Below are 244,530 nucleotides of genomic sequence, written 5' to 3' on the forward strand. Positions count from 1 at the left end.
CTAGCACACCAGGCCATACAGCCCCTCAGAAGCTCCACAGCCACCCAGCCATTGCACAAGGTCAGAGCCCTAGGACCTCCTGTGCTCAGGGGTTTCCAGAAGTGTTGGGTTCCCCAATGACCCAGACACCCCTTCATGCCTGAGGCTGCTATGCCACTGCACGCCCAGCACCCTGCATGCAGCATCCTTCTGCAGAGCTGAGACCAAGGGATCCAGCCTGGGGACAGGCAATGGCAGCCTGGCCCCAGCACCAGCCCCATCTCCAGCAGCTGAGGGAGGCAGCAGGGACCTTTCAGTGGGAGGGATTAGGGCAAGGAGGCTGGAGAAGATCCTGCCCTGATAACCAGAGACCTTTATCCCTACGCGGCACTTTCCGTCCTGACACTTCCAAATGTAAGGTTGCTCCTAGAGCAGAGCCAAGGGAGGGGGCCTGGAATAAATCAGCACCCCAGCAACTTGAGCTGACGCAGACATTCCTGAGCAGATTTCAGTCTTGTTTTGCAGCAGGGATGCCTCTGCAGCCACACACTGCACATACCAGTCACTTGAGAAGCTCCAAGCAGCCAGTCCCCAGCTCTGGTACCCAGACACATCACAGGCTGCTGATCAAGGGGAAAACTCTCCAGCTCCAGCACATCATAAGCTTATTAAAGATAGATCCGTGCTTTGGTCTGCAGAGATAAACACATCAAAGGCATTTTGGTCTGTGTGCCAGTGCCACCAGTATCCCCGTTTGGAAGAGACGGAGGCTGGGATGTGCTTTCCATTCCCAGCATAGGGCACTGGGGGAGCAGCAGGAGTCCCCAGCACCAGTGAGCAGGGGAGCAGCAGGATTTCTCTCCTTCCAGCTTGAGGAGCCCAGGGCCACATCCAGGCAGTAATAATTCAGTCCCTGGCTATTTGCTCTGAGGACTCAGAAGTGGCTGGTGGGGACTGAAGCACCTCTCTCACAGCTCATCACTGCCAGCGCTGTTGTCCCCAGGCCATGCAGAGCCAGAGGGGTGGCCAAGCTTCTCTGGAGTTCTGCTGGCACCCTGGGACCTGCTCAGCTCGAGGCAGAGAGCTAAAAGAGAAAGCAGGTCCTCACACAGCTGGCCCAGCAGCTGATATTCACACAGTGCTTTGAAACCAACAGATGAAAGATTTGAGAGACATGAAAGGCTGTCACTGCCTGTTTGTCATTTGGTTTCTTCCCTCCCTGCCACCACACACATTCAGGGGACAGTTTTCAGCAAAGGCAAATGCAGCCTTGTGGGAAAGATGCCCAGCCCGGAGCATCCCTGCCACTGATCCACCACGAGCTTCTCCCCACTGTGGCACAGAACCCCCAGCACGTTGGCATGAGCTCCTTTCGCCACCTTGAGTTGCACAAGAAGCAAATTTACACCCCAGCATTGACTGGTCTCCAGTTTTGTCCTGCTTTGCAGTTACACCCCCTTTTTCTTTATCTCTCCCCAGTGCAACTCAGGAGCCTCAATCTCCACTGTGGCCTCTCAGCCATCTCCAAAGGTTTGGCTTTCTTGCTGTCAGGGTGCTCACACCAAAAGCAAGGTCAGGTTTGCATTAGGAGCAAGTGATGGCATCAGGCCTCCTGGCAGCAGAGAAGTTTGTGCCTGCAGCATAGAGCCACTAGGGAGGGAGGCTTTGCACATGGCAAAAGGACCCTGAGACCCCAATGTTAGCGAGGAAGGTGACGAGCATCACCCAGGGAAGAGCAGCGGGAGGCAGCAGGCATCCCACCCTGCTCTGTGCCTGGCACAGCACAGTGGAGCCCGACACACTGCATGCCCCGAGCACGACTCACTTTCAGCATTTCAAATTTGCCGGATGATAACCTCAGTGTCTGAGTTCACAGCTCTGATCCCACCCACTTGTGGTCTGACTCACGTTGCAGTCACCGCGCTGCTTGGATATTGGTGCGAGGAGGGAGGGAGGAGGGAGGAGAGGAGAGGAAAGGAGGCAGCATCCTGCAGCACACGCTTCTGCCTTCACAAACTGAGCCACACACACCGGGGGAAAGTTGGAGGCAGCGCAGCCACCGAGAGCTTCCACCGGCTCAGGGTGGTGGGAAAGCAGCGTCTCTCTCAGGTAAAGCTTTTGCCTTACTTTTCACTTGGTTGTTACTCTGGTAAATCACTTTCTAGGTGAGATCTCAGAGGGGTTGGTGGGTCCTCACTGAGGCTGCGGTGTGCAATGGGATAGCCGGGTCAGAGCACGAGGGTGTTGCTCATTGGACCCTTGTGCTATCATCATCCTGCTATGCCTGGAGCAGAGACCAGTTTGGGGACTTTCACTGGCTGCTGCTGATGGGACCTCTGGAGCAGAGAACACCAGGGTCAGAGGGAGGACACGGGTGGAGTGTGCCCAGGCCCTGTTCTAAGTATCCGTCAGTGTGCAGCATCCCTGCCCAAGCAGCCTCCCCACAAGGTTTACTGCTAGGATAACTTCTTGCACCAAGCTGCCCAAGCCCTTTCTCTGGGCACCCCAGGCCCTCCATCCAGCCCTGCTTACCCTGGCAGTTGGTGGGAATCTGCTGGAGCAGGGGTTGCTCTGTCAATGGACAAAGCTGGCTCTGTGGGACAGGGTATCCCCGAGGCAGGATACCCCCAAGCTGGGCTTTAACACGGGCACAGCAGGGTGGATAGTCCCCAGGGGTGTGCAGTGCTCACCATCCCCTGGCCAGAATAAGCTTCAGCAGAGGCTGAACCCTGGGACTTCTGCTGGGAACTTGTGCAGCTCCAAGCACGCCCATGAGCCCAGCACCTCTGTTTTCAGCTTTTATCTCTTCCAGGCACTCTCTGAGTGTCTCTGAGTGCCTGGAAAAGATAAAGTGCTCTCTGCAGATCAAACTTCCAAAATGCTGACTGCTCTGATGGTTTCTACGTACTCCTTCAGGTTTTCTGCTTTCAGGGGCCCCAAACTCCCTCTTACCCACTGTCCTGGGGAGCCCTTTTCATCCTGGGGAAAAAGATGGAGCGCTGGCGGCTGTGTTGGGAATTGTGTCCTGCCTCCCCAAGCCCCTCTGCTCATGCCAGAGACAGTAATGGTGCTATGTATCAGTCAGGGTTCAGGCTGGGATGGGGCAGGCAGAGCACCAGGCTCCAGTGGAGACCAAGGAACAGCGAGAAAAGTGGAGATGCAGCCAGGCAGGACCCCGCTGTCTCCCCCCATCCCAAGGGGCAGAAAGGTTGCAAAAGGAGTCTGCAAATATGAGACTGCAACTGTCTGTGTGTACCTGTACAATCACGGGGTAAACTCTGTCTATAGCCATGAATGAGGGCACAGGGCACCTTGAATGTGTGAGCACCCAGGAGCAGCACATCCAACAGCCCTGCCCAGGGAGTGGAGGGGAGATGAGCAATTGCAAGGAAGATATGGAAACAAGGGAGCAAAAGCCTTCAGCAAGCACAGGGACAGAGGCATGCTGAGGGATGCTATGGGGTGCAGCACCACATGGGAGGCATGGGGAGGAGCACAGCCCCTCCAGAAAGGCTGCTCATAAGTAGAAACAACCCCACAACCTCACCAAAGCCCTCCACAGACAGCAGAGCAAGCTAGTTACCACATCACTCTCATGTTTGTCCCCGCTCATATTGCCTTCAAGCCCCAACTGTGGCAAATTCAGTCTTGTCCCATTGTGAGGCAGAGGATCAAAACTGCCCTTTGCCAGGGTACTTGCAGCTCCCAGCCCTGCCCACTCCTCACCATCGAACCCCAAACATCCCCTTTCAGACCACGAGAAATCCCCACCCTCCTGCCCATCTCAGCCCTGGCTGAAGTACATCTCGCAGCGTGCCTGGATGTTTAATCTCAGGAAGCACTTGGATATAATTTTAGAAAGGGCCATGATGCTCTGCTGCGAGCTCTGCAGGGCCAGGCAACGTGCTTCGCTCCTGAGTGACTTCTGCAAGCTCTTTGCTCAGAAAGAAGCTAAAGCAGAAGGCAAAGAAACATTTCAGGTCTGCCTGAGAGCAGAACCATTGTACACAGGGCTTCTTGCAGAGCCTCTCCTGAACCCACAGCCATTGCTCTTGGTGCCCTTTTGGGAAGCAGGAAATGCTTTCCAAAGACAGGCTGCCACGTTCAGGCACTCGTGGAGCGCTCCTTTCTGCCTGTGTACCATGCTGATGTACCTAGGCTTTTAACAGATTTTAAACAAACCTATTTATTACAGAACCAGAACTAGAAGCACATGAATGGAGAGCAGCACATGTATTACCTGTGCTGTTGGAGCGGGTGCTGCATCCCATTAATCTTACAAAAATGCGCAAAGGGCTGAAATAAACAATACCGAAGGAAAGGATGCTGAAAGATGGGGAGGAGGAATAAAAGGCTTAAATGCAACAGAAACATCCCATGGATAAATCACAGCCCCCTCCTCAGAGGAGATAATTGCCATTTTAAAAGGGAACACAGTGGATCAAATGTAACATAGAAACATGGGCTGCAACAGAGCAGAAAATGTCTATTCAGGCAGGAGAAGGCAGGAATTACTATGAGAGTCATAAGGAAGCTAATGGAGAGACAATAGTACATTAAAATGGGAAGATCATTAATGCTCTGAAGAAGGCTATTAACAGAGTTCTTTAAAAATCAGCCTAGAGATAAATTTTATTTAATGGTTTTCATTGGTGATCTTGGCTCAGAAAATGGGAGTTTCTCTAAGAAAATGCATTGGTGAGAAACTTGGGAGAAGTTTCGAACTGAACAAAGGACTAAGTACTATAGGAGAAGAACCAGAGGATCCAAAGAGCGGCAGAAACACAAGGGACTGGCACAAGTTCACATGCTTAGGGACTAACAGCAAAAATTGTTACTCTAAGCAGCTGAAAACACCATAGGAAAAAATATCTGGCTTTTAGGGGACCCCAGGATAACTGCAACAAAACAAATGCAACCTGACAAGTCCTCACAGCAGAGATAGCATCCATCAGAGCACCAGTGCCATGGGAAAAAGCACTGGAAGATGACCCAGAAGCGACGCCATATTCTGGTCCCCCAGTGTCAGGAGGGTGATTCTGAACCAGGAACAGGTCCAAGCAGTGATAATGAGGATAATCACGTAAATGTAAAGGCTGCCTGGTGAGACATGGCTGGAAGGATATCGCTTATTCAGGCTATTGCTAGAAATCCTGCCATGGGAAACAGCTGCTCCGCTCATACATCAAGGAGGAAATGAACTTGCTCTGCCAAAATGCAAAAGGAGCAGAGGACACAGGACCTGGTATTAAAGGTGGTGACCTCAGCAGAAAACCAGGGGCAGATGTGGAGTCCAAGACAGCTGATGCTCCAGGAGAGAGCCCCAAGCTAAGTGCATTGCTGCAGGGACTGTGCACTGTTGCCAGTGGGCTGAGACACAGCCCCTGTCTACACCAGCCCTCCAGCCTACAAAGCCATGTCCAGAGACTGTGATCACTCAGGGGAATGTTTCCATGAGATAGTTTGCCTGAGGGATACAGGAAAGTGTCTCATACCCCCACCACAGTTTGGGTTGCAACATCCCGCATCCAAGCTGGCAGGTCCTGCCCTGTCCCACAGAGGAGCAAAGTCCTAAGGGTTTGCAGGCAGCCGAGCCCTGAAGCCCACATGTGTGCCTTGACAGCCAGTCCTCTGCAGGGATGGGGACACCTCTGTCCCCTTCAGTTAAGAATCACTGCTCCTTCCTTCCACAGCTCAGCCCAATGGCTCCGTATCTCACTTGGGAATGCTTTCTGCTCCCTGCTCTGAACGGAGGAAGATGTGCCCATTCCTTGCCCTGAGCTAATTAAAAAAAGCAGTAAGGAAGCTATTTCTGGCCAGGTGTGTGGCATAGGGCTGCCTCATAGCACTGCCTGCACCATGGCAGTGCCAAGTGCGCTGATGCAGTCAGAGCTGGGACTCACCAGCGGAGCCCAGGCTGAGCCCTGGCACGTGAGCTGCTAGAGCCCATGTGAGCTGCGAGAGCTGGTGGCAGGAGCAGGTTGTTGATGTGTGGTGAAGCAGCCACGTAGGAGGCTGTGATCCACCCACAGCATTTTCTAAGTGTGCTACTCCCCCTATAATTTATCCTGCCATTTCCACATGTTGGGAGCAATGAAAAAACATCCCTTTCACTTGGAAATACCGTTCTCCGAGAACAACCTGTTCTCAGCGTTGCCGTCAGTGGGCAGGCAGCGCTCAGCTTGTTCCACACTGCTTTTGTGCAGTGAACAAAGAGCTTTCCATGGCAAGAGCCTGCGCTGCAGCAGGAGGTGAGAAACTGCTCCGCATGCTGCCGCTGCAGCTGAAAGTATCACAGCCCTCTCCCAACAGCCTTTATCCCAGCACCCAAATTCAGGGGACCCCCTGTCTGGCAGTGAATTTGCTCTGCTCAGAAGAACGCTTCCCATGGGACAGTTCATCAATTGTCATTCACTTTCAGTTCCTTCAGAATCAGCAGGGCTTCAGGTATCATCTTTAACTTCACAGGTCCTCATCTCCACCACATGGCTCCCGCCAGTTGGTGGTTATTTGCACATGCAGTCTCCCTGGTATACTCCCTCCCTTGGCCCCCATGCCTTTAACCTTGAATCAAAGACATAAATCACCTGAAGAGTATTTCAGCCTGTTCCACATCCTTATCTTGTTCTTGCCAGGTGAGTTTAACTTTAAAATCTCACCCTGTCCTCTGCCAAGACTGGACCTATTTCTTCTTGTTTGCTCCACTGTTGTAGCTTGTTGCACTCTGTAGGGAATCAGTTCCACTTCCATGCACAAGCCTGTACACCACCAGGGCGGGCTTCACCACCACTCCATGGGCTATGGGAGCCTAGGGAGTGGGATCCTGCATCACCCATGGGGACCCGCACATCTCTCCCCCACCAGCACAGCAGGGAGGATGAGGAAGACACATCCCCTTGACTAGGAGATCACAGCTGCAGCACAGGCAGCTCCATGAGGGTCCCAGCACAAGCAGTTGGATTCCTCAGCCTGCTCACATCCCCTATCCCTCTTGTCCCTTCAGCTGCAGGGAACAGGACCTATGAAGCTGTTAGAACCCTTTCCAGCCACCTCCTTCCCAGGACATTGCACCACTGACAAGTGGGTTCCTTTTACCTCCAGGGACCTGAGAAGAGTGAGGATTTCCTCTCTGTGCTGTTGGAGCCAGCACAGTTGCTGATGGTAGGGACCAGCACAAGGCATGGATTGCTGCAAAGTGCAGATGCAAAAGCAAAGTTTAGCAAGGCTTACAGCCACACTTCAGAAATTACACAGTTGTGACTAATTTTGCTAGATTGCATAATAAAAGCACACTGCTTTCCCAGGAAAACTCTTTCCTCATCCTCCCAGTCCTCATTTTTATCATAAGCTCATAGAATCTTTGTGCCTTTAGAATCCCTGCCCTTCCCTCAGCATCCCTACTTCATGTGAGCACCCCTAGGGCTGGGGGAGTGCAGCTGCAGACACATGAGATCCTGCCTGCCAAAGGACTTTCCAATACAGGTTTAAGTAGGCTGAAGCATCCAAGGGAGGTGCAAACATCCCATTTCTAGAGGGGTTTGAGGGAGAGCTCAAATAACCTTCACCCACTGCAGCTCTATGTTGGTGCTTTCTTTGCAGGTTGTCCTCAGGAGGTGGCAAAGCTCTGTCCTTGCTGGAGCACTGCAGACCACTGTCACCAACCAAACATGAAGAGCACATGAGACCCCTTGGTTACTCAGAGGAAAGGAGAAGGCAGCAGAGGAAAAGGGAGCAGCTGAGACCCACCAGCAGCTGCCACGGGGGATTGGCTCCAGCACTGACCCCACAAATGGGGCCAACAAGCACAAGCAAGTCACAGGGCCACATCTTTCCCTGGGTCATGCCACTCCTAGCATACAAGGAGCAACACTGAACATGTGAAGTGGCTCTGCAATGTTCTACAAGGTCACTGTAGGCCCAAGGTCACTTTGGAAAGGGCTCTAGAGCTGCCTCATAGAGGCTCACGCCGAGAAGCTTTGGAGCGAGTGAGAGCAGGGCTGCTCCATCCATGCAACTGCACTATGGATCCTTGTTACAACCATACAAGCTCTCAAAAAAGGATGGACTTCCCCGTTCAGCTGCTGGTTGGGTCCTGCCTCACCATCCTCATCATGATCACTCTCTGCGGTAACATCATCGTCTGCCTGGCTGTCACCCTGGACCGTCGGCTCCGAAGCCTGACGAACTGTATCATTGTCTCCTTGGCCATCACCGACCTGCTGCTGGGCCTCCTGGTGCTGCCATTCTCTGCCTTTTATGAACTCGGCAAAGACTGGCCCTTCGGCAGCACCTTGTGCAACATCTACATCAGCCTGGACGTCATGCTGTGCACGGCTTCCATCCTCAACCTCTTCATGATCAGCCTGGACCGCTACTTTGCCGTCACCACCCCACTCCGCTACAGCCAGCTCGTCACCCCCTCCCGGGTGGCTGTGGGCTTGGCTGTTATTTGGACTGTTTCACTGATGGTTTCCTTCCTACCCATTCACCTGGGCTGGAACACCAATGGCACAGCAGTCCAAAACACAGTCCCCAACTGCAACAGGGAGTGCACACTGGAGGTGAACCCTGTGTATGGGCTAGTGGACTCATTGCTTACCTTCTACATCCCCCTGGTCATTATGTGCATTACCTACTACCGGATATTCAAGATAGCAAGGGAGCAAGCCAAGAGGATAAACCACACTTGGTGCTGCAGCAGCAACACCCACATGCCGCCCATGGTGAGGGAGCACAAAGCCACCGTGACGCTAGCAGTGGTGATGGGAGCGTTCATCGTGTGTTGGTTCCCGTATTTCACAGTGTTCACATACCGGGGGATGTGGGGGGACAGCAGGGTGAAAGGCGCACCCATGTCCATTGTCCTCTGGCTGGGCTACGCCAACTCAGCCCTGAACCCCATCCTCTATGGGACACTCAACAGGGATTTCCGGGTGGCTTACCAGCACTTGCTGCACTGCTGGAGGACTGGGGGCCCTAGGAGCTCCGGCCTGCCTCCCCCCGAGAAGGCCCATTCCAGGGGCAGGAACTGCAGGCAGAGACAGGGCAGGCAGGAGGGTAAACCCCTGAAACTGGAGATGAGGAACGGGAAGGGGATCTTGCTGACCGATGGACCCCTCAAGAGGTAAGAGCCTTCTCACATGCAGGGCTTTGATGGTAGGTCCATTCCCAGAGAGGAAGGCAGAAGTGGGGACCCCACATTGTCCATGAACTTTTAAGCAACAAGCTGATGCCCCAGCAGGAAAACCCTTGCTCAGGCAACTCTTGCTCTTTGCAGTCACTCAGAAATTCATCTGAGCATCATCATTCAGCACATCCCTCCATGCTGGCAGCACAGCTCCAGCTACTCCAGCTTCACATGTGGCTTGCTACTCCTGCAATCGTCACCCATTCACAAGGAACACAAAACGTCCCTGGCTTTGTTGGGTAATGGGGACAGTTTTGCCATCAGAATTAGCTGTACAGAATGGGCACAGCTATTAGCTGCATCTGCTCCCAAAACTGGACATGTCCCACTCTCTGCTGGTAGGCAGCCAGCAAAGCCTGGGCACACAGCAGAGCTTGGGAAAGTGACCGCCTGTCACAGAGAACCAACGGGGTGTTAGCCATAGGGCATAGTCAGGCTGCAAGTCCCTGCAGGAGCCAAGATCTGGGTCTTCAGCTCCCTGCGGAGCAGCTCAGCAGTTCCCTTCCCAGCCGAGCCACACACCCTTAGCATTTCGGCTGTCAGTTTGCATCAGCAGCAAATTCGGCCAACAGCAAGTTCCATTCCCATCTCTGGAAAGGGGCAGAAACAGCCAAAATTAGGTTGGCAAATGTTCTAAGAAATACAAATACCCATGTAAAGTTAGAGCCAAAAATTCCCTCAGCATCATCCCAAGCATGTCACAGGGGTCAGGATCCTCAAGGCGGGCAAGCTCTCTGCCAGCCAGTGGCACCAGTCCCCTCCATGGGCACCTATGTCCCCATGGGGCTGAGCCACCTGCACACCACCTTGCTCAAGAGCATTCACCCATATGAGCATAAGGAGCACAGAGGAGCCTGCCATCTGCCACAGTGCAAACTACTGCCCCTGAGACTTTAATCGAACTCCAAGGCAGTGCCTGATAAGCAGCCCTGAAACTTTCCATCCATTGATAAGGAGCCCTTTGATTCCCTGTTCCCCATATACCAACAAAGGAGCCGTGCTCGTGCTCTCCTGCAGCACGTGCTCTTGATCTTGTCCCAGAAACACAGTCTCAAGCCACCGAAAGGAGAACATAAGGAGGTGAACCAAAGGGCAGAGCCATCCAAAAGGCTCAGCAGGCATCATGCCTCCCCTGGGGCTCAGATGTGACTTTACCCAGGGCAGACGGGCAGCTTGAGACAGGTGGGTCTGCCCCAGGAGACATAGAGGGATGGATGAGTGGGAACAAATACAATAACACAGCTTCTGCAGCTGTCCTTTCAGTTTCTGAAAAACTAATAAAGAGTGCAAAGGTTTAGCATTTGGTAAATGTGGTAGCAGGTTGTATATAAAACATGTGGAGAGCACATGCCTGGCATGATAGAGGTACTTCTGCAGACAGAGACAAAGGAGGAGCTGTGCTGTCTACTCGCACAGAAGTGCAGCTCCTGGGCAAACCAGGAGCTCAAGCACCGCTCCTCTGCAGCCAGCCAGGGAGAGCTGCAGCAGGGAATGGGGCAGTGGAACTTCCCTACACAGCCGAGAGGTTCAAGAGAAGGGAAACATCAGTGACTTCTCAAAGAGCTGCTTTACCACAAAGGGAGAATATGAGACAGAGGGAAAGAAAAGGGGAAGAAAAATGGGTTTCTTCTTCCCCAGGCAGAGGTCAGGGTCATTTCCTCCAGGCTTTCCCAGTTAGACAAGGTCCCTGGTTCCCTGGAACCCTGGTTCCCCACAGGGCCTGATCCTGCTACAAGACTTGTATTCAAAGCCCACCCTGAGTCAGCAGCAGCCAGGGGACCTCTGTCCCCAAGCTCTGAGCATGCGAGTGCCTGATGCCAGCAGAGCAAAACCCCCAGGGCAGATACCCAGCGTGTGGCTTCAGGCTGTCCTCACCCTGCGGGTGAAGCTCCCCCACTGCTCAACTCAGCCCCGGTGAGCCTCCCAGCTGGATTTGCTCCCAGAGGTGCAGGAGGCTGGAGAGATGATGGTGAGCGGCAGCCGGAACCACAATGGTGCAGATACCTGAGAGATAGAGACCACGGGGAAGCGAGAGAGGAAGACTCAAGCACAGGGATGTTTTTTGACTGTTCTAAATCCAGACATCTCCTTCCTGTCCCCAGCATTGCTGCTGTGGTTTCTGCTCGCAATCAGATAAAAGTTGCTTGAGCACTGAATGATCGGTTATTGCTTTAAATTTCTCTACTTCTCTCCTTAACTTGCTCACTTGTACAGAAGTGATGCACCAAGGATCACATGGGGCCCCTTCCAACCCTTTTTTCCATAGTCATATATACAAACATCTGCTGTTGGCAGATGATCTGGATCAACTAATACCACAGAAGACAGGTAGGCACAGGATTTACCTGTACACCAAAAGCCTGGCAGCCAGTTTCATCCCAAGCACAAAACAAGCTGGTTCCTCTCCCCCCTTTCCTTCTGCACAGTCTTTCCAGTCATCTGCTCTGGACGTGTTAACAGAAAAAGATGAAAACGAATCACTCCACAGACTCATAACCCCCCAAATAAGAAGGGCCAGAGTTAAGAAGAGCTCTGCTCAGAGTAGCTCCACAGGGTCATTCAGGGGAAAGCACAACCAGCAGTATTTGAACCATTGCCCATAATGACAATGTTCTTTCCTGTTAATGAGGCATAGAAAAAAGACCAGCAATCAGGAGTGGGAATACTGAAGAACCGCAGCCAGTCTCAGGGGTATCAGGAGCAGGAACAGAGTGAAAGTCATCACTGCTTTGGAAATCAAAAGGCCACAGGAGCACCACAGCCTTTAAGGGGCTGGAGGCATTTCCATGGGTGACAACCAAGCAGGGATGCAAGAGAAGACAGCTGCTCCTATCTCCCCACCAGGCACTAAAAAAGCAAGGCAATTCACTTTACACAAGACCAGTAAAGGAAAGCACTTCTTGCACACACAACACCTGATGGACCTCAGGAACCTGCTTCACTGCTGTGGGACCGGACTCTGGGGAGGATGCTGAGCACTGGGCAGGACTGCACGTTGTGAGACCAGTCCCCAAGGTCCAGAGAGATTAAAAGCCTGAAGGAAGGAGCATGCAGCACAAACGGGGAGGTATCAGGCAGAAAACACCAGAGCTGAGCAAGTGGCTCTGGATCACCCTCTTGCACATATCAACTATGCTCAGGGGCAGGATAGTGCCCACAGTGTATGGGCAGAAAGATGCAGTTCCCACAGGGAAGGACCAGTGTCCCAGCTACAGCGTGCCTGCCCTGGCATGCCTGCTGGCCTCAGGGGGGTCAGACACCAGGCAGGCAGTACCTGGTGCTCCACAGAGCAAAGCCAGGCTCAACCAGGCTGGCACTGATCTCTTCTTTTTCTCTCTTTTCTTTCTGTCCCCATGTGCAATTTAACCCTTTCCAGTGCCAGAGCTTTCCCATGAGCCTTAGCCAGCCCCTGCCCTGAGATCCACATTTCCCAGCCTTCAACTCCTGGCTGCCCTCTTCCAAAGTCCCATGAAGTTGAAAGGACAACGCTCAGTTTTCCTCAGGGAGCAGCTCGACAGCAGAGGCGAGGGCTGCAGGGTGAGTATGGGGCCGGGGTCACTGCGTGCAAAGAAGGTGAAGGGGCAGCTCTCCCTGCTGTGGCACCCACTGCATTTTCCCTGATCCAGCCATCCCACTGCAATGGTACTTGACACAGAGGGTGATACCATCAGAGGTGCATCCTCACTCCTCATTCCAGCACCATTTGCTCTCCAAACCCAGCCGCAAGCCCGGGGTAGGTGCACAGGGCTGTGGAGGTGTGGACTTACACAGCCGCTCTACGATACCCCAGTAGATGCCTGTATTTTGCCTGTCCCTCCACACGCTGCAGAGGCAGCTGTGTCCAGACCATGGATTTCCAGCACACTTCATTTTCATGCAAGCCTACATCAGATCCACATAAATTGCAGCAGCTTTCACAGGGATGCTGGCAGAGCTCCCATGGTGAGGGGCTGATGCTGCTGCTCTCTCCCAGCGGTGCTGGACTGGAGGACATGGCTGCTATGCATGGAGATGCCTCTCAGCTCCAGAGCCACTTAGTGCAGCTCTTCTCAGGAAGAGCCAGACAAGGTCACCCTGACTTCCACATCCTCTCTTTCCAGTGCTGCATGCTGATAACCTGGGCTCTCCTATATTGACTGTGCCTTGGAGAGGGATAATACAGCCACTCACGTGCTGGAAGCTAGGTACACTTGTCCTTGCTGCACACTGAGCACTTCCGACCTTATCCAAGGTCATGGTGATGGTGAGAGCTGGTGCTGCCTGCCTGCATATGCAGATGGGGCTGCAGCAGGAGAGCACAGGGTCCCCTGCCCTGGGGCACAGCATCAGCCTGCACCTCTCAGAGGGTCTCCCCCTGAATTACCCTGGAAGTGTCATCGCCCGTCAATAGGAGAACCAGGGGCTTAGAAAACAAAGAGCAGGGCAGTGAGGTCCCCAGGGCCCCATTAGGCCTGCTGGGCTGCAAGTCCCACAGTGCCACATACCAAGGCACAAGCATCACTCAGCAGTGCAGTGGCTACTCCCCAGGGTGGCATCAAGGAGCAGTGTGAAACCACGAGCCTGGAGGGCACAACAGCTCATAGAGAACCTGCCAGGCAGCAGACACGGTGCTCACCCCCCCAGCAGCGTATACACAAGGCAGAGTCATCTCTATTTGCTGTCATTTCCCAACAGCAGGGGCGGAGGGGATGCCAATTCCAGCTCTTCTGCTTCATGCTTTCCCTCTCTGTGCCGCACATATGTTCCGAAACACATTTAGTGTCTGTGAGGCAAAGGCAAAATACCAGCCATCCCCTGAGAGGCTGCTAATCTAATCAGCAGAGTAAAGCAAAGGCGGTCTGGGGGAGAGGTTTGCAGGAGATCTGAGGTCCTGGTGTGATCACAGATTTCCTCTCTGCACCACAGGGGTAGGGACAGGAAATGTCACCTTGCACAGGGCACCAGCCTGAAAAAGTTCCGAACTCATCTACAGGGGCAGGGAGAGGGGCCATGAGGAAAGGAGCACCCAGGAGCACAGCACCACCAACCCCAGGACATCTACTTTTGTCAAGCTATTTGCAGAAGAAAAAACCCCACTACTGCTGGGTGGCCCAAGCAGATGACAAAGAAAGCCACAAAGCAAAGTGATGTTACTCAGAGGGATGCCATTCAGTGGGTCCCGGAGTGACATGAGCCTGCTGAGCACTGCCCAAATGTCAGCACTCAGCATATAACTGTGTTCTGAGAACATCCTCACAGCATCGCACCACAGTCCCTCCCAGGCACAGAGAGTTCTTAATGCAGCGTCCCTTATGGTGGGGAGTAGGAAAGAGGAAAGCAAGGAGAAGGACCCACCTGCACCCTGCAAGCTATTGAACCTGCTCTCTGTTCCCTTGCAGGATCCCCGCTCTGGCAAACAACATTTGCCCCATCCCCAAACACTGCTGAAGAGCCTTCACCTGCCCAAGGGGTTGTGTTTGAAGAGCCCTTGGAGGAGCTGCAGGAGAGCTTCTCTCCTGCCCCACTGGTGCCGTGACACCTCCAGTGTCAAGCTCCATGCCAGCAGGCAGTGGTGCCAAAGGAGCTGGGTCAGCAGCCAACACATATCCCCAGCCGGGCTGGGCTGAGGGTGCCCTCCACAGACCCCCAGGGCAGTGGGTCAGGCTGAGAGGGCACAGGAGTAGGAAAGGGGCTGTGGTCTGTGATCAAGGTCTTGGTGTCAGAGACACCAACCTAGGATGGAGAAGGGAAGCACAGGCACTACCTTCCCTAGTACCTTGTTCAAGGGACGTACCTATCCCTCAGAGGAGACAGAGGTCCTGGCAGAAGTGGGGGTGATGTAGCAGCAGGGCTAGGAATGGTGAATGTCAGCAGCCGTGAGTGATGGGTGTCCTGCAGTATCCATACTGGGGCAAGACTGCCTCCCACACTGGGGAGGTTTTGACATGATTGGTGCTATTCCCTGCTCTCTGTGACTGCTTTACACCCCCTGTTCCAGCCCCACTGCAAGAAAAGTGGCCCTGGAGCCTGCTGGGAGATGTTAAGCAGCCAGGGTTTGTCCCTGGGCCCTAGCTTCCCCAGCAGGATCAAAGCCAGGATGTTTCTGCACTGAGCCTGTGCAGAAGTAAGCAATATTATAAAAATCTATTTAACAGAGAGAGAAAATGAGATAATTGATTTCTTTAGGCATGTTTTGTCCTGGGAAGATCTTGTCCACCTATACCCTGCTGTGCCACCTCCATCCCTCTGCTGAGATAAAGCCTAGACATGCACAGCACTAACTCCCAGGTCACAGGTTGCAGCTGCCCCGGGAAGGGTTGGCACACACACACAGCATCTTGCCCTGTGGGACCAGTGAGAGCATCCCACACACACACACAAACCCCAGTCCCTGAGCTTGTAGGAAGAAGGAGGCAGTCGGCAGCGAGGACTGGGTAGGACCTGAACGAACAACGACCCATTGCTGTGCTGTAAGAGCTTTCCTCCTGGACCTAACCCCTATCACCCCCAGGCACAGCGCGCTCGCTCCGCACGGCATCCTCAGAGCGCAGCGGGGGACAGGCAGAGCCCTGCTTGCAGGATGCCCCTGGAACGGAGGATGCTGAGCCGGGATGGTGCAGGAAGGGGCTCTCTGCACGGCGCCAGGCAGGAACGGTCCCCGCTCCGTGAGTGTCCGGACTCGGAGACCCCCGCACCTCCCGGAGGGGCGCTGCCAGGGCCCGGCCAGAACCCCCAAGGAGCGGGGCTCGGCGCGGCGGCAGCGCAGGCTCGGAGCTCCCCCTGCTTGCTGGCGGGGACAAGCCTGCCCGCCCGGCCCGGACACGGCGGAGCGGGGCACCGAAGCACCCCCGGCTGGGGCAGGGTTGCTCCCGACCGCCGCTGTGGTCCCGCTCCGCTCCCCGAGCCCCCGCAGCAACCACAGCGTTTGGTTTCAGCGCCGAGCAGGGATGCCCAGCAGCAAGAGAATGCCCGGCAGCAAGGCGATGCCGTGGCAGGACACGTCCCCTCCCCAGTACCTCCCATATGACCTCAGGACAGGTTGCTACGAGACCCCTGGGGAGAGGACCCCACCGCAGAAAGAGAAATCACCTCATCAGCACTTTCCATTGCAAAGAGGCAGGAAACAGTCACTGCAGCAGAGCACGCTGAGGACTCCTCTTGCCCAATGCAACCAGACAGGAGCAGGCCTTGCATTGCCTGTAGCATCCACGTTTCACTCCAGCTCGTGGAGGAAGAACTGCAAACACACACCCAAACCCCTGCCACCTATGATAACAATTAGAGACTTCTCTAATTGCAAAAATAATTGCAATTGAAGTGTTTAATTACCATACTAAGCAGGAAGAGCCGCTTCTGACTGTTCCAGTAGCACTCCTGATCCATCAAACAACGTTTGGGGCTTGTTTGGGTGTTGGGGTTTTTTTTGATTATTAGATTGCAGCCGTGGGGGATGAAGAGATTTGCTAATTAGGGTCTTGGAGAACAGCTACCAATTCACAAACACTTGCTTTTAATTTCAATACTAATGAGGCTGGAAAGGGGAGAAATCCAAAATGCAGAACATCTGTGGCAGTTGCTGTCTCCTGTCAGTGCCCCCGAGCCCCTCATGGGGCTGGCAGAGGCCTGCCACTGCTCAGTGCATGCACCAGTCTGGAGGCCACGGGGATGGATTGGCTCAGTGTTAGCACAGGCAAGGTGAAGCTGTTGCTCCAGGTCGATGCTGTCACTGCAGCCACTGTACAGGCTAATCCCAGCATTGATCATCTGTCTGATCCCCGCAGGGACCATCAACCACGGTGGCTTTCTCAGTGATGTGCTAATCCCCATCCTGGGGCAGCAGTTCCAGCCCCTGGGGGTGCAGCAGCAGGAACTTCTCCAGGTGACATTTGGTTTTGCTCTCCCTTAAACCAACAACAAAAGAGAATTTATTTTTCTCTCCAAGCAGCAGTTCTGGGAGGGAAGAAAAACTGCTTAGGAAGCTCCTACCCAACATCTGCTTTCTCAGATAGGAAATATCCCCCTGCTAGCAGTGGGAGCACATACAGGGACAGCTGCCAAGAGCACAGGAGCATCCCATCCCCCTGTCCCTGCAGGGCACAACAGGAGCTCACACTGTCCTGATATACAGGATCCCATCCTCACCCTGCTCCATCAGCTGCCCCAGGGACCCACAATGTCTGGCTGGCCTTCTCTCACCAAATCACCTTTCCTGTCCTTGCCACAGCTCTGGGTAGGGTCCAAAAACATGCAGAGAGGAGACACAAGGAAGGAGAGAGGCACATTTGAGACAGGAGCAGCCACAGGGCATCCAGGCATCCCTTCCCAGGGGAGAGCAGCTGAGGAGCAGTGGCTGCTGTGGGCTGGAGGCGAAGGAGGGTTTTATTTCTTTTAGATAAAAGGGAAACATTGGTAGAATGAGAAAAGTGTGTTGGGTTTTTTTTCAGGCTGTCGTGTGTTTAAACACAGAGCAGAGAGAAAGGCAGGGGACAGCCCTGAGCAGTCAAAAAATGAGAAACTTTGTGTTAGAAAACTCAAGGTTTCATTTTCCCAGATAAAATTAATTTTGGGGCCACTCACCCAACAGTTTTAGAGGAGGATCCAAGCCTCTGGAAAAGGTTTTAGGATCCATTGTTTCTTCCCAGATATAAATCTTTCCATGCCAAACCACCTTGAAATCAAGGAGAAGCACTCCCTTCCAGCCTGAAGAAGATGACCATGCAGACAGCATCACATGGTGCCATGGTGCCCTCCTGGCCTGGTCCAAGTCCTTCTCACCCATCATTGTCACCACCCATGAATGTCAAGGCTGACCCTGGCCACTGTGGGATGGTGGCCATGGGACCAAGAACATGGTCATGGCACTGGGATGGTGGTCATGGGATGGGAGACGGGACAAAGCCACTAGAGGGCACAAGTATGATAGAAACATCTTCCCACATCAAGGGACCTCCAGCTCCCCCGGGGCAGCAGTTCCAGAGGTCACCAGAATCCCCCATCACCCCCCATCTCCAAAAAGCCCACCCTTAGCTGAGGTCCTGCTGGCCCCAGGGCTCAGTGTCCCCCAGTGTCCAAACTGGGGCTGCACCTGGACACGGAGATGTGTCCAGAGAGCATCATCGCAGACAGCTGAAGCCCCACAGCCCTGAGTGGTGGCAGCCCATGCTACATGCAGGCCGTGCCTCCAGCACGGGGTACCCACCCAGCACCAGCCTGACCCTGCACACCAGCCAGCACCTTCTCACACCCAGAAAACAGACCCTCTCCCCACCAGCAACTCACCTTCTCCTGGTGGCCCAAGGCCCATTGCACAGGGCTGGCTACAGAGAGTCAGGTGCCCCTGGCCAGGCAGCGAGATGCAGATCCTGCAAAGTAGCACCTGGCCACCATCAAGAGCCATGTCCAGCATCCTTCTGTCCTTCTCCCTTCTCCCTCAGAGCATCCTTCAGACAGGCACTCCCATCCCTGTGCCTGCAGCCGGCACCACTTACATTAATGCTCCACCACCAAACCAAACACCATTTGTCAGACACATGCCAGAGCCAGCTCTGCTGTACCAGATGCCCCTGTGTGTCCCACATCAAACAAACACTGCAACATCCACCTTCCCAGTGTGCCACACGTACATGTGTGCACACATTCATGTTGCCCGTGAGGGATTGCTGTCCACAGTGCAGGATGGGGCCCTTGGTCACAGGCCACCATCTCCCAGGCTATAGTCCTGCTCCCAGCCAAATGGGCACCCTGGGACTCCCTTGTGGGTGTCTGAGCTGCTCTCAGCACTGAGGCTGCCCTGTCATATCTCAGCCACCATCCCCAGGCAGGGCTAGCAAGGTGCTGCTGCCCCAGTAGTGTTTGCACAGCTTGGCTTCCTGCCTGATCTGCTCTCCCTGCTTCCAGCTCCCATTCCAATAACAGCAACAGATCTCCCTGTTGGCAGGAGCCCAGAGCCGCTGGTGGCAGAGGCAGCAATGCCCTCCGACCCCAGGCACAGAGGGGCTGATGCTGATTATATGCAATACCGGCATTGATAATTAGTTTCTCGGAGGATGAATTGCTCAGGAAAGCTCCAGAGCAAATGCTGGTTTTCCTACCACACACTCATCTCATCTACTTAGGCTTTAAGAAACTCCCAGCAAACGAAGAGGAAAGAGCATCCCCCAGTGAACACCCTACCTGGGCTTAGGGTATCTGCTGGGGTCAGGATCTCTGCTGGGGCTGTTCCCTGGGGCAGTGCAGACACAGGCAGAGCAAGAGGATGCACAGGCACTGCCTGTGTTCCAGCAGTCAGGAGACACCCAGCACCAGCTATAGGCATTGACCAAACCCCTTCCAGCAGCTCCTTATGCCTGTGACTCAGCCCACATCATGGGGATCCCAATCTCCCTGTGGGACGTGCCCATTGGGATCTGCCCACCCGCTCTCTACCCAGGCACTGCCCATCACCTATGTGGTGGGTGAGGAATGCGGCTGTGGGGACAGAAGCTCATCCCCTCCAGCCCCATCTCCTACAGCAGCACGCGGCACATCTCCTCTGGGTGCTGGCACAAGGCTGTGCTGGATGCAAATTCAAAGCAAGAAACCCCTGCAGACAGCACTATTATGCAGGGCTCTCCATCCCTTTTGCTTAATGGGAGGTATTTTTCTGTTTCATTTCCCTTACCCTCGGAGCTGAAACAGCCTTTCTGCAGCAAAATGCACCAAGCCAAAGAAATCCTTCTCTCTTTCCAGCTCAGAAACTCTCCTCCCTTCCTCCTCCACCAGCAGAAATGCCCAGCCCACAGGCCACCCTCTCCTTGGTGTATGTCACATTACCAGAGGGACAAATGGTCCTCATCCTATGTCCTTCTGTTGGCACCACATCCCCGGGCTGCATTTGAGTCATTCATTCTCATTCCCCAGGCTGAGATGTGCATCCATCCTGTTCTGCAGGAGAACCAGAGCCCTGGAACCCCACAAGCACAGCAACGGGGCCAGAGTCGCTTTCCCCAGGCAGGACCCATGAGCAGGATGATGGGACTGATGTCCAGTGAGGATGCAGGGGGACACCTTGGGGACAACAGGACAGAGGTACTGAGGGGACTGCAGGGTTTTGTTCTCTCCATGTATAAATCTTGCAGGTATTTGCATACACCACAGAATGCAAAGCATGCCCTCAGCTCACCTTCCCAATCCCTCCGCAGGCACGCTTCATTTGCTTGGCCTGCTTCAAGGCTGAGCTAAGTCCACCATTCTTTACTGGGTAATTAAGCTCTTAATTAACAGGCCGGTTTCCCCTCAGAGCCCTGCCAGCATCCCTTGGTCCCTCTGGCAGTTGCTCCCTGACAGTGCAGATGCTGTGGGGCTGGGGATGGCTCCCAGGTGTTTTTCCCACCTCCTCTGCACTCTTTCCCTGACAGCCCGGCCCTGGGACACCATGACCGAGCCTGGAGCCAGGAGCCTGCTCTGAAAGTCGCCCGGGGCACAGGCGAGGCTGACACGTCTGGGCTCAATGTGATACCCTGGAAGACAGCAGCAAACAAGGGTGAGACATTACGAGCCTTTCCAACCTTAACCATTCTGTGATTCCCACCATGAGCGATGCTAAACCCTGAAAACTCCAAGACCAGAAAGCATCCCAGTTTATAAAGATTTAAAAAAAAATCAATATTCAAGATGTTTCTGCCTAAAGGAAAATATCTCTCAGTAACCTTTGCTACCAGCAGGTCCCCTCAGCCCTATGTCCCCTGCTCTGGGACTGAGCAGGGACGGGAGGCAGCACTGCTGTGCCCCAAACCCAAGCTGGCTGAACCCTGCCCCAGGCTCCCCAGCAGGCTCCCCAGCACAGAGAACCACAGCAAACCAGCAGTGATGGGCCCCTGTCCTCGGTGATATGGCAGGGGCTGCCCTGCAGCACCCGAGCTTCTACGTGCTCATTACATGTCCCCTTAACCATGAAGAGAGGGTGATCTTCCTGCCGGGGCAGAGACACTGTCCCATCCGTTCCAGTGGGGTTGGGGATGCAGGATGTTGGCACCAAGCAGTCCCCATCCTGCCGCCAGGCCAGGGTGGATGGGTGGATGGGGAGAGGCAAGTTTGGTTTAAACCAAGTAGAAGCTAATTGTGTTTCATTGAGGTTTTATCTCTGCAACTGGCAATGCGCTCTTCCAGGAGATTTAGTGGGAAGTTGTCTGGCCCATGCCAAGAAGGCTGGTTTTTATTTTTTTTCCCCAGAAAGCACATTATGCATCAAAGTTGAAATTCAAATCCCTTTTCCTCCATTCCCAGAGTATATTTATGAGGCTCCAGATATTCCTCGGTGCGTTGTGGTTTGCGGGAAGCCCCCAGCCACTGCAGAGCCCGGAATCAGCTCAAAGAGCTGCTCAACTTTTGTTGCTTTATGATTTTCCCATTTTTGCTTAAAATTGTTGCTGGGTGAGTTGCTGGGGACCAGGGGCTGGCAGGGAAGAAGCTGCTGCCTCTGCATGGCTCCCAAGCTGGTGAACACCCCCAACAGCCCTCCCAGGGTTTTCCACCTGGAGCTGCTCCTCTCCATCCCAGCACTGCTTGCACTTTACACACACCCCAGACCCCTAAGCCCCCCATCCCCTAAACCAGCTGCAGCCTGGTGTCTGCTGTCACATCCTGGATGGGGTTGGCAGCAAATCCAGTGTTTTTCCCTAAAGATGCTCTGGTTCTGCTCCCTTTTGGGGGGGTTCAGCAGGTTTCAAGTGCAGCCACGTCAGGAGATGAATCAGCCCAGCCTGGAGCCTGCACCCCTGGGCAGGGATGGGCAAGGGGGGGGCACCTGCAGGAGTGGAGCCTTCTCTCAGCCAAACCCCTTAGGATTTGCACCCATCCGGTTTACTGCAGGCAGGTCAAGAGGGGGGGGATATGGGGGGCTCCTTCTTCCCCCCTCTGAGAGCCCATTTCAGCTCATCAGGACAGGCCCAGCATCTGCAGTGGCTGGAAAATCACACTCGGTTTCCAAAAGGGAATGTAAAGTGTAAATCTCTGTCTCTCAGACACCCATTTGTTCCTCTGCAGTGAGAAAAGTGGTGAAAGCTTTAATTTCCGAGCTGGGAGGGAGAGAGACAATGATCCATCAGCAGTAGAGGAGGAAAACAGCAATTCTGGGATTACAGCAGCGGCCACCGAGATCTCTCCCTCCCTGGCAGAAACACCGCAGGTTTCCCTGCCGGCCCCGCAGCTCTTACCTCCGTGCTGTGCCTGTGGGCAATTCGGAAGCCTTCATGGTGATGAGGATGTTTGTCGCAGGAGTGTTTGCCCGGAAGCGCTGGGCTGCGGGGGGGGGAGGCAGTGATTCCCCCCCTCTGGCTGGATTTCGCATGCAGAGCGGGCCGGCCGCGGCGCTCGGCTCTCCCCAGAGGTTCCCTTCATAAGAGGGAGTAAATTCCACTTATCTATAGAGGGGAGATTTGCATTTTAAATATCCCAACTCCAAATGTCACCCAGTTTGATCCCCTAAGCTGAACAAATGCACTGGAGCAGGGAGGGGGCCGGAGGCGGCTCACTGCCATGGGCTGCCGGGAAGAAAGGAAAAACCCAAGGTTAAAAGCGTGCACAGATGTTTAATTTGGGCTGAGGTTGAGGATGGGAGCAAACATAGCAGTGACCCTCCCTCTCTCTTCCAGCCTGTTTTGGGCAGGACACACGGGAACAGGTATCAGAGGTTTCAACCATTGAGGATTAGGGATTTTGTGTTTGAGATTTTATTTACACAATAAGACTTCAGACTGCATGGAGTGTAGGTGGATTCTCCCTGATGCCTGCAGAGGGATTAGTGCCTATAAGGCAGCCAGAATGAGCTAAAAATTGGAGAGATCAAAGTGCGGAAAGAGGAATCCCACATTCTCAGTGATGGGAGTGGAGAAAGGGGCCAGTGGTCAAGCCTGAGACAATGTGAAGCTGGCCCCAGGTAGCATAGGAAAAGGCATGGAGCATCCCTCACCCTGCAGCCGCAGGAATGCCAGGAGGCACCTCAGGGAGCAGATGGAGCCCGGATGTTTTCTGTCCTCTCCTTGGGGCTGCAAAACCCCCCTCTCCAGCTCTAGCCCACAGGAGAGGTTTGACCCCAGCCCTTCCCAAGGGCCCCGCTGCCATGGGAACATCTCAGCACAGCAGAAGAGGGGTGTCCAGCCTGGACCCACCACTGCAGCGCTGGGGCACAGAGTGAAGCTCAGCACCATGCCCTGCAGGGAGGGGGCCACCTACCAGGTTCCCCATAGCCCCCATGACACACAAGTAGGGAACATGCTTGCCTGGACTCGGGAGGCTCTGCCAAAGCCCTGGACCCACAGTGCTCAGTCAGCTCTCCTGCCTGCCTCCACTGCCCAGCCTACTAAATGAGCCTTCTCTTCTTATTAAAGCCATGAGCTGATCCAATTAAAACAGAGCACCAACCCTCATCCCTAGAAGGCAAATGGGATGAATGTTTAAGGCATGAAGCTTTCTTGTCCCCAGTGCCTCATTAGCCATTCCAGCACCCTGCACACAGGGCACTGCCCCCTGCCAGCTCCCTGCCATGAGCAGTAGCTGCCTGCACTTCGGGACAGGTAAATTCACCCAGGGTGCAAGGAGGATGTATCAGCCAGCCCTGCACAACTGCATCTTCACTCCAGGGACCAGGAGCTTTGGGGGTCTCTGGCCGAGGCAGCCCACAGCAGCAGAGCTCACATATCTGCAGGCAGCCCCTTTTCCTCCTTGACATCTGCAGTGACTGAGTTTGCTCCATCACTGTTTTCTGAGAGGCAGAAGGTGAGTGCACCCACCCCACATCCCTGAGCTTCTCCTGCACTCAGGCATGGGACACAAGTTTTATGCTCACCCCCGTCTCAAAACCCACAGGCAGGCAGGCACTCCTTTGCTGCAAATGAGTCTGAAACAGTTCAGAGAAGGACTAATTCTCTCCCTCCTTAATGCACGGAAGCTTCTTACGCTAAATCTATACAGACACAATTAGCATTATTCATATTCCATATGCTCCGGTCCCTTGTGATGAATATTAATCTGTTCCCGCTCCCAGGCATTAGAGATAACAGCGTTGCACCATGCTGCTCTGTGGTGCAGAGGTGGTCTGAAAGAGGGATGCTGCAGGTGAAGACTGTTTCATTCCCACATTGAGAAGGGGAGGCTTTGCCTCTTTTATGGGTAGCTGGTTTATGGGGCTGAAGCAGGGCATCCATTCTGCTCCCACTTTGAGCTGAACTGGTCCCTATTGGGGCTGCCCCAGCTCTCCCTGGGCACATGGTGGGGCCAGACAACATGAAGCCCCAACCCTCATTGCACCTTCCAGCTCTCAACAGGTTTTGGAGGTGGGATAGGACTCAGCCAGACTGTCCTGCTTTTCCCAGATCACATTCTGCAGACTTTCTGTGGCCAAGAAGCGGTCACGGGTGTTGCAGGATCTAAACCGCTCCTCTTGGTGTTCCCCAGAGCACGAGCAGCTCTGCCAGCAGCCAAGAGCACCCCTGCTGCAGCACCCGGGTCCCTGCCCCAGCCCTGATCCCACCTCTCTGCACAACATCCCCCTTAGAAAAGGGTCACAGGGCAGCAACACTCACCAATGCTGCAAAAGGAGCACAAGAAGAGGGGCAGAGAAATGCAGCTCGCCCATGCAACCACTGCTATCTTGCAGGGACACATGGAGGGGGTAGAATTCGAGGAGCTTTTGCAAACAAGGGGCCAACCTGCATGCAGGCAGGGCTGCATGGACCATCCCCAGCCCCGTGTCCATCTGTCCGTCCTTGCTCTTCACATGTGGCTCCAGGCCAGGCCGGGGGACGCTGTGAATTGAAATGCCATACGTGTGGTGGGGGTGGAAAGGATACAGGCCAAGAGGCACTGCGTCGCTATACATCTATTTGCATGCTTAATCCACTGCTGGGGAGTATAGCGTCAGGTCCCCCATCTGCTCCGCAGCTCGCATCATTAGCTGGCTGGTTTCCGAGGCAGCTCTGAGCAGAGGTGGGAGTGGAGCAGAGAGGGGAGAAGAGAGGCTGGTCCCAGTCCCACGCACCATCACATGTAGGCAGCCTTGGGAGCCTGGGGGGAACCCCCCCCTTGTTGAAGCTGGTGGGCAGCACTTGGGGAGCAAGGAGGGGTATAAGTGGATGGGGGTTGATTCCTATGGCTTCTGGGGTGTGGCTGAGCTCCGAGCTCCCCTGTGGGCAGTGTGAAGGGGACAAAGCTTCTCTTCGCCTCTCGTGGGTGCTGCCCACACTCCAGCTTTGCCCAGAGGGGTGCCCAGGGCAGCAACAGTCCCCATAGCTGGTCCCTATCCAAAAGCAAGCCAGGCAGCATACACAGCCACCAGCCCACACACACAGGAGAGCTGAGCTCCACCACACGGATCCATCCATACCAACCATCCCCACCAACCTGGGACAATGACACCGGGACACAGCCCCTTTAAATCCCTGCGCTCACAGACCAGGCAGGACACCGTAAAGGGAAAAATAAGGGAAAAATGATTTTCCTCTCCCCGGCAAGCCTGGATTGCTGCCCATTCCCGGCAGCGCGCTGCCAGCACTCCCACACACCGCGTGGCACAGGACTGCAGAGGCCAGCGTGGGATGGGGGATGCCAGGGGGGCCGGGGCACAATGAGGGCTCCCCATGCCGGACATCCTTGCCGGGATACCACAGTTGCGGTAGGGCCCACGGGGCCCCTCTCACCCTGGGGTGCACACCACAGCCCTCTGCTCCGTTACGTACCCCATCTGCCCCATTCTCCAGGGCAATTCCCGTCTCTGAGCTTTAAAAGGGCTCAAACTCAATCAAAATCCCTGCTCAACTCCCCAGGCTGGGGCTGCAGGGAGCCAGCTGTGCTGAGCACATTGGGGTTTCTCAGCAAGCAGCAACAAAGAGGGGATCAGAGGGATGGAGGGGCTGGGGTGGAAAGCTTTGCACCCCCCCAAAGTCAATCTCTGCCTCCGCTTTCACGCCTGGCTAGGTTCCTTCATTACTTACCCAAGCTGTAAATTGTCTCATTTGGAGCACACCATTTATCCCTGATGTGCACTTGAGCAGCCAGATTTTGTTTCCAGGTGTGTAATTAATTTTTTTAACGTGATTTCTCTCCTAGGAAACTGCAAACAAACAGTTCCGGCTTCCAGGGCTGGGCAGCTGGGGTGAGAGGCAGGGCAGGGAGCGGGCAGGCAAGGAGCCGAAGCCAGATCCTGCAGGATGTGAGGAGCTGGGGTTTTGCGGAAGCTCCCCATGCTCTCGCTTTCCAGCTGGAGCCTCATCCTTCTGTACAGCCCTCTGCCTCCTTCATCACCACCATGCTCCCCGCAGGCACCGGTGAGGCCTTGCAAGAGGAAGCAACAACCTCTTTCCCTGTTCCCAACTCAATCTGCTGGGAATTACCATTTTTATTAAGACCTAACATGCCCTTGGCTGCTGGGAATGTGATTTGCTCCTGGAATGAGATTACAATGGCTCCTAAGGAGCCGATAGCAGCAGCTGCCCCACAATGATGCTCCCATTGCTGGCCAGAGGCACTTCCTTTGCTGGATGCTCCCAAGCGTCTCCGCTGCTGGGAGAGGCTGTGCCTGGGCATGGTATAGGGAGGATCCCTGTGGATGCACCACCCCAACCTCCTTCTCCTCAGCTGGGATGTTTGCTGTTCAGGGATGATGCTGGGCTACTTTTGCATTGCCCATCACCTCTCACAGGGCAGGCACAAGGGAGGAGGGAGGAGAAGCAGCAGTCGAGGGTGAGTAACCTCTACCCTTGCTGCGCATCCCTGTGCCCAGCTGGGTGTGGAACGGGGGTGCCTGAGCACTGCTCTGTATCCCAAGCCAGAGCAATCCTCCACTGACAGGCAGCACAAAAAATCACCTGCTATGAATGGCAAGCACATCTCTTCACCTCTCCTGCTGCCAGGGAAGTTGCGATATAATTTTTGTCAGTGGTTTTCCAGATGAAAGGAGGTGAAAATCACCTCCATTAGCTGGAAAGGTGGGAGAGTCTATGGAGAGTGCACTTTCAGGGCTGACTCTGTGCAGGTCCCAACCCTCTGCTCTGCAATACCCCTTGGGAAGGGGTGGCAGTTTGGGGGCATGTGAGATGTTGCTGTGCCATCCCCACGTGGGGACTCAGGGCCGATGCTGCAGGAGTTTGGTGGTGACTTGTGCAGAGCAGGTTTATGGCTCTGCACCAGCCACCCCCAGACTCCTGCAACATCAGTCTCAAAGACGCTTTGCTGTGTGCAGGCTCAAACACAAACGAGGCAGAGGGGGCTGCAGCTGGGGACACCGCTGGGATGGGTCCACCACACTTCTCTGCTTGCTGTCCACCAGCCGCAGCAGGTCCCAACAACAGCAACTGCTGCCTGCAAAATAAAGCCATGCTGAACCCCCCCAGAATAATGCTCCAATAGATCCTCCCCGAGCAGCAGATGCCACCATGGCCACCATGAAACAGTGACCTCCTGAGGGGAGATGCCACTGCCCAGAACCCCCGGACTGAGAATCCTTGGAGATATTTTTCCTGCATGTTTAGTTCTCTATTGTGACTTTCAGGAAAGGATGGCGCTGTCCTGGGGGCCATAGGAGGGGGCTGAGAACTCTGCTGCCACGTCCTGCTGCCCTTTGTGCTTTCAGACTGCCTTCCGAGGAGCTGCTTAGCATTCAGAGCAGGCGCCCGTGCTGTGTCAGGGCAAAAAACTCTCATTTGCCTTCAAAAACACATCGATCTTCCGCAGTCGGCCATGAAGGGCATTATCTGCCCTCCAAAACAGGACAGAGGGCATATGGGGGCCTGGCTTGTCTTTCCCAAACACAAACAGGATGAAAGGACCCCAGTCCATACTCCATCCTGCAGCAGCACCCCACCATCACACCAGAGTCCCTCACCCATCACCGCCCGGCTCTGCCAGACCCTAGGTTCAAAGGGAAAGGCATCAAAGCCCTGATTTCTTTGATTTCCTTTTGCTCCTTTTTCCCCTGCTCCTCCTCTGGAGCAGTTCAGCTCCAGGTACTGCACACACAGAAGCAGAAATGAAAACACCCAGGAATTCCTGCTGTCCCTTGAAAATTCCTGGCAGGGGTCCCGGCTGCTGGGCTGATGCTGCTCACTCGCTGCCCCAGGTTTGGTGACTGGCAGGACCAAGGGCAGGCTCTGTCCTGGCTGTCCCCAGCATCCCCTCCATCACCTCCTCACCAGCAACCAGCATCTTTTTGCACAATGTCTGGTGCCATGTGAGGGTTATAATCTTATCTGCCTAACAGGAATGGTTGATTATCTGCCTTCTCTCTTCTGATAAGGGTCTGGCTGCAGGCTCACCATGCGGAGGAGGTAATACTTAAATAGATTCTTTTCTTATACTTCATGTGGGGATTATTATGCCTTTCTTGAGTCCCCCTCCTCTGCTGCCAGCATGGGAAAGATCCCCACAGTGGCACCATCTGCAGCACTGCCATCAGGCAGGATGGGACCATGTCCTCTGGCACCACGGGATTCCTTCCCATACCCGTGCACAGTGGATATGTCCTTCTGGTCACCTGCAGTGGCACAGGTAGAGCCGTGGTGTTGAGCATCTCCTCCTTCATTGCATACACCAACACAGCCACTGCTGACTGCCATGAAGGGTGAAATGTGTCGCCACAGGGACAAGTTCCTGCACACCACGAGCCCGGGGACCTTTGCTCTGAAGTGTCTGCTTGCATCTAATCACAGCTACCCCAGCACCAGCATCCCCAGCCAGGGACTGCTGTCTGCTGCCCCTGCAGCCTCGGCAGAGCTGCTGCCTCCCTGGTGCCTGGTTGGAAAGCTCCAGGCTTCTATATGAAAAGTTCCAGGCTCCAGATGCAAAGGAGAAATGGGTCCTGTTCCAACCTGCCCATGGCCAGCTCCTCCTGGCCACTTCAGGGAAATTACAAAGCCGGTGGCTCCCATTAGCCCAGTGAAGGCTGGGGAGAAATACAACTATTGATCAGCCCTCTGAGTTCAGCAGCAAGGCTCACACAGCCCACGGCTGCGATCAATGGTGCCAGGGAGGCATTTGCTTTTGCTCTCACTGTTGTTTATGTGCCCATTCAGGGCTCTGGGAGGAAGCCTGCACCGTGCCACCATCCAACACAGCTCCTACATGGTCCTCTGTGGTCCGTCCTCTGCCAGGCTCTACAAGCCTGTATTTCCACCTACAGGAGGCAGGAGAGCAGGGATGATCCCTCGTGCATGGCAGGGGTGAGAAGGCAAAATAGCCCTCCCATGGCTGGAGCCTCTCCATACCCCTGGCTCCCACGCTGGTGGTATGGAAACAGCCCCAGGGACCCTCCGCCAAAGGACAGGGTGACAGGCACAGCTTCCTTGGTGTCAGAGCCCTGTGGGCTCCATTCTCAGCCAGGGATGCCCCGTGCACACAGGCTGCTATCAGAGCCATGCTCCTGACCCACTCCCCATGCCCAGAGCTGGCTGCTCTGGAACCTCATGGGACACCCAGATTTGGCGCAGGGGGAGGAATGGGGTGAAAATCCAAGATTTCCATCCCTCCAGAGGAGGATGTCAGCAGGGCAGGCAGAACTACACTTCCCAGCGTGCCCTGCCCACCGCCGGGGGGAAGGCTGAGAGACCCAGCCACCAGCTCCTCCCTACTCCTAAATTATTCTCCTTATTATTTATTTGTGGTTTTTCTGCACTTAACCGTCTGCCTCGTCCACTTAATTGGGGGATTATTGCCACTACCTGCCCGGCCGCCAGAGCCCAACTCATTACTGGGGCTTATTTATTAGCAGTGAGGCAGAAGAAACGCACCCTGCAGCTCCCTCTCCTCCTGCGCAGGCAGCTGGAGGCGATGGAGGAAAGCGAGCAGGGGCCAGGACACAGCCAGTGACAGTGGGCATGGGCACCGTTTGGCCAGGATCAGTCAAAACCAGGCTCTGCCAGGCATGGAGGCATCACGGCAGCCTCCTCCAGCATCTGGCATCTGGGACACCACAGCTCTTGGCAAAGCATGGAAGGAGCAGCGAGAGCCTGGCTGCTCCTTAAAAGTGCTCCCTGAGCTCAGGAAAGGTCATTCGCACAGCACTGTCCTTCTGCTCGCAGCGAGGGACTTTGTCTCCTCAGCACAGTGATGACTGAGTGACAGCCACATGGCAGAGCGATACCAATGGCTTATGGAAACCCACCATGGGGAGGCAAAGGGAATGGTGCCCCCCAGGCCAGCAGCACCTCACGGCTCCTCTCCAAACCGCTGCTCCCTTTTCCAGGCAGGAGAATCCAGGAAGAATGTGGGACAGCAGGAGGGAGCCTGCATATTGAGTGCTTTGATAAATAAAACATGGCGAGAAGGCAATCAGAGCTGCCCACTTGGCTGCAGGCAGCTCTGTCTGCGGCTGCTGCATGGGGGGAATTCACAAGCGGTGCCACCCTGGCCTTCAGGATGCCAGCCCCGGCGCTGCTCCTCTGCTCACATCCAAGTTTTGCTGCCTCAGCACTGAGGGGGATTGATTTATTCATCAGCCTCTCCATCCCGCAGCAGCCCTGCAAGAAGGAGTGGTGCAGTGAGCTGCTGTGCGATGTGACGAGTGGCACGGCAGGGAGCAGGGAGGGCTGACCCCAGAGGTGGCTCCCTGCTGATCCACATCCTACCTGCCATGATGCTTGGATGAGGAGGGATTCCCTAGGGTGAGAAATGAGAGCAGCAGCTCCCTGGGGCCACACTACTGAGCCCTTTCCAGGCACTAAGGCACAGCCGTTCTGCACCCCCGTTTCAGGGCAGAGAGGCAGGACTCCATTTTTCAGAGGACAATTGAGATCCCAGTGGCCAAACCAACAGCAAAGACAAGTTGCAACGCAAGAAGCCAGTCCCAGAAACCAACCCCAGAGCAACCCCAGGGCTTGGCAGGCGCTGTTCTGTGCACCCACAAACTCAAAGGAAACCCAGGGAACTGAGAGCTTTGCCTGGCTGCTAGGGAAGGGAGGGCAGCAGCTTGTGGAGAGGGGCTGTGCAGGGAGAGAATGAGTCCCAGCAGGGTCTCAAGAGCCCTCTTGCCCATGCTCTGCACCAAGGACCAGGCCCTGTGCCAGAGTTTTGATCTGTCTGTGAGCCCTGTGGACCCCAGCAGGCTCCCAGCTCATCGTCACCCTCATCCTCAGGATGTCCAGCAAAAGAGCATGGGTAAAAGCTTCTTTAGGTGCAATGGGAGTCTCTGATTTGAGGAACACCACTGGCACACCAAGACCCACAGAGCTGCCCGGTTTAGAGACTCCTCCTCTGGAGGGCTGGCAGTGCCACGGGGGGGGAATCACTGACTCTGGGGGAGAGAAATGCTGGCTCCCAATGGGGAGGATGAGTATGGGAAGGCGCTGTTGAATGGCAGTGGGCAGTGGCCACATGGGCTGGTACTGAGGGGTGGCTGCTACGGGTACTGAAGGTGCAACTGCTGGGGCCCAGGGGCATAGCCAGGTACCAAGAGGATGGCTGTGTACGGGGATTAATTGCTGGGTGCTGGGGGCAGAGCCGGGTAGTGGGAGGGGGATGGTCGGATAGCAGGGGGGCAAAAGCGGGTCTCCGAGTGGGGCGGCGAGGTACCGGGGGAGCGATTACGGGGAACTGAGGGGACCTGCCGGGCAGCGGGGGCAATCGCCGGGTACCGGATGGGAATTGTCGGCTGCAGGGCCGGGGGCTGCCGGCGGGGCGGGCCGGAGGCGGGCATGGAGCCGGCCCCGCCCGGGAGGCCGTGCGGCGGAGGGGGAGCCAGCACCGGGCCCCCCCCCGTACCGCTACCGCTCCCGCCTCCCTTCCGGCGGCGGCTCCTTCTCTGCGCCGGGGGCGGACGGGGCGCACCGGAGCCGCGCCGAGCGCAGCCAGGTGGGTGCGGGGCCGGGCCCGCGGTGCCGCAGAGCCGGGGGGGGGGCCGGGCACCGGGATCGGCCCCGACGAGCCTCCCGGGGCGGCCGGCTTATGTAACGGGGCGGCGGCCGCGGGGATGCGGGATGCGGCATGCGGAGCGGGATGCGGGGAAGGATGCAGGTGCGGGATGCGGGGCTCAGCGGCGCGCCAGGACTGCCCCTCCGCAGGGATCGGGAAGTGGGGGACGCCGATGTGGAGGGGATGGCATTAGAAGGGCTGTCACCCCCGGACTATGCTTTGCACCCCCTCGTTCCAGCCCCTCCGTGCCTGGCCATCTCCTGCAGAGCAGGGAGAGGAGGGGACCTGCTCCCCCCAAACCCCCTGCCTGAACCCAGGGAGGCTCCACACAGCCTTCTGCTGTGGGGAGCTCCTCGTACCCACTGGGCTCTTCCCACGCCTCCCCATCACCGGCTTCCTCTTCCATCCTGCTCCCAGCGGCTAAGTCCAGCCACTCGTGGAGCATTCCAGCTGCACAGTCCCCAGTCCCTGGAGCTCCAACCCCTCTCTCTGCTGGACCGTCCCTACGAGGTCCCTCCCGTACCCCACTCTCCAGCCCTTTTCCCAGCCGCATCCCCAGCACGGTGGCTGCAGCACATGGGGCAGGTGGCTGCTCTGACCCAGGCCTGGCAGCACGCAGTGGCACTGCCACCCACATGGCACGAGCATGACCGGGCAGCCGCTGCCGGAGGCAGGCAGAGCACTGAGTCAGAGCAGTAAAGCAAGGCTGGTACCTTTGCTCAGGACAGGGCTGATGGCTCAGGGCTTCTCCGTGCAACCAGACTGGCTCTGCGCACAGTGGCAGCTGCTGCATGAGGTTGGTGAAGGAGCTGGAGTGATTCAAGCCAAGCTGAGGTGCTGGGTTTGGCAAATAAAGGATGAGGAAGGATGGGCCAGGCTCAGGGTGCAGAGAGGTGTCCTCCCTGCCAAACCTGCCCTCATCCCCCCCACAAGGCTGCAGGACCTTGAGGGATGCCAGGACAAGCTCCAGCATGGCTGAGGAAAGCAGAATGCTCAGCCTGCGGCTGGCAGCACCACTCTGGGTGTCCAACCCTGGGGAAACTGGAGACAGCTCAGCTGAGACAAACCGGCACAGAAAAATGTCTAAAGTTTTCCTTGGCCGTGGGATGAGTGTTTGTTTCTTTGGTATCCTGATGCAATAACGTCAGCATTGAAATGACCGCACCAGACAGAGCTGTGAGCACCAGCAGCACTGGAGAGTGGCTGCGGTTTGCACCTTGGCTCTTCCCTGCAGCTTGACAGGCCCGGTACTGCTTGTTGGGAGCCGAGGGGATCCCTATTGGTTTGCCCAGCACGGTTTAAGCACTGGAACTGAGAGATCCCAGCAGAGGTCAGGTACTACAGGGAAACCCTGTGGGGAACAGATGGTGACCACTGGCACAGCTCCATCCCCACCACTGGGCCCCACCACATGCCCCCATGGCCCAGAGCTCAAGAAGTCTGGTCTGACAGTGGTCATGGTCACTGCATCCCAGGCTGCTGCCTTTCGCACCAGCACAGAGCCAAAGCCCTCGGGCATCATGTGTTGCCCAGACATGCAGGGCCGGACCCCCCTGCCTGGAGCAGGACCTTCCCAGTGGCCAGAGGATCCCTGTTCTTGCCTGCAGCCTCTGCATGTTCCTGCCCAGACCTCCCCATTTGTTCTTATGCCAGCATCATCCTCGAGTTTAAATGATCCTTCTCCCTCTCCGATGTTTACTCGCCGGGTGTATTTATAGAGAGCAATCAGGCCTGCGCAGCCAGGGTAAACAAGCTGCGCTCCTGCGGGCTGCTCTCGCGTGAGCACTCTCTGCTCACTCGTCCCAGGAGCTTTCCCTTCCACCTCTTCTGGCTCCACACAGCTTTCCTGGCCATGGAGGCCTGGACCATCTGCCCCATCCAGCCATGGGCTTTCTGGGCCATGCCTCCAGGCTCCAGTGTCTCACAAGGTCACCCAGTGCCTCACCAGGAGCCACGGCGATACCAAGATTTATACCTTAAAAGTTATAAATACATGTTGCCTTTTCTGTGCTGTGCAGCCAGGCAGCAGGTCCACCCTCCCTAGCTGGTGCCACCTGCTCCTGCTGTATCACTCACCAGAGGTTCAGCAGCATTTCATATCTCAGCCAAATCCCAGAGCCCAGTGATGCTGTGACCCAGACCTGCCCCGGCCCGTGGCAAGATGAATTCTGCATTAAGATTTTTAAGGCTGAGGGTCTGCTTTTTGAAGGCAAGGCAGTTTGGGTCAGGTACAGGAACCCAACTGGGAAATGCCTCGGGGGGCTGCCCAGCGCAGCATGTCACCCTGACCCCTTTGCATCCCTGTGTGAGAGCCAGGACAGTGCACTGCCAGTGCTGCATCCAGTTTGCAGATACTTCCCCCAAGCATCATGGCTCTGAGCCTTTCTTCTCATCCCAGTGCTCAGACACGGACGTAATGGCAGCCCCAAGACGTCTAAGGGAGAGCATCTCCTTTATGCAGAAGCGCTTTGAGACGTGGCCCAGAGTCTCCCAGCCCCTGCACCCCACTGCTCTCCTTCCCCAGCCCACCCTCCTCCACAGGCATTTGCACCAGCTCAGCTAGCAAAGCAGGGTGCCAAGAGCTAGAGGTGCCAAAGCAGAGCTGTGGACTAGCTGATGCTCTCATCTCAAACATCAAGTTTTCACTGAATGCTGTGTCTTTTGTCCAGACCTCAGCTGGATAAAAGCATCCCTGCCAGCGCCTGGGGACACCACAGTCCCTGGAGCTGGGGGGGTCCTGGCACTGTCACCCTGCTCTATTCTTCCCTGTCCTCTGCTTTGGCTGCAGTTGTTTGGTTGCCTGGACAGACAGACTGAGCTGTCCAGGTGGGATGCACATTCATGGTATTGGCAGGCTCTGCCCATTGCAAAGGCAGCAAAAAAACCACTTTGGTCCTGATAAGATAAAAAATACCCTGCAGGGTTCAGAGCAGGACCCCCCGGACCCTCTGCATCCTCTTGGGTCCCTGTGCAGGGGGTCCGTGTTCCACCCTCTGCAAAGGGTGGGAAGGGCAAAGAACGGCTGATGCACACCCCAGGCCTTGCTGGCAAGGCGAGGGACTGGTCCTGTCCCAGCCCAGCTGTCTGCTTGGCACGGAGCTGTCTGGAATCCAGCCACCCCCCGGCACACATCCCTGCAGCACTCCGCAGACCGTCTTACCCCGCTCTGCAGCCTTCCCACAGACTGAAGGAGGCAGCGGTTGTCCCCAGCAAAGGTCACCTTCACGCTGCTGCTGAGCCCTTCCCAGGCTGAGCTGGTGGCTGCATTTCCCAGGCAACAGTCACTGTTTTGGGGTCTCCTCAGGGGTCCTTCTGCCCCTTCTCCGCAGCCCCCAGAGCTCAGGGTCCCTGGGGTGAGCCTGCACCCTGCCAAACCCAGCGCTGTGCCCGGAGACTGGGAGCAGGCATCCCTGCTCTGTAATGCCTTTAAAAGGCAGGCTTCATCCATCCACCCGTCCATCCATCCATCCATCCATCCATCCCAGTCCCAGCTCCTCCAGTGTCACTCTTTGTTTGTGTTTCCCCCACCTCGCCTGGGTCATATATTTATCTCCAGTTTGCCAAAGCCTCCATCCTTCCCTAGGGTGGAGGAAAAGCCTTTGCTCAAAGTCAGGATGAATTTGTAACTTCCCCAGGAACCTGCTCCTAGAGTCACACAACACAAATTGCACTCATGGGACCACCCATCACAGTGGCACCAGCAGCACTGCGGGGATGAATCACCTCAGAAACTCCAGCGTGGCACCCAGCACCTTGGTACCTGGGTGTCTGCACAGCCCCTGCCCAGGCCAGCGTCCCCCTGGAACACCCCTGCATCCCCCTAAGCATCACAGAGGGATTCCAGAAAGGGACAAGATCCCAGGGCAGAAGCTTCCTGAGGTCCAGCCACAGTGGGGAGCCCAGAGCAGGCCCAGCTTTTCTCATACTGCAAAGTCTGAGCAAAGGCTTTTGTTTGGCGGCTTGTTTTAACTTCCCATTATGTTCTCTGAAGAAGGAATTCATCATCTGCAAGCTGAGGAAGGCAGAGTTAATGTGAAATTTTAAAACCCTCAAATAGTTGAGAGCCCTCTCAATATTTAATGAAAGCACCAATCTCCCTGGTGCCTGCAGAGATGGACAGGAGCCCTCTGCCAGCAGGGGAGGTGGTGTCCATGATCCAGGAGAGGACCAAAGACCCTAATGGGCTGCCACCTCCTGCAGCCTGCTCCTCTAGGCTCCCACTTGGGTGACAGTGCCTCTTGGCAGCAAGTTGCTCCCATTCTTGGAGGTGGGATGTGGGAAGTACACAGACACACTGTGGGAGGGTGAGCGCTGCAGGCAGTGGTACACTGTGTTGATCACACGTCAAGTGATCCTGCTTTGTCCACCCCATCCAGTCCTTGGCCCCACCATGGAGCTGATCCTGTCACTGTTGGTGTCTCCTGCAGGCCCTGTCTCCTTGCGATGCTCAGCCGCCCCTGCGAGGTTCTCATCCCCCTGCGTTAGGTGCGGAGCTTGCAGACGCCTGGCACTGCACACACCAAGGTAAGCAGCGCTGCTGGGTGGAGTGCACCTGCTCCGTGTGGTGTGGTGCAGCCATGGGGGGGGTGCAGAGCCAGTCAGGTCCCCCAAGGATGGGGAGGTCAATCATGGGCATCCTGGTGAGACCCCATTGCAGGGCGAGAGGCACCTGGACCATGAGCTAAGCCCGTGGGAGTGTGGAACAGCTCAGGCTCTGGGGCGGATGCTGGGCACATGGGGACCGTGGCAGGTGACAGTGACTGTGGGGCTGACACAGGGCCAGGGTTTTTTTCTTTCTCCTTTCTTTGCTTTTGAAAGCCCCCAGATGGGAAAGGTACGAGCCAAACCCCACTGCGAGCAGCCAAGAATGAATTTCCTGGCCAGAGCCCCAGCTGCTCTTGGAGCGGCGCCGGGCCCGTCCAGCATCACGCCGCAGCGGAACCCCCGAGTGCAGGCAGGCTGGGGCAGGTCTCAGCTGGGGTGGGCAGTGAGACCCCAACCCCTCCCTGCTGCCCCCCCGCTGTGGGGGTCTCACCTTCCCAGCGCCCCAAGTTAGGGCAGTGTGGGTTTATCCTGCTCCCACCAAGCTGCAGCTTGGATGGAGCCCAGTCACCCAGATGTCCCCCCCAAGCTGCCACAGAGTGCCCCACCATGCAGCCATCTGCTGCCATTGAAGGGCAGGGTGTCCCTGGAGCTGTGGCCTTCAGACAGTTCTGTTGCCCATGGCATGGGGCATCTCAGCTCCCAAATCTCCCCTCTCATGGGATGCAATGGATCCTTCTTACCTGGGAAGGCAGGTGCTCTCCCAGGGCTGGATTGGGAGTTCGGGTAGAGCAGGACCATCCATCACAGTGTCCTCACTCCTCTCTTCCTCCCATTCCCCAGCCTCAGCACCTCAGGCTCTCTGCCCTCATCTTAGGAGTCCCAGAGAGCTCGCAGGATCTTTGTAAAACCAACACCTCTATCAGCACAACAGGGAGCAGCACCCAGGGGCTCTTTTTTGAGGGTGTCTTGGCTGGAGGGGGGAACAGGCAGGGATTGAGGCTGCTCTACTATGATCTGGATGCCCCATCTTGAGCTGATCGTGCTCTTGTCATTCATGCCTTTACCCTGCCAGTGAAATGAGGGTGGGTATAACCCCTCCAAGGCTTTCTGCAGGGAACAGGTGCCCAAATCCCATCCTGACACAGAGCCAGGAGGGGACCTTTGGGCATCTGCTCCCTGCACAGTCCCAACCACCTCCATCGTCATCACCTGCACAGGCCCTGCAGAGGATCCCGGGACAGCAGGGATGGAAATCACTGTGTGCACAGCCTGACTCCTTCCCCACAGGCGATGGCTGGGGCAATGGGGAGGGACAGGGAGGCAGTGGAGGGGTTGGGGAGGGGCTTTTGTGTGCTCCCCAAGCAGTGCCTAGTGTGCTGCACCCAGCTCCGCACCGGTCCCTGCAGAGCTGTGCGGGTGTGCGTGCCTGCCATAAATATTGATGGGGTGGACTCAGCGCAAGGGTGTCTTTATATACAGCGATTGGGATGTAAATGCTGGAGGTACCTGCTGTGTGGGCAGGAGAAAGCAGTGTAGGTAATAGCACTGAGGCTGAATGCTCAGTGGCTTTTTTACAGGGAGGTGGGATACATCCTGTATAGACTGGGGAGGTGGGAAGAGCACGGGTGAGTAACCACCTGGGTCGTAAACCTGTTTGGGAAGTCAGCCAGGCCCGCAGCAATCCTAAATCTTCCATCTGAGACTGCGGCGAGCCACCGTGGCTTACACAGCCCGCTCCCCGCACAGCCACACCAGGATAAACAGCGAGGGGCTGCAGTGCCTCTGTTTAATAATGCATGGCACAGAGGCACCGGACGCTTGCTGAGAGTCCGGAGCTGCGGGGACAAGGAGTCACCACTGCAGCACTCAGATGGTGGGGTCCATCCTGGCATCCCCTGGATGTGGACACCTCGGGGCTCTGGGTGGCCCTGAGACTGGGGCTGGGGGAGCAGAGCTCCCCATCGCAGGGAACAGAGCAGCAGCAGCAAAGCCGAGGCACTTGGTCATGCAGTGGCTGATATCCCACCACACTGGATGCTTCTTAAGTGGAGCCTGGAGCTAAGTCCCTATCCCCTTGGGCACTCTTGCTGGGAGATTCAGCCCCTCTGTCACTCTCTCGCACAGATGTAGGTGTAGATGGTCTTTTTGGGGAGCTCTGGGAGCATCTCTCCCTCTCAGGCACCATGCTGAGAACAGCTGGAAGCCAAGGGCTCAATGTCCTCCTCGCCCCATCCCTCCTCAGCCACAGCCACTGCGGCTCACACACATTGGCTGTGGTGCCCAGGACAAGAATGCTGGGCACCGCAGGCACCAGTTCACAACCAGCTCCTGCAAATGGCCCCTCCGAGGGATGAACACATCCCTCACTGCGCATAGTGCCATGATCCAGCCCCACCAACCATCTGCTGCAGCAGCTCCCCAACACCCACTGCCTGGCCCACACTGCACCCCACGGCATGGAGCTGGGCAGGGACGAGCTGGGGGATCTCCACAGGCAGGAGCAGACAGACGGGTCTATGGTAGCAATGCTGATGGGTCTGCAATAGTGGTGGTGATGGGGCTGTGGTATTAATGCAGATGGACCCGTGATAGTGATGCAGAAGAGCACAAAAAGCCACAGCATCAGCCCTAATCCAGACAGCAAAGCCTAGAGCCAGGGAGATCCTCAGGGCATGTGGGCAGCAGAAGTTATCCTGTGAGAGTGGCTCCAGAGGTGGATTTGGCCCACTTTTTCCATCCCTCTCTGGTGAGCTCAGGGCCCCTGGCGGCGATGCTGCTCCCACTGCTGGGCAGAGCATTGCGGCAGAGCCAGGGTCAAGCCATGGCGCCAGCCCACCATCCCCCAGGCTCATGGCACACTCCTGTGCCAACCCCAGAGTGAGACCTGCATTCACACCCATGCCTGTCATGGGGGGATAACAGCGAAATGGGTGCTGTGGGGCACCCACGTGTGCTGGAGGGTGTGACTTGCTGCAGGCAGAGCAGTGGCTCTGGCACCCCAGGGGCTGGACATAGGCAGGTCTGAGCACCTCATGCTCACCCTGACCACAGCATAACAGAGTGACCGCGGGTCCCCCTCGCAGCAGCAAGAGGGACAGAGTGCTGTCCCTGCAGCCTGTGCTCAGCTGCTCCAGCAGTCCAGCTTCGGACTGATGCTGTAGCACGATGGTGCCTGCCCCCATCCCTGTCCCCACTGGCTGCCAGCCCCAAGGGGCCAGAGCTGCTCTTCAGAGGTGCAGCTGCTGCATGTTCTGTGCTACCTCTTCCCCTTCTCCCCGCTGCTGTTTTTGTTTTGTTTAAGAGGCTGGGTTACGAATTTTAAACAGCCTCCTGAAAAACCCAATTACCTCCAGAAGACAACCTGATAAAAGCTGCCTAAGTGGCACTGTGGAAATCGCCTTGTGCAGCAGTGGAGGGAAAACCAACATAATAAAGCCTTTGGAAATGGAGTTAACCACTTTTAATCCCTTGGTGCAATGAGAAGGACCAATAATTATTTTCTGCAGAGATGGGGAGGGGGGATAACTGAAATAACTGCCCTGTGCTAATGGGTGGCAGCAGGCTGGGCTGCCAGTGCTGCAGGGATGGGTGCAGGTATTCAGGAACCCACTTCCCTCGGCCATGGAGCTTTGCAAGGGCCCGCAGAGGCTGTGACCTTGCAGGGTGCCCATGTGGCTGCAGGGGCTGGGGGTGATGCTTGGGGCAGGCAGGTGGTGGATGCAGTGGGTAATGTGGCAGCCAGCTGTGTCCTACCACCAAGCACTGGTGGGGAGCAGAGCAAGGTGCTTCTGGGGCCCTGGCACCCCTGATGGGTCAGTCCCTGCCGTGGTGCCCCCGTGACTTGGCAGCACTTGGAGCTTCCTCCTCCATCTGCCCACAGCTGTCCCACATCCCTCCCATCCCACCTGTCCCATCCCTTCCTCCCTTTCCAGGCAGCCACCCTGCAGGTGACACTGCCCAGGATGATGACAGGGATCAGCTGTGCCCAGTATGTGCCCATGCTGGGAACAAGCGATCTCTCATCATCAGGAACATCCTTCAAACACCAGCCAGAGCCAGCTCAGCTCTGGGGCTGTGGTGGTCCCTATGGCCCATCCAGGGAGCAGGGGTGTCCGCAGGGGTTGCAGGGCAGGAGGATGGAGGCAATGCTCAGGGCTGGTGATGAGCCTTTGGCTGCCCTTCCCATGGGATTGCAGCCAAGCAGGGCAGACTTGGACACCCGCCAGCCCGGCGGCTGCAGTTGTGTGCCGGCACCAGGGCAGTTTGGCTACAGCTCATGTGAACTTCATGCTTCCCACAGGAGCAGGGATGAGGCTGCTTCACCCACCTTGCACCCTACCTGGGGTCCCATGCTTGGGAACAGCACTCCAGGCCACCAAGTCCCATGGAGGGCAAGCCCAGTTCAGTGCTGCACACCAGCACAAGCGGTGGCCCTGCCAGCTTATCCACAGCTCATACTGGGAGCAGTCCCTGGGCACGCTGGGAGCTACTGGGGGAGGATGTGCTTAATGAGCCGAGGCATCTCCAAAGATTGAAAGACTCAAGGACCCATCCCAGGAACAAAAGGAGGCGTTTGTCAGGCGCTGAGAGACGGACGCGTTAATTCCTGCTGGCTGTCACACTTATCTGTAATGAATTTGTGCTCCGCTGTATTATTTTTAATACAATAGGAGCGGTGCCGCCCGCCCACCGCCCGGCTGCTGGGAGCGCTGACGTCAGCGCCCGGAGCAGGGCTGCCGCAGGACGGACGGACGGACAGACGGACGGACAAAGCCTGTCTTGACACCCACCATCCCACCCCGCTGCCCACACGTGGGGCACGAGGCCTCTCTTCCGCGGAGGTGCAGAAAGGAGTTTGTGGTTAATGAAGGAAAGGGAGGAAGGACGCTGAGGGCTCGGGACTGGTGGAGATGGAGTGTGCCAGGGGATGTTTTTGGGAGCAGTGAAGGGGTGAGGAAGAGGGCCGTGTCCTTGATGTGCTGTCCCCATGCTGAGACCTGTCCACAGCAGTGGACAGCCGTCAGGGCTGGAGCTGTCAGTGCATGCACATACAGCCGGTGCCGTGTCCCTGTGGAGGTGTTGGGCTGGCTCCTGGATACTGATTTTGCCCTCCTTTTCCGCAGCAGCAGGATGGCTCCCCACTGCTGCCCCACATGCTGCATCACTCCCATCCCCCCTGCAGCAGCACTGCCAGGTTTTGGGGGGCATGTGCAGCCTGTCCCAGCCGCTGCAGGCTCCCACACACAGAGGTTGGGGGTTCCTGAAATGACCCCACACCCAGACTGTCTCCAGCACTCTCCTGGGCTGTAGTTACATGATTCCCCACAGGGCTGCTCCTCCAGAGCCTCACCATTAAACACCAGCGATCCCCAAAGCCCGGCTGTGAGCACCGCTAATCTGATTTGCAAAAGGCTTGTCTCGTTTCTAATAACTCAGGGCTGGATTAATTAGGAGGTGCCGGCTGCCCCTGTGCGTGGTGGCAGGGCTGGTGACGGGGCATGCGCCTGTCCCCGGGGTCTCTCCATGCATTAGGATGAGGGTGGGAGGCCCAGGAGAGCCTTGTCCCAGTGACGGGGAGTGGCTGAAAGAGCCCCTCTCTCTTTGGGCAGGCACAGAGGTCAAGGTGATGCCCCCCGTTTCCTGCCTGGGAACCCCCCTGCTGAAGGGGGTCCTGAGCTCTGTGGGCATCATGGCTTTGATGGCACTGTGCTCCCCAACGGCATTCCCTAACTGAGCACCCCCCACCAGCCATGGGACACCCCGGGGGCGGGCAGCACTAAAAATCCGAAGCTGGGGCCTCTGAGCAGTGGCTGTTGGTGGGGGTGAGATGGTTTATCAGGGACTTTCAACTCCCGCAGCCGCCCTGCATCGCTGCAGAGGGGACGAGGTGCCGGGTGAAGGAGCAGAGGGGTGCGGAACTGGGAGGGGGACAGCTGGCTCCGGCTGATGAATGGATTAATGCCTCGTTTCGCCCATTAGTTGCCGCGGAGGTGAATCATTAGCCCCGCGCAGGACGAGCTCCCCCATCCCTTCGCTGCGGAGCGCGGGGGGGGGGGGGGGGGCCCTTTCTCATCGAGGGGAGCGGTGCGGGACTCACCGGGACGGTTCCCCGGGGCTCGTGCGGCGTTAACCGGGGGGGGGTCCCGCAACCCCTCCCGCGCGGGGCCGGGTTGCGCGGTGGCGGGGGGTGTCGCTCCGGGCGGGCCCACGCGTGCCGCCGGGGGCGGGCGGGGGCCGGGCCGCGGCGGGGCGGGGCCGGGAGGGCGGAGCGGCGGCAGCGGAGAGCGGCGGCGGAGCCGGTGAGTCCCGGTGCTGAAGGGACAGCGCCGCCGCTGCGGCACCGGGCGGCCCCGGGCGGCGGGCGCGGCCCCGCGCCGCATCCAGCGGGGCGGGGGGGGTAAGCGGTGGGGTCCCCGCGGCACCGCGTCCCCTGCGCGACCCCCTCCCCTCCGCGGCTTCCGCCCTCCCCCCCCGCGTCCCCGGTGTCCCCTGCGCCCCCGGTGCGTGCCCCCTTTCCAGGGTCCCTCCCGCGTCCTCTGTGTGCTTCCGCCCCCCCGCGCGGTGTACCCCTGGGCTCCGCAACCCTTGCGGTGCCGGTGTCCCCCGCATGCTGGGTGTCCCCTACGTCCCGTGTCCCCGCTGTCCCCCCGCCCTCCCGGCGCCCCCCCGGGTTCCCTGCGTCGCTGCAGCCTGTGCGGCCCCGATATCCCGGCGGCTGCCGGTGTCCCCCGCTTCTGCTGTGTGTCCTCCCGCGTTGCCCGTCTCCCTGCATCCCCCGGTGTCCCCCACCGTATCCCGGTGTCGCTGTGCCCCCCTCATGCAGCCCCGGTGTTCCGGTGCTCTCGGTGTCCCGATGGCCCCCAGGTTTCCCCTGCACCTTCCCTGCAGCCCCGATGCCCCGGCGCTTCCCGGTGTTCTCGCGGCTCCAGTGTCCCCCGAGCCCCCCCTGCAGCTCCAGGGCTAAGCACGGTACTGCCTGGAGGAGCCCCCGTCCCCGGTGCTGGGAACAACAAACTTCCCCGGTTCCCGGTCTGTGGAGCCCTCACAGCCCACCGCGGGGTCCCAGGGTGGGGGGGACCCTCAAGGCTGCGGCACCCATTGGGACGTGCACACACACACACACACGCTGCAAACTGCACCCCCAGACTGCAAGCACAGCCCTGCAGCCCCCTCAAGCACAGAGGGCATGCGGGGGACATGGGCACATACCCTCCTAACACCCCCCCCGCTGCCTGCAGCCCCCTACACACACACACACACACACAGAGCATGCAAACAGCCTGCAACACCCCCACACGTACAAACAGTCTGAAAACTGGTGTGCACCCCCCCTTACAGCCTGCAAACCCACGGCCCGGCACACGCAGCCCCCCCCACACCCACACCAACAGAGCCCGCAACCCCCCCACGCAATGTGCAAACACACGCAGGCAGCACAAACACATACACAGAGCGCAGCCCGCAACCCAAGTGCTCACGCTCACCCGTGCGAACCCTCACACGCACATCCGCAGAGCTCGCGAACCCCGAAACTCATGGGTGCACACGCTCAGAGCTTGCAAACAGGCTGCCAGCCTGCTCACCATGCAGGCACACGCAGCTTGCAGCCCCCCAAGCTTGCACACACACACATATGCATGCACACCCCCCGTGCAAACACAGCCTGCAAACACACCTCTTGATCAAACACATGCAAAGCTCCATCCTGCACACACAGTGCCCTGCACGCTGTCACCCATCCCCAGCACCCGCAGGGATCACACACACAGTCACAGGCTGCTGCCTGCAACCCCTACAGCCCCCAAACACCCTCACAACCTGCCAACAGCCTCTTCCCCATCCCTCTGCAGAGCACATGCACTGCGATAGACACGCGCGCACATGCAGCACCCCGTGTCCTGCTGTGCCGTGCTGGCAGCCCCAGGCAGGGTCTGACACCCCATACACCAAAGCTGGGGCTTGCAGTGGGTGATGGTTCCCCATCTCTCCAGCCCCCAGCAGCACCCCGGAGCTCCTGCTGCCCCACTGAGGGCAGTGCTGAGGTGGAAGGTCCCTCCAGGATCCCTGCCTTGGTCCCTCCACAGGTCCCCAAAGCTAGTGGGGATGCAGGGAGAGGGCTGAAGGGAGCAGGCATAGCCAGCAGGCAGATCTGCCCGGCCTGGGGATGGAGAAGCAGAGGGTTATGTCATGCCTGGGCAGGGTCCCCAACCATGTCCCTCTCTGCCCACGCAGGTGGCCCAGGTCAGCAAGCCCGGACAGCAGTGGATGAGCGCTGGGTACTGGCCTAGCCGCACACACACACCGGCACCATGGACTTTGTCATGAAGCAAGCACTGGGCGGTAAGTGGCTGATGTCCCCTCTCAGGGTCCCCCATCAAGGAGAGATGCTGGCTCAGCACCTCAGGGAGCATGGTGGGGAGAACATGGTGGGGGAACAGAGCCATGGGGAGAGCCAGCAGCAGTGAGGAGCTGCCGGTGGAACCCTCAGGACTCCCATTCCCAGTGCTGGCAGTGCCAGGCTGGGAAATCCCAGCTCTCCTGCTGCTAAGTGGGATTCCCCGGCAGGTCCCCTGGGTGCCAGCACCAAAGGAGCTGCTGGCATCTCCCCCAGCTGACGATGAACTAGGACAGCACAGGCAGCGCACAGCAGTCCCTATCCCCAGAGCCTCCAGAGCCCGCCTGCAGCTGGCTCCAGAGCCAGTGGCCCTGGGGATGTCCTGGGTTGTCCTTGACCAGAGGGGTGCTCCATGTCCTTCCTGCCTATACAGGGGCTTCTGCAGCCAGCACCAGGCTGCAGCACCCTTGGGGACCAGCCGATGGTCTTGTGCTGTGCAGGGGCCACCAAGGACATGGGGAAGATGCTGGGGGGTGAAGAGGAGAAGGATCCCGATGCACAGAAGAAGGAAGAGGAGAGGCAGGAGGCCCTGCGCCAGCAGGAGGAGGAGCGGAAAGCCAAACACGCCCGCATGGAAGCTGAGCGGGAGAAAGTCCGGCAGCAGATCCGCGACAAGGTGGGCACTCACCTCCCCTGCACCCACCCCGGGATGGGGCTGGGGAGGGCGGCCTGAGGCAGTGGTGATGGGCACAGGGCAGAGTATGGGCAGCACCCACTGCCTGCCCTGCTGAGGGCCTGTGTCCTCACAGTATGGGCTGAAGAAGAAGGAGGAGAAAGAGGCAGAGGAGAAAGCTGCGCTGGAGCAGCCGTGCGAGGGCAGCCTGACGCGCCCCAAGAAGGCGATCCCGGCGGGCTGTGGGGACGAGGAGGAGGAGGAGGAGGAGAGCATCCTGGACACCGTCCTCAAGTACCTGCCTGGCCCGCTGCAGGATATGTTCAAGAAGTAACAGCACCACCAACCCTGCCATGGGGTGCTGGGGCACAGGCGCACGATCCCCTCCCACCCCTTCATCAGCTCCGTTGACCCTGGAGGGGGTCCCACACTCCCTCCTCATCCCCTCCTGCCCTTTTCCCTGGACCAGACCAAACACCCGCCCCGTCCCGTCCAGGGAGGGCCTCCCCACCAAGCCAAAGGGGATCGGCCCTGGCTGGACAAGGCGAACCTGGACCAAATGCACTGATGTAACCTCGTGGCAGGCTGGGGGCACTCCAGGCCCTACCTGCCTCCGGGGTGGCTCCCCATGCCGCTAGCCCTGCCCTTCCTGCCCTTCCAGGGGACCCCGGCAGGCCTCTGCTCGCCTGCCCCTGTCCCCAGCACTGCCATCCCCCTGCCCCATCCCGCCTTGGGCCATGCCCAAAGCACAAAGCCAGGCGCCCTGCCCGCAGCTCCCCCCATCCCTGGTCCCCAGGCACGGGGGTCCCCTGGGGCTGCCCGGTGTGTCCCAGCATCGGGGGGTTGGAGGGGACCCCCCCACCCCTCCCCGCATCTCTGGCCCCATAGTTAAAGCCATATCAGTTAGACTGCAATACTTCAGCACCGGCAGGAGCGGGCATCACGCTCCGCCAACCGTGTACAAAGGCACGTGTGGGGCAGGGACCCCCCTGCCTCATCCTCCCCAGCCCTGTCCCTGCTGTCCCCACCGCTGGCTCGTCTGTGTCTCGTCCCCGCTGACCCCTGTTCTTGCGTTGGTGTCTCTGTGCCAGGGTGCACCCCGTCACTCCATGCGCCCTTGTGTCCGCTGCTCACACTCCCACCCCCCCGAGTTCCCTCGTCCCTGGGGCCACCTGCAGCGCTGAGCCGAGAGCCCCCCACTGCGCTGCCAGGGCCCTCGCTCTGCCCCCTGCAATAAAGCCAGCACAGGGCTGAGGGCTGCCAGACCAGGAGAGTCCGGCTGCGCCCAACCCAATGCTGGACACACAGGTCCCCTGGGCCTGGGAAGGGATCCCTGGGCAAGCATCCTGGGTACATCCCAGGATCCGCTGCTTGCACCCCAACAGGGGGATGTGGGGGAACAGCCTCAGCCTAGCCCCGCCCAGCCCTTGCCACACCGTGCTCTGCTCTCCCCATGCTTTCTCTGCCACAGCCCCCAGTTGCTCACCAGGGCCCTCCCCGGGAGGAGGCGGGCAGCTCGGCGCTCCACAGACATGCTGTGACCATCCTGCTCGAACTAGTCTTTGACAAAATAATATAATAAAAGGATTTGTACATTGCTTCTTTTCAGTCATTGCTCCCCTGAGGTCCTGCAGCAGCTCCCTCAGCCCTTCATTCCCCTGCGGGCTGAGACCTGTCAGCTCATCACGCTAGGAGAGGCCACAGGGCCCCAGCAAGGCCATAGATGAAGAGAAAAGCCACATACAGCCCACAGAGCCCTGTGCAGCCCAGCTGCCTCTACACACCCCATCCACCTTGCAGGCACCGCTCCGGGCTTGGGGACAAGGCAAAAGGGATGGGTGCTGTTCAGCCACCACCCCACAGACATGGCAGGGGGCTTGTGCCCCTTCTCCCTTGATTCTGGGAATCTCCTCACAGAATGACTGGGGATACCCCTGAGGTACATGGGCTGGTTTTGGTGGGTCACACAGCCTTCTGCCCCATGAGCAGGGCATGAGGCTACAGGCAGACCCCAGGCAATGGGGCACGCACTGACCCCCCAGGACTCCTGGCAGTACCAGGAGACCTCCATCCGGAGCCAGCCTCAGCTTTGACTGATTTGCCATCATTTACCAGCAAAGAGCTCAGCTGTTACGCAGGCGGCATCACCAGAGTAGTCACCTGGAAAAGCTTCTGTCAGAAAAAAATATGAGGGTAGGAAATGATAGAGATCTTGCAGGCAAGGTCTCCATTGCAGGCAGGCTGCACCCACTCCTTTGCAGTGACTGCCCTGTGACCAGCGCGCCAGCACAGGGGGAAGAAAAGCCCCACAGGATAGCCGCTCCCTGTCCTGGGGAGCAGGGACAAGGGACACACCACTTATCACCCCCAGCAGGGGTGCAGGGAAGGGCTCTGCCCACAGCTGGTGGCCATGGTGTGGGAGAGGCAGTGCCTTCTGCAAGGGCCACAGCCCTGCTCCATCCCATGCTGCCAGACAGGAGCAGGGATAACGAACAGTACAAGTCCCTGCGGCTGTCCCCATCCTGTCCCTGCCGCTGGTGTCACTTGTCCACAGCGTGGGAGCGCAGCGCCCTCTGGTGGGGTGACAGCGCAGGACGGGAGACAGCAAGAAGGGACAAGGACAAAGGGGACAGCCTCTCCACGCAGATCCCTCAGGAGCGCCCTGCCATGGCCAAGGGGAAGGAGGCAAGGAAAGGGAGAGCAGCTCAGCACCTGCTTCTGCCCCCAGAGCAGCCACAGGCACCTTCGTTATGGAAGAGGATTTATCAAAATTAGAAAAAAACACCACATACATTTAAAAAAAACCCACAAAAGAAACAAACAAAAAAGCCCCAGATGGGGAAACATTCCCCAGTTCATATCCCCCCACCCTCCCCTTGCTGCCCCAGTGCAGGGAAGCAACATGGGATATCTGGGAGGGGAAGGGGCAGGCTGTGCTCCCCAGACTGCCCTTGCCATCTGGCCTTTGGGGCCAAGGGGACATAACGTAGCTGAGCACTGCTAGGAAGCCTGCCCTGTGCAGGTCTCCTCTCATGGGAGGCTCCTCAGCAGTCACCTTCAGTGACACAATTTCTTTGGTCACCTGCCTTTGAAGCAAACCCCCCCCCCATGTCCCAGAGAGGAGGCAGCAGCCCTCACAGTGCAAGGGGGGGCCTTGCCCATACCCCCCATCCTCCCCAGCACATGAGCTGCTTTTTCACCGATGCTTCCGAGAACAGAATGTGCAGAGGTGAGCCTGAAGTCGCAGCACTGCCAAGCAGGCAGAAGATGGGAGCCATTTCCTTACCCTGACCTACACTAACTAAGCACTCTCCCATCAAAAGAGCAGGCAAGCGCTGCCTCCCCCAGTGTGGATTCATTAGGAATCATTGGGGAGCCCAAAGAGCTTGACAGTTCCTGCCTCCCTGCTGCTGTCATATTTGCCATCTTTGTCGTCACAGGCAAAGGCCAACAGCGGCCTCTTCGGGTGCCAGGCCACTGTGAAGGTGGGGGACTCGCACTGCACCTCCCAGAGCTTCTCTCCTGCAGGGAAAAAGGCCCGCGTCAGCCTGCAGAGCCCGAGCCCTCCGCTGCCCCACAGCACACACCAGAGCCAGGCACCCGCTGCTTCCCTGCTGTGCAGGGCAGAGGAGGAACGAACGCTGCTTCAGCGCCTTTTAATCACCTGGTGACAAGGCACAGACATGACACGCATGTCTGCCACCGACTAACGAGGTAGAGGCTCCCCCTCACGGAGCTCTGCTCTGCATAGCAACGCTCTCACACTGATTCTTCCGGTGCCCTCCCAGCTCCACTTCTCCCTTCTTGCTGCTTCCCCAAAAGAAACCATTACCTGTCTCCACCTCTGCAATGTCAATGAAGTGATCTTCTGATGCTGACGCCAGCATCTTCCCATCATGGCTAAAGCTCAGCGTTCGCACGGGCCAATCAAGCCTGCAGCCACAGAGCAAAGCACACAGCAAGCCTGTGGCATCATCTGCACGGGCACCAGGGAGGGGAGGCAATCAGCTCTGGGACAGCACTACCTACCGTGAGAAGCACCTCACACACACCAGTTCATCCACGTCCCAGAGGCTGACCAACGCATCAGCACTGCCCGTGGCAAAGTACTTCCCCATGGGATCAAACTTGATACAGATGCAGTTTGAAGGATGGGCATTGATAGACTGAATGGGTTTCAGCTCTGGGTAGCTGTGGAGATAAAGAGGGCAGGAAGCAGTGAGAGAAGTGTAGGGCTCAAATACAAGCAGGGCAGGCATGAGGGACACTGGGACTGATTGTGAGCAAACCACCAGTGCAGGGCCATGCTTTTGGAAACATTGAGTGAATGAGGCAAAGCATCAGGATTATTCTCAGAGAGCCCAGCTGAGAATTGCAGCAACCTCAGCTCCAGGCAAGTTCATTCCCGTCCCAGAAGGCTGGGAATCACTGGAGTGTGGGGCTCAGGTTCCCCAAAAAACAGCAATGGGGCTTGCAGACTGGTATCTGCCACAGCCATCCTAGCTAGCCGCACCACCTACCTGAGAATGTTGATGCAACCGTTCCCATTAGTGAGGAAGAACATGTTGTTATCATTGTTCCAAGAGATCTCATTGACCTCAAACTTGAACTGTTCCTCAGCTTTAGAGCGATGTGTCTTGGCATCAATGAAGGTGACCACGTCATCCTTGTTCCCTACTGCAATGGTCTGTCCATCAGGGCTCCAACAGATGTTGATGTTCTCCCCTGGAGGGACAGAAAGGCAACAGGTCCCGTTGCCATCCAATAATTCACAGCAGCCACGCATTAAGCAGACAGGCAGCTTTTAGTCCTGATCCAAGGCCATAATCTGCTCCACTAACACCAAACCACTCCCAGACGGGAAGGAGTGCCAGACCTGCAGTGTAACACACAAACCCCATACAGCAGCTGTCCAGCAAATAGTTATTGAACACTAAACTTAACAGGACTGCAACTTCAAGCTGACATTACTACATCACAACCTTTCCCACTTTATACAAAACAGTACCACAGCAACCTCCAAACAAGGTCAACTCAAAGATTCTCTGAATCCAGTGATCTTTGGGATCCAGAAAACACATAAGCCAACAATAAATACCTAGGTATTTCTTGTTAACAAGGATAAGAACAAGGCAGGCTGCAGTTATGCCATCTTACAATGCTATTTCCAGCCCCAACAACTCAAAACTGAAGCTTTCCAAGGGCAAAGATGGTATCTGGGTTAACCAGCACATGAATTCAAATAACGGGGGTTTTCTGAATCCACAAAAACTTTTACTTCCACCATGGCTCTCTGCAACTTCGCCTGTCCCTAGTCTCCAGCCTGGCAGCCCACAGACTCCAGAGACAAGTGCACAGGACATTTTAATAGCCAGCAATGAAATTCAGCAGTTTCTCCAGTCCAGACATCAGAGTACATCAGCCCTCACGTTCACTGCTGCTCCTTCCACATGAGCGCAACACAGAGATAACAGCACTCAGTAAAGACACCCCAACCACCAATACCCACAAGAAGGGTCCAAAGCACTGTGCCACTGCCAAGGGGTCCGCCACAGATGAGGTCCTGCTCGGAAGGCAGAGCCTCACCTTTGGTATTGACAGTGGCGATGCACTTGGTGGTGCGGACGTCCCAGATGCGGATGGTTTTGTCCCCGGATGCTGTGACAAAGAGGTCAGGGTTGCTGGGGTGCCAGCAGAGCTGGTCCACGCTGTCCCCATGGCCCCGGTAGTTGTTCTCCTTCACCTGGAGAGAGAGGACAACCAAAGACAGGATGAGCCTGGTTCTGCCCCTCTCCTATCCCAGGATGCTGCACCCTGCTACCGGATGGGGCGGGAGCCCAGGCCAGAGCCCCACCACCGTGTCAGTCACACTCTGCGTCCACGGCCGGCCGGCCGGCATGGCGCAGCCCTCCCGAGCCCGACATCAGCTCCAGCGCTGGCACCAGCTTGCGGTGTCCTTGGCGACGCTCCCCTCCTGGTACAGACCCGAGCACCTGCTTCGACGCCTGGTACCGACCACCGGGGCCAACTCACCACGCCAAAGCGGCGGGTGTCCGAGCGGCCGGGACGGGGCGGAGGGTCCCTGCTACCGGCCCGAATCACCATTCCCAGCCCAATGGCTCCCGGGATGCCTCGGCACCGATCCAAGTGTCTGCTCCACGTGCCCCCCGGTGCCGAACCGCCGCCCGCCCGGTGCCGGGAGCTCACCAGCCGGTCCTTCTCGAGCAGGAAGACGCTGGCGGTCTTGTCGAAGGAGCCGGAGGCGAGGCGACGGCCACAGCAGCTCCAGGCCACCGAATGCACCTTGGCACCATGCGCCGGGAACTCGCGGCTCCGCGTGTTGGCGCGGAACAGCTCCTGCATGGCCTGTACGTAAGGCGACAGCGCCATGGCGCGACCGCCGCCGCTCCGCCCAGTGGCCGCCGCGACTGACGCAGCTTCCGCCGCCCCCCAATGCCCGGCCGCAGCGGTGCTGCCGCCGCGAAGATGACCGACAGCGTCGTCCTCATAAGCGACCAGGACTCGGAGGGCAGCCGCTCGCCGCCGCTCCGGCGCCGCGCCCGCCGCCCATCGCGGCCCGCGCTGCCGTCCCCCGCGGTGAGTCCGCAGCTGCCGGGGCGGTGCCTCCCGCTGCTTACCCTCACAAAGATGGCGGCGCTTCCGCCACGGCCGGAGGCTCGGGCCGGGTACGGGAGCCGCGGGGGGACACGAAACCCCATGGGCAGCCAGCCCGGCCGTGTCCTCTCAGGCCCGTCCCTCACAAGGCAGCCAGGCCGCATCCCTCAGGCATCCTCAACCTCCCCAGGAGAGATCGGGTCCCCTCGGCCGCCTCTCGCCAGCCCACACGTGGTCCCCAAGTGTGTCTCCGCGGGGTCTCAGCCCCCTTGGCCATGTGGTCCCAGGAGGACCCCGGTCCCCAGCCTTGGTCCCCTCAGCTGCACCTCAAGGAGGTGGCAGCCACCACCCCCCTCACCTGGGGCACCTAACGCACAGACTGCCCCATCCCCTCAGCCAGGCAGTGGGGTCTTTGCCTTTGGTTTCTCTTCCTGGGCTGCTGCCACTGAGACCCTGTCACCCTTTGGGCTAGGGTGACAGTGCCACAGTGCAGAGGTCCTTGGCAGGGAAGGACCAAGGCACAGTGATAGTGCTGTCTTCTCTATCCCCACAGGAGATCATCGATCTGACCTGCGAGGACATGAGCACAGACCCGGTGCCGTGGAGGAGCCTCACCATCATCGACCTGACAGAGGATACGTGCAGCCCTCCCCACAGCACCAGCCAGGCTGACCAGGACCCTGGGCAGGCGCCTTGTTCCCCAGCAGCACACACGTTCCACCCCTGGCTCTTCTCCACCCTGAAGCAAGAAACAGAGGCAGGGGTGAGCCCTGCAGCGCCCTGTCACAGCACTCCCATGGAGCCCAGTGCCACCACAGACACAGCAGAGAGCACAAACTGTAGCTGCATCTCTCCCACCCCCAGCTGCTGCAGCTCCTCCAGCAGCCCGGAGCAGAACTGCAGCACTACCACTTTTAACAGTGACTTGGGCTCCCTGGCCAGCATGCAGCTGGACTCAGACCTGCTGTCTTTGTCCCCCTCCAGCCTGGACAGCAGCAGTAGCTGGAGAGCCAGTGGCCCAGAGAAAGAGACTCCCCATCTCTGCCAGCAAAGGGAGCTCCCCCCAAGGCTGAGCCCTGTCCCAGCCATCCCCACAACCCCAGGGAAGGCCCAAGGGCCTTTGCTGGAAGCAAGTGATTTACAGCCACACAAAGCAATCCCGCAAATTACCCCAGCCCCAGCCAGGACCAAGGCTGAAAACAAGGTCTGGCTGAACAAACTGCATTATTTCAGGAGGAGCGGAGTCCAGCACCTCTTCCTCCAAGGTGTAACACCCAACAGGGAAACACAGCAGGTAAATGATGTTCAGAGTAGCTGCTACCGAGCCCAGTTGGAGCCTGCTTAGAGCAGCCTTGGGGATAGAGGATGGAGCAGGGGCAGCCCCAGCTCTGCTTCTCCTTTTGGGAGAAGCTTTGTCAGGCACCTGGGATCTCTGGTTGTTGCAGTTCCTTTCATGGTTGGCCCCCGGTCATAGCTGGGTTCCCCTGTGTCAGGGGGAGCTGGCTTTCACCCATTGCCTTGCCTTGTACACAGCGGAAATCTGAGCTCATGCCCAGCGGGAAGCTGAGCATGGTCCACAACACCATGGAGGAGAACTTTGTGGAGGCCACCTTGCATTTCCTGAACGAGTTCATCTCCTACCAGCACTGTCCTCCAAAAGAAATCATCTCCTACTTGATCAGACAGATCTTGTTGAACAACCACAGAGGAGAGATCCTGAAGGACACCTACATGCTGTTGATGAAGATCCAAATGTACGTGTTCCCTTTACCACAGTGCCCTTGGGCTGGCTAGGTTATTCTCTGTGGTCCTCACACACAGAACAGGGAGTGATTTTTCTATAACCCAGGATGATCCTGTTACAAGCACAGGCACATCCCAGGCTGTCTGAGGGTGGGTCAGGGACAGCCTATGGCACCACAGGACAGGAGTGTGTTTGCCTTGTTCCTGAAGTGCAGATCTCATTCTTCACTGCTGTGACATGGCGGAAATGCTTTCCCTGAGCTGCAGCAGGGGCCGTGGCTGGAGTGGTTCCCTCCACTGCCCTCAGGGATCCCACACAGAAGCACAATGTTTTGTGAGGCCACAGAGCCACGAGTCCTGGGACTCCCCATGGAGTACAGCCTCAATCAGGTGCTTCCAGAAAGTGAATGTGGGCCAGGGAAGAGGAAGGGAGAGGGCAAAGCTGAAGAGGAGAAGGCAGGGCAGGCCCTTGAGGAAGCAGGGCTGGGAAGGGCCAGGGGCTGCTGTACCTCCTGGCAGGAGGTTGGGCAGTTCAGCCCAAACGGACACTGCTGTTCTTGCAGGCTCCATCCAGCCAATGCCACCACAGTGGGATGGGACTGGACGCTGCTGAAGTGCATCATGGAGGACAAGGTACTTGGCACCACATGTCACATTGAGCAGGGATCATCCAGCATAGAGTGCCTGAGGGTAAGTATTGCCCAAGGCTTCACATGGCAATGCTCTGCTCCAGAATGGTTTGCAGCTGCTAAGGGCAGCAGCTGCCAGTTGGGTATCCGACATTTATCTCATTTAGCTGCTGCACAGCTCTCATCTGCAGAAGGCACAGCAACAGATAAAGCCTCTGGGTCACAGCCCTAGTGGAATTGTAGAACAGGTCCAGCAAGGCCCCTAGGGCATTTCCTGAGGCAAGCAGCCCCTCCTGGAGCTACTGCTCATCAGCATGCATCAGCCCATCCCCAAGACAGACAAATTCCCTGGTGCTTCTCACCCCACAGCTCCACCAGGCTCATACTTTCTCCATCTGCCCTCAGGAGAAGCCCCATGGCCAGCTCCTCTTCCTGCAGTACGTGGTGCAGACCCTGGAGGACGACTTCCAGCAGAACCTGAGGTTGCGCCTGCTGCAGAAGTCGATTGCCAAGAAAGTGCTTTCATGTGACATGTGCTTCAACAACGTCAAGTAAGGGACACCTCCTCCTCCCTATGCTCTAACCAGATGCTAAGAGGCAGAGCTCAGGGAAAACTTGTTGAGACTCCAGATCAGACTTCCCAGGAAGCAAAGAAGACAGGGAGTGTAGGGCCCAAACATAAAGAACAGGAGCAGGTTTACAAAAGCAAACCAACAGAGATGCTGCGAGGCATTTCCAGCTGCAATCTCACAGGCTTTTCCCAGGAATGAGCTCAGATTTGCATTGCTCAGGACAGAACTGAGATGGAGGCAGTCCTGTTGACAAGCACATAAATCCACTGCTCAATAGAGCTACTCCCTAACCTGTCCAAGCATATTATTCATCCTTGGGGTCTTTCCTCAAGCTCCAAATAGATCTAGAGGTCAGAACACAACCAAACTGGGCCCATCCCCACTAAAGTTCCTGTTTCTGTTCCAGGGAGGTGGTTGAATGGTTGGTCGCAACAGTCACAGGAGTCTACTTGTCACAGCCCCAGGAACAACCACAAGAAACTACATCTTCAGCAGAAGCAAGGGCCGAACACAGCTCATCTACACCATGGCTGGCCAGCACTGACCAGGCAGAGGTGGCTCCAACAGCTTTCTTCACGCAGAAGTAAGCCCCAAAGTCCTGACTCCCTGCTGGCATTATCATGGGGCCCAAGCCAGGGAGAAACCACAGTCTCTCTCTGTCAGGGCAGGGAAGCCAAGCTGTACCTGGGACCAGTTTTGGTGGTTCTCCTTTGGGTAGACATAGACTGGGCAAGCAATAACTTCCCCATGTGGTCAGTAACTGGCTCAATAAGCACCCTCCTCCTGCATGTAGCATAAGGCTGGAGCTGGATGCCATCCCCACTGCTTTACTTTGCAAGCCAAGGGGTAGCATCTCCTAGTATTGACTGTTTCTTTGACCCAGGGTGACACTCCTGCTCCAGCGGATGTTGTCCATCGCAGTGGAAGTGGACAAATCTCCCAACTGCAGCTCCTGTAAGATCGCAGATGTGATATTCCCATTTATACTGAATATTCCCCTGAGGACCCAAAGGTGAGACAAATGTTCACACAGGCAGATGCTGCCTTGCACTACAGGCTTATTCCTAATTTACATCCAAGTCTGGATGCATAAAGTACCACAGTGTAAAGACAGACAGGCTCATTTATGACCAAGCCACCTAAAGCATGTATCTCCCATGGAGATACACCACCACCAGCTGTATACATCTACCCAGCTGGTGTGTTGCTGAGGACAGTTGATTCTCGCTTGCTAAAGTTGCAGGACCTTAAAACTGTAAAGAGGGTCTGAAAAGCAGCACTTTGCATCAGCACAGCAAAGTACTGGCAGACACACTGCTGATTCCCCGAGGCAGCTGGGTAGCTCATCAGAAATAAGAGTTCCTACAGCTGTGCCTTGGCATCCTTTTGATTGCTTCTCTAAGAAATGCAGTATCTGAAGCCAAAGCATAAGGGCTTCACAGGCTCTGTGTAGACATGAGACCACTAACCCCCAGACATTTCAAACCCATGCCTGCAACCCCCAGCAAGCAGAACTCTCTCAGAGTGCACAACAGGTCTAATCAAGCCAAACTGCCTAACCAAGCTATCATTCCATCCAGGTCAGATGTCCTAGATCTGGCTGGCCACATCTCATTTGCTTGGCTGTGCTCCCTGCAAGTCAGCAGGAACGGGCAACTGCTGCATAGGCCGCTGGGCAGGGTGAAGTAAAGCAGCTAAGCTGCTTGACAGACTATGCAACCTGCAGCGGCCACAGGTCAGACCTAAGGACATAAACATAAAGCATAGCAAAGGTCTCTATCACATCTGGTGGTTTTCCTTCCACTGCAGTGCTGCGCAGCCCCTGCAGTCATCTCACACCTGCACTGGATCAGCACCAGCGTGACACCATGCTGGAGCAGTTGTCCCTGGTCAGGCTGCGCTGTCTCCCTAAAGTGAATCCCTTTTGTTTTCCAGGGAAGCTTTCCTAAATACCATGGGGAGCCAACTCCTGCGCTGCAAACTGCTAGAGCTGTTGTTCCAACATAGCTGTGATGTGCCTACAACCTTGCCTTTGTCTCTGGCCAAGATCCTTTATTTCCTTAGCCATTCCTCTGTGCTGCTGCAATACCAGGTATTTAGTCCAACCTTTCCTTTGCATTTTGTCCTAAGAAAACCTCTTCTAATAACCAAATACTGTCATCTGTCATAGGATGAAACAGCAACATGGCAAAAATGGGATGAGATGCTGGAGTACTTGAGTTTGCTGCTGCTGAGTTACCAAAATGTAATACTGGGTAAGCAGCCTGTTTTGGCATCAACAAACATGATCTTATCAAGAGGCTGCAGTAGAACAGCCAAAGTACCCGTTTTCTCCTCATTTCTTACCATTCTTGAACTCATGGTTACTGAGTATTAGAAAGATAACATGCTTCCATTCCCCAGGACGCTAAACAGGTCAGGCAACCCATTGTGTTACCTCTCCCCACCAGCGTTTCCTCTTGCAGAGCACTTGCGGAGCTCACTCACTGAGCGGATGGATTTGATCATTCAGAAGGCCAAGCCCAAGTTCCAGGACAGCGATGACATCGGCCACCTGGACATCCATCTGAAGATAGAGGACTTCATCAGCCGCATGCAGCAGGTCCTGGAGGAGCCTTTTCCTCTGCAGATCATGGAGAAACTGAACATGCTTCGGGAGTTGTTCCTCATTATCACTGCTACCTGATGGAGACATTCACTGCAGCAGGGGGGCACAAAGAACTTCATGTTTCCTCTATAAAACCCCATCAAAACCCCCATCTCATGCTGCAGTGTTAAGTGTTGTATATCATGAGTTTGGTTATACGTTTCTTTGGGGAAAAACAAATGTCTGGTTTACATGGTCTCAGTTTCCTTGCAAATTTGCCTCATTCCACGGTTTTACCAAGTACTCTGTACACTTCAAAAAATAAATTATTTTTGTTATATGCTGAGACTTTTCTCTTGGTGCCAGCCCTGCTCAAAGGCAGCACAGACTTCTGTCAACTGTAGCTTGGAATAGCATTAGACTAATGCAGGCACAACTGACAACAGCTTGCACAGCAAGCAAAATGCCAAAATACCATTCAATATTTAGGAAAATACGGTATATTAGAAAATACCAAGCATGGGGTGCAGTGAGGGCATTCCCAGGGCAGGGATCCCCAAGCCACGCTGGTCAGACATTAGTAGAGGAACATTTCTGCTCCAAATCAATCTACATGACTTGGCCCAAGGGGATCAGCATGTCAACAGGGAGGACTGGATAGCAGCATCAACTGAAAAAGACTTGGACTCTTCCAGAACACCAAAGTGTCTGCAGTGCAGGCAAGCATGCGTGTGATGAAGATGAATATTGAATTCAAATCCATTGCCATCAACTCAAAATACAGCTGAAGTCAGAGAGCAATTAGGCATTTCTACAGGCATTCAAAGGCCATTCAGAGGCAATAGAGGTTGGGAGTGGAACTCTGGTAGAGCTGCTGGACCTCCATTCACAAGGATTTTATTTTTCTTGTTACAAAAAAATCATACACATTAGAGACATGAATACAGACAACAAATAAATTAATGTCAAATGAGACTGATTGCCAAGGTGCAAATGAGTGGTGACAGTGACAACTGCTTGGTTGGGTGGGAGACTTGGAACACAACACATCATCAGTAGTGCTGCTGAAGCTTGAAAGGAATCAGAGCCACGAAACATGCTTCTTCAGAGCAGACAGCAGCCAAGCGAGCCATCCCTGCCTCACCCTCCAGGAGAAATGTTTGGTTTAAGGAGGCAGAATCCACAGAACTCAACAGTTACCAGCTGTTAAGTAACCTCTATAAAATGTCCAGAATCTTCCAGTACCAGATGCAAGGCTGCTGCTGCCACCTCACCACTATGGAAAGCCTGCTGCTGGCTGAGGCAGCTCTGCAACATAATCATGAGATCAAGAGGAGACCCATTTGCTACAGGACAGGTGAAGATTAGACCAACACTACCTCTAATGCTTAAGGAATTAGATGGTAGCCAGAAGTTCCTGCCACTTCTCAGAAAAATCAAGCACTGGCTGTTCCCAGTAACTGGTGCTGACTAGACCAAAATTTACATACAGCTGTACCACAGCAGGGAGGAATGTTTAGCCTTGATCTGCTCCCCCAATCCTGCAAAATGCATTTAATGCTGATGAAGCAAAAAACCTAATTGAGAAGTGTCCCAGACCTACACAATTCAGATAAGATGCTAGGGGAAAAAAACCACAGCAAACAAATCAAGCAGCAGCCAGATTGCCAGAACATCTGCAGGTCTGTTGTCTAGGGCAGGACAGTGCTGGTTCACAGAAAGAAGAGAGGAAGATTACTCAGTTCAAGCCAAACCAGCTCTGGTCATTTCCACCTTTTTGGAAGAACATGAAGAGCTGGAAGAGAAGCAATTCTTCCTTGTTATTGCCAAGCCCCATTAGATTCTGCTCCCTGTCTTTCTAGTAATTCCATCTTAGAATGGTCACTGTTCCACTTTTCCTTAAAAAAAATAAAATCCAAGGACAAGGAATTATGAGGTGTCAAACTGTAAGGTCACACTGGATAGTAAAGGGAGCACCACATCTAGAACTGACCTCCACATTCCCAGAGCAACTTCCTCCTGGCAGTTAATGGTCCAGTTTTTAGTCTTTGATTGTTTCCATCATTTTCTGCTGGTGTTCTGCACGTCACACAGAACCACAGTCCTCCCAAGGGTACTTCAGCACTGAGCAGGACAAGACAATCAGACTACACGCAGCCAAGCCAGCCTGCTTGCACATCACATGCAGCACTGTCCTACAACATGATTCCAGGTTTTAATGCAGTGTAGTGTACCAGAAAGCACAGCTAGGGCAGTCTAGCAGACCAAACTGGTGCAGCACAGCAGACAGGATGGTTTACACTGGTTTTGTACTAGTGCAGAGGTTTTTCCAAGACTGGCTTTAGGAGGACATTCATAACTGTGCCCTCTTCTGAGATGAAGAGCTGGAAGGGAAGCTTTCCTATTTTACTGCAGCACAATCGGACAGGGAAGCAGAGCCTAAGACACCCTGTAGGATGCTAAAGACACCAGAAGCATTCTTCCTAGAACCCAGTGGGAGCCAGCACATTCAGATCCCGAGGTTTGATATTATGGGACCGTGGAGATTGTTTCCTCCCTTCTGTGACTGAAGTGTCCATTTTGGGTGGCTTGAAGGTGACTGGATCTTCTGACATCCTAGTAGCCTGAGCACGCATCAGCTCCATTGGGGATGGCTTCTGGGCACCCTTATAGGACTGGATGGTAAATCCTCCTGATAAGGAAAATAAACCACAGTAAATAAGAGCTAGGAAAACTAGCCAAGTCCTTTTTTCCACTGCTGCCAGGAGTGAACAGTGTCACTGATGCTCAACACTGCAGAAAGCCTATGCAAGACCCAGCAGCTTCAGGTCATCTAAAGCTTATCCCACATCAGTGGCTGACACTTCCAGTTCTGGTTCCACCAGAGAGCAGAGTAAAAAGCTGCCACCTTCACACCCTGCCCTTCCACTGCAGCTCAGTGCAAGTTATTTCTGCTTTCAGGTAAAACCTATACCAAGGATCTAACTGCCTTATATGTAAGCACAGAAATGACACAAATAGCACATTCACAAAGTGGTCCTAGAAAGTAGCAAGACAAGCAGGATAAGGCTCCAGAAACAGACAGCAAGTTTGTTATATGACAGTTCTCCCCTAGCTCTTGCCACACAGGAGATTTTAGAGGGCATACCTGGATCATTGGTGGATTTTTGGATGGTTTTGGGTCCAAAAAAGCTCCATCTTTCAGACGGCAATTTGTCCCCACCAGTTTCCATGGTAAAGTCTAGACCAGTTAGAGAAGTAGAGCTTCCCTGACTAAACCAACTCCTAGGAAAAAATTATTGAGGTGTATAAAACACAAGAATACTTCAAGTGGCCCCTCTGTGCCAGGAACTTCACAGGCAGTTATCAAGTTGCAATTTAAACAATCTTAATAGCTTTGTTACCACCCCAGGACGAAGATACATATGTGCAAGTTCAGCAAGCTTTCAGATCTATCCAACACAAATCCCCAGCAGGCTCTGAATTTCACCCTTTAGTCCCTCACTGGACAAGGTTATTTGTAGCAGCTCCCACCTCAGCAGCCTGCAGGAAACCAAAGGAGGCAGCGGTCTGCCAGGAAGAGAGTACCTGTTTTTACGCCTGGGAGAAGACTGGGGAGTGCTGCTTGGAGTGGACTGAGCAGAAGAACTCTGCTTGTCATCTTTTGTCATCTCTCCGTTCTGCATTTTTAGCTTCTGTTCAGAGAAATGCAGAAGGAACAGAGCTTAAATACAACACATAAGGAACAGCCGATTTTGTTGTCAAACTGCACAGCTGTTTGTATCACAGGTGATTAAGGATTTGTCACTTTACCCAAAGCCACACCCAGTACTTGCAAACACCCCTTAAGCTTCTTTCCACGCAAGACCTAAGCATTTTGGAAGTCCACTATGCTCAAAAAACATCCTCCAAGCTAGAGGAAGTAAAACAACACCTACAGCTCACTCCAGTTCAGAGGCAACAACAGTAATGTGCTGCTTCAATACCAGCACTAACAGGGAAGCTGCAGACGTAGCAGACCTAGTTTCATCCCATCAGCTCAGCTCCCTGGTAGCAAGTCGAAATACCACAGCAATCATCTGTCTCCTGGAATTTTCAGAGCAACAAAGCTTTCAGTCCCACAAGTTCTCTAATGGAGGTGAGACCAGACCTTGTACAGAACATAGAAGGTGTAGGAGCACTAAACCCTAAGAAGTAAACCCCATACAAGGGGATGGAAACACTGCTCTAGAACACTGCACTTAACTGCATTTGAAGAGCACAGTTAAAATAAACAGGAACTAGGTGTACGCAAACCAGGTTATTGCAAGTCCTACAGTACAAACTGAACTTTGAAGAAGTCACTTGAAGGGCAGTTATAGTTCACCAACCACACGGGCACCTTCTCAGGATGTTTTCTGTGCCTATCCAAGCCACACTAATGTAGTTCAACACTTACTGAAACTTTGACCTTGTGGGAGTACACTAGAACAGTTCACTATTAAACTCCAACTGCAAGATTATTGTGGGTGACTGAGCTCATCAGAAACATGTTCATTCAAGCCCTTTTATTTGCAGTCAGAAACAAGCCCCATTTCATTTGCTGACTTCCACCTCAGAAACACAGGCTTTACAAGTTCTCTTGGGACAAACAGTTCAACAGTCAACTGCCAGGCACCAAAGGCACAGAAAGAAATTATATTCTGTGTAAGGATGTCCCCACTTGAAAGATGACTGTGATAGTCTGATATATTTGTGGAATACAACTATCTTCAAGTTTCAAAGCTATAAAGGCTAATGCTAACTTTAAAATAAAAGTGGGTAACCTTTTGTACACAATCAGCTAAAAGCCTTCAGAGGAAGCAGTTTAACGAGAGCAACATACTCCAACATTTCCACCACCAAGCATGTGTTAAGGTAGTACACAACCCGCACAGAAAAAGCCAATGCAAAACAAGCCTTACATGGACTGCCTCAGCCACTCGATGATACTTGGTCTCCTCAGTAGTGAGGCCTTTGTGGGGGGTGTAGCCAGCTTCCCTCAGCCCTGCCTGCTGCTCAAAGCGCTGGATGCTCTCCTGAGTCTGCTCTGGAACAGACAAAAGCACATATTCAAACACAAATGCCACAACAAACAGTTCTAACAAAGGCAACTTCAGCAACCAAACGCAAGACTTTTTTCATCATTTGTACCTACACATTGTGATGAACTGATAGAGGCAGCAAGATGAAACTCTGGAGATTCTGACTTGAAAACTATCCTGAGTCATAAGGCTAAGTCAGATGAACAGTGACTTGTCCCAGATCACCAGCTGTATTACAAATGCAACACCTGTAATTATATCCATCTTGCCAAGAAGCTGCATCACTCCCAATCACAACTTCCTAAATCTAGGAGACCCCCAATAAGCTGGTCATTTGAAGTGGCCTTTTAGATTCAAGGGATTTTTTTTGACAAAAAAAGATGAAGTCTTCTGAAGGTCTGCCCACACCAGCTAACTGACAATCACAGCCTTGCAGAACAGTTGGGAAGGATTCCCAGGGGTTCTAGATTAGGTAAAATAAGCTATTTCAGCCAAATACAGAGCCAGCATCCAATACAGTGATATCAACTAAGAAAAAAGTCAAAAGGAATTCAAGCACAAAGATCACTGGAGAAGCCCAGTGTCTCCTTTAAAACAGGCAACACTTCCCATGTTAATGTTATTTACAGGGACAGTGAACTGCATATGAGGAATCCAGAGGACTTTATTTCCAATCTGTGATTGAAGTTAGCACCTGGAAGGTGTAGGCTGGAGCTTCTGACTTCTCACTGCATGAGAACATTTTTAGGCCATTATTGTTTTAGCCAGATTAGCATTTTAGCAGTAGACTAGAATAGAAGCTGCTTTCCAGAAGGAAGTCTATATTCCTGGGTGTTATTTTCTGGTGTTGGCTATTTTTGAGCCAAGACTTAAAGAAGTGCAGATGTACAGCTATTCCAAAATGCTGGTCTGAAAAGCCTAGAAGTCCTTGGAAGCATTGCTTGGAAGAAAAGATGAAGCTGAGATCCCAGCTGCTAGAAGAAGAGGCATTAGTGACAGATTAACTCTTGAATAATTCCTCTTGTTGCAAACTGACCCAATTTCATTTTAAAGCATCTTTATTTACGAGTTTGGGGGCTTTTTAAAGCAAGACAGCAGCTGCTGCTATTAACTACCAGAAATGCCAGCAAGTGCCTCATTAGCACAGCATGTCAGCTTTCCACACCAATTTGGTTAATTTTAAAGCTCTACCTGTCATCCAAAAATAGCAAGTTAATAAGCAAACAGCTAGTAGTAGCAGTAGCAGCAGCAGCCACCTCAGCAACAAGATGGCATGGACTGCAGTGTCCTATCAGCAGATAACATACCCTGCACCCCTCCCTTATCACCCACCTCCACCACCTGGAAACAGAGGCAGTAAAAGTGTGGCTTATTCCCTAGTTCCTTCTAGAAGCACCCTCCAAAAACCCTCATACAGCTCAAGCACAGAGTCAGTTTGAACCCACCAGATGTCCAGGAACTCTGGTAGTTACCTTGAGGCATTACCAAGCCAGAGCATGCTCAAGTGCTCACAGCCCATTAGCCACCACATTAGAGGTGAGAGTTCTTACTTGTAATGAGAGAGTTCATGATGATGTGAGTGGCCTTGGCCTTCACCACAGGTACCTTGTTCACACTTTCAGTGGATGATGATGGCGTTATGACGGATGCATTCATGTTAGCATCCCCCTCCTCAATCTGTGGGGAAGCAGCAGGGTATAGTTTAAGATGAGAAAGTATTTCAGCACCTTTCCAGGACACATCTCTACTTAAATGAAACACAAGGCCAAGCTGCTCTAGCAGCTAGCCTTCATCCCTTGGAATAAACCCATACACTGTTCTCACTACAGCTGGGAAATGTTTAGAGCTTGAACCTTGTAATTCTTAGCAATGAACAAGAACTTGCATCCAGTACTCAGAAACATGCAGTGCTTGGGGCCAACAAGTTGATAGTCTAAGCACAAAAGGTCAACAGGAAAGAAACCAGCACATATCTACTTCCATTCCCATAACTGCAAATTGGACTTCAAGGTCAACTGGGCAAGAGCACCCTTCCAGAGGCAGCTCAGAAACAAGCTATTTACAGAACAGCAGGCACACAGACTAGAGGCTGGTGTTTAGACCTTGCTTTGCACCTCATTCCTTTTATCAGTTCCCTGTTCAGTGTACCCAGCAGTTATAGCTCTACCACTGACCACAAGACCCAGGCAACAAAGACCAGACAATGAATGCTACAAGAAATCATGTGAAACGCAGAAATCTTCCTCTTAGCACAGGAGTCACCATTCCCTAAACGGACAATTTGCTTTTTGTGCCAAACCACAACTTCAGGTTTCCAAGAGATTTTTTTTTGTTTTTTCAAATAAGGTGAAAATCTGAGGTTAAGCTCTGAGGGATACAAAGTTACCTGCTTCCATTCAACCACAGTCAGTGCCACTTCAAACTGGGAAAACAGCCTCTAAATTTTAAAGAGCTGTACTCAAAGCCCTCCCACAGTCATTTGGTACAACAGTTTGGGTTGGAAGGCACCTTCAACGACTGTCTGGTTTAGCCCTCCCTGCAGGGTGGGACATCTTAAACTAGAGCAGGTTGCTCAAACCAAAGCCCCACCTCACTTTTAACACTTCCAGAGATGGGGCATCCACAGCTTCTCTGGACAATCTGTCCCGTGCCTCACCACCCTCTGCATGAGGAATTTACAGCCAGCCCAGATCTACCCCTTCGTCCTGGTTTCAGCGCACAGCTTTAAGCCCATAAACACCTCCCGTAGAGAGGGGACTCCCCAAACAGGCCCATCCCAACCGTACCGCAGTGCTCCCATAACAGAGACAGACCGCAAAGCCGGGCTCCTGTCCCCAGCGCCTCCGGGGCTCTGCTGCCGAGGGCGGGGGCATCTCCCCCAGGGCGGTGCCGCGCCACCGGCACCGGGAGGGCTGCCAAGGCCACCGCAGCAACCGCCCGTCCTGTACCTTCGAGAGCTCCTGGTACTTGCGCTCGGGGATGACCGGCTGCTTCCAGAGGACGTTGGCGCACAGGTCGGCGGGCGGCGGCGTCATGGGCGCCGTGTCCTCCAAGCCCTCGTCGTAGCTGAAGGCCCGCCGCGGCACACCGACAGGCAGCGACATCTTGCCCGGGCGGGGGCCGCCGCCCTGCTCCAGCGCTGCGGACAGAGAGGGCAGCGCTCAGCGCCGCCGCGGCCTGCCCAGTCTGGCAGCGAGCACTGAAGGGTAGGCTTACCGGGAGTGTCCGGCTGCCGCGCACTCATGACGGCGGTTCGGCTTAGGCTAGCGAGGCTCGGCGGGGTGTGGTGGGGCAGGGACCGGCGGCGCCATGGCGAGGCCGGCAGGGAAGGCACCGGCGCGATACCGGTACGACAGCGGCACCAGAGCGGAGGAACCGCCCCCCCGGAAGAGAGCTTATAAGGGCGCAGATCTCGCGAGTTTTGGCGGCTGAGCGCGGAGCACGCTGGGAGATGTAGTTCGGGATGAGAGGGGCAGGGCGGGGCTAAACTGACGGGGCGGGACAGAGGATTCCGCACGGCCAGACCGTGCCCGACCCTTGCCCGGTTCCTGCTCGTGACCAGCAGCCCCCGGTCCCTGCCCCGGTCCCTGCCCTACCACGCTCCGGGTCTGCCAGTGAGGCAGCTCGCCCTGCTGGCGGGGTGCTCAGCCCACCCCGGCACCGGCAGCGGGGCTGAGGGCCACGGGAGCCACTCGCGAAGGCTCCAGGGAAGGGCCAGTAGCCGTGGGACCTGGCCCGGCGCGGGGGTGCGTTGCACCACCGGGGTGGACTGAGGACAGGCGAGTCCAGTGAGCAGCGGGTGCATGGCACTGGGCAGGTGTGAGGCCTGGTGGCAGCTCATGTCACAGGCCTGCCCACCCCCTGCCCATTGTCCCTTCTCCCTCCATCCCCACCACCCATCCATCCCTTCATCCATCCCTTCATCCATCCATTCATCCATCCATCCATCCGTCCATCCATCCCTCCATCCCTCCATCCCTTCTTTTCTCTCTCTCTCCCTCCCTCCCTTCCTGCCTCCATCCCCACCATTCATCCATCCATCCATTCACCCACCCACCCACCCATCCAGCCCCCTGAGGTCGGAGCGGCCCCTTTAAGACCGGCGGTGACGTCAGAGGCGGGCACATCTGGCGCGCTGCCCGCGGGCACATCTGGCGGGGGTCACACCGTCGCGGCCGCGCGCTGCTGGTCCCTCATGACTCTATCCAGCGCCCTCCGGGCCCTGACGCTGACCGTCGGGGCCGCCGTGTTCGCCCTCGGCTCCCTCCTCTACATCGCCTGGAAGATCTACTTCTGCGACACCAACAGCGGCACCGACTGGGACGGATGGTGGGAGCAGGACCTGTGGGAGCAAGCCCCCTCCAAAGACGCCGTAAGGAGGGCACGAACCCCCGCCGGTACCCCCGGCCCATCGCGGGTGGGAAGGGCTCAGGGTCGGGATTTCCCGGGCATCCCATACACCGGGATCCTCTCACTGGGATTTCTCCGATGGGGCAGGGCACTGGAATCCCTCCTGGTTCTTCACTTTTCCCCCTGGACCGTGAAGCTGGGGAAGGGCAGGGTCGGGTCTACCGTTGTGCTCCCCAGGCTGGGAAATGTTCTGGATCGACAGCATAATCCACACAGGGCTTGGGAGGGGGGCACAGGGCCTGGATCCCTGCTGGGATCTCATGCTGACATCCCCTGGAGCAGGTCAGACTGGATTCCCCAGGGTATTATTGGGGTACAGCCCTTGGGGTACACTGCTGCAGCCCGTCCTGCCAGGGGAGGGGTCCTCAGCTTGAACAGCCAGTGGAGCCCATCAGGATGGAGGGGAGCGTGAGAGGCCAGCAGGACCTCTTGCTCTGGGCTCATCGCTCAACCAGCCCATAACCATGCGGCTGCGGGTACTAGGACCTGCTCCCACCCACCCAACACCCTCCTGTACCCCCTCAGCTGGACTGGCAGCAAGTGCTGGTGCTGGGGCTGGACGGAGCGGGGAAGAGCAGTGTCCTGCACTACATCTGCAACCAAACGGCCAGGAAGCGCTTCACACCCACCCAGGGCTTCAACTGCACCCAGCTTTCTATTGAGGGGCTGGAAATAGAGCTGCTGGAGGGTAAGGCTGGCCTGGCCCTGCATGGCCTGGAGCATTACCCCCACCTGCAGCATCCCCCCTGCTGACACCAGGCTGGGGGTAAAGAGCATCCAGGGTGACAGGAGGTCTGGTTGATCCCCACACTGGTGCCTGATCCTCTCCATCTCCCGCAGTGGGTGGCAGCCAGAACCTGCGAGCGTACTGGCCCCACTACGTGAGCCATGCCCACGTGCTAGTGTTCGTGGTGGACTCGGCGGACAGGTCTCGCCTGGTGACGGTGCGCCAGGAGCTGCACACACTGCTGGCCATAGAGCCCCAGCTGCCTCTGGTGGTGCTGGCCAATAAGCAGGTTGGTATCCGTCTGTCTGTCTATTCCTACAGATGCCTCTGGGCATGTTTCCAGTGAAATCCCTCCCCAGGGCCCTAAGGGGAAATCCTGATACCCCAAATCCACCAGCTCTTGCAAAATCCGATCTCTTGGGACAGTCTCCTCCAGTTTTCATTGGGAGGCGCAGCTGCAGTTGCCAGCGCCTGGCTAATGAGTTTCAGAACACCCAGGCAGCACATACCAAATCCTGTATGGGAAATACATTTCCAGGCAGTTGACCAAGCGCATGCCTCCTGCTGCTCCCCATTAGCTTGTGCCAAAGTGACTCCAATGCAAGAGGCAGCCCTGCCCGCACGCGATTCCTGCCAGGACCAGGCTGCTGCCAGCTCTGGGCGCTGCTCCCCTCCTGAGCAGACTCTTCTTTCCTCACAGGACAAGAGCGACGCCCTGAGCACGGCAGAGCTGTGGGAGGAGCTGGCCCTGCACACACTCAGCGAGCAGCGGGAGGTCTTCCTGCTGCCCACCAGCGCAACGTGGGACAGCCTGAGCACTGCCAACAGCATCCTCCACGTGAAGAACCTGCTGGTAACACTGCTCTCGCAGACCCTGAGCACTCTGCTGCAGGGGGAGGGCAGCCAACCCCGCCAGTTCAAGGATGAAATCACCCTTGGCATGGAATCACGAGCTCCTGGTGAGCAGGAACGTGCAGCACAGGGCAGTGCCCCACACCTTCACAGCAGCCCTGCAGGACATTAAATGAATGGGGCTGGAGGAGTCCTGCTAGTGCAGTGCACACCAGCAGGAACCACGAGCTCAGGCTGTCCCTTACCAGTGCTGAGCACAGCTCTCAATTCCCCCAACTCTGTACCTAAAGCTCTGTTGAGGAGAGCTGAAGGCAGGCGTTGGGCAGCCCTTCACCCTGAACAGGGGCAAAGATGGGCTGTTTGGTAGGTGCTGCACCCAGCAAGCTTTTGCCCCCCTTGCCTGATCTCCCTCCCTCTCAGCTTCACCGGGTAACAGGGAATGAAGGAAGCCCTGCCTGCAGGCAGGAAGCTGCTGGGTCAGGCCACAGGGTGCTGGGTCCTGGAAAACCAATCATGGAAGCTGGGGAGCACCTTGGGGAAAGGGAGTACGCTCAGCTGATCTCTGCTGGTAAACCTTTTGTACTGTCATTCCTTCCTTTTGTCAATAAAAGAGGTTGACCACTCTGTACTGCCCTCCAGCTCCTTGGCAGGGAAGGGAACTCCCAGCCTCCAGGCAGGAAGGTCACTTGCAGGGGGAGGAAGCAACACATGACCCTGCTTCAACTTCTGCTGCCTACAGGGAAATCAGCAGAGGTTCTAGTGCTGCCTGCACCAGTTGCTGCAGAGGGTGCCATGTGCCCAATGCCCATGTCCCACCATGGCATTGGCAGCTCTCAAACCAGGACTGTGCCAAGCAGGAGCCCATGAGTACGACAGTCACACCACCTTGGAAAAGCAATTTATTTTAACGAGGCAACAGGAGCACTGGCTGCCACGCATAGGGAGTGGCACAGCACAATCAGTCCCAATGCCACAAGCCACAGACAAGAAACTTTCACGCCTGGTTATAACTATTTTTGTTCTAATGAAGGTCCTTCCTCCATCACCAGAGGCTTTGCATAGCTCAGCTTGCAGGCACTGGGGCTGTGACTGTCACCTGTCCATCAGTCTGTGCTCAGCGTAGAAAATGGTTGTGTCAAGCCTGCACTTGCAGGCAAACCTGAGGGAAAAGGGCAGTCACTGCACCTCCATCTTCTCCTGCTTGAGCGATGCAACAAATTCCTTGTACTCCTCGGGATAGAAATTCTTGTACACGTTGATCTTTCTCTTGATCTGCTTGGGAGTATCCTGGTAGTAGTTCTTCTCATCTCGAGCCATTTCCTGAGGCAAAAGAGAGCATAAATCAGAGGGAAGTCCCCAGGAGCAAACACCAAACCAGCCCAGCCACACTCCCAAGACCCACCTAGGCCGGCTGTGATCACTGCCTGACTCAGACAGGGATCTGGCCAAGGTTCCCCTTAACACAGCTCACTGCAACACAGGAGCCAGGACAGAGAGGATTATTGGTTCCCACTCTGTAGAAGATCCAGGAGCGAGCTGCTCTGGGTGCTGCTGGCTCTGAGACAGCCAGTACTGACCTTGTAGTTCTCCCCGTGGTTCTGTATCATGTATCGCACATAGTCAATGAGATCTCGTGAGAGTGTGTTCGACTTCTTCTCGGGCAGACTGGCCTCATATTCCATCTCTAGGCAGAGAACAGAGACACCATGAAGCAGGGGAGGGAAGCAAGCAACATCTCAGAAGTCCCCAGCCTCTCCCCAGGATCAAGCCCTGCTGCAGAAAAGAGGTGGCTTCCCAGCACCATCACGCGGGAAAACAAACAACGGTCCTGAGCACTATGTGCAGGCATCCTGCTCACAGCACAAATGGAACTTTTCTGCCCAGGCTGCAGAGTGTGACTGTTCAGAGCTGCCCAGTCCACCACTGAAACATGCAGGATACTGCAGCCTCAGTTTCTTGCACCCCGGTGCCACAAACCAGCCCGTTTCAGAGTCACAAGAGCCCTCTTGGGGCTGCAAAAAAGGCAGCACAGGACGAAAAGGAAATTCCTGAGCCAGAGGACACACGGGAATGACAGACCTGCTGTCCCAGCTCTCACTCAGCTCCAGCCTGGCTGGGAATCTCCAGCCAACTGTTGCCAGAGGGTTGCTCCTCTACAAGCCTGGAGGAGAAGTAACACCCTTAGGGCATAGCACAGAGATGAGAGATAAAATAACCCAGGGGGCCTTGGGAGAACCCCACAGGCAACAGCAGCAGTTGCCTTTGGGGCTCAGCAGGAAACCACCAGGGCTGGAGGTGCTCCCTGGGGCGGGCAGCAGCAGCACTGACCGTTCAGCACGTAGGGCTTCCGCACTAGTTGCTTTCCTTGGTCTTGTCCATTGCTTTCCATTTCCATCCCCTGTGTTGAATGAGAGAAAAAGCAACTCAAGAAAAGCCCATTTGGGGGAGAGCCATGTCCTGATACATTGCTCCCGAAACTCCAAACCGCTTACCCAATGGCTGCAAGGACAGAGAAATCTCAGCTGGCTTAAGAAAAGTTGTTATTTGCGTCATTAAGCTAGCTCGAGGGCAAGCTTGTCACAGTGTGGACACAGACAAGTGGCAAACAAGGTCACTCCTGTTTATTTTTCACAAGTGTGACGTTTTGTGGGGCCACCTTTTGCCTGGAAGCGTTGCCCACCGGTGCACATGGGCCAGCCTGGTGCTACTGTACACACAAAAGCTTTCTTTGCTATCAGGAGCAACTCGGCTGCCATGTTCCCAACCCCACCTCTCCCTGGCAAGTCTCAGGAGATTGACTGACATCATTTCTAGTGAAGCCCATTATTTATTCTTAAGTCCGTTATTTTTCTGTGACACTGGAGCTTGTTCCCACGCCAGGATCTTGGCAAGAAAACAATATCCATGGATAAGAAACCCATCCACCTACAGAGACCGACCCAGAGCCACCTGACCCGTGCCCAGGGCAGGCTGCTTTTCCCCAGCCAGGCTGCGTGTCCTGGAGGAGGCATCACCTTCCATCCTCCACAAAGGAGCAGCCGCAGCCGATCCCCCCCGCCCATACACTCACCAGCACCTTCTTCTTGGGGATGGGGACGGCCTTGTTGGGATCGCCGGCCAAGCCCATCTCGGCCAGGTTCTGCGCCACCGACTTGGTGGGGTCCCATGCTTGGCGGATGTGCGAGCTGCGTGGGGATAGGCACCGGCATCACGGACTGCGCCCCGCTCCCCACACCCAAGCGTCCCTCAGGCACCCACCGAGACCAGCAGCTCCCCCGGAGCACCCGCACCCGGCCGCCCTGCCCACAGCCCGCAGCCGGGACCCCGCCCCGCATGCGCGCCCGTGCCGCTGCCCTCACCATGCGATGCGCGGGGCGGCGCGGCGGCGGGCGCTGCGGTACAGCCGCTTGCGGTTGAGGTTGTAGGAGTACTTGTGCCGGCGGCTCTTCCCCTTCGCCTTCGGCATGGCTGCTCCACGCTGCTGCCAGCGCCGGGATGGGATGGGCCGCGGGGCACCACAGGAAGTGTAGTCCCATACCTGGTACACCGCCTGTTGGTTTTTCTAGCTAAGGACTACAACACCCAGCATGCCCGCGGGAAGAGTGCTCTCCGTACCGCTTCCTGGCTACGGCGGCCGGGGAGGGTCGCGGTGGTCACCTTCCTGCGGCCGCAGCCATGGCGGCCGATCCTCCTCCGCCGCCGCTGGAACCCATCGTGCTGCCGGTGTTCAGGGAGGAGGGCTTCGGCGACAAGTTCCTGCGCAAGACCCGCGAGAACCCCCTGGTGCCCCTCGGTGAGGGGAGGGTGGGGAGTGGCGGTGTGTGGCTGAGGGAAGGGGAAGGGTCGGCTGGCAGTGGGGGTACTTCACAAGCCGGCAGCGCTCAAGTGCGAGGGGAGGCGTGAGCTGCGCCTCAGAGCCCCTGCCCGCTAAGCATCCCAACATCCTTCCCCTCTGCAGGCTGCTTCTGCACCTTCGGCATCCTGACCTACGGGCTGATCAACTTCAAAAGGGGCAACACCCGCAAGTCTCAGCTGATGATGCGGGCGCGTATCCTGGCCCAGGGCTTAACCTTCGCGGCCCTCCTCGGGGGCATGGCAGTCACAGCCATGAAGTCTAGAAAGTGAAGTTGGGCGAGAGGGGAGCTGCGGGTGTGCTCCTGCCAGCCTGTGCCCAGCTGGATTCGGGCTGCGGATGGAGTTCCTGAGAGACAGTTGTGATGTCCCGGTGGAGCCGGCGCTGGAGAGGCTCTGTGTTCCAGAGCTCTGGAGACTGGCTAATACAACTCTGTGAACAACCTGATGTTTGGGCCGTGGCGTTTTTTGATCCCCTGAGGGTTTGTCCTGCAGCACTGGAGGCTGTGTCTCACTGAGCCTCTCCAGCCCTGTCAGACCTCTCATCCCTGCTTAGTGCTGTCACACTGTTAAAATTGTGTCCTGAGGTCAAGTTGTGTCTTTATTCAGGCAGTGCACCAGCATTGGAGAAATGAGCTGCCCAAGTAGGAAGCTCTGTTTGTGGCCTGGTGCTGCAGGACAGAGTTCATAAGCAGCAGGTGAGTTGTCTGGGGAGAATATGTAATCTGTTGGGTTCCAACCAGTGAGTAATAAAGTGAATTGCAGCGAGATTCTGACTGATACTGGGTGGCAGAGCATGGAGAGGCCAGAGAGTAAACAGTGTAGGAAGAAAAGGGAACAGGCAGAGCAGCCTCACAGCTGCAGTGATGCAAGCAGGACACAAGATGCAGCTCCCGATGAAAACAAGTTGGGAACTAATATTTCCAAAATGGGGACTTGCTGCATTCCCTGGGTCCTGCTGCTGCTTTTGCTAGGGAGTCAGTTCCTGCATGGCTCAGTGCTTCACGTGAGCTGGAAGCTGAGCTAGAGGGAGGTGCACTCCCTGCATCGTGACAGACATCGTTTGGATCATACCAGCGGGGTTTGGTGAGCACCAAGACTTTGCTCTCCCATGTCAGGGCTGCAGGGCTGGGAGGACACGGAGCTGTTGGCTCTGTTTGCTCCGTGGCTGCAGCAGCTCATACCTGCAGGGGAAAGGGGCACAGACATCACCAATGTGCTGTGGTGTCTCCCACATTGAGCTGCCTGGGGCGCTTCCAGGCACTGAGTGTCTGCATGTTGGTGCCTGTGCCTTGGCCCTCCCTGTCCTGTGGTGCCTTTGCAGCTTGTGGAGCCCACTGTGCCTTCATGAGCTTCTCAGAGGAGAACCCCACCTCTGGGTGAGGAGGAACCCGCTTCTGCCTGCAAACAAGCAGGGACAGAAGGGAACACTCTTGCCCACCAGAGCCGACTTAGAGGTGTGAGGGTGGGCAAACGAGCTATTGCCAGCACTGAGCAGGGTGAACCAGTGAACCCCACCAGGGAGCTCTGTGCTTTGCCTGCTCAGCATGTCTTCCCCAGAAGCTGTGTTTGGCTGGCTCACTGGCACTGGCACTCACCAACCCAGCCAGCTTAGGGCAGGGCTGTGGGAGGCACCAGGTGGTCAGATCTGTGAGCACAATCCCTTGGCAACCTGGGTAAGGTTGGCTGCCACTGCCTCTGCTCCAGCCCAGCACAAACCATCTGGTCCTTCACCTTGCTCCTGTCTCTTCCTGTACGATGTGGTTTTCCTCCCACCCTGTCCTTTCCACAGGAGGCTTCTGTGGGGCTGTGTGTTCTCCTAAGCACACACATGTGTGTTGCTGAAGCAGAAAGATGACAGTGCCCTGTAGGACTGGAGATGTGGGTTTATTGTAACAGGTAATTCAAACAGTCACAGATACCAAAGCCAGGGGGATGTAGAAGAGCTGTGGGCATGGCTCCCCGGGAGCTGGCTGCCCTGCCTCACATGGGGGCACAGCTGTTGGGAGGGCTGGTAGGACAGAGCATGGCAGGGAGACTGCTTCACTTCCCTCTGCTCTGCAGTGAGAGGCAGAGGCAGACAGCCAAGCCCCAAGATACCCTGTACCAGTGTCCCATCCTGCACCACAGCAGAGCTGCCTATGCATGCTGGAGCACAGTGGGACAGAGTAGGAGCAACAGCCCTATAGACAAGGGGCACAATCCCAGCACATAGTGACACCCAAGTGACTCTCCACACACCCAGTCCCCTTTCCAGCTCACTGCTGAGCCTATGCCCCTGAGGCAGGGGTGCCTGGTCACCCCTAAAGAGGTGACCTTCCTGACTCCATAGCTGCAGGGCAGGAGAGTTTTGTGTACTTGCTGTTCGGCTGGCAGGGCTCTGCAGTGATGCTCAAGCAAATGTTTTGTGGGCTCTGCTCCATGTCACGGGTCTGTCCTTCTCCTGCTAGCTGGAAGTTTTGCAGGTTTCCAGAGCTGGGCCTCCAAGCTGGAGGGGCTGGTGCTCACCCTGCCAAGCAGAGGAGAGAAACTGGGTGTTCAGGCCAGAAAGTGTCTTGTGGGGTGAGGAGTGGGACTGAGGCATCTCCCTATGCTGCCTTAGGTGTATAAATCCAGCAGGGGCCAAAGAGAAGCCAGAAAGCAGCTGCAGACAGAAGTGCAGGTTGTTCTCCAGGGACAGTACAAGCACCAGAACTCTGCCCAATCCTGCTCTGGGTCTCTGGATTAGGGAAGTGGGGGTTCAACCTTCCTACCTCCTTCCTTGCAACCACACAGCCTCCATCTCCCATCCCAGTATCTGGGGGAGGAGCAGAGCCAAGGGTCCCAAAGCCTAGCACCCACATTCCCAACTGCTAGTGGCTTTGCTGGAGAGACAGAAAACATCCCATCCACTCACCCCATACCATCTCAGTGCCCTGCAACACCTCAAACTGGCACCAGCAACCCCACAGGATAGATGGGACACAGACACTGCAACTGCTGCTTGGAGCCCCACCAGCTTTTTGGGACACAGAGCCAGGCTGGGGAGGTTCTGCTGGGCTTGGGGCCTTCCTGGCCCAGCCTGGGTGCCTGCACTCACATTTCTCAGCCCAGCAGCATCACACTGCAGCCATGCTCCTGCAGCACTTAGCAGTGCAGAGCTGAGTAAGGGCTGTTCCTCCACCTTCCCACACCAGCTCTGCTCTAAACCCCTGGGAAAGGCAGGTGACAACCCTGGGGTCCCACTGGGATCACTGCCTGGGTCCCAGGGTCAGACACAGGGCTGCCATGCCTGGAGCTGCTCCAGGAGAGCCGCAGGTGGGTTTATTCCCAGTGCAGGGGTGAGGAGGGGAACATCAGGGGAATGTTCCCCCTCTCACTCAGCCAGGCCTCTGGGCACAACCTCAGCCCAGGCTAGGGGCTCCCCCGCTGTAACTCAGCTCTGCCACCCAGTGTCGTTCCCGGGGAAATGCCACAGTGTAATAAATAGGTGTAAAAAGAGACCGATGCACCTTTTAAGCAAAGGAAAACCATGGGGAGAGTTACAACCAGTGACTCGAGCACAGCCGGGAGCAGGCAGGATGAGGCCCCTCTTTGGGCTCGGTGAGCCCAGCCCTGCCCGTCTGTGCTCCAGCTGTGCCAGGCAGCAGCTAACGGGACAGGGGTGTCTGTTTGAGGGAGATGAGCACCGAGCGCATCCGTGAGACATCCTTGCTCTGCTTGCTGCTCTTGGGATTGAAATCACAGAGCTGGGCCACCTTCTCCCATTCGGAGCCAGGGGTTTCCTCCTTGGACTCCTTCAGGAATGCTTCCTCCGAGGCCCTGCAGAGACATGGGGGGTTGTTACTGGCAGAACCCTTTCAAAGGAGACCCTCCCCTCTGTCTGGGAACCCCTCATGTCCCTGCTTCCTGTTCCCTTGGTCCAGCTGATGAGCTCAGCATCCTCTGGGATCCAGAGACACATGATGCTCAAGGATGCTGTTGGCTGCACTCACCTAAGACATCATTCATCCAGGGGCACTGGAGTGTCTGCCTGCTCCCAAGACTTCTCCACTCCTAGAGCCATCCCCCAAAAGGCACAAGACCCCAAGCTCTGCCTCTTCAACAGCCCCCACAGAGGCATTTCCAGGAGCTCCACTTGCCTCCTAAGACTCCACCATCTGGAGACAAGGAGACACTCACCTGCACTGTCCTCCCTCTGGGACCTCACCATGGCCCAGTACCTCCCAGCATCCCCCCTTTCCTTGGCTGGGCAGCCCCAGGACCCCCAGACCCCGCGGGGCAGGATATGGTCCGTAAGAGGCACATACACATAACCGATCACATCGGCGTCCGGCTGCTGGTAAAAGGCTTTGTCAGCGATCCTATAGCCCCCGAGGCAGAGACAGAGAGAGAGCGCAGAGCGGACAGGCAGGCAGAGGGTTAGAGAGAGAGAAACACACAGGGGGTTAATGTCCTCCCAGAGAGCGTGACCCACTCACCACAGCTCACACAGCACCAGGACAACCTGCACACACAGTGCCCCAACCCTGCTCCAGGGTGAGGCCCGTGCAGGGGGGGCAGGACACACCAAGATCCCAGTGTGGTCCCAGCCAGAGCAGCTCTGCACAGCCACCGGAGCCACTCACAGCCCCTTGCCTGGCAAAGCTCCATCCCTGCAGGGCTGGGCTCCACTGTGGGGAAGGAGGGCCCCAGACACCCCAGATCTGGCTGCACAGCAGCTCCCATTGCAGCCCTCATGGCCATGCTGACCCCAACATACCTGTTGTTTGCTCGGTTCTTCTCCATCTGCTCATTCTGACGCAGGTTCCACTCCTCCAGGTCCTTCTTGGCCTTCTCACGCCATTCCTGCTCAGTCACCTTCGATGCTGCATCTAAGGCCAGAGCAAGACAGACACCGTTAGCCAAACTGTCATGCACTCATTCTGCTGGGCAGCTCCCCAGCAGGCAAGACAGCTGCAGCTCCCCAGCCTTGTCCCCAGTCCCTAGTACTGTCTGAAAGGCATCACTGCCCCAAGGATAGCAGACCTTTGGCAGGCGCACCCACACAGTGTGGGTCACAAGACACTTCTCTGGGACGCAGCTGAGTTACCTCCAGGTGAGGGATACCACGAGACTCAACTGCCATGAGCGTGGCCACACATGGCCTCAGGTCTCACCGAGCTCCTCCAGGCGCTTCTTCTGCTCCTCCCTCCACTTGCGGATGCTCTCAGGTTCCTGGGTCAGCCGGTCAGCCTTGGCTATGGCTGCGTAGGCATCGGTGGGGCCATTGGACTCCTGCAGGACATGAGCGGCTCACCATCAGCACTAGCTCTTTCCACAGCCACCTCAAAGGACCACTCAGACAAAACAAGATAGGAGGGGAGGGAGAGTGACAGCCTCAGATGTGTGAGACAGTCCCCAAAGCACTCAAACTGCTGTCCCAGCTCCCAGGCCCTGTCACACAGAAACACTTCCCAGCTTTCCCTCCCTGACTTGGTCCTCTCACATCCCCTGGACAGCCATCAGTTTTGTGACATGCTCCTGCCAGTATCAGCCTCCCCTGACCCTGACTTGGGCTGAGGCAGCCCCAGGACTGAGCATTGTTACAGCCTGGCCACAGCAGACAGGGAGAGGCCAATGCCTGGACACCATCCCACAGGGAAGAGCCTCTCTAGCTCCTCTGAGCCCAGCTCCCACCTGGCTCAGTACCTCTCCTAACACCTTGTGCTGGCCAGGATTCCCAACCTGACACCAAGCTCAGCCATGGGATTACAGCTTTACTCCAAGATCCCCAATCTAATTAAGTCTGCCCAGCGTCTGATGTGATTATCACCCCTTAATCTAGGCACGGGCAATGCACATGCCGCACTGCTGGGCACTGAGTGGGGTGAAGGGCTTGTCAAGTGTTGGCACAGCTCCTCCTGTAGCCACCAGAGCTGGGCTTGGGGCTCCCAGAGGGAGCTGAGACATGGGTGGGTGGCCTCCACTAAAAATCCTTGGCCATAGGGCAAGTGGGTTTAATAGGAGATGCTGCTGAGTCAACAAAGCAAGTGTCCCATGGCAGCCCTGTCCTGGCTTTGGCCTCTCCAAGAGAGGCTTCTGGCTGCTTCCAGGAGCTATCAAGGCTAGAGAGATGGGGCACTCCTTAACAGCACAGGCCACCTGCAAATAGATTTGGGGCAGGTCATGGCAGATGGAACCAATCTTCTTTTCAGAGAGGAATGAGAATGGAGCAGCCAGGACACCCCATGAGACACACACCTTTCCAGAGTGATTCTGCATCTGGATAGCAAACTGGGAGCAGAGCAGCAGGGTGTTTGCCCCATACCCACCCAATCCCCCTTAGCACCACTGGGCAAGAGGCTGAGCTCTCACCTGGAAGACATCTCCATTGACAGTGGTTCCTCCATTCTGGAAACCAGCTAGGGAAAAGGGAAGAGAGAAAGACAATTACAACTACAGCAGCTGTAGGTGATCCCAGGTGACCCCAGCTGAAGCAAATCTGTTTCTGGGAGTTTGTACCATTCCCAGCCCAGCATACCTATCCACAACAGCCCCATGGTTTTCTGTCCTTGGTAGGATTCAGCCAGCAAGCACCTCTCTATCTTCTAGACAAACCGCTCTGGGTATTTATATCTTTACAGTGTTTTCACTGGTGTTTTATCTTATCTGAAGATTAGAGAAGCTGTTCCAGGCACAAGGCTGGACACAGGCAGGTGCTTTGACTGTAGAAAGACAACCTCACCAACCCCCAGCTGCAAGCAACTAGGCAGAAGCTGCCAATGGATGGCTCCAGAAGCTATTAGCTGAGTGCCAAGCAGTGAAGGGCTGTGAAGGGATAGCAGCTCTGCCAGGGACAGAGCCCACAGAGACACTGCAGCATGGTCCCCCAGCAGAGGAGGGCATGCATGCATGCTGAGACCCTTGAGAGCCCACTTTGGGTGATGCCCTTGGAATGAGCTGCAAGGTTAGAGCTGGGAATGAGGCACCTCCGACACCCACAGTTGGGGTTCACCCCCATGTGCCCCCCAGCCCCAGAGAACACCGAGAGCTGCACACCCGGGTCACAATGCCAACCCCATGCAGGGGTCTTGCTGCTGAGAGAGAAGAGGCTTTAAGGAGGCTCCAGACCCTGAGCTCTCCCCAGTGATAACCGCAGGCTTCTACCAGCAGGCACAGACAGCCACATGCAGCTCAGACAAGCACCATCCCGACAGTGTTCACCCCCATAGTGCAGCTCTGGCTACACCCAGCTCCAGCCTGTCTGACTGCATTTATCACCATGGCTGTCAACAGCTCTCCAGGCCCGGATCTGCCCCCACAGCCCTCTCTGTGGAGAGGTGAAACACAGCACAGGGAGGCCCTGTGGGCCTTGGTAAGGGGAAGAAGCCAGAGCACTGTGGCAGCAGTGTCCATGTAGACAGCAGACCACCAAGCCCCTAAAGACTAGACATAAGAGATCAGTATTAGCACCTTCTACCTGCAGGGCCTGGAACAGAGATGTTCCCAGTGAAAATGCCTTCCATTCTGCACCCCAAAGTGCTCCCCTCTCTGTGGGGACAGTGATAGGACTGTCATTGCTCCTCAGTTTCACCTAGAAGCCTCTCACATTGCCCTAGCTGGGGCCACTGAGACAAGGAGATAGTCCATCCAACGCAAGCAACCCAGCCTGAGCATATAGGGGAGAAATCAGCCCACAGCCTTCAAGTGCCAGCTCAGGACTCACCCCACATCCTCAATTTTGAGAGGGAACCACAGTATCAAGCACAGGCCCCAGAGAGCTCTTGCTGGGATGCAGGCCTGGCCACTGGGGAGCCCATTCACCCGCCGGGAACGCTGTGCATCCTGCGGGGAACACAGTCCCATGGGGGAGGGTGGTGCAGATGGAGGGATATCCCTGCTCTCCACAGTCCTCCTTTACCCCCTCCGTGCCTACACCCAGGCGGCCCCTGGTCCCTGGCGCTCACCCGGTTCCTGCTGGGCCGCCTGGCCGGTCGGGGCGGTGGCCGACTCGCCGTCGGTCGGCCCGAAGCCCTCGTCGTTCTCGATGCCCGCGATCTCGCTCTCCTGTTGGGCCAGGAAAGCGGCGGCCGGATCCTCCTCGGCGCCGGCCGCCTCAGACGAGGAAAAGAAGCCGAAGTCGTCGGCCATGGCCGGTCCCCCCCGCTCCCGCTGCGCGGCTGGGCTGGGCAGGGCCTTACAGGCACCGGGCGGAGCTGTCACTGCGGCGGCGGGAGGGCCGGCCCTGTGACATCACGGGGGGGCGGGCCCGCCTCCCAGTGAACAGATTCCTGCACCGGCGCCGGCCGGAGCTGGTGTGGTCCCACTGCGGGCATAGGCGGGCAGAGCGGCTCGGTCCCCTTTCCCCACACTCGCAGGGCCGTGGTCCCGGGGTGCCGTCATCACCCAGGCGCGCACCCGTAGCTCTGCGGGGCAGGAGCGGGCGGCCCCTCACAACCACCATCTTGACTGGCGGCCGCCATCTTGGGTGGAGCCGCCGCCGTTAGAACCGGCGGCCCGGCGGGGTGGGAGGTGCCCCAGCAGGACGCATCGGGTGACAGGCAGCCCAGGCAGCGCTCGGGGGGCTCCAGCCCGCATCCCCCCGAACCCCGTCGGGCTCTAGGCTCCACTAGCGGGACCTGCTCCCATAGCTAAAGGCAGCCAACCCCATCCCGGCCGGCTCCGGAAACGCCTGAGCGGCTTTCGGCACGTTTCGGAACTCTTCGTGCGCCCATCGGGAACACCCGAGGGCAGCCAAGCCCCGTTGATGAGATTCGGTCATTTCCGGATAGGTCTGAGAGCGCTTCGGCTTTCTCCGGAACGCGGGCGAGCATTTCCGGTTACGACGGATAAAAGGCCATTGGCTTCGTAACGGCGCCGGGCGCTCGCGAGCTCCCTGGAGCCGGGGCGGAAGTGCGGGTAGTGGAGACGTCAGTTCCGGAGAGTGACGGAGCGGCGGGTCAGAGGCGGCGGCAACATGGCGGCGCCTGAGGAGCGGGAGCTGACGGCGGAGCAGACCGAGAAGCTCCTGCAGTTCCAGGTGCCGCGGTGCGGGGGGTCTGTGCTGGATGGCGGGAGCGGAGGAGGCGGTGCCGGACCCGCCTCACCGGCGCTGGGGGTCTGCCGACCTCCGCCGGGCTGGGGGAAACGGCGTTCACTGAGAGCTGAGGCAGGCCCAGCATGGAGCTGAGCGCGGGGTTGTCGGGCCGGGACTGGGTGAGGGGCGAGATGAGAGCGTCCGGCGGTCCCTGCCCTGGCGGAAACTCCCTGCGAGGGCGAGTGGAGCTCTTATGTTGGGGTCGGGCTCTGTCGGGCTGGGGCTTCGCTGAGGGGCGGCAGGTGCTATGCGTGCCCCGGGTGCTTCGTTAGGACTGGTTCTGTCATCGCTAACTGGGGAGGCAGGAAGTGACTGCTGAATAATAAACCTCATTAACTCCACACGAGAAAACTGCCTTGAAAAATCCCGGCCTTTTTATTCAGGTAGTCTGAAAAAATCCCTTTCCTGTCGTCAGTGGTGAATGGAGGAGTTTTTCCTGGAGCCTTGTGAGGGTCAGCCAGGGGGTTTCTGTGCTCTGTGGTTTCTCAGAAAATTGTTTCTCATCCTCATGGTTTGGTAATGCCTCTGCTGGGGGGAGGCCACTGGGGATTGTAATGATCTAATCTTGCTGTCTGCTGCATTAACGTGGGCTGGGTTGCTTAACCTTTGGCTTGCCAAGGATTCAGGGCTGTTCAGCAGCCGAATAATTAGAACAACCAATCTGTAGATGTGGTTTATTGTGGAGAAAACAGTGCTGTGGAGTTGGGAAACTTCAGGCTACTCAGTGAGAAGTAATTGAACATGTGGGTAATGAGAATGGTCTTCAGGTGTCTGGGATTGGTTCTGAATTGTAGGGCATCATGTGGTGTTCCTTGGATTGCAGAGTTCTTTTACAAAGACAGTGATGACTTTCAGGAGTGTTTTGTCTCATTTTGTAGCTTCGTATTAATTTTTGAGATTCTAGTTTGCAATGTTTTGGTGGGATGTGACTGTAGAACTACAGGGCTTAAAGAGATTTGAGAGGCATCCAGCCCTGCTGCCCTCAGCTGAGGTAGGTATTCCAGACAGATCTTGCCAAGCCTTTACCTCCAAGCCAGGGGGATTCAGCAATCTCCGGAAGTAGTCAGTGTGCTGCAGTGTGCTTTTGTGACTATAGCTCTGAGGAAACTTTTTCTTATGGATACCTTCTCTGAATCTTTACTGTAAATTAAGCTGTTTAGGCAATCTTAACTTGCAGAGTAAGGAGGCAGAGCAATGTTAACATTGCTTTCAGAGTGCTACCTTTTCCCTGGTAGGTACAGGAGGCTTGAGCTGCTGCCTTATGCTGCACATCTCTGTGCAAAAGCTGTCCTCCAGCTCCCATTCTCTTGCTGTAAGGTATCAGTGCTCATTAATCTCCTGAATGTGGACAGATGGGACCAGCTGCACTCATCAAGGTTTCTGTTGCTATTTTCAAAACCCTGTGGGCAGCTGTGAAACTGAAGAATCCTGTTTCCGGGTGTTACCTGGTGTTGCCATGGGCAGTAGGCTGGAGGGGAAGCAGGAGTCAGGAGGAGAGATTCATGTTTTAGTTCAGCTCCTGTTGAACCCTGGTTTGAAGTGGAGGGAAATGCTCCTTAGACCACAAAGGGAAGAAGATCCTCAGTTAGAAGACAGGTGTTGTCCACAGCCTGATGTGAAAGATCGAGTCCAGGAGGCTTTTGATCCTTGGATCCTCATTCCTCTGTCTTGTGGCATAGATGGTATTAGCTTTTCACCAGGGCTGTGCTAATGACAGCCTGCACTTGTGATTCCTTCTCATTTGGCACTTCCTTTCAGCAGGTGTGGGCTTATCCCTGCTTGTTTCTTTGAGATGAGATAGAATAAATCAGTCCACCTGCAAAAGATTTCTTATTTCCTTTAGGTGGACTCTGCTAAATAACATTTGCTGTTTGGAGGGGGTGGCTAACTCTCACTAAAATCCTTTGTACATTGCCATGGCAGCAAAACACTGCTTCAGGTGGCTTGTAAACCTTTCAGGGGTTCCTGTTGCCTTTACAGTGAGCACTTAAAGGATTTTCAAAGATAACTTTACATATTTGTTGTGCTGCACCATCATAAGTGATTTGTACAATACCCTGTGGTGGCAGAGCCTGGTACTTCCACAGAAGGTGGCTTGTCACTGCTATGTGAGTAAATCAGGAGAGAGGACTAAGAGAGAAGGGAGTGGGGAATAACAAAGATGAGGTGAGCCACAGCAGAAGGCCCTCAGCAGTGCTACACTTAAATGGGAAGCCTTGAGCAAGAGCTGTAGACTGAAATCCACCCAGCAAACAGCTGTTCTGGTTGAAAATCCTGTTGCCTTACACTGTTTGTCCTAGTTCTGCTTGAATTACTCCTCCCAAGGCAGAGAGGTGGATGCCTGCTTGCCTGTCTGTTGCGAGAGCTGTTGGGGTTACAGTTTGAATACCTGCTTTTCATGAATCCCACTGATGTTTGCTCGATATGCTTTGGTAGTGCTCATATAAGCAGCTCTGCTGGAAGAACGGTGAAAGCAGCAGCTCCCTTCCTGTGCATGGGGCTGGATTAGGGCAATTGTCTGCCACTCTGTGATGGCAGGTTAATGGAGGGGGGAGAAGGTACCACTATGGAGAGATAATTGGGCTAAACATGAAATAAAAGCAGCAGAGCACTCACTGTTGCCCACTTTCAGCCTCCCATTTGCTGCCAAAGCTTTGACTAATGTAAAGGAATAAAAGCATCTAAATTTTTCATCTGCCATGATCTGGCTGTGTTGACATCTGTAGAGAGAAACTTGATGTGAACAACTCAAGAAAGCTGTGGAGAATCCAGGTCCATTTGGGAGATGGAGGAAAGGGCAGAGCAGCTTTTGTAGGATCTTGTTATTGATCTGTGCCCATTACACTTGGGCTGATGTCTGATGTTCTAATATGCTAATGTAAAGTAATGGAGTGTTATTCACAAAGGCAAAGCTAGCACTCATGATACCATCTCTGACTTCAACTGGGGAAAACAAAAAGCTCAGGACTGGAAACATCTCTAAATTGAAGAGAAAGGAGGAAACAAACTCCAGGCATCTTTGCTATTCGGTGTATTGTGTATCAGTCAAAACCCTCACAAAGGCATTAGCTGTAATACACAAGGAGAAACTCCCTCAGTAAAGGCTTTCTCCTGCTTGAAGGCAGATGTTCTTTACTCCTGGAAACACAGTTCTCTGGAATTTGGCAGTGGGTTGGGAATTAAGAGCTGTGCCAGTTACTGTCCTGTGGATTTGCATCTCGATGTTTCAACATAGAAGTGTATCTGCAGAGGGAAGTTTCCTAAGTCCAGTTTACAACCTTTGTCCACTTTGTGTGCTTTTGAAGCACATGGAGTTTCATTTTCACTACATTATGGAGAAGATTGCAGCATTCTGAGCAGTCTCAAAGGTGAGAGATGCGTTTATTATATTCAGCAGCAGCTTCAGTATGTTTTAAGTAGCACTCTGCTTTCAGAGGTGTTTGAGATGGCAGTGTTGAACTTTCCTGGCATTTGTGGTGCTTAGTATCTTGGTTTTGGAAATATTATCCAGTTCTTGAGCTTGCATCTTCATTTATTTGAAGACATGAATCTGCTAGCTTAACGGGATTAATTTTACCTACTGGGGGCTTATCTTTTTCTTACTTACTACATCTAAGAGATACACTCTTTAAGATACACCCTTTAATGAGAGATTACAGCCAGCAGGAAACTAGTAGCGACTGATTTGAAGATACTGTTTATTCTCTTAGCCTTAATGATACTAATGAGATGCTCCTTTGTCTAATGTGAATAATGCAGTTTGCAGCTACTGCCAGAAATGCTGTAACTGGTGCAGTGGAAGTGATGTGGTGTTTCACGTTTCTGATCTGTGTCTGTGGCTAAAGTGAAGCAGTAGCTGTAGAAAGTGCTGAGATAACAGTATAAAAGGTTGTTAGGGATGATAAGGAACAGTATCAGTGCTCCCCAGCAAGTGTTATTCAGCTGACAGTTGAACTGTCTTCCTGCAGTTCCTTACGTTGGGTGCAAGTCATTCTGAACCCATATGTGTCTTCCAGAGCAGGCTGGAACTGTAGTGTGTCTTATGATGCATGTCAAGGTAACATTCAAAAAGGTGTTCAGTTTAAGGTGCCTTTACACAGGCAGGTTTTTCCCCGCAATGTTTGATTGTGCAGCTTCATTGATCAGGAGAGGCAGGAGCATGAGGCATGGTGCTGCTGGGCTGGTTCTGTCTCTTCTGTTCCTTGTTGAGAGCAACTGTATTGAGATGCTAAGGGGGGAAAAAAAGAGTTGATTCCCCTCCATAGAGAACTGCCATTGTCAAACTCTCACCAGCAGTGTTCCTGTTGCTGTAATGATGATGGGGAAGGGGTGAAGTTTACTCCCTTGTGCTCTGTTTCAGACCTACTGAGCAAATGCTGCAGTGCTTCAGTCCTCATTAGGTGCATGTTTGTACTGCTTCCTGGCTGTTGCTTTGGTGCTGCTTTCTGACCTAAAACTGCTAAAACATTTGCATAATCTAAAAAGGAGAGAATGTTCAGCCATGAAGCTCTGTTGTTAGTTTAGAAACAAAGGTGTGAATGAGTTTCTGGAGCTTCTTGTTGTGATTTAGACCCAGCTGGCAACTAAGTACCATGAGCTGCTCACTCCTTCCTTCTTCCCGTGGTGCGATGGGGAGGAGAGTCAGAAAAAGGTAAAACCTAGGCATTGAGATAAGAGCAGTTTAATAATTGAAATAAACTAAAATATAATAATAATTGTAATGAAAAGGCAGACAACAAAAAGTTGGGAATAAAACCCAAGAAAGACAAGTGATGCTCAACACAGTTGCCCACCCCCTGCTGACTGATGCCCAGCTTGTCCCCAGGCAGTGACTGCTGGCTCCCAGCCAGTTCCCCCCAGTTTCTATACTGGGCATGGTGGTCTATGGTATGGAATATCCCTTGGGATAGTTCGGGTCAGCTGTCCTGGCTGTGCCTCCTGGTTTTTGTGCCTCTGCTCACTGGCAGAGCATGAGAACCTGAAAAGTCCTTGATCAGGGTAAGCACTGCATAACAACATCTAAAACATCCGTGTGGTACCAGTGTTATTCTCACACTAAAGCCACAGCACAGCACCAGCTACTAGGAGGAAAATTAACTCTACTCCAGCTGAAACCAGGACACTTGGAAATCTTGCAAACACCAGCAGAATTTCCAGGCTGTTCAGGAATGTTGATCAGAGACTTTCAAGGCTTTGAAAAACATAAGATTGTGACTGTTGTAAAATCAAATAATTGAGTAAATTGCAGGTGCCTTTTAAGATGTCTTTCTACAATCTGTTGTCCTTCTACCAGAACAATGGAGTGCTTCTCTTAGAGTTTGTGGTAAAAAAAGTCAGAATGCAAAGTCTAACTTTTACTCAGTGAAGCACATCTTTAAAGAAAGACGGTTAAACTAAAGCACTAAATCATGAAGCTGAGCAATAAGCGAAGGTGTTCCAACAGCAACAGCTGAGTTCCTGAGCTTTATTTCTTCTGTGGAATTTACTTGCAAGGTACTCCCTTGCAAGGACTTACATTTTAATACATTTTTATACACCACTGGGCAGTGACTTGAAGTGCACTTTTCTGAGCAGCTCCAGTAGCATAGTGAATGTCAGCAATGCTTTGAGCAGTCCAGTTCTGTAGAATAAAACAATGGTGTTTGCCCAGTAGGTTGGGCGAAAGGTAGAAATCTGTGGAGACTTCATGAAAAAGAAGCCAAGAAATGCTCACAAGTTTGAACTGAGCCCAGAGACTGAATAGGCCATTTGTCCACTGCATTACTTGGGTGGAAATAGCATGTGGAATGTATGAATGGGGGTAGGGAAGGGAATAGATGCACTATCCTTCTCCAGTAGAAAAAACAATTCGGTGCATTCTGAAGTGATCAGTTTGTCCAGACTGCCCCTGGGGCTTTTAAATGGAGCAAGGAATGGGGGAGATAAAGAGCAGAATTTAATAGGCTTGCTATTGCTACCCCTTCTTGAGCCATCCAGGGAGCTGCAGCCTCTGGGTTACACCAGCTGCCTGGGATGGTGTCTGGAGAGAAGTCAGCCAGGTGAGAACATGGAGCATTAAGAATCTGTGGAGTTCTCCTGTCAAAAATTACCTTGCTGGAGTAATTGTCACATTTCAGCACTCTCCTTCCATCACCAGCACGTTTTTGTGTTGAATTTGTTATGCTGCTTGTGACAATTATTGTCATTGGTTGCGCCATTTGAATAGCTCTTTCTGAAGGGAGTGCTGTTTCCTTGGCTTTCTGTAGTCCAGTTTAAAAAAGAAACCCAAACTTAGTTTAATTTAAAATAAAAGCAGTTTTCTTCAAAATTGCAGCACTCTTAATGGTGTTTAATTCTTAATGAGCTTTCACTGATGGGTTCAGAGGATTATTAAAAGGGTGGCATCACATTTGTGGCTTTCCTATGGAAGTGCTTTGGCTCTGTGGCGAGAAGGGAGGTTTACAGATCTGAAATGCCTGTTCAAACACCTCACAGCGAGTAGTGTGGGGAGAGATGTGTTGCTGTGGCACAGTGACAGAGATGTTCACTGCAGCAGAGATTTGCCTCCATTCAAGGGGTGCTGACGTGGCTTCCTGTAATAACAAACACTGTCGTTTGATCTCTTGCACAGAAGTTCTAATTGGCATGGGGTTAAAATGCACCTTCCAAACACTGGTGTGAGAGCCCAGTGTCTCTGAGGTCTGTCAGTGTATTTGGACTGTTTATTCTGCTTTGGGTCTTGTCTGTGCTGGACTGGATTTAAATGTTTTTACTACAGCATGCCCTGTGATGTGGGAAAACTCCTTCATTGGTGCCTCATTTTGGGTTTAGTCTCTGTTTGTGCTTGTAGTGAGTGAAGTAATGGTCATCTTGGGTTTTCAGAAATGCTCTGCCTGTCTTTTGTATTGATGCTTTGTGGTGGTGTTTGAGGGCATATCCTTCCAGAGTGAAACTTGTGGGCAATGTTATGTTAGACTGGGCTGAGTGCATTTGTAGTAACAGACCTTGGGCATTGCTAACAATTGACTAATGCTGGAAGAGTGCAAAGGCCTGTTTGAGGTCTCTTGTGTGCTTATGGATTTGGGTTGGCTCAAGTTGCTCTGCTCATAAACTGAGAGCAGAGCACTTTAGAGTATTGTGGCAATGTGTTGCAGTAACTCCTGTCTGTGCTCATGTGTTGGAAAGAACAGTAAAAATACAGCACTTCCCTGGCACTTGCCTTAGAAACAGAGAATTGTTTAGGTTGGAATAGACCTTTAAGATCATTGAGTCCAGCTGTAAACACTACCATGGCCACCACTAAACCTGCTTTTATTCTCCTCCTTTAGGACCTAACTGGCATAGAGTCCATGGACCAGTGTCGTCACACATTGGAGCAGCACAACTGGAACATAGAGGTACCTCTGCAGAGAGGATTTGTAGCAGTTTCCGAGTCCTTGGGTTAAGTAGAGAATTCTGTTGGGAGGGGGAGCACTACTGGTAAGCTTTAACCTGTCAACCCCTGAATTTACACTAGTAGCTCTATAACAGTATCTTGATGCATCTGGAGAGCTGGTTTCAGGAGCACACAGCAGAGTTATGGCTGTGCAGTCACTTGACTGGCATATGTCCTGTAGCAGTGTACAGGCTGCCATGGAGAGGGCTTTCACTCCAGAAGAGAGTATTGGTGGTTATAGTTTGTAATGAGTTGTGCTTATCCAGTGCTTTGGGGCTATGGACAAATCATACTTGCTGTTAGTGTCCAAAGTATAAAAAAAAAAAAACCACCACAACGTTTTCTGCCATCCTTAAGTGTCTAAAAACTCCCTTTGCTCTTTCTTGTGTCAAAGGCAGCTGTACAGGACCGACTAAATGAACAAGAGGGTGTCCCAAGTGTCTTTAATCCTCCTCCATCCCGGCCGTTGCAGGTCAATACAGCTGACCACAGGATCTACAGCTACGTTGTCTCAAGGCCACAACCAAGGGCAAGTTATCTTGTAGTGGATTTTGTCCAGATTCTTGAGTGACTCTGGGAACAGCAGAACTTGAAAGCAGGGAAAGGAGTTGTTTTCATTGTATGGTGTTATCTCCTTTCTAAATATGTTGCCTTTTGAAAACAAAATGTAGAGCTTCAGTCTCTATTACTGCTGCAGGCATTTTCTCTGTGGTGTGATTCACGCTATGAAACAACATTCTTTGTGTCATAGAATGACTTGCTGTGGTGTAGTCAAGCTTTTTGATCAGTTCAGTTGGAACAAAGGACTGTCTGCTTCATATGGTAGACTGATAATGGGAGTTTTATCTTTTAGAGCCCCTTAAAATGTATATTAACTTCAATACAGTATCAGTGACTTGCATTAGTGTTTCACAAACAGGCTTGCATGAGCGCCTCTTAGACTCCGTGCTGTTAATCCCTTTGTACAGTTAAGAAAATTAGCACAGAGCAAAAGCATTGCTGCTTGAATAGTGATGCTGGTTTTTAGACATGTCATGTTAAATTCTGTATGAACCATGTCAGTCACTTACATGTGATTTAATGTGTCTGAAGCCATAAATATTGCTGAGCTTCTTTGCAGTGGTTGGAGCACTGATGTTCCCATGTGTGATTGGTGTTGGGGGACAGCTTTAACAGGTCTGATCCTGAGGTGGAGACTGTTGTGATCCTTTGTTTGTAATTGCAGGGCCTGTTAGGATGGGGTTACTACTTCATAATGCTTCCATTCCGATTCACCTATTACACATTACTTGATATATTTAGGTAAGTATTTTTTGTGCTGACTCATGTACTGACTGCATCAAGACACACAAGCTTGGATTTGGCTGTACCTCTGTGACTTGGATGTTTAATGGCAGATTTTTCCATTTATTTGCTCAGCTGGGCTTTATCTGTAGCCTTGTAAGGTTCCTGCACTGTTTTGTAAGAAATAATCTTTATTGTAGAGAAAAAGAGCATCTTGTAGCTCTGTAAATTAAATATTGAATCGGAGTTGTAACTCCATATGGCTTTACAGTTGGAGTGCCATGCAAAGGAAATGCAAAACAGGATCAAACTGTCCAGTGTTCTTGGACAAACAGCTTGATCAGAATCATGTCCCAGTGGGCTGGGCTGCAGGTTAGCCTGCCCTAATCCCTGTACTTGGTAAAACCCAGAGTGTAAACACCTCTGGGTCCCCCTTCAGTGTCTGTTGCCTCTTCTCCATTTACTGCCCTGAAGGGCAAGTTCATCCTTATGGCGTTGATGGAGAGAAAAGGGAATGCTGACATGTGATAAATATCCAGCAGTCCCAGTCCTGCCATCTGCATCGGTTTGGCTGTTTCCTCTGGTGTATTACTTTTTTTCCACCTTAAAGACTTTTCCAAAGTTCAGTGTAATTTCTGCACATCAATAGAACCAGATAACATTGATACCTCCCTTGCAGTGAAGCTTTTTCAGCCTTAGAGGACTGACTGTTGCTTCTGTGTGCATTGGACTCCTGGTGTAATGTTCCCTTTCTGCAGCTCTTTGCATTCTGGAATTGTTAGTCTTGGAATAGCAGAAATGCAGTTTTCAAAGTTACCTGGACAAAACTGTGTGGCTTTTAACAGCCCAGCTTTGGCTAAATTCCTCAAAATTCATAGTGTTGGTATGGCTTATGCCTGATGCTTCAGAGGAAGTCAAAATTGTCAATCACACAAAATTCAGATACACACTGATGGCATGAGATGATATTTGCCTGGGGGATGGTTTTTGTAGCAGTGGTATCAGTTTGCAGCAGGTGGCAGTTTAGGTTGTGATTACAAATGTTCTAGGGTCTCAGCTGTGACTTTTTTCCTCCCTTATGAATTACCAGTGACTCTGTGGAAAAGAAAACCTGTTCTTCAAAAAGTCAGTAAGCTGAATTCAGTGTCCTTTGCTTCCTTCCTAGGTTTGCTCTGCGTTTTATACGCCCTGATCCTCGTAGTCGGGTCACTGACCCAGTGGGGGACATTATTTCATTTATTCATATGTTTGAGGAAAAATATGGGAGGATACACCCTGTCTTCTACCAGGGAACTTACAGCCAGGTCAGTGTCACATGTTGGTGCATAGATCCTGGGGAGATGGAGAGTGGGGATTTGCCAGACAGTATCAGGGCCTACCTGGCAAAATCACTTTTTATCTAAAAGTTTAGTGTTTGTCCCCTGACTCTAACAGGGTAATGGAGAGTTGGGGAACAAGTGTATTGGAAAACCAGTGTCTGCCAGGCTTGATGGTATGCTGAGTCCACAAAGTTGGAAAGCAAAGCTGCTCTGAGTGTTCCTCGACCGTCTGTACAGTCCTGTAGCTGGCAGCTATTCTTTGTAATGCTGCCTTTGTTTTTATAAACTGATGTGGTATGCTGGAGTCTGTCCTTCTGTTCACCAAATTGGGACTGACTGCCTGGGCTTGTATTACAATGCAACTCCAGAATCTGGGATGAAACCTCAAAATTGTGAGAGGGAGCCCTGGAAGAAATTATGGAAGGTGAGAGTTCTGCATGTTAGACCTGGATTCATGGTGCCCTCTGTAAAAGAGGAATGCTCAATGGATGCTGCCTCTTCTGCAGCTTCTCTCAGCCTGGCTGAGGGAAGGGCCTCCTGCAGCAGTGCATCCCAGCAGACAGTTGGATCAGCACTGCTTCCTGTGTGCCAGGAAGGAATGTGGAGTCTGTATCTGCTCCACACTGCACAGTGATGGAGCTCAATGCCTCCACAGCTCTTCTGGCTCCTCTGTCTTGCCTGGAATCCAAACTTCCATAGCCATGGAATGGTTAGGCTACCAAAACTCAGTGCTAGTAAAACAGGGAGCTTATTGTGCACTTATCCTGTGGTCTCATTAAGAAACGGTCTAGTTAAGAAATGGGTTTGTGGAGAAGAGACTGTAATGGAAAAAGGGGCTTTCTTTTGTTTGCCTTTTGCTCTGTTGGGGACTGCAGCGTTATTAAGTTATCTTTTTTTAGTAGCATTTTCATTTGATGTTTTCTGAAGATTGTGTCCTGTATGGGCTCAAGTGGGATGCTCATCCTTGGCTGCTGGGAGACTGAGGGATGAAGGAGGGTTCTTCACTGCAGCTGGTCTGGCAGGGCAGTGGGGGGGTGTGGTTTTGCGCTGAGTTCAGTGTTCTCCAAAGGCACCTCCTGAAAGGAGTGTGAGGGGACACCACTGTAGCCCTCTTAAATGAGGGTTTAGTCAGCAGGTCTGACAGGTTCATGCTCCACTGTTGCTTCATTAAAACCATGCTAATGGCAGAGTAATGGCCCAGGTAAATGTTGTGGAGCTGTGTCTCACATTGTGGATGCTGCCTTCACCTTGCCTAGAGCCCCTTTAATGTTACCTTCTCTGCTCTTCTGCCAAGGCACTGAATGATGCCAAGCGGGAGCTACGCTTCCTGTTGGTTTATCTTCATGGAGATGACCACCAAGACACGGATGAATTCTGCCGGTAGGTAGGAGAATGTTAGAACCAAAAGGTTATCTTGGCACTTTAAATGCAGCTTCACTAACACAATCTCTTCTCGTCCCTTAGCAATACACTGTGTGTACCTGAGGTGATCACCCTCATAAACACCAGAATGCTCTTCTGGGCTTGTTCAACCAACAAACCAGAGGGGTACAGAGGTGAGTGTTTCCCTCTTGCACTTTACCTGTCCCCTCCTGACAAGTCAAATGCTCTTTGACCACCAAAATGTGTGTGAAATGCACTGTTGGATTTTGTGCAAGCAGACAAGAGATTTCAGGGTTGCATGGGGAAATACATGCTTGGATGCCAGGAAAATGCCTTCTGCTCTTTGCCTCCGCTGTCTGTATGTTTCTGGGCAGTCCTGGTGCTGTGCTCTCTGCTGTGGGCCTTCAGGCTGCTTTCAGTGCCTTGTTAATGGGAGTTAGTGGGTGTGTGCTGAGGATTAAACTGGTGCAGAAACAAGTATCTGACTAGCTGTGCCCTTAACACTGGCTAGTGTTATGCCTGAAGCCAGGAGTGACTTGTTAGGTGCATTCTTCCCTTTCTGAGACATACATGTTTACTCCACACCCAGTCTCTCTGTCTCCTCGAAAGTTCTCGGTGAGCTCCTTCTAAGTACTGTCTTTCAGAGCTGTTGATGCCTGGCCTGCCAGTGTTCTGGTAGGGTTTTGCTGCAAATGGAGCCTTTCCCAAGTTCTGTTCATGTCTCCTGTGTTGCTTCTCTCCTGCTGTGAAACAGGAAGGGTCAGGCCAGGAGTTCTGGAGTACTAAATCTGAGTCATTCTCGGCTTCATAGTTCAGCTACCAGCTAAGGACTCCTTGAAAGAGTGGCTTTCTAAGGAGACATTCTTTTACTTACTGCTGTTTCATTGCTGCAATGCTTTGGAGTCACAGCCTAGAAAGCAGAGCTGGAAGGGATTGTGGCCTTTCATTTAATCCATGGGGTGCTCTGGTTTCATTTGAAGGGCTCCACTGGTAATCACTGCTCCAAGCTGCATGTTGTGCCATGCGTGTTTTGAGGAGGAGGTGATCAGCAGCCATAGGTGAACAGTACCTTAAAAGCTCCTGAACTGCTTCATTCCTTGCCCCAAGACAGAGCCCACTTCTGGCAAAACCAACTTGGATTTCTTCAGAAATGTCCAGAATGGGCACTGTCATCTGCCCATGATGGTGTTTTCCAGAGTATGGCCACCCTTAATCATCTCAGCAAGTGTTCCCCTGTGCTTGACCAGTGTTTGTTTTCCTGCAGTTTATGCCTGGGGCTTTTTGTTCTGTTCTGAATGGACATTAAGAGCAGTTTACTTCCTTCCTGTTTGAATGCAAGAACCTTTTTGGTCACTTGAAAGCTTATTTTTTTCCCCTTCAGTCTCTATGCTCCAAACCACTTCCTCCCTTTGCTAGTTTATAGGGTTTAGTTTGACAAAATGGAGGCTGAGGCCTCCTGTGCCTTGATAGAGATAGTGGCTGTAGAAGCTGCTTTGGTGATGGGAAGGCCTTTGGTGATGGGAAATGTTTGCGCTGTACCCCTCGCTGGCCCTTCTGGATGGAGCAGTGATGGTCGTGCCTGTTTCCCAGTCTCCCAGGCTCTGCGAGAGAACACGTACCCATTCCTGGCTGTGATCATGCTGAAGGATCGCAGGATGACAGTAGTTGGGCGGCTGGAAGGCCTCATCCAGGCTGATGACCTCATTAATCAACTGATGTTCATCATGGATGCCAACCAGACATACCTGGTGTCTGAACGCCTGGAAAGGTATGATGGGACCTAAGCTCCAGTTATGCATGGAGGTATGCTCTGCTCTGTTCTGCCCTCCCTCCAGACACCATTTGTAGGCAAACAGTGTGTTATCTCCTGTCCTGTAACATATCCCATGGGCTCCTCTCTTCCCAGTGGGATCACTGGTCCATAAATTTAGATCGTCCTACAGCCAGGGAGCTGGATGTGTTGCCCACAACTGAAAGGTGGGTGTGAGTACTCTGCTGTTCTCTGCAGCTGGGGCAGACCCTTAGCATGCTGGAGCTTTGCAGGTAGAGCTGAGATGATGGTAGAAGCCAAGTGGGAGCGAAGGCACTGCAGCCAGTTGGTGAGCAAGAGCTGCTGCTTGGGATGGCTGTCCTGAATTCTGTGTTTCTGGTAGTGTCTCATGAGCAGGAGCTCCAGCCCCTCATAACTCTGTAGGGATCTGCAGACTCTGTCCAAAGTAGGGTGGTGCCCTATGGTCTTCTGTCTGCCCCTCCTCTGCCCCATGCTTTCTGGGGAGACCCAGTAACGTTTTGATGCCTCTGGTTTCTGAATTGTGCAAAGAATTAGCTTGAGGAGGTAAAACTGTGAAGAGCCTCAAGTATGAGGCAGAAATCCTGGGCACTGTTAATGTGCTGTTCATTCTGCTGTGCTGCAGTGGGTGAGAAATGGTCTGTGTTCAGTTCATGTCGACTCAACTGAGGGGACACAGTTTGTGTGCTGGGGATGTGGAAACCCTGCTTCCCTTTCCAGAGCTTGTGGTGCTCCTGAGGCATTACCTGATGTGTGTGCTCCTATGAGCTTGAGGCTGTACTTGCACCCTCAGGTCTGCCATGAGCCTGCTAGCCCTGACTGCTCCCTGCTCATGTTTGCAGGGAAGAGAGGAACCAAACCCAAGTCCTGAGGCAGCAGCAGGATGAAGCATATCTCGCATCCTTACGTGCGGACCAGGAAAAGGAGCGCAAGAAGAAGGAGGAATGGGAAATGAAGAAGAGGAAGGAGGAGGAAGTGCAGCAGCAAAAACTAGCAGAGGAGAGACGGCGGCAGGTGAGAGCAAAAGGAGTGCTAGAGAGGCTGCTGTGCCCTGTGGGGTGCTCACCCTGTTTAGGAGCAGTGCCTGCAATAGAGCTTCTCTTGGAGCTGCTTGTCTAGCTCAGAGCTTGAGTGTCCTCAAAGCTTCCTGGAGCGGCTGTCCTGCAAGGGACAAGCACAGAGGCCAGTTCAGTGCTGCCCACTGCCCCTTCCCTCTCCTTTGCAGACGCTGCAGGAGGAGAAGGAGCGCAAGTCGGAATGCCTTCCTCCCGAGCCGCATCCCGATGACCCAGACAGCGTCAAGATCATTTTCAAGCTGCCTAACGATTCCAGAGTGGAGCGGCGATTCCACTTCACACAATCCTTGACGGTGAGCTTGGGGCAGAGCTGATGGGGCTTCCCAGGGTATAAGAGGGTCAAGAGATTCTCCAGGTGACTCAGCAAAGCATTGATTCCATTGGACTTTGGCAAATGGTGACTTTTGCCAAAAGCCTCAGCAGGCAGAGGTGTTCCTGGGTAGGGAGGGTGTCGTGGGGCCTGGACCCACCAGCTTAAAAGAGATTAGAGGGGAAACGGAAGAAACTTTCTTCTCTTGGGACTCTGGTTGTTCTCTATTAAATAATGGTGTAGGGAGAGCCAGAAACAATATCTGGACTTCCCAGGCGCTCTGACAAGTCCCGTTTCATACAATCTAAGAAAATGGGTGTCTTATGTCTGCAGTGCAGTGATGGTGCAAATTCGGTACTGCTCCCCCCGTGAGATGCCATGGCTGCAGCCTGGCTGTGGCATTGCTCCCCCCGCTGGCAGTTATTCCTGTGCTTCTTTCCCAGGTGATCCACGACTTCCTGTTCTCCTTGAAAGAAAGCCCTGAAAAGTTCCAGATTGAGGCCAACTTCCCTCGCCGGGTCCTGCCCTGCCTCCCCACAGAGGAGTGGCCCAACCCACCCACATTGCAGGAGGCCGGACTCAGCCACACGGAAGTCCTCTTTGTGCAGGACCTCACGGACGATTGATGCTTCTTTCCAGCAGCCACACCATGGAAAGAGAAATTCATATTATTATTATAATACAATATTTTTTTTAAGTGACTGCATACAAAAAGAGGGATCAGAGACCACATGGCCTGTGCTGAGTGTGTGTGCACTGGCGAGAGGAAGTGTGTGTGCGTGTGTCCTCACACACCCCTGTGCACAGCCATCCCCTACACTTGGAGGGCAGAGAGGGAGGGGAGCTGGTGTTGCCCCTCCGTCCTCCCTGGGGAGGACCAGGAATGGCAGCTCTTGGGAATTCTTGCTTTTATTGACGACAGTAATAATAAAACCCCGACAACCTGAACATCTCATGAAGATTTTGATACTGCTGCTCCTGACAGCCGGAACACCGGGCACCTGAATGTGCTAGGAGAGGGGTGGGAAGGGCTGGACAGAATCTCTTCAGCTTCCCTCCGTGTATAAATATTTTTCCTTTTAATATTTCTCTTGCTTTGTAATGACCAAAGGAGAAAGGGGGTTGACTATAGTATTAACTTTTTTGATAAAGAGCTGGTTTGATTCTTACCCATGTGGGGTCTTGCCCAGGGTTCTTAGCCTGCGTAGTGTAATAAACTCTGCCTCTAGCATGTCTGTGCCAATGCTGTCTGCCTATGCCCCCTGCCCCAGCTGGGCACGAGGGAGGGGTTTCCAGCTGCTGCACCTCAACTGTTGGCCTTGAACTGGTCCTTTTGTGCTGTGTGAGACAGGAGCATGCACAGCACAGGGGAGCCAGTGCTGAGGTTGCTGCGGGCCTGGGGCAAAGAGCTCTGGGCTGAGGCTGGACAGGAGGGAAATGGCCCTTCCTCTGCTTGTAGGGCTGGCTAAGCCCTTCTTGCTCAAGTTTGAGGTGAAAAGATGACACACAAAGTGGGTGTAAGCCTATTGCCCCTGGGACTTGGTCATGGCTGAGCTGTGGTGCTGTCAGCTCCTGCCCAAAGGAAAAGGGGTGTTGGCATGTTCCTTTCATACCCGCTGGTCACCTTTCTGAACAGGTAGCCATGTGCTTGTGCCGGCATGAAGCACAGAAGGAAGCAGGGAGCTCTCTCCATCCCACCATTTCTGCAAGCTGTAGCAAATCAATCCTACTTCCCTGGTGGCTACAGGCTTTTTTAACAGGGAGAAGGGATCTTTCATTTTTCTCCCAAGAGCTCTTCACCCTTTCTGCCCTTCTGGAGCAGCTTGGTTTGGGGAGTAGCAGCCTTGCTCTCATCCTTAGGGATCTGGAGCTCCTGCCCTCCTGTTACAGGTGTGGTGGTGGATGTGTCTGTTCCCTCTGCTTGAAGTGCCAGCCTGGGGTTGCTGAGGCCAGTCTGGCTGTGCTGGTTTCATACCCAGCCAGGGTGTACAGGGATCACCTGGCTGCTGCTGGAGCCACCCAGGAGGATGCCCTGTCCTAGGATGGCAGCTTTGATGGATCTCCATGGGGGAATGAGGGGGTCCGTTGTGCTGCTGGATCATGACCCCTCTTTTGATCCAGCAGCAGAGGGGGGACAGCGCAAAATGGATGTGGAGCTGTTTGAGTGAGTCCAGACGAGGGCAGTGAAGATAATCCAAGAGTTGGAGCACCTCTGCTCTGGAGCCAGGCTGAGAGAGCTGGGTTGGTTCAGCCTGGAGAAGAGAAGGCTTTGGGGAGATGTTATGGCAGCTCCCAGTGCATAAAGGGGCTACAGGAAACCTGGAGAGGGGCTTTGAACAAGGGTCTGTAGGGACAGGACAAGGGGAATGGCTTTAACCTGCCAGAACAGGGGAGACTGAGATGAGCTCTTAGGCAGAAGCTCTTCCCTGGGAGGAGGCTGAGGTGCTGGCACAGGGTGCCCAGAGAAGCTGTGGCTGCCCCATCCCTGGCAGTGTTCAAGGCCAGGTTGGACACAGGGGCTTGGAGCAAGCTGCTCCAGTGGAAGGTGTCCCTGCGTGTGGCAGGGGGTGGGACTGGATGAGCTTTAAGGTCCCTTCCAACACAAACCATTCCATGATTCTATGACCCAGCCAACTCATGCCTCCACCCTTGGCTCTCCAGGTTTCTCCTCTAAACCCACTCTCTGGGGCTCTTCCCCCTGCTAAGTGATGGCCTGGGGACACCCATCCCTGAGCAGAGCATGAGCCTGGCCTCAGCCCTCCAGCCCACGTACAGACAAGAGCCAGGGCGCAGTGTGTTGGTATACATCATACATTTATTAGTGAATATCCCTCTCAAAATCAGCCACAACATTAAAAAAAATAATGATTGCACTACTTGGTCAAGCAGAACTAGCAACTTTCATTTTAAAAAAAGTACAAATCTGTTAAAAATTTCAATCAGTATAATACACATATATATAATACAACATACTAGTTATGTTAAATGCTACAAAACCAATATGATTCCAATGGAATGGAAAAAAAACAAACACTTTTAGAGCTTTTAAGAACCTTTTTTTTTCTATATATTAGCCTTTTTTCAAATACATACATGGGAAAAATGAGGTAACTGTAAAATGTGCAAGTAACAGAGCAAAAAAAATTATATATATATATTTATATATATATATATATATATAAAAACTTTCTAACACAGAACACACGTCCTAGCACCTTCCGGGGAGCCGCGGGGGCCGCGGAGGTCCCACCGGAGGGCCCGGGGACTGGTATAATAGAACAGTAAACAGTCCACTATCCCACCACAGGAAATCATTGGTAAACAGTGGTATCTACAGCGCAGTCAGCAATCACAAACACCCTAAATAATTGTTTTTTAGTATTTTTTTTGTCATTTTTTCTTTTTGTTATTTTTTTTTTCTTAAATGATACTTTTAGCTGCTCATTGGAATAAATTCTGCAGCACACGAGCTGTGAGCTTTCGAGTCGCCGTCAAAGGACCGTAAGGCTTTCCTGGCTCCCTGGGCACCGCGAGGGCGGGAGGGGAGGAACGGGGTGGGGGGGGGACACGGGGCGTCTCCGGGGGGCACGGGGACTCCTTTGGTTATCAGTCACTGAGTGAGGGACGGGGAGGGGGCCGGGGTCCTGCCCAAGGGGCACCGAGCCCAGCGGTGCCAGTGCCCGCGGCGGAGCTGATGGCGCCAGGATGGGGTCTTCAGCCTCGACGCTCCGCACGTGGGGACCGCCAAGGCTGGGGAAGGGAGGCAAGGGGGAGCTGGCCAATAGCAACATGCCGCCTGCCGCCCCCCACACCCGATTGGCTGGCTGGAGACCCGCTGATTGGCGAGAGGCCCCTCTGGACCAATGGCGTGGCAGCGCAGGCAGCGCGGTCCCGCTCCCCTCCATGTGCCCCCGGCCTCGCACCCGGCTGCTGCCCGGGGCCAGCCCCGCCGCTGGCCCCCCGCCCCGCGGGGAGCGTCCCCCTGCCACCCTCCCACCCCGTCCCCTTGCACACGCCGCCGCCTCCCGCTCGGAGGGGCGCAGACCCCGCGGGGACGGCCCTGAAAAGTCTCACGGTCCTGCTGTGGCGTTGCGGACATGTGCAGTACAGTGCATGGCAGTATCAGCTGAGCACAAAAACCCCTCTCCCCACCCCCCTCACCCCACAGCCGGCTACACGTAGCCAAGACCACGTTCCAAGCTGGTCAGACATGCATGCATATTTGTGAACATTTACATAGGGCTGGCGTCCGCTCGGAGGCTCCCAGGCATCAGCAGCGCGCGCCGCGAGAGGAGGGCGGCCCTCACGCCACCCCCCGCCTGCCACCCTCCTCACTAAGGAATCATGCAAAACCACGGCCACGCGGGATGGCTGGAGCTGGGTAGCGGCATCTCTCCTGGCCCCACACCACCCGGCCCCACACGGTTATGGGGGAAGATATGGCAGCGGGGGATGCTCACAGCTCCCCCCCACACCGGCTGGGGCAAGGCCGGGGGTAGCACTGAAAATACACCACGAGGTTCTGGATAAACCCCGCCCTGTGGCCCCCCGCCGGGCCCCCCCGCACCAGCCGCCCAGCCAGCAGGACAGGGCACGGGGCTATTCCAATCTATGGCAGCGGGATAGAGAAACGGCAGCAGGAGCCGCGGGCCAGGCGGACACCTCACACCCATGGCTGCAAAGATGGGGCTGGGTCTCCCCCCTTCAGGCATCAGAGGATGCCACGGCCCAGCCCCAAGAGCTGTGCTGAGAATGGGAGAATGAACAGGGAGAGGGGCCGGGGCGGTGCCAGCACCATCCTCCCACTGGCTAAGACCCCAAACAGCCACAACACTCCGGGGCTCCGCTGGGCAGTCAAGGCGGGAGAGGGGCTCCGTGCGGAGCAGGGATGGAGGCGATCCTGCCCCGGCCACACCGCGAGGCTGCTGGTGTCCGACCTTGGCCACCTCCTCCGGCTGCCCTTGGCCCGGCGCTGCGGCTCGGGATGCATCAATCCGCGGCGCTCCCTTCTCTCTCCTCCCCGCGTCCTCCATGAGCAACGCCGAGGGGAGGAGCCGCTGGGGCAAACGGCCACGGAACCAAAAACGGGAGGGAAAAGGAAACGGGGGAGGGGGGAAACAAACTACCATTAAAAAAAAAAAAAGGTGACAAAGGGAAAAAACGCTAATTCCCTAACGGAGTACAAAGACCTGGAAAGTGATGGAGCAACAATAGCGTCTTTGGAGCGCAGAGGGCACGGCCACGCACCTCCTGCCTCCAGCACAACACGATTCAGGGCCCCGGGAGCGCAGCCGAGTTCGTGCCCGGCGGGGAGGAGGAGGGCTGGCCGGGAGCCCGGACTGCTCAATGCTCACCACATCCGAGGAGAGGCTTTGGGGAGGGGGGGTAAGCACAGGGTCAGGCCCTAGCAGCGGGCAGCGGCCCCCACCCCTGGCCCGGCGTCCTCGTCCTCTAGCGAATTGTGCGGCTCAGCACCCGCCTGCCTCAGTCCGCATCCCGCTGCACCTCCGACGCATCCGCCCGGCAGATCGGGCACGTGCGGTTTGCCTGCGGGCACGGAGAGAACAGGGGTGAGTAAATGGACACCCCAGTGCACCAGCAGCACCCAGGGCCCCTCCTGCACCACCACCACAGGCTGGAAACACCCCACAATGTGCCACCTCCCGGGACTGCCTGATCCCCCCTGGCACTGCTCCCAGTGCATCCTGTGGGAAATGGCAGAGGCCACGTAAAAGGCAGCACCCTGCACCTCCAGCACCCCAAAAAGCCACCCTGCAAAGGCACACACACTGGCATGGGCAGTACCTTTAACCATTTGTCAACACACTTGGCGTGGAACTCGTGGTTGCAGGGCAGGACACGGAGAAGCTGCCGGGCCTCGAAGTCACTGAAGCACACGACGCACCTGGGGGAGGTGGCCGTCAGTGTGACCCCACCACGGTAACATAGCCCCCAACCACCACCAGGCATCCCGCCTGTGCCCCGGGCTCACTCACAGGGTCTGCTCAGACTGATGGCTCTCGGGGTTGAAGCGGTAGGACGGGAGGTGCTCGATGTCTGCTTTGGTGAGTCCCCGCGGCTTGGCCTCCCCTAGCCGCTCAGCCAGGTTCAGCAGCGCCTGGAGGGACACAGAGAGACCGGCTCAGCTTGGCTCGTGCCCCGGCACAGCACTCCTCCAGGCTCTCCCCACCCTGGCAGAGTGATCCCCAAACACCCCCCCAGCTCCCTCATCCCACTGCGCCATGGAAAGCTGGAGATGATGGTGGGAATGCCTGGTAGGAGACAGGGAGCTGCTGCATGGCACACGCCTGCCAACGCACCTCGTAATTCTCCATCTCCACATCATCCACGTCCAGGTCCAGGCTGATCGTGGGTCCCACGGCCGTTGGCGACACAGGAAGCATAGAGCTGGGGTAGGCAGGACAGGGTGGTCAGCGTGGACCCACAAACCCCAACCTCCACTCTGGCATGCCCAGAGCCACCTGTGCCAATGCCATGCCACTGTGACCCCCATCCTGACCCCCATGCCCCCTTGTATCCTCCCCAATACTCACAGAAAATAGGGCAGGAAGCTCGGGTAGTACGGGGGGGGTGGCGGAGGGGGTGGCGGGGGGGGCAGTGCCTGCTGCAGCCGGTACCGCTGGGTGTTCAGCCGCCGGGGCATCATGTGGGGGTATGGCTGCAGAGAGATAGGGTGCTCAGAGCCGTGACAGCCCCACGGCATCCCCCCACCCCTCCACAGGACAGGCACTCACCACGCCGAATGGCAGTTCTTGGTGCAGCGGGTCGTGGGGGAGGTAATGCAGCGGCACGGAGGGGGACAGCGTGGGAGCATGGTGGGACTGGGGGTACGTGAAGCCCGCAATGGGGTGCTGATCCCCTCGCAGGTCCACGTCATTGTCTATCCTCTGCAGAGGCTGTGGGGAAAACAGTTATGACGGGAGAAGTGTGCCAAATACACTGCCCCATCATTAGCAGGACAGAGGCACCAGGGGAATCCCACCCATCACCCCAACTCAGACCCATGGGGGTTGCAGAAGGACAAGACCCCCAAGGTGGTCTTTGTTGGGCCACAGGGTGCATTGTGTCCCCAGCTGCAACCCAACTGCAACCCAACCTGCAACCCAACTCACCATACGCGGATGCTGGGCTTGGAGAGGTACAAACTGCCCCAAGGGGGCCATGTGGGGTGGCTGGTGGGGGGGCACTGGCGGTGGTGGGGGGTGCAGGATGTAATGGTCGCTGGAGATGATGGGGGGGAACGTCTGGTAGGAAACGGGAAGTTGTTGCATGGCACATGCCTGGATCAGCTGAGGGAGGGAAGAGAAAAACAGAGGTCAGACATCACTGTGAGGATGGCTGCCCCCTCCCCAGAGCCTCCAGCAGACCCCGTGCCTCCAGAGCCTTGCACTCCAGTGAGGTTGGATCTCCATGAGATCTCTGGGCACCCACATCCCAGGCTGCCCCCTGTGGGTGTCCCCGCTGTCACTCACCGGGGGTGGGAGGCAGCAGAGCGGGTAGTGCTGTCCACTGAACATCACTGAGCATGCTGGGAGCTGCTGGGTGCTGCACCCAGGGATGTGCTGGCCGGCGTGGATGGGGAAGCCTTGTGTCGTGACGGTGGTAACCGTGTAGGAGAGAGGGACAGGTCCCTGGTGCACCTGAGGACAAAGCGCCGAGGGCATGGTCAGGGTTACAGCCACACATGAGCTGTCCTCATCCTGGCAGCAGGATGCTGAGCACCTGGCACTAGGACACAACCATCCAGCACCACTGTCCCAGTGGTGTGCCCAGAGGAGGGGCACTCACTGCAGGCTGCGTTTGAGGTGGGTTTTGTACCCCTCTTTGCTCCCCATGGCTTCCAACCCAGCACTGCCACCATGGACGATGGTGACAGTTGTGACATGAACACTATGAGAGGACAGTCCCCAGCCCCTGGGAGCAGGGACCACCCTGGCTACACCCAAACTGGCAGAAGGACCCCAGGGTTTAAGCGCTTGCAGGACACTTGGCAGCTTCAGAGCTGGGTGCTCCCAGCAGCAACCGACCATCCTGATGGGACCCAGGGACCTTACCTTGGGACCACTGTCTCGGGGCCACCAGAGGGGCACTTTTGGCACTGAGGGCTGCAGCACGTACCTGGTCATGCAGATCCACCATGAATGGGTTCTGGTGGGGCGGGTGAGCGGCCGGGTGAAGCATTCGTGGCGGTGTGCTGGGGAGAGCGTATGCGCGGGGCTCATCTACAGGGCCGTGCGGCTGCTGGGGGAAGGCAGGGTGCAGCTGGGGCTCATCCTGGCCCAGCAGGGCTGCCAGAGGTCGTTCGTGTCGTCCCCACTGACGCCTGGCAGGGGGGCTGCGGGGCCACCGCGGGAGAGAAACAGAGCAGGAGTGACCCCCCGGGCCAGGGGCACCACAGCCCCAGGCAGGGCAGCCGCAGGTGGGTCAGCAACAGCTCGGCTCCTGGGGTGAGGTGCTGAGGGCACTGAGCTCCAGAACTGGCTCATCTGCTCACCCTGCATGTGTCCGCAGCACAAAAGGGACCACAGCTCCCCAGAGACCCATCGGCCGGGCCAGGAGGATGTGCTTCTCTGTCACAGTCTCCCCCCCAAGACCCCCAAGAACCAGTGGCTTGCCTCAGCAGATACATGGAACCATCCCCGTGTCCCCACACACAAGGGTGACAGGGCCCCACGCCCCATACCTTCGCCGGAGGTGGTCGGGGCTGCTGCAGGGTCCCCCCGAGAAACGGCGCTGGTTAAAAGGGGTAGAGGGCGGCCGCCTATTCACTGCCAGTTCCCATGGTCGCATTGGTGACGTCGGGAAGCGGATGGGCAAGCGGGACCTCAGGCTCCAGGCAGGGCGAGACACCAGCACCTTGGATCCTGCGAGAAGGACACTGGGTCACCCCAACCCTAGGGCTGCAGGAGCCCCAGATTCTCCCCAGGCATGGGCACTGCAGCCCAGTCCCCACTGCTTGCTTTGGGAAAGGGAAGGGAGGAGAGGCCAGGGCAGTTGGATGGTGCCATGGATATGCTGGAGCTGCAGCTGGCCTGGCTCCTGCCTGTGCCACCTCCACAGTGGGAGCCAGGAACCCTTCCCGTGCCCAGCACTGCCACCTGCACAAGTGACTCTGGGCCACTCCAGTGTCACTGTCCCTGCATGGCTCAGCCTGATGTTTCCTCCAGTGGGGACAGCAATGCCAATGAAAGCTTCTTCTGCTTGGGCACCTAGACCTGCACCCACCCTATCTCCTGGGGCTGGATGCAGCTTTCAAGGGGGTTAGGAAGAGCCTGTCTACCCCTCCAGTTACTACCCCTCCCACTGCAAGGCCAAAGCCACACCCCATGCAAGACACAGACACTGAATGAGAGAGACGCACTGTTTTTCGCAAGCAATGAAGGGCCCTGCTGCTGCAGCAGCATCCCAGGCTGCTCGCCAGCCCACAGGGAACCTGAACCATGGCAGCAGTTGGGGTCCAGCACATGCTTGGCCAAGCCAGGCTCCAGTGCTGCTCTAGGGGCTGCTCTCCCTTGCTGGGCTCCAGAGCTTGCTGCTCTGGACTGATGCTGCTATCCCAGTGACAGGCACAGGGGGACAGCGGGGCCCATGGCTCTGCTCTGGTTCAGTCTGTCCATGTCAACCCTGCTGCATCCAGGGCAGAACCACACATACCCATGGAGGGGGCACAGGGACAGGCTGCAGCCAGAGCTGAGCAGGCAGCTTTGCTCCCCTGCCAGCCCCACCGGCAGGTGTCAGTGGGCACACAGCCCCAGGCCCTGCCCCACCACCCCTCCTGTCCCCAGCCTGGCCTGTGTCCCCATGCCACACAGGTCATCCCCCAGCCCCAGGGAAGCCTGGCACTGCACAAGGGACACATCTGCATGGAGGGGCTGTGCTACCCCATGTGTCCAGCCCCTCACCAGGCATCCTCCTGCTGCTCCCGTGCCAGCACCCCTTGACCTCCACAGCCGTGGCCTTGGCACTGCACTCCACACACCCTAAATCCTGCTCGCCTGCAGGCTGCTGGTGCCCTCCCAAAGCAGCTCTGTCAGCTCCACATCCTCTTCCTCAGTGCACATGGCAGAGGCACACCAGGGCCAGGAAGGGCACCCTGAGCCCCAAGAGCACTGCTCAGCCCCAAGAGGAGGCTGGGGGGAGGGTCTCAGCCTAGCAGGGAGAAGCCACAATGTCACATCTGGGTGACATGCATCACATCAAGCATGGCAGGAAGTCACTGGAGTGAGCCCTGTACCACACAGAGAGATCTCAACCTCACACCCACCTACAAAAGCATGCTGAAAGCTGAAAGCAGATTCTTCTCTCTGTTATTTTGGAGGGGGACCCCAAAATCCACACACTGAGCCCCCCAGGAGCCTGTCTGGGATGCTGCTGGGGAAGGGGCCATGCTCAGGGATGGGGTTTGCTCCACAGGTGCTTTATTCTGCCCTCAAACTCCTGTCCACATGCATGCCCTGTGCCAGAGGCTGGGGCCGAGGTGTTGCAGCGGTGCTCCAGGATTAACCCCACTCCCCAGGAGCCTCCGAGGTGTTGCTGCTTCAGTTTCACATCCTCACTCTCAGAGCACACATGGTACCAGGGCACCTTCCAGACCAGGGACACGAACTGCCTCTCTCCACACAGGGGACATTAAAGCCATGCAGGGGGTCCCAGCACGGCACCCCGAGCACACGTTCCCCACCGGTGGGACATCTCCGACTCGCGGGCGGTGGTGGCTCGGCCCCGTCCTGCCCCGACCCTCATCCACATGGTGCACACCCGGCTCCCGCCATGCATCCGCAGCCACCCCGGGCAGCGGCACCGCGGTCTCGGAGCGAAGGGGACCGCTCGGTGCGGCGGGGGGCGAGGCGGCTCCCGGGCCCTGCCGAGAACAAAGTTAGCAGCGCGCCAGCGCTCACGCCCGGAGCCATCTGCTCGGGCAGCATCGGGCCCCGGGGGAGCCGCCCGCCCTGCCATCGCCTCCCCGAGGGTCCTGCCGCCCGGTAACCCCCGTCGCCGGCTCCGTCCGTGCACCCCGGGTTCCCCCGAACCGCCTTTCCCCGCCAACAACCCCGGGAGCGGGGTCTCCGCTGGCCCCGCCGCACCGGCAGCCCCTCCAGAGGGCCAGGACGCCCCGCTGCCAAGAGCCTAGCCCCGGGGGTCTCCGGGACGGCGGCACACCCCGAAGCCCTCCGACGGGCGCAGCACCCCGCCGGGGCACCGCAGCCAGCTGCACCCCAGCGCTCAGCCCCGCCGCGGGTGCAGCGCCCGGCCGGCAGCCCGCGCCCCCCGCCGCAGCAGCGGAGTCCCGCCGGTGCCGGGCCGGGAGCTGTGGCTTTAAGAGCGGCCGCTCCGGGGCCATGTGCTCGGCGCCAAACAAAAGCAATAACAAAGGCGGCCGCCGGGCCCCGCTGCTGCCGCCCGGGGCAGGTGCCGCCAGGGTTCCGAGGGTAAGTCCCCGCCGCGCTCCCGCCGCCTCCCGTACCTACCTGTACCGATGGCCTGGGCCGCAGCTCCGGTGCCGCTGCGGCGCTCCCGCCCCCTCTTGCCGCTCTTTGTTCACCGACGCCGGGCCCGGGCCTGCCCCCCCCCCCCCGCCACCGGCCCTCCCTCCCCTCCCACCCTCTCTCCCGCCCGCCTCCCGCCGGGCCGGCCCCCTCCCCGCCGCCGCTGTTTCCGGTGCCTCTTTGTTTTCCGCGGCGGGGCCACCGTGGCGGGGCCGGGGCAGGCGCGGCGGGGCCGGGGGTCGCGGGGGTGCCTGTCCCTTTAAGAACCGGCGGCGGTGGCGGGACGCACCGAGTCACAACACTCGGAGGCCCCGGGGGCGCGCGCGCGGCTGGCGGGGGGGTTGAGGATGCGGAGGGGGGGGGGGGGGGGAAGGCGGTGCGCGCGCTCCCCACGTGACCAGGCGTGTCACACTCCGCAGCCATCTTGGAAGCGCGGGGCCGGGCCGCCACGCGGGGCAGCGCCGGGCTCTCCCCCCCCGGCCCCCCCCGGGGGGCGGTGTCCTAGCAACGGTCTCCATAGAGAGGAGCCCGTAGCAACGGGACCGGCCTTGCAGGACCGACACCTTCCTCCCCCCCCCCCCCCCCCCGCCGCTAGCGGGAGCACCGCACACCGGCCCCGGTACCGGGAGCGCCGCCTCACCCCGCTGGGACGGGCACCGCGGGGGCACCTTACCTGCGGTCTGTCCCGCCGCTGCCATCGCTCCCGGCCCACTAGGCCTCAGCAGCTCCGTGAGCCCGGTGGGCCATGGGGACAGCAGCACCGTGTGCCCGGGCAGCCCATGCCATGCTCCTGCTGCCAGGTGGGTGGGAAAGCCCGGGCAAGGGGGAAGGTGAAGGCAGGAGCTCGGCTCCCCATCACCCTCCTCACCGGCATGAGAGCACGGAGAAGCTGTCCCCATCCCACCCAGCACATTGAGACCTCGCCTGCACCCACCGCCTGCCCGGCACACGCAGCTTTCCCACGGTACCTCCACACAGTTCAAGCTTCCAGGCACCAGAAAAGCCCCTTTTGCTTCAGAAAAGCCTCCCGCTCTCTCCCCTCGACTAAACAAAGAGCAGGAATCCCCCAGAACATCCCCTGCAAGCGAGCAGAGCAACGCCGGGAGCTGCACACCGAGGCTGTGCCCCCGGCAGCACCGCTCATCCCCAATCCAACCCCTGCGCTGAGGAGAGCACATCGCAGCAGCTCTGCCGAGAGCCAGATGCTGCATCCAAGGCAAACTTCCCCGTGTTAAAACGCACACTTAGAAATTCTCAGGTAGGCGAGCGAGCCAGCCGGCAGCCCTGATGTAATGCCTATAAGCCAGCCCTCCCCTGACAGCTGGGCTTTAAAGTGCTAACAACCAAAAGGGAGCTAATTAATTTGTAACATCACCCCTTTCAAAGAAAACCTCAGATCCCTGGCAACAATTTAATGATTCAGCAGGCTCATCATTGCCATGAGCAGTTGGAGTCTGGTTTGTCCCATCCCAACCCTGTGCCCAGCTCCTCCAGACCCTTCTCAAGGCCAGTTCATCAGTTCCCACCTCCTCACTCAGCTCTATCTGCCACGACTGTCAACAGCACCACAGCCAACTGCTTCTGTCCCACGGGTAGGGTCACACAGGACAGGAAAGCAGCATGCCAGGGTATCATGCAGACCTATGATGGGGTCCAGAGCCATGTGCACCATAGGCGAAAACAGCCAAAGAACTCAATCATCAGCCCAGACCTGAACGATCACCCTAAATGTCTGCATCACTGCAGCCTCTTTGCTTCAAGAGCTTGGGAGGGAAGAGGAGAAAAACAGCACTCTGCACTTTGACCTTGTCACTATTTGCGGGCAGAGGCAAGCACTGCACCTTTGCAAGGCTACCAGGACATGGCCTGATCCTGGGCAGAGCACCATCAGCAGGCAGAGGCCGCAGATGGTGGATGCCTGAGCAGACACTCCTTCCAGACCCACTCCAGCATCACCAGCTCCCCCACGGCCAGCAGCTATTGATGGCTTCAGGATCGCGGTGGGAGAAGCCATCAGTGGAGCATGGCTCACCTTCCTGTGCTCCCTGCCCAGCCAGGCTGCACAGTCCCAGTGGCAAAGCCAGGTCCAGCCACACCACGTGCAGCCATGCTGAGCCTGCCTTGTCAGTTCCAGTGAGGATGGGGCAATGCACATCCAGCCACAGGGCTACAGCATGTGGGAAGGGTCAGCTCACAATGGTCTTGTGAACAGTCACCAGCATCACATTGCCCCAGGTCTGGGATATCTGCCTGGAAGAGCCGTGTGAGGAGCCCAAGTGATGCCCCTCTGATGCTGCTACAGCAATACAGCAGCACTGGTCAGTGCTTCTAGGCCAGCACAAGGGGTCCCCAGTCCAGCTACCGAAACCTGTGACATCCCAAGTGAGCAGAACCTCCCCATGCCAGACAGCTTTAGAAAGCTCTCAACTTGCAAGGGCTGCTCAAGCTGAATCTGGCTGCTCTGCAGCCAACAGGCAGCCCATCCTTTCCCTCATGAGAGCCAGGGGCCAGCAGGATCGAAGGCTCCCAGAGCCCAGGCTCTTTAAGACACCATCTGCTGCCACAGACATGTCGCCTCCCCTGCCCCATATATAGGTCAGGTCTGTCACAGGATTAGCTGGGGTGATTCGAGTGGTGTGAGCACGGCTCTCACTGGAGGTATGCTCTGTCCCATCCTCTCACCAACACCCAGCATGCCACAGCTCACCTCCATGTTCTCCCCAGCCTTTTCCCAAGTCCAGGGAGAGCAAGAGGCCCTAGATCCTCCCCTCCCCAGTGCCTCGAAAACAAGTGGGAAGCAAGCAGCACCAAGAACCCAGAAGGCTGCAGGGGAGAGCAGAAGAAATGTCGCTGCTCTACCCAAGGCCCAACACAAGCACCAGGGTCCATGGGACACTGCAACAGCAGCAGGTAGCACAGGGTGAAGCGGGGGGGTGAGGCGCTCCCTCCCTGCGCCGCACAGCCCCAAGCAGCCAAGGCAGGACGCCTCTGCTGCGATCACAAGCCTCCCACTGCCACCCCCGGGCTGACAGCACTCCCATCAAACGCCTCCAGCCACACACACGTGGAGGATGCTGACATGAGGAGCGAGTAGCTGCACAGGCAGCGGAACTGATAACGCCCAGTTTCCTGTCGATCTCTCCCACGTGGATTCTCTGATGTCTAATAGCATGGCTGAGCTGCACTGCAGAGGGAGAACTAGCAGCATCTTCCTCCACAAGGACCAAAACGTATAGCAAGCCAAGACCTTTGAAACACGTACCACACCTGACACCATCCAGCAAGTTCAAAGCAGAAAGGAGAAGACTCACAAACAAACACTAAGCTTGCACAAGCCTTCGTTTCCTCAAGACAGGGTAAATAATCTGCAGAGGTATCTCCACCTTCCTTTGTTTGCCCTCGAAACACTGGCACGACCTGAATAGCATGACCAGAGGGCTGCTGGTGCAGCAGCCGGGCCCAGCTCAGGTCTCTCCATAGCTCAGTGGCATCAAGCAATGTGTCATGTCCTCCGCTCTCCTGGATGGACTCTTCTCCCCCAGTAAGAGCGCATGAACCATGCTCACCTCTGTCTGTCCCAGCATCCTGCAGCAGTCAGTTCCACAGCTCAGCTGCATGTGGGTGGGGGGAAAAAAGCAAATGCTGCCACGTCCTTCCCAACCTGTTGCCTGGGCAGCCTCCCTGGTCCTCCCTGTCCTTCCTACCACAAGACACCGCAGTTCAGGACTCCATCCTCCTTTGCCCTTCATGTTTTAGTTCTCCTTTCATACACCTCTTTCCTAAAACAGACCCAAATCTCTCCTTAAGCACAGCCAGCCCAGGCAGCAGGGATTTAGCCCCTTCCCTCTCCCCACACAACATCCCTGGATGTCCCCAGCTCACCTGCCACCTCTCCACAAGCATCCCTCTGAGTCCAGCCCACTCTCCACATGCTGTGGACCGTGTTAGCATCTGCCAAGTGAGCAGCGAGGGCAGGAGGGGCTGGGCTCCAAACACCTTCCCCACTGCTCCGCAGGCTGGGCTCAGGCAGAGCAGCAGCGGCTGGAGTGGTGGCTCCAGGGAAAGGATATGGCAGAGCCAGAAGTTGGTGGACAGTGAGGAGCAATTTCATTACTGCTCAGCAACACAAAGCTTCTCTTGGAAGCACCAGTGACAGTCAGGAAGTTGGGCTGGGTGTTTTGGTTTGCGTTTTATGAAGCCTGCAGGGACACCGACAACCTGCAATGATCATTCTCAGAGAGGAGCTCAGGGAAATTCCTGATTTTCAGCAATCATTTACCCTCTTTTGTCCTTAATATGAAATTCACCAACAGGCTGCTTACCAGATGCACCAAAACAGGCAGTGACCACAGCCTTAAGCACGAAGGAGGCTCGCTGCAATACCTCCCCAGTACATCACTCACAGAGAACCCTACACCAGTGCCTGGAGATGGTTTTAAGAGCAAAAACATGACTTCCAAGCTGACAGCCCCTGTGCACGAAGCACAACTGTGCAGTGACAGCAGAGCAGCCTGGGGCACAAGAGCTGGCTGACCTCTGCTACAGCTCTCCACGGCAGATCTTTATTGTTCAGCACTCCCACAAAGCACAGGCATGGACAGAAAAGCAACTAAGATACTCGGCTTAAAATGCAAACGCAGCCAGAGAGCCCCAGCAGCACAGCAGGGAAAAGACAACCTGCCCGAGGGGACCGTGGCTCAGCGCTGCCAGGCTGAGGGGAAAAAGGACCAGAGTACGAGCCCTCCCTTCCCAGAGGTGACAGAAAGAGGTGCTGGAGCCCTTGGCACCACCATACAGGCTCACCTGAGAGAAAGCAGCTGCTAACACACACCACTGCAGGCAATCGTTAAGCTGAAATCCCTTGTCCTGCTTCCCAGGGTAGCCAAGGAAAGCCCACAGCCACATCTCCACAGCCAGCAAGGCCAGGTCTCCAGGGACCAGGCTGCAGCCAGAAAAGAGTATTCCCAAGGCCTGTCACGAGTGCTGCTTGTTGGTGACACTGCTCACTTTATCCTTTCCAGCTGTGTGCATGGCAAAGGGTAAGTGCCCTGGGGTGAATCTGCTGCCCAGAGAGCGGGCAGGCTGGCTACCCTCAGCACCCCTATGAGCTGACAGCATGGACCCACACTGCTCCCCTCCAGAACCAACCTGGAGCCACCCAACATTCTCATGCAGCTCTGTGACCACAGGGCTCAGGGGCTGGCTCTCCTAAATTCCTGCCACGCCAATGTCAGAGGGCTCTGGGAGAGCACCAGCAGCTTCCTCACTGTTTTAGCAGTCTCTGGACACATCAGACTGACACCCCATGGACTGTATGCAGACCCCTTGGCCAATCATTCTCCTGCACTGGGCTGGTGTCAAACCATGTTTCTTCAGCTCACCCCAAGCAGGGAGCCGAGGGATGGTGGGAAAATGCCATGGACCAGCTCCTCAATTCAGAGATGAAAACCCAAAAGCATCCAAAAGCTCCACACTCTCCTGCCAACCCCAGCAGCACCTCCCCAGCCGTGCCCCACGGCCTCACGTGGCAGTGAAGTGGATGCATATAGGAGGCGTGGCTGGAGTGACAGTGTTAGAGCTTGTGTCCGACACACAGTGAAGCCCAGCTCTGCAGCTCTCATTCACAAACCCCACACGCTCTGCGCAGGTATTGAGAGCTCAGTGCCCACAGCCCCGGGGAAAGCACACCTGGATGGAGGCAGCCCAGCGAGCAGGGGGCTCCCGGACACGCCGATGTCCACCAGCACGAGGCCCACACCAAGCTCTAGGGATGAGGAGAGCTCTTCCTACAGCAGCCCCTGCTCAGCTGGGAGCCCACCTCCCCAGCGCCAGCCCCTCTGCTATGTCAACACTGGGGACACTGGGACACCTGGCAGGACAACCAGAACTTCACCCTGTCCTGCTCTGCTCCCAGTGATTTCACTCCCCACCATGGCCCTGGGGTAACTTCACCAGCCCTGCAGACACCTGGAACAAGTGCTGGGAGCTGAAGCACGGGCCCTACCTGCCAGCTGCTATTTCATTCCTCTAATGGGTCCATAAACCAGGGATAATTAAATCTCCCCTAAACTCTCTTCCATTTAAAATAAAAATCTATAGTCCCTATTTCATTAGCTGGCTCTGGGTTTTACAGCTTGATCAATGCCCCTCACAGAGCCCCGGTCCCAGGCAGGCAGACGCAAACACACAGCAGGCAGCTTCCACCACACGAATCAATGGGGACTCACAAAGTCTCCTCTCCCCATCCTTTGTTCCTCATGCACCAGAGGGGACCCACACAGCACAGCAGGTAGGGACAGCGTGTTTCACTGTTCCAGGGAACACTGCTGCCACGTGTGGTGGCTTCAGAGGTCAGATTTAGCACCTGGCAAGAGCTGAGGCACTGGCGATGCTTCTCCTCCAGTGAAAGGAGGGCTGAGCATGAAGCCCAAAAACACAGACATGACCCTAGAGGTGAGGCAGCATGTGGGCTGGGAGACACCTCTCCACTCACTCCAAGGTGAGGAGGGACAAGGCTCAGCTCTTGCAGCCCCTCTGCAAGCATCAGCTGGGAACCCAGAGCATTCACCACCATCCTGACCTCCCCACTCCCAAGCGCACACTCACCATTTCCTGCCCTTCCCAGCTCTCCACTGCTGCCCTGCCACACACCGCCTTGTCCCCGCCAGCGTGCCAGGCCGGCGGCTGTAGCAGCCGGGGCTCCAGATGGCTCTCACCACCCCTGCAAGGCTCTCCCTCCACTGCAGCGGGGAGCTTCCAGCTCCTGGCAGCAGATGGAGGGACCACAGCAGCAGCAAGAGCTGCACAGGCAGCGGCCAGGCAGAGTGCCTGCCTGCCCGCAGAGTGGAGCTCAGCACACTGGGTCAGCACCCATCACACCAACTCCCTCTGCTACAGACACACATCCATCCCTCCCACCTTTGCTCAGACAGAAAGGGCAAGATCCCTGTCTGCTGGTGTCAGGACACTTCGTGGGGGCAGTCCCACAATGCCAGTGATAGACCACACGACCTGGGCCTGAACCCTCATCTAGACCAACCCGCCTGTAGGCAGGCCAGAACACTGGTACCATTCCAGGATCATTGCTATGATGCAGGAATTAGCCACCAGCCAGAGCACCTGGCTCCAAGCAAGGCTGGGGGGACAAAGCCACATCACCCACTGCAACTCTGTGCATGGCAGCATGCAGGGGGGCGACAGCAGAGCCTCTCAATCACATCCAAGTGGCTCCCACCTCACCTCCGGTGGCAATACCTGCCCCAGATCTATTGCCCAATGCAGAGGAGCGCAGACAGGTGCTGAGGGAACGCAGTTTGCCTTCTAAACCAAACCCACTGCCCCAGGACGTGATGCCGCAGAGCGTGGCTCCCACTGCCGAGCCAGCCTCGAAGCAAACACCCATAGGTGACAAACAAAGGCACCCAGCAGGCGCTCTGCATTAGCTGTATTTTTAGACACCACTATGGAGCCGGCCTTATTATTTTCATTGCAACGTGCATAATTACCCACCATGCACCGCAGTGACATCAGACGCAGCTCCCCTCCGACCGCCACCACGGCCGGCGCCCGCTGCTCCTCTGGGGCTCCGGGCCCTGGGGACTGACCTGTTCCCCAGGCTTTGCCCTGTGCATCTCCCCAGGGCGCGAGTCAGGGTCATGGGGAGCCAGAGCCAGCAGCAGAGCAGAAACAGGTGCAGGTGGCAAAGGGACCAAGCGAGGCAGTGACACAGGACAGTGAGGAGAGGAGCACAGGGACACACTCCAGAGCTGCAGACACGCACAACCAGCTGTGCTGGAGCACGGGGCCACGCAGAGCTTGTGGCCGAGATGCCAGCACTAAACCGAGACACACTCGTGGGAACAGGGACTGTCCCCATCTGGAGGGACAGCACCAGCCTGGCCACAGGCTGCCCGCGGGGCTCAACCTCTGCCCAGGAAAGCAAACCCTGGAGCACAGCCCAGCTGCCCACAGCCCGGCCCCATGCATCCTCTGCAGGACCCGGCTGCTGCGGCCCCACACAGGGATCCCCCTGTCCCATGGCTTCGGTGCCATCCCCAGCCCATGTCGTTCAGGGCTCATTCCTTTCCCACCTCTTCCCCGTGTACAACTTCCTGCAGAGTTTGGCCACTTCTCCTCCCGTACGCCCGGTGTCTCGCCCCGAGCCCGGCCCTGTTCACCGAGCCCGGGCCAGGCAGCGGAGCCTGAGGCTCCGGCAGCGGAGGACGGGGCACCCGGGGCCGCAAAACTGGCCTCGGCAGGAGCCACCGGCTCAGGCCCGGCCGGGGAACGCGGGAGCCCTCCGAGACGGGGCTACGACCGGGGCAGCCCCCGCTCTGCCGTCAAGGCCCCGAGGGGCTGCAGGGCTCCGGTTCCGCCGCCCTGCCCGATGCCCCAGGCAGCCGCCTCCGAGAAGAGGCTCTCCGAGAACCGGGGCTCCTCCCACCGCCGTGCGGCTGCCGGTGCACCGGGCCCGGCTGCCCTTTACAGCCCCAGTGCCCCACTCAGCCATCACCCCCACCCACCGGGCGCTGCGCTAGGCCCCGGCCCCGGCGCACCGGGCCCCGCCTGCCCCGGCCATCCGCCCCCTCCGAGCCTCCGCACCGGAGCCCGCCACGCACCGGACCCCACTCGCTCCTCCGCCCGCCGCAGCGGGCTTCGCAGGCTCGAGCATCCGCCCCCCTCGCACCGGCCCCTGCACGGGGCCTGCCAGCTGCCCTCCCCCGGTGCACCGAGGTCGGGCTCCCCACCCTTCCGCACCAGCTCTACCCTGCTCCTCCCCGCAAGCCCCAGGCCCTGCCCGCTGCCTATTTCCCGGTGCACCGGCCCTGCCCCGCGCAGCTCGGGCCTGCGGCCGCCGCCTCGTCCTGAACCTACCGGAGGCGCTTCCCTCGCCGTTCGCGGGCCGCTCGGTGCCTACCGCGGCCCTGCCCGCCGCTCAGCCCGCTCGCATGGCGCGGCGGCCGGGCCCGCCGGGCTCGGTGTCCGTCCCGGTGCCGGTGCCGCTCCCGCTCCGGCCTCAGCCCGGCCTCAGCCCCGCCTCATGGCGCCCCCGCGCCCGCCGCCCCGATGGAACCGGCCGCGCCGATGGGCGCCCGCCCCGCTCCGCCGTACTGCGGTCAAGAGCGGCGCCACCCCAACCGCGCGGCCGTAATGCTCCGAGCGGCAGCGCACTGTAACGTGCCGTGCCGAGCCGAGCCGTGCCGAGCCCTGCCGAGCAGTGTAAAGCCGAACCTGGCCGGGCTGTGCTGGGGAAGATGTCCCAGGACAGCCCGCGGGGGTACCCCGGAACAGATGGGGGCAGTGTGCAGGGGAGTGTCCAGCGCCATCACCGGGAGGCTCAGGGTCATCTGTCACCGTGGGACAGCCCTGAGGGGCTCCAGGGGTACCCCCAGCAGCCCATGGGGTGTCTGTGAGGTGTCCCAGGGCAGCCTTCGCAGGGGCTGGGAGATCCTAGACCAGTCCTGGAGGGGTTTCCTGGGGTAGGGTGCCAGGCTGGCCCCCTGTACCCTTTCTCTTGGGGGTCCCTGACCCAGTACGGGGGTGAGATGGGGACCTCGGAGCATGCAGGGTGTCTGGGGGGGGATCACAGAGCTTCCTAGGCATTCAGACCTCGTGGGTTCCCCAGGGAATAGGGGTTTGGGGACCAGGGTAATGGAGATGGGGGTCCCACAGGCCCAGGGATGTCTGTGCCCCCACACACACACATTCAGCCTTCTTCTGCCTGAGCGGAGCTGCACAATCCTCCCTTGTCCCCAGCGGGTCCAAAGTAGGTCAGGGAGGCTGGGCTGAGCCCCCAGGGAGGGGAGCGGGTGGCAGGGGGGTGCAGGGGCTCCAGGAACTCACCCCAGGAGCTGCACCACTGGGTTGCTGCCCACCCCTTGTCCTGGTGAGACCCCAGTGTCCCCAGCCCAGGGGATGCAGGGCTTTTCCCCAGCCTCTCTCCAGTTCCCTGGGGTGGTTCAGGATCCCTCCACATCCCCACAGGCTCTTTATCCCTCCTGGGAGGCAGTCCCATCAGTGAAAATTGGGATGGCTGAATCCTGGGGGACGGTGCCCTACTTGGGAGGCTGGGGCTGAGGAGAGAGCATGGGGGTGGGCTGGGTAGGAACTGGGGGTGAGCACAAGCAATAAGAAAGGTGAGAGAGGGATTTCTCACCCCTTAATTGCAGTTAATAATTGATGAACTCGTTTACTGCAGGAGGCAAAGGTCTCTGTCAGTGTCAAGGTGCGAGCACAGAGCAGCCCAGCCAGCAGCATCCCCAGTGACGGGGCCACAGGTAAGAGATGTCAGCCGGGGCCTGGTCCCCCTCGGGGGGGGATGGGGGTACCTGTCGGCAGTGATACCTGTCGGCAGTGATACCTGTCTGCAGTGATACCTGTCGGCAGTGGTACCCGTGGCACAAGGAGGGGTCCCCACGGTGGTGTCGCACATTGCTCTTGGGCTCTAAGCAGTGCTTTGGCCCCCGTGAGCTGGAGCGATGGAGCCTCCAGCCATGCCCAGAAGAGGCTCCTGGGGTCCCCAAGCACCCCCATGGTGTCCAGCACCTGGAGGCCAACCCTGTCCCCCCCATGCCATATCCTCAAGAAGCCTGTGCCCACGAGTACGGCGTGGAGCCTGGTGCTTGCTCACCGGCCTGGCTCAGCAGAGATGACAGCCCCAGCAGGGTCCCCACTGCCCCAGTGGCCTCTTCCCAGGAGGGGTTTGGGGTGGCTGCTGGGAGCAGGGACACTCAGCCCCGGGCGCTCATTTTCTGGTGTGTGCCTGCAGGCTTGCTGGCAGGATGGGATGGCGATCGCTGGTGGTGCTTCTCTTTCTCCTGGCAGCAGGTGAGGACTTTGCTCAGTGGTGGGCATGAGTGGATGGGAGGTATTAGAAGTGCTTTCAGCCCCCAGCACTTGTTACGAATTCTCAGAGGGCAGCTGGGACCCCTAGAACAGCTGCCCACCCCACTGGCACCTTGGAGACTCATTGGCAACCTTGCTATCCCAGGACAAGGCAGAGTGGGCAGGGGCCAGTGGGAATAGCATCCAGCACGGGTGCTGCAGCTGGAGGACAAGCATGGTCTGGAGGTGGGAGGTGTGGGATGAGCATGAGGAAGGTGAGAGGTTGTGGGTGTCCCTTGTGTTCTCTGGAGATCCAAACTGCAGCTGGGAGCTGGGGCTGGAGATAGGTGGACATGGGGGTGCGGGATGCAGGAAGAGCAGGGCACAGACACGGGTGCTCAGCACACCTCCTGCTTGTAGTTTCAGGCAACACAGTCCCCTTCTTCAACATGACTATTGTCCATGTGCCTGAGGACCTGGAGCTGGGTAAGTGGGGCAGTCTTGGGGAGGTCCTGGGGTGCAAGAGGAGTGGCTGAGGGTCCTTGGGCAGAGGCTGACCCTGCCTGTGCCCCCAGGCCAGGAGGCTTTCCAGCTGACAGCTATTGACATAGATGGGGACACACTCACCTACAGCATCAGCGGGGAGGACGCCTTCTACTTCTCTGTCAATGCCCAGACAGGCGTTGCGACACTGAAGAACTCCTTGGACCGAGAGGTGAGGGCAGAGACTGAGCTGTGGGGTCTGGGGTGAAAGGGATGGAGGCAGAGCCTTGAGTCCTGTGGGAGAGCTGCCCCTGGCAGTTCCTGTGGGTCATTCGCTGGCCTCAAAGACCAGCTCCAGGGGGAAGAGCTGTCTGGGAGCAGCATCCCACCTGGGGTGGTGGGTGGCAGGGTGTTAGGGCTCAGTTGTCCAAGGACTGAGCTCTTCCTGGCCCTGACCATGTCCTGCCTTGTGTCCTCCAGGTCAAGGCCAAGCTCACCATCACCGTCGAAGTGTCTGATGGGATAAACAATGCAGTGAGTGCTGGGGCATGGGCTGGGGGCTACAGCGGGTGATGGGGACAGGAGCAGGGTCTCAGTGGAGCTATTGACAAGACTTGTTGGGGAAAGGGCAGAGGTGGGCTTTGCCCACGGGTGGGTGATGCTGCTGGCTTTGGAGCCAGAGAGGGTGCTGGGTGCCATCTCTTGCACCCATCCCATGCCCTCCCTGACACCTGGCAGGTCTCCAGAAAACTCACCATCATCGTTGACGACCGTAACGACAACGCTCCAGTGTTCCAGTACCTGCCATATGAAGCCTCCATCCCCGAGGTACCTCCTTGGGACCCCTAGTCTCCCTGGACAGCAGGGCAGGGGTGGCTCCTGTGGCATGGGTGTGCTGGCAGCAGGACACCAGTGTGCAGGGAACAGGCAAACCCACACCCAGGTATGATGTTGTGCCTGGGCGTGGGGCACGACACACAACACTCCGTCACAGCCTGAGACGCTGATGCCTGACTGGGACTCTGCCCTTGTGATTAGTTTCTGATCACGGAGTTCCTGACTCAGGCCAGGCCAGGGTGAGGCAGATCAGGGTGCAGATGGGGTGAGGGACTGACTGTTGGAGGACCCTCCAGCAGCCAGCGAGGGTGGCAGGGGGGGATCCAGCCTCTGCCCAGCATGAGCAAGGGCAGCAGCTCACCCCTGAGTGTCCCATGGTGCTAGGCAGCCCCTGGAGCCCTGCAGGGCCACAGCACCCCAGAGCAGGGCTGGCAGGGCCAGGCTCAGTACCACTACCCCTCATCTCCCCCCCTGTGCTATCCTGGGAAATGCCACCACCACCCCACTGTGTGCCCAGAACACAACATTGGACAGCATCATCTACACCGTGTTTGCCAACGACAGTGACACTGGAAATGCCTCCAAAGTCAGCTACAGCATCCAGGAGGTGAGCACAGCACATTGCAGAGTGGGGCATGCTGTATCCCATCCCACCTCCCTGGAGCAGAGGTGCTGGGTGACCCGGCCAGGGGCAGCCCCATGGCTCTGGGGGAGAGGTGTGTTGGGTCAGACGGGCTGGTTCTGCACCCTCTGGGCAGTGGGTGCAAGGTGCTGATCAGTTGCAAGCTGGGGATGCAGGGGCCAAGCCTGGCAGAAGGATGGGGGCTGAGCCTCCATCTCTGCTGGGGCACCTCTGCTCCCTGCCTTGGTGACACAGAGGGATGTCCCCTGCTCAGGTGATCCCAGACAACACAAACAATTACTGGCTCTTCTACATCCGGCCCAATGGGAATGTGGTGCTCAATGGCTCACTGGACTACGCCAAGAACACCTTCTACCAGATCAAGATCCTCGCCAAGGTGGGGAACAGCCAGGCTGAAGGTGCGGAGCTGCCAGGTAAAGGGGCCAAAGGACTAACGGTGCTCTGGTCCCCAGGATGGCGGGGGGTTGCTGCACAATGTGATGGTCTTCCAGAACAGTTCAGCCTACCTGTCCCTGACCATCACTGACGTGCCCAACCTGGACCCACTGTTCCTCAACGAGCCCTATTCTGGCTCCGTGCCTGAGAACTGTGACCTGGTAAGGAGCCTGCTGGCTGCAGTGGCATGTCCCCAGGGTGTCTGGGCCACCAAGCACAGGGGTGGCTGGAGACATCATAGGTCCTGTCCTGATGGCCATGTCCCTGCAGGGCACCAGTGTGCTGACCGTCACTGCCATGGACAGAGACACAGGGGTGAATGATGAAATCTTCTACAGCATCACCAGTGAGTGATGGGGCAGGGCAGCATGGGCAGGGGGTAAGCAGTGGCAGGGTGGGATGGGCAAGGTGAGGGATCAGAAAACAAGGGTCACCACAGGGAATGGTTCTGAACTCCCAGGCCCTGCCAGCCTGCCCTTGCTGGCAGAGAGAGGCCAGGCCTGTATTTCCTAGTGGCTGCAGCAGGTTCCTGCTGTCCCCTTGCCATAGATACCAGCATCCCCTTTGCTATCAATGCCACGACGGGCACCATCACTGTGAGTGCGCCCCTGGACCGTGAGCAGCTTCCAAGCGAGGAAGTGCTGCTGGAAGTCAGGGTGAGTAGGAGGCAGCAAGGAGAACCCCATCCTCTTCCTCTGCCTGGGCCCCTCCAACCCTTTCTCTCCTCCTGCCCAGGCACGTGAGAAGAACCTGGACATCTACGGCAATGTGGCCCAGGCCAGCACCCTGGTGACAGTTACGGTGATCGATGTCAATGACAACAAGCCCCAGTTCTACAACTGCTCCCTCCTGAGCTGCAACTTCTACACTGATGCCCAGAGCAACTTCATGGGCAGCATCATAGAGCACTCCTCCTCCAGACTGCCCGTGTCCAACCTCAACATTGTTGCCCATGACCCAGACAAGGTGGGAGCCCATCCAGGAGGCTGGGCTGGGGTGCAGGAGTTTGTGCACCCTCACTCCTGTGTGTCTCTCACCTGCAGGACATCAACAGCAATTACAAGCTGTACCTGCAAGGTCCAAATGCCAACGCCTTCACTGTCTCCCCCACAAATATCATGGGCACAGGGGAGGTCCAGATCCTGGTGCAAGACCCGGCTGCTGTGGACTACGAGATAAGCCATGTCATGGTGGTGCAGGTGAGACCCACAGGGCTGGCTCACCTTGGGGACAGTTCTTGCTCTTTGCATATGCTGGGGTGCAGCAGGGACACAGCTCTTCTCCTGCAGGGTTCAAAAGTCAAAGCAGAACATGGCTCTGCCCTGACAGCTTCTTTAGTGCAAGGGGAGCTGGGCTGGGGTGTGACATGTCTCTTTCCCATGCTCAGGGACCCATGGGAGACACTGTCCCTTCTCTGTCCTGCAGATTGTTGCTAATGACACAGGGAACCCCACGGACTGCTGCTCCACAGCCACCGTGACCATCGACCTCATTGACAGCAACGATCACATCCCTGAGTTCCCCCAGAGCATCTACAACCTGAGCGTGATGGAGAACAGCCCTGATGGCACCATCATCTCCCCAAACATCACGGTCAGGCACTGGGCAGGGAGTGGGCAGAGCTTACATCCCCTGAGCAGGGTGCTGAGCATGCCTGGCCCCACTAGTGCAGCTTGCATGGAGGGAGCTGGTCTCTCCATGTGTTTTTAGGGTGCTCACTGCCCATGGTTGGCACCTCAAATTCACCACTGCTCTGGAGGCTGAGGCAGATGCTTCCTTCTCTCTTTCAGGCCTACGATCCAGACAGTGGAGTCCTGGGCCAGATCACCTACCAGCTGCTCCCAGAGAGCATGTATGTAGGGGCACAGCCAGCCACAACCAGGGCACTGTTGCAAGAGGCCTGAGCCTCGGTAATGTCTCTGTGTATGCCATAGCCGTAACACCTTCATGGTTAACGCCACGACCGGGGCAGTGCTGGTGCGGAACGGGAGCTTGCTGGACCGGGAGACTCGCTCCATCTACTATGCAAACCTTCAGGCCAAGGATGGGGGCAACCTGGTGGGCACCACGGTGCTGGAGATCACCGTGCTGGATGACAATGACAATCCGCCCATAGTCATTGGCTCCTACTTCATCTCCGTGGAAGAGGGGCTGAACATCAGTACACAGATCCAGGTATGCACTGACAGAGGTTGACAGGCGGCTGTTGGACAGGAGCAGGGACTGTCCCCGAGGTGCCAACAGCCATGTTCCAACTGCTGACCTTTTCAGGCCATTGACAACGACGAGCCTGGCAACCCCAACAGCGAAGTGGGCTTCAAGATCTTGCCAGGACCATTCAGTGACAACTTCACCATAGATGCAGCCACAGGTGAGATACACAGCAAGGAGCCGCTGGACCGTGAAGCCTTGGAAGATCAGCGGGGGCAGATGGTTGTGACTGTGGAGGTGTATGACCATGGCGTGCCGCAGCTCAGTACCTTGGTGAACGTCACCATCACTGTGGGCGTGAGTCCTGGGCACAAGCGAGGACACACTGGGGCAAGCTGGGGCTTGGAGCTGGGGTGGATGGGCAGGGAGGTGATGTGGGATCCCTGGCCATGGTAGAGGCACTGTGTCTCCTCTCTCTGGAGGAGGAGGGAATAGTTGATGCAGGAAGGCAGGAGAGGGCAAGTGTCTGTGCTCCTAGCCCCAGCCTGCTATGGGGGACCCTGTTTCCTGGAGCAGCTACAGCCATGGCTTTGTCTCCTGCAGGATGTGAATGACAATGCTCCTGTGTTCCTCAACCAGTCCTACGAGTTCTCAGTGTTTGAAGACTCTCCAGGTAGAAGTTGTGTGGCCAGGACTGTGGAACCAGTGGTGGCCCAGAGTGTGTGCCTGCTGGCCACTGAGTGTCTGTCTCCACCCACAGGGGCCCTCGTGGGTAACGTGGAGGCCACAGACGCCGACCGGACAGAGATCAATTCCCGCATCTCCTTCCTGCTTGAGAGGAGCAGTGGCTCTAGCAACTTCTTGATCCGCTCGTCCCGCCTGGAAGCAGGGCACTATGTTGGGCAGCTGACCGTAGACCCCGACATGTCCCTGGACTATGACACCCTGCAGGAGAAGTTCTTCTCCTTGGTGGTGGTGGCGGAGAACACGGCTGCCTACGATGTGGGGGACAATGCCAGCGTCCCAGTGGTGGTCCACATCTTAGACGTCAATGATGAGCCCCCCACCATCCAGCCGGTCTCGCAGGACATTCACGTGAGCGAGAACGGCACGCAGCAGGGGCTGGTGGTCACACTGGTTGCCTCTGACCCAGATACCAACCACTCGCTGGTCTTCGAGGAGCTGGCAGTCACCTGCTTCAAGGATGGGAGCAGTGCCGGGGATGTGTGCTGGGACTGGTTCCTGCTAGCACCCAACGGCTCCGTGCTGGTGAACAGCTCTGACATCGACTACGAGCTGTGTGACACGGTGGTGCTCACGCTGCGGGCTGAAGACCTGTACACTGAGAAGGGCAACCGCTACAGCCAGAACGGTAACGGCACCCGCTTCCCGCTCCTTCCACCACCACTGAGCATGGTGGGTGCTGGGAGCTGCCTCTTCCACCTCCCAGGTGTGGGGAGCAGGGTGGGAGCTGCGTGGTTTGGCAATGGAGAGAGGGTGTTCCCAGCTCTTTTGGACTGGAGCCTGCTGGGAGGATGAGGCTGTCACAGAAGCAGAGGAGGGTGCTCCAGGGCTGCTCTGTTGGTGACCAGAGTTCTGCTTTTGGGATATTTGCAGAAACCCTGAGGATCCTCATCACCGATGTGAATGACAATGCACCAGTCTTCCTGCCTGTCACGGAGACCTTTGGTGAGCAGCTGGGGTTGGTGCATCCTGTGGTATCCTCCCTGCACCCACACATGCTCTGACACACTACCCAGCAGCAGGGACCTTCTCCCAGCAGGGAGACAGGGCTGAGAGAGGTGCAGGGTTTATTCAATGTTTTCCTTGAAGGCTGTGGGGCTTAGGGCAGCAGGGGTAACCTCAGAGCTCTGCTGAGCCCTGGGGCTGTGGGGCATGGGGTCTGCAGCAAGCCTGGCTGCACACCAGGGTGAACACACCGTCTATCTTTCCTTGGCAGTGGTTGTCCCTGAAATCTCCCCTGTGGACCTGCAAGTGGCTGTTGTGAAGGTGAGGACCTGTGTGTGTCTGTTGGGCTCACCCATCCCCACTGCGGGCAGGTGCTGGCCACCCCTATCTGAGCTTCTGCCACGCTTTGTCCCTGCAGGCCACAGACGCTGACTCGGGGCAGGGGGGAACCATCAGCTTCTCCATCATCAGTGTGGTGCTTGTGGAGGACAACGGGGTCAGCCGGCCCTTTGAGAACCTCTTCAAGCTGGTGACAACGACTGAGAAGGACGTCTACATCGGGAGCATCCAGTGAGGCCGTGAGGCTGGGCTGGGCTGGGCTGGGGAGGTTGCAGCAAAGCAGAGGTGCAGGCAGGGCCAGTGCAGGCTGGAGAGGGGACAAAGCCATCCTGGGGTCCTGCCCTGGGCAGGGTGGAGCCTGGGGGATGACAGGGACATGATCCTGGGGGCATCCTGTGCAGCCCAGTGTGATTGTCAATATCCCTGTCCTCACAGGGTGGCCAGCAACCTTGATGGCTCACTGAAGGGGCAGTACCAGGTGACAGTGGAGGCTCAGGACAATGAGGCACCAGTGCACAGAGTACAGACTGGGCTGACTGTGAGTGTCACCCCTGGTCTCCCCATCTGCGGACACCCCACACCCTGCCCAGCCACACTCACCCCCATGCTCCATGTGCAGATCTTCACGGTGGATCAGAGCTACCGCATTCGCCTCCAGTTCGTGACAACGGTGGAGGAAGTCCAGAGTAACATCCAAAGCATCAGAGTGTAAGGGGAGCCAGGCCAGGCTGGGGAGGTTGGGGTGGTGGCTGTGCAGTGGGGGACATGAACATGCAGGCTGTCCCCACTGGAGCCAGGGGCTGCAGGGGGCTGAGCTGCTTCCCGTGCTCATGAGTGGAGCAGGATGCCCAGCCCAGCCTCCTTCTATCCCTCCTGTCCTAGGGCCCTGACCGCTGCGACCAAGGCAGGAGTGCACGTGGTATCAATCAAGCGCATGGAGGACACCCGCGCTTCCCAGTGAGTGGGGCCCTGCAGGCAATGGGGAAGGGGACACTGGGGTCGGGGGTGTCACCCTGCGTCCTGCTCACCCCATCTCTTTGCTCCTGCAGGGTGGTAGCCCAGTCAGTGATGGAGGCGTACTTCGTCTACAGCAACGGCACTGCCCTGGACGTCAACCAGCTGAGCATGTGTGTGCCGGGCCAAGGGCCGTGCATGGGCACTGCTGCACACCTTGACATCCACTCCTATCTCCTCTTTCCTTGGCAGGCTCATACAGTCTGACCCACTGATCCTGGCTGAGCTGGTCAGCCTGGGCCTGGCCATCATTGTGAGTGGGGCTGGGCGAGGGGCACAGGGACAGGGCACCAACCCCTCGTGAAGATGGGGCTTGGTTCTGCTGGCCAGGGCTGTGCCCTCACCCCTGCTCTACACCAGGGCCCTGGGGAGGTGGTGAATCCCACCAGGGAGACAGAGCTGATTGGCATCATCGCAGGGCTGGCAGCATTACTGCTCATCTTCATCCTTATCATGACCCTGGTCTTGGTTCTCACCTCTAGGAGGTACTGCACCACCTGCAACCCCTCCTGCCTTCCCCTCACCACCCTCATCCTCACCAGCACTCCCAGACTCACCCCTGCCCTCCATCCCCCTCCTGCCCACCCCATCCTAGGGCCCAGCTACCCCTGCCCCTCTCACCCACCCTGTCCCTGGATTTGCAGCTACAAGAGGAAGCTGAATGCAATGAAAGCTCTGAAGGTGGCCACAACATTCAGCCCTGCCATGGTGCAGCAGGGTCCTGGCATCCCTGGGACCAACCAGTACAATGCAGAGGGGTGAGTGTGGAGCTCCTCCAGCATGAGGGGAGAGCCCAGCCATGTCCCCACAGCCAGAGGCTGCAAGGCTCGCTGCACACCCCTCCTGCCTTGGGGACACAGCTGTCCTGGGCTGCCCCATGGGACGGTCCCTCACCTGCCACCTATCCCTGGCCAGGGCCAACCCCATGCTGAACCTCTCACTTGATCCCTCACATGACTTGGGCTTCCACGAGGACTCCAGCTCTGTGGCCAGGTGAGCTCTGCAGGCAGGTCCCAAAGGCCATAGGGCCGTCACCCTATGTCCCCACTCCACCAGTGCCTTTGCCCTCTGCTAACCCCCACCCTCCACCCTCCACAGCATGAATTCCCTGGATGAAAACACAGTTAATGCACCTGGGGACGAGAAACTCAAGGCCAAGGTGAGTGTTAAAATCGCTACTGGTGCCCAGCAGGAAATCCTGCCACAGCACCCCATGCCCCCTCCTCTCTGCTGGCTCCCCAGGCTCCTGGACCCCTCATGTCCCTTCCTCTTCATCCCCTTGACAGCCTTCGGTTCCTGGGAAGATGGGAGAGTGTCCCTGCCCCGGGACCCTGTTCCCACCCCCTCAGATCACACTCTCCTCCCACAGCAGGGCAAAGTGGAGCTGACAGACCCCTCTGACAAGGAGGTGCTCGTGTCTGCCCTGAACCTGAACCAGCCCAGAAAAACAGCGTACATCAACACCACCTTCACGACCACGGACTTGTGAGCAGGCATTTGGGGTGCAGCTGGGCCAGAGCAGGACTCAGGCAGCTGCACTGGTGATGTTGTGTTCAGAGGCTGGCAATAAACCTGTCCCACAGCAGTCACAGTGTCCTGTGCCCATCAGAACGTCTCCTGGGGTGCTCAGCCAGCTTGGGGGTCATCTCTCCTGGCATGAAGAGGGAAGGTGAGTGCCACCATGGGGCTTGGCCTGGCTTCTTGTCCCCAGGACCCTTTCCTGGGCTGCCCCCCTGTTCCAGCTCAGCCCCTGGGGAGGGAGGTGCAGGCAGCCCCGCGCAGAGGTTTGTCCAAGGTTTTATTACCCAACATCCACATTGACACATTGGTCCCCCCACGTCTTCCTCCCCCCAACCCCCAAAAAAAGAAATGAAGAGGAAAAAAGAACAACATGGGTGATGAAGCCGCAGCTCGGCAGCGAGGGGCTGGAGGTGGGGAACAGCCCGGGGCAGGGTGGCAGGGGGATGCCGCAGGGCTCCTGGTCGTCCATAGCACTGCTCCCACAGCCCAAGGCACTGAGCAGAATCAGGTCCAGTGAGTGCCATGGCACAGAGCAGGCACTGGCTGCTGGCTGGTGCTTCAGCGAGTCCTTCACAGCCCCCCCCCAAGCAGAAACAGCCCCGCAGGCTCAAAACAAGCCCAGGATCCCCAAAAGATATTTGGGGTGCGGGGCAAGACTTGCCCCTTAGAGAGGGGAAGTGGCTGCACTGGTGACCCCGGCACCTCAAGCCCTCGTACACCTCTGCCCAAAGCAGATGGTGCAGCTCCCCAAGCACCCCCTGTTAGCAGCTTCCTGCCCATCAGGTGCTGGCTGCCCTCACTGTGGCACTGTGGGGCTGGTCCTCTCCACAAGGTCAGGACCCACATCATGGCTGGACGCCGTGGTGCTGCCGGCTATGGGGATGCTCACCCCCTGCACCCCCACCCTTTGCTCCCAATGCAATCCAGCAACGTAGGAAAAGTATTTGAAAAGAGGGTGACAGCCCTGCAGGACCCCGGGGAGGAGGCAGCTCCGGGTGGGACACACACGGCTCAAAGAGTCTCTTAAAAAGCTCCAAAAATGCAAACACGGTTCAAGAAAAGGCCCCTCCCGCCCACCCTCTAAAACCCCAGCTGTAAAAAGTGGCAGCGCTTTGAGACCATCGCATCCCTGGCTGCTGTTGGAGGTGAGCTGGAGGGACCTCACAGGGATGTGCACCCACGTCCCAGGCACATGGAGCCTCTCCAGCACTGGAGCAGCTCGATGGGACTGGCAGCAGGGCAGGCCCCATCCCCACCGCCAGCCCTGGTGAGGATGTGATCTGGGCAGGTCCCAGGCAGGAGGAGCTGGGGGCCATGGGGACAGACTCCTCAAGTGCCTCCAGCCACAGTGATGGGGATAAGCAGCTCTCCATTAGTCATGGTTGGTCCCAGTCTCTCCCATTTCAGTCCCAGTGCTCCATGTGCCCATGTCCTTCCAGCTCCAGAGCACCCACAGCACACAGTGGGGCAGAGGATGAGGCTGTGCCTGGGATGAACCGGGTTGGATGGGCAGCCACAGGGAGCTGCGTGTGCATGGCCATGGGCTGGTCAGTGTGGCTGAGCCCTGGGCAGGCAAAGCGGTGGCATGGGAATGCACCAGCATCTCTCCAGCATGGGGAGTGATGCTGCTGCCTGGGATGTGAGTGAGGCCAGAGCTCAGAGGAGCCAGCAGTACTCTGCCCATGCCCATCCTGAGCCCTCTCCATACCTGTGCCATGGGCAGCTGCCTCTGGCTGGAAGAAGCCATGTGCTTCTTCATGCCGACAGACGCCACCAAACACAGAGCACCAGCGTCATATCCCAGGGTACCTCCATGGGGCTAGGCTGGTGGGGGGACCCCAGGCTGGCAGGGGGACCCCCAGAAAAGGAGATGCCTTGCCCCAGCGTGCAGTGCTCCATCACCACCTGCCCCAGGAGCCCTGCACACTGGCAGCAGGTGTCTCAGGATGCCAGGGCAGGGATCCCCCCTCACCTCCCACAAGAAGCCCCATGGCACCCCCACCCCAGCAGCAGCAACTCACTCCATGGCGGGGCCAGTGCGGGAGCAGCACCGGGGCCGCCGGACGTTCTGCAGCAGAGCCCGAAAGACACTGGGCTGCCTCTTGGGCTCCTCGCCTTTGCGGGGGTCTCCCTTGACGGAGCCGGTGCGGGTGCTCTGTGAGGGTACCACCACCTGCCTCTCCTCGATCTGTTTCTCCAGGTGCTTCTGGATGGCCATGCCCAGCACCTCCACCTCCATGGAGGCCCCGTACACCTCCCATGTCATCCCCTTCTCGTCCCAGCTCACCTCCCGGATGGGCTCCGGAGTCTCCTCCACCACCGTCCCCTTCACATGCACCTCGGGGTACGAGGCCTGCGGTGACTTGGCCACTGGTGTCATGGGGCCAGTGGCCACGGAGCGGGTCTCCACGGGCATGGACACCTGCATCTCCGCATCCTTCTTGGAGGGCTCCAGGCGTGGGGTGGCAGCAGAGCCCAGCTCCCTCTTGGGGAAGGTGAAAGCAGCAGCCCCACCTGGGGGGCTCATGGGACTCAAGGCCACTGACACCAGGGACGCTCGGTTGTCCACTTGTGTCCCCATGTCCTGCGTCCCGGCATCCTGTGGTGGGGTCACCTCAAAGGAGTAGGACTCGCAGAGCAGCTTGCTTTGCTGGGGCTGCTGGCTGCTCCCAGCGTCTGCACGCCGGGCTGGGCTCTCCTCGGCTCTGCCCTGGCCTGGGGTAGTGGGGTTTGACCTTGACTCGCTTTTGCCCTTGCTCCCCGAAGTGCTGGTGCCATAGGGGTCTGCTGTGCCCCCCTGGGGGTTCTTGGGAGCTTCACCACCCCTTGGCTGGGGTGCAGTGCCCAGGGATGTCCCTGTGACACCCTGGGGCTGCCCCTGGCTTGGAAGCTCCGCTACTGCTCCAGCAGCCATGGTAGGCTCCGCAAATGCCACGTGTTTGGCAGGAGCCAGCGCGCTCCCCACGTCCTTGCTGGGTGCCTTGAGGCAGGGCTCAGGCAGGGGAGGCACGGAAACCGTGTTCTTCTGGGCGCTGGGAACCCCCATCCCCACAGGGCCACAGGCTGGGGCAGTGCCACTTGGTCCTCCGCAGCTCCCTGTCACTGCTGCCACGCTTGGCTCTGTGCCGGTGTCCCGGAGAAGAGTGCTGGGAGCTGGTCCTGTTGGTGATGGCACCTTCTCCACCACTGTGCTGGCCATGGTGCCCTGGGCCTCCGGTGCAGCCACGCAGCAGGTCCTCACAGCACGGCCCCCCGCAGCGCAGCCGGAGCCGGGCAGGCACTCACCCACTGGTGGGCAGCCAGGGGAGCTGGCACCGGGCTCGCAGGTGTCCTCGGCCCCGGCCTGGCAGCTCAGCAGCCGCAGCCCCTCGGGCTCCTTAGCGCTGCCCATGCCTGGAAAAGGCTTCTCCCATGCTAGTCCCGCTGTGGGTCTGCAAGAGAGAGGATGGGGCAGTGAGGAGGGACCAGCGCATGGACCCCCAGCTCCCCTCGGCTGCCAACTGTTTTTCTCCATGCCATCCATGACAACAGGTTGGGCAGCTGCCTGCAGCTTCCACCGGCACAGCCTGTGTGGTGACACCCAGTGCCCAGCCCCACGGGAAGGGAGGAACTGTGTTGGCTGTCTACCGTAAAAGCCAACCTTCCCCGGCACAGCCGGACTGGGACCGGGAGCGGGATCCAGGTGCTGCTGCGCCTGCCAGAGCAGGGGGACGTGGCACAGGCACCACTGCAGAGAGAGTGGCAGCTGGAGCGTGGCCCCTGGCACCAGGCTGAAAGCCCGGGGTTGCTCAGCAGCCCCCCTTGCCAGTGGGGAGCTGGGCACAGCATGGGGTGACAGCAAGCTGGGCACAGGGACTGAGGGGTACTGCAGAGCACAGCCAGGGCACCGGGCAGCCCAAGCCTTTGCCTCCACTCACTGGGACCAGCATTCCCAGAGCTGGGAGTGATGTATCCCCCAGGCACTGGAAACCTCAGCTCAGCACCGACACCCCAAGCTGAGGGTGCACCAATCTCCCGGCCATGCCCCCTCAGGACAGCCGTGTAGCAGAATCATGGTGGGAAGCCCCCAGAGAAGCCCCCAGCTCTGCCAATGCCAGTGACTCCCTCCGGAGCTGGGAGCGCACGAGTCCCGGCCACGGTCACTCTGGGTCCCGAGACGGCAGAGCCGAGCAAATCCCCCCAAGGGACATGGCAGGAGCAGAGACCAGGCTGGCACCAACCCCCCCCAGCAGCACCCGGGCCCGGAGGCGGTGACCCCCCGACTCTGTCTCCCCACGCAGCACCCTCCATACCCGGGGTTCATACCCGACCTGCCCTGGCAGCACCCTCCATCCCGGGGGGCTGCGGGTGCCCCGACCCGGTGCCGCTGCTCCAAGGAGGGGCTGCGAGGCCCCGCACACGCGTGTGCACACGCACAAACACGCACAAACACGCGTGTGCACACGCACAGGCACGCACACGCCAGCACATGGCCACGGGCACACCCGCACGCACGGACACGCGTGTGCACGACCCCTGTTCCCTGGGCGAGCCCCGCACAAACCGGCTCCAGCAGCAGCACCGGACAGGGGGAATCCGACACCCCCCCACTCCCCTGGCCCCGCTGCCCGTCCCTGGGGAACCGGTGCCGGGTGGGCGGCGGCGGTAGCGCCGGGATCGGGAGCGAGACCGGCCCCGCCACGTGCGCCCCGAGGCTATCGTTACCTGCGGCGGCGGCTCGGCTCGGCTCGTCCCGTCCCGTCTCGCTCCGCTCGGCTCGGCTCCGGCGCGGTGGCGGCAGCGGCGAGCATGCGTGGGGCGGCGGCGGCGGGGGCGGTACCGCGCCCCGGGCCGCTCCCCCCGGCTGCCGCCCGCCCCGGAGCCCCCGGGCAACGGTGGGGAGGCACGGGAGGACCGGCTGCCTCGGGAGGGGGGAGGCCCAGTACACACACCCCTCCCCTCGTTGTCATGGGTGTCACCCCCTCTGCCCGCCCAGGGAGACCCCATCACCCCCTTGGTATCCCCCAGCACCACCGACCCTGTCACCCCGGTGCACCCGGGCACAGCAGAGTACATGTCCAGCACCGGCACGGTCAGAGGGTCCTCAACCCTTAGGGGGCCTGCGGGTGGAGGTGACAGTGACACCGAGTCCAGTCCCCCTCCTACCTGGTGATGGAGCCGGATGCTTCCCTCCCAGGCATTACCGGGGAGGGAGGGGGAGAAAGGGGGTGCTGTACCTCAACCAGCCCGAGGGATCGGGACAACGTGTCACCGTGGTGGGATGGAGGTGGGCTTCCGCGCACCCCTTGCCCAGGGGTGGGAGAGGACGGGGAGGGGAGATCGTCCCCGTCTCCCTCCCGGCAGCGCCTGCCTCTGCTCCTAGGCTCAGGCTTTGTCTAACTCCTTCCCACGCACTCCCGCTGCGGGGGGAAGGCGGCCTGCTCTCCTCGCCTCATCCCTGCATCCCCCCAAGCCCCTCCAGCATTTCCCCAACCCCCCTTGCATCCCTCCAAAAGCCCCCCAATATCCCCCCAAAACTCCCCAGCTGCCCCCCGGTCATCCAACCCCTCTATATATGCCCACATCACCTTATAGGATTCCCTCCCTGACCTGGGTATGTCAACAATGGAGCAAGAGCTATAGATTTATAGGGTCAGGGGGTGTGTGTGTGTGTGTGTGTGTGTGTGTGTGTGTGTTAATGTTAACCCTGAGACAGGGTTCTCTCATCTTGGTGTTACCGTTAGCATCCCCCTACCCTATATCTACCTATAGATATAGATCTATAGGGTGAGGCTGGGTGATGGGAGCTGGCACACCTGGTTGCTTGGAGACAAGGGAGGTTGGAAATGCTCCTTCCAGTAAACAGCCAGGCTGGAACAAAAGCCGAAGGCTAAAAATAGGGAGGCAGGATATGGAAATAAAAAGCTTTGCCTCTCCCCTTAACCCTGGGGCAGAGTGGGGCACCCCCATGTCACCACTAGGCACCCCATGGGTGTCTGGTGTAAGGGTATTTCCCTGCACACATCAGCGTGTTCCCCCCTCATGGTGTTTGTGGACCGATGGTCCCAGTCCTGCAGCAATGACTGGTCCCAGTTGACCACCTGCAGGATTGGGAGAGCACGGGGTGGGGGACAGGTATGGCTTCACATACTGTGCTGTCCCATGTGGGCTCAGACCCAACCCTGGGCACACACCCTGGGGGGACAAGTGACGCTGTGGGCAGGATCAAATCCTGGCAGAGGAGGGGACCAGAATGTCCCCATCCCCTGGCTGGGACCTTGCCTCAGGGCAGGGGGCTTTGGGACCACATCCTGCTGGCATTTCCTTCCACTGCCACTCTCAGCTTTGTCGGCAGCCGCTCTCCCCATCCCCATCGGCATTCCCGAGCACACCACATCCCAGTGGCCAGCGGGGATCATGGGGGGCACCCTCCCATCCCCTCCGGCAGCCTTCATCCCAGGCCGGCTGCCTCCTCCTCCTCCTTTTCCCACCCGGGCACCTCGAGGCTGGCAGGAGAACAATAGCGAGGAGGATGAGTAAGATGGTCCCCATTGCCTTGGCAACGCACTCGCGAGGAGCCAGGCGCTGCCTGACAAGCGCGTTCTGCCTCGGCGCAGCGGGCGCAGGTAGCACGGCAGCCCCCTCCCTCGCCGCCGCGGCCCACCTCCCACGCCGCACGGGCAGCGCCACGTGAACGCGCCCGGCTCCCCCACCGCCGCCGGCACCCGCACACGCCGGAGCAGGCAGCGACATGCACCCAGCACCCAGCTCGGCCCAGGCTCGGCTCAGCACCGCCCAGCTCACCGGTGCCTGGCTGTGATCAGGTGAATGTGCCAGGGAATGTGCTGCTCTGGTGGGGAGCTGATGGGTTTCCTGTGGCTACCCCTGGTATCTGCGGGCAGGGAGGCCGGGCTCTGGGTGCTGGCAAATGGGAGCTGAGGGGATGGTGGCGGGCCCTGGGCTCTCATCACCGACTGACTGCAGCCACGCTGCCCCCCTGGCTCTCCTCCCCAGGATGGGTCGTGCTGCAGGAGGACCTTTGGTGTGTTCGGAGCTGAGAGTGCTCTGGGGTGACAGGGATGTTTGGGAGATACAAAAGCATCCTGAAATCAGCACTGCCTTCACAGCACCTTGTCACAGAGGTGCTGGGGGAGAAAACTGATCCCTGTCAGCATCTGCTGCCCTAGGTGCCCCAAGCACAGCCTGTAGCTGCGGTCAACCTAACCCAGCCCTGTGGGGTGGGAGGGCACTGCAGCTGGGACACCGCAGCCGCGTATCTGAGCACATTGCCCCGCATGTGCCTGGGCGCAGGTATAGCTGCAGGTGCAGGCAGGGATGTGGCCCCAGGGGGGCCATGCTGGTGAGCACAAGAAGGGATGAGGGCACAGTGAGGCAGAGCCCCCACTGCTGGGATGGCGGCGTGGGGCTGCACCAGCCTCAGGAGGTGGGTGGACACCCCTGAAACCCCACAGCCCCACGGCCCCATGGCCCCACCCTGCCCATTCCATTCTCCACAGCGCCCCCTCACGGCCATCCGGGCAGGGATCAGCCAATCAGAGAGCTGTTTGCTGCAGAGCATGCCCTCAGCACCATGCTGTGTGTGTGGTGTGGTGGCTGGTGCCGGGGGACACCATGGCAGTGCAGGTGCGGTGCTGGGGCATGGCGGGGCTGGCAGAGGGCGGCCCTGGCACCCCGGGGCGGCTGACCACAGTGAAGACCTTCTTCAGGTCTCCCTGGCAGGCTGCCCTGGGTGCACGGGGTGCTGGAGACCATCCCGCACTGCAGCTTCGTGCTGGAGGTGTCCTTCCCCCTGCGCAGGGACTGTGGCACCTGGGAGATGGTGCAGGGATGGCGGGTGCAGCACAGCCAGTACTGCCTGCCCTGCAAAGGGGGTGAGGTGGGGAGCATGGACTGAGGCCTTCCATCCCCACGCAGCCCTGCGCTTGGGGCTCTGTCGGGAGCAGGGTCCCTGTGCTAACACAGTGGTGGTTGGGTTGTGTGCAGTGATGCACAGGAGGATGCTGTCCTCAGCTGCAACACGCAGAAGGATGAGGGGTGCAAGGGGGAGGTGGTTTTGTCAGCCCAGTGCTGACACCAGAGCACAACAGCAGTGTGGTGCCCATCCCTGTGTGGGTTTGACTCCTCATCCTAAACACCATGAACTTGTTGCCCTAAACACACCTCAAGGCCTGTTCTGAGCCTGAGGGTTCTCAGCCCCACATCCCTTTGCCCTCAACCTGAAGCATTTGCCATGCTGTTTGAGATGCTCACCGCAGCAAGTGTTTGTGCCTATGGGATGAATGGCTGGTAGGAACCAGCTTTCCATTCCATGGTGGTCTGGAGGAATGGGTCTAGCTGAATAATTGCTGATCACCTATTGTGACTAGATGCTGCTGTTTCAGAAGAGTCAAAGCCTTTCCTACAGTGCCGCTGTGCCATTTGTGGTGAAAAGGCAGGGGCTCTTCACTTCTCTCTCCTCTCCCAGGGGTTCATTTCAGCAGCTCAATCGGTGTGGATGAAGTAAAAGCCCTGGCTGCATTAATGGCATACAAATGTGCCGTAGTGGGTGAATACAAAGGGAACATGAAGCACATGAGGACCTGGGCATGGGATGGGGCCGTGGTACAGTGAGTCAGAAAAGCTTGTTAGATACTTTGAAAATCAGAAGTGCTCTAGAAGTGCAGGATGTTCCTCTGGGCATGGATGTGAGAGGGCACGGTTTGCTGCGGCTGCAGAATATGCCACTGGCAGTCCAGGATGTTCGTGTTAATCAGGGAGCATCAAGCACTGTGCTCCTCAGAAGCAGTCTCTGTGCCTGGGTTGTCATGGATTCAGCTCTGGCTGGTGGTTGTGGCAGGCTCAGGGTCTGTATCCCATCCTGCCTTCAGCTCTGCTCCACAGAGGCTGTGTATGTGTGGTGTTGAGGGGGGAGCTGTGTGTGGCGTGGGGAAGCAGCGTCCCCCTGCCTGGGTTCACCAGCAGGGTCCTGATTGCCACAGTCACCTCCTCCTCTCCTGGGGAGCTGGCAGAGAACATCTGTCTGCCTTACCCGGTCTTTTCCAGATGTCCCTTTTGGTGGTGCCATGATGGTATGAGGATCGATCCAAGGAAATATTCGGTGAGCTCACTCCTTCCCCCGCCGACAGCCTGTTACTCACAGTCCGTTTCCACAGCCCTCCCTCTCCGTGCCTATCACAGCGATGCTCTCTCACAAGCTGGGGGAGATGTTTGTAGTAACACTCACCCAGTGACTGTGAAAAGCAGCTTGGGGTGGGAGGGGGGCGGTGAACTCTGGTTTATGGGTGAGTGCATCCGGGCAGAGACATGCTGAAGGAGTAGGGTCACTCCCGCTGCAGCCCACTTTCCCTTGGGGGAAGATGCAAAACAAGAGGGGTTGGAAGGGCAGCGAGCAAAGGGACCAGGAGTTCACACAGCTCTTTTTGAACTCAGGCTCCCCTGATGCTGTGAATTACCTCCCTGGTGACATCAGGATGAGCACTGTACAGGCAGGGCGGAGCGGAATGCAGCTCTTTGATTTTTCTTGGGGCCTGTAGTAACAACGGTGTTCTGTTGTTTTGCTGTTCTCATGCAGGAACATGAGCTGGAGATAATAACAAGGCATTTCACTGTAGAAATGGCCAAGAAGGGATTTATAGGTGAGTGTTTTGTCCCAGTTCTGCAAGCAGAGGGTGGTGTGGAGGCAGGGGAGCAGGCAGCAGCTGCCTGGCTAGGCAGGCACAGAGGCTGTCAACAGCGCTCGCTGCCCAAGTGCTCTGCTGTCTGTGTACTGCTTTCCTCTGCCTGTGCTGTGGATTTGGAGCAGAGGGAGCCTCCTGCAGCACCAAGCACAACAGAGCTGGCCCGGGCTGCCTCCCGGCTACTGCTGGGAAGGGTCTCACCAGGGTGCAATCCTCCATTCCACTGGCCTGTGCAGTCACAGGGAGGAGTGGAGGTTTCTCCTGCCTTAGCGTGTGATGGATAGCTCAATGGGTGCTGGTCACAAGGCAGACCTTTACCTTCTCTCTTTACTTGAAGTACTGGGAAGGAACAAGGCAAAGACCCTGCAAAAGCCAAAGCTGTTCATGCTTGAGGGAATCTGGGGAGACCCTGGGGTATGGACAGCACCAGGGTATGGTCAGGGGACTCCTCGGTGTGCCCAGGGCCATGACCAGCTGTGGAAATCACCTGGCTTTACACAAGCCATTGGCTGGAGTGGAGCAGCCGAATCACAAAGGCAGGATTTGACAGATTTTTCTACCTCTGAAGGGCCTGGGATTGATGTGCTGGCCCCTGATGTCCGCACCAGGCAGCGGGAAATGTCCTGGATAGCTGACACCTATACATACACACTGGAGTAAGGGGTAAGCTCCCACAGTGCTGGTTTGGAGCCCAGGATGCTACGGGAACTACAAGGGTTTGTGCCTAAAGGTCTGTGCCAGTGAGCTGCTTCAGGTGTAGCTGAATTTTAGGGGAGTGTGAGGGAAGCTGAGGTTTGGAGAAAGTCCCCTCTAGAAGTCTTGCACCAGGTGAGACCTTAACCTTCTCTATGCCCATCCTGTCCACGCAGGACATCAATGCCCAGGCACGTGTGACAGGAAAGCCCATCAGTCAGGGAGGCATCCATGGGTGATGCTTGGCCACTGGGCACAGGATCCTGCATGGCATTGAGAACTACCTCACCAATACTGACTACATGGACTGCAACAGCCTGAGCACCACCTTCCCTGGCAAGACTTTCGTGCTGCAGTTGAGTGCTCAGCCCAGCTACACCTTTGAAGAGGACATTTCCTCAGGACCATTCTGCCTTTCCTTTCAGTCTCAGCACCTGCAGTGCTCTCTGGACATAATTTCCCAACTCTTTCCTCACCCTGTGGCAGCTGGCACTCATTTAAGCAACACTCATTTGAGTGTTTCAGAGCTGCTGAGAGTGGATCAGTTTCTAAGAGTCAATTGATCTCTTAGGGACTTGAACCAGCAGTCCAGGGGTGCTGCACTGTTCACTCTGCACCACCATTCCCAGCGTTTCCCTGTAGACATCCCGCCTGAACATGCTCATAAAATGGAAGCTGTGCCTGTGCAGCAGGCAGAGCGGAGAGGTGGCAGGACACAGTGAGCTCTGCCAGGCTGGATGGCAACAGCCAACCAACTCCAGTGACAACTTCACATTTCTGTCACCTCCAAGCCAGCACAAAAAGCTGTGATGCTACCTACGGCAAAGGTCCTGCTTGTGGGTGCTCTGTGAGTCTGGACCTTGACTGCTTGAGTCTGCTCCTTGAGTCTGCTCAGCAGCCTGGGAGCTTGGCGGGATCCTGAGGGTGCTAGCCCTGCGTTTTCCCCTCTCCTCCCAGGAAGGACACAGCCCCTGCAGCCCAGGTCCTGCTCACAACCGCGGTGAGGTGCTTCCCCCTGCTGTAGCTCCAGGAGCTCCAGCTCCGGGCCGGGAGCTGCTGCCCCATCCACCGCCCGCTCTGCGCGGTTTCTGCCGAGCCCACTGCTCTCTTCAAGGGAGGAAGAACCCGGAGCTCGCACACCGAACCTTGCCTGCTGCCAGCACTCTGCTCCCTCCGAGCCTCTCTCCCCGACACAGCTCCCTGCCGCGGGGAAGAGGCTTTGAACCGAGGCGGCACCCGGAGGTGTGTGGGGCGTGCCCTGCCTTTGCTGAGCCCTTTCCTTTCCACACATCCTTCTGCTTCACTGATGCAGCAGCGAATGAGCAGGCTGCTCACTGTGTGTATAGTGTTTTCGTGTATTTTGCAGTCTCAGGAACCAGTGGTGCTTTTCAGAGCCGTACTAAGCTGGCAAGCACCTTGCTGCAGACAGTACAAACCCATCTGTTCCCGTTTGAAGAGCTGAGCTCTCCCCGGCCTTGCCCTGTGCCGGTGCCGTGGCAGCAGGTCGCACCCCTCAGCTTGAGGGGCAGCAGCATTGCTCAGGCTGTGCCTATATGCTGCGTGGTGCCCGCGGAGGGGCTGTGTTTCTCACTGGATCTGTTTTCTATCAAGAAACTGAAGGCATGCTGTGCTTGGAACATCACAGCTCTGGGGGGATAAAAACAGGTTGAGCTGGAAGCCCTTATCTCAAGGGTTCTGCTTTTCACAACCCTCTAACTAACCAAGGAGATCTCTGTCCTGCCAGGTCCTGGTCTCCATCCAGGCAAAACACTCACCAAGAACTACTAGGTCAGGGGTTCTTATTTGTGCTTCTCAGCTCAGGCTCCTGAGAGGGGGCCATTACCAGAGCAGCAGGTCAGTGTTCCCACGACTTCCCTTTCCTCAGCATGTCTCTTCTCTGTGTTGCTGCAGGGCTTTGGCAATGTGGGGCTGTACACCTGCATGAGTATGGAGCCCACTGCATCTGTGCTGGGAAGAGAGATGGAGCCATTTACAATCCCAGAGAAATCAACCCAAAGGAGCTAGAAGACTATAAGTGGGCAAGTTGAGCCCAGTCAACCCAGCTCCTGTTCTTAAGGAGTGGTGGTCAGTGCCTCCCTCTGGCATGCGCATGGAGGAGAGGGCTGCCCTTCATCTCCTGCAGAGCTCAGCTCTGAGATCAGTGCTCAGCACTGCCAGGGTTGGCCCAGCAGAACACCCTTTTCTCATTTCAGGGCCACGGAACCATAGTTGGCTTCCCAAAAGCAGAGCCCTATGATGGCAACATCCTGGAGGTGCCCTTTGACATCCTCATCCCTGCCGCTGCTGAGAAGCAGCTCAAAAGGGAGAATGCACCCCTGGTGCAAGCAAAGGTACAGACCGGTCCCAGCAGGCCCTGCCTCAGTGTGTGACAGCAGCCCAGCCAAACTTTGGCTTTTGGCACTCAGCACTCCAGGGAGGTGTTGCATCACTGCACTGACAATTCGTTTGCTCTGCCAGAGGGAGAGAGTGTGAGGCAGAGGTGGCAGGTCACATCACTTAGGGGAGCAGGAAAGCCCAAGCCTTTTCCTTTGCTGGCAGGGAGCTAGGATTGACCTGGCTGGTTCTTCTGGCAGACTCAGTCTTCATTGCTGTATCAGATTTTCCCTGCAGGGCAGAGGAGATGATACCCTCGAAGGGTGTCACAGTGTTGATGCTGAAAACCGCAGTCAGCAGATAAGAGTGAGTGAAACAGGGGAATGCTACAAGTGCCAGCTTCCTCCCTTCACTGTGAGCGCCAGGGGCTAAAAGGATATGGCACGTTGGCACCTGGGACTCTGCCACAGCCAAGGCCTTTTGCAGCCTGAGCCTTTAATCATCCTGTGTGAAACATCAGGTCTGAGCTTCTGCTCATCCTGAGCAGCTCTGGTGAGGGCAGCACCCAGACCCCTGCCACCAGAAGTGGCCTGAGAGGTGTGAGGGGTGTCCCAGCAGCAGAGAGAGCAGCCTGGCACTGGTTTCTTCTTTCGTTTCTTCCACCTATCTCACCTCTGCTCTGCTTGTGCTCTCAGATCATTGCAGAAGCTGCCAATGGCCCCACTACACCAGCAGCACATGATATATTCCTGCAAAGAAACATCCTGGTGATGCCAGTATGTCCATCCCCACTTGCGCAAGGAACTGACGTGCTCCTGGCTATGAGGGCCACTTGGTGCTATCAACTGCACCAGTGTGGAGCCAGCTGGAATCTGCCAAGCTCTGGGTGGTGTTGATGGTGCTGTCTCAGTCAGCCTGTTCCCTGCCTTGCCCTAGCTCCTGAGCACATCTCAGATTCTGGTTTCCCTTCTAAAAGCCATCATAGCTCTAGGATCTCGCCATCCAAGTAACCTCAGGACCATTCCTGATGGCAGAGCCCAAGGGTATGGGGAGGGACCCAAGGCAGAGGAGGAGAGATCCTTGGATCTGCCATGGGCCTTGGGGTCACCCTAAGCAGCAAATCTGAAGCATAATCTGCCCTTGATAGGACACGTATGTGAATGCAGGTGGTGTGACCGTATCCTTCTTTGAGTAGCTGAAGAACCTGAACCACATTAGCTACGGCCCCCTCAGCTTCAAGTACAAGCAGGAATCCAGCTACCACATCCTGCATTCAGTTCAGCATAGCCTGGAGCAGTGGTTTGGCAAGGCCAGAGGGCAGACTCCCATCATCCTGTCTCCAGAGTTCCAGCCCCCTGTAACTGTAAGTGCCTACAGCCATGGAGGGTTCCACTGGATCACTTGTTTCTCGCTTCCAGACACTCCTGTCTGCCTTGCTATCATCCCAATGATGAAGGGGGTGGGGTGGAGATGCTGTGTGTGGAGGTACAGTCCTACTGTCTAAGAGTGCTGCTGGGTGCTGCAGGGAGCCACTTGGGAGCCAAGCCATATGCTGGAACCGGCTGCAGAGGTGGCAAGCCAAGCTTGAACAACCTGTGATGATCCTGTGCCAAGCAGAGGGGCTGTGTTTGATAACTGGGTTTGGGGGAGCCAATCTCCAGCCTCTCCCACAAAGGAGACAAAAATTCTTCTCCCCCTCAGTCTGCCTCAGAGAAGCACATTGTGTATTCAGGACTGGTCTACACCATGAAGTACTCAGCTAAGGTACTACCAAGGGCTCTTTGCCTTTCTCATCCCTACTCTTGGGCCCCTTGCCTCGCTGCAGAGGCTCTGGGATGTATTTGAGGAGTGCTCGCCCACAGCACCCCATCACCACTGCTGTCAGGTCAGCACAAGGCCTGGGTTAATTTTCCCAGCGGTGGCTGTATCCACCCTGTGGGTAAAGCCTCATGCTTGGCAGTGTTCCTTGTTGCTGATGGGTTCCTGTCCCTCTCTTTGTTCCCTCAGACCGATGTGCCCCATTTCCAGGGTTGCTTAGATGAGCTGGGGGGTGCAGTGCTGGGTGGCGGGTGTCTTGTGCAACCCCTTGGAGAGGTGCCTGCGCTGTGCACAGCAGTGTGAGCAGTGTGTGTGCAGCCCACCCGTGGGCACAGGGTTTGTCCCCAGGGGAGTGCTGTGGGGCAGCAGTGGGAGAGCATCTCCAGACCCACTTGTAGGTGACTCCAGGTCTTACAGAACAGCCCCTCAGTCGCTTGGTGCAGGGGTGACCCTTTCCCTCTTGGGTGCTCACTGGGTCCTCTGTCCCCCCTTGTCCCCAGATCCTGTCAGCACACATCAGCCTCCCAGCTCTCCTCTCTCACTCTGGCAAATCATGACCATGGCTGCAAGGTACAACCTGCGCCTGGACCAGAGAACTGCTGCCTACCTATGTATTCTGGAGAAGGTGTTCATCATGTATGATGAGCCCGGCTTCACCTACTGACACAGTGCCCATCAGGGCTGGCACGCACATCCCTGCCAGTGCACGGAGACGGTCACAGTCCTGCTGCACAGGGGTGCCCAGGACACTGCTGCACAGAGGGGACACCCTGGTCTCTATAAATGGTTGCTTCTAGCATATTCTCTCCCTACTGCCTGGCTCTCAGCTCTCCTGGACTTCTCCCCTCTGCCCCAGCCCCTTTACAGCCTCCTGGGCGCTGGAGGAAGCCATGCTGGTGCTGGTTTGTGTCTGCTTGCCCCTGGCTGGCAGAATTGCATGAGAGAAGTTAAAAATGCAATGAGCCCTAGGGGAGGGGACAGCCCATGGCACAGCCAGCCCCAGGAACAGCTCCTTGGTCCATTTAATAACACAGGGTGGATGCTGCAAGCACTGCTGCAACTGGCGCAGCCATGCGGAGCGCAGCCAGCGCGGGGATTTGCAGGCGTCAGCAAACCTGTTGTGTGGCTGTGCTGACTGCTGCAGCTTCCCTCTTTGCTGGCAAAGCCGGCGAGCAGCACGAGCTGGGGATTTAATCTGGGGATATTCGTGGTGGAGAGACTCAGAACAGCCTCACCCCAGTGCTGCAGTTGTGGAGTGGAGGCTGGCAGAGGACGCGATCTGGGTTGGTGGCCTTGCCCTGGGGAGCTGAAGGAGCAAGGACCATGCTCTGGAGTGGGCACAGGAGCCCCTGTGGTGGACATCACTTGGTGTGTGGCACTCACCTGCCCTTGACGTGGTCACACTGCAGCCGCAGGTGCCAGCCCCCTGAGGGGAGCAGGGTCACATCATAGGAAGGTGCGGCAACAGAGGAGAGGCTTCTCTTTGCTCTGCACTTCTGGCACAGGATCAGGTGCCTTCCAGGAGGTTCCTTACAAACAGCAGCACATCCTGCTGAAGGGGCGGCTGGGGAAACTTGCACCCAGCACCTGCTCCCCTCTGCCAGCACAGCCAGCATCCTGGAAGGGAACCAGTGCTCGAGCCCAGGACTGTGTCTAGCCTTATCCCAGCTTGGGGTCCTCAGCCCAGATGGACTCCTGCATTCACCTGCAGACACGAAGCACTGTAGAGAACACACAGGCAGGTGACATGGGGACACTGCCTGCACCAGAAGAGTGGCTGGTGGCTCAGGGCACAGTGACCTGCTGCTCACACAACAGCAAGCAGACAGGAAGACAGCTTGTCCTCACAAGACCCCAGTCCTGCCCACTCCCCCAGCAGGAAGGGGTCAGTTAATGTGCCCCAGCCCCTCATTCCTCTTCCCAAAAGAGGAATTTTGATTCCCCAAATCACCCCTCCCCCCTTGGAACCCACAACCAAGCTTACAGACAAGAGTTGGCTTTATTCACGGACACGAGGGCAGCTGTGTCACTGGCAGCTGCCCTCGTACTGCACATCCAGGACAGGAGCGGGGGGATATCCATGCCACGGCACAACACAGCGTCGGCACTATGGGACCTCAGGGAGGGCGTGGGCACCGTCACCACCCAGCAGGCTGGGGAGCAGGCTTGGGCACCAGGGGTTCACAAAGGCAAAAGACCCGTCTACCCATAGAGATAGATATATATATATATGTAAAAAAAAATAGTTCCACGATGACCAGAGCAGAACCACAGGGACATGCGTGCAAGCCAAATGTACAGCAGCCCGCGAGCAGGTAAACATGCTTTGTACAGACACGCCGGGACGCAGCCAGGGTTTATGGCGCTGGGAGGGATACAGAGCGATAAACCCGGGCTACACGCACGCACTCACACACACACACACCAGCCCCTGTGGGCAGTGCCCATGGCTCAGGGATGTGCCAGGGCTTGGGGGCTTGGACACAGCGAGGGGTTATCACTGCTAGACACAATACAGAGACACGGACACTGTCCCTTGGAACGGAACTGGAGGAAGAACTCGTGAGCGAACAGGGCAGAGGCACCACTGCTCCTCCTCGGCAGAGAGGCACCGGCCAGGGCCGGCTGGGGAGGAGCAAGGGGCTACTGCCAGTTCGTTGTGCTGCTGGTGGAAGAGGCGAGGACGGGGATCCATTATGCCTCTGGCTCGTATTCCTGGTATTCCTCCTGTGGGGAAAGAAAGAGCCCTTGAGAGAGCTCCTGGAGCCCCTGTCCCATCCAGACCCACACCAGCCTGCCCACGAGGCTGCAGGGCTGCAGCTACCTCGGAGCAGGCAGGTTCCTGGCTTTGCTCCAGACAGGAATGGTCACTGGCACACTGAGCACTTGGCACCGTGTGCCCTCTGCAGTGCCCTGTGCCCCATTCCCTCACCTGCGGGGACTCCTCGTAGTTCTCCCCCTCTGGCTCCAGCAGCGGCTCAACCAGTGGCTCCTCAACAGCCTCCTGGGCCACCTCCTCTGCCTGGAGGTGAACCGGGGGTCAGACACACAGCCCCACACACCACACCCACCCTCCCTGCCCCTGGCACCGACCAGCAACACACCCGGGATACTGAGGGTTCCACATAAGGGGCACCAGTGGGGCCCAGTGGGCACCCACCAGACCACCTAAGTGGGAGAGGACAGGCAGGGGGCCATGGGTGCAGGGCTTAGGTGTGCATGTCCCTGAACTGCTCCCATCCTCATTCCCCAGCAGGCGATGGGTGCTGGCACCATGTGGTTCCCAGGCGTTCGGAGCATCCTGCATCCCTGGCAGTGAGGGCGGTGCTGGGTAACCCCTCCCCGGGGCTGGCAGGAGGGAAAGGCAGGCAGCTGATCCCCCCCAGTGCAGCGGCGCTGGCCTCATTTCTTCAGCTGATGCTATTTTGGGCTAAGCTGGAAGCCGACAGCTCGTGGGGGTGGCGAAATGTCCCTGCCCGCCCCTCCGCTCCCGCAGCTGTCAGGTCACCTCGCAGCCGCTGGAGCAATGCTCCAAGGGCCCCGCACCACCAGCGCCATGCAGGAGCCCGCGTATGCACACGTCCGCAGAGGCATAGTTGGGGCAGTGACGCCTGCGTGCCCTGGACCTTTGGGACCCTCCCACAGGGCTGGGGAGCAGCCAAAGGGCTCCCCACTGAGCCTGGGAACATGGCAGCATCCTCATGGGCATGGCAGTAACCTGGAGGTCTCACTCACCTTCAGGTCCGCAGGGAATTCCTCCTTCTTCACCAGCCCGGTGGCTGCTGCGATGTTTCCAGCACCCGAGAATGCTGCTTCACCCAGCTGGGACGCCTGCTCCTTTGCTTTCTCAGCCACTGCAAGAACCGGGGGTGCCTGTCAGTGCCCCCCCGGGCCAGGGAGAGGGGTCCAGATGCAGCTCCATGCCCTGCAGCACCTTGGAGGGCTGGTGGAGAACTGCTGGCAGGATCAGACCCTCCCCACATCCCTACCCTGGTGCTGGGGAGGGGAGGGGGCAAGGATGCTGCTCTGCAGCTGGGCAGGGAGTGTGAGGAGCCGCTGCAAATCCTTCCTCGCGGGCTCTGTTATACAAGAGGCTTTAGCTGGGTGACATCAGCCCCTCGATTAGCCCCTGATCCTGTTAGCACAGCCACACACTTGGGGCCAGAGGGGTACCATGGTGGGAATGCAGAGGGGACCATACCTGAGGTGACACCTTGCACCACGCCTTGGGTTTTACTCCCTGGGGGCAGAAAGAGACAGAGACAGGGTTAGAGGTGCTGCAGCTGGACTCCGCCATGTGCCATGCCTGGGATGCTGGTAGGGCTCTTTGAGCTGGGGCTGCATCCTGCCCTGCACCAGGGCAGCCGGGGACTGAGCACCCGCACAGCTCCCTGCAAGGCTTCCCTGATCCCTGCAGGAGCCTGGCCTGGGGCAGCATGGGGCCCCACGCTGTTCCAGGGCAGCCAGGCAGGGTGCACACCAGCTGTGCTGCTGAGCAAAGCCTCCCACTGAAGCTGGGATCCATACTCAGAGCTGGGGCCAACATGGCACGGGAAGCCCACAGCCAGAGCAGCCCAGGGCTGGGCGCTGCCTCTGGCCATGCCACCCTGCTGTGCTCCGTTCAGGTGGAGTGACACAGGCCGCAGATGCCAGGACACCCCGCGGAATGGGAGCAGGTGTCTGTGATGGGGAAAGGCAGGGGCTGCACAGCTCCTGCAGGATGGATCCTCAGGGTGCTCCTGAAGCTGCTGGACCCTTCCACATCACGCACCCCAGTGCAAGCACCCCCCACCGCCCCGGGAAACAGCTCCGGGGCCTCAGCCCTCCCGCAGAACTGGTGCCCTCTGTAGCGGGACAGAGCCGGAGCCCTGCGCCCTCCTCTCGCTGCAAGCAGTGCGGCCTCAGCTCCCTCCGGGAAAGCCCATCACCACCGCGGGCACACTGCCTGCCCGGAGCTGCCTCCTCCCCGCCAGCCATGGCTTCGAGGATTCGGCCCCGAACGGACCCCGGCCCCGGCAGCGCGGAGGGGCCGCCCCAGCCGCCGGCGGGATGCAGGGGAGACGCCGGCGGAGCAGTGGTGTGGGATGTGCTCCAGGACACAGCCTCTCCAAGGGGGACAAACATGTTCCCAGCCCCTTGCTCCAAGGTGGGGACATCCCACCACAGGGATCACCACCTCCACCGCGGTCCCTTTGCCCTCCAGCCCCAGAGCATCCTCTGTGAAGAGTCGCGGGGCCCTCGGGCTCAGACCACCGGGAACCAGGATGGTTTTCCGAGGGTCCCATCGCCTCAGCCTGGGGACCAGCCCTGACACTGCACCTGCCCGCGGGGCCCAGCCTCCTGCCTGCACCCGCCCTGTGGGCAGGGCACTGCGGGCACCGACTCCTGCCCCGGGACACCCCGCCGCAGGCCAGCCGTGACGGGGGGAGCGGGGCCGGTGACAGTGGGGCTGCGGGGAATGAGCAGGAGAACACAAGGGCAAACGCAGGATCCGGCAAGGGCAAGCAGAGGGGACCTGCAGGAGCATGCAGGGCAGGAGTATGCAAGCAAGGATGGGCAGGGATTAGCCAGGGGGCTGGGCAGGGGGCAGGCAGGGGGCAGGAAAGCCGAGCCGGCCCTTACCGACATAGAGGACCCCTTCCTTGGTCTTCTCGGCAGCCTCGGCCACCCCCTGCTTGGTCTTCTCGGCGGCGGCGACCACCCCCTCTTTGGCCTTGGACAAGCCCTTCATGAACACCTCCATGGCGGCTCTGCGGGGAGAGGCCGCACGGCTTCACCCCGCCCCGGCCCCGCTCCCGCCCGCCCTGCGCATCCCCACGCATCCCGGAGCCCCCGGCCCCGCCGCCCTCCTTCCCCTGGCCCCGTTCTCGCCGCCCGCCCGACCTGGCTCGCTGTCGGCGGGGACGGACGGGCCGGGCCGAGCCGGGCCGGGCTGCGGCGGGGCGGGCTCAGTGCGGCTGTGCCGGGGCCGCGCCGCGCTGCGCCGTGATGTGCGGGGGGGACCGCGCCGCGCCGGGCTGAGCCGAGCCCAGCCGAGCCGATCCCGGCTGCCCCCGCCCCGCACGGGCTCCTTTCCCGCACGGCTCGGAACTGTGGGGCGGTCACATCACGTCGCACTTGCTCCCCATTCCCACGCGTCCTGATCCCATCCCGCGATGCCCCCACGCTATCCTGTCCTGGTCCTCATCGTGTCCCATCCCCATCCCACCCTCTCCCTCTCCCATCTCCTCCCGGTCCTGATCCCATCCACTCTACAGGCTGTTGCTGTCCCTCTCCTATCCTGTCCTCATCCCACCACCTCCACGTTCTACCTTTTCTCTACACCATTCCTGTCCCCTATTCCACCCTGACCCCATCCCCTCCTCATCATGCCCTCTTCCCATCCTCCCCATCCCATCCCCACCCCTCATCCTGACACTACCCCACCCTATCTGTGGACCACCCTGCCCTACCTCAAGACACACCATCTCGAGCCCACCCCACACTGTCCACACTTTACCCCATCCTTCCCCCCGTCTTGATCCCATCCCACCCTGACCTCCGTCCCCCAGCGCCCTGCCCTATGGGGGATCCCTCCAGCTCCCTGCCCCACAGGAGGGGCTGGTCTGCCCCCCCCCCTTTCACCACCACCACCACCACCACCACCACACCTCCCTCCCGCCCCACCAGCTGCAGCTGGGGCTGCCTCATCCCACCCGCCTGTGGTCACTTAAGAGCCGGGGGCTGCTGGGGGGAGTCTGTGCTGGGCATGATGGCTGCCGGGGAGCAGGTGAGTGCTGCCTGCGGACTGGGCCAGGCAGCAGAGCCCAGGCAGCCCTGCTGACCCCCTGGGGCTCCCCCTGTGGGTCCCTGTCATGGTGTGGGGGTGGCCATGGGGCTCCTGGTTCTGTCCCTCCTTCCCCAGCGCAGGCAAGAGGAGCGGCGTCGGAGAAGGGCTCAGCAGCAGGAGCTGCTCCTGGCAGAGAGCCTGGGCAAGCACCCCCTGCAGAACAGGTATGGAGGGGCCTGGCTACAGGCAGCTCCTCGCAGCATGATGCTGGGGCTGGAGGGGGCTCCAGCAAGGCTGACATGCCCTCCCCATGTCCTCTCCCTGCCCAGGTGGGCACTGTGGTTCTTCAAGAACGACAAGAGCAAGATGTGGCAGGAGAACCTGCGCCTCATCACCAAGTTCAGCACTGTGGAGGACTTCTGGGCGTGAGTGTCCCACGGATGGGCAGTGTGTCCCCTCTGGAGAAGCCCTGGGTAGGGGTGGCTGGGTCAGAGGACTATGCTGGGGGCCACTGAGGCACCTCTTGTCACCTGCTTCTGTGTCTTGTCTCTGTCCTGTGCAGCCTGTACAGCCACATCCAGCCTGCCAGCAAGCTCTCATCTGGCTGTGACTACTCCCTTTTTAAGGTACAACATCCCTTCTGCTGCAGTCCCCTCTGAGAGCCCCCCTGCAGCACCCAGTGTTATGGGGCACACTGAGTGCCAGTGGGGCTGGCAGGCCACCACAGCCATAGGGTGGGAGGGGAAGCCTGGCTGGGTGCTTGGTGCACCCAGTCATCCCCTTGCCCATCCCTAGGACGGCATTGAGCCCATGTGGGAAGACTGCCAGAACAAGTGTGGTGGGCGCTGGCTCATCACCCTGGCCAAGCAGCAGCGGCACACTGAGCTGGACCATTTCTGGCTGGAGACGGTGAGTGTGGCCCTGCTTGGCTGTCTGCAGGGTCCTAGAAGTGGTGTTTCCTCTGTTCCAGCACCAAGCCCTAATGGGGACTGTCCTGGGCTTCATTCTCCTCCTGGCAGCTGATGTGCCTCGTTGGGGAGATGTTTGATGATTACAGTGATGAGGTGTGCGGGGCTGTCATCAACATCCGTGCCAAGGGGGACAAGATCGCCATCTGGACCCGAGAAGCGGAGAATCGGGAAGGGGTCATCCACATCGGGTAATGCAGCTTCATGGGGTGGGGGCAGGCCTGGGGAGAGTGGGGTCCCTGGGCAGGGAGCTGGTGGGAGAAGTGATGCTGCCCGTTCATGCATCCCCTTCCCTCCTCCAGGCGTGTCTACAAGGAGCACCTGGGCCTGTCACAGAAGGTGGCCATCGGGTACCAGGCCCATGCAGACACAGCCACCAAGAGCGGCTCCCTCACCAAGACCAAGTTTGTGGTGTGACTGCAGCGGGAGTGGGGCATTGCCCAGAGGGTCCCCTGTCCAATCCCACAATGAATGGCTGCAGATAAGCATGGTCTCTGTGTCCAGGGCTCTGGCATGCTAGAGTGGCTCTTGCTTGGGGGTGGGGTGTCTGCTGGGAGGGGGACTATGTGTTGCCATATCCTGTATCTGCCTGCTGAGTGAGCAGGGCCAGAAGCACAGAGCTGCCATCACCCAACCATCACTGTGGGTTTGGGCACTGTGTGATCCCTGCCTCCCCCAGTGCCCCTCTGCTTGGGGCTTCAAGGGTATTCCTCTGCTTTTGGGGATCCTAGATAGTCCCTGGAAGGATGGTGGGTGCTGTTCTCCCCAGGTTAAGGCACGGGCACAGTTCACTGCCCTGTGCACCTGGATGTGGGAGGGGAGTACCAGAACTCAGCTCCTCTGCCTCAGCTCAGCTTGCTTGCTGGTCTCTAACTCTCCCAAGAGCTTCACATAGGTAGGACACAGCTCTGCCTGGTCGGGCACAGCAGCTCCCTGCAGGGTCAATGTCAGGGCTGCAGCACAGCACGGTCTCCAGGCTGCCCACCTTGGGCTGTGTTTGCCCACATCCCCTCTGGTAGGCACTTGCAGCATAGGTGATGTGAAGCTTATTTATTTCCCAAGGGTTTATTGGTGTCAGACCTGCAGGTTCACAGCCCCAAGCCATTGAGCCCTGTAAGTTTGTCTCCTCCTTTTCCTGGCTCATGTCCTCTGCTGTCCTTCCTGGCTGTCCTGGTCCTGGCAGTAGAAGACCACCCCGTTACTCCAGCCCAATCCGTGCTCTGTCCTTTAATGTTTTGTTTTGGTTTTGATTGTGGGGCCTGTCCTTTCCCCATGCCTACACAGATTCTTGAGGTGGAGCTGCCTGCTCCTCTCCTGACAGTGCTGGTTGTGCTTCTGCCTTCACTGCACATCTCCTTCAGGAGGAGCCTCCTCCAGCAGCACCCCGGCAGCTCCAGCTCAGCCCTGATTGCACCCTGTCCTGGGCAGCACATCCAGCCCATCCCTGCCTCTCGGTGAGCCGAGCTGGAGCCACTCGTCCCTAATGCTGCGTGGTGCCTGTGCTGGCTCAGTGCTGCCCTGCCTGCTCCCGGGGCTGCTGCCTGCGCTTGGGGTTGCAGAGAGCTGGTCCCACAGAAGGGCAGAATCTTGACAATATCCCTGTAAGTGCAATGGGCGAGGCATGGCCGTGCAGTGTGCCAGGCTGTGTCCCCGTGTCCTTGCATCACGTGCTGCCCCTGGGCTGCTTCTCTGCGCTGGTACAAAGGGGACAGGACCCTGCTGCCCTTCCCTGTAGGACAACCAGGCTGGGGTGCTGCCGGCAGCGCTGCCCCCAGGGCAGGGAGGGAGGTGGGGATCAGCACTATGGGGGTGTCCAATACCCCCAAGCTGGGGCTGCCTGCAGGGGGGAGAGGAGCCGCGGATCCGGCTGAGGACTGCGGTGTGCGCGGCGCGCTGCTCCCGCACCATGCCTGCGCCGGCAGCCCGGGTTCTGCCTGCACTGCCGGCCCCTCGCCACGCGATGGTGCCGCTCGCCCGGCCTTGGCCATCTCCGGCACGTCAGGGCTGGCAGCCTGCCCTGCCTGCAGTGGGGCACCTCCTGCCCGCCCTGCCTGCAGTGGGCTACCCTCCACCCTGTCCTGCCTGCGGTGGGGTGACGGAGCTGCCCATCACTCTCCAAGGTGAGAGGCAGACAGGAACCATGTGTGGGCCACAGGCTGTGGGGCTGGCAGGGCTGAAGCTGGAGGGGTTGATGGAGGAGCAAGGGATGAACGGGATCCAATGCACGGTTAATGGCCTCTGTTTGTGACCACCACCACCATCAGTGGCAGCATGAAGTGAGTGAGGGCCAGGGGCTGCCTGTCCCTCTGCCCTTTCAACCCACTCCACTGTCTACCACGTTCCCCCCATAGCCTCCCACCTGGCTCTGATGCTGAGTCCCACCCCAGCCATTCTGTCCCTGTCCCCTCACCCCCAAGCCTAGTGCGGGGGGACTGTGCTCATGGCGTGCTCTGTGCCCCACCATGTGGGGAGGCTAAGGTTACCTGGGGGTGGTGGGGTGGTGGCAGAGGCTGCTGTGTGCTGCTGCAGTTCATTGCCATTCGCATGCAGCCGCGGTGGGATTCCATTTGATTGGAAAAGTAATAGGAGCCATTTATCTCTATGGCTTTATGGGCTCCCAGCAGCCCTGCAGCCCAGACAGGCTGGGGGCTGGCAGTGCCCACCTGCAGCCTACCCTTTGGGGACATGATGGCTTCTGTCCTCAGATCCTGCACCCCAGGGTCCCTGTCTGCAGGATGGAGGGTGCTGGGAGGTTGAGTGGCTCGGGGACCCCTGGGTGTGTGCAGCGGTTGCCCAGAGCACCCAGTGATCACAGCAGTGGCAGGGCTGCCCCAGCCTGTCTCGCACCGGGCAGATGTCCCAGCTGGCAGCCGAGCTGGCAGCCCTGTCAATAATAATAATTAAAAATTAATACTAATCAAAAGGGAGAGGCAGATGGCAGCAGACATGCGGCAGGGCTGCGGGGGGGGCAAGGGGCACTGGAGACGGGGAGGCCAGCAAGGATGGGGATGGGGGGGACTGGGGTGCAGTGCAGCAGGAGATAGAGGTTAGGGTGGTGTGGGGCACAGCAGGGATGGGGGGGTGTGGGACCAGGGTTGCTGTGGGGCACAGCAGGGATGGGGACAGCAGCACGGCACAGGAGGGGATGCATGTCCCCCTCTCCTGTGTGTGGTGCAGGGTCACCTTGCCGGCAGCTGGCGGGCAGCCCGTGCCTCAGCTCTGCAGGCTGCCAGCACGGCCTCTTCCTGCACCACCAGTTCTGACGGCTCCTGCAGCAAGAACAGATCCTGTCCCTGACATGCACCCAATGCCAGGATGGGTGCAGGCACCAATCTCATTGCAACCAGTGGGTGCTGCAGGGTTAAAATCCCTCAGAGTAACTGGGGAAGGAGCTGGCTCCATGGCAGAGTGTGTGGGCCGGGAAGAACAGGCAGCGCTGGCTCACCGTGGGAGTGGGCAGGCAGCACGGCTGCGGGCGCTGGGACTGTGCCACGGCTGTTCCTTCAGTGCCTGTGCCCACCTCCCTGCCCATCACCCACATTGTGGCCAAAAGGATGCTCTGGGACCCAGAAGGGGGCACCTGGGCACACAGGAGACCTCCACCCCTGAGTATCACCAGCATTTCTGGGGGGATAGGACACTCGGAGGTACCCCACACCCTCCATACCCACCCTGCAAGGCCCTGAGTTCGCCTTCCATCTGGAATCACCATGGCAGGCAGGGAGGGGTACCCAGAGTGAGGGGTACCTACAACGCACCGTTCCCATGACAACCTCCCTGGAGACAGCCGCCGGTGCGGGAGATGAGGGAGGTGAGGGGCCCATGGACCCCTCTGTGCTTGGGCTTCTGCGCCTGGCAGGACACAGAGGGGCTGCACCCATGGGTCTTGCATGTGGCCTCAGGCTCTGCCTGCCATCTCCTGACCCTGCAGCGTGGGGCAGGCAAGCATGGCAGTGCTGGTGCTGTCCCCCTGTTCTGGGCTGTTCTCCTACAGCTGGTTTGAACAAGGGGGTGGTTGCAGAGGAGCTTTGCAGAGTGCGGTTTGCATGGAAGGGACTGCAGGGAGGGAAGGGGTTAAGTGCCTGCAGGGCCATCTCCAGTGCCAGTAGCAGAGAAGGGGGAGCGGAGGACAGCATCTCCTGCCCTGTATAGTGGGAACGTGTACCTGAAAAGGGTCCCTTGCTGTCACTTCTCATCTGGATGGCAACCAGGCTGTGCAACACAGCTGAGCACTCTCCTTCTTCACAGGGACAGACTTGCGCTTCCCACTTGGCAGAGGCAGGCAGGAAAAGGGGAGGGCTCTATTAGCACCCCCACATCCTCCCAGCATGGCACAGGGACCAGTCGGTCTTCAGGCTCAGGAGCTGCTGCCAGTCCCAGGACTTTCGAGACACAGAGCAGACAGTGGGCAGTGCCATCAGTGCCTGTCCTTTCCCTCCTGACCCTATGCACCCTGGTGTCCCCTCACGAGGGGCTGGTGATGCTGAAGCCCACAGCCATCCCCCTGCCAGCACCCACCCGCGGGGCTGCCAGGCTCCCTGCCAGACTCCACATCCCTATCCCTGCCCAGTCCCACGTCTCTGGATGGGAGACCTGGTGTTTCCCGGGCGGTCGATGCGCCCATCGATCCCGTGCAGCTCCGCCGGCTGCTCTCCCACCGCCCTGCTAATTAATTGTCTGCTGCTGCTGCTGCAGGAGCACTGGGCACCAGGGTGCCGGGGCTGCCTGCACCCTGCCCTGCCTGCGCCCTGCCCTGCCTGTGAGCTCACCGCCCTTGCCCCACACATGGCCACTATCAGCCCCAAAACCTGCTCTTGTATAGGACACCCTCTGCTGCTCGCAGCCATGTCCGTCACAGCCAGATGTGGGGACAGGGATGGGGACAGGAACGCTGCCTTTGTGCAGGGCTGTAATGAGATTTCTGCTTGGCTGCCTGGGTAGAAAATCCCAGTCAGAGGATTCAAAAAGCCCCTGGGAGCCCCATCAGCCCCCTGCCCCTGCTCAGTTTGGGGTATATGAAGGTGCCCGAGCACCCACAGTGCTGCTGGGGGGCAGTAGCACCAGCTTCAGCCTGGAGCACCCTCGCTGGGTAGGATGTGCACTGGCTGGGAGCACTGGCTGAGATGCGCAGGCCAGTGGCTTTGCTGCCTGTCCACCCCACTCCCCCCTGTCCCAGCCCCACACTGCCACTGATGCAGCCACCCCATGCCTTGGCTGGTGGTGCCAGGCTCACCCTTGAAGACCTCATGCCATGTGCCACCTCTGTGCCCACCCTCCCATCCAGCACTGCCACTCCCTGGCACCCTCCGGTGAGGTCCCGGCACCGTGGCACTGTGTGCAGGACCCACGTGTGCAGTTTGGCACTGCACTGAGCCCCAGCCCCTCCAGCCCCCCATGGCAGCAGCAAATCCATCTCCTTACACAGCAGGAAGCAGCTCTGTGGGTGCTGAGGGCTGTGAGGAATGGCTGTGCTGGGATGGGCTTTGCCATACATCTTAATGGAGCCTGTCCTGCCCCTGGCACCGCACACCGTTAATCTGCTCTTGCAAATGGCTAATTTTGAAAATCCTCTTATCAGAATTAGGTCCTCAACATCCATATTTATTTACTTTTTATTGTCACAATCTTCTTATTCCTCGTGTGGCTGGGGTTGTTCTCACTGCCTCTGTTTCCAAGTATCCCCGTGCAGGATGAGGCACGGGATGCCCCATGCTGTGCTGTCCCATGCTGTGGCACATGTCCTTCACATGTCACACATGTTCCTCACACCCTTGGCTCTGCTGTGGACACCAGCAGTGCCAGTTCCTGCTCCCCACCGGTACCCTCCTGTGCCCAGCACCACACACAGCCCGGTCCATGCCTGGCACCAGGAGCTGGGCCGCACCCTGCTTGTGGGGCCATGTATTATGCATTGTTTATTCGTCAGCACCTTCCCCGTTTGTAACTCAATTAAGCAGACGGCGGTTTTGCTAATACAATGGTGTTTAATATTCGACTTCCTTAAACACCACAAATGGATGGGGAGGCAGCACACGGGTGATCCATTATACATGAGCTCAAATATCTATTTAAATATTTGATGGGAGTTTAGAAAATCTCCGGGCTGGCCTTGACCATGGCTGACAGGGCTGGGCAGGAGGTCAGAAATGGAATGAGATGGTGGATGGGAGCTGCCTTGGCTGCCCTGGCTGGATATGGCACCCAGAGTTCATGGTGAGCAGGGGATAGTGCCAAGGTGATGATGTCCACAGGGAGATGGCAGCCACAGCCCACAGAGCTGGGTACCACCACTCACTGGGCAATGCTCTCCCTCCATCTCCACCCCAATCCAGTTTCTTCCAGGAGGAAGCCCTGGCACAATGGCTGTAGCACGCGGCTGAGCCATGACCACGGTGTGCTGGAAAGGAGAATTAATTTTTAATTCCATCTTAATTAGTCTGAGCAATAATCCATTTACAGCACCCAGTGGGGCCAGCAGTTCTGGCATCCCCCTGGGGCTCCGGCAGTCATGGGAAACCCAGGCACAGAGCACGCTGCACTGGGGGAACAGGGCTGTCCAGGCACTGCATTCCCCCCTTGAAGTTTCCAGATCCTGTGACTCCCCACATGCTGTGGCCCCTCATGCTCCCCTGGGTGGCGGTCAGGGGTGCTGGGTGCTCCCATGAGCATAAGCCAGGCTGTCACAGCCCCTTGGCAGCAGGGCTCAGGGCTCCGGCAGCTGTGGAGCAGGATCCAGCTCATCCATCCCCTCATCTCCTCCTCAGCAAGAGGCAGAGCAAACAGAATTGAAAGTGATCTCCCCAATCTGTATTAATTAAATTCTATTAATTCGTCAGTGCATGCTGTCGCTTCCGCACAGACAGCCTGGCCATGCCAGCCCATGGTGCACAAGGGACACGTTGGGTGAAGCAGAGTGGCCTTGGCATGGCACCTGTGTGGCACCATGCATGACAAGCACATGACAAGGGAGCTGGACGAAGCCAAGGCAGGACCAGGCAGCACCGGGACCCCGGTACCTGGGCGGTGCGAGTGTTGTTGCTGGCACCACCGGCACAGCGGGAGCTGGAAACCATCCCGGGAGAGCTGCACAAGGAGCAGATGGGGCTGGCACCACACCGGGGTCCTGAGCCCCCTCCCCACTGTGCTGCCCCAGGGAGGCACTGTGCTGGGTGCCCTGCACAGGTGCCATCCGCACCGGGTACCCCTGCCTGGCAGGGAGTGCCGGGCTGGGGGTCCTGGCGCTGCAGGGGAGCTCACCCTGGTTCCCATGGCAGCCCCCCGGGAGCTCGTGTGCAGCGCAGTGACTTCAGCGGGAGCAGATGGAGCCGCGAGGAGTAGAAACATCCTGTTTCCATGCAAATGCCATCAGTAATAAGAAGCCAGCCTGAAGGAGGGTGATGAGCACTGCACCACGGCTCTGCCCACGACGGGTTGGGGGTCCCCTCTCCCGGCTGGGCTCCCACCAGTATCCGTGCAGGATGTGCCTGGGGCAACACGGTGGGATGGGAGTGAGTACCCAATGGCGCCATGCACATGCTCTGCCGTGCCTGCACACATGGCCAGTGCACAAGCATATTGGTACGGGAGGCCCCTGGCATGGGTGTGACGGTGGGAAATGGCTCTGGCTCACCCCGGGGCTGTTCTGCTGTGGCCTTGGCTCTGCCTGGCACTGCCAGAGCTGCGCTGGGGCAGATGGAGGCCACAGCACAGCCGGTGCCACCCAGGAGAGCCATGCTAGCTTTGCACTTGCTTCAGCTCTGGAAGGCATCAGAGCAGTTGTTAATTGTTCCTGCAGCTGCTAATGAAATTATCTCTGTGTGGTGCTGGGAGCCTCTGCCCAGCCCTGCCCTGCCTGGTCCCTGCTGCTGGGGACAGAGAGTTGCTCGGCGGTACTGGCATGGGCTGGGCTCTCACAGGGCACCTGGAGTCCCTCGGGTACCCCAGTGCAGCCTCACCCCTTTCACCCTATGCCCATACTGCAGTCTGGCTGCTGGTGATGGTACCTTGGCTGGGTGCAGGGGTGGTGCTGGGAGGGAAGGGGCTACATGCTGCAGCAGGGGCAGAGACAAATCCCCTGGGAGAGACCAGCCTGGCTGTGTGTGGGGCACTTCGGGGACAGGGCCACGCGTGGGTCAGTGAGGTGTGTCCCTGCGGATGGCACACGGTCCCACCAAGATGGTGATCTCGTTCCCGTGACGTTGCCCAGAATGAGCTGTGGTGGCCAGGCAGGGTGCAGGCAGGACTCCTTTCTCCTGGAGTCCCCCCCGCACCCATCTGTGGGGTGCCAGACTGGGCTGGGAGACCCCTGGGCATCACTTGGAGCAGGTCTGCAGCAGGGATGAGGAGCACAGCGGGGTGCGTGAGGAGTGCCGTCCGGGGGGGATGTCCCGGGGGATGATGCCGTGCCGTAGGGGTGGCACCTTGCCCGGGGGAAGCGAACCAAAGCTGCGGACCCTCCGCGCCTGTCCGGGGCGGGATGCTGATGGGAGATGCAGCCGCGGGGGTGCGGTGCCGGTGGTGCGGGGCGGGGGGCGGCGGCGGCGGGGGCGCGCCCAGCTGTTGCGCCGTCCCTTCCGCGGGCGGGTCCGCGCTCGCCGCCCCGCATTGGCGGCGCCCGGGCGGAGCGGAGCGGCGCGGCGGCGGGCGGCAGCAGCGGCGGGGCCGGGCCGGTGGCGGTGGCGGGGGCCGGTGGCGCCATGGCCCGCTGAGGGCACCGCGGAGCGCGGCCCGCCCTGCTCCCTCGCCCCGCAGGGCTCCGAGGGGCGCGCCATGGGTGCGCGGCCGCGCCGCCGCCGGGCCCCCGCCGCCGCCGCCGCCACCACCGCCGCGCCGGGGCCGCTCGGTGCCCTGCTCGCCGCTGCCCTCCTCGCCGCCGCCGGTGAGTCACCGCGCGCCCCCCGCGGGCACCGCGATCCGGGCGGGATTGGGGGGGGTGGGAGTGCGGCGGGAAACGGGCACCGGGCGCCGGACAAGGTCACCCGGGGAGCGGCGGCGGCGGCGGGCGTCCTGCTGGCAGCCGGTGCCCTCCCGAGGGTCGTTCTCTGTGCGGGGTGCCCGGTCGGCTGTGGGGTACCGGGGGGTCCGCGGGGTGCCCTTCCCGGCGGGGGGCGTGCCCCTGTCCCACAGCAGGTACTGCCGCCCCCCCCGTGCCCACGGACGGCCGCACACCCGTGCTCAGCCGACGCCGGATCGCGGGCGCTGCCCGCACTGGCGGGGCTGGCGCTCGTTGCCCCGCCGGGAAGGCTCCGCTCCGCCAGGGCCCTGCCAGCCCCCGGGCACGGGTGTCCACAGCGGAGCTGCTCCGAGGATGGGGTTTCAGCCCCACGCACGGGGACTCAGCCCCACGCACAGCATCCCTGCCCCCGGCACGGGGTCCGTTCCGTCCCCATCACCTGGCCGGGACAAGGGGGACCGTGTTGACGGGATGCTCTGGAGAGCTGCTGTCACGTCGCGGGGATGGCCGTTGCGTGGGGGGTTTGTGGGGCTGCATCGGTGTTGCTGCAGACGCGAACGGTCCGGAGCCCGGCTGCTCCCGTTCCTCCCCATCAGGCAGGACCCGGCGGGTGAGGGAGCTGTTTGGCCGTACCCCCGGGGCTGAGCGGCACTGGCTGCCGGGCCGGGGGCCGGGAGTGCGGGGGGTGCCCGGGGCTGGCGGCTGCGGGCAGGTGTCACGGCAGCCTGGAAGTGGCGGCTGCAGACAAAGGACCAGGCTGGGGGCGGGGAGTTGCGCGGGGCTGGACGCGCGCTCTGCGGGGGTCCTGGTGGGGACACCCCGTCTTTCACCATCGGAGATGTCCTCGGTGCCTGGCCTCGGTGCGCCGGGCGGGCACCCAGCGGGGCTGCATCCCCCGTGCTCCCCGCACCCGTTTTTCCCGGCCGGGCACCCCTGGGGACCCCTCGCCCAGAGCTCCCAGCATGGCCCCGGCTGCAGGGGGACACTGCAGAGCCGGCGCGGTGGGTGGGCACCCCCCCCACATGGAGGGTGCTGTGGGTACCGACTCCCAGCGTGGAGCGCTGCTGTCTCCATGGCACTCGCGGGGCCGTGGGGACGGATGGAGCTGGGGGGCAGCGGGACGTGGGGTGCACCACATCATCCCACACCGGCTCTGCAGCGGGAGGTGGGAGGGAGCCCGGCGGTGCCAGCGGGGTTCGGGGCAGTGCTGTGCAGGAGCTGGTTCCCATCGCTTGGCAGGCAGCTCACAGCCGGCCGCGGCGAGACTGAGCCCAGCCACCGGTGCGGCCACTGCTCAGCACAGACGTGCCAATGCTTGGTCCTCTGCGCACCAGGTGCTGCTCCAGTCTGGTATGGCATGGCATGGCATGGCAGGGGCCCCTGCTTCTAAGGACACTGATACACAAGTTGGGCGCAGAGGAACCTGGCTGTCCAGGCACAGGGCCTCTGCCTGCAGCTGTGGAGCAGCATCGCCTGTGTGGGCTGCCTGCTCTGCTGCCTGCTTTGCTACCTGCTCTGCTGCCAGTGCCCACAGGGGAACGGCAGCAAGAGCTGAGGCTCACCCACGGGCAGCAGAGCAGGTTGAGCACCTGAGACTCAGTGGCTGCCCCTCTCGACTGCTGCGCTGGAGGGTGGGCACAGATAGAGGGGCAGGGTTCTGCTCCAGAGCTACCCCTGGCCCAGTGCTGCCAGATGCCAAGGGAAAGGCCTTAGAGCATCTCCTGCCTCCAGGCTTGCTCCTTGCCCCCACACTAGCTGCTGCTGCAGCTCTTCTGGCCGGGTCCATGTGCTCTGCTCTCACTGCTCTGCCACCAGCTTCACCGCACTGCTGGGGACCCTCAGGCTCCAGCAGGCAGCTCCCAACCACTGTACCCACAACCTGGTGCCCCACAGCCTGGCACCCAGGGCACTGCATCCCATCAGCACCCCACACCGTGTGCCTGGCTGGACAATGGTGCCTGTGCAGGCGAGCAGGAGGGCAGAGGATGATGGGCAGTGCTGGCACTTGCTGCGTGGCTGGGAAGTCGCTGTGCCGGCTGTCAGCATAAGCACGTGGCAGACGCAGCCTGCCCAGGGCTGTTTGTTCTGGCCCAGTGCCACGTGGGGCTGGCACTACACCAAACCGTGGGGGGCCTGGCAGGTGCCGGCAGGAGGGGATCGGGGCACGGGTGGTGCTGGCAGTGGCTGGGCACCCCCGGAGCCACCGCGGAACCCCACGGCTGTGAGTAAAGCTGATGCTTGTCCCACCTGAGTGGACAGCAGTGCCCGGGACTACACTGGGAATGGTGCCAGTGTCTGAGGGATGATGGCATGGGGACCATGCACTGTGCATTTCCTGCACCCTCGGTGTCAGCACCATCACTGCTCCATGACTGTGTGTCTGCCTGTGGGCAGGCTGGGGAGGGCTGGCTGCAGGCTGGCCACACTGGGACCCCATCCTCAACCAATCAGGCCCAGTTGTCAAGTACCCCTTGGCCCTGCAGCCTGCCTGCTCTATGGGTGCTGCTCCCAGATGGGTGTCAGGCAGATCACAGCTTACCCTGGCCCCCACAAACCCTGCCCTGCCTGGGGCTCCTGCTCACAGGATGGGAGTCTCGGGTCCCCCTCCAGTCAGCCCTTGCTGAGGCTGCTGTCACCACTGCGTACACTCATGGGTAGGAGGGGAAGAGGCTGCAGGGCTGGACCTCAGCACCCAGGACTGTTGTGTCGCTGGAGGGGCCTTCCCAGCACCCCAGCCATCTCCCATCCCTGCTCCAGCAGGGATACGGGGCTGAGGGTCACCTTGACACTCCTCCCAGCGGGGCCAGGGCTCGGCAGGAGCATTTGCTCTTCGCTGTCAGTTAAAGGAGAGACAGGAAACCACTCAGCTCCCCGGGCTCAGGACCCCAGCACGCAGGTCTGGGCCCGTCCTATCCCTCCCACCCCATCCCACTGTCAGGCTGGGCTGGGGGCGCCCCCCATATTCCACTGATCTGGGGCCAGGAGAGGACCATCTCCCTGTGCAGTGCTGCTGATGGGCTGGCATGGCTTGCACAGGTCCTGTGGGCACGCTGGGTCTGGGGGGCTGTGGGGCTCAGCAGGCACCCAGGGCAGAACAGAGCTTTGTGTGTTCTATAGTGCTGAGAGGGGCCCTATTCCACGGGTGCCTGAGAAAGGGTGCCCAGCACTGGGTGCCGGGGCCAGTACCCCCCCAGGCAGACAGATCTGGTCCCTGTGGAGGGGCTGCCACCCCTGGCTGCCTTTGCTGGCACCGTTGTCCCCAGACCTTGGGCACAGGCTAGCATGGGCATGGCTGGGGCACTGAGACGGGGCAAGGGCACAGGGTGCAGGGAGCCCTGCCTGCCCCAGCAAATGCTAATTGCATGCAATGGGGAGAGCGGTATCAGCTCAGATCCGTAATTAGGCAGCTCCATTGTCATGCAAGCCCGCCCGACTAATTCATTCATAACGAGCACTCGCTTAATCAGCGCCCAGACGCTGCCATGCGCTTGCTGGGAGACCAGCACCCACCAGCCCCACCGCGCCTATCCAGCCTCTGCCATGGCCATGGGGCTGGCACATGTGGGGCGCATACATAGGGGCCAGGACAGCCCCGGCTTGAGGGCACACACTGGGAAACTGGGGGCATGGTCCTGGGACAGGCGGGGGCACTGTGGCTGCTGGACACAGGGGACGCATTGGCATGCTCTGCCCATCGTCACATCGTCCCCAGTGCTCGCCACGCGCCAGACTGGCCGGAAGCCAGGCCCTGCTGCCCGGTGCTGGCATCCGACCCCGCTGGCTCCCTGCCCAGCTGGGGCTGGCACCGGCACCTGCCTGGCGTCACCGTGGGGCTGCATGGGGTGGGAAGGTGAGTGCAGTGGGAGCGTTTGCCTATGCTCAGATGCTCCAGGTGAGTGTTGGAGCAGCCACAGGCAGCTGAGCAGTGCAAGGCAATGCTGTGTCCCCTGTTTGGGGGTCTCCCAGGGGCAGCACCGGCTCGTTGTGGCTCGGAGCCAGCCTCTCCTGGCAGGATGGTGGTCGGCTCAAAGCCTCAGACAAGCTTTATGATTGCAGTGAGTTGTGCCAGCTCCCTTTCTCTATGGTCTGCGGCAGCAGGGACTCCTCGGCAGGCAGGGCTGGCACCCCAGCTCCCCTGGGCACAGACGGGCATCCTCTGCCCTCCCCCTGACACCCACCCTGCCCTCATTTAGGCCATGACAATCAGCAGCAATTACTGCTTTAATTACCTGCTGCCGGAGCACAGGCCGGGCACTGGGAAGTGAAAGAAAATCTTTCATGTTAATGGTGTGCCAGGTCTGGTGCGGGTGCGATGGATGAGCCGCCAGCTGGAATTGAACCTACCGGCTGCAAATCCCACAGGGATTCGGGGGGATCCACAGGAGGGGGCACAGCCGCGGAGGCACGTGCTGGCATCGAGGTCCCAACCCCACTGTAGGGACCCCCGAGGTGGCCGGCATCAGGCACGGGGAGGCTGGGGATGGACGGTGTGCTGGGCTCGGCTGGGCAGCAGCTTTCAGGCAGAGCCGAGCCATGGCAGAGCAGCTGCCTGCTCCCTCCTGAGCAGGCACACACTGGTGTGCCGGTGCTGGTGCTGGCATTGCCGCAGCCACCCGCGGGCAGCCTCTGCTCGCCAAGAACACGCTGACCTTCCCTATGTCTCCCCGCGGCAGGCACCGAGGTGCCAGCGTGCTGCTCTCAGCACTGCCGGGTGTGTGGCACCCACACCAGAGGCAGGATCAGCCCCTTGAGAGGGACCAGGCTGCTGGCTAGTGAGTCCTGGCAGTGCCCCCATGCTAGGCAGTGCAGTGTCCCGCAGTCTCTCCCTGCCCAGTAACACCAGTACACCTGGTGTTTCTGACGCTGGGGGACCCAGGTGCTGCAATGAGGGGCTGGTGGCCACCTGGGATGGCAGCAGCTGTGGGGCACAGAGAGCAGGGGTGTTCTGTGCAAGGGGAGGGAGGCTGCGAGCTGCTGGGCGTCCAGCAGCGCTGGGGTGAAGGGGAGTACCTGGAGCCCATCACAGGGTGTCCCCATCCCCTCTGCATCCTGAGGTGGGAGCTGCAGCCCTGCTCCCAGCCCGAGCACCCTGCCCCTTCGGCAGGGCCGCCGGTGCCCTCGTTAGCCCACGTGGGCAAGCAATAATTGATGATAAAGCCCTGCTTAATGCACTGGCTTTACGGGCCATGATTTATCAGCACTGGAGCAAACCGCGCTCCCAATTAGCCCTTCAGCTGCTGCAAGAGCCCCCAGCCAGGCTGTGCCCCTGACACGGCGAGGGGTCCTGGAGCTGATTGGAACTCAGCTCCCTGCCCCCCCCCCAATCCCCATCCCCTATCCCCGTCGAAGTTCCCAGTTCCCTTTGCCAAGGTGACATAAGCATCTTGCCTGTTTCCATGGCAACGCAGCAGCAGGTGAGCTCGAGGCCGATTCGGGAGCCGGCACACGTGGGGGGCCGCTGCCCACGTTTCCCAGTGCCCACGCTGTGTGGGGCATCTGCGGCGTGGGGGGTGCCCACACTGCATGTGGTGGCCATGGCGTGTGGGGGGGACCGCAAGGCATGGGGTGTCCACGGTGCATAGCAGGGCCTGGAGAGATAGGGGCACTTATGGGGTTTGGGGTGCCTGCAACATGTGGTGGTTGGCATAGCTGTGCTGCATGGGGTGGCTACAGGGTGCATGGGGTGGCTACAGGGTGCATGGAGTGGCTACAGGGTGCATGGGGTGGCTACAGGGTGCATGGGGTGGCTACAGGGTGCATGGGGTGGCTACAGGGTGCATGGAGTGCCCATTGTGCATGCAGTGCCCATGGTGCATGGGCTGCCCATCATGGATGGAGCCTCTGTCATGGATGGGGTGCCCATCATGGATTGGGTGCCTGTAGTGCATGGAGCACTCAGACCACAGCCCTTCCACTCCCTCACCAGGACTCCAGACCAGCTCCAGCCTCCCAGCCATGCCATGACCACATCACAGTGGGGAGCCCCACAGTGCCCCACAGTGTCCCACACAGTGCCCAGCAGCAGGATGGCATCTGTAGGGGTACCTGGCAGCCCCCCAACTCTGATGCTCACTGCATATCCCCAGCTTCATTTGCTGCCTGTTGTCCCACTTTACCCAAAAGACCCCCAGTACCTGGTTGAGTGGGTGCTGGGGGACGTAATGAACATCCTGCCTCCTCCACCCATCACTGCTGGCCCCCACGCTTTCATGGTGATAGACACACAGCTCAGCAACTGCTGTACTCATTTCATGTGTGATTACAAGGCCAGTCCCCAGCACTGCCCCCCCCATTCATGTTCACCCAGCATGCCCGAGTGGGAGGCAGCAGCAGTGCTGTGCAGTGGTGAACCTGGTACTTAATGGATAAATTGGCTTGTCTTTTCCCATCTCAGCCCCCGGCTGGCACAGCGTGGAGCTCCACACACTAGCGTGGACACCCAGGAGTGCCTGAGTGGGAGGCACAGCAGTGAGAGCCACGGGTGATGCGCTGAGCCGTGCCGCAGCAGACACCGGGCCCTGCACCGCGCTGGGAACCGCAGCGCCTGTCCGCTCCGTGACCCCCAGGCCGGCCCCGGGCTGTGTCTGGGGGGGTCGTTAAACCAGTGAAATATGAAATGCCTCTGTATCCCCGACAGGGGTTTTAATTAAATTAATTGCCAGCGACATTGTAAAAGTGCTGATGGGGTAATAACCGGCGCATTATGGTTGCCGTTTATCTTCCCCGCGTAAATTAGCTGCCGCACCTTGCCCGTCCCGGCGGGCACCACGGTGGCTCACTCGGCACCCGCTCCCTGGCTCAGAGGGGCCTGATCCGGCTGGGGGGAGAAAGATCCTCCACTGGGGTGCTCAGCCAGGGCCCAGGGAGCTCTGTGTCCCCCATGTCCCCTGTGTCCCCAAGTCTGCTGTGCAAGCAGGGGCCAGCCCGGGTGGGCACCATGGGCAGTGGGGGTCCCGTGGGCGAGTGGTTGCCAAACGAAGGCACTTAATTACTGCGCATTCCATCCCATTTAATTGCTTATTAAATCCTAACCAGCCAATTAGCAGCAGCAATTACAGCTTCATTCAGTGACACAATCGCTATTTTATCGTTTGTTAATCAAATGCTTATTTAGGGCCCTGGTTTATTAACTCTTTCCGCAGCAGGAGCCAGCGGGGTGAGGGAGCAGGGGCACACGGCCATGAATGGGCTGGAGATGTAGGCACTGTGGGACTGTGCCGCATCCCATGTCCCCAGCGCTTCTGGCACCTGCTGCATGGCACCCACAGCCCCCAAGCAAAGCTGAGGGATGCCCGATACCCCAAGGGATGTGTGTGCAGCCCAGAAACACAGGGGACAGCCAGCCCTCATGTGCCATGCCTGTGCCCACCCCCACGTGGGTGTCAGTGTCCCCAGGGCATGAGCCATGCACCCCTTCACTCACTCCGCATCCCTGTGCCACTCCAGGGCACCTGGGGCAGGATGCGGCCCCTGTACTGCACCTTGCAGTGTGCCAGGGAGCGATGGCAGCAGGCGCCCTGGGAGGCGTGAGCGATGGCCCTTGTTGGTCACACTACATTTCCTTTTCATTAGCGCTAAGTGTGGACATGAGGGATCAGTGCGGGTTCAGCGGGCGCAACCACTGTGCTGCTGCTCTCCCTGATGGATGGCAGGGACAAGAGGGGGCTGCCGCATGGCAGCAAGGGGAGGACGGTGGTGAGGCACGGGGACACGGGCACAGGGACACACCAGTATGGGTGATCACACAGCCTGGGCACACTGGAGGTGTCCAAGCCCCCATCTCCCTGCAGGTGCTCAGCAAAGCGCGACTGTGGCCAACCCGGTGTCCGGTGCGTCTCCGGACCTGCTGCCACACTTCCAGCTGGAGCCGGAGGACGTCTACATTGTGAAGAACAAGGCAGTGAGCCTGGCCTGCCGCGCCACCCCTGCCACCCAGATCTACTTCAAGTGCAACGGCGAGTGGGTGCACCAGGGTGACCACGTCATGCAGCACAGCACTGACCGCGGCACCGGTGAGCACCAGTGCAAGGGATGAAAGCAGCCCTGGTCATGGGGACATGTGGGGGGGTCGCATGGAGTTGGGTTCATGGGGATCCCTCCCAGTGTGTTGGTGCTGACATGCTGCCCACTGGTGGCAGGGCTGCCGGTGATGGAGGTGCGAATCGAGGTCACCCGCCAGCAAGTGGAGAAGATCTTTGGGCTGGAGGAGTACTGGTGCCAGTGCGTGGCCTGGAGCTCCTCCGGCACCACCAAGAGCCAGAAGGCCTTTGTGCGCATCGCCTGTGAGTGTCTGTGTGTGCCTGGATGGGGTGTGGGGCGAGGGCCCCAGTTCCCGCACTTCACCCCTCTGCCTCCCCAGATCTGCGCAAGAACTTTGAGCAGGAGCCGACTGCCAGGGAGGTCTCCATCGAGCAGGGCATTGTGCTGCCATGCCGCCCTCCCGAGGGCGTCCCCCCGGCCGAGGTGAGCCCCTGCACTCTGGCAGGGCAGGATGTGGCTGAGGGTGCCCCTTCCCCACGGGGACACGGAGGGGATGACCCAGTGATGTCCCCATGCCCCACAGGTGGAGTGGCTGCGCAACGAGGAGCTGGTGGATCCGGCGCTGGACGCCAACGTCTATGTGACGCCAGAGCACAGCCTGGTGCTGCGGCAGGCCCGCCTGGCCGACACCGCCAACTACACCTGCGTGGCCAAAAACATCGTGGCCCGTCGCCGCAGTGCGTCCGCCGCCATCACTGTCTATGGTACGGCCCCACCGCGCCTGTCCGCACCATGCTGCCCTAGTGTCACCTTCCCTGTCCTGTCCCTCCCCGTGTCCCCCATGCCGGCAGGGCGCTGACGGGTCCCTCTCCACCCAGTGAACGGCGGTTGGTCAACGTGGACGCAGTGGTCGGGCTGCAGCACCAGCTGTGGACGGGGCTGGCAGAAGCGGAGCCGGACATGCACCAATCCCACGCCCCTCAACGGGGGGGCTTTCTGTGAGGGCCAAAACGTGCAGAAAACCGCCTGCACCACCCTCTGCCCAGGTACCCGCCTGCCCGGGGCATCGCCACTGCCTCCCCCATGCCGATGCTGCACTCCCCCCTGCACACAGCACGCTCCCTGTCCTCCCGCCCCGGCTGTCTTGTCCTCACACCCCCTGTGTGTCCGTGTCTGCCGGCCGCGGGGCAGGGGAGGGGATGGCGGTGGGGCGCTGACCCCCAGCTGTGCCCGCAGTGGATGGCGCCTGGTCGGAGTGGAGCAAGTGGTCGGTGTGCGGGGCTGAGTGCACCCACTGGCGCAGCCGGGAGTGCTCGGAGCCAGCGCCGCGCAACGGGGGCCGGGATTGCCACGGCCCCGAGCTGGACACCCGCAACTGCACCTCCGAGCTCTGCAGCCATGGTGAGTGCGGCAGGGGCAGCGGGGCTGTCCCTTGAGATAAGGGATGGGGGTGCCGGTGGGTGCTGACACCCTACCCCACCAGCTGCCTCTGGTGCGGAGGACGTAGCGCTGTACGTGGGGCTGGTGGCCGTGGCCGTGTGCCTGGTGCTGCTGCTGCTGGTGGGGGTCCTGGTGTACTGCCGCAAGAAGGGGGGCCTGGACGCTGATGTGGCCGACTCCTCCATCCTAACTGCTGGCTTCCAGCCTGTCAGCATCAAGCCCAGCAAGGCCGGTGAGTGAGGGCTCCAGGGATAGGGCTGTGCACCCATGCCAGGACACGGTGTCCCTCAGGATCTGAGTCCTCAACCTGTCCCCCCCATACCCTGTGCAACGGTCCCTTGCTTTGTGCCGCAGACAACCCCAGCCTGCTCACCATCCAGCCTGACCTCAGCACCACCACCATGACCTACCAGGGCTCGCTGTGCCCACGCCAGGACGGCCCGGCCAAGCTCCAGCTGCCCAATGGGCACCTGCTGAGTCCACTGGGCGCCGGGCGGCACACACTGCACCACAGCTCGCCTGCCGCCGAAGGTGCCGACTTCGTGGCCCGGCTCTCCACACAGAGCTACTTCCGCTCCCTGCCCCGCGGCACCAACAACATGGCCTATGGCACCTTCAACTTCCTGGGGGGGCGGCTCATGATCCCCAACACAGGTACGGGGGGGTGTGAGCAGGGTGCCAGAGCATCACCCAGCGCAGGCTGGTCCCCATGGGGCTCACCCCCTGCCTGCACCCTGCCACCAGGGATCAGCCTGCTCATCCCACCCGATGCCATCCCACGGGGGAAGATCTACGAGGTCTACCTGACCCTGCACAAGCAGGAGGAGGTGAGGTAGGTGCTGGGGCTGCCAGGGCCTGGGGCTGCCGGGCTGGGACATCCCTGCTTCATCTGCCCCTATTGTACAGGCTGCCCCTCGCCGGCTGCCAGACACTGCTGAGCCCCATCGTCAGCTGCGGCCCGCCTGGGGTGCTCCTCACGCGCCCCGCCATCCTGGCCATGGGTCACTGCGTGGAGGCCAGCGCCGAGAACTGGAGCATCCGGCTGAAGAAGCAATCGTGTGAGGGCACGTGGGAGGTGAGCGTCTGCCGGGCACGGGGGGCTCCAGGGTGGGTGCTGGAGGGGGGATGCCCATGGCCGCGGTGCGTGTCTCTGGGTGCCGCAGGACGTGCTGCAGCTGGGCGCTGAGCCGTGCACGGAGCTGTACTACTGCCAGCTGGAAGCGCAGGCCTGCTACATCTTCACGGAGCAGCTGGGGCGCTTTGCCCTGGTCGGGGAGTCCCTCAGCATGGCGGCCTCCAAGCGCCTCAAGCTGGTCCTGTTCGCGCCGGCCGCCTGCCCCTCACTCGAGTACAACATCCGCGTCTACTGCCTCAGCGACACCCAGGACACCCTCAAGGTACTGGGGGGTCCCATGTAACCCTCCCATTTCCCAGCTCAGAGCAAGGGATGTGCTCTCAGGGTGCAGCATCTGCTGCTGCCTGACTGCTGCTGTGCCGGCAGGAGGTGATCCAGCTGGAGAAGCAGCTGGGGGGGCAGCTGATCGGAGCCCCCCGGGTGCTGCACTTCAAGGACAGCTACCACAACCTGCGCCTCTCCATCCATGACATGCCCAGCTCCCTCTGGAAGAGCAAGCTGCTCGCCAGTTACCAGGTGGGGAGCCTGACTGGAGACTGGGGATGGGGACAGTGTCTCTGCCACTCTGACTCCTTCCCACCATCATCCTACCACAGGAGATCCCTTTCTACCACATCTGGAGCGGGCTGCAGCCCTTCCTGCACTGCACCTTCACCCTGGAGCGCCTGAGCCCCAGCACCTGTGAGCTGGCCTGCAAGATCTGGGTCTGGCAGGTGGAGGGTGATGGGCAGAGCTTCACCGTCAACTTCAACATCGCCAAGGTGAGGGCAGGGCTGGGGGGCTCCTGGGGGTGACCCCAGGATGGGCTCACATCAGCCCCCTGCTGCTCTGCCCTAGGACACGAGGTTTTCGGACTGGCTGGTCCCTGACAGCGAGGTGGGCGCCCCGGCCCTTGTGGGCCCCAGTGCCTTCAAGATCCCCTTCCTCATCCGCCAGAAGATCATCAGCAGCCTGGACCCGCCAGGCACCCGGGGAGCCGATTGGAGGATGCTGGCCCAGAAGCTCAACCTCGACAGGTTGGTTTGAGACGGGGACAGCGCTGGGGATGAGGTGTCATGGTGGATGGGCATGGGGGATTTCTGAGCTCATCCTGCACCTATAGATGCTGGAATGCTGCAGGACCTTGGGAGTGGGAGGGTGCCCAAGATGAGGCCAGGATGGGGCTGGTCCTGGGATGCGGAGCCACCCCACTGCCCTGATGTGGTCCCTCTCTTCACCCCCCCCCCCAGCCATCTCAGCTTCTTCGCCTCAAAGCCCAGCCCCACAGCCATGATCCTCAACCTGTGGGAAGCGCGGCACTTCCCCAATGGCAACCTCTCTCAGCTGGCTGCCGCCGTGGCCGAGGTGGGCAAGCAGGACAGTGCCCTCTTCGCTGTCTCCGAGGCCGAGTGCTGAGCGTGGCAGGGATGGATGCACAACTCCGCTCCTGGGGGACCACCGCCATGGGGCAGCAGGGGCCCCGGCCGGCCCCCAGGCTCCCGCTGCCCCACAGCCCACTGCAAGGGCTGCCTGGTCCCCTTGTGAGACAGGGATGCCCGTGTCCCACGGCAGTCGGGCCTCCCCAGTGCTGCGGCCCTGGGCATCCCACAGCCCCATCGTGAGGGGCCGGGGGGCACTGGGTGTGCGTCGAGCGTGCGGTGCCGTCGTGCTGTCTGCGTGTGGGGCCCCGTGCCGTGTTGTGTAAAGACCGTTTTTTTAATTCTGTATTAAGTGCATTCAAGTATTTACACTTGGCCTTATGTACATAGCGGTGCCGCGGGCGGGGGGGCTGCCGGACCTGAATGTAAATAAATTCGATATATATTGCTACGTGGGGCTGTGCCCAGCCGTGCACTGCCCCCAGGCCCTCCCCGTGAGCCCCCAGGAGGCAGAGGTGTGGAGAAAAGCACTTTATTGGGGTGATGGCGGTGGCAGTGGTGGCTGTCCCTAAGGCCCGGCTTTGCGGCAGGCCACGGCCGCCACGAGTGCAGCCCCTTTCCCCGAGCCATCTTCCGACTGCAGGAAGGTGACGGTGCATTTGGGTGCCAGGACCTGCAGCGTCTGCTGGAGGTTCTGGGAGAAGCTGGAGGGACCAGGAGGGAATGGTGAAGGCTGGTGTCCCCCACCCCACGCACCCCACGTTGCCCCACACCCCTGCCATAAGGCAAGGGTCCCCGGTGGGTGCCTGCCACCCCCGTCCCCACTCACTGTGGGTGCATCTTGTACAAGGTTCCATCCACCCCGATAGTGACAACCAGCTGGTCCAGGCCCCGGTTCTGCCGCATCTTCTCTACCACAGCAGCCATGCCGGCGGCACAGAGCTGGGCCGCCCGCAGGGACACGGTCTGGCACACCTCCCGCACCAGCACACTGTCCTCAAAGCTGGCGTGCAGATCCAAGTCCCGCAGGATGGCCAGTACCTTTCGCAGGGCCAGCCCATCGCTGCCCCAGACCAGTGGCACCATTAGCACCACTGTCCCCATCACTGTCCCCATCCCACAGGCAGGAGATGGCATCACCTGCATGTGCCGCATCAATGAAGTGTGGCCTCTCTCCCTGGGCTCTGGCTTCACACCCTCCCACCCTGGGGTCAGGGAACCTACTGGAGCCCAGCACTCACATCTCAATGGTGGAGAGGAACTTGGTCTGGAAGATGTCCTTGGTCTGGAGCTTGGCGCAGGGCTTCCCCTGGAACAGGACCTGTTTCTCCACCATTGCCAGCAGGATGTAGCGCACAATCTCGCCCAGGTACATGCCGCTGATGAGCTTCTCGAACCTACCCAAGGCACAGCATTAGCTGAGCACAGCAACCCCCTGGCTGTGCCCCAGGGCCTTCACCCACCTCTGCTTGCCCGGGTTGATGGTTTTCTCGTCCACCATCCGGTCGAATGTGGTGAAGATGTGGTCCAGGCAGCCGTTGTCCCCGAAGGCCCCCCACTCCATGTTGATGCACATGCGGCCATCATTCCCCTCCACAGTGCCCACGTTCCGCATTTCCTCCATGTAGCAGGCGTTGGTCCCTGTCCCTGCGGGCCCCGTGCTGGTGTCACCCCCACCACGGCCCTGCAGAGCTGCTTGGCACCCTGCAGCCATGCTACACGGGCTGGGGTGGTGATGAGGAGATGGGAGACCCCTGAGTGCAGCAGTGCTCCTCACCTACGATGAGGCCGATTTCACATTTAGGGTCGTCATAGCCACAGGACATCATGGTTCCTACCGTGTCATTGACTACGGCTACCACATTCAGCGCAAAGTGCTGCCAAACCAGAGATGGGGACATATGTGGCTTAGTGGCACTGCCTGGGTACAGGGTGACACCCTGGGGACAGATGACTGTATCCAAGCCCTTCCCTACCTCTTTGCGCTGGGCAGCATCCCGCAGCAGCTGGACCACATCCTGCCCCACACAGCCTGAGGCGTTGAAGCCTTTGGTCCAGTTCAGCAGCACTGCCTGCAAGGGAGATAGGAGCAGGGGCTGGGCAGCTGCCTTGCACCCTGGGGCCCTCCCCATCCTCAGGGTCTGAAGCCATCCCCTCACCTTATCCAAGCCCAGCTGCTGGCAGGGGAAGGAGAAGGTGAAGCCAAGCGGCAAGATCTGCTCCATCAGGTCCTGCTTCAGCTGGAAATCCATGATGCAGTCAATGATGTGGTTGAAGAGCTGTGGAGAGGAGCCATGGTCAGCAGGGCCCAGGCTGGGGTGATGCCACAGGGGCTCTCCCAGCCCCATCCCAGGCCTGTGGGTAGTGAGAGAGGAGGCAATTCCCACCCCCTTGCCCTGTCCTTGGCCACAGATTCTCAGCCTCACCGCCACACCAGTGCCCTGTACAATGGAGGTTGGGATGACGTAGATCTCGCTGGCCATGCGGATGCTGTCCTCTGCCACACGCACCACCAGCACCCGGAAGTTGGTTCCCCCCAGGTCCAGCGCCAGGAATTCACCTCGCTCTGGAGGGTACCAGCACAGGGCATCAGGAGGGCCACAGCCACCTCGCACTCCCTTCCCCAGGCCCCCGGCTCTCACCGGTGCCATCAGGCGTGGCACGGACATAGGTGGGCAGCATGCGGACAGAGGAACTGGCATTGGTCTCCTTGCCCAGCCCCAGGTCCATCTCCTGCCTCATGAGTGCCTGGACACGCTGCAGGTCGGAGTGGCTGAGCCGCAGTGGGGACAGCAGCCGATCCACCTCCCGGCGCTGCTCCGCCAAGCGCAGAGCCACTGCTGTCACGATGGCTGCCCCACGCCCAGTCCCATCCACCGAGGGCAGGAGGGTGATCGTGCACTCCGGCGCCAGCAGCCCGGTCACGCTCTGCAGGATCTCCCCAAACCTGCCAGAGGAAGAAGAGGATGGCAAAGGCTGGGTGTGAAGCATCCCACCGGGGTGGGAGCCCCGTGTCCCTCCTCACCTGATGTGGTCTCGGTACAACTCGCCATCCACCCCAACGTTGACAGAGAGCTGCTCCAGCTCCCGGCTCTGGCACATGTGTGTGAGGATGGCAGCCAGCCCTGCGGCGCAGAGTGCGGCAGAACGGCTCACCACCACCCGGCAGACCTGCTGCACCCGGCAGCAATCCCGCTCGCTCGGCTGCAGTCCCAGGGTCTCCAGCGTGCTCCTCGTCTTGGCCATGCCATCCTCGTGGCTGCAAGGGAGGACACCGTGCTGGTTATGTCCTCCCCATCACCCCCCTCTCCTCCCAGCCAGAGCAGCTTCTGGTCCCCAGACACTCACTTGATGATCTCCAGGACCTGATGGGTCTTGAGCACATCCTTGTTCTTCAGGATGCCAGCATTGCTCCCAGTGAAGATAGCTTTCTCAGCAGCCAGGGCGATCAGCACGTGCCGGATGATCTCCCCCAGGTAGAGGCTGCCCACCAGCTTCTCAAATCTATGTACAGCCAGCATGGGGGTCAGTTGTGCCCCACCTGGCACCTCTTGGCCCCTTGAAAGCATCCAGGAGCATCACAGGGGGCCATGTGCTCCTGTTAGTGGGGCCTGACATGCTCAGGGATGGACAAGGAGCCCTGGGGACCCTGCCCTCACTGGGGGTGGGAGCACCTCTTCTTCCCAGGGTTGGAGGATTCCTTGTCCACGCGCTGGTCATAGGTGGTCACGATGCCACTTAGGGTGGTATCATCCCCGAAGCAGCCCCACTCGGTGTTGACACACATCCTGCCACTGGTCTCCTCCACCATCTCAACCAGTTGTGCCTCAGCCATGAAGCAGCTGTTGGTGCTCACGTCTGTGTGGAGTGAGGGGGTGAGCACTGGTGCATGCCTCCCCCAGTACCAGCCCCTGGCATGGGGGATGTCCACTGCTCACCTACAATGATGGCAACCTCACAGGCCTTATCATCCTCGCTGGAGGTCATCATGGTGCCCACAGTATCGTTCATCAGAGCAACAACATCCACATAGAGCTGGCCAGGAGCAAAGAGAAAGCATCATTAGCCCCTCCATGGGGCAGCCCCCAGCCAGGCCCCCTCACCTCATGGCCCCCCACCTCTTCCTTGTTGATGGCTGCCTGCAGCAACTGCACAACATCCTTCCCCTCCACACCAGTGCACTTGAAGCCCTTGGACCAGGCGATGAGTTCTGCCTGTGGAGAGCACATGGCTGAGCTGTTGGCCTCCAGCACCACTGATGTGCTGGGCAGGAGGTGGCCACAGACCCAGGTCAGGGTTATCCCACCCACCTTGTCCAGTTGTGTCTGCTTGCAGCTGAAAGGGAAGACAAAGCCCAAGGGGAAGCGACGCTGGGGGCTGCTGAAGCCGGCTAGGAACTGGCGCAAGCATTTTGCAATGAAGCTAAAGAGCTGCAAAGGCATGGCCAGGGTGACAGGCTGCACCCCTTACCCAGCACCCAGGCTGCAGGAAGCAGCCTTGGAGCCCTGCCAAGCCACCATGGTGCTGGGCAGCCCAGCACCAGCCACCCTGTGCCATGGCCTCCTCATACCGCTTCCCCCTTGCCCTGCATGATGTTCATCGGTATGTCAAAGATCTTGTACATCACTTGAGGTCTTTGGTTCCCGTCACCCAAGAGGGTTACACAGAGGGTCCGGACATAGTTCTGGCACAGCTCCACCACCAGCAAGTCACCCTTCTCTATGGGGGAGCAGAGGTGGTGTCAGGCAGAGACCTTTGCTGGGCCAGATCCCCTATAATCTGCCCCTTAACCTGTCCCAGGGACAGTCACCCACCCATGGGGGAGGCTCCTGAGAGCCTGAGACCACCACAGGAGCCAAGAGAACCAGCTCCTGGCCTCTGGCCCTGCACCAGGGACTGGCAGAGGCAGTGCAAGGGCAGTGCATGGACCAGAAATCAGTACACCCCTCCCCAGCACCCCAGGGCCAAGTTCCGTGAGGCATGTGGGGCTGTAGGTAGCAAAGCGGCCTATCTCCAGGACAGGCTGCCTTACCGGTGCCATCGGGCATGGAGCAGATGAAGGTGGGCAGCATCTGCATGGTGGCCTGCGCATGCATCTGGCGGCTCAGCCCCTTGCGCATGTCCTGCAGCATGTGGCCCTTCAGCACCTGCAGCGTCTCCAGCGGGACGGTGAGTGCCCGCAAGGCTTTCTGTACCTGGGGACAATGAGCCTGGACCTTAGGGCAGGTCTGAAGGGCAGGGGATGCCTTTTGCTGGGTGCAAGGCAGGGATGGGCCGTACCGGGGAGCCGGCAGAATTGCTGCGTTCGCTCAGCTGTTGGCTCGGCTGTTGGCTCAGTGAGGGCCTGCGTGGAGGGAGCTGGTGTCACACGCGGAGCCCCAGCCCACAGGGGGACCGGGCACCGGCCTGCCCAGTCCTGAGCAGGGTTTTGGGGCCCATCCCCGACTCTGCCTCCCACTTCCCCTCCGTGTCCCAGCTCCGCAGGGTCACAGCCTCAACAGCATCGTCGCTTTGCAGTGTCTCCCTATCGCAACTGTGACCCGGCAGCCGGAGGTAGAGGAGGCAGCGGTGCCCCACGATGCCGATGGGGGCCGGGGCATTAAAGGGGCTGCCCCTGCCTCACCCTGCCCGCCTGTCTCCTCAACCTGCAGGAGGCCGGAGGCTGGTTTGTGCCCCGCTCGGAGGGCAGAAGGGGAGCTTGCTGAGCCCCATCCTCGGCCCCGAACGCGGCTTCACCACTCCCAGCTTCGCTCGGCCGCCGGCGGGCCGGAGCCCCTCACCGGTGCACGGGCGGTCTGCCTCGGTCCGTCGAGCCGAAGGCCCGCCGCGGGAGGCTGCGCGCAGCGGCGCTAGCGGTGCTCTGCTCCTGGGAGCTCCAGGACGGCCTGCCCGCAGCGCCGCGCCGCTCGGGGCTGCCCATGGTGGACGGACGGCGTTCGAGGCCCGGCGGTACCGTTGCCAACGCCGCCGCCGTTGCCCTGGCGACAGGAACGGCACCCTCGGGCGCCCCGGCCCGCCATTGGCCGGCACGCAGAGCCGCGGTCAACGGGCGACCCCCCCACGCCGCACGGGTCGGTCTCGCTCTCCGCGGCCGCGCCTCGGCTGCCATCAGCGCTGAGTTCAGATCCCAGCTTTAATTAGGCCCGCGTTAATTAAGCAGCGCAATAACGAGACATCCACCCGGTTCCTAGCAAGGGGCTCTACAGCAGGGCGAGAGAGCTCCTGGGGAACGGGGGACAACGCAGTCCAGGCTCCATCCTCCCCCCATGCAGCAGGCTCTGGGCACACAGCGGCCAGGGAAGCTCCCAAGGACACAGGGACACCGCTGTCACACTGGTCTCCACATCCGCTGGCTGCAGCGGGCAGCTGGCACAGAGGTGTCCTTTCCTCAGAGTGCCTGTCCACACAGAGCTGGGCACTGCAGCCCCCTGCTCAGGAGGGCCCTGAGCTCACAGCATCCCCCCAGAGCCCAGGGACAAGCTGTGGAAGTGTGATTTTGGACGCGCAGTGTTCCATTCCTCCTCTCCTCCCTCCAGTGCCTCCCATTTCCCCAGAGAAAGACAGCACAGCTCCTCGGTGTTGCTGCAGTTTCATAAAAACATACATAAATATATTTCAATTTCTTTAACAGAGAGCAAAGCTGCACAGGCACCTATAAAACACAGTCACTGCTCCACCCAGCGCTCCCTGCACAGGTCGTACAAAACATAGAAAAGGGGGGGTGGGAGAATGGGGCTGGGCTAGAACAGGGGCATGGTGCCATGGAGGGGACCTGCTGCCCACGGTGGCCTCAGAACTTGTGTTTCCTCCGGCGGCAGCCTTTGGTCTGCTGCTGGCTGCCCAGGCAAAGAGCTGCATGCGGCTCCAAGTCTACCACGCAGTCTGTGGCTTCTGAGAAGGAGATGCTGGGTTTCACAGAGGAGATGGTGAAGGGAAGGTGCCGAAGGGAGCTGGAGCTGTTCCCCACCGGCCCCCTGGCTCTGACTGCGTGAGCAGGAGGGGACCGTTGGTCTCCTAGTCCAGAGAGCGGGGTCCCCGCATCAGCACCTGCAACAAGAGCACATGTCAGCCCTGCCTGGCTGCCCTCTGTCATGAGCCATGAGGATGGGAGGAGGGTGCTACTGAGAGTATTTCTCCCTGCTCCTCTCCTCTTGTGCTTGAATCCATGGAGGGAAGCACCCTGCCACCCCCCCAGGAAGCTGGATGTCTCTTGGTGCAATGGCTCAGAGCACACCACTAGCCCTGCGAAGGCTCGGTGCTGGCACTGGTCCAGTGGGCAGAGGCAGGGTTGTGTGCAGCCAGCTGGGTGATGCTGACAACCAGCTAAGCCCCAGCTTCATGCTCTGCTCAGGAATTACAGACCCCTTCAAAAGGAATTTGCTGTCACAGCACAGTCCAGGCTGAGCAGGATCTAACAGGGAGAGCTGGGAAAGGGCAGCCCTGAGCCAGCCAGGCACAGGGAGCAGCTTCCCACCTGCAGACTTGCTCTCCGAGAGCTCCAGCATCCTGAGAAGTCCCCTCTCCTGTCTTCCAACATCCTGCCAAAGAGAGAGAAACACAGTCACGGTGCTGCCATGAGGGAACCCCAAAGACAGGGTGGCCCCGTGGCCACACGCTCCCCCAGCCCACAGGGTCCAGCTGGGTACAAGAGGGAATGCTGCATTTCCAGGGCTTCCAGCTGAGCACAGCTAGTTACCAACAGGAAGGGCACTGCCTCATTCTCAGCCTGCCCAGTGCCTGATCAAAGGCAACCAAAGGCAGATAATAAAGCAGAGCATGGTAAGGAGGGAGGCCGGGGTGCAGGAAGCCACCCCCAAGCCCAGTCGGTGAGCACAGGGCTGTCACAGGAATGTGAGCACCAGGGGCTCTGCCATGGCTCAGGCACATCCCCAGCACTGTGCTCCAAGGCTCCATTCTGCTCCGTCCGAGTGCGTAGGGGCTTGGTGCTGGAGGAAAGGGCCTTCCTACAGGGAACAGCCAGAAGAGGAACACACATCTTGTGCTCCCTCTCAGCCCCTGGCAAGATGCAGCTGCTCTGGTCACGCAGGCTAAGAGAAGACCACTTGGCCTGGTTGCTCCCTGACTCCAGAAATGCTCTAGAAGGTATTGGCATCCTGGTTGCACTGTTGGGGCTGCAGAGCACCCCAAAATGTGCTGTGGCAGGAACCTGCAAGGCCAACAATGCCACTAGGAAGCTAACAGCCCAGCCCATGCCCAGCATGACCTGCTCCCCTGGTGAGCTGCCGCCTTGGGACAGGCAGGGCCAGAGGAAACAGAGCCTTGCTGAGCTGTCCCAAACGGCCACCCAGCTCCAGCACCTTTCCCCATACTCTGTGCCCATGCCTGTGTGCAGGACCCTACATGCCAGTTGGCTGTGGGGCACAGGGACAGAGCCAAACACCCTCCACAGAGCTGGTCACATGCAGGAGCAGCCGTGCCCTGCAGTACTCTGAACCACAGCACTTGGCTGTATCTCAGCCAAACTCATCCACCAGAAATCTCATCATTTGCATCTGAATCCCCAGAGGTCTGAGGCCTGTGATGGATTTAAGGGATTATATGAAACTAAGACATCATGTTGCATCTTCATGCTGAGAATCACATTTCTGAGCGCAGGCAAAGCTGTGGCACTGGGGCTTTGCCCGCAGGAACCAGCAGGAAGGCTTGGAAGGACCCTCTCTCTGCTCCATTGGGATCACCAAAGCAGAACACCACGGTGGGGACTAACACCTGATGAGTGCCTGTGAACAACCTGCTACACATACTCCTGCCTGCCACCCTCCCACCTCCTCTAGCGAGGCACATCCCGCACACCTCTACGTTTCCCCTGGGATGCTACAGTTTGCTCTCAGCACCGAGCGGTTCCCCCTGCTCTGGCTCTGAAGCCTTCCCCATGGGAAAGGGCTTGTGGATCAAGTCAGATATGCTTGTCACCCTGACACTGCCCTCCATCTATATTCAGCCGAGGAAGCCTGCAGGACTGAGGCGTGCTGTCTGGCAGCAGGACAGTGCTGGCTGTCTGCCTGCTGGAGAGGTTACTGGCAGCTCTGCCGGATTAGCTCACCCCTGGGACAGGTCCATGCTCTCGCAGAGTGTCGTGGGAAGGAGGGCAACGAGTTGTCTGGCCACAGCAGCCCACAGAGGCAGGCAATCCTACACCAGGTCAGCTCATCCCATCAACCAGGGAAACAGCTCCTGCTGCCAACCCAGCCCCAAACCCAGCGCAAAGATGGTCTGCAGGGTCGCCCCTCACCTTGGCTCTTCGCAGCCTCCTGGTTCCCTGAGCTTGCCTAGCAGCCTGAAGGCAGCTGTCCACATGCCTCTGATACTGCAGCAGTGGCACCAGTGACTTACAGAGGTAGCACTTCTCACACCTGCCAGGCAGCAAAGGACAGAGCACCACATTAGGATTCACCCTGCACTGGGCTCCCAGCCACCAGCAGTGACTTTCCTCCTCCAGGCCACACCACAGAGAAGACATGTCACCAGATCAGGCCTCGCTCAGTGGGGTCAGGCCGGCACCAATCGCAAAGACTGAGTGATTATCAGTTTTCCCTGCCTGTTCCTCTGTATCCTGCTGCTGCAGCAGCGGGACAGTAATCAAATCTGCTCATCTAACTATCTCAAACACCGCTGATTTCTCCCCAGACATAAAGCACCCTGTCAAAATCCACAGAAATGAAGTGCAAGGGCTTTGCAAAGGGGAGTTAAATTCTGCCTGAAAAGCAAACCAAGTGTGTTAAATCAGAGAGACATTTTACCAGGGCTGGATGAACTTGTCTGACTAGTAAATCAAGTCTTTCTCTGCACTGTCTCCATTTTACATCCTGCCACGCTGGGAGAGGAATGCAGAGCACTCACTCCTGCGGGGGGGCTGGCACAGTGTGTTCCTCAAACTCATTCATTTGTTTAGAAGATGCCCAAGCTCAAGCAGGACATCCCTGTCCCCCTTTCCCAAGTGTGCCTGGGAACAAAATTATCCTAGCTGAAAGGAGATGAGGGTCAGGCACAGATTTACACAGCTACACTCGCTTCCACTCTGGCTCTCTGCAGGGACTGAACTGTGCAAGAGGGCACTGGTTCTTCAGGAAGGGAGTATCCAGCCGCGGAGCTATTCAGGAATGGACCATCTCCAAGAAGAGACAAATCCCCAGGGACCAGCCCCAGAAGCATTGTGTTCAGTTTGATGAGCAGTGCTCTCATAGTAAAACTCACCCCAGGCTCTAAAATGCTTTTGGAGAGCCCCCATCAAGCAAAACTCTGCAGTACTTTTCCTGTATTTTCTTTCCAGTCAGTGCTGATTACCCAGATAATGTGTCTAAACAGAAGCTGTCCTCTCTATAATTAGCCTAATTCCATTAGTGATGTTGCCATCCACTGTTTGTAACAGCAAAATTGCTTCCATAGCAGGGATTTTACTGTCAGATCCTCTCTTATGATGCTTTGTGTGGGTGGCAGGAGGAGGGGCTGCATGGAAAGACATTAAACAAAGCCACTGCTATTCTGAAAGTCTAATTTAATTAAGAATATCACTACAGGTGCCATATTGACAGCCTCCCTGTCCTAGCCCCTTCTTATCCCAGGGTTACCAAGCTCAAATCTCCCATTAGAAACTGGCTGACTTAGCACCATTTTAGCTACACAGCTCCCTCCAACCATGGCCAGAGACCACGCACCCCTGACCCGCCATGGATTGGGCTGAAGGGAAATCAGTGCAAAAATAAACAATCTGAGAACAGCAAATTCCTCTTGCTTCAGTTTAAATATAGCCACACTACAACAGAGGCAATGAGGGAAGGCAATTTCTTAGGGAAACATTGCTGTAAAGCCAACGGCCAGCATTTCTACAGGAATAAAGACATCCACAGGCAAGCTAGAATGGAAGCACAGAAACAATCTTGGAGAGGCAAGCATACCTACTTACTTATCAATGTCTAAGGATGACTGGCCGCTGTCACTGCTGGCTGCTTTACTTCTTGCCTCTCTCTGACGCCGGGTGAGCACTGGAAGAGAAACAGGAAGGGCTGGTTACCTGCCATCCACCCCAAAAGCACCCCTTCACCATGCCTGAATGCAACAAGTTTCAATCACTTCCACTCAAAGCTGCAGCAGAAGTGATGGTAGAGGCAAAGAAATACTGCACTGGGACAGGCAGGGTCCTTTTCCTGCTGAAGAGGTAGCTGGCCAGTTCTCCTTTTTCCAGGGGGGGATACTGCAGAAGTATCCCCCTCATACTCCTTCGTGGGAGCCAGGAGCCATTTCACACTGTAACTTGTCTTCTGCCAGAAGCAGCTGGATCAACAATATGTAGTTTACAGTCATTTTAAAGCTGACTGCAGCAGTGCAACAGCCTGGGAGGAGAGCTACACAGCTGCTCCAGCAGCACAGCCCTGGCCCTGCCAAACTGAGCACCCTGCCTGGTGCAGGAGGGAGCATGGTAACTGATAGCTAAGTAAGGAGAGCTGTGCAGAGGGCTCAAGACCCTTCTGCAGGTGTGGTAGGAAGAGCTCATGCTGGAAAAGGAAGGTTACAACAATCAGCCTGCACTCACTCATGTGAACTGGGGGTGATCTATTGTCTGTGTAGAGCTCTGTGGGGCCTCCGGGTGAAGATCTCTAACAGGGCTAAGCATCAGCAGTACTGAGAAAGGAAAGGCCAGCTCCAGCACATGTGGGTGGCTAGCAAGATCCTGGCTGACCAGCATGATGATGGGACCAACAATTTCTGTTCCTTCAGCAAGCCTTAGCAGCCTTCCCAAACCTGCTCTCGAGGCATCTACAGGGAGCATGCCAGAGTGTTGTCTCTTTCAGTTGAATTCCTCTCAGCGTATTCCTGTTGACATGCCACCAGCAAAGATCCTCAGGGAACATATCAGAAAGCTTAGCTTGCCTCACCAGGGACGTTCAGAACTCCAGCTCCAAAACAGCTGTCACAGTAAGTACTCTTGGGCAAACTGGCTAAGGGGACAATGCAGGGAGCTATTTTACAGCCCAGTAACATTGCTTCCCATACTCTCATTAGGAGAAAGGTCTGAATCAAAGATACAGGCATGACAAACCTCTTATTGTTGGCATATTATCTGTCATAAAGGGACACACAAGATTTTGCAGAGAACAAAGGGAATCCTTCAGAGTTTTAGGAAAACCTCATTTCCAGTGTTAGACAACCCTAATATCTATCCATGATGCTGATACAACACGGCCTATCCCTTAGGAGCAATCACTGATCTGCAGCCACAACGAGCAAATGCACTGCGAGATGCTCAAGAGCTGTTGGGGCTGACAGGAGACATCCACGCTGAAGAACGAAGCTCGAGGGTTTCCTTGGATGTGGGTATTGTCTTGTAGGCGATGACCAATACCAACAGCTCATTTCTCACAGGCACTGAAGCGGACATTTCTCTTTGACTTGGCTTGGCCCAGATTCGAAGTGGCAGCCTGACATGGCAGGACTGATAACAGCAGCCATCCCCCAGGCCACTCCAGCCTCCCAACAGCCCAACTCATATATGCGTTTGACAGCGTGGTGAGAGCCGCTCTCCAAATCCGCATGCATTTGTTAATGTTCGTTTAACACCGCCTCAGGAGCCTCATGCGCCAGCTCAGGTGCTAATCAGTTCTAGCTCCTTCCAAAAGCAGTGAACACATCTGGCATAATGGCCCCATCAGAGATGTCTGGGCCCAGCTCTGCAGCTACCCATGGGAAGCCCCCCAGCTGTGCTGCTGGAAGCAGAGGCACAGGAGAGAGAACAGGGCTGGCTGGTGAGGCACAGCCCCTCACAAAACATGGTGCTCGCCTGCAGGAAGGCTCTTCAGAACACTGGCAAAGCCATGCCATGGGGAAAACCCCTACCACAAAGCGGTGCTGACCCACTGTGTGACAGAAGTCTTGTAACTCTCCCAGTGCAATGCTCTTCGCTGGGTCAAACACACTCTGTATGTAGCTCAGGAACAACCTTCTCCCTGGTTGGCACTTCTGGTTGACCCACCAGGTTCCTCCTCACTCTCACCACCAGCCGTTCCACTTTCTGTGCAGGATCCTGTCACAGACAGGCCCACCAGCATCTTGTCCCTTCTGAGAAGTGATGAAGCTTTCTTCTGCACCCCTTCTGTTACTCTTTCTGCTGTGTCAGTGCCACTTCTATTGATGTCAGGAGCTTTTCAACAGCCCCAGTGCTGCTGATGAAGACTGACATCAGGTTGCACTTGAGGCTTTGGGAGGAAGGGATATACCAAACACTCATTTTCCTGGGATCACTTGGGAACTAAGAGGTTGGGAGCATGTAGATGAAGGGCAAGAGGAATAGAGCATGCCACAAAGCTCAGGACTATTTGCTGTACTCAGTATCAGCCAAGACTCACTTCCAGATTGAGACCAGCAGATTCCTGTTTGGCAACAGCAGCAGATGCAGTGACTCCAGCACTCTCATGTCACACAAGCAAGCCCTTCAGTAAGTGCATGCAGGAGGAGCGAGCTGGCACAGTGCTTCCATGGCTCCACTCCTTCACTTGGAATTAGCACCAGTCACTGAGCTGGAAACCTGTGACCCGAACCTCCCCTAGCCTGGTACAACAGCAACAGCAGGCTCCTCTTTGCTGTTTACTCAGACCACAGGAAAATGGAAATTCATGATCAGATTTTCATCCTGCCCAAGTATGTGGTGCTCTGGGCATCTGGCCAGGGCAACGATGTACATATGTGAGGGAAACAACTCCGACTCATCTTGCCCAGCTACCTCATTTGAAAACCTGTCCTCAAATATCAGCCAGGCTGAGCTGGCCTCCTGATAGGTAACACTGAAAGACTTTGGTGCATGATTACAAGAGGGATGAAGAGAAGTAAAACCAGCAAGGACCCATCCTTTTGCAAACATAAAACAAAGCCCACTGACAGCTGTAGTCTGCAGGACTGCATAATCTGCAGTTCTAGAGACATCAGGACTAAATCCAACTAGTAAGTCCAAAGACAGACCAGGCACCCCGACCCAGTGCACTAAAGGCAAACTGAAGCCATCTTTTCTTAACAGATCAGGACGTGGCGTAGGGGCAGAACTTTGATTCTTTTCTCACACAAGGCTGTTGCTGTGCTCTCAAGAAATCAGCAGCCAGCCAAGAGCACACAGTGCTGCAGCAGTAGAGAACAGCTTCTGGACCCACACAGGAGCTGGCATTTGCTTCAGAAGACAACTCTCCCACCTCTTTTTTCTCCCCATGAATTAGCTTTTCCTATGGATTTTGTGCTAGTGATGAATGCCAAGGTAACAGCACTGGAATCAGAGTCCTTTTGTACCTGCACAGCTGTGCCAAGCTGCTCTCTGGACTCTGCTCAGAGCTGAACATCAACCCTGCCTACTGAACTCAAACCCCACTGACCAGCCCATCAGCTGAGACCTCTTTGCGTGACTGTTGCCTTTGTACAGGCACTTGGAACTGGAGCGAGGTGCCCCACAAGCCAGGCAGGATTGTGACCCACATTACATCCTGCTCCAGGTCCAGGAAGCCTATTGTCCTGCAGACAGCCTTGGTGCAAACAGCACTGGCATCACAGACCGTTACGGCTAATAAAGCCTGCTCTCTACAGAGAAAATACTAGAATAACTGGCAATAGAAAACCCAAATTACTGTGATTTTGTCCCCAAACCATCACTCTGCTTAGAGCCATTGTTGCAGACCAAAATCTCTTTTATTTCAGGCTGGTTTTCTTATGGGTAGATTGTTCTGTACAAGCCAGAACAGCAGAGTAACAATTCCAAATTAACTACCCTTACCAACATCCCCAAGGAGACCAGTCTGGAAGCAGAGTGGAGAGGCCAGCCTTGAACTCTGTCCTGTGGAACACCAGCACCAAAGGAAAGAACAAATTCCCTCACACGGCCACAGAATTCAAAGCCTTTTCCTGATCACAGTGAGGATTCCCCAGGATCAATGGATATACTCACAGTCCAGTCACACCGGGGAGCCGATTACCACAGGGCCAAAGACATTCCTGCTAAAAGGCATACTAAAAATTCAGCTCAATTTTCTAGCACAGATAAAGCCTTTATCAGTGTTGAGGATGGGAGAGGAACTGTGATAATTTGTGATCTGCTAGAGCTGAACGCTTGCATTAGCAGCTGGTTTGTGCCTGCAGAGAGAACTCCTCACCAAAACTAAGCACCAAGCAATATCAGCCACTACTCTGGCTCCTGTTATCTTGACAGGACCTATGTCATATCCCAACAGATTTAGTACAACAGGAACCTCATATTTTAAAACTACATCAACTCTGCATTAAGATTACATGGTGAAACTTCTTCCTGCTAGAGGAAAGCAGAAGTTACAGTTCTTGTACTAGCTCTGATTTGCTCAAATTGCTTAAGCATAACAGATTTAGGTTGCATTTAATGACCCAGTGTGTAACTGAAAATTATATATTCACAACCTAAAAAGTTAATCTTATTGCAAGCTATGACTTTGATATTACGTGACATTGTGCTAACATAGACTTTACATTTCAAGCAGCAGCTAAAACATAACTTACTGAGTACGTTGATAACCAACCAGCGTTGTTTGTTCACTTAAGCTCTACAAAGGTTGGCTATGGAAAACTGATACAGAGAAGACTGAAGAGGATTAATACAGGCATTCTGACTGTGCTTCTATGCCTCACTTCACATGAAGGAGAAAAAGACAAGCTCCCAGATCGATAGCTATCATTCTGCAATTTTAGAGGAACAAGAGGGAAACTTTTCTGCAATCTCTTGCAGCTGAACAAGCCATTTTTGCACGTACAAATGTCAGTCGCTGCAGAGCACAGGCCGTGCTTGAAGTGACACAAAACACTCTCCTTTCTCAAGAGCCCTGGAGGATGCTCACCCACGTGGCTCAGGAGCTGCCATTTTCTACCACTGGCAGATTCTCTCCAGGTCCTCAACAGAAGAGACAATAGATATGTCCTATGACATTTATCCTACTGCCTGAAGCATCCAGGGCTAGAACCTGTGGTTATATTCTGTTTGTACACTTTCCAAGGGACTAATAATGTGATGAATTATGAAGTCAATCAGAGAGAAGATGTCTCTGTGCAGGAGACACTGGAAACAGAAGAACCTCTGATAACACTCTCCCGGCCAGCTTGGAAGATGGAACAAGGCAGAGTGAACAACTTTCCTCCATGCCAGGCCATGCACCAAACATTCCGAGAGGGACAAGACTGCAGCATCTGGCTGCAAGTAACAGGGAAGTGGACAAACACAAAGAGCAACTCTCGTGGCAGACCTGGGCTGTCCTTGCCAGCCTCCTGTCCCACGACACCGTTGCAGTACATGGCATGCGGCTCGATCTCTGCAGAGGGAAAGCCTTGATCACACATGGGGCACAACACATGGTCAGCAGTGGTAGGACTGCGCTCAGCCACGGTCCTGTCAGCGTCTTCATCTCCACCAGCCTAAAGAAGAAATAATTAGGCAGACAGTTAATTGTGCCATTTCTCTTTCTTTTCCCCAGGTGCAGAGCTCCATGCTGTCTGGGACTCACCCTCCCACAGACTCAGTTTTTCTTGGGAAGTTTTATTCTTCCCTCATCGTACACTGGTCAGAAATAACACCACTGGCTGAGTAAACTGTGCAGCACTAATAACTAATTCTTCTTCCAAAGGCAGTATGTCCTTCTGAATCATGGTGAAGCCTCCCTGCACAGCTATGCACACCATTTAAGGCAAACATCACCTGTACTACCACGGAAAAATGGCAAACCTTCCATTAATCAGGAAAGCTCAGAAGCGAAACTGATGGAAAATTCATGGGGCAAAGCAAGAGTTCAACACCTGAGTCGTGCTCATCAGTTTCTGGACATGATCCATGCTACACAGGCAGCACTGTCTGGGAACACAGCTTCCCCCAGGATGAAAGGATGTGCTCTTAGGGAGTCTGGGGAGATCACTGGGAAGCTCCTCCTCTCTAGAGGAGGTGGCTGGAGCAGTCATCAGAGGAGGCACACATCAAGGAGAGAGGCAACACTATTAAAAACCCATGTCACAAAGAATTACTAGCAGTAGCTTTTCATCAGGGCAAAGTGACAGCCCATGTTTGTTCTCTGGGTGCTGTTACCACTCACCAATACTCTCTCTTTCTGCACTGGTTACACAGCTGCAGAGGTGCTTCGCTACCCACCCACAGAGATACAGCCTGCTCCCTATGCTACTGATGTTCCCAAGGTGCAGCAGACTGCTGCCATCTCACCCATAACTAGATCTCTGCCTAGTCAGGCATGCTACAAGACTTCTCCACATTTAAGAAAGAACCTTTCCCTCCCTGCAGTGATTTTAAAGTTATTTAAATATTAACCACACAGAAGAAATCTATAGGAGAATAATACACGAGAGTTTTCTGTTAGGGCTAAGCAGTGACATGTAGACAGTGTGCAGCAAAACTGCTGTCTGCTTCCCTCCAATGGTATAATTTCAGGGAAGCAGTAATTGGGGTCAGCCAAGATGCTCGGTGCCACCAGAGTGCTTTGTCACATTACTCAGTTTATTACTTGCCTTTCCAAATGAGGGTCTGATCCTGATTTTTATGTCTTAAAGGGAAGGAAGGTGGTTTGTTGACACAGACCAGCTATGGAAAGAATTGCAGGACTGGACCTCAAAATAAGAATCCAACACACAAGATGCCTTTCTCCTAGACACTGGCTGAAAGGCCACAGCACTGAGCTCCAGGAACACCTCTCTCATTTCCAGGGAGGCTCTTTGCCCTGGATTTCTGCAGAGGAGCTGCCACATGAGTTCCTCCAGCTGAACACAGGCTGCTGAAGTACATCTCTTACAGCATTAGCACTCGTACCTTTTTCTCACATCTCAGTGTCCCTATATCCTGCAAAGTCCTCACTGTGGGCAGTCATAAAAACCAAGATGTGTCAGATATGAATGATCAGATCAAACCTGCATTATCCTCGTCAGACAACACACAGAAAAAACATGATGGGAAAAGCAGCAGGCACTGCTCCTTGTAGCTGCCATTTCTAAAGCAATCTTAGGAGATCTCTGATTCTGCACACCCTGCCCGCCTACATTTGGTGGTAAATTACTAATTTTAAATGGAAATGCAACATTCTGTAACAAAAGACACCACGGTCCCAAAACTGCTTGTACAAAACAGTGCTGTAACAGTCTGGAAAACCTCAACTGCAGAACCAGCCACTCCTGTCAGAGGCTGAGACTGTTGCCTCTCCTCTTTAGCAGAAGAAATTGCTCACAAGACATAGCACTTCCAGTCAACAGTGAGCCAAGAGCAATGCTAGAGGCTGAGCTCAACAAGAAGACTCCTGTGTCCTGGCTCAGCATCTGCTAGGAAGAAGTCAGTCCCTGCAGTCTGTGCTCACTCCATCCTAACTGCTGATGCACTGTAACTGTTTCTGCTGTCTTCCTGGAGGGCCGTAGGCTCTGGAATGGTTATCTCCTTTCGATGATAATGCCGTCAAACAATCCCTAGGAAGCCCCACTGCACCACTCCCAACACTGTGCTGATCACCTCGTACTGTCGAGGCAGGGGTGTGAGACCCAGGCACCCTCTGCAAAGCACAAGGCACAAGGCAGTGCCCTGGACACAGCCAGATGGTCATGAACATGCTTCTGTGGCTACCCAGCTCTGCACAGACCCGCTGCCTCCCACTGCTGCAGTCTCTAATTGACTAAACAGTGCTTGGAGATACCTGCAGAATGAAAGGCACATGAGAGCAGAAGCTGGTTTATTAAGAGGCCCACGACTATGAGGCATCAGTGCTGCAGACGCACTGTACAAGCTGCAGACTCCCAGAATGAGCTTTCCACAAATGAGTCCTCTTGTTGAGAGCTGTACAACTCTGTATTCATGTACCCTGCCAAAGGAGTACTTGGCAACCCCTTTGATATCGCTCTCTAAATTAATAGACAAAGGGAGTTTTATCAGAAGCAGGAACTAAAGTCAGACATTGGCACAGCGGCAGCTGCGAAGCAATTGCTGTGCAGGTGTGACAACAGGGAAAGGAACCACGCAGTGCACATCTGCATCTAAGGTACGAGGATGGCCCTGCCAGGACTTCCTGTGAACTGTTCCTGCACAGAAAATAACAGTCCCGGGTTCAGGTCATTCTGCCTGGACTGCAAACCACCACCAGTCCTCAGCACTTCAATGTCATCTTTATCACAGCCCAGTCTCTGGGTGAACCTCTCCTTTATCAGCATCTTTGAAATGGTGTGTGGAGAACACCAAAGTTCAGATGACTTTAACAGGGAAAAGCACATCACAACACAAGTGACTGAGGTGCTGTAGGACTCCCCTCACAGCTCCTGGGGTCCGTTTGCATCGCTGTCCATCACAGCACTGTATTTCTGAGCATGGGCAAGCACCAGCACTGCCACACCCACTGATGGCATCCTCCAGCACAGCAGTGTGTGTGGTATAAAAGAACAAGCTGGGATTTATAACAACTCTCTCCAGCTACAAGACTGAAAGGCTCCAGAAGCAGCTGCAAACAGCCCCCAGCCAAAAGGGGCTGGAATTACAAAGCAGTGGAGAAAACGTGAAGAGGCAACTGTTTGTCAGGATCCCAAGAACAAAAATCCAAGCTTCCAGCTGCCCAAGGGGAAACACCAGCACAGCTCTGCTGAATCAAGGCCTAGAAAGCAGGAGTGGAAACAGGACCCTTCCCCAGCTTCTATGCCTTTTACCTGCATAGGTGCATCTCCAGGGCCTGAGCAGAGCTCTTCTCCCTCCACCTCAAGAGCTTCCTGTGGACTCGTCTGGGTCTCTGCAGAAAAACACCTCCACGTCAGTGCAGGTTTGCAGTCCCCAAACCACCTCCTCACTTGCGGATGTAACTCAGCCCATTTCTTTACAGCGCTTTCACAGCTTCAAAACATCTTTTTTAGACTTGCCACCAATGTTATCAGACAATGTGCAACGACACAGCTGGATGAGGGGTTAAAGTCACAGCATGCTGGTGTGAGGACAAAGCCACCTCAGCTTTGCGGCTTCATGGGGAGTGAGACTAGACACAGGGAAATTGCGTGGGATACTTGCTGGGACAGAGACAAAGCAAGAATAGAGCTCTCGCATCGAGACAGAGCTTCCCTTCTGCAGCCTGCCTCGCAGTCACACCTCCTTTAGACCTCCACGTCTTCCTTAGCAACAAAATCTGCCCCCAAGCACCACCACTACCCCTCTCTCTCCAGCTGCTCGAGAACAGGAATGGGCTCTTCATGAATGTTCTCACTAAAAACCCTGAACTGGAAAACCTCAAACGTGGTATGACAGAGCAAGAAGAAAAACTCGTTGGTCCCAAACACATTTCTTTCATGTAGTAATTTAAGACAAAAAATTATTTCAGCTCTCACACTTTACACGTTTTGACACTGAAAATCTTGACTGCACTGAAGAGACCATTCCTGACACCTTGGTTTGAGTGATCCCTCCATATCCATTTACATCCTGGTGTCTCTTCAACAAGTCCCCAGTAATCTCTGGTCACAGAACCATCTTTGAGGAAATGGGTCCAAAACCAGGGAATCAAATTACACTACCTGAATAATTTCAGCCCTGACAAACGAGACTGGGAAATAAACCTCTGTTGGAATAACCTGAAGTTTTTCTTCTTTTCTCTGAATTTTAAAAGTGTGGAACTTTCAGGGCAAAGTTCAGAGCATTTTCAAGTGCCTCTTACCTGGGCAGACAGAGATCTCTTCAGCAGAGTTTTCTATGGCAGTGTCTGGGCTCCTTTTACTGCCAAGTGGAGTCAACACAGAGATGCTGTTCAAAATACAAATACAATATCAATCTCCAATCCAGTAGGTGTGACAGCCACACCAGCCTGCCTCACGCAGCTCAGGACAGCAGATGATGCCATAATTTCCAAGCAGTCAATATCTGATAGCCAGAAATAGGACAGTCAGACCAGGCTAACAGCAAAATAGGGGTATAAAAAGCTGTCCTAAGCAAAAAACCCGAAGGGAACATTTTTATCTTCTAGAAGCCCTTGACAAAAAGGCACAAAGGGCCACTACTGCATGTCAAGGGAGCAAAAATATCTGCTCACAACTGTGGGACTCTCGATTCTTTCTACTCTTGGAAGATCTGGGAGCTGTGCAGGTATCAGCAATGTGCTTCTTTCTATCTAGGGAAGGAAATCCCAAGAGAGAAAAGACACAGAGTTGCTTTATGCCACACTACCCTCTCCCTCCTCACGCTGCTAATTTTCTCCCTTATCACTGTGCACAGCAGCCAGAAGCAGCACGGACACAACAAAAGGCAGGGCTTCCCTGCAGCAAAGCCCTAACAGCATTAGTGTGGCAGTTCCTCCAGGCAGCACCGGGTACTGCTCCTCTCGTTTTGACCTTCGGATTCCTCCCTTTCTTCTCTCCCTCCCAACACTGCTCCATGTCTTTCTGGAACAAGCAGGCACTGCTGAGTAAGTCTGGCACCTATGCTGACACACACCGCGCCTCGCGTGGCTCTCTGATGAGTCTGATCAAGTATGCAAGAACACACTTTAAAAACATGAATCCCCATACTGACAAACAGAAAATTTATTAAGCTCAACCACAGGCCTTGGAGAGCAGAGAACAGCCACTGCTGATTTATGATAAATAACAAAATTCCGATAGGAAATCTCAAGTGGCTTTTCTCTCTAAATAAAGCATCTCAGAGCATTTGTTATGAATCCAGGCTGAGTGTGTTTTACTCCGTGTCTAACATCAGGGCTCACTTCAAAAGAAGTCACACAAAACAACTTGCTATGACATTTATAAAATGGGCTAATCAATTTGAAGTCAAACCACATTTCTTGCTACACCAACTATCTCCTGGTAACAAAGCCTATAATAATTTATTAAAACCCCAATGTACCCTGCTCCACACAAAGTGTAAAACAATCAGGCAGAGCAGCCCACAGAAAGCAAAGCAGCTTCTTCCCACTGCTCCGCTTCCTAAACAGCTTCACTACCTCCAGACAGCTCCGAGCAGTGTGTTGCTGTGAAGTGCTGCTGAGGGCAGCTGGTTGGGGCGCCTGAGCCTCACCCGAGACAGGGCTGTGCTGGCAAATTACCAGGAGCCAGATGGCAACACTTAATGTGCACAAAACTGCAAAGACTGCAGCCATTTCTTGCCTTGCTGCAGATGTGCCAGCTGCTGACAGAGGGGCCGCAGCACCCAGCTGTGTTCAGGCCCCAAGAGGGGCAGCCAGGAGCTCCTGGGCAAGCTTGGGGAATGTCCCAAACTAACCCCACCAGCCACACCAAATGGAAGAGCTCCCTCTTCCATACACAGCCCTGGGCTCTTCTGCCTTAAGGAGAGGGCAGCGCTGCAGAGCGCACACCTCAGTGCCTTCCACGCAAGCACAAGAGCTCAGACCCTGGCTGTCAAACACTCATCATCCTCAGCAGCAATGGCAGCAGCAGGTCCCTCCTGCTCCCCAAGGAGAGCTTTAAGCTTGTTAGAAAGGTGCAAGCAAGAGGGATTTTCATACTCTGCATATTGATATTAACTGCTCAGGCCAAATGCTGTTAGATCAGAGGAGAGTTGGCAGTTCTGTTCCAAAGCAGGTTTAAATTATAAAACCCAGCAAATTAAAAACATGACATTATCTGGCCTCTCTTGTAACTTGCTCCTTAAATCTTCTCCCATTTGCCCTTCTTCTCCCACAGCCTTCGCTGCAGATTGCATCCCACAGGAAGGAGAAGGAAAAAACGGAAAAGAGGAGTAGGCTTAAATCTGAAGAAAATCATGTTGACTTGTCCCACACCTGTCATCTGCTGAAGTGGCTTTTCTGGAGCACTGCACTCTATCTTTGGCTGATAGGCAGTGCCGTCTGGCTTCCTCCTCCCTTCTTTCCTCTTCAGCAGTAAGGCAAGAACATAAAAATACACACAGAAATCCAGTAAACTCTCCACCGTGCTGCCTGTGTGCCTTCCCAGGCAGACTACGTGATGGCATCGCTATAACTCACCTTCAGCTCACCTCCCCATCTCCACAGCTTTAGGGCACCATGTCACATTAGCTTCAGCGGGCAAGGATCAAGTCCTCCTACTTGTACGAGGATGCACCTTGCATGTTTTATAAAGTAATAAGGGTAACTGATCTCTTCTCCCCAGTTGTGTCCCACCTCTCTCCCACACTGCTCCAGATCCATGGATTTCCAGGAATACCCGACAGCAGATAGCTTTTCCAGCAAGCCCTGCAGTGAGCCCCAGTGAGACTGCACCCCAAAACATTGCAAGGAGAGTGGCAGGGCCCCCATCACCAGAGTGAGCCCATGAGCCTCATGCTCTGGAATCACCATCCTCACCTCTGTGCAACTTGCATGGGTTCCCCATCCTCACGTGCATCATCTGCAGGGAGTGCCTGGGAGGCCTGGAAAGGAACATTCTGGTGTTACGCCAAGAACGTACAGGGCTAACCAGGATCTGCTGGGTCATCAGGTTCTGTCCCTGACATCACGCCCACTCTGTCATGTACTTTTTTTCTGTAAATGGCCAAGTATCCATCCTGAACCAGGCAGCTCTTCTCCTCCATCACTCCTTTTGGTAAGGTGTTCCCGCAGCTCCGTGAGATAAAGCGTGGCAGTACTTTTTGTTGCCCTGCTGTCTAGACATGTTCCTGGACATTCCATGCCCATCCATTCAGGCCAATGTTGCTCAGTACCTTCCACACCCTCTGCCTGTTCCTAGCACCTATCCTGATGCATCTGTAAGCAGCAGCCACAGCTCTTCTTCATCTCCATTTGTACTGAGCTAGGCAACCCATGGATTTTAGTGTCCCCTCACACTCTCTCAGCTCCCCAGCAGCCCTCACCTCCTCCAGTTTAAAATGTATTTGCCTGAGCCAGGGTGACCTGATCAACTGGTACAGCCCATGTCTGAGCATGAGAAGTGCTTCTCTGAAATTTTGTGTAGATAACATCTGTGGCATTTTTCTTGACTGGGAATCAGCTGTCCCATCAAAGAGAGGGAACAGATTAACCTGCACAATCTACAGCTGGTAAATCCCTGTGCATTTATCCCATTTTTCATTTAGCTCTACGACTTATTCTTTCCTTTAAAATTTGTTCAAAAGCCTTATGCAGTGCCGAGGTCAGGCTAACATGCCAGTCATTACCCAGCTCCCTTTCTTCTTCTCCAGTGTACATGTTACACTTGCCATTCTCTAATCAGATGGAATTACAACGGTTTATTAGCAGTCCTTGCTGTCAGGCCTGCAATTTCCCATGCTAGCTCTCAAAGCAACTCAAGGGTTTTCCTCCCCCTTCCTCGAGTCTATTAAACTCTCTGAGTTTGATTTCTACCACAGGTTTCAACTTCAATCAGCTCCACTCCTGGATGGCTGATGCACTTCCCCAGCAAGCCCCAAAACAAAGCCTCCTGTCAGATTTCCCTAAAGTGACTCTAAGCCCCCAAATATTCTGTTTTATCTACACTGTTCTGCACTTCTTCACAACCTACCTCATCATTAACATAAAATACCACACCTCCTCTTTTATTTTTATTTCTCTTTTTTCCTGAACTGTGCATATTTTAATACCTCCGCTCTGGTCATGAATACTGGGCCATGCTTCTGGTTTTCCTACTACATATAAGACATGACATGAATTCACTAATTCAGGTCATCAGACTAACTCTCCAGAATGGAGTCTTTTCCCTCCGAATCTTTCAAAGACCAAGTGTCTCCATACCTAATTTGAAAGGCTATGAAATAATTGATTCTATTAGCCCTGAGGTTTGTTAGTGCAGATTCCCAGGCTATCAGATCTCCTGACAAGGGCACTGGCTCTGGGCAGACATCCCTGTCAACAGCAGTTGGGCACTGCCAGGGTGGAAGGTCTCTGCCGACTCCAGGCGAGGGTTTCAAAGCTGAGGTACAGGCAGCCCCCTTCAAGCACATCCCCTGCACCTGCACTTCACTGGTACAAGACACAGCACGAGGCTTTTTCAAGGCCGGCTTTGAATCCCCAGCCTTAAATCACCAGTCCCATCAGCAAAGCAGCCCCAGGGGCACTGGGGAGCCCCAGGGCAGCACAGGCAGCAGGGTCTGCAAGCAATGCAGCACAGCGGGGACACGGCTGCTCCAAGCCCCTCCTTTGTCACTGCCAGCGGAATTGTATTTGATAGAAGAAAAAAAATGGAGACGAGGCACAAGCAAACATCAAACATATCGATCCTGCAAGTAAATCACCTGCACTGGCCTCAGTGCGCGACTGCACAGAGGGACGAGAGAAAGGAGGAACCTCTCAAGCTGGGTGTGATAAGGCAGATGAAAGGGCATTTGAAAATTATTTCCTCTCAAGTAAATAGAAGACCAGCAAGGGGCTTGCGCAGGGGTTGTTGGAATGCTGAAGTCTGCTTCCCTTCCCCCGTCCTTATTTTTTCACCTTAAAAATACCAGAAAGGCTGCACCTACATACACATTACAGCTCTTTGAGCTCTTGTGGTCAGGATGAGTGCATTACAAGTTCCCACTCAGTGCCACTAAAACCTCTTTTCTCCCCAAGTATTAATTAGATATTAGCATTAAACAGATAATATAAAAATAAAATACCCCACAATTTTCAGTGCTGATTAAGAGTTCATGCCCTTCCCAGCTGTTGCAGCTCTTCAAGGGCTTTAGCATACACCTCCACAGACCTGCAGTCACCCCAATCTTCCAGATTAATAACACCTCCCATTTCCACAGGAAAAGACAAAGAACTAAAGAAAGCAGTTTGCTTGAAGAACCTTTCAGGTCTTTTGTATCTATCCTAAATAAATGAAAAAAGGCACAAGTCAGTTTCTTTCCTCTGCAGGTCACCTTTAAGGCTTGCTTAAACCTGTATCTGCTAAACCCAAGCCAAAGCACTGTCACGAAAAGTCACATTTCAGCACAGGCTGCTCTGCTCTTTTTCTGCAACCAGAAGATGCAGACATGACGTTTTTCCTAAGTGCTCAATATTACAAGACAGAATATAAATATCACAAAACAAGTTAAGTATCTTTCTAACACCAGGGTAAATGATCAAATACACTTGAAAACAGGAACAACAGAGCTGAGGCTTCAGTCACAGAGAAAATAAAGTTATACAATGATCCGGGAGTGAAGTCATTATGAAAAATGAGGGTTGGAAAAGGCTGACACAAACCTAAAATACAGCAGTAATAAATACTTCATCTGACTAGCAATCTGTTTAAACTTAGCAGTGACAGAAAGCTGCCTTCCGCTCCAACAAGAGCCCTGATGGAGACAGAGGCTGACACCTAGCGTCTAGCAGCCCCAACAAGCGAGCCGAAGAGAAGGTGCCCAACCCCACAACAAGGACGATGAGCACGGTTGTGGTGACAGATCACCGGCGGCAGGCAGAAGGTGCCTGCGAGCAGGCAGAGCCTCTGCTGGCCACAACCACAGGGCGACGAGGGGAAAGAGCTCTCACAAGGGTGAAGCATAGACGGACGCAGATGAGCACATAGGTGCAAAAAGGCAAAGCTGCACTGCAAGGACAAAAGGCATGTTTCTGCCTGTGAAGGAAAACACATGGCCATGGGTTTATAAGCTGTTTTGCCAGAACTGGTGGTGGTCAGCATCATCTCTGTGCTCCCTACCCTCCCTGAAACACTGCCGGGCTGTACCCTTTGGAGAAGGACAAGTCAGCTGCACGTCTTTATCTCAGTGGTGCATTAATAGACAACTGCCAGGCTGCACGATGGCCCCTGCCATTTGTGAGCTGGGCATCAGCCTCTACACTTCCCCTCTCTCTTTCACAGTAAGCTGTGCGGCTAGGGGAGGAAGTCCCTACATTTAAGTGGAGCATTGAACAGCAGTGCCTGCTTTGCAGAAGGGACTGAAGCCTAAAATGGACAGAAGTGCAGGAATGTTCAATCTCTGCTCAGTGGTGAAGCTCTTACCTGGCAGTAGCTGGTGGTTGGTTCATCATCGGAAGTAGAGGTCTCTTCTTCCATGCTGTGCCCTGGACTCTCTGCCTCCCTCCTCTTTGAAGGCAGGAGCCAGGTCATGCTCTCAGATTCCTTCTGCTCATCTGGATCTCCATCTTCTGTACCATAAGCAACCCCATTCTCCCTGCTTATCTGCTCTTCTTTCCCAAGCTCATTTCTGCTCAAGGAAGGACTGGGCACAACTGGGTTGCCAAACTCCTTCTTATGCAGTAGCTGCCTCTGAGCCTGCTTCAGGCTCTTCTGGTAAACCTCCAGCTGACACAAGATGACTTTGGTGTACTGGTTGGGGTCCACCCCTTTGGGGCAGAAGGGGATGCCCCAGTAGTAGTGCACTGTGTCTCTCGCCTCCTCCTGCTTGTGCTTCTCCTCTGCTGCATTCAGTACACAAAGCTCAGGGGTACTGTCAGGCACCTCGTTCTGCTCTGCTTGCTCTGTGGAAACACAGACTTCGGTGGCACGCCTGGGCTGCGAGCTGTGTTTGGTACCTGTTCCTCCACTGCTCCCCCTGGGGCTGCCACACTGTTCTGCAGTCCCACTCTTCGAGAGCGTGGCTGAGCTCCCAGCACTAGCTTCTCCCACAGAATGGCCAGTGCAGGGCAGGGGCTGCTCTTTTGGTTCATGGTCTCTTGTTCCAGAAGAGCTGGAGGAGCTCATGAACAGTCTCCGAGGTGTCAGTCGCCGGGAGCTTGAAGTCACCCTCCCAAAGGTAGGACTCAGAGAGATGAGGTCCTCTCCGAGAGTGCTGGGTAATGCGTTACTAGAATCACTTTTTGCTGGTGAGGAAAGCTTTTCACTTGACCTTGTCACAGGCTGGCCCTTCCCCGGAGACACGATTATGCTGGATACTAGTGAGCTTTCAACAATTTCCTGGCTTAACCTCTTCAACACTACCAGGGGGCTCCGGGCGACATCCATCTGTCCATTCGCATCAGCTTTGGTGCTTTGTGAGTGGGAACTGCACTCGGAGCGAGGGGTGTCAGGGCAAAGCGCCAGACCTCCCAGGACCTCAGAGCCTTCCTTCTTGGCGAGCTGGCTTTGGCCTTCTGCACACAACTGAGGGGTTGTATCAGAGTAGTCTGAGGACTGACAGCTCTGAAAAACACAAGGTTGATTCCCCAAAAGGCATGTACTCTATCAGCAAAGCACACCAAGGGCTGGACTGCAGACCCCGCATCCTGATCAAAACCCTGTACCCCAAAATAGGGTACAGGTGAGGCTCGACTTCATATGCCACACTCACTAGGAGTGCTACAAAACATCTACTCTGCAACTACTGCAGTTCCAGCTCATGCTAGAAATAGCTAGGCCCCCACCAAAACCTTGTTTTGTGCAGTGTGGCAAAGCAAGCACACAAAGCACGAGCTGAAGAACCCTAGTAAGCCTCTTCACAGAAGCGCACTTACACTAAGGCTCTCAGCAATGGCCTTCCTCAAGAGCTCCTCCTCTTCCTCTTCCTGACAGTTCACTTGTCTGGCTTCTTGCTCACTCATTTTCAGGGCCAGTGCAAACTGTTCCTCTTCAGTCATCTCTACAGCAGAAGAATAGGAAAATGTCAATTCACAGCTGCAGGCGTATGCAAACAGCCATCATATACCCAGCGTGTTGGGAGAAATGTCCAAGGGTCCCACCTCCCCAGAGCAAAACATCTAAATCTCAGTTCTCCTGAAAAGGTGTCACCAAAACCAGAGCAGGCAACACTAAATGAAAAAGATAACCCAAGTCAGGAACTTCAGCTAGGGTCTCTACAGCAATCTAAGCTCCGACTCCCTGGTTATATTAACTGCAATGGAATATTTTATTTGCCCATATCAAACAATGCATTCTACAGCTGCAGAACATGTGTTCAAGGAGAGGAAAAGGATGGATTTCCAAAGTGTGCTCTTTTTTTCCATCGGGTAGGCTCAGCAGCAAGGCAGGCTGAAGAACACATCTTCTTTAATACACTTTTTTAGCAGCCAAAAAGCACATCTCACTGCCTTCTGACACACAGATACCTGCAATACCACAGGAGACCTACCCAAGAGAAAAAGAGCTGCACGTTGTTCACCCCAAGCCGCAGGTGGAAAGCTCAGTGGAGGATAATGTTCCTTGTTCGGTGGTATTATGGAGGATCTTTCACATGCATACATCCCCCTTCTGCTCACATCACCACTCCACTGCATCACTAAGTCAGTCATGCATGGGGAACAGGTTTCCTACATTTGTAACTGCTATTTCAGCAGAAAATTCTTCCTGAAACAGTCAAGAGCAAACCAGAAGCTGAGACTGGCTATTTAGAAACAAAGCAGTTAGTTACTTTGGAAAACACTTGTTTACTCAGATTCAACCCAACACTTCCACTATGCTTAAAATATATAATGCGTGCAGAATGGAGTGCAGCTTGGAAAACAACTCAACAGCACTCTCAGGAGCTGAAAAATACATCTTCTCACTTGAGACAAATTGACAGATTTCCTTCAGAACCCGCTCCCTCCTTCAGGCAGAATCCTGCACGCACCATCTCATGCATGAAGCAAGAGGCTTGCTGCTGATGGGCCACAAGATCTTTAAGACACACGATTTGAACAGGAAGGCCGCCCAAGCACAAAACATGCCTCCGCTGCAGCCCATTTCAGGCACAGACGTTTCTCTGGATAAAGATGCATTCCAAAGTTGCAGGCTCCCATTTTCTAACCCATCCTCTTCCTACCAGCTGCTCCCGAAACACAGCAGCGCAGCCTTCCTTGAAGCAGCCTGGGATTGCACTGGTCTTAGCACAGTCTGTGCACCACGGCACTACTGCATTGAGGTGCATCAACACAGCAGCAGGCTCTGCTTTGCCCTTCCCCCAGCTCTTTGCTAATGGCAGGCTGGTTCTCCCCCAGTCAAGCAGGATTTGAAGCAATTTTGGACTGTTCCGATTCCTTTATGTGTCCTACTAAATCAGCACTTAGCTGTAGGTGGGGGTTTTGGTGTGGGGGGTTAATTTCTTAATTTTTAAAGAAAGAGATTGAAGGCAGAATGCAGTGCACTCAGGGCTCGTGGGGCTCTTTTGTCCTTGGACAAAGTCATTCTGTGATGTTACAGCCAGGAGGGATCAGGGCAGAAAAAAAGCAGCATCCTTTAATGGAAAGCACACGACACTTCATTGTATGAAGAAGGCTCCTGTCCCCAAGAACAGCAGTAATACACAGTGTTTCCACTATACCAAACACTTCCCCAGCATTCAGCTGATTTGTTTCCCTGCCCAAACCATCACAGCAATCATGCCAGACCCTTCAAACTCTGCCATGTGCAAGAAAACAGATTCACGTGATCAGCGCCCCACAACACAAGACTTTCCACGTGCTTAAATGAAAACAGGGGGCTGAGTGTTCATCAGTTCAGACTATCAACATCCATGAAGCTTAATAAAAAGAAACATTTTTTTGGCGAGTTACTACTGTACATTTTGTTTTCTTCTCCCTCCCTGGCACAGCAATTTCCCCTCTGGAGACAGGGAATGTGCCAGACAAATGCTGCCTCTGGCAAAGAAACCAGTGACAAACAAGATGCACTTAGTGCATGTTCCAGTTGAGTAGGTGCTCCTGAGATGGGGAAATCTCGAGTTTAAATCCACCTGGCATTACAGTGGGGAGAGCAAAGAGCAGCGCTGCTCATGCCTTCCAGGAGACTTGACCTGCTTTAAGCTGAGTGCTGTGGAGCCGATGGGATTTTGTGCTCCACATCTGATCCTTTCTCAGCACCGTGTATTTTATTAAACCTGATGTTGATTGCACTGGCCATAATTTACCATGATTAGAAACCCAGAGTGCTGCGTTACCCCCGACTGGCCAGTGTGTGCAAACAGAGCACTGGAGCGCTCCCGGGGCACGCCACGGAGCCGGGGCTCCGCAGCCCTTGGGAGGAACGACCCCTCTCCATCTGGACAGACACGCTCCATTATGCTCAACACATCACTCCCACTGCTGGGTAGGGAAACGCCAGCACCTCCGGCTGGGAATTCTGTGTCTCACACTCCAAAATCCACTCTCCACACGTCCATGCCAAAGCAGCAGGAAATCCCAGCGCCTCTCCCGGGACCAGGGCATCCAAGAGACCCACAGATGGGAAGGAGGGGTCAGGGAGAACTGTTTTAAAGCTACTGCAGCCCTAAACAAATTAAACCATTTCAGAACCTTTTTAAATGCTAATATGGCAATTTGCTAAGCGATTTATGTTCCAGCTTGACGTTTGCAAAGTGAATTAGATGCAAAACCCTACTAGTTGGAGTTCTAGCACTTCCTAGTAAGAGATTTACTCAAAGATAACAGAGATGCAGGATCTCAGTATTTCCGCATATCCCAAGTGCAATTACAATAAAAACATTCAAATGTGCTTTAACGCTCTGGCTTCCTCTGGAAAAAGAAAGAGAGACTTCTTTAGGTTTTGTATTTCCATTTATCCTGTCAGGATGAAGCGTCACAGATATATTTAAGTTATGGCTTTAGGTTAAAATGAATAAAACCACAACAAAGCAAAAAAGGGAGGATACGCTTTATAACCAGAGCCTACGAGTAGCTGAAATGTTCCAGTTTTGAGGAGAAAGATCATGCTCTACCCAGAAGCTCCAGATCTTTACAAAAGACCAATTTGCCTCGCAATTCAAAGAATTTATTTAAAGACACTGGGAAAAATAATTACTACTTCAAATCTTAATTTGCCTAAAAGCAAACACCAAAAGTCTAATTATAGCTTCCAATAAATGAGAGAATAGATCCACCATCACACGCACTTAAACAAAAGACCTCCCTCCGACCAAGCAGCACCAGACGCCCCCAAACTCCTCCGCTTCGAGGAGACACACACACACCAAAGAAAAAAGGCAATTTTTGCCCCAGGAAGAGAAAAACTATTACCAATAATTTCAACTTCCAGAAATGCAGCAAAACTCATTACACAATGGCTGGAGAGCTGTCCCTGTTTCCTGTGGGTTTTCTGGAGCACACCAAACACCTTCAAGACAGCATCAGCACACTCAACGATGCGATGAGGACATCCAACTTCAGCAACTCCGTGTTCTTAGCACCATATGTTTGGTCACATTTTAACAAGCATCTCTAAGGGGGGGGTTCAGTGTTTATTTGGTGTTCTGTTTCTTTTGGGAGAAAAAGAAGAAAACAAACTAAACTCAATCTCTCCCCATCTCTGCCTTTGCTATCTTACTTGTTCAACCCAGGACACGCACAGTGGGTTTCAACTCCCACAAAGAGCCAGGCTGTTTCCTGCTATGGCCTTAGGCCTCTATTAAAAACAATTTAATTCACACAGGCCCTGTGAGGACTGACAAGCCCAACTGCTGCTGCTTGTGGAGCACTGGCTGGCGTGCTCCATTTTGTTCAGTGATTGCTTTGGGTTTTGCAGGAGACAACATCTCTCCCATTTTAAAACGTTCTGAATTTAACACACTAGGTGGATGGCTGCCTTGTGGAGTGCAAGAACATGAGCACGGATCCATTGGGATAGAGTGATGTCCAGCTGCCTGACTGCTGGGCATCTGATGTCCAGGCCTGGCTTGGTGGTCCCTTCTGCTTGTACAACCCCAGCATTCAGAAATGCTGCTCGCAGAATACGAGCAGGAACAGCCCAGCCTGATCCCTTTGGCATCTATTTATCGACCTATTGTCCATGAATGCATTTAATCCCTTATTAAAGTTGCTGATGCTGACCCCTTCACAACCTCTTATGACAAAACCTTCCAGGAGTTCACTACATGCCGTGTGAAGCATTACTTTCCTTCACCTATTTCAAACCTACCTATCTCCTGCTATTTCCACTGACTGCATCCTGGCTGTAGGAACCGGTAAACAGCAGCTCTGTGTTCAGCTGAAGCATTGCCTTCCTGATGTGAACTTTGATCCCACCTTCCTCTCTTAACAGAGCAGCCCCAGGCTTTCCAGTCTCTCCTCATAAAGCAGCTGCTACATCCCCTTTATGGCACGGGCTGCTGTTCTCTGGAGCACCACCACGTCCTTGAGATGGAGAGACCAGAACTGCACACAGCACTGTTGATGTGGGTGCACCAACACTTTATGTAACAGCAACATGACATAAAGCAAATCTCTTGTTCTTAACACCCTTCCTTGTGTTGCCCAATGCTGCTGGCTCCTCCGGCTGCCTACGAGCCCATGATTTCAGAGAACTGTCAACTGCGACTCAGATCTTCCCTGAGCTGCGACTGCCGGGTCAGAGCATCGTGATGTTTCAGGGAAAGACAGCAGCAGAGGGGCCTGAACAGGAAGGCAGTTTGTGACTGACAGTGCTTTCAGATCATCTTCAACCGAGTTTGAAACCCGGTGAGGAACCAACACCCTCGCACACTTATTTTGGAAGTGCACCAGTCTGTGCCTGGGGAGAAAACAAGTGACAGTGTCTATTCAGAAAGGCAAATTTCACCCCTGAGAAGGGTCTTCTCCAGGATCTGTGCTTCCCCCACCACATCACAGCCTTTCTGCAAAGGAAATAATCTCTAACACGAACAGCAGAAGCTGCTCACCACCAGTCTACTTCCCCAGCCCCACGCTCGAGACCTACGTGCAATTTTTCTTTTAGCAGCAAACTTCGTTCTCTCCAGCTGCTGTTTTGTTCTCTTCTTTTGCAATCCACTCTCCTCCTTTGACTCCTGCTGTAATGGAAAAAACCATGGTGAGGGCATACAGCATGTAAGAAATACTACCAGCTCCCTCCCCCCCACGACTCAGACACAAACACTGGTTCAAGAACAAGCCTCTATTTGTGTGAAATTTGAATTTCAAACATAATTCAAGCACATTCTGTAACTATTAAAAGCTGTGTGATAAGCATAACGAGCAAAAAGAGTTACAGACTGACATAAACAGAGAAGTAGGACAGACAATAGACTTCATGCCAGTCACCACCATGCACTGCACCTGCTGCCCATGATTTTAGAGAGAATTCATTTGGCCTTGCTAAAACATGGGTATTTGTCAGCACTCAAAACAGAAAAGCAAAACCTTTTTATATCCGAATATCACACACCTCTAAGCTGGGACTGTTTCCTGCCACGTAGCTTCTAGTACTCTGCCCAGACAATTTCAGGTGACCAAAACTAGAATCCGAGCCATTTTGGGGGACCCTGAGGGCAGGAGAGCCAGCTGTATTTATTCCTCCTGCTATTCTCTCATTGTATTTGCCACAAGTGTTTAATTTTTGAAGCTTGAGTACTCCAGAAACCTAAAGTCTCAAGGCCTCCTGGAAAAATACTCCCATGAACAACCTCAGTGCCTACTGCTTTAAGCACATGGACTGCCACAAGAATGGTCACAAGATGAAATGACAGACATTTATGCAAGCTGCTGTCCTAACAGCTTAAGTGAGGGCATACACATTACCAAGGGCTGGCACTGGACCTCTTCCAATTTCACTCTCTGTATCACGTAGGATTAGAATCAAACCCAGTGTTTCAGGCAGAGACCCATGTGTGGCCAGGACGGGGCTTCATGCATCTCCATCTGAGCTGGTTTTGTTCTCCATGAGACTCCTGCAAACTGGCCACATGCTTGTGCCTCATGCCACCTCCTGTGCCAGGACAGGGCTTCCACATGGGGTATGTGGCTGGGGCTACTTTAATGCAAGCAGATACACTGCTTATTATCAAGTGTCATCAATTTCTGCTGCCCGTTGCCTGTGTTTCTGAACCTGTGAAGTCCTTTCAACTGTACCTCTATGCTGAGTTTTGTTCCAGCCATCTCTGGTTTAATGTTATCTGTAGATTTTATTAATGTACGTACACCACTTGCTCCCTCTTACAGATCGTTAATGAGGATGTTAAAAGACACACAGACCTAATATTGATCCTCTTGGCCTCAGCTTTACATCTCCCTGAAACAAGCCTCTCTTCTGTTCATCACCAGCCTTTGCTCACAGTCTTTTAGCAGGATTTCAATCCAACAATGTTACTATCTAGACCAAATTGAATTATTTATCCAACTAAGATTTTGCAAGACATACTATCAAGCGGTTTCCTGAAAGCCTAATACATTACAGCTTCTACATGCCCCAATACCTACACCATTCCTCACTTCCACCAATTTAAGAATCAGCTCACAACAAGGCAGCAATTGTGCTTGTCAAGTCCACACACACATATTCATGCTTGCACCTAAGCATTTTCCCTTTGACTGAATCCTTCTCTTCCTCACCCAGCTTGGTTTTGGTACCCTGTGTCTAAAATCTGCTGTCTCCAAAAGACTGCCTCACAGCCAGATTCTCTCTTGCTAGAAGATGGATGCTCACACACAGCAGGTGAAATCCTCTCTCTCAGGGCACTGCATGTTTTCCATAAGGCATGGGTTTTCCTGCTCCAAACTGCCCTGCAGTGGCAGCCCCATGGTGGGGCTTGTGAGCAGCTCACACCTAAGGGAGTGCGGAATGGTCTGTGGGGCTGCACCAGGATCATGCTAGGATTATATGCTGGAGAGAGTTCAGCAACAGCTCTCCTGCTGTCCCCCAAAGCCCTAACAGTGCTAAACCTACTGCAGTTTAAGACAGGGGCAACTTAATTCTAGGCTCTGTAAATCCCCAGCTCTTCTCTCTGGGCATCAATCTTCCCCTCATCACTCTTGCAATTCCCAGAAGGTCAAGCCTGACACTCATCTGCAGCTCTCTTCCAGGGCATGGATGTGATTTATGAGCACACCAAACTTTCCATGGCTGCCAGTGTCTGCTCTGTGCACAGAGACACACCGTTACAATACGCACCACAGGACAAGATGGGGCTCAAACACCTCCAGGGCTTTGGAGAGGAACGGTGTGCCTGGTGGCATGCAGGCTGCCCGGCTTCACCACACAGCCAAGGCTATGCCTCAGTGCTGGGTCCTGAAGAACCTCCACATTTCCAACAGCAGCAGGAGCAAAATTATTGCAGGACACGTGCTGTATGAACCTCATACATTTGAGAAAGATGTTTAAATTGCTCAGCAGCGTTCTACCAAACAGCTCCAGCACAGTGAAGCGCTGAAGCAAATCCAATTAATCCTGATGGACCAAAATATACACGCACATCTCAATTCCAAGAATTCTTAAATCTTCTTTATTTTTAAACCCAGAAAATAAAACATACCTTTTAATTAGGATTTATGGCTGTTTGTACCTCTGCTGGGAGAGAGCCCCGCAGGCCCCAGAGTGCTCTGCATAAATGCAGGCATGGATGGAAGAAACAGAAGGGGCCCAGAAAACTCAGAGAAGACAACAGGGCTTGCTCCTTCTGACCCAACCTTTTTAATGCTCATCTCTCTACAAGGATAATAGGAACTCAGGGGGCCACTCAACCAACTGCCTTTCTAATAAGATCACTAGTCCAAAAATAATCTTAATCAATTAAAATACTCCCAAACTGCAGCCAATACTCTTAGTTACAAGGTCATCTCCAACACACAACTTCCAGGGGAATCTAATTATTCTAAGCGGAGGCGAGGCAGGGGCTGTGCACCTCTGCTCAGTGCCAGCCTGGAGATCGTCTCCCCTCCTCTGCCATCAGTTTAAAGCATAATGGCCAGAAAGGATCCAAATTCTCTTCCTGTGTATCAGGCTCCACAGTTTAATTTATGATGCTCTCCGATGGGCAATTCCACTGTCAGCACTGTACACAGATGAAGAAAAAGACAGGTTTCCAAAGTCCCCTGCACGTTTAGTGGAAGGCAGCCACTATTCTTCCTTGGGTTTTTTTACCCTGTTTGGTTTCACCAGACAGCAGGAAATCAAATTCCCATTTTAAAAATGCTTTTGCACATACTTAAGAGAACCTGAAGCTGCCAGCAGAAACATTCAGAGCTCCACTCACTTCTAAAAGCCCGTAAATGGAAGCCAGTAGCCAGCCTCCCACATCCTGCTCCCTCCAATCCACATCATAAACCACAGAAAGCAGCTTCCACCGACTCAGGGAAGGAAAGGCTACAGAAGAACGTCTCCATAGCTAACAGTGCAGGCTGCAGAGTCAAAAGGTCTGGGTAGTTTTACTGCTCAGTAACAGTTGGGACCATCTAACAATAGGGCACAGCCAAACACCACACGTCCTGCATGGGAAATACACAGATGAAAACCAGACTAATTTATTTTTAAAAGCCAATTAGATGTTGGAAGTGCCACGTTTGGCTCTAGCCAAGGCTGCTGCTGCTGAAATTAATATCACACCCTACTTTATTAGTATCTGACTTCAGCTCAGAATCTGTTTCAGCTCTGCTCTGTCTTTCAGCTCATTAGAACAAACCTGCTGGAAGTGGAGACTTGAACAACAGACACAACGGGGCTTGTGCCAGACGTGTAGTTCCTGACACACAGGAGGGAGGCCTCTGCAGGAAAAACAGCTTTCACCAGGCTGTGAGGAGCCTGGATTCAGACCAACCTGATTTCTGAGGAGAGGGTACAGCACAGCACACTCAGACTGTGTTCTCCTCTGAGAACTGGAGTCCCTCGGTACCACAGCAGAGCCCCTGGGGACAGGAGGGTGCTGTAGTGATACTCCCACGTGGCTCTGCTTCACTCGGATTGCCAATGGTGTGAGGAGTGCACTGCCACCCTCGTGTGACACTGCCAGCACCATCTTCACTATGAGGGTGGTGAGGCACTGGCACAGGGTGCCCAAAGAAGCTGTGGCAGCCTCATCCCTGGCAGTGTTCAAGGCCAGGCTGGATGGGGCTTGGAGCAACCTGATCTAGTGTAAGGTGTCCCTGCCCATGGCAGGGGGTTGGAACTGGATGAGCTTTAAGGTCCCTTCCAAACCAAACAATTCTATGATTCGATGAGCTTCTCCATAGCAAGGTGTCCCTCAGGCCATACCTGGTCCTGAGACAGGTGTTCTCTGCCACAGTTAATGGAGAACAGGACAGGGCAGTGGCTAGGTTCCAGCCAATGTCCAAACACACCTCCCTCTTTCTACCAAAACCAGTATCTGATCTGGAACATCAACACATGCTGCTATTTATCCAGACTGCAAGTATCTCCAAACACAGGGATAATCAAGCAAAGGAATGTTCCACACCAAAGGGAAGAGGGGCCATGGATACCATACAGAAATAGATGGCACCATCAGCACGGAGTCTTGTCATATGTTCCCCAACGGCTGGCAGAGCTGATGAATCTGGCAGAAAGAGCCTGTGAGACTTCATGCAGACTCCATGAGCGAAGGCAGGTACTCTCAAAGCTCACAAAGGATCTACCCAAGGAAAAAGAGTCCCACAGCAGATCAGCAGCATTTTGGGTTAGGGTCCAAGAGGTCAGCACAGCTGCTGGGCCTCTGCTGGGTGACAATCATCTTTCATACATGGCTTCAGAACATCTTGGAGGTCAAAGAGTCTTCATAAAACAGCCCAATTTACACAGGAGGCTCGTGAGCCAGCCCAGGAATTGCTATGCTTGGAGAGAGCATTGCTGGGCACTATTTGAAATATTGTCTATTTGTGAATGACCACCTGTATTCTGGCATGGGCAACTGATTCCCTGCAGGACTGATCAGTCAGGGGAGACAGGAGCCACTTTGCTCATTCGTCACGTCTGCATTTTCACAGGCACAGCCTGCACAGAGAAGGTAATCTCTTGTTTCCACAGAGCTAGAGAGACTGTTCTTATTTTGTCTGACCCTTCCCAAAAAAAAGAGAAGCATTCCCCAAATCCAGGATTATATATAGCAGAGATCAGAAAGCCCCACATCCAGAAAACTTCTTTCTGATGCAGCTCTGTGAATGCCACAGCATAGACATGAGCAAAGAAAGAAAACTTGGCAAAAAAAAAAAACAAACCCATGGATGCTTGATAATCCAGCATGACTGAAAAATTCCTGGGAGAGGCAGTCTGCCAAAGATCATCAAAAGTGAGAAGCTGGAGGCTTTCCAGGTGCAGCTGCTACAAGATCTGCTGGTCTGGAAGCAGAACTAGGGACTTGTTCTATAGATACCTGCCAAGAGACTGCCAAGGAAGAAAGCCATCGAATCAATGATGCCCAAATTGTCCTTGTAGCTTTTGATTCATAAGGAACCATGTCCTAACAGATGCAAGATTAATTGAGAATGTATTGTTCTCTAAAATTGCTATTGATCTGAGCTTCCCACACCTCTTCTTGAACACATAACAAGGTCTTACTAGAGCAAGAACAACAGTTGCAAGGTTTGAAATTGAAATTCAACTTGATGTACACTGAAGAGCTGAGACAGTTACAGAAGCCAGACAGTTATTTTTTTGAGATCCCAAGTAAATCACATTTTTGGGTTTGATTTTGCAGAAAACAACACGACAAGAGACTATGGCACCGGATCTGGAAGCTGATGACTCACAGAAAGAGACTGAACTGAATAAATCCACTCATTCAACTGACTGAACTGTTGTCACTTATACAGAACCTAATTGGCTCTTTAACGGCCTCTCTGAGCATATCCTTTTCTGTAATATGACCGATTATGCCATCAGAATTTATTGTTTATAGACAAACTTACACAACAGTCAGGAGCCTAACCTTTTTATAGATGTCTTTTAAGAGACGTTTGCTTCCCCTTTCTCAGATACGTGCACATTGAGATGAATAATTGCAGACAATAACAGGTCCTGATCTTTTATGTACTGCAGCAGCTCTTATAGCTGCTGATTTCTTTTTTCCTTATAGGTTTCACAATAAAGGCCAGTGATGCAGCAGACATCTGAAGTTAACTTAGCATATTGCAGAGCTAAGGGTTTAACCCCACTGAACTATTACTGCCATATGTTCCATTTCTTTCAGGGAATTTCCCAATGGGAAAGAACTCAGACAATGTGAAGAAAAAACATCCAATATCATTTGCCCTACAGCTTCTTACTGTTTATTTCTGGTGCTTTTCCCCTCCTCACATGATAATCGCCTTATTGTAGAGGAGCATGCTGCAGATGTGGGAGCGAAAGGGACTTGATTTAAGATCTGCAGCTTGAGAGTAAACTGAAATGCTTCTGAAAATGGTGGAATTGCAAAAAGCAGATTAGGATCCCCAAACACCAGCAAGACAGAGCAGAGCCTCAACAGTCATACACAAAAACCCGACTCTAATAGTTCCCTCTCATGTACCTCAGCCAGTTGAGGACAGATTCTCAAGCTCTGGGCTTCCCCCAAGCAGGAGTGCCTGTACTCAGCCCAATGCCAATGTGACAGACACAGACATTTCAATCTTTTAGGGTAAGAATGATGTTTGCAATGAGGGATCAGGGATCTGAGCCTTTATGTCTCAGTGAGGCACTCCCACACAGCAACTCACCTCTACAGCCTATGGAAGTGGGTTAAAAACTCAGGCTTCTGTAATTCAGGATCAGTTTACCTGACACCAGCTGTGCCTGAGCTACTCACAAGCCCATGTTCTGAATCATTTTCTTATCTATTTGCAGATAATACAGAATCATGTTTCTAAGGTTTAGCTGGAAATCAATCAAATAAAAATTATGAAAAAAAGATTTGTAAAGGGATTGAGGAAAGGTTACTTTGAAATTACGTTTCAAATTCAGTTCTGAGAGGATTTGGTTATCAAATCCCAGACTCATAACTCACCCTCACGAAGCACACCATTCATTTCCTAGTCAAACAGGATCTGATTCATCTCATATGTAAGAAAAGGAACGGCACAATAACCCTTGCACAAAGCCTGACCCCAGCACAGACAGTATGGGGTGCCGGGGCTCTCTCCTGCCACAGCAGGCCCCAGCACAGGCTCTGGCCAGCACAAGGTGATCACTGACCTCTCCATCGCTGTCAGATATAACAATGAATGCATCCACAAAGCTGCGCTTCTTCTTGGTGTTGGCTGAGGTCCTCTTATCTTCCTCCTCTTCCTCCCCATCCTGGCCTCGAGAGTCCAGGCCCTCTGTGGGCTTCTTCCTCCTCGGCATCCTTCACTCTGAAAGAGAGGGAAGGATTAAAAGCCATTTGTTTCCTTCTGATTTAGATTTCTCCTAACAGCCATCCTTTTTTTTTTTTGCTATTTTTAGTCAAAATGCTGCAGGCATCGGAACCTTTATTACAAAGCGTGGTGGATTTAGTGTTACTGGGAGCCACATGTACAAGTCACCACTCATCTAGTTAAGAATTCCTTATTACAGCTGATTGCTAAAAAGGGGTTTCAGGGGAACAGCAACACAGAAGCCACTCTGAATGCCCTCACTCCAAAGTAATGAGGCTTTCCTCTTAAAGCTCATCAGCAAACTCCACCAAAGCATTGCTTCACAGCAGGTCTGCTGCCCTTCAACACAACCCCAAATGTCCCCTCCTCAGCCTCACACCTTCATTATCCTGGCACAGAACAAACCAGGCTGTGGCTGCAGATCAAGCTGGAATTTGTGTGCCAGAACAAGAAGCCACCACAGCAGAGCCATTTGTCAGCTTTTATATTCAACAAAACAAGGGGGAAAGACACATTCTTCAAAGGAAGCTGTTTTGCTGTCAGCACAGCAGCTCAGAGGAAGGCTGCATCAGCACTACAAAAAGGGAAAATGCAGGCGATGGCAGTAGGCAGGTTGGAAACAAAACAAAAGGTTTATGTTGCAGCCTGGATTTCTCAATGAGCATCAGGCTCCGGAAGTCCTCTGCACAGACATGCCCAAATCATTTGTATTAGAGAAGGCACTTGACAAGCAGCGAGGAACCTGCTGAGCGTTATTAGTGCAAACCTGAGTGCTCTACGAGCAGCACAATTGAGGGCAGGTGCCCACACAATGCAAGCTAGCACTTCAGTGTCTCCTTTCCTTGCCAGCCCAGACTGTTGGAGAGAGATGCACAGCAAGCATTAGCTGCTGTGATAAAAAGGACTCAGACGAGAGGATCAGGAAGAGATCTCAGTGAAGGAGACCACCCTTTCCCTTCTGTGTTTGCTGTTCACCAAACAACCCGACAACAACATTTGGTGCTTCCTGAACTGTGATGTAGGAGAGGCTCACAAAGCAGGCTGAGCACGATCAGCTCTGTTGAAGTTAGAATTCAACATGTGCAGAGTGGTTAAGCAACAAGCCCCTCGTGTTACACACCAGAGAACAGCAGAGCTGGAAATGCAAGTCAACTTGGCTGGTTCCCAGACCAGTGTCCTTCCACAGGATCATTCTGCCTTCCCTCAAGATCACTGAAATAGCTCAAATGTGCTGCTTAGATCTAAAATAAGAGTAGGAAAAGATATAAAAAGGACCCTAGGTTACCCAATATAAAGCCATACCCTTCTCTGTAACACCACAAAATTGCAAACAGCCGCTTTATGTAGAAATGCTAATGGAGAAGCTCAGAATCCCCATCAGCGCCAGGAACAGCAGTGCACTGCTCCACCTACAGTCCGAGGCAGCAAGGTGAGGCTGAGAGAGGAATACACACATTCCCTCCCTACTATCTGCAGCCTCCAGAAGCTCTTGTCCTCTCAGCCTCCCTTCCTCTGCAAACACATGCACACACATGCCTAGAGACAAAAGATGATTATGCTGGTAAGTCACGATCTGCACTGAAGGTTTGCTGAGCCCTCTGAAGATGGAACACTGCACAAATGGCATGCCCAGCACCAGAAATGACTGCAAGGACCGCTGCAGTCCACAAACGTTTCTTTGTTTAGGAAAGGCAAATAAAAACAAGTGCTGCTTTTGAAAGAACAATGGCTCTTGCTAAACAAAGCTGTCCTGCTCCAGCCGAGCCCAACTCGGGTCCTGTTGGAATATCCTCATTACACTTCATCCATTTTTTATCTTTTGCTCCAAATGGCCTCTTTGCCCTCTGCCCAGAAAGATGAGCTGAGCCTCACCCCCAGCTGCTGAGACCTGCCCCACAGAGGGTGTCTGTGGCAGTGGGGAGCACTCCTTTATCAGAAGGAAACCACTTACACAGACGGTTTAGCACAGTGATGGGGAGCGAGGCTTGTGCCTCTGGTGCATGAGCCCACGCAGGCTCACCCTGGTTTTGAAGAGCCAGCCTGGAAACCTCTTCACCACCAAAACAAAAGCATGTGCCATGCTGCCTTGTTTTTAAAATCCATGCTGGTATCACCAGCTCTCCTCTGACTCCACAATGCATCTTCTGCTTTATGCACTGTGCTAAACAAGAGATCACTGAGAAGTATCAGCTGGAGTTTTGATGAGTCACCTACCTTCAACATTTAAAGGGAAGGGAGGGAAAAAAAAGAGATGCAAGAGATGTAACCACACAACTCCCACAACGCTGCTGAAAACGAAGGGACTTGTGGCAAAGAGTCTCTGTAAATGTAACTAAGGGAACAAGACAAATAAGAGATCACTTGTAGCTGCGCTAGTCTGAGGCTATGAGTAGGAGAGCAAGATAATAGCTTTTATTAGACAAGCTGGTACAGCTGAGGGAAGAAAACACGCATCAGAGTACACACCCCCCCTCTTCAGGTAGGGAACTTAAGCTGTATTTTGCTTTTAGCACTCTGGGGAAGGACAGCTGCTTGTACCCAAGGCGATGACACCTGCTTTCAGGCTCAGCAAAACCAGACTGAATTATCTAAAACTACCTTTGCAGCTTTGCTCACAAAATCATCTTCCAGTTATCCAGGTTTTTTCCAACTCTGAAGTTAACAGAATGTCTTTGTAAACGCTGACAGCAAAGGTGACCTCCTGACAAGGGACTCGCACATGCCATGCTTCTCCAGTCACATTTTTAGGGATATCCTTGAAGATTCCCAACTTGTGATTATTTGTCATTTTCCCCTCTCATCTATCATTTTGATGAATCAGAAAGCAATTACCGACAGAATAATTCTAAATCTTGACACTGCAGCTACAGACCTGCCAAGCTGTGACAGCTTGAAAAATGCTTGAAAATGAAGCCAAAAATGAATGACTCTCATCCCCGGATGAGTTTCTGAGCCGTTGGAGACACAGGCTGTCGCTTTGTAAACAACTCCCCCCACCTCAGGAAGAGGAGGCTCCATGCTCAGGCAGGTCAGCACCACACGCCTCAATTCAAATATCATTCCCGGACCCCCAGCTTGACCCATCACGCAGCACCCAGCTGATGCTCTGCAACCAGCAAGATATAAGGGCTCAATGCGCCTGCGGGAGAGAAGTTGTTTACAGGATTTATCCCTTTATAGAGCTGGGTCTTCACAAGAAGGGACTACAAAGGCCACGCGGGTCCATCTGCAAATGCCACTGAACTCTCAGGAGATGCAAATTGTTCCACTGCCCAAAGCAAGACCTGCACACAGCACCTCTCCCTCCTCCAAGGACAGGCCCTGCATGGCAGGGGGAGAGCAACCCTCTCCCCAGCACCCACCTGAGGTCCTCAAGTCCCCAACCTGCTGCTTTGGGGCATGGAGGGCTCTGCAGGGAGACTGACAAGGTCAGGATCGGGGCTACTAAACAAGCATCACCCTGGGGAGGAAGCATGGGGGATCCCAAACGGGATGAGGGTGAGCTCGGGAGAAGGGGGTCAGCCACAAGGAGCGTGCTAGGGCTAACCCAGGAGGGGCAGGGGGACAGGAGGGGCAGGAAGCCGGCCACAGGGCTGAGCCTGGGGCATGGGGCCACGGCAGAGCCGGGGGCCCGGTTTTGGGGCGCACTCCCCAGGGTACAGCCCCATGAGAGGTCCCAGAATGTCCCCAGAGGAAGGGGCACAGTACCAGGGACTCCTCCAGGGCAAAAGACTGGGAACAGCCCCGAGGGGAATGATACCGGGTGTCCCTTCCAGGGAAAGAAAGGCGCTGGAGGCCGGTCCCCGATCACCGGGATAGGGGCCGTGGGCACGCCTGGGGGCTCAGACCCGGAGCAGCGCCAGGGGAAAGGGGCAGGGAACGGCCCCGGGGGAAGAGACGGCCCCGAGGGAGGAAAGGGGATCGGCGCCCGGCCGCGGGAGCCCCGCGGCGGATGGGCCCCAGGCAAGCCCCAGGGCAGCGGGCCCGGCGCGGAGCAGCAGACCCCGCAGGGCACAGGTACTCACCGGGACCAGGCCTCCCGCGGGCCGGCGCCCAGCCCTCGCCGGGCCACTCCACCGCGCCGGCCCCGGTCGGCGGGTCCCTCACCCGAGCTCAAGTTGGCGGCGGAGGCCTCATTGCCCTCACCCAATATGGCAGCGGCAGCTTCGCGCTACGTCACGTGGCCGGCGCGGCGGTGAAGCGGGAGTCGCCATGCCGCTGGCGGGCAGGTGGTGGGCCGGGCGCGGAAGGGAACTGCGAGCACCGGCTCGTTGTCCCGGGGTGCGCCGGAAGGTGTCGGAGCTGCCGCCATTTTCTCATCCCGGTACCGGGTGCCGCAGGCAGAGTGATGGGCGCCGGTTTCCAGGGAGGAGGCCAGCGCGGTGGGGAGGAGTACCTTCAACCCTCTACCTGCGAAACCTGGGTGCCTCACAAGTCACCGTCACCGCAGCAAGCGGTTGCTCTACTGACCCACCCCCACAGGCGAGGAGCAGCCGGTCCCCGCCATCCTGCCCACAACCAACATGGCCACCACCGCCTCCCTCCAAGGTCTCGCGGGAGAGCACCCCCTCCCCGCTGTTGCTAAGCGCAGGGAGCGGGCGGTTCTCGCGAGAGCTGAGGGAGGCGGTGGCGGCGGCGATGGCGGACGGGGCGGGTAGCAACGGGGACGCCGCGGGGCTGCCGGTGGGCAAGGAGGCGGGTGAGGAGCTGGGGAACGAAGCGGTGGGGTTGGAGGTGTGCGGCCTGCCCGGGCGGCTGACGCCCTGGCTGTGTGTGGTGCCTGTGTGTGTTCCGCAGTGGAGCGCCTGATCCGGGAGAACGGGCACATCTTCACGGAGGCGCAGTGCAAGGTGTGCAGCGCGCTGCTCATCTCCGAGTCCCAGAGGCTGGCTCATTACCAGGTAGGGAGCGGGGACCGCCGCCCGCCGTCGCCGGGCACCGCGGAGCGCTGAGCAGCGGGCGGGCCGGTCTCTGTCTGCTTTCCGCAGAGCAAGAAGCACGCCAACAAGGTGAGGCGGTACCTGTCCATTCACGGCGGGGAGGAGCGCGGCCCCGGGAAGAAGATGAAGCTGGATGCGAAGCAGGTGAGGGGGTAGAGCTGAAATACCTGGGACCTGCTGGACTAGAGACTGTTGTACGGCCCCGGCACTTTTATAGTTGTAGATTTAGATGAGCTCTTAGGCAGCAGTTCTTCCCTGTGAGGGTGCTGAGGCGCTGGCACAGGGTGCCCAGAGAAGCTGTGGCTGCCTCATCCCTGGCAGTGCTCAAGGCCAGGTTGGACTGGGCTTGGAGCAACCTGCTCTAGTGGAAGGTGTCCCTGCCCGTGTCAGGGTGTTGGAACTGGATGAGCTTTGAGGTCCTTTCCAACCCAAACCATCTTATGAGTATGAAAACACCCTTGGAAAGGAACCTGTGATAAGTGAAGAGCTTGATGGTAGGTGTGTTACTGGGCCTTGTCCTAGCAAGCACAGTTTCTGCTGCCCTTCTCATTTAAATAGCCTCTGTGAGTATGTCTTCCCCAGTTAAACAAATGCATGTTGCCTTTTATTGATAGTCTTGCTCAAAAGGGCAGGGAAAAGCTGAATGGGAGCAACAGCTTGTCAGGAGTGTCATTGCATAACCTTTACTGTCATGAGAGCATGTTGGGTTGACTGTCTACTGGGACTCTTGTTCCCGAGTGGTCTGGTTTATGCTTATATAGGTTTCCTTGGCTGGTAGCTGGAGCGTGTTGGTCAGTAAAGGCACCACATTCCACTCGGCCATCTGTCTGCCCCGTGACTCATTTGGGAAACAGATTCTACTTCTACGATTGCTTCAGCTTTAATCTCTAACTCCCCAACATTTGCAGGCTGGGATGGGGGGGGAAATAAAAGCAGATGCCTTCTCACATAGTGTTAGGCTTAGAAATGACTGCTGCCGCCTGCTCCGCCGGCGTCGTGTTGCAGATGACCCAGCTGATAGCAGTGTTTGTGTTGCTCAGTTCACACCTCACAGAGTAAAAGGCTGCCTGTTCCAATTCTAGTAGCCACAAACTTAACCTTATCCTTAATCCATCCTCCTCAGTCATACGTCTTTAACTTAACACAGGTGTCCGCAATTACCTTGTTTATTTAGACCCCCAAACCTTAGTGTTTCTTCTTAGCACAAGAAGGTTGGATGAGGTGACCTGCAGAAATCCCTCCCAGCCTCAGCCCCTCTGCGGTTCTGTGTGCACAGGATAGCAAGCAAGAAGGCAGCAACGGGGAAGACAGGAACAAGTGTTGTCCCATCTGCAACATGACCTTCTCCTCGCCAGCAGTGGCAACATCTCATTACTTGGGCAAGACTCATGCCAAGAACATGAAGCAGCAGTCCCCCAGACTGGAAGGTATGACTGTCTGCAGCACCTGCAGATTGTACTGAGAGGCTGTTCAAGCCATATAAAAGTCAAGAGGTTTGTTGGTCCCCAAGTGTAAGCTCTTATGAGGATGTGTGCACTCTTTACTGTGAAGCAGAGTAAGCCACAGAGTACACTTCCAGAAACTTGGCCTCTCAGAAGCCAGCTTGGTGGGCTGGTGTTGGCGGAACCTTGTGTGTTGTTTTGTGTTGCTTTGTTGAGGAGAAATGCAGCTTGTGGCAGCATTGTACCCATCCCTGTGTGTAGAAATGTTTGTCACAGGTTACAGTGCTCGCTAAAAGCTTACAGGGACTGAAGTGATGGGTGAAACTTGGATACAGCAAATTCATCAGGGCTGATCAGCTACAAAGATGGAGCCTCTGGAGTTCAAGAACTTGTGAGCTGCAGATCGCTGGGGACTGGGAGAGTGTAACTGGGAAACATCAGTATGCGCTTGTCCTGACCTTGTGTTTTTCCCACGGCACCTACCGCTGACTGCTGTCATGATGTGAGACAGTTCAGGCAGACCTCGGGTCTGACCCAGTGCAGCTGCCTGTGTGTCTCAGACAGAAGAGCCCAGAGGATCTGGGGGAAGACCAGCTGTCCAGGGCAGGAAGTCAGCCAAGAGCTTGGAGTGCTGTAGCTGGTCAGGATTGGGGAAGAGCACAGCCTTTGAGTGCACCTGAGGGTAGCAGCTTGTGCTAGCTGTGAGCTGGGATCTTCCAGGCAGATGCTATCCCAGGGGGTCTTCATGGCTTTGCTTTGTGTTGCACAGCGAAGCCACCTCTGGGGTCAGGGTGGCCCATGGGAATGAGCAGAGTCTTCAGGAAGGAGAAGATGTACATGAGTAGTCTGGTGCATACCTTCCATTTCGGCATGAGAGGAGCTCTCTGATCCTTAGGAGGTTCCTTGCTCAGGTCTTTGTCATCTTGTAATGAGAGGGTGCAGGTTTCTCCATCAGACAGAAGAGCCGCTTCTCCATGTCAGACCTGGCTCATTCATGCTACTTCTCAGGCAAGACTCCTCCTGGTTCAGGATCAAGCCCTGCAGCTGCACCATGTTTCCCAAAACATTCTTGTCTTTGTTACACAGTTACTGGTACCTGTATTCTAGCTGAGTGGTAGTAAGAGAAGGTGGAAGCTCCTTCATATCCAGGGTTTCTTGAATATAGCCATGCTTGTGTTAAGGAGAAATACACAAATCTGTTGGGTTTTTTTAACCCTAGAAGTTTTCCTGGCCTACTCTTGTCTTACCGCACACCATTCAGTTCTGCAGTGTTAAGGGAAGACTTAGGAGCAATGTGAATTTATCTAGATGTCTTACATTCTCTGTCTGGGTTTGGGTTTTAGGTGTAGTGGGCTATTTTTTTTAACGTGGGTTTTAGGGAAATAATGTGACTATTCTTTACCTCTGAGTTCTGGGACTGACCAGGAGTTTGGATTCACCCTACAGAAGCAGTGCCCCCACTGAAACATCCTGCGGCACTCCCCACCTCTACTGTGTCTTCTAACGAAGAGAACAAGGACATTACTGACCCAGACAAGTTCTGTAGCCTCTGCCACGCCACTTTCAACAACCCCCTTATGGCAAAACAGCATTATGTAGGCAAGAAGCACAGAAAGCAAGAGACCAAACACAAGCTGATGGCACACTATGGCCGAACCCCTGATGCACCGGCGTCGTCCTTCATGGGTGAGTTCTCAGCAGGCAGGGAATAAATAGCTGGAGAGCAGCAGTATGTGTCTGACAGGTCTTTGGATGAGAGTCTGTGTGGAGGGAGCAGGGAAGAATTGCTTATGATGAGGATCTTGATTATATGCCTTAAGATTGATTTGGTTGATGTTCTAACCCCCTGGCAGCAGGAGAGGTTTTAGATTGTAGCTACTCATGACAAGCTTTGTGCTGTATTTTGCAATGTTGTCTAATCAGGGATGTATCCTTTTTATTTTTTGTTCGGATAATCCAGGGATTTTGGCCAGTGCTGTTTCCAGCTAGGTGATTGCATCCAAAATGGAAAGATAAAAGTGTCATTTGGTGCTTCAAAAAACATCTTTGGAGGGGACTTACCAAAGATGGAAGAAATAGGTTTAACTGCACCTGCTGCTTCAAAGCACATGAAAGCCAGAGAGATTTCTCCCTGGATGCTTTTCTGTCTCTGTGTGGGCACTTCATCTGATGAACTAATGCAACTCTCTCTGCAGCAAGCAGGAATGTGGGGGAAAAAAAATGAAAAAGAGCTATTAAGGAGGAACTTTAGGCAGACAGCTAAAACTCATTTGGTTTATGATCTGCTGCTTATGAGCACTTCTACACAATGAAGGCCCTTAGAGTCCAGTAAAAGCATTAGGAGCTCACAGTAAACTCCCTTGTTTCTCCCAGCAGCCTTCTGTTGGGCCAAGAAGTCTAGTACCTGCTGGAGGCTTGAAGTAAATAATAAGCAGACAAATCATCTTTAAATCTTCTTTGAGGGCTTTGTTCTCTGTTGTAAAAACCCACACAAGCAGAAGATTAATTATTCTAATTCTTTTCAGGCCACCTTTAGATACTGGTAGCACTTATGAGAAATGAGGCTCAATTATCCAAGTAATATTCCTTCCCACCTCATGTAGTCATGTGGGAGATGGAAGGTGCTCGCTCTCCAGCAGAACCCATCTGCTCTTCACCTAATTAGTGAGCTCTGATGAATGGTTCCAATCAGTGTGAGTCAGGTGCTGACAGTGGCAGAGCCACAGCCTGGGCAGGTGGGCAGTGTCCTCACCTGCCTGATGGATGTGTTCCTTCAAGCACCAGCAGGACCCCAGTACCTGAGGACGCACCTCTGTGGACCTTGGGCCATTCAGGAGAGGTTTTGGAGTCAGGGGCTGCTTGGATGTGATGGGCTGCAGTCAGAGGTGTTTTCTTCTGCCCACCTCTGTGTCCTAACAGCCATGCCTGTCTCTGAACTCTCTGTTGGGACCTGTCTGGCAGCATGTAAAGATATGTTCTTTGCAGCACAACACCAAGTTGTTTGTCTGCTTAAAGCTCCTCTAGGAACTGGCTGTTTGAGGTGCAGGGGGACAGTTTAGACAACTCTTTGCACACTGCTGTTTGCCAGATTTACAACACAGAGATCCTGACTCGATTGTGCAGGGTAGCAGACACGAGGGGTGTAACAGCTCCTCTGGCCTTTCCTCCCAAGTCTATCTCTGTTTTGAGAGCTGGATGTCTCACTAGAGTCTCAAACCTTCCTGAGGTGTAGCAGACGAGTGGGGAAATGTCTGCTACATCATGTGCTGTGCTTCTCACTCAGTAATTATGCTGCTCTGCACCCCTGGGGTGAGTCTGGTCTTTCACCTTAAGGAACTTTTCCTTGCAAGACAGGCAAGAGCCCTTCCCCAGCGAGCCCAAATACAGGAGCACTTAATGTCTTGAGGACAGCTGCCAGGATTTTCCCCTGTTACAGACTCCTGTGCTGAGCTGTGCTGCCATGCTTGCCTGGTTGGTATCTGTGACCTCCTGAACTTTAATTCCAGCTGGAGTTGTCATGTTACACAAAACCATTGATCTGTCTGGTACTACTATTGTTGGAAACCTTTTTTTTTTTTGCAGTTAACTGATACTCTGAGTGTAACCAAACTGCTTGAGGAGAAAGCTTAATATTCTGAGTTGGCACCTGAGCAAGGCTTAGCAGAATGCTGCACTGTGGAGCTGGACATTGTGTGTAATCTCCTCTGGCTGCTTTTTTTTATTGAAACACTACAAGCTTACAAATTATCTTCTTCCTTTTCTGTTTATGAGATGTACAGGTCAGGAAGAGTGGGAATTTGGGAGATAAATATTGTTGCAGTGCATCATCAGGGTTGGTGTCCTAATGCTGAGACTTTTACTATGTCTGAACCGTTTATAGGAAATGTGTCTTTGCTTTTATAGATAAACAAATCCATGTTCTGACCAGGAAAGCATTTCTGGCTTAGGGATTCTCTCACAGTGACTGGCTGTGAGGTGGGGTAGTGGGATTCAGTGACCTCCCCATCTAGTCAGGCTCTTGATTCGCTCTTTGTCTTTGTTTAGAAGTTGTTTAACACATCAGATGATTGATTATCTCACTTGTTTCTAACTCAGGCACCAAGTTGTTGGCTAGCTGTGTGTGCTAATACTGCTGTCTGTTTCAGCTGGGAAGGGGTACCCCTGCAGCACATGTAACATAGTACTGAACTCCATAGAGCAGTACCAAGCTCACATCAGTGGCTTCAAACACAAGAATCAGTAAGTAACCTTCTTGTCTAAGAGTGTTTCCAGCCTTGCTGTTCAAATCAGTGGCTTAAATATAACTTAAAATGCAGTTTTCAATGCATATTTCCAGCTGACTTGTAAGCAGAACGGCAGGGTTTGTGCAAGCTTGTGCTGTTTGTTCTGAAGCCGGTTCACTTCGGCAGCTCCCTCTGCAGACAGCTCTGGGATGCTGCTGAAGCAGAAGCGCCCTGCCGTTGATTCTGGTTCTTAATAGCTCAGCACAGTGTGGACCTTTGTAGGGAGCGTGTCCAGCCTGACACACATTAAACATGGTTTCTGTAACAACTTAGGCTTTAATTTAATTAAAGCCTGGCTCAGGGGGGATGTTTTTACCATTCTAATCTCTCTTGGGGTTGCTCATCTTAAAATTTGGCATGTAGTCAGAACCAAGCCTGTATTCCTGAGCTCACTGTCAGAGTTGGTGAGTTAAATAATGGCATCCCTGCATACATGATTAATAAAAAAAGAAAAATTAGGCTGCCAAATGATTAATACAAAAAATACTTGTTCTGGACACTGTCGAAGTTCAGATCTCTAATTTCAAAGCATTTGCTAAAAGAGGCTCAGTAATGAGCTAGGATTGCTTAGAGATGAGCATAGAAGAAAGTGGTATTGGGAAAATCCTACCTGAAGCGAGGACAGACTCCTAGCCAAATTTCCCAGAGAGGACAGGAGGAAAACTGGGATCTCTTGTTGCCTGTGGAATAAGAGCTTCATGCTCCCTTGGCTCTCTGGAGTACTTGATTGGAAGACACGTGCTCCATCTGTCAGCCCAGGCAAGTTTTGGCTCTTGAATGGCACAACTGGATCAGTGAATAGCAAGTATTCCGTTCTAGACAAATAACACTGAGGATATTCCCAACACACACACATACACATAAATGTTCCCTTTAAGGACATGGACGTTGTCTGAGTTGCTGCAGCCACACAACTCCCTTTTGGAACACTGTTTCTGGATCCAGCCATTCGGCCCTGCTCCAGGCCAGCTCCTGCAGCCTGAAGAGAGGCAGAACACTTGCTCTGTAATGGAAGCTCTATAACAGTCCTTGAGCTGTGTGGTACCTAATTCTGCCATGCTAACAGTGTCTGTTTACACACAGGCATGGAGGGCAAGGATGCACTTGGAATCTGTTTCTGGCAAGTTGTTTACTTGGCTGCAGTAGGCTGTTGCTCCACTGATGGCAATGCCTGCTGAGCAGTGATTGCAGCTGGCAGGTTTCAGAGCACTTCTGACATTGTCTCCTTTTTTCCCTTCTCTTCCTTTCGCTCCCTTCGATGTCCAGGATGCCAGGAGCAGTGTCAGTTGTTGGACCATTCCAGCCCCAGCAGTATGTCCGGGAAGAGTCAACTGCCCCAGGAGGCTACAGTTATTTCAGCCAAGACTTCTAGAGCAAGTTGCAGCACTGTTCTTGGAGTTGTTGGTGGCCCAAGAACGCACATCCTTTGCCAGCCCACAATGGTTTCATTATCCCTCTGGATAAGCAAAGCCCTACCCTCCTGTATGCACCCGTTGAGCAGAACGGGGACTGAATCTGTCAGGAAAAGGATCCAGCTGGAAGAGACTTGCTAGACAGCAAATACTTCACTCCCTTAGAGTAGTTTTCATTGTGTAATTGCTTCCTGTGAAGGTGGGTGCGGTGTGAGAGAAAGTGTGTACCTGGTTAAAGGAGGGTTTGGCAACAGGCTGATAGTGGCCACCTCCTCCCTCACCAGAGCAAATAATGGATTGCTGCACCTAGAGGGCAGCATCCCATGCTCAGAGGTGGCTTTTGCTGGAGGAGAGCTCCTCTAGATCATAGTGAGCAGCATGGATGGGACATGGTGCAGGCTGCTTGGCTTTGTATAGGTTAAAGTAGGAAATAACCAGTGTGGTATCTCCTTCCGTGCCTCCTCCAGTCAGGTTTGTGTGCAGGGTTCCATGAGTCACTGATTGCCATCAGAGCCTTTTGCAGCCGCTGGTTCTGGAGCTGGGTTATTTGGGTCTGTCTCACATGTAGTAACAACTTCTAGCGTGTAAATTGCTGCTGGTGGGAGCGCAGGGCTGCAAGAAGGGTTAGAGCTTCTGGCTCACCCCAGCCCTCTGCTCCGAGGGTTTCCATGTGGAAGTAACTGTTCAGCCTGGTTTCCTATGGAAACAGGTGTATGTGATCATTCACGGTGTGTGTCTTTACCCCCTGTGACTTAAACTCAGCCAAACTTGGCAGCGATGGAGATCTCCAAGGTCTGAATGCAATCAGCAGAGGAAGGTAGAGCAGGGTGGGTTCATCTCTTAATTCTGTCAGGGTCTGCATGGAAGTGCAGCATTTTCGCTGCTGCTACCAAAATACTCTGAGGAAGGAGGGTTTTAAGCGAAAAGAGAGAGAATAAATCCAAATGCAGCAGAAGACTATAGTATAACATAGTCAAACCATGAGCTGACTAAAAATCCACAATCTTTGGTAAACCTGCCTTGGTTAGTCCTTCATTAGACACTACTTGCCCAGCTCTCTTCTAAAGTTCTTACACATTTCTACCATCCCAGAAAAAAGGGTGCTCTCTATTTCAAACCCAGAAATTAAGACTGATGGTCTCTTCATGGTGCTAATGTACCAGATCTGTTAGAACCCCAGAAAGAAGGGCACCACCTGAGACCTGTGTGTTTTGGATGAGTTCTTTAGATGCTTTGCTTTAAGCTAAGGTATTGCCTGTTCTCTGCTAGCCCACTGCAAGAGTCCAGGCGTTGGGGTGCCCTCATGTTCAGTGCCAGTGCTCTGAGTCAAGCATCCCATGTCCCAGCATGCCAGGGCAGGCTGAGCCAGGCTGCTGCCTCCTGCCTGGCCCCAGCAGCTGCTGGAGGACCCTCTGGGCCCTCAGCTCGCAGGTTGTGTGCCAGGGGAGCAGCTGAGCTGTGCTGGAGAGTCACTTCCCGAATCCGCTGGTCAGGTTAAGTAAGGAGAGAGCGTTGTGTTTGCTAATCCCAGTGCTTGGAGTGCCTGCCTTCCCTTCCCCACTCCAGGCTATGCATGAGCTTTGTTTTCTTTTACCCTGCACAGAATCTGCCATCTTCCCTTAGGACAGGCTCCTGCTGGTCTGGGTTCGCCTTCCTAATGTTTTCCGGGCTTGCTCTGCTGCTGAGGCATGACCTTAGTCTCCTGCTACAGAGGGGAGTCCTTTTAAACCTTGGAAGCTGATCAGTGAGTAGAAAATTGTGATGACCTGAAGGAAACTGTGTGCCTGATAGCCCTGGATAGCCTCCAGCTCCGATCTCTGCTGCTTTGCTCTCATCCTGCTGTACCAGGGCAGGTGTGCACTAGAAGTGCCGTGCATCGACACCAAGAGGGACCTCTTTCCAGCACTGCCCAGTCCGGTGTGTCACTCCTGTCTGTGTACTGACAGCTTTGCCTTCCCCTGTACACAGTGTTTATGTATCTGCTGTTTCCCTAAGGTGAAGCTCTCCAAATAGAGTGTTTATTACTACTTTTGGGTGCTGTCTATCTGCTAGAGCCCTTCCTGGGATTTTGCCATACTTCAAAGCAAAGAACAGGATGCAGACACCTTTAAAATATTTGGGAGGGGCGGGAAGCTTGTGTTCCCATCTGCCCTCCAGGCCCTGCTCTCATCCTGTGGCACCCTGAGGTCCAGACCAAGGCAGTAAGTGCCTTCCTCTGTGCTGCTCTGGCAAGTCATGAGGGCTTGGGCACACCACAGTCACCAAGGGGAAGACGGAACAGTCTGAGCTGGGAGGCTGCTGGCACTTGCGCAAGCTGTTGTGCAGCCTGTGCTGAAAACATCCATGACTGGCACTGGACTGTTCTGTGCTGCCAGAGCAGTGTGATGGTAAACACACAATGCTCTGCTGCTGTCCTGTTCGAGGGCAGCTTGCTCGATGGGGCAGACTTTGGAGGCAAGAGCGCATGGGACCAGTGTCCCTAGGACCAGTGTACCCAGGAGCAGTGCAGGGCCTTTTGCTGGCACCGCGGGCAGCACTGCCATCGGCTGTGTGAGTAGTGCTAGGAGGGACAGGCTGTGTCTGCCTCCAGTGGCACACGGCTCTGCCAGGGCAGGGTGCCAGCTGCTGCCACCCTGTCCCTCTCTGACCCCTTCCCCTCCTCGCTGCAGGGCTGTGGCGTGTCTGGCACCTCTCAGCCCTTCCATGTGTACAGGCGCTCACTGGGACAGGTGCAGTTGGTGGCTCTGGTGCTGCCTGTACCCCTGGCATGTCCCCTTTGCCAGCAGCAGGGTGGCTGGCAAGCCCCCGTGCTAGGGCAGTCACAACCAGGAGCCCCTGCCAGCCATGCTGGTGGCTGCAGTGCCCATGGTGGGTCCACACCAGCCTCATCTCTGTGCTCCAAGCACACAGACCAGGTATGTGCCAAAGTCACTGGTGTCCCCACTCTGATGGCTGCCCATCCTGCTGCTGGATGGCTCTTGAAGGGATCCCAGCATCCATGGACACCCTCAGGAATGGATGGGACAGGAACTGGAGCCTTGCTGTGGTACCAGAGCCATCCCACATGCTGGGAGAGGCTGAGGATGGAGCGTGGCCCTTGTCCCCAGGCTGTGCCCCAGTGCTGGTGAGCTGTCAGCCCCATGCCCTGCCTGGCTCTGGCCAGGGCTGCCCAGTCCCGCTCCTCCCCGCCAGGGCCTCTGCAAGCAGCACCTCTCCGGGCTGAGGCTCTGGCTCCTGTGCCAGGCCGAGCCCCAGCGCCTCCAGGCTGGCAGGCACCGCGCAGGGCACAGAGCCACCCGCCAGCCACGTCCCCATGGAAGCGCTGCCATCTCCTGCCCGTGCCGCAGCCAGCTCCATGGAGCCTGCCTGGCCGAGGAGCCGCTGCTCCCCCGGGTCCCGCCTCAGCCCCGGCAGCAGCCCCAGCCGCTGCCATCCCTCATGGCCCCGCTGGCTCCAGCGAGTAAATCAGGTGCAGATGTGGAGGCAGGGCCCGGAGCCTGCTTGCGATTAGGGGCTGGGAGCAGCAGGGTGGGCCCTGTTCCTGCCTTGCAGCCCTCTGCTATGGCTGCATCACTCCGGGGAAGAGCCCCAGTGCCACAGGAGGGATAGGGCAGGCTGGCAAAACCTCCTGCTTGCTCGGCCCCTGGATGGGCACCATGGTGCTCAGCCCAGCGCATGGAATGTGCCACATCCCCAAGGGGAACAGTGCCCATCCTGGCCTTATGCAACCCATTCCCTGTGCCAGCTGCAGCCCCAGTGCTTCCCAACACAACCAGGATGGGCAGAGGCAGCAGGGCTGTAGCAGGGATGAGGCATGGCACTGCCAGGCCAGCCCCAGCCCATGTGCTCTCAGCACAGCCTTCAGCGCCCAAATCTGTGAGTGCTCCTGTGCTGTGCTGGGGGCTTGGCCAGAGCCAGGGTCCCTGGTGTCCCTGTCCGGCAGCCCCTGCACCAAGCCCCATATTCTTGGCTCCCAAGAGGAAGCAGCAGATTTGTGTTTGCCAAGTTCTGCCTGGTTAAACCTTAACCAGGCCGGGCTGCTCCATTGGTCCCTCCCTGCCAGAGATAAGGGTGGGCAGGCAAGAGAGACCAGGGAGTGAGCACTGCTCCAGGCCCCCGTACTCACCTCCAGAGCAGGACCTGGACCCTGCAGGGCATCCCGCCTGCCCCTCCGGCTTGGCCCCTGCCTGCCCCCACAGGTCCCCACTGGTACGAGGACGTTGGGTTGTGGCCAGGACCAGAAGCCACCATGTGTCAAGGCCATCAGGGCTGGATGGAGCTGTGTGCTCCGGGGCTGGCCTGACCCCTCCATGCTGAGGGGTTCGCGTCTCCTCAGCACATGGCATGAGTGTGCTCAGCCTCAGCCCCTGGCTCTGTGCGCGTACGGGGTACAGGGAGCCCCAAACAAGAGCTGTTCAGGGGAGGCCAAGAGAAACTTCCAGGAGGAAAGAGCCCCCCGGGCTCCGGCCCCCCCAGGAGCCACCGTGCCACAGGTGCCACCGCAGCGGGAGTGGCGGTGAGCGCTGGGGCCAGGCACAAGGGGCGGCTGTGTTCCCGCAGCCCCGGCTGCCTTCCAAGAGCAATATTGTTGGCACCAGGCAGGCTCCCTGAGCCGGCAGCGCATACATGGGCCTTTCATGAGGGCAGCGGGGATGATTTACTGCCTGGGGGAAGGGGCAGGGGCGGGAGGATGGAGCCCAGCATGCCGGCGCCCAGCCCCTCGTGTGTGCTCACTGCTGCGGGGCCCTAGGCATACAAGCGAGGCGAGGGTCTGGCCAGGGGGTCACCTCTCCTCGGTTGGACATGGGGCAGAGCAAGTCCCTGGCCCCATCTGCACAGCAGCACTCCACTCACTGCCCCATCTGCGGGGTCGTGGGGACGTGCTCCTGCCTTTTGTGGCTCAGTGGCTGCGGGGACACGTGTCCCTTGCGGTACCACAGCTAATGGGAGCAGCCTGCGGGATGGGGGAGCAGGGGCAGCAAAGGAGGGTGCTGTGGCAGGGGTGCACCGCAGCGGGGGTACCGGTGCTGGCACGATCCCTGCTTGTTGAGCTGCTGGTGTGGCGGAGGCCGTGGCAGTGCTGCCGGCAGTGGGTGGCAGGCGGTGGGGCTGCACTGCCATGAAGGGCTTTTTGTGTGCTGTCAGTTGCTGTTATAAATCAAGCCAGGCAGGCAAAGCCCGGCCCTGCGCTGCCCCACGGCAGGGAAGTGACTGATTCCCAGCAGCCCACGGCGCAGCCCTGCCATGGCCCAGCCTGCGCCAGCATCACCCTGGCCCTTGGTGTGACACGGGGTGAGGCGCCAGCAGCGGTCCCCATGCCCTGCTGCACCCAGCACCTTACCCACCGCTGGGGTAGGAGGGTTCTCTCCATGCCCATCCCACACGGCAACTCCTACAGGATCCCGAGTCCCAGCTCTCCCCTGGCATTCCCAGTGCTGGGAACAAACCCCTTTTCTCTGGTTTTAATTTGGTTTCGGTTCGAGTTGAGCTGAACCCAAAGTTTTTGTGTGCTTCCGGCACGCTGCGGCTCTGCAGGGGCGGCTGCTGCGCCGTGAAATTGATGTTCTCGTTGCTTCACGCGCCGGCAGGAATGAACAGCTGCTGGCGGCTGCCGGCCCCAGGCTGCTCCGGGTGCTCCTGCACTCCCGGGGGGGGGACAGCACACCGGGGGCGGCAGCATGGGGTGCATGGTGCTATGGGATATTATAGTACGAATTAGCCCTTGCAGGGAAACCGTGTCATGGTGGAAGTTGCTGGTTTCACATGGACAAGGCTGGGCCCTGGCCCTCTTGGCATGGCTGTCTGGAGTGAGGGGTGACAGTGATACCCACGCCCTGCTCACACAACCTCAGGATTCATGCTGAGCATGAGCAGGGCTGTGTGTGAGACTCACCATGGCCCCAGCAGGTTTTGCTGGAAAGCAGGAAGATGGTGAAGCAGAGGGTGATGGCCTCAAGAGAGAGTGGCTCTGGAGCCAGATCCGGCCCATGTACTGTCGGCACCCTCAGTCCCCTCTTGCTGGCAGCAGGATGCTCATGGGAAGGTGTGCCTGGGGACCGTCCTGGTTCCGAGGGTCTGAGGCCAGGCTCCTCCAGTGCCCAGGTGTGGGCCAGTGGGCAGGGGGGCCTGGGCATAGTGTGGTCTGCCCGCCCCGGTGCAGGCAGCAGCATGGGGAAAGTGAAGGCAAAGTGTTTATGGATCAGATTAGGGCCACTCCAACCCTGGCTTGCAGCCTGGCCGTGTTTTACGATGCTCGGTTATGGGCTCCTAATGAGGGTCACAGCCACTTTATGGCACCAGCAGCGATAACGCTACAACTAATTGCAGCACAATTAGCGAGCGAGCTGATGGGCACCCAGCAACGCCATCACCCAGCCCAGGCCAGGGCTGCCCGCCGGGTGGGCAGCGCTGCCGTGGAGCCCTTGGCATCCCCGGGGTGCTCCCTGGGTGCCACGGGGGAAAAAGGGGATGGAAGCGGCTTTGTCCTGAAGTGCTACTCCCGACCTGGGGACCCGACATATGGGGCCTGCACGGGGGGGGGATGGGGGAGCAGCCCCGGGGGTTCTCAGGCCCCTGCAGCTCCCCACCCGCGGGCGATGCTGCGGAGGCGGGGCCGTGCTGGGGGGTGCGCAGGCACCGCCTCTCGGTGCTGGCAGGGACCGGGGGGGTGCCCGGTGCCGCCCCCCCATCCCGCGTTGGGTCGGTTCGCGAAGGAGCCCGCGGAGCGGGGCCGGTGGCAGTAGGGGCGGCTCGGGACCGGTGCTCCCCAAGCTCTCTCTCCCCCCACCCCTCCGGCGCTCCGGGCGGGGCCGCTGTAACCCGAGCCCGCCCCTACAAAGTGCCCGCGCGAGGCGCAGCGGCGGCACAACGGGGTCGGAGCGAGCCCGGAGCCGTCCGCAGCCGCCCCGAGCCCTGCCCGCCATGGGGCCGCGGTGTGGGGCGCGGTGGCGCTGAGCCCGCCGGCTCCCGGACTTTGCCCGGGCCCTCCTCGCGCTGCGCGGCGGCTCCGCCGAGGGATCCCGTCACTGCCGGTAACGCCGCGACCCTCGCCCTCGGGACACTTCTCCCCGCATCCCGCACTGGGACCCCTCTCCCCGGCCCCCACCCCGTGCCCGATTAACCTCTGGCCACGAGTCGGTTCCTTACACCCAGCCGGGACTCTTCCACCCCGGAGCCGTCGCGGGGGTTTGGTGCTGGTAGGGATCTGTCTCCCAGTGCCCAGGGACCCCCGTGCTCTGCCCCCACGCTGTGCGCACCCGCCGTCGCCGTGCCCCGGGGACCCCGCCCCACAGTGCCCCGGGACCAGCCCCCTGCTCCCCGCCGGCGGGTCCCTGCCTCTCCCGGCTCCGCTCACCAGGGTCCTGCCTGTCCCGCAGGGTGGGAGCCGCCGCGCCGGAGGGGCCTGGAAGATGCAGCCCCTCTCGCAGGTCCTGGTGGGGCTGCTGCTGGTGGCTGCTGCCCGGGGCAGGGCGATGGAACCAGGTACGGCTGCGAAACGGGGGGTGGGAAACGGGGCTCGGGACGCTGCAGTGGGGTCCTGCTTTCTGGATACTGTCCCCGGCTGGGCAGCGAGCCCTTGGGGGTGCTGAGTGCAAGCGCCATGGCTCCGACTGCGGAGCTGATCTGGCGGGAGCTGGAGGCACCCATCCGGCTGGGGTCTGGCACGGGGGATCCGCATCTCCATCACCGGGCGAGGAGGTGTGGAGGCTGGAAGGGGCAGGGTGGCTCCGAACAGGCTGTCCCTGCGCTACGGGGGCTCAGCTCGCTCTGTGGACCCGCAGCAGAACAGGATGGTGTGAACGCTGTGGGCTGTGGCGGTTGTGCCTGGCTTGGTGGGGAGTGCAAATGTCTTGGATGGTCCGTGCCTCTCGGTGGTGGGTACAGGAGGAGGACATATCCCAGGCCACCACATCCCACCTATAATGGCCATGCAGAGGGCTGGGGATACACGTGTATCCCCCCAGACCCCTGCATGCAGCAGTTGGACCGTGATGGGTATTGCTCTTCCGGTGATTGGGTTGTTTCTGCCCTCCATGTGCATGCTGCTGCTGATGGCCATCGCCAGGCAGGACACCACATCCAAGCCTCGGCATTGCCGGGCACAGCCAGGCGGGGGTGGGGATCGCAGCCGTGCCTGGGGCATGTGAAGGTCCAATGGCGGGTGGCCGGGAGGGTTTGGTGCCCTCGGGTGAGACAGGATGGGCTCGAGCACCCTGCACTGCTGGGAGCGGCCCCTGCAGAAGGACGGTGGCATGTGTGGCCTTGGACGGGGACATGCCGCTGGGGAAGCCATGTCCCTGCGCGCCAGGGCAGAGTCCGGCCCTCGCCTACCTCCAGGGTGGCAGAACTGGGCATGGGCTGTGTTGTTCCATGTATTCTCCACACTGGGGTGGGCACATGGTGGGGTCCTGCTGAGGAGGGGTGATCACCTGGGTGGGCACTCATGGCGTCTCTGCAGAGCTATTTGAGAGCCCGTTGCTGGAGTCAGAAGAGGAACATCTCCTGCTGGACCCGGGCAATGTGTTGAAGCTGTACTGTGATGCCAACCAGAGCGGTGCCAGCGTGGTCTGGTACAAGGAGTCCCGGCCGCTCACTTCGGGAGGCCGCATCCGCCTCCAGCAGAGCCTGCTGGAGATCTTGGAGGTTGCTTACGAGGACTCGGGGCTCTATGTGTGCCGGGCACGGGGAACAGGGGAGATCCTGCGCAACTTCACCATCTCTGTAGTGGGTAGGAGCCCCTGCAGCACCCAGCTCCCCCCAGGGCAGCACGGCAGCCACTGCCCACCCAGTCCTGCAGGCAGGGATGTCCCTCCCAACCCATTTTCCTTTGCAGACTCACTGGCATCAGGTGATGATGATGAAGATAGTGATGGGGACGGTCCTCACAGAGATGGAAAGGAGGAGCCCGTCTATGTGCACAGAGGTCAGGGCCACCCCAGGCAGGATCAGCAGCTGGGGCACTGCTGCCTCCTGCTCACAGCACAAGTGGCTGGGAGCAGCTCTGGCAGCCTCCATGCTGCCCCTTGACCCCCTCCTGATGTACATCCCATGTCCTCCCAGCTCCTTACTGGACTCACCCACACCGGATGGACAAGAAGCTGTATGCGGTGCCTGCAGGGAACACAGTGAAGTTTCGGTGCCCAGCCTCAGGCAGCCCCAGCCCCAGCATCCGCTGGTTCAAGAACGGGCGCGAGTTCCGGGGGGAGCACCGCATTGGAGGCATCCGGGTAAGGGACAGGTCCCACCTCCACAGCTTCCCCTCCTGGATCCGACTCCCCCATCACATCTCCCACCTTACCTGGCCCCTTTGCAGCTCCGGCACCAGCACTGGAGCCTGGTGATGGAGAGCGTGGTGCCCTCTGACCGCGGCAACTACACCTGCCTGGTGGAGAACAGGTTTGGCAGCATCCACTACAGCTACCTCCTGGACGTGCTGGGTGAGTGCTCCTCGCTGCGGTGCTTGTTCTGGCTCCCTGCTTCCCCCATGCATATCAGAGGGGTTGGGATCATGGGGAAGGGGGCAGAGGAGCCTCTCTGCTGGCATCCCTTGTACCCAACAGACATGGGGATGGAGGCCAGGCTTGGATCTGCACGGGTCTGCTTTGGAGCTGGGGAAGGGCTCTTTGAGGCTTCATTGTGAGTTTAGAGGGAGGGAGAAAGGAGCCCTTCTCTGGGCCACTGTGTTGGTGATGCTGCTCTGCTTTGTGTACAGAGAGGTCCCCGCACAGGCCCATCTTGCAGGCTGGGCTGCCCGCCAACACCACAGCCCTGGTGGGCAGCGATGTGGAGTTCTTCTGCAAGGTTTATAGTGATGCCCAGCCTCACATCCAGTGGCTGAAGCACATCGAGGTAAACGGCAGCAGCTACGGTCCCGACGGGGTCCCCTACGTGCAAGTGCTCAAGGTAACAAGGGCTGGAAGCACCCAGGTCCCAGATACCCACCCTAAAGTGGTGATGGGGCTGCACAGAGTGCCCTGTGGAGGAGGGATGCTGACCATCTATCTCTCTCCCTGTCAGACTGCAGACATCAACAGCTCTGAGGTGGAGGTGCTGTACCTGCGCAATGTCTCTGTGGAGGATGCTGGCGAGTACACCTGCCTGGCAGGGAACTCCATCGGCCTCTCCTACCAGTCTGCCTGGCTCACCGTGCTGCCAGGTAGGGGTTGGGGTCCTGGGGTGGGAGCTGGGACCCCTGGTACACAGGAACTGTGGCTCAGTTTCACTGATTCACTCCCTCCAGAAGAGGAGCTGGTGCAGGAAGCTGAAGCCCCTGAGACCAAATACACAGACATCATCATCTATACCTCGGGCTCGCTGGCTGTGGCCATGGCCATCATCATCGTGGTGCTGTGCCGGATGCAGACTCAGTCAAGCAAGCAGCCTCTGGAGCCCATGGCAGTCCACAAGCTCTCCAAATTCCCACTCATCCGACAGGTTGGTGCTGAGCTGGAGCCCTGGAGGTGTGGGGAGACCTTGACAACCGACTGGTTTCACAGTGTGGCACCTTACCTTGCTGCCAGCCCCAGGGCTGCCCTCCTTATTGCTTCCTGCAGCTCCCTTGCCCCCTGGCTCCAAGTGAGGATCTCTGGCTCTGGAGCTGAGGTCCCTTGGGCTTTCTCCGCAGTTCTCCCTGGACTCCAGCTCCTCCGGGAAGTCCAGCACATCCCTGATGCGTGTCACTCGTCTCTCCTCCAGCTGCGCCCCGATGCTGGCTGGGGTCATGGAGCTGGACCTACCACTCGACGCCAAGTGGGAGTTCCCCCGAGACAAGTATGGTGCTGTGTGGGGCAGGTTTGGGGTTAGGGCTGCTCTCAGCGGCTGCACTGGGGATGGCAGCACATGGGTGATGGATGAGGACGTTTCTGGCCATCTCTGGGCACCTCAGCACCAGTGTACCCTGGTGTGCTGGGATTCAGCTTGGATGGAGAGGGGCAGCCCTGTGGGGAAGCAGAGCAATCCCTGTGCTCCCTCATGGTTCTGCCTGTCCCTGCCAGGCTGGTGCTGGGCAAGCCCCTGGGCGAAGGCTGCTTTGGCCAGGTCGTGCGGGCAGAGGCTTACGGAATCGACAGGGACCGGCCCGACAGAGCTGTCACCGTGGCTGTCAAAATGCTGAAAGGTAACGGCTCCTCCGCCAGTGTCCCAAGCAGGGAGGTGCAGCAGTGCCAGGCTGTGGTGCCGCCCTGCTGGCATGGTGACACAGCCCTTCTTCCCCAGACAATGCCACTGACAAGGACCTGGCTGATCTCATATCCGAGATGGAGATGATGAAGCTTATGGACAAGCACAAGAACATCATCAACCTCCTGGGAGTCTGCACGCAGGACGGTGAGGGGGCTTTGCATCCAGGGCATGGGCATGGAGCGAGGAATGGGCACTGTTGGGCTCAGTAGCAGGCAGGATGCTGTGGTGGGACAGGGCAGGGGCTGAGCGGAGTGGACACCCTTGCAGGTCCTCTGTACGTGATTGTGGAGTTTGCTGCCAAGGGCAACCTGCGCGAGTACCTCCGTGCCCGCCGCCCCCCAATGCCTGACTACGCTTTTGACATGGCTGTGATGCCTGAGGAGCAGCTCTCCTTCAAGGACCTGGTCTCATGCGTCTACCAGGTGGCCCGTGGCATGGAGTACCTGGAGTCCAAACGGGTAGGACTGGCACAGCCTGCATTGGGACTGCTTGTGCTCAGCACAGCCTTGGGGGCCATGGCAGTGATGGAGGAGCTGTGTATCCCGGGTGAACCCACTGTCCCCATGGAGAAGGAGCCCAGCCCCTTCCCCTGGGTTGTCCAGAGCCTCCCAGCTACATCCAGCAAAGCTCAGGGCAGTTAACTCCCCAAAAATGTGGGGCTTAAAGCCTGACCGACCTTCTGGGTGGCACAGAGCTGGAGCAACCATCTCATCCCCTCCATGGGTGATGTTCTCCCTGGCAGTGCATCCACCGTGACCTGGCTGCCCGCAACGTGCTGGTCACAGCAGAGAGTGTGATGAAAATCGCTGACTTTGGCTTGGCCAGGGATGTCCACGACATTGACTACTACAAGAAAACCAGTAATGTGAGTGGGGTCTCTGAGAGAGGGGTGAGGAATACAGGGACCTCCAGTCAGGACTGAGCAAGGCGTTTGCTCTCACAGGGTCGCCTGCCAGTGAAGTGGATGGCACCTGAGGCCCTGTTCGATCGTGTCTATACCCACCAGAGCGATGTGTGAGTCCTGGGGCTGAGAGTGCTGCCAGGTGTGGGATGAAGATGCTGCCTGTGGGGGTCAGGGCAGCACTGTGGCGTTGCGCATGTACTGGAGGATCCCCATGAGTAGTTCAGGGGTACTCCATGGGCACAGCAGCAACGGGGCACATCCTCACCAGGGCTGATGCCACCCTGTCTCTTCCTTGCTCCCATGCAGAGTGCAGGAGGGTGAGCTGGGGTCAGGGGGGTCCTAGGATGTGATTGACACCACTTTGCCATGTGTGATTCCAGGTGGTCCTTTGGGATCTTGATGTGGGAGATCTTCACGCTGGGGGGCTCCCCCTACCCTGGCATCCCTGTTGAGGAGCTCTTCAAGCTGCTGAAGGAGGGGCACCGCATGGACCGGCCATCCAACTGCACCCATGAGCTGTGAGTGCCGGCCAGACAGGGTGGGCAGAGGGCACAGTGAGACCTCGCTAACGTGCCGTCACACCGCAGGTACATGCTGATGCGGGAGTGCTGGCACGCCGTGCCCTCGCAGCGCCCCACCTTCAAGCAGCTCGTGGAGGGGCTGGACAAGATCCTGGCAGCCGTTTCGGAGGAGGTGAGTGGCTGGGGGTGTCATGGGCAGCAGGGTGGGCAGCGTGGGCACTGACAGCACCGGTGCTGATGGTGCCATCTCTCCCCACAGTACCTGGATCTCTCCATGCCCTTCGAGCAGTACTCGCCCTCCTGCGAGGACACGGCCAGCTCCTGCTCTTCCGATGATTCTGTCTTCACACACGAACCACTGCCGCTGGCTCCACGCCTCTTCTCCTACCCCAGCGTGAGGACTTAAGGGTGGGCAGGGAAGGGTGATGCTGAGGCTGCCTCTGCCCTCGCAGGGAGCAGGTCCAGGTTCCCACAGGCTCCCTGCCTTGTCAGGTGTGAGCAATGGGCAGGTAGGCCTCCGAGCTGCAGCACTGAGGCAGGGTGTCCTTCTCTCTGGGCTCCATTTCAGCACGAAGCCCTCAATCCTGGCTGAGACCTGCCTGGCATTGCAGGGCAGTGAGAGCCAGAGCCTCTGCAGAGTAGGCACTGCCTGGGATGCCCATGGCATCACCCAGGGAGCTGGGCTTTGGCTTCAGTGGAAGTGTCTGTGGGCAGGAGCCCCGCTGCCTGCTGGGCTCCTGCTGCGTCTGTACATAGCCACAGAGATGAATATTTATGTATGTGAAATACCGACCTGATAAATTATTTTTTTGGAATAGACCCCAGTGCAGTTTCTGGGCTGCTCCTGGGGCTGAAGGGCTCAGCTGAGCTTGGAAGGTGGGCCGAAGGCTCCCTCCTCACCAGCTCAGGGCCCTGTGGGTGCTGCTGGGGGACGAAGAGGCAGTGCCACAGGTGCAGGAAGCAATGTCCCTGCTCTCACTCGCTCCGGCACAAAGCACCCTCGCATCTGTTCCCCATTAGCTGCTGCTGTGCTAAGCCACCATGAACTGCGCTACCAGCATCGCCCTGAAACCGATCCCACAACTGCCGCGGGCTCCCAGGCTGGGAAAGCGCTCTGGGGCCCAGCCCCGTGCCTGGGGACCCCCCGCGCCCCCCCTGCCTGCACCAGCCCCGGGACTCCAGATAAGAGTGAGTTACGGTGCACGGCCTCCCTGGAGCCTCGCAGCCCTGCGAGCATGAGCTGGGGGGATCCAGCCCCAGGCCCTGCTCTCCGGTGCCTGCTTTGTGCATCCCCCTTGGCCGCGGTGCCCAGAGCGCTGGCAGGGAGGGCTGCAGCTGTCTCACCCCCTCCTGCCAGCCTGCTCCAGGTCTAGGGTTTCACCTAGGGCCAGGCTTTGCCGGCCGTTAGCTCCAGGATCTTGTTTCGTCCTCCAGCTCCCAGCTGCACTCACAGCCCCCCTAGCCTAAAGCTGGCTCTGCAGCACAACTTGCCCCAAGCTGGCCCAAGGAGAGGGGGGTGGCAGGACCTGTGGGGCAGGACCTAGGCCCAGGGCAGCTGGAAAAGGGGTCCCTCGGTCCTGCCCACTGCTGTGATGGTGCTGAGGTCTGGGCTTTCAGGATGCTCTTTCTGGCTGCCATTGTGCAGGGCTTGGTTCAGCCATGGGTGCAGCACTTTGCATATGCTGGGGAGCCTGGCAGCTCTTAGAGCTGTCCTGAGGTCCCCTCCTTGTCACAGCCCCTCGCAGGGCTGCTGTGGGGACCCCAGCCCCTGTGGCGTGCTTGCAGCCTGCATCCCCAGCCCTGCTCCCCTCTCCTGGGATGAGCCCCAGCTACAGCACAGCAGGCAGAAGCAGGAGTGAAACCTTCCTTGCCTGGGAAGGATCCCAGCTGTCCACTAATGTGCCAGAACCAATGCATTTCACACAGCCCCTGAATGGGGCATTCACACGCTGGAGGGCAAACTGCCCAGCCTGCCCACAGGCCAGGACCAGGAGTGGACACAAATGGGTGCACAGGGAGGGGGCTCAGTTTGCCCCCACCTCATTCCAAGCTGGGGTCTCCATGCTTGGGGCAGCGTGGGGGGCAGGCAGCGCCCCATGCCTGGCAAGGTTTGCACTGCTCTTGCTTGCTGGCTGTTGTCCTTTCCCTGGAAAACGGGACCACAGCTGATTTCAAAGGGTAAGACCAAGGTGGGTTCATCAATCCTTTGTGCCAGGTGGGGGGATACAAGTGGACATGGTAAATGGGGACGTGCCACCCTCTGCTATGGCCTTGCTGCTTTTCTGCTCACTTGTTGAGCATGGCATGGGTGCAGGCAGTGCCTTGTCCTCCCAGCCCAACCCACAGTAGCTCAGCCCAGAGATGCTTTTGGGGTCCTGATGGTGCCAGCACTGTGCCCATCCGGGCACTGGGAGCTGCTCGTCACCCCATCCCCAGGCACCAGTACATCCCGCATTGCTGCAGCAGCAGATGCCAGGGGGGCTGTGGGCACAGGGCTGCCAGGGCTGGGGCAAGGAGGCAGCCCAGGGCGTCCCGCAGCCCCACGACAACTGGAGGCAGTTTATTGTTTAACATTCCTGGTATTTTCTGTCAGGGCTGAACCAATTGTCCTTAATCCGCCAGGCTCTGCTGGCCAAACAAGTGTGGCTGAGCCACCAGCATCCTGTCCTCACGAACAGGCCCCTTTTGTGAGGGGGATTTAGTGTGTAGCCCAGTAAATCCTGCTGGTTTCCTGAGGCAGCGTTCCCACACACCACTGCCACTACATCCCCCCCCCCGCCCCCCGCTGCCTGCCCCCAGCCCCCAGGTCCTGGCATCGCTCCTGGCCTGGCCATGCCCACAGCACCCTGCTGCCCCTGCACCCTGCCTGCCCCAGCCCTGGGGGGCTGTGTGGCCTCTCCATGGGATGTGGGGTGTTAGTGCGGCTGAGGAGTTCCCCAGCTACCCCCCTGTGCTGCTGGTCCTGGGCAGAATGCTGTGGTCCCTGTGGGATGCTGTGGTTCCTGGGAGGATGCTGTGGTCCTGAGGGAGATGCTGAGTCCTTGGGGGGATGCTGAGTCCTGATGGATATGGCTCTGATCCTGAGTGAGACGCTGAGCCCAGAGGGAGACAGCGCCCGAGGGGCGGCAGGAAACTGACTGGTTCCTCATTCCAGCCCCGGGATGTGGCTCCGAGCCCCTGGCCTGGAAATGCCTTCGCTTAACGACTCTGTTGTGGGGCGGGGAGCCGCTGTTGTCTTTTCTCCCCAAAACAAAGGCGACAGGACTTTATCTCCGGGGAGAATCTGGCTTTTGTGAGATGCAGAAAGCCTCTGCCCCCGGGCAGGCAGGGATGAGGCTGGGGGATTGAAAGACAACAGATTCCTGCCTTCCCGACCTGGCACTGCCCCTCTGCCTGCTCCTGCCCGCCATACCCACTGCTCTGTGTCCCTGTACCACGCCTGTGGCCAAAGCGCACCACTGGTACCCAGGCAGCAGAGGGGAGAGAAGGGACCCCATGGGTCAGCAGGCACAAAAAAGGGGGCCCATGGGTACCCACACGTGGGGGCATCCGATGCTGCTTTCCAGGCAGCGGCTGGGGCAGGGGCTGTCCTCCCACCAAATCCCAATGCCAGCAGTTCCTGCATCCCTGGACACCGCACACACAGGCACCCACACTCAACACACCTCCATATCTGCACAAACACCCCCATCCATGTCAAGCCCCTGCACACACACTCTCCCATGGACATACATGTACACACCAGCATATCACAGATTGGATTGGGTTGAAAGCGACCTGAAAGCTCATCCAATTCCAACTGCCTGCCATGGACAGGGACACCTTCCACTAGAGCAGGTTACTCCAAGCCTCTGTGTCCAACCTGGCCTTGAACACTGCCAGGGATGGGGCACCCACAGCTTCTCTGGGCACCCTGTGCCAGCGCCTCAGCACCCTCACAGGGAAGAACTTCTTAATGATAACCTTAATCTTCTCTCTTTCAGTTTAAAGCCATTCCTCCTTGTCCTGTCACTACTTGTCTTTGTAAAAAGTCCCTTTCCAGGTTTCTTGTTGGCCCCTTTAGGCATGTGGAGCTGCTCTAAGGTCCCCCTGGAGCCTTCTCTTCCCCAGGCTGAAGCAGCCCAGGTCTCTCAGCCTGTTTCCAGAGCAGAGCTGCTCCAGACCTTGCAGCATCTTAGTGGCCCACTAATAAGTACTTTTGCTCCACCCTGCACACACACAGACACTCCCCTGCACACACACCTCAGGCACATCACTCCGAACACACCCACCCTATGCACGCACCCGCCAGCCATGCTGCATCCCGCACACCGCCCATGCACACACACACACACCCGGCTCTCCCGCTGCTCCAGCCGGGCAGGCCAGGCTTGGGGGGGGTGGGGGGGGTGGCCGGTGAAGGCGGGGGTGCCGCCCCGCAGCCGTGTGTGCTCGCCCCGCACGGCGGCGGCGGGGGAAGCCGCGCTGCGAGCCCCATCTCCTGGCCAGCGGGAGCAGCTCTCCTCGGGGCGCGCTGCAATGGAACGGGCGGCCCCTCACCCCCCCGTGGAGACTCTCGAGCTGGTGACAGTGGCTTACGCGGGGGGCCAGCCCTGGGACTGTGCTGGAGCGCTGACAAACTGGGCTTGGTAATGGTCTGCGGCACGGGGATGTATGCTGGCTCTGCTCTCCACCCATCAACCTCAGGGAGGCTGGCAGTGGAGCAGGGTGTGCAGAGCATCCAGGCTGCAGAGCTGCACCGTGTCCTGGTGTGGACCCTGCTTGTACCCACCTCGGGTGACAAGGACCAGCGTAGGAAGGGCACCCAATGAGCACGGAAGCCTGGTGAACCTGGATTTACCTTGGGTGGATGGAGCAAAGCCCAGCAAGGGCTCAGCCTCATGGCCCAGGGCTGGGGCCCTGTAACCCCCTCAGCTGGAGGTGGGGGTTGGCATGTCTGCTTGAAGGCTGGGAGCAGGGAAGTGCCTGAGAGCAGCTCCAGCACCCAGCTGGGCACCCTGGACCTCGATCCCTCTGGGACTATACCTGTGCCGCACATGCCTGTGTCAGGGACAGGTCTCCAGCTGACCACAGCCCAGCAATGGCTCTTCTATGCAGGGCAGAGGAGCTCAGCAGTGGTGGTTCCTGCCCCCAGCAGCTTGTGGTGTAGGTCCTGCCTCTCACCCATTGCCCGTGTGTATTGTGGGGCTGCTCTTGCCCTGCCTGGTCCTTCGGTCTGCCCCTCCAAGTTTTGGGGGGCTATGGGAGCAGCAGGGCAGGTAGGTTGCAAGGTGGAGGACCTGGGAAGCTAGGCACACGGGCCCAGCTGGGAAAAACTCCGGGCTGCCTCTACCGGCAGATGCAGGCAGCTCTTCCTGCCTGCACAGACACGGTGCTGCCGGCACAGAGCCAGGCTGAGCCCAGCGGTTCCCCGCTGCTCCATCCCCAGCGGTTTCAAGCCCCGCAATCCGCTTCCTGGGGGAAAGAGGCCTCAGCGAGCCCTCGGGCAGGATGCGATGCTCTCCTCTCCTCCTCTGCTTCCGTCCTCTCCCAGGCCGGGGCAGCCCCCCCTGACCGCTGCGGCTTTTTAACCCTTTCACCCACACTCCGGCCGTGCGCCAGCCCCACGGACACGGCTCCCTCCTGCTCCCCGGTGCTTTGTGCGGGGTCCCCGGCGTCGCGCTGCCCCCGGCTTCCTTCCGCAGCCATCCTCCCGCAGGGCCCGAGCACCTGCCTAGGGCCTCCCGCAGCGAGCCCGGGCTGCCCATGGCCAAGTGCGCCACAGCTCCCCCCGCGCTGGGCTCTGGCTCCGGGCTCCCCGCCTTTGCACTGGGGAGACCGAGCGGGAGACCCCGCTGGGGGGCCGCGCTCCCTCTGCCTCGCTGCGGCGGCGGAGAGCGGCCGTGGCGAGAGCCGGGGCTGTGCATCGCATGCTGTGCTCCCGGCGGTGAACGAGGGGCCCGGGGCCGGGCTGTGCACAGCGACCGGGGCCTCCAGAGGGAGCCCGCAGCGCCGCGGGGCTCCGCGATCACCCCTGTCCGGCTACGCAGGCCACGCCGCTCTCTGCGAGGCCGAGCCGGGCCGGGGGCTCGGCTAACGCGGCCGGAGGGGGGGCTCGCAGGCAGCTCCCGGCAGCGGGGGTCCCTCACCGTGAGGACACCCTCCAGAGCCGCAGACAAAGCGCTGCGCCATGGCGGCGGAGCCAGCCCCTGCTGCCGCAGTGCCGCACATCCGGGCGGCAGAGCAACCGGGCTGCCATTTGCCTACTCCTCTGCCGGAAGGGCCCTTCCTGCTGGTGCTGGCCATGGTACAGGGAAGAGGAGACACAGCAGACGGGGAGTGCATCTGAGGGCACCATCTGAGGGCACCCAGGCACCCTCACCCTGCTCCTCCCTGCACCAGTAACTGTGGGCAGTGGGGAGCGGTGGTGGAATCAGCACTGGGCACCACTGGGGCACTGCTGGCAGGAATATGGACATGTCTGGGGTTGCCTGAGCCACCCAGTCACCACAGCCCGAGTGGTACAACCCTGCCCACCAGTACCTGTGGGGCTGTGCTGTGCCATGGGCCCAGGAGCCGAGGCTTAACCTCTAGGGGAGGACACCTACGGAGCACCAGGCCCAGGCTGGGATGTGCCCTGCTGCTGGCCATGGCTCTCCTCAGCCAGCCAGCACCAGATGAGGACACATGAACAGGGTGAGGGCAGCAGTGATGGTCAGAGCCAGGATTCAGCTCCACTGCTCTGGGACAGTCCTGAGCCTTCCGGCAGGGCAGCCCTGACTGGTCTGGGGTGACAGGCTGTGGGGAGGCACCACACCATGGGGTGCTCCCGCCTTGTGCAGAGCCCTGCCCACCCCGAGGGAGTTATAAATAAACTATTAGCTTTATTTTGGGAACGTGGCGGAAACGTGCGTGGCAGGTTGCTCTGGAGAGAAAGGGGGAAAGTTGGCTGCCGGGCCCTGGCCTGGGTGTGCCGGGGTGCAGCTGCTGGAGCTGGAGTAGATCCCAGAGAGACGGGCCATGCCCAAGGTTTTTCCCTGCTTAGGCATAAACAGCGGGACCCCGGCCATAACAGGCGCTGGGAATAAGGCCGCGTGGATGCTAGGCCTTGATGGAGAGCTTGTGCAGCACTTGACACAGAGCCGTTGCAACTCCATGTCGCTGCAGTGCATGGGCACTGGGCAAGATGGCCCATGGTGGGTTGGGTACCACTGGCTGAGGCTTGGGCTGGGACCCTGGAGGTAGAAAAGTGTAATGAGCAAAACCTCTGACCATGGAGCTTCCCGTCACATCATCCCATGTTCTGAGACTGAGCATGGCAATCTGTGTGTGGTGGCGGCACACAGTGGGGAGACAATGGGGTTGTGGACCTTGGTATAACCCCTCTGGGGCACATGCTGGTGAAAAATAGCTGCCCCATGGCCAGTTGCAGGTAGGGCAGGGCCAAATGGGGAAGCCAGGAGCCCTCGGAGGAGCTGCCAACGTGTGCAGTCAAGGCGCAGGCAGGGCACAGGGATGCCCGCGGGTCGGATCCCACAGACCCGCTGCGGTGCCAACCTGCAACGGCTCCAGAACGGTGTTTTCGGCAGAGAAGGCAGCATCCGTCCGGGCAGCGAGTGCTGGGCAGCAGGCACTGCCTCCCGCAGTGTGCACAGAGGCTGATCGGGGCCCCTGCCCGGCGTGGGGAACGCGGTGGCGGCACGGCCAGGGCTACCGCACGGCCCGATCATGGTGGGGGGGGAAACAAAGAGCAGCGACGGGCAGGGGGAGCAGGTCCGCCCGGGCAGCGCAGCGCAGCGCCGAAGCGAGCCCCGCGGCAGCACCCAGCTCCCCGCCCGGCACCCCGGGGGGCAGCCAGGCCCTGCCCTGCCCCCCGCGCAGCCCGGGCAGCACCGCCCCGGTGCCACATCCCTGCGCTGCCCCGGCCGCTGCCCCCCGCCCGGCCGCCCCCGCCCCGTGCCTGCCCAGCCGTGCCGGTGCGGCGGCGGCGTGGCGCGGCTCCCGGACCCGCGCGGCTGGCGGCGGAGACCCCGGCCCCCATCTGGAGGTAGCGACGGAGCCGCCGCCGCCCGCCGCGGGGCCACCGGCCGGCAGAGGAGGAGACGGTGGGCGCCGATGGCGGCCCTGCCCGGCGGAGCTGGCGGGCGCGGGGCCGGCGGCGCGCCGCTCGGCGGAGGGAGAGAGGGCGGGAGCGCGGCGCTCGCTGTCCGGGAGCGGCGGAGCCCCGGCGAGG

At 56.8% G+C, this 244,530-nt stretch overlaps 18 protein-coding genes and 1 long non-coding RNA gene across 48 annotated transcripts; 11 read left to right on the top strand and 8 right to left on the bottom strand.

The window, feature by feature from the left end:
• Positions 1 to 1,936: 1,936 nt before the first annotated feature.
• Positions 1,937 to 26,486, top strand: HRH2 (histamine receptor H2). 6 transcript variants are annotated; one of them, XR_013957781.1, is made up of 4 exons: positions 1,937 to 2,088; positions 7,579 to 9,103; positions 20,075 to 20,212; positions 20,542 to 20,667. XR_013957781.1 is itself a non-coding variant. In XM_080626891.1 (4 exons), the coding sequence occupies exons 2-4, from the start codon at positions 8,001 to 8,003 to the stop codon at positions 26,275 to 26,277; spliced, it is 1,278 nt and encodes a 425-aa protein (XP_080483017.1). In that variant the 5' UTR covers positions 1,937 to 2,088; positions 7,579 to 8,000; the 3' UTR covers positions 26,278 to 26,486. The 6 variants fall into 6 exon arrangements, 1 of the variants encoding a protein (XP_080483017.1); XR_013957782.1 differs by lacking the exon at positions 20,075 to 20,212 and adding an exon at positions 12,543 to 12,703 and having other exon boundaries at positions 20,542 to 20,608; XR_013957783.1 differs by lacking the exon at positions 20,542 to 20,667 and adding an exon at positions 12,543 to 12,703 and having other exon boundaries at positions 20,045 to 20,197.
• An 18,388-nt stretch (positions 26,487 to 44,874) lies between these two features.
• On the top strand, positions 44,875 to 46,066 carry CPLX2 (complexin 2; the record flags this gene model as incomplete). The annotated part of the gene is made up of 3 exons (XM_080627127.1): positions 44,875 to 44,905; positions 45,401 to 45,576; positions 45,710 to 46,066. The coding sequence occupies 3 exons, from the start codon at positions 44,875 to 44,877 to the stop codon at positions 45,905 to 45,907; spliced, it is 405 nt and encodes a 134-aa protein (XP_080483253.1). The 3' UTR covers positions 45,908 to 46,066.
• A 2,052-nt stretch (positions 46,067 to 48,118) lies between these two features.
• Positions 48,119 to 52,199, bottom strand: THOC3 (THO complex subunit 3). The gene is made up of 6 exons (XM_080626837.1): positions 51,781 to 52,199; positions 51,160 to 51,316; positions 50,094 to 50,298; positions 49,603 to 49,764; positions 49,406 to 49,506; positions 48,119 to 49,095 (listed from the first exon to the last, which is right to left on the bottom strand). Exons 1-6 carry the CDS (start codon positions 51,961 to 51,963, stop codon positions 48,932 to 48,934), a joined length of 972 nt encoding a protein of 323 aa, XP_080482963.1. The 5' UTR covers positions 51,964 to 52,199; the 3' UTR covers positions 48,119 to 48,931.
• SIMC1 (SUMO interacting motifs containing 1) lies at positions 52,027 to 58,248 on the top strand (the record flags this gene model as incomplete). 4 transcript variants are annotated; one of them, XM_080626833.1, is made up of 10 exons in its annotated part: positions 52,027 to 52,170; positions 52,742 to 53,482; positions 53,722 to 53,942; positions 54,495 to 54,621; positions 54,966 to 55,111; positions 55,539 to 55,715; positions 56,016 to 56,144; positions 57,068 to 57,224; positions 57,303 to 57,387; positions 57,598 to 58,248. In XM_080626833.1, the coding sequence occupies 10 exons, from the start codon at positions 52,027 to 52,029 to the stop codon at positions 57,816 to 57,818; spliced, it is 2,148 nt and encodes a 715-aa protein (XP_080482959.1). In that variant the 3' UTR covers positions 57,819 to 58,248. The 4 variants fall into 4 exon arrangements, with proteins under 4 accessions (XP_080482959.1, XP_080482960.1, XP_080482962.1 ...); XM_080626834.1 differs by having other exon boundaries at positions 54,495 to 54,564; XM_080626835.1 differs by lacking the exon at positions 52,027 to 52,170 and having other exon boundaries at positions 52,372 to 53,482.
• A 352-nt stretch (positions 58,249 to 58,600) lies between these two features.
• Positions 58,601 to 66,152, bottom strand: KIAA1191. Of its 2 annotated transcripts, XM_080626838.1 has the most exons (7): positions 65,999 to 66,152; positions 65,731 to 65,921; positions 64,333 to 64,459; positions 62,663 to 62,787; positions 61,308 to 61,414; positions 60,868 to 61,004; positions 58,601 to 60,411 (listed from the first exon to the last, which is right to left on the bottom strand). In XM_080626838.1, exons 1-7 carry the CDS (start codon positions 66,024 to 66,026, stop codon positions 60,203 to 60,205), a joined length of 924 nt encoding a protein of 307 aa, XP_080482964.1. In that variant the 5' UTR covers positions 66,027 to 66,152; the 3' UTR covers positions 58,601 to 60,202. The 2 variants fall into 2 exon arrangements, with proteins under 2 accessions (XP_080482964.1, XP_080482965.1); XM_080626839.1 differs by lacking the exons at positions 65,731 to 65,921; positions 65,999 to 66,152 and adding an exon at positions 65,569 to 65,711.
• A 680-nt stretch (positions 66,153 to 66,832) lies between these two features.
• ARL10 (ARF like GTPase 10) lies at positions 66,833 to 69,270 on the top strand. Its single transcript, XM_080627257.1, has 4 exons — positions 66,833 to 67,154; positions 67,718 to 67,880; positions 68,033 to 68,208; positions 68,620 to 69,270. Exons 1-4 carry the CDS (start codon positions 66,978 to 66,980, stop codon positions 68,941 to 68,943), a joined length of 840 nt encoding a protein of 279 aa, XP_080483383.1. The 5' UTR covers positions 66,833 to 66,977; the 3' UTR covers positions 68,944 to 69,270.
• A 509-nt stretch (positions 69,271 to 69,779) lies between these two features.
• Positions 69,780 to 72,260, bottom strand: NOP16 (NOP16 nucleolar protein). 2 transcript variants are annotated; one of them, XM_080627144.1, is made up of 5 exons: positions 72,131 to 72,260; positions 71,842 to 71,956; positions 71,100 to 71,169; positions 70,349 to 70,455; positions 69,780 to 70,091 (listed from the first exon to the last, which is right to left on the bottom strand). In XM_080627144.1, the coding sequence occupies exons 1-5, from the start codon at positions 72,235 to 72,237 to the stop codon at positions 69,948 to 69,950; spliced, it is 543 nt and encodes a 180-aa protein (XP_080483270.1). In that variant the 5' UTR covers positions 72,238 to 72,260; the 3' UTR covers positions 69,780 to 69,947. The 2 variants fall into 2 exon arrangements, 1 of the variants encoding a protein (XP_080483270.1); XR_013957802.1 differs by having other exon boundaries at positions 69,982 to 70,091; positions 70,174 to 70,455.
• A 163-nt stretch (positions 72,261 to 72,423) lies between these two features.
• HIGD2A (HIG1 hypoxia inducible domain family member 2A) lies at positions 72,424 to 73,801 on the top strand. Its single transcript, XM_080627145.1, has 2 exons — positions 72,424 to 72,564; positions 72,730 to 73,801. The coding sequence occupies exons 1-2, from the start codon at positions 72,447 to 72,449 to the stop codon at positions 72,894 to 72,896; spliced, it is 285 nt and encodes a 94-aa protein (XP_080483271.1). The 5' UTR covers positions 72,424 to 72,446; the 3' UTR covers positions 72,897 to 73,801.
• Positions 73,802 to 73,814: 13 nt separating this feature from the next.
• On the bottom strand, positions 73,815 to 80,826 carry CLTB (clathrin light chain B). Of its 5 annotated transcripts, none has more exons than XR_013957801.1 (6): positions 80,552 to 80,826; positions 78,960 to 79,006; positions 77,762 to 77,879; positions 77,365 to 77,476; positions 76,115 to 76,424; positions 73,815 to 75,132 (listed from the first exon to the last, which is right to left on the bottom strand). XR_013957801.1 is itself a non-coding variant. In XM_080627142.1 (6 exons), exons 1-6 carry the CDS (start codon positions 80,733 to 80,735, stop codon positions 76,253 to 76,255), a joined length of 687 nt encoding a protein of 228 aa, XP_080483268.1. In that variant the 5' UTR covers positions 80,736 to 80,826; the 3' UTR covers positions 76,090 to 76,252. The 5 variants fall into 5 exon arrangements, 4 of the variants coding, with proteins under 4 accessions (XP_080483268.1, XP_080483267.1, XP_080483265.1 ...); XM_080627142.1 differs by lacking the exon at positions 73,815 to 75,132 and adding an exon at positions 76,913 to 76,966 and having other exon boundaries at positions 76,090 to 76,424; XM_080627139.1 differs by lacking the exon at positions 73,815 to 75,132 and adding an exon at positions 76,598 to 76,966 and having other exon boundaries at positions 76,300 to 76,424.
• Positions 80,827 to 80,860: 34 nt separating this feature from the next.
• FAF2 (Fas associated factor family member 2) lies at positions 80,861 to 97,204 on the top strand. The gene is made up of 11 exons (XM_080627138.1): positions 80,861 to 81,624; positions 88,989 to 89,057; positions 89,490 to 89,624; positions 90,321 to 90,397; positions 91,545 to 91,683; positions 92,993 to 93,078; positions 93,163 to 93,254; positions 94,672 to 94,849; positions 95,713 to 95,884; positions 96,096 to 96,239; positions 96,700 to 97,204. The coding sequence occupies exons 1-11, from the start codon at positions 81,562 to 81,564 to the stop codon at positions 96,880 to 96,882; spliced, it is 1,338 nt and encodes a 445-aa protein (XP_080483264.1). The 5' UTR covers positions 80,861 to 81,561; the 3' UTR covers positions 96,883 to 97,204.
• A 3,233-nt stretch (positions 97,205 to 100,437) lies between these two features.
• On the bottom strand, positions 100,438 to 108,186 carry RNF44 (ring finger protein 44; the record flags this gene model as incomplete). Its single annotated transcript, XM_080627297.1, is given in 14 exon segments — positions 100,438 to 101,803; positions 102,062 to 102,161; positions 102,253 to 102,374; positions 102,577 to 102,664; positions 102,811 to 102,935; positions 103,012 to 103,173; positions 103,390 to 103,566; positions 103,750 to 103,917; positions 104,396 to 104,612; positions 104,961 to 105,141; positions 107,746 to 107,815; positions 107,819 to 108,013; positions 108,015 to 108,036; positions 108,038 to 108,186. Coding segments are annotated over 14 exon segments (1,839 nt in total). The 3' UTR covers positions 100,438 to 101,740.
• A 10,358-nt stretch (positions 108,187 to 118,544) lies between these two features.
• On the top strand, positions 118,545 to 127,667 carry CDHR2 (cadherin related family member 2; the record flags this gene model as incomplete). Its single annotated transcript, XM_080627353.1, has 31 exons — positions 118,545 to 118,590; positions 119,008 to 119,073; positions 119,163 to 119,302; positions 119,551 to 119,604; positions 119,809 to 119,898; positions 120,425 to 120,514; positions 120,804 to 120,926; positions 121,003 to 121,146; positions 121,256 to 121,331; positions 121,535 to 121,641; positions 121,721 to 121,951; positions 122,029 to 122,184; positions 122,411 to 122,578; positions 122,776 to 122,837; positions 122,920 to 123,160; positions 123,257 to 123,493; positions 123,740 to 123,809; positions 123,897 to 124,508; positions 124,754 to 124,825; positions 125,097 to 125,146; positions 125,244 to 125,395; positions 125,600 to 125,702; positions 125,784 to 125,872; positions 126,047 to 126,121; positions 126,214 to 126,291; positions 126,371 to 126,431; positions 126,539 to 126,663; positions 126,823 to 126,936; positions 127,094 to 127,171; positions 127,277 to 127,337; positions 127,548 to 127,667. The coding sequence occupies 31 exons, from the start codon at positions 118,545 to 118,547 to the stop codon at positions 127,665 to 127,667; spliced, it is 3,891 nt and encodes a 1,296-aa protein (XP_080483479.1).
• A 17,248-nt stretch (positions 127,668 to 144,915) lies between these two features.
• SNCB (synuclein beta) lies at positions 144,916 to 147,964 on the bottom strand (the record flags this gene model as incomplete). Of its 3 annotated transcripts, XM_080627276.1 has the most annotated exons (5): positions 144,916 to 144,948; positions 145,154 to 145,243; positions 145,957 to 146,075; positions 146,423 to 146,461; positions 147,844 to 147,964. In XM_080627276.1, the coding sequence occupies 5 exons, from the start codon at positions 147,962 to 147,964 to the stop codon at positions 144,916 to 144,918; spliced, it is 402 nt and encodes a 133-aa protein (XP_080483402.1). The 3 variants fall into 3 exon arrangements, with proteins under 3 accessions (XP_080483402.1, XP_080483403.1, XP_080483404.1); XM_080627277.1 differs by lacking the exon at positions 146,423 to 146,461; XM_080627278.1 differs by lacking the exon at positions 145,154 to 145,243.
• A 1,008-nt stretch (positions 147,965 to 148,972) lies between these two features.
• On the top strand, positions 148,973 to 150,375 carry EIF4E1B (eukaryotic translation initiation factor 4E family member 1B; the record flags this gene model as incomplete). The annotated part of the gene is made up of 7 exons (XM_080627317.1): positions 148,973 to 148,990; positions 149,126 to 149,214; positions 149,320 to 149,415; positions 149,553 to 149,616; positions 149,786 to 149,899; positions 150,010 to 150,149; positions 150,261 to 150,375. 7 exons carry the CDS (start codon positions 148,973 to 148,975, stop codon positions 150,373 to 150,375), a joined length of 636 nt encoding a protein of 211 aa, XP_080483443.1.
• An 8,352-nt stretch (positions 150,376 to 158,727) lies between these two features.
• Positions 158,728 to 170,861, top strand: UNC5A (unc-5 netrin receptor A; the record flags this gene model as incomplete). Its single annotated transcript, XM_080626892.1, has 16 exons — positions 158,728 to 158,836; positions 166,702 to 166,923; positions 167,050 to 167,193; positions 167,271 to 167,374; positions 167,475 to 167,655; positions 167,770 to 167,937; positions 168,128 to 168,292; positions 168,375 to 168,563; positions 168,686 to 168,985; positions 169,076 to 169,163; positions 169,238 to 169,406; positions 169,495 to 169,728; positions 169,833 to 169,982; positions 170,063 to 170,227; positions 170,304 to 170,482; positions 170,696 to 170,861. The coding sequence occupies 16 exons, from the start codon at positions 158,728 to 158,730 to the stop codon at positions 170,859 to 170,861; spliced, it is 2,733 nt and encodes a 910-aa protein (XP_080483018.1).
• A 531-nt stretch (positions 170,862 to 171,392) lies between these two features.
• Positions 171,393 to 175,956, bottom strand: HK3 (hexokinase 3; the record flags this gene model as incomplete). The annotated part of the gene is made up of 17 exons (XM_080627016.1): positions 171,393 to 171,528; positions 171,654 to 171,887; positions 172,066 to 172,221; positions 172,288 to 172,471; positions 172,602 to 172,701; positions 172,801 to 172,896; positions 172,984 to 173,103; positions 173,251 to 173,390; positions 173,467 to 173,771; positions 173,850 to 174,083; positions 174,173 to 174,328; positions 174,499 to 174,682; positions 174,763 to 174,859; positions 174,943 to 175,038; positions 175,135 to 175,254; positions 175,395 to 175,543; positions 175,857 to 175,956. The coding sequence occupies 17 exons, from the start codon at positions 175,954 to 175,956 to the stop codon at positions 171,393 to 171,395; spliced, it is 2,607 nt and encodes an 868-aa protein (XP_080483142.1).
• A 1,456-nt stretch (positions 175,957 to 177,412) lies between these two features.
• On the bottom strand, positions 177,413 to 215,798 carry UIMC1 (ubiquitin interaction motif containing 1). 12 transcript variants are annotated; one of them, XM_080626875.1, is made up of 14 exons: positions 211,475 to 211,493; positions 204,302 to 204,389; positions 202,627 to 202,865; positions 199,767 to 199,981; positions 199,153 to 199,277; positions 197,702 to 198,841; positions 194,119 to 194,183; positions 191,500 to 191,585; positions 190,508 to 190,587; positions 187,081 to 187,249; positions 181,749 to 181,827; positions 180,078 to 180,198; positions 178,299 to 178,362; positions 177,413 to 177,871 (listed from the first exon to the last, which is right to left on the bottom strand). In XM_080626875.1, exons 4-14 carry the CDS (start codon positions 199,924 to 199,926, stop codon positions 177,615 to 177,617), a joined length of 2,346 nt encoding a protein of 781 aa, XP_080483001.1. In that variant the 5' UTR covers positions 199,927 to 199,981; positions 202,627 to 202,865; positions 204,302 to 204,389; positions 211,475 to 211,493; the 3' UTR covers positions 177,413 to 177,614. The 12 variants fall into 12 exon arrangements, 11 of the variants coding, with proteins under 11 accessions (XP_080483001.1, XP_080483000.1, XP_080482999.1 ...); XM_080626874.1 differs by having other exon boundaries at positions 204,302 to 204,392; positions 211,475 to 211,489; XM_080626873.1 differs by lacking the exons at positions 199,767 to 199,981; positions 202,627 to 202,865 and adding an exon at positions 215,661 to 215,798 and having other exon boundaries at positions 211,475 to 211,632.
• A 141-nt stretch (positions 215,799 to 215,939) lies between these two features.
• On the top strand, positions 215,940 to 237,106 carry FGFR4 (fibroblast growth factor receptor 4). Of its 3 annotated transcripts, XM_080627000.1 has the most exons (19): positions 215,940 to 216,334; positions 216,433 to 216,536; positions 216,624 to 216,719; positions 217,852 to 218,002; positions 219,464 to 219,703; positions 232,773 to 232,939; positions 233,026 to 233,149; positions 233,425 to 233,615; positions 233,730 to 233,868; positions 233,953 to 234,146; positions 234,337 to 234,482; positions 234,707 to 234,828; positions 234,927 to 235,037; positions 235,161 to 235,351; positions 235,636 to 235,758; positions 235,837 to 235,907; positions 236,178 to 236,315; positions 236,385 to 236,490; positions 236,578 to 237,106. In XM_080627000.1, the coding sequence occupies exons 1-19, from the start codon at positions 216,274 to 216,276 to the stop codon at positions 236,722 to 236,724; spliced, it is 2,622 nt and encodes an 873-aa protein (XP_080483126.1). In that variant the 5' UTR covers positions 215,940 to 216,273; the 3' UTR covers positions 236,725 to 237,106. The 3 variants fall into 3 exon arrangements, with proteins under 3 accessions (XP_080483126.1, XP_080483128.1, XP_080483127.1); XM_080627002.1 differs by lacking the exons at positions 215,940 to 216,334; positions 216,433 to 216,536; positions 216,624 to 216,719; positions 217,852 to 218,002; positions 219,464 to 219,703 and adding exons at positions 230,346 to 231,194; positions 232,171 to 232,440; positions 232,546 to 232,635; XM_080627001.1 differs by lacking the exons at positions 215,940 to 216,334; positions 216,433 to 216,536; positions 216,624 to 216,719; positions 217,852 to 218,002; positions 219,464 to 219,703 and adding exons at positions 230,346 to 231,194; positions 232,171 to 232,635.
• Positions 223,794 to 225,739, top strand: LOC308225829. Its single transcript, XR_013957788.1, has 2 exons — positions 223,794 to 223,911; positions 225,316 to 225,739. It is a non-coding gene; the product is annotated as an uncharacterized lncRNA (long non-coding RNA).
• Positions 237,107 to 244,530: the final 7,424 nt, after the last annotated feature.

This window comes from Psittacula echo, assembly GCF_963264785.1.
Source record: "Psittacula echo genome assembly, chromosome: 11".
Taxonomy (NCBI): Eukaryota; Metazoa; Chordata; class Aves; order Psittaciformes; family Psittacidae; genus Psittacula; species Psittacula echo.

Bases quoted from the DNA above. Each gene is read 5' to 3' on its own strand.
- HRH2 (XM_080626891.1), top strand. From the start codon at position 8,001: ATGGATCCTTGTTACAACCATACAAGCTCTCAAAAAAGGATGGACTTC. The intron at 9,104-20,541 runs GTAAGAGCCTTC...TTTCCCTGACAG, and splicing joins ACCGATGGACCCCTCAAGAG to CCCGGCCCTGGGACACCATG. The intron at 20,667-26,227 runs GTGAGACATTAC...TTTCTCTCCTAG, and splicing joins GAAGACAGCAGCAAACAAGG to GAAACTGCAAACAAACAGTT.
- THOC3 (XM_080626837.1), bottom strand. From the start codon at position 51,963: ATGGCGCTGTCGCCTTACGTACAGGCCATGCAGGAGCTGTTCCGCGCC. The intron at 49,507-49,602 runs GTAGGTAGTGCT...CTGTGGCTGCAG, and splicing joins TGTGTGAGGTGCTTCTCACG to GCTTGATTGGCCCGTGCGAA. The intron at 49,096-49,405 runs GTAATGGTTTCT...TTTTCCCTGCAG, and splicing joins CATTGCAGAGGTGGAGACAG to GAGAGAAGCTCTGGGAGGTG.
- KIAA1191 (XM_080626838.1), bottom strand. From the start codon at position 66,026: ATGAGTGCGCGGCAGCCGGACACTCCCG. The intron at 65,922-65,998 runs GTAAGCCTACCC...CTCTGTCCGCAG, and splicing joins GCGGCAGCCGGACACTCCCG to CGCTGGAGCAGGGCGGCGGC. The intron at 60,412-60,867 runs GTATGCCCTCTA...TTTCCTTATCAG, and splicing joins AAAATCCACCAATGATCCAG to GAGGATTTACCATCCAGTCC.
- ARL10 (XM_080627257.1), top strand. From the start codon at position 66,978: ATGACTCTATCCAGCGCCCTCCGGGCCCTGACGCTGACCGTCGGGGCC. The intron at 67,881-68,032 runs GTAAGGCTGGCC...CATCTCCCGCAG, and splicing joins GGAAATAGAGCTGCTGGAGG to TGGGTGGCAGCCAGAACCTG. The intron at 68,209-68,619 runs GTTGGTATCCGT...CTTTCCTCACAG, and splicing joins TGGTGCTGGCCAATAAGCAG to GACAAGAGCGACGCCCTGAG.
- NOP16 (XM_080627144.1), bottom strand. From the start codon at position 72,237: ATGCCGAAGGCGAAGGGGAAGAGCCGCCGGCACAAGTACTCCTACAAC. The intron at 71,957-72,130 runs GTGAGGGCAGCG...ATCCCCACGCAG, and splicing joins GCCGCCCCGCGCATCGCATG to CTCGCACATCCGCCAAGCAT. The intron at 70,092-70,348 runs GTCAGTACTGGC...CTTTTGCCTCAG, and splicing joins ACCACGGGGAGAACTACAAG to GAAATGGCTCGAGATGAGAA.
- HIGD2A (XM_080627145.1), top strand. From the start codon at position 72,447: ATGGCGGCCGATCCTCCTCCGCCGCCGCTGGAACCCATCGTGCTGCCG. The intron at 72,565-72,729 runs GTGAGGGGAGGG...TCCCCTCTGCAG, and splicing joins GAACCCCCTGGTGCCCCTCG to GCTGCTTCTGCACCTTCGGC.
- CLTB (XM_080627139.1), bottom strand. From the start codon at position 80,735: ATGGCCGACGACTTCGGCTTCTTTTCCTCGTCTGAGGCGGCCGGCGCC. The intron at 79,007-80,551 runs GTGAGCGCCAGG...CCTTTTCCCTAG, and splicing joins GGCGGCCCAGCAGGAACCGG to CTGGTTTCCAGAATGGAGGA. The intron at 77,880-78,959 runs GTGAGAGCTCAG...CATGTCCTGCAG, and splicing joins TCAATGGAGATGTCTTCCAG to GAGTCCAATGGCCCCACCGA.
- FAF2 (XM_080627138.1), top strand. From the start codon at position 81,562: ATGGCGGCGCCTGAGGAGCGGGAGCTGACGGCGGAGCAGACCGAGAAG. The intron at 89,625-90,320 runs GCAAGTTATCTT...TTGTAATTGCAG, and splicing joins TCTCAAGGCCACAACCAAGG to GGCCTGTTAGGATGGGGTTA. The intron at 93,079-93,162 runs GTAGGTAGGAGA...CTCGTCCCTTAG, and splicing joins GACACGGATGAATTCTGCCG to CAATACACTGTGTGTACCTG.
- UIMC1 (XM_080626869.1), bottom strand. From the start codon at position 211,624: ATGCCGAGGAGGAAGAAGCCCACAGAGGGCCTGGACTCTCGAGGCCAG. The intron at 191,586-194,118 runs GTGAGGATGGTG...TATTTTGAACAG, and splicing joins CCCATGCAAGTTGCACAGAG to CATCTCTGTGTTGACTCCAC. The intron at 181,828-187,080 runs GTCTGCCACGAG...TTTCTCTTCCAG, and splicing joins GGCTGGCAAGGACAGCCCAG to TGCTCACCCGGCGTCAGAGA.
- FGFR4 (XM_080627000.1), top strand. From the start codon at position 216,274: ATGGCGGACGGGGCGGGTAGCAACGGGGACGCCGCGGGGCTGCCGGTG. The intron at 216,335-216,432 runs GTGAGGAGCTGG...TGTGTTCCGCAG, and splicing joins GCCGGTGGGCAAGGAGGCGG to TGGAGCGCCTGATCCGGGAG. The intron at 233,869-233,952 runs GTAGGGGTTGGG...CACTCCCTCCAG, and splicing joins CTGGCTCACCGTGCTGCCAG to AAGAGGAGCTGGTGCAGGAA.